Here is a 288,358-nt window from a genome sequence, read left to right on the forward strand (position 1 = left end):
GCGGATACAGAAAAAAACTGGAGGGGGTCACAAAAGATATCTTGAGTTACCTTTACTTTTAACCTGATAAAAAATAATCAAGTCACATGCAGAGTTTAAGAAGATTTTAATTAAATCATTGCAAGTGCAATCAATTTAGGTGCAACTAACACCGGGGTGTGTGGGGGTATGGTATAACCACCAGGATAAGCAGTAGGTGATAGATTAAAAATTGCTAATTTTTAAAGATAAATGGTTCAAAATGGTGAGTTTTACGGCTTTCTGAGGGATATTTTATTCATCCTTACGCTATTATATTAGTAATATCAATCCAATTAAGTAAAATGGATTAAAATTAAAAATTTCTTTGAGTTCTGGGGGGGTTTATTAGGGCTGTGCGAGACTCTCGACCACCCGAGAGTCTCGACGGTCGAGGCGAGAATTTCATTTCTCGGCATTGTCGGGACGAGACTCTCGGCGCGGCGAGAGTCTCGCCTGGGTCGAGAGTCGAAAAGTCTCGCCCCTTCGAGATTTCTCGACACCCGTCGAGACTCCCGTCTTTAATGGAAGATCCTAGGCTTCTTTGGTGCTTCTTGCATAGAAAAAGAGAATACTGGTGCCTACCTTCCTCTGTATTCTTAACTGAGTGTGTAGCTAATTATGATGTGAACATCTGTAATCTTTTTTCTGAGCACTTCTCAATGCACTGACGCCCTCCTGCCTGAATATCACAAGCGACATAAATATTTTTCTCCACATACTATCCCACGGAAGTACTACATATCTAATTCATTAATAGGGAGGAAATATTTACGACTATTTGGGGAATGAAATATAGTGTTTCCACTGGCAAACACCGAATACCAATTACTATCGTGAAAACCTGGGCAAATGAATTGAGTTTTGCTTTGTTGAGATTATTTAATAAACTCTTAAGGCGGCATACTTTTCCTCGAATGTGGAAGAATACAATTATTGTGCCAGTACAATTTAAAGGTGCAGACAAATGCAATGTAAGCAATTATAGGCCAATGTCTGTTTTACCAATATTCTCGAAGATTTTTGAGAAGATTCTCAATGACAAAGTTGTGTCACACTGTAAGGGAATATTCTCCGAATCACAACATGGTTTTCGCTCTTGCTGATCTACTAAAACGGACATACTTTTGCATGCTAACTCTTTGGCCAGCCAGTTGTCAGAGGGATTCAGTATATATTGATTTTGCTAAAGCATAGGTTGATCATGGGTATGTTGTATGCAAACTCTAGTCTTTAGGACTTTGTAACAACTTGTTCAAACTTTTCCAGTCATACTTATGTAACTGGTCCCAAACGGTGGCTGTTGAAAGCTGCCTGTCTTTACCTGTAAAAGTTACATCTGGTGTTCCTCAAGGGTCAATATTATGGCTCCTGCTATTTAATGTATTTATTAATGATCCCTCTTGCTGTTTCCAACCTGCATGTCTTGTATATGCTGATGACTGTAAGATATCTACCAGGGTCACATCTCTTGAGGAGTGTGTTAGTTTACAAAATGACTGAGATAAATTTTATCACTGGTGAGTTGCACGGAATTTATATCCTAAATTGACTAAATGCAAAATAATCACTATTACTTTGAGGAAGAATATTATTCATTTTGACTATCACCTAAATGGTACTCTTGATCGTGTAAGCTCAATTACCGACTTGGGAATCAATTTAGATAAGCAAACTTTCGTTTAAATTTCATGTTCAATGTATATGTTCAAAAGCCTATCCCCTAAGAAAAAATTGTATAAACCTGTATAAAATTTGTGTACATTCTTATACAATTGCCATGAAAATGTATAAGAATGTATACAAATTTTATACAGGTTTAAACAATTTTTTCATAGGGATATCGTCTTACAGGATTTATGAAACGCCATTGCATCCCCAATTTTTCCACTAAAACAGTTGCTTACATATATTGTGATCATGTGATCAGTCTCGTAGTACGGCAGTGTTGTCTGGAACCCGCACCAACTCACGTTAGAGAGGGCACTGGAAGGGATTAAGAAGCAATTTGTGAAATGGCTGTGTTCTCTGGATGATGGTCTAGTCTATACATACATCGTCCCAATATATACCTACATAAATTTATGCAAACATTTTACGCTCCCTCCACTTGGGAGTTAGAAGGAGGGCTTCTGATGCAATGTTCTCGCATAAAATAATGACAGGTGATGTGGATTCCAGCCATCTACTAGCCTCAATCAACTTCAAGAGGACTTAGCAAAAACCTTTTTATCAGATGCCATTTCGGTCGGGAAGATGTTTGTAACAATGAACCACTCAGGAGGATGATGCGAACGGCTAATCAATTTTTAGATAATAATAAATATGTAAATTTAATTTATCATTTTTATGTGTCCTATAGAAGGAAAATGTATTTATTTTTTTAATGCAATTTAAGAGGTTGTTTATATTTTTTCCCTGATTGACTCTATGTCTTTCCTGACTGTATGTATATTCATCTCTTTATGTTTTATTTTATTGCATTATGAATTGTATATGTATTTCTTTGTATTTTCTTATAACACATGTAATTGGGGTGACCAGTACGTGTTGAATATAGTACTGTTATAACAAGTTAGTGGCGTAGACAGGAATTTTGTTTGGGGGGGAAATTTCTGAAAAACATGGGTACTAAGTATTAAACTATTTCAAATACTTTTCATAATCGAAAAAACTTCATTTGTTAAAGAAAAAATTTTTTAATCCATGATTTTTCAATATTTTGTTTTCTTTAACGAAGGAAAATGATTGTGTTTTTATATTTGGGGGGGGGGGGGGCAGGCCCCCCGGACCCCTCCCTGGCTATGCCTCTGTAACAAGTTCTTAAAAATTCATGAATGTTATACTTAGCGGAGTACTTTGTTGAGGAATAGCCAATTTTAAGTCTGTATTTCACAAAAACTCTTATTAAAAGTGATCAATGAGAGGAAAATATTGAAACTTGCAAAACTAAGAATAATGCAAAAACACAATTTCCTTGGGTTTCGCAATAATGCAGTGCATTACTGCAGGATGAACGAGCTTTTTATGTCAAACACATGGTTTTAACTCCATAACAGGTGGAGGTCCACAGAACTAGAGTCCAAGTTATATGGAGAGATATCAGAAAAATTAGATCACTGCATTACAGAGGTTTATGAAGGGGATGAAAAACTGGTGGGGCTTTCCTGTTGCAGATGTAGATCTTGACGCTGGGGGTGGCATGATACATATGGTTCAAGAGCTTAGAAAAATAAGAACAGTGATAGGAAGCACATCATAAAAACTCCAGAAAATCGAAAGGAATACTAAGAACTAGTGAACAACAGTATCCCGGAGATAAGGGATACGCAGACCATAGAGGGTTAAAATCAGGATTTAGAGGCCTTGTGCAGATTATGGGGAAGGTGGATCATGGGGGAATGCCCTTGCAAGACAGGGACAGCATGTGAATGAAAAAATTAGACCACATGTGTACTATGAAAAGTGATTGTCCAATCTGCATAGGGTGTGGGAAAGCCCAAGGGGATGGGGCACCTCACTCTCACTGAAAAACGAAGCTGCTGATTTATGACATTCACCAACTAACTTGATTTGGTGTTTAATTAGTTTTTTGAAAGGAGTGTTTATCTAAATAGCTGATGGGTCCAGACACAGCATCCCAATTCCCCCTGCAGTAACGCCATAATCCATATGTTGGCTACGCTCTAGGCACAGAATGCTGTTTATTTGTCAGGAGTTGGCTGAGGCATGTCTACCCATGTAGTGGCATTTTTTACCCCAAGAGCACTTCTCTGGCTAAGTAAGTATATGTGGGGTCTGCAATGAGCTGCATTGAGGTGAGGGAAATACAAAACTTCTGTTCAAAACAAAAGTTCTGCCTCATGTTGCAGGTCCTTCTTTCACTAGTGGCACCTATATGGACAATATGATAGGTAGATAACACCTTACAAACATTGGAAATATTGAGCGATAGTTAAAAGGAATTTTTCTTGGTCTACATATTATTCACTAGCAAAGAGACCACAAGAGACCCATAAGACACAGTCATTTAGACACTTCAGACAAAGTATGTGGTCGGTAATTTTGTTATTCAATGGAGCAGCAATACTTACAAACGTATTGGCTGATATATTTCATTCTCAATCTGCTAGAAATGGCATCGGAAACCAAATATTATATCAGGTCATTCATATGTGGACAGAGGTATGATAATTGATACAAGCCCCAAGACTCAAAATATGAGCATTGTGTTAAGGATTCAGTAGCGAACAAGATGAAATAATAGTGGTTTTTGAAAACCACATGCGTAAGTGCGTTGAAGTAAATTAATTTTAGAATCAAAAGAAGACTTTTGGCCTGATTGAGTGCAATGAAGCATTTGCCATACGTTAAGAACGAGGTATTTGGATGTTTTACGTGGACTTACTTCACTGGACACCTATCCATCAAATCACACCATCAGTCAAAGAATAAACAATAGAAGATGTTGTTGGAGCATTATGGGGGTAACTCATTTTTGAGACCTGAGGGAAGTGAATGTCACAAAATACTTTTTAGGCCTGTCTCCAATAACCACTTTGCGGCCACCACGACCTCTTTCATGGCTCCACTTCAACAAAATTTCGCTTGTAACTTACGTCTAAAACGTGCTTAACTGCCTTCTTCGTCGAATTCATTTACCTCTAAGTTTCCATGCTCGTCCCAATGAAGCTCTCACGTACGTGCCAGCAATATGGTGCGATGGTTCAGTAATTAGAGAAATAAGAGGGCGAAACAGGTGATGAGATGGAAAAAATCAAATATTATCATCCATAAATATGATTCGTGATATTTGTCTATAGTATTCCCTTATCTCGTAAAATACTAGGCTACAGTGTAATGACTTTGCAACTTAATCATTAAAGGAACACGTCAATATCCTGTTATTAGAGAAAGTTTTGGGCGTTCGAGGGAGACAATGCGTTAGGGTCAATGAACACTGCTAGCATTGAAGTCCAACTACCCAGGTGACCTAGTTATTATTTCCATTGCATAGCAACTTCTGCAGAGCACTTATTTACGTTTACATAGTAATCGAAAATAACGCTTTTAGCCAGAAGCTGAAGAGGGTCTGCACACAGCTGAAAACTCTCAATAAAAACACAATCTGATATTACCAATTTAAAGGGCAAAAAGAATAACAGGAATCTGAAGAGTCAAAACAGAAACTTCTGGTATTTCAATTGATTGTGTATTTAACTAAGGATTTAAGTAGAGCATTTGAGCCATTTATACAGTCTGAAAATTAAGAATATAAATTTAAGTGAGTATTATGGTCTGCTTAGTTATCTTATGTGACGATATAAATGTAAATATATTGTGCACTTGATACGAATATGCCAAATCGGCAGCGTCTGAAACAACACGTCTTTCCGGGCTGCTGCCGTGGATGTCATTTAGTGCCATCAGCAGGGAACTCACACCGGTTTCAGTGACCACGTAGTCGGCAGCTGGCATTGGGTGGTATTGGTTGTTGTTGCTGTGACTGAGGTGCTATCCCAAAAATGGGTCTCAAGGGAAGAAAATCGTCGTCGAAAAACCCTCCAATTTTAAGTCATGAATTTGTTATTCAAAATCATGCCGATATCGTGTCGTGCATTGCAATGGTTTTCGTGATAGGACTTATGTTTCAGGTTAGTCCATTCTTCTGCCTTATAGTAGTGTGTGAAACTTGGTGTGACTTACAATATGTTCCTTAATTCTATTGGAATTTGTTTACTTTTCAGATCTCTTCTCCGATAGCTTATATGTTTATTGCAGTTCACCATAATGTAACTGCTGATCAGCATGAAGTTACCGATTTTAGGGAATCTATACAGTATACATATGGTTGGAAAGATTTATGTGCTGTATTTTTCTATTTTCTTATATGTATAGTGATGCATGCAATCATTCAGGAATACGTCCTCGACGTAAGTGGTATTGTGTTCTTGAGAATGTTTTCAGTGTTATGCATATGTAGATCATAGGGAATGAATTTTCATTATTTTTATTCGTCTCCTTACATTTTATTTCAGAAAATAAGTCGAAAGATGCATCTATCCAAGGCGAAGCATAGCAAGTTCAACGAATCAGGACAGTTACTAATTTTCTTTATCGTCTCAATCCTCTGGGGTGGGGATGTCATTTTCAGGTATATTACAAAGGTCAAAATTGAAGTTCTAATTCAATATCAGTATAGTTTCTACCCTACTCGCTGTAATTTGTGCTGTCAATATTGATTTTGAAAATTGAATCTAACATATGTTTTGTTGTAAAATGTGATCAAAAGTATTTGCTGTATTCCAGATGGCAGTGCACTATTAATTTGGATGACTATCACTTCATATTTCAGGGAAAACCTTTTGTTAAATGTCCCTTCACTGTGGGAAGGATATCCTCATACTCTAATGCCATTCATGTTGAAATTCTTCTATATTGTCCAGCTGGCATACTGGACTCACTGTTTCCCAGAGTTGTACTTTCAAAAGGTGAAGCGTGAGGAAATGGCATCTCGTGTTCGTTATGCTGCCCTTCACTTGACTTTTATTGCTGCTGCTTACTTGCTCAAGTGAGTTCCTGCTTTTATATTTCTTATTGCACACCGACCGCGAAATGACTGTGATTTTATATAATTGTTGATTTTTTTGTGTTGAGGAGGGCTTTTGACCTGAATCTATTTCCTTTCTTGCAGTTTTAACCGTGTGGGTATTTGCCTTTTGGTATTCCATTATGCGTCTGAGGCACTTTTCCATGCTGCCCGCCTTGTGTACTTTGCAGATAAAGCTGAAAATGGGAGTAAAGGTGAGTTATTTTCATTTTATATTGAAACAATAGCTTAATTCTCTGTAGACTTAAGAAAGCAACTTTGCCAAAATGTATATCCTGCTATTTATTTTCCTGACAACAAATATTGAGCATGGAGCTTACGTAGTATGTTTATGTGGTGGCCTAATGAACAGTCTTTACCTTCATACCTGTAGCTTGTAATCTCTGACTGTGCTTCTCCTGTAGCACTGGCTACCTCCCTTCAGCCCTTCCATATGGCTCCACTTTCTCTTTACGATTTGCTCTGTATTTTTCCCTTTTGCTGAGCCTTCCTTAACCCTTTTGTACACTAGGCATCCACCTCTCTGCCACCCCCCCCCCCCTCTTCCCTCTAGCATTTTCTTTGTACCTGCCGTGTTGGTTATTTTCTATTACCTTTCCTCTCCATTCATTTTTCATGCTTCATCTCCTCCATTACCATAACTAGGACACTCTGAGCCTATTCTCATCCTCCACCCTTAAAGGTTATATTTCTGCCCTGCACTTGGCTGTACTCCATAACAGACTATTAACAAGCCTTTTCTTAGCCCAATCTCAAAATTTCCTGTCTTGTCTTTCCTATCAGTATATATCTGCTCAGTCTTGCAGGCCTCCTCTTTGTATTTTTGCTTTTGTGTCCTCGTTCTTACCATACCCTTATTACCCAAGTACAGCAGACTCCTAATTGTCCGGGTGTGGTTTATCTGTGTTGCAGATTATCCATGCATGAGTTCATGCTCCTTTGATGTTTTCTGCAATATTTAAAAAAATAAAATAAAATCGGATAGCAGGATATTTGCTTTTTAATACATGGCTACACCGGGCCTATTATTTCCATTAGAATTTCCGTCAAAAAAAGGAGGTATTTTGATTACTTGCTGACAAGGAATGTTTCAAGTTTACTTGGAGGTTTGATCTAGCATGGCAAATGACGATCAGAGGCGGAGAAAAAAACTTTTAGAGTGATTTTCGAAGATTCTTGAATGGTAAACGAATCGTAAATGACAAAAATTGTTATCTACGATCATTATATGTATATTTCATATCGCAAACGCGCAATTATTGCCCAGGACTCTTGCACGGTTGAATATGGCCCAATAGGGAACCGGAGATTTCATCATACACATGTTTATGAAGTGACTACTCAAGGTCAATCTGGAGTGGAAGGGAATAAGTAGTAGAAGTGAAGGCAGTGAGGGTAGTGGAAGTAGAGATGAGTCGTGGCCAGGCACTTGCTTGTGTAGACAGTTTGCCATTAGCCCAGGTTTCCTACAACCACACCAGGACGATGGGGTGATCGCGTGCTAGTTGCCATCACGGGAGTTCAGTGTACCTGTTTTGCAAGCATCGCGGTGTGCGCTCGTTCTCAGTTATCTGATCTGCGTCCTGGGCAACTTGTGTGAGACGCGGCGTGCTGCCTGACAGCACTGGCGCAGCGAGGGGGGTTTTAGGGGATAACCCCCCCCCTCCCCCCAGAGCTCAGAAATTGCATAACTTGCAAGCTCAGAAAACTACTCGTAGTTTTTAAATTATAAATATTATTAATAGAATAGTGTAAGGATTAATAAAATATCCCTCAGAAAGCCATAAAACTCACAATTTTGAACCATTTATCATTTAAAAAATTCTGCAATTTATTGATCTTGCACCCACTGTTTATCCTTGTGGGTATTCCATACCTCCACACACCCCAGTATTAGTTGCACCTAAAACCCCCCAGCCTTAATTCCTAGCTGCGCCCCTGCCTGACAGTGTAGTTTCGATGTTGGGCAGTGCTTTTAAAGAATTCATGCAAACAAAGTTTCAGAATCCGTGATCTCACAGCCACGGATGCGTGGTTTTTGGAAACTAGGCATTGCACGGAGCACTAAGAATTCAAGTGTGTTCAAATCACATTATCACGGCTAAAAAGATCGCATTCGGTAAAATAAAGCTGCTAATGATTCAGGAAAGCAATCTTACATAACAAAATCTGCGTAGGTAATAATATATTGATTGATTTACGTTTATGATGAAAATTACAAGAAATTAAAGTGAAAGTTTGGATTGTGCGTGTTTTCCAATTATTCTCTCCATCATTAGCCCGGATAATCGGGAATATGCTGTAATCTTAAGTGTACCATCTGCTCCAGCATCTGTTTGCCTAACTTTGCATCAATTCTCATTTTTACTAGAATGCTTTGCTTGCTTGATAAAAGACGTCATTATTTTAATAGGTTTCGATGAACTTGAAAATTAAAACGTGATGCATGTGAAAACAGTGTCAAGCTTTAGAAATTTTTATGTCATTTTGTCTTAATTTCAGGAGTTTTTATGGTGGCAAATGGAGTTTTCATTCTGGTACGATTGGCTACTATCATTCTCTCGGTGCTCACATTCTGGTATGGTCTGGCCCTTGGTACACCAGGGCTTGATGTGTCAGCTGGAAATTTCAACACACAGTTGGTTAGGTTAGTAATTTTATTTAATCCAATATATATTTGGTAATGAATCCTAACGAACTGGTAATGGAAAAATTTCTTATTTATAAAGTAACATTACCCTTCAGACATTATTATTAGTATATCAGAGCATCATTTTAATGTTCTAAAATCAAGTAAATTGTAATAATTTTGAAAATACTCGTAGTTCTTAAATTTTCACTTGTAAAAAAATCAGACTTCATTAGTTCAATTAAGAAACTCTTTTTATTTACAAAACATTTGATTCAGTACTATTTTCTAATTAAAATTATTTAAACAATATACATTACCAGTGTTTTTTCTGCAATGTTGCAGATTTATGATTATGTTGTTACAATTTCGTGTCACATATTATTGTTCAACATCATTGATGAATAATTTGTGGTGGGTAAGCATGGAAAGCATGTTCTCAGCGTGTGAGGATAGTTCATAATCCCATAAATGTTTTTAATGAAGTTTTAAGAATTGTTAGGAGAAATTGAATTTTATGTTACTTTAAATCCATAAAATGCTCATTTTAATATTGTTTTGTGTGTGAATGTGAAATTCACCTACTTGAACTAATGTAGGTGTTATTTTGAATGTATTTGTAAAGTATTTTTCCCGCTCCTTCAATTGTTGATACAGTGGAAAACTTTGTGTACATGCATTTGCCTGTGTTTCACAACATTAACTGGTTGTATTTGAGGCTAACTCTTTTAATCTTTACACTACATACTCTTCTCTGAGTCACACCCATACATAACATTGGATTTTTTGACTAATGCCAATAATTTTGATACTGATGTGTAATGGCCTTTTTTTTTCGATTGCTATGAAGACGTAATGTATTGCATGTTGGTCTACACTCACCCCCTGCCAAACCTTGAGTTGACTCGCAGTGTGTTGCAGTTAACTCTCGTTATTACGAATTTCATGGGACCGATAAAGTGAAGTTTCGTAATAATTAACTTTGTAATTTCGTTTCTTTTAGGAATTATCGCAAAAAGCATACATTGCCAAAATCTCTTGTCTATTCAATCTCCCTTGCTTATAGTCACGCTGCAGAATAGCTTCAGAGTCATTTGTATGATACATGCAATTAAATTAAACAAATGCCTTAAATCCTCGATATACAAGCGAGATGCATTCCGAAGTGTGGTTATCCTGCAGAATGCATTACTCCATTACATTTGCCACGCAGCTGGGGCTGAAAAAAATAAGCTGTCTTCAGGATGCAAAATCAGGTGAAGTGCTGAATAGTTCCTGACTTCACAACAGATTAATTAATACTATATTCTGACTGTGCCCAAAGTGCGAGTTCCTCTACAATGCACTCCGTCGCATTGGCCAACTCCGTAGGTGCGAAAATTGAAATTTTGGGCACGCTATAATTTTTCGTATGCTAGTATCTCTGAAAGTTGATTATTCAACAGAAGAGGACTTACCATATGGCCAATTTTCGATTGATAATGAGTAGGTAACCATGATCCCACAGGAATGGAGCTTATTATACGATGTTGTGTGCATGTTCATTTTATTACCGCCAACCCTAACTCGCAGGATTAATAACCCTGTGAGTTAGGATTGGATAATCAAGGGAAAAACTTAGAAGAAAATTTTTAATCAGTTTGCTGTGGCATGAATTCCATTTCTCCAGGTCAATTTCATGAAGTCACCTGCAATCGCTTGATATCAGTCTGTGAATCCGATAGTTTTTCCTTAAATAATTTTTTTGTTTACCCAAGGAGGAATTAATACCCACAAATCTTAGCTTAATTGAAGTGCTCTTTGAATAAATTTATTATGTCCAATTGACAACTTCATTATCCCTTAGCCCTATTTTCTAGACATTTCTGGTATGCTTTTGTAGCGTAGTTAGTTGTTTGCTAGTCGCAAGAGTGAAATTGAAATTTTGAGAATGGGAATGTGAATTTGAAGATTTGAGTGCATGTCCAATTTTGCACCTGTAATAATCAAATTTATTTTTGTGACTCCAGGATAAATGCATTGGCTGCTGTGTGCCTTTTGCAAGCTTGGCTGATGTGGAATCTCATAACATTACATCTGCGTCGCATGAGAGAGCAAGCTCCAAAACACAGCAATGCCACTTCTGCATCCACCAATGCACGCAAGCAGAGACAAGATCGCAAGAAGGAGTCTCTGATAAAAAAGAAGAAGGATGTTGATGGTGAGTTTCCATCTTAATTTGGAGCAGATTCACTGATAGTTTGCTATGCATGGTGCTTATGGCTTTGCAGTAGTGTGGGCCAAAAAACAGCAATATATTCAGGGTCAAACTTGCCCAATGGAGGATAAGTGGAGTACTGATGAATTATTTCAAAGTTGTGTAATAGGCCCTTATCATGCTGATTTTAGTGTGGTAGACTGCACCCCAGTGCTGAAAATTTTCAATACGTTTGTGTTATTTTTTAAGAACCAACTTTGAATGTGAGGAATAGGTGTTTCGTAGCATTTTTAAGAATGAATTTGCTTTGGTTTTTTACATTTGTGTATTTCGAGGTTCAGTCTAGAGGTTTGCCACTTAGTTAACCCTTTCAAGCCTTAGTTAACCCTTGGAGCCTTGTGGAGGGAAATTCTTCTACGTTCCTTGTCCTCGTTTTAAAGTCCCTTGAAATTTTTCTGCACTTCCTGTACAAAGCTCTCTTGCCTCAATGGAAGGCAGAGGTTTGTACTCTTCCTAAGGTTGGGACCCAACTCGGCAGGATGCCGATCCCTCTCCTAGGCCACTGTCAGAGACCCTAGAAGGATAGAAAGATTCCTCGAGTGTGAGTCCAACTGACAGAAATAGCCATGCTTCATATAAACAAATATTTGTTGTAGAATCTGAGTTTTTCCCGGCGTATGCTCTGCAGGAATATTTCTCGGGTTTCCCACCGGGTGTCGTATCGGGTTGTAGTTCCCAACGTTTCCATGACTAAGTCCGTCATCGTCATCAGGGGTTAATGTTGAGCCAAGTTTTTTCTCCGGTATTTATACTCATGAGGGCCGTTCAAGTGGGCCCTGATTGGTCCTTTCTGAATTGGGGTGATTTATAGTGATTGATCACAGACTTCCACGTATTTCTTAACTGGAAGCCTTTGTCTCTGTTTAGGTTCTTTTGGTGTATGTTGATTTGTATGGCTTTTTTGACAATTCGATCCCAGTAGTTGTCTGTGCGGCATAGCACTTTGGTACTTTTAAAATCTACTCGGTGACCGAGGTCCAGGCAATGCTCTGCCACTGCTGATTTCAGTGGGTGGAACAAGCGTATGCATCGTTCGTCAGCCTTTTTTCTATGGTGCGGCCTGTTTCCCCAATGTAAACGTGGCCACATTCACATGGGATGCTGTATACTCCCGACGTATTGAGGCCCAGGTCATCTTTCGGTGTTCCGATGCAGGTCTTTATCTTGCTGGACGGTTTGTGTATCGCTTCTATGTTATGTCTCTTGAGTATTCGGGATATTTTGTTGCTGACACTGGAGATGTAGGGGAGACAGGCTCTGGCTACCGGTTTCTCCTTTTCTTCTCTGTTGTTCCTTTCTACAGAGGTCCTTTTTAGGGCCGCCTGGATTTCACGATGGTTGTAGCCATTCTTTCTGAAGGTGGACTTTAGATGTGAAATTTCCTGGATTAGGTGGGCGTCATCCGATAAGCCATATTAACTTTAGATTTCTAAGATGAGCAACTTATACATTTTGGAATAAACACTGCAAATAGCAGTGGGTGATCACAAGGAGGAGAGGGTCCATTTGAGAGGCCGAGGAAGGCCCTGGCTCACGTTAATTTGGGCCACAAGGGAAAACCAAGTACCTGAGTCTATTGTTTCCTCCGCCCTGCACCACATATATGCAGCATTCATTTGTTTTCATCGGAAAATGAACGCCAAATATATTTGGCTTAAAATAACATTGGGAGAGGCATTTATTGTAAGTCCATTAAAACAGCCTCTGAAATATGGCCATTTTGATTGGAAGAATTCATTTTAATCTAGGCCATTGTAAGACCATTTAAAAGGTCTAAATTACAATGAAAACCTACAGAAGTTTCTTTTCCAAAGGCGTTTTGTCTCCAAATTTTGCTTTAATTTATGCTGATTTTTAAACTTTAGGCTTGGGTGATAGTGATTAATATCCTCCAATTAGGCTAGTCAGTGAAGCTTATAACCTCTGAATAATTAATAACTAAAAAAACTAAACCAATTAATATTTAATTTTGTGTATACATATGTACATAGTTGGAGAATGTGTCAACAATCACAAGTGCTGATTGACGCTTCCACCCTAGGGGTTGTTTTCATTCCTTCTCAGGGGTGGAAATTTTTCATCTGAAAGTAACCCTGGCAAGCAATAGAGGATCAAATTTTAAGAAAAAACTATAGAGAATGGCTACTTGTTAAGTTATTCATGATTGAAAACAGCATTTTTTTAACCCTTTCACTGCTCACCCTCGCTGGTCCCTCTCTTCGACCATTCGAGCGGGGGACCTCCCTCCCCAAAAGTGACCGCTCTGACTGCTTTTTGAAAATCTATCAATCAATGCGATCATCAAAAAATGATTGTTTGCATCGCACTCCTGTCAATCAGGCAATCAAGTACGTCTTTGAATTGTGTTTCTGCGATGAGAAATAACAATTTTATTAACTTTGCTAAAAACGCTGCTGCGGACCATCGGAAATTGGCCATTTTAATTGACCCACCTCTAGTATGCAGTGGCATAGCCAGGGGTCCAGGGGGTCCGGATCCCCCCCCTCAAATATAAAAACAAAATTATTTTTCTTCAGAAAAGGCAACAAAATATTGAAAAATTATGAATTTACAAAATATTATTTTGATAAATTGTTTTTTTTAATTATGACAAATGTTAAAATTAGTTTAAAACTCATCACTTACAACACAGTTTTTCAAAAATTTTCCCACTGGTGTTGGAAACCCCCCCCCCCCCCCCCCTCCAAAGGAAATTCCTGACTACACCACTGGTTGTATGCTTAAGGGTGTTAATTTTGAGGTCCAGAAGAGTTGAGAATATGAGTGGTAGTCCTTGGTAAATTCACTGGTTGATGCATTTTGTAAATGCTGTGAACCTTCTGACATGAAGTTCACAAGAAGACCAAAGTTCTGTGGTTAAAGAAAACTGTTTTTTCTTTTAGGCAAGCGTGGCAGTTATGACGATGTTAATGAACTACCAGAAGTTGATCAAAATACCAAGAAGAACCTGCGATCCAGAGCAGTGACTGCATCACCAAAGGCAAAATAATGCTGTAGTGATCTAATTGTAAGATGTTGAATTCATGACCACATGTTAGACTTCCAGTGAACATCAAAGGGGATATTGTGATCATTGAAGTTATAGACTATTTCTAAGGGTTTTCTATGAAAAGAAGCCTAATGTTATTGAAAATGCTGAAATACAGGAACGGCATTATTGAGAATTGTTTATTGGCTAGTGGTTATCCTGAATGGATGGTTTTCAATCTGTGACGCCAATGTAATTCAGTCAACACTACTAGTGAAAAAAATTATCTTGGAGACATTGTGTTTTCCCAAGATAAAATATTTTTTCATGGACATGGTTTAGTCTTCCACTATCAGAAAAAGAGGAGGGGCCGCAACTTTAACGGACTGCAGCGGCATTGGAAATGTGATTTCATATCATGTTTCAAGCATTTGATAGGAATATTTTTTCACATGTGATAATTTTTTAGAAAACATCAACTAGAATAAGTGGTGTTGTTACCTCAAGAATTGTATCAATTGCAGGTCACGTTTAAATTTTTTTGATCATTCTAAGAGCTTTTAGCCAACTTTTAATCTTCCATTTTCCTATTTCAGCATGTCATGATTTTGCTTGTGTGCTGGGTTTAAACTCTCTGGTTAGAAGGTGGTTGTGCACAATGCATCATGTATATTACAGTCCAGCATGTCTGTAATATGTTTTACATTTTTATAAAGGCATTTTTATTCCTTACGAGAAAAATTTTTGGAATGGTTTCCATAAATTTTGTACTGCACTAATAATTCTGTGATTGCTGATTTGCCTAACATGCTGATCATGATGAAATGTTGTAAATATGTGACAGCACTTAAGTTCATAGTTCCCAAGGGCATTGGTGATTTATGCAAACAATAGCAGCATAGTGCTAGGAAAATTTTACGTTTGACAACTTTGGTCAATATATTCCTGAAGTGCACTGTACGTGTGTGAGAATCTGTGAATTTTTAAATTTTTGGCCAAGATTTGAGACAAATCATATCTATGTCTTCAATTATCTTTTACTATGTGATTAAATATTCATTCACTTCTTTATTATAAGTTATGGCATTTTACTTCTTGCAAAATCGGTAAAAAAATCTATTGCAGGTTGAAGCCATTTTTAACATCTATGCTGATGAGATGGTGGTTGTGTACAGGAAGCATGTACTAATCATTTCAATAGTTTTATAATTGAAAATCCTGTGTGAGAGAAGGAGATGTATATAATTTTTTTTAGAAGTAAACGTATTTCTGAAGCACAGGATGTTGGGCTGAGGTGGTTGTTCTTTACCACTCGGAGAATTCATCACAAGTTTTTTGTTTTGGAATTTTTATAATCTCTGAAGATTGGAAAGTATCACCTATTACTGAAATGTTGAGCGGTGGAAGTTTTTATAGAATTGATTCCTTTGGGGAATAGGTAGACTTTATTTATTCATAAATTTTTCAAAAGAAAAAATATAGTCAAAAATATATTGCTCGAAAAGGGCTGAGTTTTTGAAAATTAAAATGGAGTTTTGGTGAGGATGAGTTTTTGCCACAGCGTTAGAACTGACTTTTATTTTGTTGCATGGCATCTGTAATTTTCTGATAGTTTAACATTTAGTCCATTAGCCACTGAATTTAATTTGTGTAATGCGATGGTATTTTTCGTTAAGTACAAGTTCTTCACTAGAGAACATCAAATTGCTATTACTTTTTATATTTCATTTGCGGTGGACACAAACAAAATACGTATTCACATTCACAGCACAGAAAGCATACTTGTAGGATAAACTCATGAAGTACAATTCTGATGCCACAGCAATCATAAAATGAATTGCTAGTGCCTCAGTTGTTCCTACCATCAGTAAGAGTGCAGCGAGAGCGTATCCATTTATATTTAATTTCATCAAGTGATGGCAGCCTCTTCTAGGGAACACGTTCATCAAGCTTTTACGATGAGGAGTGATAAAATCAAAAACTAAAACCTTGGAGCATAGTAAATGAGCATTGTGGACAGCATTTAATGGAACACAATAAATCTAACGTTGTACTCTAAAAACTTGCCTCTCGACAGTTTCACACGTCCAGAACTCCATTCATAACGGAGAAAGTCTCACAGCATGTTGGGTTTCGATGATGCTGAGGGAATTCTTGGAGGCTGGAAACTTTTTCCAATTGTGTATCTAATTCATTTACCAGTGGATGATTTAGTTAGGTACTCAACTGGGAAAGGTGATTGATAATTTTGGATCTTGAGCAACCAAAATATGTTTCCATTGTGCAAATTTGGGGTTACACCAAAACATTCTTTACAAGTCAATTGAAATCCCTGGACTACCTATGAAGCTCTGCTTATGTTATCATTGTGCTTACTAGTGAAAATTGTGGTCTGTGAGTCCTGGCATTTATACTGAAATGTTTGTGTCTCTGATTTCTTCTGTCTGATGTGTTGTCATGTATCTCTTTTCTCTTTGGTCTGCTTTGTAATTCTTGGAGCTTTTTATATTTTGCTTGATTTCATCATTGCCATCATTATTTTCTGTATCTACTGCGATTTCCAGATCTTTAAATTGCATTTTTGTTCTTTTTGATAATTTTGATCTATATTCTTTTATATTAATTGTAGTGTTTCTTTTAGAGTATCGAAGATCTTCATGATTTGTTTGCTTAAAAGGGGCTGCTTTGAAATGTTATTTTTTGGTTGAGGCTCTAGGATTATCAGAGAAGATGTGTAATGATTGAAGAAATGGGACGTTCTAGTTTCATCATCTTCATTAATAAGCAGAAATTTACGAATACCCTATTTGTATGGTGTTTATAATGAAGTCATATTGTACATTCATCTAAAATCAATTTTCCTTTACCTTTGGGAATGAACAATTGAGTTAATTTTTTTTTCGAATGTAAATAATGTATTATATGGTTTGTGTTATCTTCCATTATTTCTATGGAGATTGTTATAGTTGATTATCATAAGCATTTAATACTTACTTTGTTTCATACAAATATCTGTTACCTATTTTGCAGAAGCATTTCTAAAAAGTAATGGTGTTTGTTTCTCTCTAAGGTAAAAATAAAATGTGCCCTTACAATTGTTTCATTTTATCTGACTCCATGAATATCTTCTCTGAACAACCCTTACATACTTACTGGTTGAAAGTTGAGTATTTTTACATTTTTCTGGGGGTATTTAGCATGCCCCTAGTTCTGTTTTAAACCATCCTATCAACCTATCCCAACTTTTGAGAAATGCCGACCAATATCTCAGCCATGAATTATTGCTCAGTATGAATGATGTAAGGTAGCCGTTAACAGGATAGGGAGCTGCTGTTAAAGTGATGTGATGGTATTTACTCTAGCAATACTATAAGAAGCAGTAGTTCTGTTGCTGACATTTTAGTTGTTTACGAATGCCCTAAATTGGTCCTATTTTTTGGGAATTTCATTGTTTTCAAACCTAAATTTCGGTATTTACATTTAATATCAGCATTGATTGCTAGTAAAAGGTAAATTCAAGAAGTAGTTGAATTCAATTATTATTAAATAATTCACTTCCCGGCAACCAAATTGAATAACAGTAGAATACAACATTGCCAATTATATCAATCCTTACTCTGAGGTTCTTGAGCACCTCTCAACAATTTTTCACACGTTATAACACTACCTACTTCAATGTACCAGTTGGAATTGCATTGACTACTCCAGTAATTATGTTTACAATCTTCTGAGGAATTAATGATTAGAAAACAAAGGTAGTGAGAATTTTGATGAGATTGATTTAACATTTTCAGGGGGGACAAAATTTAAAACTGTAAATGATTATTTTTTAGGTCTGTAATGATTGGTATGGCTATAAATGAAAAATATTATTTTAAGCCACAAAAAGGTGCCATATGCGGCAAAAATATTTATCAATTAAATGAGCACTTCCAAAAGGAAGGTTTATTAACTCCAAATTCAGGTAACAGCTAAAAAATGGGTATATAATAAATCGACTATATTAGGCGAGGTTGGGACTAGAAAGTCCCATATTCCATTTAACCCCTCCAGTAAAGATAAATGATATTTAAAAGAATAATAAGCGTTAACTTTTTTTTTAATTACCACTCGTAATATTATAATGGAAGATGAACAACGTTATTGATTCCATTTTTACGCATTTTCAGTGGTCTTGATGAGTTATAAAACTTTAATTCCGTAAAGTGACGTGTATGTGAAATAGCACATGAAAAAATATTAAATAAGAATATCTATAAGTACTCGAATAATCATAGTCATTGCATCAATAAATACGAGCGAAATGAAGATACAGTAGAAGAGCGCTAATCCGTAATTCTAAACCATGGAATATCTATTTAACGGAGGATTTTCTAGTATTTCGCCAACTTGATGCATTCTGTTACCTCAGCAAAATGCGGGCTAATTGAGCAGTTAAAAACCCGCCTGGGCTCACATTTTGGATTCATAGGTTATAAATTAAAGGAATTTTATTTATATAAGTATTTCTTATAGTATGCATTTATGTGATTGTTGATTGATAGATGATTCATCACGATAGTAACATCAGATTCTTTGTCTTATTCCGCGGCCTCATGCAAGTCGAATGGAGCCCGGGGAAGTTGCTTGCGCGGCGCGCCGATTAAAACTGACTAACCATGTATCTCGGCGGGTATTATTGTAAAACGGTTGGACCTCGGGTAACTGTTTATGGGCGTACCCAGTGGGGGGCACCAGAGGGAAGTTCCCCCCCCCCCCCCAGTCGCGAAAATATATTGATTTTAAAGCGAAAATTTCTTTTGAAAAAAAAGATTTTGGTATAAGACATGGAACCAAAACAAATTTTTTTTTTAAGCAAAAAATTTATAAAATAATAAAGCGCTGTCATTTTCGTTTTCATTTACCTTTTCTGTGTTAAAAATTTGTTAGGTGATAAGGTTTAATCTTCAACAGAAGTGGAGTTTCTCGGAAAACTCGTCAGTGCCTCGGCAACTTGGCAATTTCGTTAGAGTTATGACGTCGAGGTCAACCACCAAGGTATTCCTGATGGATTTTCGTATTTTTCCACGCTCATCTATTTTCCTGTGATTATGCAACGATTTTTTTCAGCATGAAAGAATTATTTATACTCATGGACCGTGATATAGCCGTGAAAACTTCGATTGTCATTATCTTTTGACATTTAATAGCAGCAGATGAATATCTTCGAATCAACACCGATTGCAATAGACATCCTCATGTCGTTTCGTGGCCTCCGGGATACACGAATTACAATGTCAAATGATGTTTTTCCGCAGAGAAAGAATACTCTCGCTCAGGGGCGCAGCTAAGAATAAAGGCTAGGGAGGGTTTTAGGCGCAACTGATAATTAAGGGTGTGGGGGTATTGCATACCCACCAGGGTAAGCAGGAGTTGCGGGCGTCCTCCAGAAAATTTTAAGAATTATGGTTCAAAATGGCGAGTTTTACGGCTTTCTGAGGGATATTTGATTAATCCTAAAACTATTCTATGAGTAATACTGATACAAATAAGTGAAATGGATTAAAATAAAAAATTTCTCTGAGATCTGGGAGGGGTTTTATCCCCCAAACCCCCCCCCTCGCTGCGCCACTGCTTTCGCTCACCATCATGTCAGGGATTTTGTCTTCCTAAGTTCTTGGCTGACAATGGTCTGTTAGCAGAGAGTTGAGTTGAAATGGGGCGCAAGCCAACAAAGAACAACGTGAATCCAATTAGCACAGGCTTTTGACATCCTCAGTGAAAGGCTGCCACCAGATCTTTTTCTCTTGAATGGTACTTTCGGTGGGTTGCACTTAAGATTGAATCTCACAATAATTTCAGGATCCCCTTGACCCCTCCGTCCCACTCTAGGTGTTGCCTTAAGCCATAATCACACGATCAATTTATCCGTCCGTCTGAGTGATAACTTTTCAGGGATCAAAGAAATGATCCCTCCACCTATCATTGTCCAAATCACAAGGTCATTTCCTCCATCTCTTTTTCAATCGCTTATTCGTCACTTTCCGTGTTCACAACTATCATCTAATTAAACAACGAGCGAGGAGTTACAATCGCTGTCAACAGCTGATTCTGTTTCGCTCATTCTAATTGGCTGAAGAACCTTGAAAGCGATGGTTTAAGCGACGGAAAAAGGGTTGGGATTTCCCTCCCTCGAGCTATAGCGGAAAATTAACGCGTTTAATGGTCATTTTTTTCGCTATTATTGGTGTGATCGCTGGTACTGTCCCTCAAGAGGGATGGAAAAAAAGATTGTGTGATTCAGGCTTTCGGATGCATGAGGCTACTCCATATGTGCTAAAAATACTTTGTATAATCGAGGAAATTTAATCTATTTTACTTTACAGGCCTCCTGAATTGTGGATTTTCATTTGTTTATTGCAAGGGCAATTATCACCGATCAGCATTCATAGGACTTCAGCTAGAGACTGTTCCCAAAAACATTATTGAAGCTAGACTGGGTTCTTCCTAACCATGAAACAATAAAATATTTAGCTCTACGGTGGTTTTCCCAGACTGTGTTACTCTTGTATTTAATATCTTCTCCATATCCAATAACATTATGCATTGAAATGGAAAGACACCAGGATTGGCACCAGCGATTTAAGGTGGTGTTAAGTCATTTCTAGGTATTTGCAAGATCACAAAGCAGGAGAGGGTCAGCATTTTGATAAAGCCTAATTATACATACATTTGGGGAGCATGGTGATCGAGTTAGTTGGGCTACTCGCAAATATATCCCGGAAGTACAAGCAAGCAGGGGCGGTTTGTGGTGTCTGGGGCCCCTCGAGGTCGGTGAGGGCTCAAGATGGGGCCCTCCTTACCGGGGGTCCTCACCCGGAAAATTTGAGGGAATTGCATGCCCGAAAATGGAGTTTTGACGCTATAATGGCTACAAAAATCAGATCAAAGTTAATTAAAAGATGGTAATTTCGCAAGAAAAATAAGTACTATGGAAAGTGAGAAATTCCTCGGCTTATAAAATTTTAAAATGTATTATGGTTCCATTATCTAGTACGTGAATTTATTCCTTGAAACTTCACTAAAATCTAAAAACAATCTCTAAAATAACCTTTTTGAATAACCCTCTCAAAACAGTATCAGGTTCTCCTTTATCTTCCAACACCATTATTTATTTTTTATATAATCTTTTAACAGTATGTTGTAAATTTAGCAACTGATGAAAATGTAGAATTTTATAATTGCAAAAAACCTTATGTTCAAGTCATCTGATGAGTATTTTTTTCTTACCCTTTTCACATACGCTTCACGATGGACGCAAGCGTTGTGGGGCCCCCCGAAGACCCTCGGGGCCCATGGCCATCGCCTACCTGCCCTCACCGCCCCTGATTCACAAGGAAAGGAAGCGGCCATTGGCGCTGGGAGGGGGTGCAAAGTGGTTTATATGCACCCCCGTTGGCTCGTGAAAATTTGTGAAATGATTATACCGACTACTTCTGTTATTGAATAGGAGAAGAGTATTTGGGAAAAGGAAAATATTACTAATAAGAAAAATTAAAAAGAAGTTCTTTTCAACCGAACTACTCTTCTTTTACTGTTTAAAAAAAGCTTCATTGCCACACGTAACAATATAACACCCCTTGGGCAGTCCTGAAGGCGCCCCCCAGACATTTTTTGTCACTACTATTCAAATATTAGCAGCCCAAGTAAAGTTAAAATAAGAAAATGTTCATAGTATCTCCCATGGTATCTCCATAAGGACGTGCATAAAAAAGGGGTCTCCTAATTTCAAACAGATGAAAATCAAAATTCGGATTTCCCGGCGTGTACATAGGCTACGCATGCGTTCATTTCGCCCCATTCATTTCGCGAGTGCGGATTTTACCACGGCCGGAGATGTGCCCCCCCTCGACCTGATATCGACTGGCAGCCGTGAGCGCACGCGTTCCACTCCTCTCCCTCCCTTCCTCCCCCGCCCCGCTCCTGCTCCCTATCCCTCTCATTCGCGGCTTCAACCACGCCGTCTCAGGTTCAACCCCAAATGCTCCAAAGCACGCTGCCCTGTAGAAGAGGTGTTCCCGGCGGTTGACCACCGTCGCGCCCCCGCCCACGTGGCCGCTGCCTCCGAAGACAGGTGAGTGTCGCGCTATATTTGTGCCGTGATCGGTGAAGAATTTTCGTATGCATGAATCCGAAACGAAAGAGACGAGTCCCAAATTTTTAATCGGTATACAGAACTTCAACTTGCCAGCGCCGTCATAGTGAGTCCATTTAATATTTTCAAATTGAAAACAAGAAGGGGGGCAAATTGAGACGCATGATATTTGGGGGTTGATATGATACTTGGATGAAATTCTTACGCAACAAGAATGGTTATTAAGTAATAAAAAGCGAAATCGATTAGAATTCTCCATTTTGAGGCAAATGAAGTAAAATGCCGATAAGATTCTGTATTGTCAAGAAGAGGATATCTATGGAACTTTCCGTACCTTCGTCAAACGTATTTGAAAAAAAAAACTGAAGTATGTTTCATTGAATCATTCAGTAAGCAAAACGGCCAATGAAAACCATGTCGCAAAAGTACGAAACCAGCATCAGTGACGACTATTTGCATTTAATTAAAGAACATAAGTTTGAGCCGGATGACTTGATAAAACAAATCCAGTCAGCTGAGATTTACTTTGATTCGTAGAACTCGTAATTTTATTTTTCTTGGATATTTATTTGACTTTTTGAGAGCTCTAGTATCAGGGGCGCCGCTAGGAATTAAGGCTGGGGGAATTAGGTGTAACTATCACCGGGGTGTGTGTGGGGGTGTGGTATACCCACCAGGATAAGCGGTAGGTGCGAGATTAATAAATTGCGGAATTTTAAATATAAATGGTTGAAAATGGTGAGTTTTACGGCTTTCTGAGGGATATTATATCCATCCTTCCACTATTCTATTAGTAATATCAATACAATTAAGTAAAATGGACTAAAGTGAAAAAATTCTCTGAGCTCTGGGGGGGGGGGGGATCAACCCCCAAAACCCTCCCTCACTGCGCCACGGTCGTGTATTATCACAATAACTCGAACTCGATTCCGATTTGCAATGTGAGAGCGTAAGACTCTAGTCGTCTTTGTGAGACAATCTAAAGCGTGGGAATTAGCGAAAGTTGAATAGGGTGGTTTCCTATTATTTTTTTATTGCCTAAATCGAAAGATTATTACTCCTGGAGTAGGTATTTCACGCTTTTAGATTTTTAAATGACGATATCTATTTTTCGCGATTAAATGAAAAGCGAAAATTTTCTAGCGCGCGAAAACGCGACGCGTAAGTATGAATGCCGGGAAAACTCCCGTGTGCATATTTCTGGTTCCCGCTGCCGCCCTGTGAGGTGACCTTGAGGCGAGTTGAGCGCTGATACGACGCAGGCTGCTAGCGGGTAGCTGAGTACCCTGCTGGCTGGTAGCGCTTGGCTTAAATAAGGATTATTAATACCTTACCAAATGAAGAAAACTTTCCGACCTTAGCCAGTTTTAATAAGTGATTATTAAGACATGTTTCCCTGAGCTCTGCGCCTCATGCATGCATTGGTAACCTCAGACGACGTATAACTCCTATCTTCTCGTATAGAAACTAGGTCCCTGTGACGTCACGTGGAGTGGCATCGCATGGGCGCCAATCTGGCCCTTTTCAAATGAGGATAAAAATGGACCATTGCCATTCGTCTAAATCGGTATTTCTAAAACGAAATAATTTGTATACTATGAATACAGTAATGGTGGGTAACGAATCGCAATCAATGACTTTCGTTTTCTTTGATGAAGGAAACTACCCTATTGATGACGTAATGAGATAATTTCATACCCTTTGTAAGTGGGAAACAAACAATCAGCTTTAGATCGCTAGTTATCCAAACAAGCCCTCGGAATGTGGCACTCACTAAAGACACTGGAGTGAAACAGTTTATTTAGTTCTTACTTATTTATCCGCATTACCCCGAAAGCAGCGCATACAAGGCATTTGCAATGTGGGAATACAAAGAATGACAACGTAGAACGATCACAAGCACCCATGCCCTGGATAACTTACCTACCCAGGCGGGACTGCAACCCGCGATATTCGGTTTGACAGGCGAGGACCCCGCGGTCCCCGAGGTCGTCTGACAAAATGGCTATTTTAGTGAAGGCTGCTTATTCCATAAACTCCGGTAAACGCTCTCACACTATTTCCTAAACCATGAAAAATGCATCAGCAGATGTATGGATTACTGGGATTTCCCTGATTGCGTGCTCCAACTGAATCGCATCAAACAGGTGCTCCACGTCAAGTTGGGAATCGCATTTTCATATGCTCAAACTGGAACCCTTGGAGCACCACGTAGTACCCTCAGTGACATTCTTTTCTTTTATAGCCATGTGCATTGTTCTAAAAATTTATTAGTCGTATTATCTAAGAAACCAGGCGAGGGACTTGCATGGGACATGCATATATAAATTTGTTAGCCATTGCTATGGTAGCCAAGAGGGCGGGGTCGCATGTTGGGTACGTCTAGTCCAGGCACGACCGTGATCCAGGGCGCCAGAAAAGTCAAGTCTTACAGCTTCATTTCCATTCGGGTGGTTGATGTTTTCGTCGGGGATATAAATCAATGTAAATTTCACTTCCGTTCAGGCTGAAGAAATAAAATTATCCTGTTACTTAAGGAATTCAATCGTTCGATAATGAATTTTTAATGCTATGGTTCTCACTTCTTTGACCAACATAAAATTAATATGTTTTACTAAAGTGTAATGAATATCGCGGGCCTTAAAAATGTTCTCAATAATGTGTTGGCCATCCCTAACCCAGAGTTCGTGGTGGTCTTGCTCTAGGAGCACTTTCTCTCTCGCACTCACTCAGCGTGGAATTTTTCCAACGAAATCGTCAGAATCGCGAGAGCGCACAAACAACAACAGTGTCCATGCAACACGTCAGCATCCCTTCCCGAATATTTGTCGTTCCCGTTAGTCCTAAAATCAACTCACGTCCTCCTTCACCCCCCTCTTCTTCGCTTCCATTTCCTCTTATACTCTATGTATCCGCCTTCTTTCCCCCCCCCCCCCCCCTATGCCATCCCATTTTGTTTTGTAAAATTAGCGATTTTGACCGTTGAGATTCAATGGCTGACGGTAGGCGATGAGCTGAGAGTCCCATTGCGAGAATCGAACTTTGGTTAAATATGATCGTCAGTTTTCAGTGTTGGTTGTTGATTTTCGTTACTCTTCGGTTGCCGATATTCGTCCATAGTCTACGATTAACGGCGGCTATCGATTGGCATTCAAAAATCGGTTTAATATGAAGAATCAGCTGATCTTCGGCAATCGGTTGACCATTGACAGTCGGTTGACTGTCGATTAATCTTCGGTATTCGTTTGTTCATCGAAAATCTATTGACGGTAAACGATATACTGACGATAAACAATCGGTGAATATCGATAATCGCTGGGCCATTGGTTATGGGTTGACTATCGTCAATCGTGAGGTTATCAACAATTGATCGACCATAAACACATTATTGACCATACGAATCGGTTAACTGTGACTTCGATTCATCGAACCATCAAATTGACTTCCTATCTCTAATTTCTCCGCTCCGCTCGTCCTCCCACTCCTCCCCCCCCCCCACCCCCCTCCCTTCTCTGTGGGTGGAGAGGGGGTGGGGGTACTGGGAGAGCAGCACGTATTAGTACAGCAACTCTTCGGCCTGGGGGCAGGAGTCCAACGTCGCCTCTGCTCTCTATCGGATCTTCCCTTCCGCACAACCTCTGCTCGGACAATAGAAACGCAATGAATGTACAAGGGAGAAAAGACGGTGGTCAGTGGTCGCACTCGTGAGTCCATTCTGCCCGTAAAATACCGATATCAGCAACTCTCGCCCCCACGTACTCTCTATTCGCTTCAATCCAAAAACCGAACTTCAGCGCACCTGATTCATTCTCACTTCAACGCGTGGTTCCCGTGTGTTTCTACTGGGATGTGAGGACGACTGCCGATTCGTTGTTTTCGACCTACTTACATATTTTGCCTGTACTCTAATACATATTCGTTTCTCGAGACTCCGAAATTTCATCTGATACTGATGATGGTGTAACTTTTTTCGCTAGAGAGGGATAAGAGAGCCAAAGACAATATGTTCGCGTTGATGAAGCGAATAGGTTCATGTAGTTGTTAACAGGAATTTTTCGAAGCAAGAGACATCATTCCCTCGTACTAGTTCGGTGTTCGTCAGTGTTGATGAATTTATGTCATTCACGTTATATAGGGTAGGAAGGACTTCCGCGAAGAATCTCCAGAATCGAAATAATTATCTCCAGCGGCGACAACACACCGATTTTAATTCAAATTGGATGTTTTTTTTCTTCGGCACCAGATTGTGTTTTGTTTCGGGGTGAGGGGTGGATCGCGCACGCGTGTTGGTCGGCGCCGTGGGAAAAGACACGCAATCCCTGGGGCCCCACCTTCCCCCTCCGCACGCAGCGAGACGTCGTCTATATTGGCGTCTACATCCGATTCCAAGGAAGTTTCGTGTTGATCGGCCGTCGAGCAACATCTCCGGGCGGGCGTACTCCAACAGCAATCGGAGTGTCCGATGTTGCTTCACGCTGAGTTTCCCTTGGATTCTCAGTGCGTGACGTGTGACTTACCTTCGTGTGCGGCTGCAGCTCTGGATTAAACCGTGTTGAAGTGTTGTTGACGCTTCCTTTACCTCTACGTCTGAAGTGTGAAAAATCCCAAGCGACCAACCTGCTTCGGTGGGAAATCACCCCTCCTGGATTCTTTTTTAAAAATCTGCTGTCTTCCTAGCCAACGCCAAAGGAAGACCTCAAGAAAGCCTGTATTTTGTGCTGACGAGCTTCGGACGACAGCAACAAGCGGTGAGTAAACGTAACAACATTGCTGGGTTAATTAAAGACGCACTAATGCGCCTTCAACAACGTCTTTGTTCTTGAGAGATAAACTTGGAAGTGGCGTCTCCCTCTTAAATGAATTAGTTGTCTCATTTGACGCCGTTAATGGCTGCGACGTTTCGTAAAATTGTCCGACAGATAACTGGGGAGGGGGGGGGGGTGCGCCTGTTGTTCGCAGCATCGGGACCGAAGAAGAATGGGTCGTAAACCAATCTCCTTCGAGGACTATCGCCCGGTTTGCGAAACTTTCAGCATACCCAACTCCCGCGCCGTGGATCTCCGATGAGTTCGCTGATTTCAAGTTGAATGATATTTTGGATACAATTTTTTTTAAATATTCCTTGGAAACGGCTCAATAAAGATCAATTGGATTCAAAATGATTTTTCTCTGTGGGAATAAATATCAAAGGGCGACTGGAAGTGTAAAATAATAATGACAGGGAAAAATGAAGGAGGAGCGAATTCTTAGTTTTTTCCGAAGATCGTGGAATACGTTTTTTGGTTAGATAGAAAACTGTTGAAATTTTTTTTAGCAAGTGGTGTACTTTAGAGGACGTCAGGAGAAATCGAAGGATGCCGCAAGGATAAAGCAGGCGAATAGAGGAAGGATAGTGAGGGGAAATAGGGGAGTTATTTTTTTTCTCGGGGCATTGGGAGTTTCTCCCCCACACTTGCCTGTGCTTCATTCACCTTGCCTTTTGAAATCGCGGAAGGTGAGCATTGGAGGAACTTGGGATCGCAACACCCGACGAGTGCGCCGGGGTCCAACCAGAGAATCAAGCGAGGAGGAGTGATTGAAAGTGAAGGGCCGTGAGATTCGCAATCGGAAGGACTATCAGCCCTCTCGAAGTTGTGAAGGTGAGTCGGAAACGGATAATGTGGATGGCTTGGAGATTAATTGATTGCGAAGGAAAGGGAAAAACAGCAGTTATTATACCATGGTAAATGAAGAGCAAACTTAGTGAATGTCCACAGTAATTTTATTTGGTACGACGCGTTTCAGCGACCTTACTTCGCTATCATCAGGTACAAAATGCCGTTAACAAAGGTTATTATACCAATCGATTATCTGTTTTCAAATTCCAATTTTACGAAAGAAATTTTAATATTTCTTTTCCTAAATTTTGTGCTGCGGAACTAAAGTTATTGTTTTAATCCCTTATCGTAATTTAATGAGGAAACTCCAAGATATTAGGAAATATTAAGTGTAGTCTCAGGTAAAATGTGGTGCAACTAGGAATGAAATTGCTATTTTCCATTTTATATTTAAAGATTATCATCTGTCTTCATATTTATCATTAACTTTGTATTTATTGGCTTGTGAATAGTTGAAAATCTCCAATTCAATAAGAATTGGGCCTCCGTTGGAGATCTTTATTAATTTTTTCCCAGTTATTTTTTGTGGAAATATTCGTGCATGTAGCCGCCACTGAACCTGGTTCGTTGTATTCATTGAGAGCGCGATTAGTTCTGCTGCTCATTATCCTAATGCTTTTTGACTTTCTCATTGGCTTAAATACCGCTTTGACCTATCTTTCATTCATTGCGTTGGTCACTGGTTTATCTCTCCGTTTAACATGCTATCGGGCAACTTAGGATTATTAATATGAAATTGGTTATACTTCAATGCAACGAAACCATCCCAATGAACTCTTCCCTTCATAACTTTGTTTGCTTACAAACTGATCCTCAATCTTAGTTGGCGCTAAGGGTAAATAGGGCAAGATGTTTGAATGTCAATCCCGGAAAAAAATAGATATCCAATTCAGGTTTTGTGAATTTGAAGATTTATCATGGAAGAAATCAAGGTTCTTCTTCATAACAGCGGCGTAACTACGGGGGGGATGAGGGGATAGATCCCCCCCCCCCAAGCCTCAGAGAAATTAAAAAAATATTTAAAGCCATTGTCTAGTTTGGACGTATAATAACTCCATCTGTTTAGAGTTAAATTTTCAGAACTAAAATGATGCAAAATGCATTTCCAGGCATGTCATTTTTCAAAAATTTTCCCGGAGCCCCTGCTGCTTGGGGGGAGGGGGGGTAGCCACATTCCAGGCCATCCCATCTCCCCCAATGCATATTCCTAGCTACGCCACTGCTTCATAATAGCATGCAAATGTCACCACTAAGGATTCAATTTATTTATTTTATTATTTTTTTATTTCATTTATATGTTTAAAAAAGAAAAAAATCCCTTTTTATAGGAGGAAGCCATGATGGTGGATTTTTTTCATTCCCTAAGACGCCAATGTCTTGACTACGACGAAATCGTTCGTCCTTGAAAGGCGAATATGAAGAGGCACTTGTATTTCCACGCTGGGTACCGTTCGTTACTCCCCTTTGGCCATTAATTCGCGTTCCCTCCCCGATCGGTCGCATCAATGCGAGGGAACACCTGCTACCGTTTCCCGAAGTCACTTCCTCTCGTGCGCCGGTGACCCCACCTCGCTTCACGGCTCAACGGTCAAAAGTGCCTCCTTCCTCCCTGTCAGCGCTTTCTTCCTTTCTGTCCCTCCGCTCTTCATGCTCAACTCCTGCCTTCTCCTCTTCATCTTATTCACAGAAATGGATCCTAGGTTCGTCAGCGACTCTTTAGAACAGCAGTAAGCGGTTCGCGAAGTAATTTTTTCACCTCCGCAGTGTCGAGCGGTGTTTTTGCTTAGCTAAAAAAATACACAACGTGGTTCATTTTAACACGTCTTTCTCACCAATATATTTTCCTATCGAACCATTTGATTCACAATTAACATAAAATTTTATGTTCGCTCATGTTGAAAATAATTGGTAATGTGCTTTCCAGGGATCTGTAATTACGTACTTATTATTACGCTTATTATTATTACATATTTATTACGTACAGGGAATTATATTTACGTCCTTACCTACTACCCCGCAAGCCAACTAATAGGCGTGTGGCGGCGGGAGGTAGGACCAGGGCCGGAACTAGGATTTTGTCAGGGGGGGCAAGGATCAGGTTGCCGCCCCCCCTCCCTGGATTCCCCACCAACAAGATATAAACATCCGTTACCCACTTTTTTGAGATGCGGTGGTTGAAATTACACACCGAATGTTTGCTATTAATAAGTTCTATTAGTATTATTGTTTAGTATTTTTTAAATTGACAGTTATTGTTGGATCATCTAATTAGCAAAATTGAATAGCCTATTTTAACAAAATTTTCAAATTTTGCCGCCCCCTGAAATCTGCCACCCGTGTCACCTCTGCCCCGCCTTACTTCCGGGCCATGTTAGGACACCAGTCGTTTGCAAAAATAATATAAAAATGGAAAGGAGGAGCGCGTACTGAGTTCCACCTAGTATTTATGTTTTGTCCTTTGCTGCTGGGGGAAAAAAAATAATTCCGATACCTCTCTGATCCGCGGAATAACTCTCTTAACATATCATTTCTGCGACACCTGAAAATATAGTAGGCTTCTAAGATGATCTCTGTGTCACTGTGAAAGATATATTTTCTTAATTGCCGTAACAATCTAAGCCTAGTACGTACGTAGCCTCTTGAGTCTCAAGCAGCTCCCAGCCGAATTCCACTCGAAAAACTGTACAACGCTTTCTGTTCGCCCGTGGCAGTTTTTGACAAATCGTGCTACTTCCTCAATTAAAATGCATTTAATATCTTGATAGTGGAACACACTAGAAAGAACGTGAAAAATTTTTATTCAGCGAATGTGTTAACTCATTCCTTAGTTTTTTTTACTATTATTATGAGACACTTCTTTTCGGAGTTGCCAAAGACCAAATAACTCGTTGGATTTTTCACTAGTGTTTCCAATAGAATTTCCATAATAATCTCGATTTTTACCCTTTCTTGCTCAGTCCATCGATTTGAAATTTAGGGTGTTGGGCATTGTAAATTAATAAAATGAATGATAAACACACAAATGGTAATATTCACACCATTTAATTCACCACTCAACGACCGACTATGGTTTCAACACTTTTTGTCATTTTCAAGGTGCTAAATATCACCATTTGTGTGTTTGTCATGGATACGGCGATATTCCACAAAATCAAGCCTGAAACGATTTTATACGAATAAAATGAAAGCAAGAGAGTATCTACGAAATGGATCAATAAAATTACCCAGCCAATGATATCGAGGAACATTCGGTCCCCTTATAAAATTTTCCTCAGTCCTGTGACTCTTTTCCATTAAGCATATTCACGTGTTTTGGGAGGTCCTTAATCCATGTTCTCAGACATTTGCTAATCATCTGGAATTCTGTTTTTATCTCTTTTATTCTCTATTTTAATTCGGTTAATAACGCGGCTGGTCGCACGGAAGTAGATGGCGAATTCTACTCCTAGACTTCATCATTGAGAGACTCGTACACGAAAGGAATATATTTTCCAATAAAATAAACATATGCCTTGACTGGGATTCGAATCCGTGCCTCGTAACTACCGGTCCTGAGATGATCGAATCTTTGTCAGGGCAAATCATGTTTTAGTGGAGAATTTATTCCCATTTAGATTATTATTTATGGGCATATGCGAGCATGACAACATGAAAAACTATTTTATTTTGCAATAGGGTAGTTTCCTTCATCAAAGAAAACGAAAGGCATTGATTGCGATTCGTTACCCACCATTAGTGTATTCATAATACACAAATTATTTGGTTTTTGAAATACCGGTTTAGACGAATGGCAAGGGTCAAATTTTATCCTCATTTGAAAAAGGCCAGATTGGCGCCCATGCGATTCCACTCCACGTGACGTCACAGGGACCTAGTTTCTACACGAGAGGATAGGAGTTATACATCGTCAGAGGTTACCAATGCATGCATGAGGCACAGAGCTCAGGGAAACATGTCTTAATAATCACCTATTAAAACTGGCTAAGGTCGGAAAGTTTTCTTCGTTTGATAAGGTATTAATAAACCTTTTTTAAGCCAAGCGCTACCATTCAGCAAGGTACTCAGCTACCCGCTGGCATCCTGCGTCCTATCAGCGCTCAGAGCCTCGATCAAGGTCACCTCACAAGGCAGGAGGGGGAACCAGAAATGCGTTCCTACTTACGCGTCGCGTTTTTGCGCGCTTGAAATTTTTCACTTTTAATTTAATCGCGAAAAATAGATATCGTCATTTAAAAATCTAAAAGCGTGAAATACGTACTCCCGGAGTAATAATCTTTCGATTTAGGCAATAAAAAAATAATAGGAAACCACCCTATTCTTTGGTAATTACGGTTTCACAAGTTAATCTTCTGACCGTCATCCTTCGATTCTTATTTCATCATTCTTATGACATCATTCTGTTTGTTTAAATGCGTTGATGATGGACAGCCGAGGTTGTTTCTGCCATTGATGGTTGGTTCGGGAGAAACTTGAAAGGTAAGGAGGTGGTTTCATTGCCGCCGCAGTCCACGCCATAGCTCATCAACTCAAATGTTTTGGCGGCTCAAAATTCGGCCTTTCTCGTCCGCTCCCATTTACGCTCGCATATTTGAAGAGTCGATCTGGTAAGAACAATGATAACTATCAGCCATCAGGATCCACAAATTTCTCTTCCTATTCGAGATCGTACCATAACTGACCCTAAAGAGCAAAGTCTCATCTCCAAGTCATTTGACATTAACTATAGCGCACCGAGAGGTTCAGCCTTTCATCGAACGACTTACGGAGCCAAGAGCAAGAATTTTACTTCGTAGCTCATACGAATAAGCTTCTGGCGGAGAAAATGAAAACATTCACGCAGCCGGAAATCGAACCCGGATCCTAAGGATCGCAGTCCAGTATCGGCCAGATGTGGCAGCAATTTTTCACCAGAAGTGATTCAAGGCAGTGAAGTTAGTCATTCTAACCTCAGTTTATGGCTTTAATCGCCCAATTCATGGGATACCTTCGATCAAGATTTGCAATGGGTTCTTGGCCATCTCGTCCCAGACGTATGCACTTCTACCTCCCAAGGTGCATAACTCACATTTTGATTGCTTCGACAATCCAAGCATTTTATTAGGAGTAAAAGTTCCTCATTGGCCCATTAAAGCATGCGAAAGTGTACGATTTTGATTGAAAAGAGGTAAAACATACACATTCCAATCAATGTGAATGTAAAAAAATGTGTGGTGCAACTGACTGTTTTCCTTTGCTAAGCTCTAGTTGCCATATCAACCACCCCTTCCAGCTCATTGGACTACAATCTCCCTATAATATTCCTCCCACCCCCACTAGCCGTGCTAATTCAGGCTTGCATTTCGTGTGCAAGCATTCAAACAAGTCCTTGAAGCCAATTTCACGACCTACTTCGCTCTTTTGGACTTCTGACGCGTTCCAAAAGTATTTGAAGTGGTAACAGTGAAATGGAAGGAAATATCTTTGAATCTCGAGGTGATTAATAGATTATTAATCATTGGCGGAGGACGTATCTGCCTGTGAAAACTTCTTGTAATTTAGAATAATTTTTTCTATTACAGACCGATTGCCACCGCCTTTACATAGCACCTGTGAGATACAAACGGACGTCATCAAATGAAGTGTTTCTTGTAAAAAAGTTTTATATCAGAAGAAATGGAAGGGGACTTTATATTTTATAGAATTCAATCCAATCGTTCATTTTGGTAAATACTACTCTTAAATATGAGCTAGACATGCAATTAGTCGTAGCTCGTGGCTCGAAGGAATTTTGAAATTTCGGAAGCACATACTCCCACGGTTTCACTTTCCCTTGTAAATTCCGGTGACAATTGTCTTCCGTCTTCTGGCGAAGTACCCATCCCGTTTCATTCCCAGAGGGGACGTTTCTTCTTCAGTTTGGAAAATATTTTTACCCACGAAATTCTTTTCAATTGTTTTCAAACGCGTGTGATCAGATTTCTCGAGGTCGTAACAATGTCGTGCGTCTCTTTCTCTCAATTCCATTCTTTGGTGATGTTGTTACTTTGCTCGCAGCTTTTTTGAGTTGGGAATGCTTTAGTCAGATGTGTATCATTAATTCATCGCTATCTGCCAAATTTTTTTTTTCAGAAATCTGACTCCCGTTGGCCAATTATTCCTTCAATGTGAATGTTTTTGTATTATATGACGGTATTTTGATTTATTGTCATAAATGTGAAGGGATTGTGGCTATCTTGAAAAAAATTAGCGGAATAAGTTTTTGAGATCCGGTCGTTTAGATAAGGCGTCAATTTAAATTATCTAAATGACCAATTCTGTGTAACCGCAACTCAACTATATTAACACGCTTGCGACTTATTCCTGAGTGATTTGTGAAAAAGCTATTTTCATGTGCCAGACAATTTATTTAAAAGTACATTTCGGCGATAAACTTTGGGGGATATTCGGAGTTGGAGTAATAAGAAATCGAGAATGATAATGCGTCCAGTTAAACGTCCTGAAAATACTCTGCTAGATTCCAAATCGGAAAAAAAAATATTTTGGGATCGAAATGGATACTTATGTCTAAGATCACTCTCTTGTGAATGTCATGTGAAGTTTTCAACTTTTTGAAAGCAAATTTTCATGATTAAATTTTATGTGATTATTGGTTCTTTATTTGGGAAAGCGCTTCATTAACTTTGTCGTCACTAAGCTTACCTCTTTGAAGAATCATTCCTCGTTATAAGTATGGTGATAACGTTTTCTAGTTTTTAGGATGGTGCCGCTAGAACATGAGGCTCTAAAAGATAATTAGAGTTATCATGCTTGCACCAGAGCCAAAGGAAGTTCCCGTTGCGAAATTCGCAGGTTTCATTACTCTCCCCGCTTTTCATATCTCGGAGAAAGTATTTTTTCTTCGAATGGCGTCGTCATTAAGAAAGCGCCGATGGTCGCTGTCGATTTCAGTGTGAAATATTCGACCTTGATCCAAGACGAGAGTGCTAAAAACACGCTAATACGACTTAAATTAAGCGGTACCTAACTGGCTAATCAAGTTTCCACGTTTCAGAGTCGCCTTTCAAATTGTTCGCACGACTTGAAGAGCGATTCTATTTTGCTTCGTTTTCATACTGAATTTAAGACGACCGTTGGCATCGTGGGCGCGATTCGATCATCCACGATAGGTCCAAACAGAGAGGGATTGATTGATTGATGATGGAAATAACTTGGACGACTCTTTAAATTCGAGCGCGTGTTGACGGATGTTTCTTTGTTCAAACGCCCTCTCACTTTCTTTCCTCAAATATTTACTTGACCCTTGAAATTTCCCGTTTAGATCTCTTCACATAACTCTCCACCAAGTTTAGCATCGACTGGTCTTCGTTTGAAAGCGATTGAAAATTCCGCAGTGTGATCAGAGCTCACACTGCGGACTGGTTTTCTAACTGGGGTGTCGCTCGCGCCTGTTCCAGTCAAAACGAATGAGGGAGCCTTAAAATGCCATCGGGGACGAAAGACCACCTATGTATTTTAATACAGGCGTCCTATACGACTATCAGAAGTTACAACCTATGTTCTATATGAAATAAAGGATGAAATTCTTGGAATGTGAAGTGACGCTATGGAAGACACATTATGAGTCGTGCTAATGGCGTTCAAACGTAACCCCATCAAGAAAGGAGTCATGTGAGGAGATGGTGTTTAACAGCCGATGTTCCTGCTTTTATAAAAAATTGCCATCTGTAGCTATTTGCTCCTAAGTATTATTATCTAAACGAAGGAATTGAATATTACTTGTTAGACAAACCTTCTCTTCGTCCAATATATTCTCAATTCATCGATATTTCATTATTTATGAGAATATTAAATAAAAAGCAAAACTGTTATTCATAACGCGATATATTTTTAAAAATTTCACTGTCAAACGTTAGGACATTATAGTTTAAGAGGACCCATCAGTCCCTTTTGGGCGGTCGTATTTTGTCTCTTTGATTGATGACTCTTATATTAACACATAAAGAATATAATTGACACTTAAGCCATTATCTTAAAGTACTCTGCGTCTATTGAGTGGACTTATTTCAGCATTTACTTGTATCAGAGTTTTAAATCGTATGTAAAATTTTCGCCACATGCGTTTACAAATTTTCCTCGCGCATGTCCTTAAATTTTTTGGGCAATAGCATTAGTTTCAAACTAGTAATACTTCACGTAAAAACTGGTCTAGCGGGACGTCCTATGAATTTGGCATTGAAGAAATGATAATTCCAATTTACGGTTCACAGTCTAGAATGAAAGGTGGACATTTTGATCATCCGTCATACTTTTTGAAAGTTTTCTCTCGAGCAGTTCTCTTCGATGTTTATTCTGCATTTTATGCTCCCGAGAGCAAGTGAAAAAAAGGACTTGGAATAAATGGGAATGCTATACCGGCTTTTCTTCTTCTGAAAATACTTTCTTTGGGATCTCCGAGCGTGGAGGTGAAGACTTTAAAAGGCACTATTTTTAGATACGGAACGGTCACTTGAATCCCTGCTCGAAGCAGCATTTCAATCATTTTGAATGCGAAGTTTACTGCTCCATCAAACATTCAGGAAGTCTAAGTTTCCCTTTTTTACCCTCTGCATACGGTGGGAAATATCAGCCACTAGTCGCTTTCTCAAACCCCTCCTTACAAGTCTGTGTTCTTCTTCACAAATAGATAACAAAGTTGGACATATTTTCTTCATTGAATTGTTAATAGTTTGACCAGTTTTTCATCGATGCTCAACTCTTAGATATTTCCTTTCTTCTTAGTAATGTGGCTCTGATATTCTCTACCGACATCAATGGTCATACCATATATCATAGTAATCGTAGGTGTATTGGGATCGCATTTGAATGTACAGATTTGTTGAAATCCAAAGCCTTTGTAGAGTTGACGGTAACGTTAATTTAGTTTCTACTATATTCCTGTCTAAAATTATTTTTTGAGTTTTTATTAATTGAAAGAAGTATTTTTATGTCAGAGCAACACATAAATTTATTAACAATTTTGAAATGTTGATTCGTGATGATTTTTTTGTTGAATCAGTCGCATTTAAAAATCTGTCCCTCGATAACAAAACCTGCGTCTCATTCACCCCTCGGGTTCCCATCAGCACTTACTAAAGATTCCCATCGAATCGAACGCGTGAGTGAGGGTTTCATTTTTTTGCCGAGTTGAGAGGTCTCTGCCTAGCAAATGCCACCGTTCCCTAGAACCAACTCGGTAGTTGTGCAATGGACGAGTGGTAATCATCTGTAGCGGCCGTTTGGGTATTCATGTAATCTACCTACCGCTGCTGTAATGCGAGGCGAAGGAATGTATTTAGTTCGTTCATTGTGTCACGAAGACATAATTCGAGTGTCCTTCTCCTTCCACGGACTTCTTGGAGATGGATGACTTAGCTGATCGCTGGGGAGATGTTGTTGCCACTGCGTCGGTGATGAGACCGGGTTTCGGTGATAAGTGATGCGTCAGCTCTTTGCGTGCTTGTTGGAATCAATCAGCGAAGCCGCCAATGACGTGCCCCCCCTCCCTCCCTGCCGTGATTTCACTTTTTCTCGTTCGGTTCGTCGTTACGAACGGTGCCTTCCACCCTCAGCATGCGCTCTACTTCATTGCATACTCGGATTTGCGCCTCTTATAAGGCTTCGGTCTGCGTTAAGCCCTGCACTGCAGCGTGAAATTATGACATAAAAAAATGTTTCGTGGTGCTAGGTGCTGGAAGCCCTACCTGAAGGATTAGGGATATTGAGGAAAATAAAGATGCTTTCTCGCTACGAGCATGTGATGTTACAAACGGTCGTGGTTCAGCAAGATGGCGAAAACATATTTTTTCATCGTTTATGATTTTGCATGATCCAATGAAGCCATAGGAATATGAATATCTGAAGTGTGAAGAAATATTTAAAATATTTTAGATCCAACAAGTATCGAGGAGATTTTAGGTGGAAAGCAAGTGTGATGTACAATTTGAGCATTCAATAGTAATTTTGTTCTGTATAATGTTTCTTGCCATTTATGGTTTATATATATATGCATCCATAATTATAAATATGTTTTATATCATGTTGTCTGTTATAATTATTTCTATAATAATTTATATTCACGCAGGAATGATTGGCCAATTGAAACTCAAAAACGTGAAAGCATTCACATTATTTTTTTTTAATCTTCTGCGATAGTTTAACCTCGACATTATGTATTTTTTTTCAAAGTCAGAGAGTGAAAAAAATTGTAAGGATATATCATAATGTTGCTATCCTTAACTTCAAGAGTTTCTTCGGAGAATGAGAGCTTATGCGTTTATAATTTTTGTGTGGTATACTTCTGTTGTGTTTTGTTTGGCATCTGAGTTTTATACTTATTTATTTCATCTTACTCATGCCAACCCGAACGTTTACGATCAAATTCATGTCCTCTTTTCGAGTTCAAAATTACTGGAAATTTTGCCTATCAAATTTGATATTCTTAATGACATACTTTGGTATAAAAATGATCATTGTAGACTGGCCGAGTTTCATGACCAATGTTTTTTTGGGAATTAAGGAAAAGGAAAATAAAAATTCGTCTGTTAACATGCCACGACTAACGGAGAACGTAATGTCAAATTCGTATATATACATGACTCTTAAAAGAACCAAAAAAATCGCAATTATCTTGCATGGAGCTAAAAATAATGCTTCAATAATTCAAGTTATCTTACGAGACCTTTTTTTTCTTTTAACAGAAAATGTGGATGAGGGTGTCGGTATTTTATGGGCAGAATGGAAGGAATAAGGCGAATAATAATAATCTCATGGAATAGATAGTGCAATGAAGTTTCTAGACCCATGAAAATGGAGACATAGCAATACAATACAAAACTTAATTGCAAAAGTTGAATATGCTGAAACTTACTATTTGAATCCTTTCATGTTTCTGTTCTTCATCCAAAAAATTTTCAAATGCTATGCACCACATTTTAATTGACCTTTTGAGGTCATCATTATCTGGATGAAATTCTTCGTTATCTGAAACCTAAATATCAGGATGTCCAATCATTTAAAAAACAAATATTCTCCAGTTTCATAGCATACATTTTCATATAGCATAGCATTCTCGACTCCGAACGAACATACTCGTCGCTCTTACACAGAGCTTCGTCGATTTTCTAAAGCTCTCATCCGTCGTGACCACAAGGAATATGCGCATAGTGTCTGCTCATCTATCACCACCACCCCTAAAAAGTTCTGGTCTTTTGTGAATCGCCGCCGCAATCATTCTAGAATTCCGGACTATGTTTGTTATGAAAACAGTAACGCCGAGGGCCCTAATAGACCAAACTTGTTTGCTAAATTCTTCTCTGAATGCATGACGCCCCTCTCTTCCCCACCTCTCACCCATGATCACTTCCCTGCACCCATTTCCAGTAATTGCCTCTGTGAAATCCGAACCGACCCGCTTGAAGTTCTTAAATATTTACGCAAAATTCCCCTTCAACGTTCATCAGGCCCTGATGGCCTGAGTCCGATATTTGTTCACCCTTGTGCTGAATCACTCTCCATTCCTTTAACTTTGCTTTTAAACCGATGCTTTTCCCTTGGCATTTTTCCACCACAATGGAAAACTGCTAATGTTATCCCCATTCATAAATCCGGGCCAAAAAATGTTGCATCAAACTATAGACCCATCTCCTTACTTCCAGTTCTCTCTTCTGTTTGTGAAAGAATAATCTTAAATCGACTATACTGCTTCACCTCCCCTCATCTCTCTGATAATCAACATGGTTTTCTTCCGGGCCGCTCATGCATGACCAACTTATCCGTCTTTCAGCATAATGCCATTAACTCCATTAATAATAAATCACAGTTAGACACCATTTTCCTGGATTTTTCCAAAGCTTTTGACTCTATCAATCATAGCCTCCTCCTCCACAAATTAGGTGAACGATTTAATATTTCTGGTAATTTCAAAAGTCTCCTAACTAGCTTCCTCAACAATCGAACTCAAAGGGTTATTCTTTCTGGCTCATCTTCTCCTTGGTCTCCTCTGACATCTGGGGTTCCTCAGGGGAGTGTCCTTGGTCCTTATCTGTTTAACTTGTATATTGATGATCTTGCCTCTTTGCTACCTTCTTCCCAAGCTCAAACTCTCCTTTATGCTGACGATTGTAAATTGTTCAAGGAAATTCAAAAACCATCTGATTGCCAAGACCTACAGGATGCCTTACGTCAGACATCGAATTGGTGTAATGTCTGGAATCTTGCATTAAACCCAGATAAATGTAGTGTGATGTCCATTTCCCTAAAGAAGATAACTCATCAATTTGACTACAGTATTTTTAATCACTCGCTGAAACGTGTATCAACATCTAAGGACCTAGGCATTATCACTGATGATAAATTAAATTTTTCTCCGCACATACAATCCATCAAGTCTAAAGCAATGTCCCTCTTAGGACTCCTGTTCCGTTTCACTGAAATTAAAGACCCCCAGGCACTTCGAACTTTTTTTTCATCTATCATTCTTCCAATTCTTACCTACTCTTGTCCCATCTGGCCTATCTCTTCACAAACCAACCTCTCATCCCTGGACTGTGTCAGCAATTTCTTTGCCAATATAGTAAAAAATAGATTTTATTAATAGAACCGCATTTACGCAACATGTCCACTAATGCTATTCTCTCCTCCCTCTTCATCCCCAATCTCACTACCCATAGGCTCACAGCTGATTTAAAACTTATTTATAAGATTCTCAATTCCACCATCGACTGCCCAGCATTGTTCTCTTTTATCAATTTTAAAGTTCCACCCCGCCCTACCCGTTCTCATCCCCTAATCCACATGCCCATTCCTAGACTTTCGCTCACTAAACGTTCGTTTTTCTACCGCATTACTTCTGTGTTGAACTCACTCCCTCCACACATCGACCCCTTTGCACTTCCATTGAAATCCTTCATAAGCCTTTCCCTATCCTATCTGTCACCGAAGTAGTCTGTCACTGCAGTTTCTTGTTGTCCTTTTGTTTTTGTAAATGTAATTATTGTTTTCTACATGTTATATTGCGTCTTCGTCCTCTAATTTATGTATTGTTACCTGGCCACTATAAAATGGCATATGCTGTATGTGGTTATATTTCTTTAAAATAAAATAAAAAATAAAAATAAAATAAAATACCCTGGTAATTTCGCGCAGTTTTGATATTTTTCTGCGTTGCATAACATAAAATTATTATGAAATACTTAAAAAGCATAGGGATCAAATTTTAGTCTCCGTTAGCGTATCAATGCATTGGAATGGATCGGTTAAGTGAATAAGTTATCATCTATTTTTTCAGTAAGACGATGCATTATGAATTTTGAGGTACACAGTATAATTTTAGGATGTCCATCAGAATGTATCTGCACAGCAGTCAGAAAAATTTCCGGGTGCATAGCAGTGTGTACCCCATAAAGTAATATTTGTGGAATTCCAAAAGTACGTATATCAGTACGATTTCAGGCTGATATTCAAAGAAAATCTGATTTTCTCCTCGAAAGTTCAAATGAACTTGTAGGTCTTTCCCTGTTTTCCCCAGTGGATGGAAACCCTGATAAATATTAACTCCGTAGACTCCTCTTTCTTTGGTATTTTCTTTTTCGCGGGAAGGGTTCCTTCCCATACTATGCTATCTGCGTAGTCTTCGAATGTGTATTTTCTCTGTTTCACAATGTTTATGACATTAATTCCCAATTCGCCTCAGGCCTCCAACCGCGCTACTGCATCTCGTTATCGCTCTCGTGTAGATATGTAAGAAATAATTAATGGAATGAATTAAGAATCACTCTGACGTAAAACCCTTAATTACAACACGTTGCAAATGTAGCGGAAATTTTTAATGTGGGCTCAAGCTCATCATAAGATTTAAGTTTCCCTGGAATTGACATGTTATAATAGATTTTATTGACTCCTCAGATATTTTGGTTGTGTTCCTGCATTATATCCCTTTCGCTCCTTATCACTATTTCCCTGCCAATTTGTTTCATTTTATTTAATTTTAGTTTCTGTGAAAAGTGAAGTACATAAAATCTATGTCCATTTTTGATTGATTGCTATTTTTGCTCATTTTGTTTTAATATTTTTTAATAATGCTTAACACGCAGAAATACTCACTAACACCGATTTCCTTCCTCTTCAAAACCATTCGTCCTTAATTACGCCCTTGAATAATCTAATAAATTTCACCACTAATGTTTATATCACGAGTTCTATTTAATTCATTGCAGTGGAATTCCTCGAGTTTAACCGCGATCAGCCTAAGTTCAATTGAGTGTCATAAAGCAGAAAATTCTCATTTTCACGCCACTAAAATCTTTTGGAAACGTGTCGGATATCATTTATGTTTCTATTTATATACCGACAGACTTACTTGAGGCTGTCATCAGGTCCCATCATCTATGAACTCTGTGCCGTCTCTCCCCTTCCAGTTCCCCCCCTCCACATTTATTCTCCCACCCCCCTCCCTGACCCCGTTCCAGCATCATTCCCCGCTATTCTTGGAGAAGTCTTTATTTATAAGCATTATGAGTTTTTTTCCTCACGGATTCGGCGCAGGTCTAATTGGAAGTGCGCGCCCCTTACTCCATCTCGTATTCTCAACGTTCTCCTCTTCTCTTCGCTCTGCAAATGCGTCTTTCACACGCTGAAAAGGCACTAATAGATTATTGTTAACGAGTTCAATGTGTTCAACGAGTTCAGATGTTGGTGGTTACTCAGCAGTTAATATTTAATCGTGCATGTAATTCTTGTACCTGTTAATCTTGTTTTTCTTCCCATAGTCACATGCCCTCTTTCCAAGGGCGTACCCAGGATCAAAACTAGGGGGGGAAGCCGTGGTTGTTCAAGTTCAAGTTGGTAAGGTTTAAGCATCGAAAAGGTAAATGAAATTAACATTTTAAGGAAAATGTAACAGCTCTTTATTAGTTTTTAAAATAATTTGCTTGAAAAAATGTTTTTTTCCTAAAAGACATTTGTGATTTTTGCCTCTATGAGGCGGGGGGGCATCTGCCCCTCGCTGGGTATGCCCATGCCTGTTTCCTTTGAAAAGTCTTTGCGGGAACAGTGTGAGAATGGTTATACAAGGTACATCCATCTCCTGTAACCTTGAAGGTAGTGAGAAAAGTTTGCCATGTAAGACCACATGCTTATTAGGATACCCTACTTATATATTTCATAGTTTACTTTTTATCTCGTGAAGTAATGAATTCTGAAAATATCGAGAAGTCGAATCTCGTTAAAGAGAAAATTCTCTCTGTTCGATTGTAATAGTTAAAAATGAAATATGTTGAAGTGACACCGATATGATTTTATTCAAGCGGTTAATACGTGATTAATATAATCGGTACTCTCTCAATTTCTCACATACTAGCGGTTATCGCATCACTATCTGTCTTTTATTTTTATGTACGCATGTCCCTGATGTACGCGATATGTCTGGGACATTAAATCATTACTTTCAAAATCGATTGTCGGTGATTTTTATTTCCCGAAGGATCCTGCCATAAAAAATTCCAGGATTTCGAGTTTTTTTTTCCTCAGGTAGGAGAAATAGGCGGTTGCGAAGTGTTCACGGTGAGAAGAGCAAGGCGAAGTGACAACGGCTGTGAAAATATCGTGGGCATTGAAGGAAGGAAGGAAGGAGGACAAGTGAGGGCGATAGATACGGTTGAGGGGCTGCCCTTTTTCTCTTGGGTGGTGCCTGACACGGATCAGCACCACAAAACCATTTCACAGCACTTTTTTTGTCCTTTGGAGGACATTTTTTTTCATCGCGATCGGTCGTCTTGGACTTATTAACACGGAGTCAGACCTTGTGATTGCGGATAGTGAGAAACTTTGATTGTTGGAGATCAAGTTTTTCGAAGCAAATTTTCCTTTGGACAATTTCTTGAATCCTGTAGTGAAGCAAGCACCGCTAGTATTTCTCGACATCCCGACCGTGGAAAACATGTACCCTGTTTGATCCTGGTTCGATGCCCGAAAAATTAATTTAGTTGCTAGTTAACAATTAAGTTATTATTTAATTTAATTGTGCCACCTTTTATTAGCTTTTACTGAAAAAATATCTGCAGACATAGTTATTGATCAGTTTTTGGTTTATTTTTTTATGGTAGTCATCGGTACCTTTTCAACGGTAATGCAATAATTTTTGTCTCACTGTCAGATAAAGGTGATACTCTTTCTGAATTGATTCGCCTCCGCTGCATATACCTAGAATTTGGCAATTAATGCTATTTCCATGGCTTTGAAAGGGTGATGTATGCGAGATGTCGTTCTCGGTTTTCCATTTTTGGCCGAATTTCCGGAGATATGGTAAAATGATAATCCACGACCCGAAAAGTATCCCCATTTATGAGGTTTGTTGATGCCCTCCTAAAGTAGTTCACTACATTAAAATTTGAAACATTGAAATTATCAGGACTGCGTACGGACAGCCTCTTACTTAAGCGAATGATATACTTCTCAGTCGATTCATCCGCAAAAATTGGTACTTGATCTGAGACCCATCGAGTATAATCCTCTTCACACAATTAGTGTACTCGGGTATTGTTCTGTATTTAATATTTTGATGGAGCTTGCGGGACAAATGGAACTCGGCAGGATAGAAGAAATCAGCCACATAATATTAATCATTGCACATTTAAGGAGAGTTTTGCGCGCTTTGGCGTTTCATATCGGGCGGATTAGAATGATAGTGGTTGGAGAAACCCTGACACTGACATTAGCTTCGCTCTCGACGAAACACGCCAAAGGAACTAGGACCAAACATCCCAATTAACGGACGACGCACCAGGGCCCGGTCGTGTCACGCTCCCATAGTGCATTTCGGTTTGACCATCTTGGTTCCCGCCTGTCTGTTGTTTACATGGTGCTAACCGTGCTTACATACGGCGTGTGAATTAATTTAAAAAAATTGTGTGCTGCAGTGCTCCGCATTGCTCCAATTCAACGAAAAAAGGAGTAAGAATATTTCGTTTTCCTTCTGATCCTAAAAGAAGGGCTGTGTGGTAGATAGATCGCAGAAGAAACAAATGGAAATCTACAATAACATCGCGCTTTGTGCGGTAAGCTAGCGTCAATATTATAAGTCCTTTACCGACCTTGTGACGCACCACTGCACTGAAGCACCCTCTATCTTCTAGACATCGATGCAAAGATAGTATTAAATCTAAAATATTTTCAGGCATTGATCGGGAATTGAACCCGATTCCCCTTGCGATGAAAATGAGATACCTAAGCCTTCACCCCACTCCTAGAACCATTCGCCTGTGGATTAAAGCTGCGTGGTTATGATTGGACTCCATCCCGATAACTTCCCACGCTCTCCCCGCCTTCATTTGTCGCTCTTCCCTTTCCTTTGGCCTCTTGTGCGAAGGATTTCTTCACCCCTTGTTTTTCCTTGGGATTATTTTCCCCTCCCTTAGCAGGTCTCTGAGGCCCGCGAGGCTGATTTAAAATTATCATTATGGTGGAGTCGGACGAGCCGTGCAAATTTCTGCCACTTGTGCGGCTGCTCACACCTGTCAACGCCACGAAATCCGTTTGCGTGAAAATGCGATTAAGTGTGGTATTTTCGGCATCTTCTCATGCCAGTTATTGCTTGCCTTAATGATCGCTGGCCAAAATAAGTTTCATTTCTATAAAATATAATTAAAACAATAAGTGTCTCTTCATCATCATTGCTGGACAATATTCTGTGGTTAGAGAGACACAGTTCTCAACTCCGTCCTTTTAAGTTTTCACGTTTACTCTTTTACACCATTCATCATCTGTTCCGTCAACCTTAGCCGACACCTTCATTTTTTATTTCTGCTGTGAGTCGCTGGGCGTTTGTCCGAATGAAATCATTATATCACATTACGTAGTTTTTTTCCAATGTCTTCTACAAGACCATTGCTCATCTTAGGACTTCCTTATTACTCACGCATTCGATCCATTTGATATTTATCAATCATCTGCAGCACCACATTTCGATTCATAAATATTGTTATCAAATGATATTGGCAAAGTAAGGCATTATAATCATTTGTTTACATTATTTATTTGCTCATAATCACTGGCCAACAATCCTAAGAATGGTTTGACGCAGCTCTCCACTCAATTCTCCTATCAGCTAATCTTTTCACACCTATGTATTTCTTCTCTTTCACATCCTTCTTTACTTGTTCCATATATTTTGTTCTAGGTCTTCCTTTTCCGATCTTGCCATCCACTTGTCCCTCGACTAGTCTTCATCAGGCCATCATGTCTCAAGATATGGCCCATGTGCTTTTTTTCGTCTTTTTATCAAGGTTTTCATGAGGCTTCTCTTCTCTTGTACATTTCTTAGGACTTCCTCATTGCTAACTAGGTCGATCCACTTGGTCCCAATCATTCTTTTGTTGCACCACATTAGTATGCATTGTTTATAGAGTAATGTGCGAGTGTTTTGGCTACCTCAGGTTCTTCTGGAGCAAGCGGCTCTTTTGATCAGTTCGTCATAACGATGAAATATTTGAGGATTCAAATCCATTCCGAAATGAATAGCTATAAGAAGTCAAGGAAACATTAATGGCGACCAGGGAATCAAAGAAACCAAATATTTTCCTTGTGATTGGTTTTAAACTATAAGTAATTGTATATTCTCGTGGAAGGAAACTACTTTAAGGGGGATCGGGTTGGTGTGGTGGCTAGAGTGTTGGCTTCCCACACCGTGGGCTCGGGTTCAAATCCCGGCGGTGGCAGAGAATTTTCAGAGACTGCCCGATCCCTGCTGGAGTGTTGTGTGGAGGACATTTCAAGCGCAACACTCCGTCCGTCGGATGGGACGTAAAGCCGTTGTCCCCTTGGCGCCTTTCGTTAGGAGCAGGCTAATAACGACGCCGGGTTTCTCTCCACCCTTCCTTATCCACCCTTCCTTATCCACCCTTCCCTCATGGCGCAATTGACGTAAGCTGTCGGTCGCTTCCTCCAAATACCAAACTACTTTTATCCGAACTTAGGAATGTCCATGGTAACGGGCGTCCATTTAAGATTAAAACCTGTACTAATGTATGTGCCGCTTCTTCTGGTGTTCCTCAAAACTCATTCTCGTTTCTAGTTCCCAAGGGTGCTTATTACTTACGATGATATTTTGTATAGACCGTGTAATCTATGTGGTTTAATTGTTGGCTGCGATTTCACTCTATACTGCAAGTCCGGGCTCAACGAGCAACAGCCTCTTGTGCAGTCCGTGTCAAATAGTTACGCGACGCGTGCCGTTAGTCATCCGTCGCGTCGTCGTTCACGATGACATGTCGCGACACCGCTTTGCAGCTGAGGGGGCGTGTCTATCAGTCACACGGAAGTCGCCTTTCTTTAATCTGCTGCGCTTTATCCTCCCGAAAGATTGCGTTACCATTTCAATAACCGTAAATTTAAAAAAAATGAAATGCAAAAATATAATTCCTCCATCGCGATGCAACAGCCGATGAATCCTCACAGCCGATGATCGGAATTGGCAATAGAATTAAAATAAAAAATCAGAACAATCAATTCAAATAAAAATACCCAGCAACCCCCAAACACACTGTATATTCAGCCAAAGACGATAAAAAACATTTTCGAAAATTAAAATTGCTTTTCAAATGTAGCCTATCCCTCGTTAAGCTTTCCCTGATTTTTTTTATTTGACGTTAAACCAATAGACGAGCGATTTTGTAACCCCCTTGTAGCTAAGACAGGTAGCCGTTACTCAATCTTTGCTCAGCTTGCATATTCGTACGCGCGTGACGTGACACGGGTGAGTTATCGGTCGCTTTGCGAGCCGCGGTGCCGCGACACGTGTCTTGCCCTGCCTCGGCGTTTTAAAAGCTGGTTAACAGCGCCACCATAGTAACGCGGCCTCCCATTCAATGGCACACTTTCTTTTTCTAGGATGTTTTGTTTCATCTGCCGCGAGTCCCTCATCGAATTTGACGTGTTCATGCAACTAATATCGACGGACCGTCTTCATTCATGTGCATCTTTATTGTATTTATTGCATTCTTCCTTGCCTCCGCATCTGTTCAAATAACCTTTCCAGCATCATTAATAATTTTATAACCTGCAATAATCGTATTCGTTGTCTTCATCCGTTGGTATAAGAAAAGGTTATCAGAAGATTCGTGACAAAGCTGTGCCCAATATTAAGTATCAAATCTATTTCCCACTTGACACATTGAAAGTCCATAATATGGAAGATAAGGTGAAAGCCAGTAGTAAGTCATGAATATTCTGTGGTCTCCTATGAAGTTTCTTAAAAATGGGTTTCTATCTCTCAATGTTGATTCATGAAATCACTTTCAAATATCACATGAAAACCTACGGTGCCATGAGCTGGTAAATATACTGTAATCATGAATGAAAACATAAAAGCATGTTTTCTATTGCGTTGGTGATTAAAAAAAAATTTATCTGCCTGATAAGTTCTTTTATAATATAAAATAATGAATTTATATTCTTATATTCATATGATTTTAAGCAATAATTATCGAATTGCGGAAGAAGGTGTGACATAACGAGGGAAGCAAACTTTAAAATAGATTGGGCCCACCTTGATGCAGGAAGAGGTAATAGAGTAAATATCTGAATTGGAATGTCCATGAGGAATTAATGATAACCAACTAGCTTCATACAGCTTCAAAGTAAAAAAAAGTCAAAATTGTGGCAAAAAGGCGGATTCTGATGAGGGACTGATGTCATTGTTGAGCGGCAATATCACCGCTCTATTTTATTCACTCAACCTATTAAAAGCCTGTAAGAGAAGTAAATATAAATTTCACTTGAACTTAATTAAATTGAGGGCGATCATGGAGAAATAAAAACAAGGTTTCTTCAACAGCCGTGAAAAATGTAATAATTAATAATATAATATAGTAAGTTGATGTATAAAATAATATATAGTTTACTGCTGTTGAAGAGATCAATTTTTAGACGTTCAGGAGCTCCATCTATTATTCGATGAGAATCAACCAAGAGTCCTTCGCGTCGTTTCCACATACTTCCACAATTTGCGCAGAATGTTTTCTATTTCGCAATTTTTCATCTTTACGATTTTTTACTCACCACTCAGGGTGTGTGCTAGCTTTTCAGTCGAAGTATGAGTCTCAAAACAACTATTCCGCATTCTTGTGATCGATTCGCGCGCTCATCTTTATTCATGACCCTCTACCCTACTTTTTTTGCCCACAACTTTCGACAACATCCATCATTGAGTATCGCAGTTCAAGACAGCATCTACAAAACCGATAATTGATAAGATAAATACCTCCTCAACGCTATCATGCATTCTTATTCTTCCTGTTGAAATATTTCAGAATGACATCGCAATTGTAAAATACAATAGGCACTCCCGAGGAGGGCTTTTATCTAATGCTAATCGTATCTCATGCAAGAATCTTGTTGCGGTCTCTTTTCTTCTTGCGAGTAGTAATTAAGTCATTGAATATTTGTTAATGAAAAAAGAGATATAATTTAGATAGAGGGAAGTATTACAGCCTCTCGTTTTTAAAACTCCTCTGCAGATGAAAGAAGGATGATGAGTAAGCATTTTTGTGACGAATACTGTTGATTGGCGACTCGAAAATGAATATTGGCCAAAGACACGATAAAATAAAAGAGGGGAATGGTTTAAAAGATCAACAGTTAGTGCCTTTTACCTTATTTAACTTTTCCCTGGTCCATGCTTACTACGGTGTCTCAGCATTTTGAGCTCTAAACACGACCTTCTAATGTGCGAACGCCATTCTGTATAATCGCAATGATGGGAAACTTATGGAATTTTTATTATTACAAATATTTTCTCTACGAGTTTACCTTATTCTTATCTCTTAACATCATGATTGTTATTCAACTAGATCCATCTAGAATGTTATAAATTAGCTTTAAGGAAAGTGAAACTCCTTAACTCATGGAGTCTTTTGCACATGTTTCATAGTGAAAGATGTTACGCCCGTGTCGTATCGGAACCGGAGCATAAAATCGCTGATTCTGCTAACATCTCCGTCATTGCCATGCTACGGCCATTTTTTCAAGTGTAAGGTAACAATTTTTGATCCCTTAATTACTACTCCCTGCTGCCGATTCGAATCATGATACTGATGTGATTCGTATGCATGATATTATCCGCATCGCAGACTTTGAGTCTATAGTAATCAGCTCGTCTCACTACAGAGCATTTTGTTACGGTCATAATTCATCCATCATCTCTGCATCTGACGCACATTTTCTCACAAAAATACAATTGATTTCCAGCAATGCATATCACCTTTACGTGGGCCGCAGTGAGAGAAGTAGAGAAGTAGTAGTAGTTGCGGCCTACCTCATCGCGATATCTCTCTATTATTCAAGGAAAATGCTTTCCTCCAATCCGATTCCATTAAAACTACTTACACTATTCGTCGAGAAATTGGTAAATGCAGTGGCGCAGCGAGGGGGGGGGGGTTTGGGGGATAACTCCCCCCCCCCCCCCAGAGCTCAGAGAAACTTTTAAGTTTAATCCATTTTAATTCATTTGATTAATATACGTATAGAATAGTGTAAGGATTAATAAAATATCCCTCAGATGACCATAAAACTAACAATTTTGAACCATTTATCTTTTAAAAAATTCTGGGGGAGGGGCCCCGCACCACCCGCTTGTCCTGGCGGGTATACCATACACCCCAGGTCTAGTTGCGCCTAAAACCCCCCCTAGCCTTAATTCCCAGCTGCGCCCCTGGGTAAATGTGATATACCTGATGCCCACTGCAAATTTTCTATCGCTCAGCATAAGCTAATCAAAATTAATATCCCAGTAGGTTTATCAGAATATACTTCAACATTATTCTTAGTGAGCAATTACTTCATTTTTTGCGAACCGATTACCTCGTGCTTAGGCTTTAAGGGTAGTCAAATGCGATGGTGGTGTTGTATTTAGTTTTCAAATACGTTGCGGGTAAATGGAAAATGTTTGAACGATGATCATTTTCCTTAAGTAATCTTAGTTCACCCCGCATTGAGGGTGATCATTTTTCCTTGCATAAATCCATTTTGTTTCATTTGGTAAAGTTCACTTTCAAGTACCTACTTCCACTGGAAATATTCTCACACGAGCGCAAACTTTTTGCTATCGAATTTGAAAATTAGTAGTAAAAGACAACGCGTTTTATGAGGATCATCCTATATGCGTCCCAAGGGGAAGAACACATCTCCTCTGTGACATCTCGTAAAACTTGGTATCGCAGCAGAAGACCTTTCGACCGCAGGACCTTTGCCATTAGATAAGAGATGTCGTGAGGTCCAGCCGAGGAAAGACGTCCATCTGTCGGAAAATATTTCTCATTCGCTTTGAACCGACTCCCCATTTATCGATAAGCTTTTTTAAAAACTTTTTGAAGCTATAAATGTCTTTATATTCAGTCAAAGCTCATTGTTCATGATATTCTCCGATTGCGTACATCTGATCACCGTATAGCGTTTTATATCACGATAACAGTCGTCTACCTCTTCGGAATTGAAATTTAAAGAATAATGATAGAATATCTCATGTTTTTTTCTATTTTAATATTTTACATTGACCCTATATTCCTGGGATTTACTCAAAATGGAACATCACTCTTTTTTCTGCTTAAATAATGAGATTGCCTTACCTTTCGCTTTTTTCCAACATGCAATACGACTAAGCGTTGGGACGAAATAAATAAAAATTGATTAGTAAGACTGTAATTGAGTCTTCAGTTTTTACGCCTTCAAGGATGCCGACTTACAAAAAATATTGGGGGGGCCCAACCGGGGATTCATCACCGGGAAATTTTATAAGTAGTGAATTTTAAGTTTTTTAAGCATTTTAGTAGAGTTATAAGATCAACATTAGAACTCTGGTAACTTGAATCTTGATATCTGGACACTCCGGAGAAAATCGACAAGCCGGACGCATTTTTTCCTCACACCCATGACGAATTTTTGAGGGGGCTCGGGCCCCCTCAGGCCCCATGGAGTCGGCGCCACTGTACGCCTTGTCCTTTATTTTTCACGCATATGTGTAAAACCTCAGCTAGCGAGCGTAATAGAATGGAGAAGAGGGTCAAAAATTATCTGCTAATTTAACGACCACCACATTCGAGAGCCACAATTCCCTCTCTGCTTTTCCAAAAGTATGAACTCAAAGATTCGAAAGAGTAGCTTGTCATTGAAATGCTTTTAGACCGAAGTTTGACTCAATGTTCATCATCATCACTGGTAAACAATCCTAACATTGGTTCGACGCAGCTCTCCACACAGTTCTCCTATCAGCTAATATTTTCACTCCTACGTATTTCTTCTCTTTCACACCTTTCTTTACTTGTTACAAATATTTTTTCGAGGTCTTACTTTTCAAGTCTTGCAATCTACTTGTCCCTCGACGATTATCTTCATCAGGCCATCATGATTTAAGATGTGACCTATTAGGTTGTTCCGTCTTCTTATTAAGGTTATCATGAGGCTTCTCTTCTCTCCTACTCTTCTTAAGACCTTGTCACTAACTCGGTCGATCCATTTGATCCTCATCATTCTATGAATGTTCATATTTATGGTTTTTCGACCGGTTATTTTGGTTTAAGTAACGGTCAAGAATTACAAAGGCTTCTGACAGTCCTTCATATTTATCTCCAACGTCTAACGGTCACCATAGCGACCAAGGATTACTCGACTCGGGAATTGAAGGAGCAGTTGCGCACTGCCTGGATAATGGCGTCTAGCGAGGAAGTGTCGCGTTGAGCAGGGAGCCCTCTCCCCCTGAGAGAATATTCAAAATTTTCGTTTCGCCCGCCGAAGGTAATTATTTTCGCTTGGTCGCACGTCTCTCCTCACCGGATAAGTGGTCTTGCTTGTTCGCACGAATATTTTCGCGGACCATTAGACCATTTTCTCTTTTCCCTTAAGCTCTCTCGGTGACTAATTCGTTCAAGGAATTGTTGTGGCATTCTGGTTGTTGCGAAGCCATTTAATATGGCCAAAAGGATGAAAATAGGCTCAAATCATTAGTCAATTGGTTAACGGACGGCCTCGGTGTGTCATGGTATAGTTGTCAGCGATGGTGTAATCCCAGCAGTCCGCTATGAATGGCTTAAACCTCCTGATTGGGACGGAAATTCTTTTGTATTTGCCACGAATTTATCGTAGACAAATATCATGACTGAGAAGATCAAGCTTCTTTGCGCATTTGCAGGTTAAAAACTTGGATTCTGAAGTACTCTTTTTTATTTCTCTATTGTGAATATTTTACGCGTATTCAATTTTAGTTGACCAAACAGGAATAAAACTAAGGACTGAATTTGAATATATAGTTCCCGCACGTCTGTGAAAATTAATTCACCTCGTTCTCTGATTGGGTTACTAATTATTTTCTTTGCCTATTGATCCCGAAAGTTCATCTCGTACGCGTCATAATATTTACCAGCTGACATTTTCCGTTTTCGCGCGGTTTTAACTTAGATAAATTAATTAAGTATCAAGTATGCGTGATAGGAAGAATTTTCAAAGTTCCTGTGCACTCAATACGGAGAGATTTTTCCCATAACAGTGATGAATTGTAGTAGCATTGGCTATTTAAGTTATAGACTTCTATCTTCGTCCTCACTTTTGCTTTACAGCTGCTATTTGAGTGAAATGATGCAATGGAAGTTAGCATACTTTTTGTGATTTGTGACTTTTATTTTTTATGAACATTTTATCCAATATGTCGATAGTGATTGCATGTAAAAGCTTGAAGATTAAGGCACGTATTATCATCGGTATACCCTCAGACCCCATAATCAATACCGGTGAGCCGCAGACAAACACTCAGAATCAAGTGATATATGATTTGCAGCCGTTAACTGTATAATTTGAGTGTAAGCGATGATGAAAGCGTGGCTGTTGCGTTGTTGAAGAGTTTTCATCCTGAAAGTTTGTACATGAAACGAAATGAATATTCTCTGGGGTACCACACAAATAGTTCGATTATGACGCCAGACTAAACCGCGTCATGTCGTTTACCTCTGCGTCTCGTGACATGGAATATTCAAATATACTTGTGCCCTAGTCAGCATAATGCTGAAAAACTAATTTTAAAAAACTGATGAAAGTCTCCCGTCTCAACGTCAGTTATCTCACAGCTAATGATATCTCATCGGGTAAGATAATAATTTAGTCGTAAAGGCAAGAGATTATTTCCTTCTCCTCCAGTCTAGTGCTTTTGTGGTACCGCTAGGGGAGGGGTGAAGGTGATTTCCACAGTCGTTGGTTGAGAAATGGCGCTGTTCCCCTCTTGCGCGCCCTCTTTCCTTCTGGAAGTCCTGATTGACCAACTCTTATCAATTCGCCCCTTTCCCCAGCTGCGTGATACTCACACTGTTGAAGAATTGTGGTCACCAAGACCGGAAATCGTACAGGAAATATGCCAACTACTTGATGCCACTAAAGACTAGTTTTTTTGTTATGGAAAATATAGACGTCGGGTATGCATCTTGAGAAGTATTTTTTGTGCCATTCCATATCCGTATAGTTTTATATGGTGACAATTTATTGTTTGACCACAGCTATTATTAAGTCATTTCAATACCTATCTGTGAGTGAGTTTTTCCATTTCGAAGTTCTTATCTTAGCAAAAATTTCTGATTCACTTCCTTCACGTTTCCAACAATTCCTTGTGAGCTCATATTGTTTGAAAATATTTGTCATCCGGTCAATATTGGCTGAAGGGACGACTTCCGGGGACTTGATTTTGGGGAAATAAATGGGAAGGGAAACTATGCTCAGGCGTCGAAATTCGAGCAAATCAGCTGTTTCCTCAAATGCGGGCAAAAATTTTCCAACCTAATATTAATGTTTAAATCATTATGAATTTCTCAAGGTGAAACGAGTAATTACTTGTGCAATACCTACTTACATGTATTCAAAATAAGAGGTAGGGACGCATAAACTGTATATTAAATTTCATGAGATGGAATGTGATTTGATAGCTTTCTAATGGAACCTGTTTTGGAGATCCTTGTACTTTTGACACTGGATTCAGACATAATTAAAAATATTGCAAATTAAATACTACAAAATTTTTTGCATTTAATTTGACTTTATAGATTGTCAGTGGTGCAATGACCTTAGTTGTCGAGGCACCCTAAAAACAAAATACTACTAATACTAATATTACAAAATTATAAATATACTCCAAGATATTCCTCGATGAGGTGTGTAACACGGAAATATCCCAGGTTGAGTACACACAGTAAAAGACACAATTAAAGAAAAAAACTCACATAACTAAATTTTCGGTGGCACCTTCCTCAGAGTAAGGAAAAAGACCGACTCTTTTTTCCAACTCTGAGGAAGGTGGAAGGTTCCACCGAAAATTTAGTTTTTTGAGTTTTCTTCTTTGATTGTGTCTTTTACTGTGTGTACCAATTCACAAAATTTTTCCCAGGCGATTTGGAGGGAAAAATATAACTCATATCCAAATTATCCAATTTTACTTAGTTATATGCATTCTTGGATCTTCAAACGTTTTCTATTGATACAACTCTAGGAGTTAGCTGCTGGAAATTTTAAGACAAGGAGAAATATCCCAAATTGGCTGGAAAATCTTTTCAAAAGTGCCCATTCAGGTAATAATATTTTTATTGCCAATTGAGAGGAGCGCGACATTCTTGTTAGCAGGTCTTCGTTGGAATTCTTAAGAATGGCTGTAGTTGTAAACTCTCTTGACAACTCTCTACCTTATAGAAGAGGAAGAAGAATGTCTCGTAAAGCTGAGTGCCTGGAATGTTTGCCTTTCTCATTGACTGGCCCGGTAGTCGATTCGTTAGATGCTCTGTGATAACTGCCATATTTGCGTCCTTAGCGGCGTGCGAACTGTCTGTCAGAGGTGACGAGGCTGAATGCTGATCACATTCTGAAGCTACGAGGTCTCGTCTAGGTGTGGGCATTCGCATATATGACTGCTTACTGCTTAGCAGGGTACGTGTAATTTCAAGAATGAGAGGCAGTTTTTTTATGTCTCCATGCTTCTGGGTTTCACCGCGTGGATTTTCTTTGCGACGACAGTTTCTCCGGTGTTCCAACCGGCGTCTTCAGGTCGGTGGGAGCACCGGATAAACTGTCGTCGCAAATAAAATCCACGAGGTGAAACCCAGAAGCATGGAGATATCATCTAGACAACGCCGCGGAAAACTATGCATCTACTTCAGTCAGTTTTTTGTAGGATTTTGCTTAATGGGACCGACAAGTGACAGCTAAAATCAATTTAATTGCGAGGGAAGGAAGATTGTGGAGAAACTCGGCGTCACCTTTAATACTGCATCACGCGATCATTTTTTTCGAGCGATAGCTCGAGTGATCACACCAATGACGGCGGAAGAATGATAATTTTAATAATCTCACTATCATTTTTCGCGTTGGCTGTAAGAATGGGAATCTCATCTCCTTTCAATCACTCATCACATTCATTTTTCAATCGACGAAATCGATGAGGAATCTTTGAGTCAACCGGAATGCAAGGCGATTGTTACGCCTCGACTGAGGTTTCATAGAATGGCAGTTTTAAATACGGAAAGCGACGGAATAAGCGATGGAAAAGAAGGACAAGAGTGAGAACGACATTTTGTGATCCAGTAAATGATGGATCAATGAGCGATCAACCTTTTGCTCACTGAAAACCTATCGCTGGTGCTATCACTCAATAGGGACGGAAAAAAATGATTCAGGCTTCAGTGTGGCATGAAGAATTCAAGTGGATCACCACTTCAAGGTGACGTCCACGGGAGTGATATGCTTGAAGTTTCCTTCACAGAGCGTATAAGTCCGAACGAGGCTAGTATAGCAATCTTGTGTCGCGGGTATCATTTTAAAAAGCAAATATTATAACAGCACAACTCTAACATTTTTTGCCTTCTTTCTAATAATTTCGAAGTTTCATAACACATTGATATCCAGGCTGCAAATTTAAAGTCAATTGTGGGTGAGTCAATAAATGAGGAGGAAAAATTATAGTTTTGCGTGAACGTTTTTTTTTTTAAGATAAAAGGATATTTAATTTTTCACTTTACGTTACAACTCGATCGAGCGACTGGCAATTAAAATGTGCAAAAATGATTGCTAATAAAACCATTTTCGTGCACACTTTCCCAGTGATGGGTGCTGAAATCATATAAGAGCAAAGTGTATTGTTGGGGCGTGGAAGGGAAAAACGTCGTTTATTTTCCCTATGCCACTGTGCCACTGCCATTCGCCGTTTGTCCACTCTTATCCCTCACGTCCCTCAATCTTCAATGCGGTTATCATTTTCCAATTGCTATAATTTGAGATTATTTTCAAAATATTGACATAATCAAATATTCTGATTAGTTAACAAATACCTTCAGATGATAGTTTTCATCGCCAACAGTAAATATGATTATGTACAGGATATTATGTATATCACACACTTTTAATGACATTGGAGTCACAGGCGTCTTTATAACCCGAGGACGAAAAAAGTAAATATATTTTGCCAGGTTGGATGATCAGTGGTAAGACCAGCAAGAGCAACATTGACGAATTCAACATTAGGGAACAGTGGATGGAAAAAAAAACAATGCAGTAAGGAAGAGAGGTCTTCATTGGTACATTTGGTGGGTGCCCGTGCTTGGTAGTGAAGGTTCGACAGCTGCAAATAAGATAAGATCAGTAGCGATGAAAATATGGTATTCTTGGCGAATGGCTTATATCTAATATACTGATGGAATCATCAATGAAGTTGGCAAGGAATTTGAGCGATGAAATCTTTCGGGTGGCGTCAGACCCAATGGAAAAAATTGGCGACCAAACAACTTGAAGCAAGGGCCTACCAATGATTGGGGGGGGGGAGACGATTGAGCGAATGTGTAGTCTAAAGCCCTTCCTCCTGAAACCGCAAAACTTGCTCGCTGAGCCGACTAATTTTATTTATTTTAGAAAGTACTTGTGATAAGAAGGTAAAAATTTTATTCCAGCTCAGTTACAATTTTTGCATTTTACATTAATACCCTCGTGGTAAGATTATTATTCAGTTTAAAAATGTTGTAAGTCGATGAAAAGCCGAGCAGTGCCGATTTTCGCTGCATTGATATTTTCTGTATTTTATTTCATTCTTTATTTTCCTTCATTCTTTATTTTTGTCAGGATCAACTCGTAACCCGTGGCAGAAGTCACCTCATCTGCAAATTGCCTTGGTCTCCCTAATTCTTCATTATTTTATCCAATGCAGCAACCATATATTATGCGTATAAAAGAGATATTGAATGTGGGCATGAGAGGAAGTTTGACAGTGGACACCTAGGCATTTGGGGTGACCAACGTCAAGCTTCTCCAGTCCCAGCGGTCAAAGCAAGTGCACAGGGCCGTAGAGAAGGCCCCATTCCATCCAATAGAAGGTTGCATTCTGTTCGAGCCACTTCATTCGGTTTTTAATAGGTTTTCGAAAATGTCCACGGCGAGGAGGAGAGTGCAGAGATTCTCAGTGCCGTTAGTCCACTTGCAGACTCAATTCCAGTATTTTCCAGGACAGCAGTTGCAATAGGGTAGTTTCCTTATTCCAAGAAAACGAAATGTATTGATTGCTATTCGTTACCCACCAAAAGGGTTTTCATAATATACAAATTATATGGTTTTAGAAATACCGGTGTAGACGAATGGCAATGGTCAATCTTAACCTCATTTGAAAAAGGCCAGATTGGCGCCCATGCGATTCCACTCAACTTGACGTCACAGGGACCTAGTTTCTACACGAGCTTAGGATAGGAGGATAGGAGCTTTACATCGTCTGAGATTACCAATGAATGCATGAGTCACAGAGCTCAGGGAAACATCTCTTAATAATCACTTTAAAATTGTTTAAGGTCGGAAAGGTTCCTTCGTTTGATAAGGTAGTAATAATCCATATTTAAGCCAAGCGCTACCTGCTAGCAGCCTGCTTCGTATCAGCGCTCAAGCCTCGCCTCAAGGTCACCTCACAGGGCGGCAGCGGGAACCAGAAATACGTCACACGGGGTTTTCACAGCATTCATACTTAGCCGCCGCGTTTTCGCGCGCTTGAAAATTTTCACTTTTCGTTTAATCGCGAGAAATAGATATCGTCATTCGAAAATCTAAGAGCGTGAAATCCGTACTCCAGGAGTAATAATCTTTCGATTTAGGCAATAAAAAAATAATAAGAAACAACCCTATTGCGAGGAATGGTATTGTAAATGGTGGATCAGATCATCATGAATATGAATTTCGGTTAACGGCCCTGGTTATAGCTCATTTCTCCCTGAGATAAGGATCGCTCTGCCGTCAGCGACATGAGTGGCGACTTTAGAAAACCAATGCGCGTTTGGTGACATCATGGCTCGGGCCGACTGAAGAATCCTTAATTGTAGTATTCGTGAGTCAGAGACTGCCGAAGAGAACCCTCGAGCACGCATCGGGTTGAAGTGGACAGCTGCAATGTAACACATTGGTGCGGGGCACGAAGGTCATACAAGGCGGTCGGCCCCAGGTGTGCCTCAAGGGGAGGAATGGAAAGTATTATAAGCTTACCACCTATGCTTAAACGTGTCATCGAAGGAAGTTCATTGTACCCCAATCCTGCTTCACTTTCATTCCCAACCACACTGAGCACCACTTAGCACCGAATGCGGGGACTGGCGCCCCCTGTACTTGCGTTTGCAAATGCAGCGAATGACAGGCTGCCCAAAAAGTGACGCAAATCCATCCTCAGACCAAATAACAGCTAGTGTTAACAGTTAGTTAAAAGAGTGTCTGAGCACTTTTTCCACGAATATTAAAAAAGAGAGTCTCCTTGACGGCCTCTAGTTACATTGTCACCCATCGGTCATTGACAGCCGCTGATAGGATCTCATGGAAAAACAGAATTCAATAAGGCATGTTAACCAAAATGTATATTCCCGATGATGCGATACATCTAATTCAGTGCTTCTCAGTGCTTTCCTCGCAATTGCAATGGTTAAATCGCAAAATATTGAAAAAAAGTGGATCCCTCTGTCCTCATCGTCTCGCTGCGGACATTTTTGAAAACCACTTTGAGAGGCGAATGAATTGGCGAGAGCAGATTACAGCCTCCTCCATTGGGGTGGAATATGGCTTCCTTCCTGCACTCCCCTTGCGTTTTTTTCTTGGTGACTATTTTCCGAAGCCTTTGATACTTTTATTTATTAATAAGTTGACAGCTCCTTATTGATATCTTCTTTTAGTCTGGCTAAAAAAACACTCCAAAATTCTCTCCCTTTGTCCGTTGATTTCTTTGCGTTGTAAGCTGAGCCTAGTGTTCGATCAAAAGATCTATCAGCTGCCGCCAGCGAGTACCATCAATGGGCTATAATTTCGTGCTCTGAAGAAAAAGAGGTCCGTTGAAGAAGGCATTAGTCATCTACCCGAAATACCAATCGTTGCATAACAGTGCCATTCATTGCAAATCCTTCGTAAAAAACATTACGAATCAATTTTTTTTTGCAAATTGAAACCTCGACTCGGCCACATTTCTCCATCGCCTTATTTCTTACTGTCGACGAAAGAATACTAATGCCTCATCTTCGGAGCTTCGAAAGAAATTATTTTCTAGTGGCCTTATGTTTGGAAATGTACGTATTACACAGGCTTATGAAAACATGTAATTGAGAATTCGAACTGCGAACCTGCCGAACTGCGGAATTTGTGAACGGAACGATCCTGAGCTCTCGAGACTGTTTGGGTGTCATAACTTCAGGAACGGGATACCTACAATTAAGAGAATGAGAATTATTATAATGCTGATAGTGTTTTCAGGATATTGTTCTATTGCAATAAAAATTCATTTTTTCGATAAATATAAGTGCTAATGCCTTCCATTATGCTTACTACAGGCGAATCGTTGTATTTTAAGCAAATATCTCATATTTAATCCAAAATATCATCATTCGATTACGGAATTGTGCAAAAAAAAATTCTTACTCTACCATTAAATTTTCTACTTTTTCATTATGTCTAGAATCGTTATTTGAGGATTGAATGAGTCCCGTCATGTCAATAAATAATACTAATATGTAATTTCTCGTCTCTCTGAATCCTGTATACCTGTGTACGGTATTTTTGAGCTTGCCTAGTCTTATTCTTGCGCAGGAGACACTTGCCAAAAATACGATGAACAACGAAAGAAGGGATATTTTCACTACCAGCGGCAGTTTTTCTTAGGATTTTCAGACGGGGATATATTTAAATAAATAAAAGATCGTAGCACTTTCCCACAAGAATTTTTAAAGCGTACAACGCGTTTCGGCTCACTGAGCCATCATCTGGTACAAGACACTTCAAAACATTTGAAAATCTCTTTTATACCCTTGAGAAAGGAGGGGTATAAAAGAGATTTTCAAATGTTTTGAAGGGTCTTGTACCAGATGATGGCTCAGTGAGCCGAAACGCGTTGTACGCATTAAAATTCTTGTGGAAAAATGCTACGATCTTTTATTTACTTAAATATGTCTAACTTCCGCCAGTTGAAGCCTGAATCTGTTGAACTTAGACGGGGATATATTTCATCATTGGTCTACCCAAAAATATTTTGGTGAGGAAAAGAGTATGTTTCAGCAACTTTGGAACCTAGATGCGCTAGTATTAATACCTGACGACCAAGTGTAACAGGGACTATCACACGAGATTTATGGTGCTTCGAAGTTTTCTTAAATCATATTCTTTTATCATAAATCGATAATGAAAGATGTACCGTTTAAAACCACCTCTAAGAGTCGTGTGAGACGTAATTAAGACCTCAACCAATGGATTTTCCAGAATATTTAGAGATGAAATAATTTTAAACGCCGTTTGTAGTGAAAGGAGTCGATATCTAATCAGGTTTGCCTCTCCGGCGAGAATCCAAATCACTATTTTTCAGAATTTGAGCATGTTCGAGCTGCTCCTCACACTCCTAAGGCTAAGGACACGTCGCGTCGTTGGGAATGTGGCTGCTTACTCTATCGCATTGTTTTCCGAAAGGGAGAGTCCGCGGGATGATTGTCCGATGATAGATACGGATCAAGAATGAGAAGATTACATTTGGAGTAAGTGATTACTTTATCGGTTTGTTTTTTCGATAACACCGTAATAAAGGCTTTCGACCTGATTCATCCTGCTATTATCTTTTATGAATCTTTTGTTATATGACTTTGAGAGCTTTTATCTTCATTGTGTAGCTCGCCCCATTTACTGTCTTCAAAGACAAAGGTTGGAGCGTTTAGTGAGTGAAAGCTCGTAAACAAAGCGCCCAAACGATAAGAAATGTCAGATAGGGACCGTCATCATTTCGTCGAACAAATGCTCTTAAAATGACGATCCTTCATAAGACCAAATACTATCGAATCTCGCACTCAGTGGTTCAACCCGAAAATTGGTTTTGGTGGTAGAGAGTAGAGGCCACCCCGTACTAAGCCATAGTCGTGTGAATTTCACACATTCAAACCAAATGCTTATATTTTCTTAGATTTTTAGTTTTCTCTTTTTTTTGGGAGAATTTATTTGATAGCCGCTGACATACATGACAATCGGTTCCTTAAACTTCTCTGGGCATCCAAGTTAAGGATTAACATAGCCACCGAGTACATCGTCCCTTATCCCTGAACGTACTGACGTCGTGAGGCTGAAAAAACATACTTCTTAACAATAATAATATGCCTTTATTCGGGCGAGGTTGAGACTAAGAAGTTCCCTCTCCCACCTAACCCCTCGATAGCGTCAATGCAAACATATTTCAAAACGGTAGATAAACGTTTACAATACAAAACATATACAATATACACTGTTTGTGAAATGTCAAAAAAGATAAAAAAAAGTGTATGTGAAAATTTTTCGTAAAAAAATATTTCTGTTTGTGGGAAAAAACAGGAGGATAAGGGTGTAGTATCCTTCAGCGAAAATCCCACGGCAGGAAAACGCCCACACAAAAAGGGGGGCGTGAAAAACCTGCGAAAACCTACTGAGTGAAAGCTAATGTCATTTTACATGTAAAATACAACATAGTTAATGAGGTACAAAGTACATACAAAGTATTTATTGATATGTCTCAAATACATATTTATCTCAAAACAGAGAATGTTATACAGATCTATAAGATACCTTTCGTGGGGGGGGATGATACAAGAGGGCGACCCACCAAGTGTGGGCCGCCCTAGTAATGCCATTGAAGCTATTACAATTATTTTGTGGCCCCTCACTTAGGGGCCACTTTTCACCGCCGGCCTCGAAGTGAGGCCGGTCGGGTAATGTCTTTTGTTCACAGTCCACACCTTCACTTCACTTCTTCGTACTCATTCACACCAGGGATAAAAAATGCACAACATTCACACATTTTATTCACATTACACATGCAATTAAGACATAAAATATAACAATATATATATGTATAACATTTTATTTTATGTCTTATATTCAGTGATACATTTCACTTTGTCGTAGGAGTTAAGGTAAATCACACGTCTTACGAGTTAAGGTGAAGGCTCCATCACATATCTTGGTCACGGAGGACTCTATTTCATAAAATCAGCCCGAAGGGTGTGATGTAATTTTGTACCTCACTTTTGAGTGAAATTGTCGCAGATATCTTCTTAATCGTGGTTTGACTTACCTTCTTCAAATTACGCCGTGAGAACCAAGGATCTATTCCCCGTTAAGAAGATTACTCCGCAGCATATCAAATCAAAACAAATAATTCATTCCACCTGTTTGGCTTAGTTTTAAAAAATAACGCTTTCGTGTAGACATCATTTGATTTAAAAGAGTATAATTGCGTTTCATAGTATTGTGTAATGTCATGAATATATTTATAAAATTTACAGCTTTCATATTTGTTTCGGTCGCAATTTTGATTATTTTACACCTCAAGGTACCCCCTAAAAATAGGTTTATATCAACACTCCTTCACATTATCATTTTAATAATATTTGAAAGGCTAATATTTTTATAAGAAGCTCTAGGAATTACCTATTGTTTAGTGGCCTTTCTCCACCCCCCCCCCACAAAAATGTCTTTTTACCTATGCCATTTTTAACCACAGGTGATAAATTGAAGTTTGAGCTGCCCATGTTCAACTATCTTAAAAGAGGTGTGCTTCTCGCTCCTCGAAGGAACCACTTTTAGGTACCGTTAGTGATAATTGACATTGCTTATTAGATCCTTTGTATGCTATTAAGAGCTTACTCTGAAGTTTGAAGGCGTCATGTCGGTGTTGCTCTATGCAGCCTTTGTGACGACGAGTGTAAAAGCTCTCCGAAGATTCCGAGTGACGCCCCGCGATGGAAGAGAAAAAAAAGCGGGCCCACATTCGACGCGACGGAGTGATGACCGTGTGTGGGGGGGAAGCTAAACAATTGAGCCTTGAGCAGCGCATTATCATCTCGAGCGGACGCAAAAAAATGAACGGATATCTCACACCAACGCATCGCCTCTCTCTCTCCCTCAGTACTGCTAGAGCTGACCTTTTTCGTCTCCTCTTGTCCCGCTTTTGATCTTCGCGATCTGCATTCGAGAGGGCTGCTACGACACCGATTAACATTCGTGCGAGCGATGGGCTCGGCCGATAAGCGGCTGAAATGTTTTCCCAAGCATTCGGAATGGATCGAGAGTGAGGTGTTTGACTCTGTGGGGAAGAAACAGCGGGTGTCAGAAACTACTCTCTTTTCGTCTCCTGCTGGTCTGCTGTTGGCACAAGTGATGTTCTAATGCGCTTAGTGATGGGTTCACGGGGTACCACATATAAATGGTGCCCAACTAGTCAATAAGCACGTGCCTCGGGAAATATTAGAACATGATTTCGACACTGATCTCTGCATTCAAACATTCACATCTGTTTGCTTTGGATTGATATGAAAAACCATCCAACTTTTATAATTGATCGGCAATAAAAAAGACGAAATCAATTCTATGAAAGAGATTTTTAACTGTTCTAATCACTCAATTTATATCCGATGACATTTATAACCGTGCATAATTTATAATAATTGCAGTGAACGATGACCAAGTGATTTGAAGTTTTTCTTCTGCTAGTTTTCATGCTGGTATACAAGTCTAATTGATTTCAAAGGTTTAAAATTTCTCTGAAATAGAAAGCACTTAAAAACTTGAGCTATAATTATTAACGCGAAGTTTTAATTGCTCTTAAGCGTAATATCCTATCACTTTTGAATAAATTTTGAAGTTAATTTGAGCATTAAATCTTTTATTTCAATTGCATAACTCGGTTCCCAAAAAACCTCGGATCATTCGCTGGGATTCTGGCATTCACACATTGAACACCTCAGAGTTCTTGACGGTGGATCGAAGTAATGTCTTTGGGCTGTTCACAGGAGCTTAAACGGAGTGTCTGTATCCCAAATTAGAATATCATATCATCATTTATTGGAGGCAAAAATACTACATACCACAAATCCTCGTACACATATACAAAATTAAGAATAAGTATATACATATATTGCGATAAAAAAGAGCACTGTTATAATTACATGGTTTAAACACAGAAATTGTAGTCAAAGTCTCAGGCATAGAATTCATTCATGGATTAAAAGGCCTTTTTTATGGGTCAGGAATGATCTGCGTATTTAATTTTAGAGGAGCTGAAATGACATGCCTCAGGAGGGAAACTGTTAAATAGACGTAGCTTTACGATGTTATGAGAGTTGCATGCTTTGGATAGCTGGCAGTAGGGTTCCTCAATAATACCCCTATTTCTCGTGAGATGAAAATGTGCGATGGCTCTTTTCCACAGGGATATTAAATTAGCCTTCACGTTGAGCAGAAATTTAAAAATATAGAAGCTATAAAGGGGTAAAATGCCAAGATTAAGTAGAAATTAGACGTTTATAGCGATCCTTGGAGTGTGAGAAAGAAATAACTTTGCCCTTTTTTGCATTTTAAATAAGCTTTTGGAGGATGAGGAGTGTCCCCATTGTTCAATTCCATAGCTTAGTCCATAGGCAAAGTATGCGGAGGTGTGCCATTCTTTCGGGATCAGTGATGTAAGCATGGGGCGCGTAGCCTCTTCAAAAAAAAATAAAAAATCAACCAAAAATGACATCATTATATTAATTTTGAAATTAATACCTTCGAAAATGCAGTCATAATCTTGTCGAAAAAAATCTAGATGCCCGTTCAATGATATCAGGCTCGACTATGTGGAAGTTCATATTCACAAATGAAAAGACGACTTCGTTGACTTCCTCTGATTTATATCACCACTGAATAAATCAGTCAACGAAGTGATCGAAGTCGTCTTTTCGTTTGCGAATCTAGATGCCCGATTTAGACTTAAGTGATACTTGAGGCGTCAAAATTCTTTCGCTAACACGTACCTGATGTTTGGAATTTAATTTAATTGTATGTAGTTGGAAAGCCTCCAATTTCGGCTATTCTAACTTGAAGGCGAATGGATCCAGTAGTTTTCCTCTATTGTTCATCTGTGGTTCGTCTTTAATAGACTGTCTCCTCCTTTTTCTGTTTTCTATGTCACCTTTCGTCGAATTTTCCGTTGCGCTTTGAAAACGGGACGCATTTCTTTTTTTCGACCACTCTTCTTCACCTTCATCCTCTCCTTGGTCCTCAGCCTTAAGTAAGGGAAGAAATGTTTGAATAACGTGTCGCACAAAGGATGTCCAATCGCTCTTCATTAGAATTTCACGTGCCCGCCCAGGAATGCCACTTTCAACTGTTTATTCCAACGATATTGAACCGTGCGGTGTGGGCACCAGGTGGTAGGCTTTTTATAAGTTTGTTAAAATCGTCAAATGAAGATTTTTCTGAGTTTACAATAACAGTATTAAACTTCATTTAGCATCCAAGATCGACCGCTCATTCTTGATTTTTTTGCTATACCAGAAATCATTACCTTTGTCCACTAAATCCCCGTAATAACTACATACCTCGCACTTACTACGCCATGATAGACTGCTGAAGAGCCTCTTCCCATTCCACCCTCAAAAATATCCTCCGACATCCCCGTCACTATTTTCGTGCATCTTCTACTCTAGTCACGTCCCCCTTCCACAAAGACCAATCATAAGGAAACCGCAAGCTTGTGCTCCCTTTGTGTGGGCACCTGTGCTTTGAGCTGGTGCGTGGGAGAGGGGCTCTGTTGGTCGGAGCAACCGCGAGGGTGCGTGCCTCGTGCCCCACTCCAACCAACAAGCAGCTTCGCCTTTCCTCTTTGAAGCACGCTTGTTTGAAGCATGATAGCTTCCGACCACTTTCTACGACTTATATTTCGATTCGATTTTGCTCTATCCCAATTGGTATTGGCAAGTGAATTGGATGGATGAGGATACTTTGTGGAGATCCATTGAGATATGAAGTGAAACACTTTGCACTTTCCACATAAAAATTTATTATACTACAGTCGACATGTTTCGCTGCTCTGCAGCATTATCAAGACTAAACCAAGAAATTAACCATGCCAATATAAATACAAAATTACACATTTGCAAACATTTGAGAAGGTGGGGGTGGATGGTGGGGTGGGCGGTCAGTTTAAAATTCCCAACCCTCCCTCCTTCCACCCCACCTTCCACCCCCACCTTCTCAAATGTTTGCGAATGTGTAATCTTTTTAAATATCGATCTTTCTTCTTCGTAAATATGCATTCAAATGTTATGTGCATAGAATAACAGAGGCATCAGACGAATCTGCCCTGACGTCTGCAGCGTAGTTTTTGGTCGAAGTATCCGAGAGCCTTAAGCCATCTGAGGGGCGCTCTGTTCGAGCTGATAATCAAACTAGTATACATACTAGTTTGATTATCAGGACTACACCGCTCCAACTAGGACATGTCCTAATTTCTCACGTGGCATTTGGAGGTGGGGTCCCACATCTGAGGATATTTGTGCCGTGAGGGAAGGAAAGGAAGGGTGGAGAGAAACCCGGCGTTAACATAAGCCCGTCTATTGCGAAGAGCACCAAGGAGACCACGGCTTAGCGTCCAATCCGATGAACATATTGTTGCATTTTGCTGCAAGTGCCCTCTACGTAGCGCTCGAGTACGGCTCAAGCAATCTCAGAAAATTGACTCGCCCACACATCACTCAACCTTCGTTGAACTGAAGCTCTAATCCTCAGTTGCGTTGAGAAGGGAATATTGGATTCGGAAACCGGTACGCTTCTCCCGTCCATCGCTCGATTTCGAGCAATTCTCCCGGAGTATAACCCACGGAATAAGTGTTGTGTGTGTGTAATTGATTGTGTGCGTATGTGATTTCTAAACTGAAGAAGCCTTAACGAGGCCCCCAAAACCCTCGCGAAGGTTCCTTCGGAGTTAAGCGAGTGATTGGGTGTGAGTTTACTCAACGGAAGCAGCCTTAGAGAGGACCCCCCAAACCCTCGCGAAGGTTCCTTCATAGTTGAACGAGTGTTTGTGAAGGGTTTCCGGTAGAGAGGCTGAGGTTGGTCACCGCTGCGAATCTTCCCGTTCCAGCATACCAACATAGTGTTCTGTTTATAAGAGGTCCCCTGTAACGGCCATTGAGTTTTTTTTCATTTCGCAGTTAATTTCAGAAAAATCTTTGCCATCGCTGGGATTTGAATCCCGACCCTTAGGATTTGAAACCAACTCGCACTACTCCCATCATCTCCCGATTTATTTCCCTCACGAACACCCGCTTCTGCGTCTACTCGCCTTTTTTCTATCTTGGATCGTGTGAGGTGGAGCAAAGGGGAGTCCGCCACCACCCCCTAGCGGTTTGAGGCAGCAGCAGCATTTCATAGATTGTTTATTGTGTTTCCGCTGTTGGCTTGCTTGTGAAAATATATACGGAACACAAGACGAGGTCCCTTCCAGTTCCTTCTCGCCATATCTTTCATCGGATCTTTGGCTTATCCGGAAGAAATTCTTTCGAGTTAGAAGATTCAGAAGAAAATTAATTTTTTTGTAGAATCTTCAAGCTCGTACCCACGAGCGATTTACGTTCAGGGGCCCGTCCTATTAATAAAATTGAAAGAAGCCAGGGGGAAAATATATCTGCGTCGAATGTCTGTGAGTGATAAATTCTTTTTGATGCCTCGCGTCACTTCAAGACGGTGTGCTTTTCTTGGCATTCTGACCGACCGGGTATTGTTTCAGTCTTAGTCTGAGATATACTATGGTCATATCGGCTGCAGTTAAAGTTAGCGTTCTGAATCTAATCTGGAAAATCACCATCATAGGCAATACCATGGAAATCTGACACGCAGGATACTACGTACAAAGCACTGTGGTATTACAGGTACTGATGTTCACAGAGTCGCTTTTATTTAAGTGTGCAGAAGAGGGGCGAACCTTGGAAGAGGGTGTAGATTACAGGGGAGCATGGTAGAGAAGGGGATAAAACACTTAGCTGCTGATCCAGGGGTCTTGGGTTCAAACCCCGGATTAAGCCTGCAAACACCTGCAAACAAAATCCTCGAAGTGCGAGGTGGCCAAGGGAAAAGAACTACCTCCCACAGAAACTAGTGAAATTCACAAGCCTATGGCTTAGAGGTGAGCTCTACCCTCGCCCATGAGAGCCAACCTTTGCGTTGCAACCAAGCAAATGTGAGCTGTGGCATTCAGGCAGGCATCAATCCAATGATGTCAATGATGAGAAAATTTCTTCTCACTTGCTAGGAACATGAAAATGTCTTTTATATCGCTGAAGCAATGGGAAAGAAAGTGAGGAAGCTATGGTCAAATAATCTGTATAGTCTGTTCTCTTGGTGGCTGCCCGACAAAGGAAATGAGCCAATTCTTGAAGTTACGTGGAACTTCCCCTGAGACGATTTGAATCTGGTAATTGTGCATAAATAGCGTAAGAAGTTGGTTATTTTGACGCTTCGGAAAACTCCTAAATACTTAGTCACTGATAGAATAATTTCGTTGCAGCTTGCTCACGTTGCACAATTGCATTTATCAAACAGGAAACACGTTGTAGATTTTTGGTTATGATATGAGGAACTGTTTTTCTTTTATTTATCTCCATTATGTTTATCCTAGTTGTGTAATAATTTTACAGGGTATACTTTTACAAGAATGTGGATATTACCTTAGTTATTTAAATCTTCACCGTTTGAAAAGGACCGTCCTTATGAAAATTTATCCGCCATCGTATAAAAATTTAAAATACAAAAAGGCAGTTATGTGCTCTCGTTGATTCCGTTTTTTTATCGTTTTGTTTCATACATGATGATGATGACGAGGCGGAAACCCGAAAATCATGAGAAATCTTCACTGATTGAATAAAACCGTCCTTGAGGGTACAACAGTATTTTTTTAGTATTTGTTTTGAACAATGTATTACACTGAACGAAAGCTTGCCATTTTCATTTCCGTCTCGTTTCCTGGAAGACTTGCGTCTGCGATTCGCTGTCTTGCCTCGCCTACGCACGTTCTGTATTCCCTGATATCTGATATCTAATGCCACTGGTACCGCGTGGCTTCTCCGCGCTCTTTGCTTATTAATTCAATCATGTTGTTCTGGCATGTATGCCCTCGTAGCAGCAACCGTTTCTCTCAGATTGTTTCGACCGATCCGTCAATATCGATCGAAACGAAGCGTGTCCAACCCGGCTGACGGCGTCGTTTCCGGGCATTGGGAAGAACACGCTTGCCTCGGTGGCGTAAATACGCAGTTTCGGGGGGAGAATTCGTGGCGAGGGAGGAGGGGGGCGCCTGTACCCCCCATAACAGGGGTGGCGTCGCTATGCAACCTCTCCCGTCTGCTACTCCCAATCCTGCAACCGCCTTCCTATCAGACTACTCATGCTGGGGAAGGTGCTGACCGACCCTCGTGGAATAGCCTCGCCTTTTCGACCAGCCCTCTCCCGAACTGTCCCAATCAGTTGGATGAAGAAATGGGAATTATGGGAAGGGGATGACGATTCGCCCCTTTCCCTCCCCCCTCTGCTTCCACCCCCAAATATAAGTTATCCGCGTTTTCGCAGCAGCGAATAGAAACACTTCCAGAATCATATTCCACTCTCTTAATTGAACATTCCCAATTTTCTAAAAGTGTTGTCAGTATGTTTGTTGAAAGTAGTTTTAATAGCGATTGAACTTCTTGAGCCCGAGGTGGGTTCTTTTAACACGTGTTGCGCATTGATCAACACTCATTGTATTCGCAATTACGGATTATCCTAATTTTATAAATGTGGCAACTTCTCACTCAATCAGTGTTTCGACTGAAATGCTTGTTTTCGATAGGTGAAGGTAGAACTCGACTCATACTAAGCCACTGGCGTGTGAGTTTCACAAAAACATGGTAGGAGGCCGGTTCCTTTCCATGGGCCGCCTCGCCCTTCGAGGATTTTGTTTGGGGGTGTTCGAAGGCTTCAACCGGGAGTTGAACCCGGGACCCCACGATTAATAGCCAAGCGCTCAACCCACTAAGCTACAACATGACGACCTCTAACTTTTAACATATTTTATCTAGCTCTCATTATTAGAATGTGAATGGCAAATACAAATCTGCTGTCAGTTTGAGTAGCTCCCGACGCCCTCAAACAGATTGATGAGACAGATGAGATGAGGATTAGCAATCGTATAAAAATTTAGAATACAATAAGGCTGTTATGTGCTCTAGTTGATTCCGTTTTTTATACCTTTGTTTCATACCTGATGATTAAGACGCGGTGGAAACCCGAAAATCATGAGAGCATCTACTAATCAACGCGGATACCTTTGCGACAAATTTTTAAAGGCAGCGATGTTTTTGGTACCATAAGTGTCAAGTGAGTATAAAACACTACTAGAATGCAGTCGCTCACTTCGAAGAAAGTTACTAATTCATTGGTGTGACCTCTTAATTACTGGAAGGGCTTAAGTTTAGCGAATGATCTTAGAGAAAATGTTGGCATGCGTGCGTGCGTGATAGAATAGGTGAGAGAGCAAATAGGTGGTTCTCGGAGTGGCCATCGAGTCAGGGGTGATAAACTTTTGAAGGACGCATCTTTCCCGCTTTTCGAACCGATCGACTTTAGTATTTTTCGTGACAAATGTCCAGTTTGAAACTTAGCTATTATCTTAAAATGTGCTGAATTTGTGAAATAGTGCAATGTCAACATTTTCCTCTGCCTTACGTACGGTAAGTCTATATCTGAGAAAATACTGAGGTTAAGTTTCAGATTTGAGATACTGGCGAATATTGCCTAGGGTCTGCATACCAGACTCAACACTCGAGGTGACTGTGTAGCAATAAAAAACCGAGGCCATCGCTGAATTCCAAACTTCACTAGTGCTGATTTTTATTACTTCACTACTTCATATTATTGGAAAATGTAAAAGAAATATTCATAAATAGATTATATCATTTCCTTGCCTCGTTTTACTGAGTAATAAATTTAATGGAAATAAAATTTTCAATCTAAATAAACAACACGAAAACAGCTATCGTCGCAATCTGCCAATCAGGCCCATCACGTAGTTTATCGTGTACCATTTCAATTTTAGTGGTGTATGTACAAGCTAAAAATCTCTATAATACGGACACCTATGCCCACGATCAATGGCGCAAAAATTTCAAGATTTTTATTTAAAATTTAAACGGGTATTACGTCAAGTTTAAATTCAGACAGGTCGAGGGAGATTGATGCGCCGTCTTAAATGATATTTTGAGATTGCGTAAAGCGAAGACGCTTGTTGTTAACTCACCACGCGATTTGTTGGAATTGATATGACCTCCCTTTACGTAAAAGCTATTAAAGCATATTAGTGTGCTGAAATGCTCTTGGAATACAAAGTAATGTACGCCACGCATTGTATTTTTCTCAGATTTAGTTGACTAAGAAAGCATAAAATGCACTCGCTCTTGGAATTCATTCTTCTTTCAGAGAGTTTGGATTAATTTCCCTCACACTGAATTCCAAACTTCACTCTTACTGATTATTACTTCACTAATAAGTACATATTATTGTAAAATGGAAAGAGCGTAACCTTTTTTTTAACCGTATGGTGTGCATGTAGGAACTCTGTTGCATGCGGGTGATTATTCACCGCCTACCAAACACCATAGAGGTGGTTCGCAGGGTTTATGTAGATGTAGCTTATTATCTTCTCGATGAATTGCTGGGAAAAATTACAAATTGTTTTTTTTTTGTTTCAAATTCTGAATCACATACTTGCATAACACTTAGTAGACGAGACGATCCCCTTCCGGTTATTTAGAAAGCAACCATCAAGAAGTCTATTATTCTGTGGTTTAAACCCGCGTTTGCCAAATCCGTACGCCTGTGACTGGTATTCCGGTAGTGATTCAGCCGCAAATCGTAACCAGATGTTGTAACCATAGCCAGAGAACTGTTACCGGACGCGGGCCTTGATGAGCTCACATTCATCGGGCGTAATTCTTTATTTTTGCGTACTGGCCTCAGAAGATGGGCTAAATATATTTAACCCTATTTTTCCTGGCATTTGTATGATGAGTTTTATTTTAAATACTTATGCAGCGGACTTTATGGGAAAATAACAGTGGGAAAAATTACTCCCTATAATAAATTCTCGATGGATAGAGACACGCACTTGATTTTCTTTGAGGAGCAAACAACGATGTGCATTACACATAAAGCGTCAAATCACGCACAACAGGATTCAAGATAGTAATTACGGAACACTCGGTCAGTGTTAGTGTAAGTGTGTTCACATAGATTGAGACGTCTTGTAAGACGATTTATTACATAGACGTAGACGATTTATTTGCAAAGTAGAACTTGTGAGATGTTTCAAAATTAGAGGGAAATAAACAATCAACAAGTGTAGCATGAATTTGACGATTCTTCTTTACATTCCTATTCGTGTATTCAAACATGGCGCAAATTGAAGGTGTGCACGCTCTAATCTTAGTCCACGTTGACGATTGTTTTCATTCGGTCGTTCATTCAGCTCTTTCCAGTGATTCTGCATGACTCGGCTCACTATTTTATGTAGGTACAGTACACTCTCACAGCCCATCCGAGATTTCTCTTGGCTCTCGCCTTCAGCCCCCTCGCCTCGGCTGTTTGGTTGGTACGGATCACCCCTGGCAACCCTACCACCTCCCGCTCTCCTTGCCCTATTGATCCACGGCACAGCCATGTGGCATTCATTGTAGTGGGAGGGCGGGGCGAACGCACGCACGCACCGGGGTTGGGCGCCCCTGGCACGACAGCCTCGTAGGCACCCGCCGGGGAAGGGCCGGGGTTCGATGCGAGGGTGTCACGAGATGTTTGAGCCGGCAGCATGGCTTGATCCCTTCGTAAGTCTTCAGAGAAAGGATTCGTAAAACTTGCGGAGGGAAGAATGACAATAACTTCGAACACTGCGAGGATAATTGGAAATTTTCATTTGGAATCCAATATTCATGCTTAAAATTTCCTTTTCAAAACGAAATGAATGCCATAATTAAAACAAATGATCGACACAAATTTTAAAAATGCCATTTTTCCGTGAGAAATACCTTAAATAGCTAGGAAATCTGCAATCGTTTCCGGTACATGGCTACCATTGATAATGACACTAACTTATTCTTAAAAAAATCGGTAAATATACTATGTTGAAAGTTCGTATTTTTTTAATTTATACTTGTACGTGAATTTGTAAAGCATTCTGCCATTAAAGATCTCTGTTGGTGGCTTGCAGGGTAATAGTTAGTTAGATGCAGATGAAGAGCCTCTACCTCTTTTCTTTTCACTCTCTCTTCAAGCGAATCAACCTTCCTCCCTTTCCTCCGATTGCCACGGACGAGTGTGAGAGCAAATCATAAACATGGACCACCGCGATTCCTCTGGTTCCTTTCCTCGCCAGGAATTTCGTCACTGCGCAGCGCGCGAATCTGCCTTCCACGCTTCCCCTGGTCCTCCACCCTTTCTCTTGTGAAAACACGCGGCCTCACCGAACAGATGACTGTCGAAAGCGAAGGCCCCGCTGTGCTCCGCTCGCTCCTTTGTTCTACGCCTTTCACAGGCAGCGCTCCTGACGCCTTTTTTAAGGCGTAGAGCCAAGGAGCTATCACGGGGGAGGGGCACGATGGGGGGTGAACGTAAGTTGAGACGGAGAGCTCCTTCTTCTCCAATTATTCCTTCGTGTCCGTTTCGTATTTTGCCGCATTCGTGGTCGCCACCTCCGGTACCTTAAAGGCTCTCCAATGCAGATAGTTCTTGTTAGATGAACTCGTATTTATGAAACTGCTCTGTATTTCAAGAAGTGTTCATGTTACAGGATGTAGGGAAAACGACTTTAAGATAGTGAGTTATTACGGTGTAGGATATATATCCCGTTGAGGAGGCTTCTAGGGTGATCGTGTAGGTGTCCTGTAAACATGGGATAGGAGCGGCTTAGTTACCGAGAGAAAGGGACGCAAATATCCAAATATAAGTTGCTGTTACCATGAAAAGCTGAAAGTGGAATAATTCAGTGAAAATGAGAAAAATAAACTTTAATACGGCGAGAAAATAATTTTCCTATTTCTTCTTCTCCACAAATTATTTATTCTTGAATGCTTGTAAATTTCAAGACGGCGATGACCGAAATGGAGAAAAACTTTTCCTCGCTGGAAAAACTATTTTTTTCGTTTTTTTTTTGTTTTCACGGATGTGGAAATATTGTTTGGGGGAAATTTTTATAAAATTCAATCTCTATTTTTTTCTAGTCTATATTTTTTTTAATTTTTGTAAAAAATACATTATGTATAGAAATGAAGTTGCATTGGCTCTACCGGCCCTTTTTCCATCGAAATTAGGGGAGGTTTTCAGGAGCTGGAAAACGCTTTCACTGATAATTTGTCGCTAATTAAGCCCCATCAAGTTGATGTTATTCTAATCCTCTATGATCATCGCCAGGGGAACAAAAGCCTTTTCCTATTTCCTTAATGTAGTTTCATGAGCGTGTGGTGTGGAGTTCTTTTACTACCATCGATTAGTTACTTTATTTTATTTCGTTTATTTGTCCTTACCTTTGAGATATGCATAACATATAAAAATTTAGGACTCATAAGCGCACACACAAAGAAAAATATACAAATATAAACATGCAGGAATGTATACATGAATTAAGCTCAAATTATGTAATGGAAATCTTAAATATTTACAAACGTAGTCGAACACTAATTACATATTTAGAAATTCATTCACAGAATAAATCAATTTTGTTTGAAGATAGTTGAGTAGATTATTCTTGAATGTCTTACTAACTCGCTTCAATTGTGGTGGTAATTAATTAAAAAGTATGGAATCCATGGATTTTGGACCTAAAGCTGCATTATGGATACTCAATAACGGCGTTGTTAGTTGTTTTTTTGCAGTGGTTTTTGTTTTTCTACCGAAATTCCCGTCTCATCCGCGGATTATCGTGCCATCTCACATGATATTTAGTCGACACCCTACTTTCGTGATAAAGATCTTAAAATTTCAACAGGCCTTTCTATAGTTTCTGTTCGGTGAGTGAAGAGTTTCTATATTACTAAGTACTTTTAATAATGTTAAACATTTTCTCCAGATGTAAAAACTCTGTGAGAATGGGTAGCGAGTCGGTACCCGAAACGTCGGCGCTCTCATATAATCTTACCCGCGCGGTATCCCGAGAAGAGTTTTTACATGTTGTTCGCCGGGAAAGTGTTAAATTTTCTCCAGATGTTGACAGCTTATGGTACTCTGACTTTAGCAAGTCCTGCTTACTCAGCTATCCTTTATTGGGCGTGTCATGAGATTTCTTCGTTGCGTTGAGCTATTTTGTGTGAATTCCTTTTTCTTAGTTAGACGGGTGGATTTAAGTCCTTGAAGGAAGATCACGACCCTCATCCAAGATGAGTCCTATAGTTCGCTGCTGTGTTGAAGTAGTGGCCGAGTTCCTGGTTAGATTTATTACATAGGAATTTTATTTTAGATTGCATAGGCATCTATCTTTCACAGTTAGTCGAATGAAAGCATAAATGAACGTTATAGTATATTTTACCTAAATATTCAATTTCCTCATTACTTCACGTGACTTGGGCATCAGGGATGGCGATTTATAAAAAATATTGGGGAGGCTCATATGGGGGCCTATGTGGTCTTGCCCCGGGAAATTTATTTAAATAGTGAGTTTTAAAGTTTTTTTTGGCATTTTAGAAGATTCATAAGATCAACATTAGAACTTTGAAAACTCGACTCCTGAGAACTCGACACTTTAGGTAAAATCAACAACCCTGGCACATTTTTTCTCCCCCCATAACGAATTTTTGAGGGGGCTCGGGCGCCACTGTTACGCATTGATTATCATTTTGATTACTTTAATTTTATCAGCAACAGCTTGACTTAACTCATATCACGCAAATTTTGGATCAAAAAAGTTGCATCACCATCACAGAATTGAAATACCTTCAGCGAGTACTGAGAGTGGTTAGCACAGCAAATATTCTAAAATCAAAAATATTTTGCCATTTTAAGTAACATATTATTTTTCACGAAACCCATTTTTATGGTTTCGTAGACGTCGTTCGTTGGCCGGGGAGCTTTCGTTCTTCCCGGATGAATAGCGCCCTCTTGCGCCTTCCACCATTTTGATGACGTTTCGTTCGACCGCCCACTGCTCGGCGAGTGTGCATTCTGGCTTATATCCGCTGTAAAAATTTAAAAAAAGTTCTCATTCCTGAAATCTCTTCCGTTATTTCACTGAATCATCTGTGTTTGGACGTTTGAAAACAGAAAAAATGTCGTTGAGTTGAACATTGTGGGAAGGAGAGCGAGATCTGTGAAGTGCTAACAGTGTTTGCCTAAGTGTGGAAAATAAACCACCCAGGAGTAAATAACTGTCTCCGGTTTTGGAAATGCATGGCCATGCTCAACAGATTCTGACGTCCTACTTACCCGCTGCGCAATCCACAGCATCTGAAATTTTCAAACTAAGAAGGCCGTTATATTATGTAAAGAACCTGTTCCTTCATTAATCTGTCAGATTATTCTGCATGTAGTTAGCACCATTTTATCCAACTCTATTGAGCTTGATGACATTTATCCAGCTTCCATTATCTACGAGTGGTTCTTTTGTTTTGGTTGCTAGTGAAGAAACGCGTCCAAGTATTGTATTTTAGAGTCACCAGGGTTATAAATGTCCATTAATACAAGTCTATACAATATTATTAATTGAAGCATGAGAGTTATTTATACGCATAACAACGTTTGAGCTCCCGTTACATAAAAATTAACTTATTAATACCGATAGTTAAATTAATGGCGAAGGAAACTAAGGTAAAGACATCCGAAGCAGTACGTTTATCATGACATTCAGTCTATTGCAATGTTCCTTCACTTAATAACCTTAATGAGATTGTTATCGACGAAGGTGCTCGAAGGGAAAAAGTATAACTTGAGTCTCGAAGTTCATTCTCAAAAAATTTAGTTTACTGAATCCAAATATAACTGCATCGTGCTATCATATCTTGAATCCGAAGGTATTCTGGCGTAAAAGTGGGAAAATTTACGAATTACTTTGTGAGTAAAATCATCGTAAACCGTGGGACCTTTTGGCGTCGAGAAATTAAGTCGAGTTTTCACTTTTGAGGAAAATTGTTGAATACGCTCGCATAATGGTACTCCACCGCCTGATGACCCGGGAAAATTGATATTCCCCTGTTACACTTATTTTCAGGAAATTTCATTTGAAAAGTCAGAAACATCTTCGCACATGTCCTTATGGCGTTGCTGATCTGGAAAAAAGCTGATTGTAACCAGAACATATGGTTTTTGAGACAAACATCTCATATAAATAAGTATTTTTTATAGGATTTTGATTAAAAAACCAAAGTTAGATACACAAACGTACCACATTTTGAGTAATGAGCGCAAGAGTACTAAAGTTGAAGTCGCATAAGTAATATGAGATTGGCGCAATGTCCGGGTTTTGAATAATCTTTAGTTTAAAAGTTTAGGCATTGAATTTCACTAATTCTGCGGACTTTATTTGTTATTTGATCGTCAATCGATGTCACCCATGAATGTTTTTTGTTATAAAATGCACAAAATCATTTGTCTAAAGTTGTTCAGTGGTGATTCCTTAATATGACGCATCGCTCTACTTTTCCTGACGAACTTATTCGTTTGACACTAACTCCTTCAAATTTAACTTCTATTTTCCGAATACATTCAGTAGAACCTTGTCAACATTTGCTTTCATCTCAAACATGCAAATTTCAATTTTATATATGGCGGTAAAATTTTCGTATTTGTGATGCTGACAATTCTGACAGATTCTGGGGATTGCTTAAAGCACCCTGGGCAATTTTTAGTGCACATTGCCAGATGATTTCTCAAGCTCGAAATAATGAATGCGTCACAAAAAAGAAAACGTGGATTGGTAGAGACGATCCTAAGGGCAGGCTACCGTCGTGGCTGTGTTTTCCCCAACCCTTACTTTATTATCTTCTCCTAAAGGCAGTAGTGGATATAGAAAACACTCAAGGGGGGCGCAAAAGATACCTTGAGTTGCCTTTACTTTTATCGTAACAATAAATAATCAAGTCACAGGCAGAGTAAAAGAAAATTTATTATTAATGTAATTATACGCGTATATAAGACAATGCCATCTCATGGCATAAAAAAGCCACAATTGTGGTTCTGCAATGTTTGGCAATACGGACGGACCCGCAAGGGAGGGGCCCGCGCCCCCCATCTGTATCCGCCACAGGCTGTCGGATGCCTCCTTCAAAGATCATCACATTCATATGCTATATTACGTGCGGAACAAAAGTAAACGAATCTCCGCATGTATTTGCGATTAATTTCTGATTTCAACGCTGAAAATGACCATGTGATTGGTAGTGGGGCCCCACACATGATCCCCATTCTTCACGTTCCCATGGAAACGAGTGCGTTTGGTGGGGACAGGGGAGGAGGGTCGTTGGGGGCGTGTACCTTCGAACCCGGAGCGCACGATTACAAGGTCGGCCACTACCGGTCTTCCATGAATGGGGATGTCTGGAGCGTCGCATCGCATTTCAACGACGGCTGGAGCCAGCGAGCAGCACAGAGAGAGAGAGAAAGGGGAGAAAGGCGAGGGGGACACGCTGCCTATGGCGATTGGAGGGCATCGCGCTCGCCTCTTGGATTTAAGCACGCGAACTCAAATGAAACGGTTCGCAGCGAATTTATACTTACTCACGTAGAGTGGATATTATTTATTCTAATTTTTATTGCCGTTCCAAGCATACACTTGTTGTTAAAGTGATTCATAACTACTGAAAATAACACATGGTTGCATATTTTTAAAGGATATGTAAATAGAATGTATAGATTTCATAAATTATGGTAAAATATTCAATTTACTAATTGCGATAGGGCCAAATATGATAGTAAGACAGGAATTACATAAGCCCATCTTTCTCCCTCCGTTTTTCTTGGTCTTGGGTCTCATGTGAGGTTTATTGTTTCTTGTTTATTGTTTCATTTTTAATTATTTTTGCCTTTAGAGGAATAACCAACTTTTCCGCGTGAATCGCAAGGAAGTTAAACTGTAGCGGAGAAGTAGTTGGGAGAAGGCATTTCTTCCGCGCAATAAAATTCATGCTTGTACACTGTGTCAATCGTTGTATCTTCAGCGACATCAGGAAGCACCTACATGAAATGAAATCGTTAAAATAAAAATCGAGGTCTGAGGATGCACACACATTCCCATGGAGACGAATGTAATTCTTGTGAGCACTTCAGGAACACGCGAGAAACTTCGGTCGCCATGAAGCATTCATCGAACTATGGAAGTTGTGCGTGTCTAGTGCGAAAAAACATTGGATGTCGTCGTCAGGGAATGCCGCTGTCATTTTTTTCTGCTTGACTTGAATCGACTACGCCAAAGCACTTCGCACAAGCGACACACGACTCGGCTATTCGAACAAACACATGAAAAGGTTAAAGGGGGGGTGGAATTATCGAGCTCTTTTTTCACTTCCCGTCTCGTGTGTCCTTATAAGGGTTTGAGCTGATCCGATGGAAGGCTTCGGACCGATACGGACTCTAGCGGACAAGATTCCAAGAGAGGCTGAAAGGAGACGAGACTCTCAGGGATTGAAGAAGAAAAGGCAGCGGCTTGAACTTGGAAATCTCAATGCATTCCTGTGACAGGATCGTTTCATTTGAGCTTGGCGGTTGCTGCCCGCCGCAACTTTCACCACTTGTGTGCAAGTGCTGATTCCGAACGGTTGGAGTGGATTGTTGCGCGAAGTTTTCTGGAAAGGTATTCCTTTCCTAAAACTATCTCTTCCTGTTCATGAATTTTACGTAGTGATGAAGAAACTAGAAGCCACTGCTCAGGAATTGCACAATGACCCTAATCAGCTCTCAGCCTTAGACATCAATGCCTCTACTTGGCGACGGAAGATTGCAGCTTGCGCTACTGAGTGAGCTATGGCATTCATGCGCATTGAGATCTCCACATTGAGGTGTGGTCTCCAAACGGGTCTTCTCCCTCGGAAGGGAGCTTCGCAACTTGGAGAAGACCTCCTTCGCTGTGGGTTTGAGGGAGAAAAATTTCGCGAACAGGTGTGAGGGAGAAATAAGACTGCGCTTTTCAGCGAGTGAGTAAACCTAACCCGTCGAGTTTACGGAAATGCTGGTAGGGTGGAGGAGAGGGACAGCACAATGCAGTTGGGCAAGGAGAAGTAGATTGAATGGGCCTGCCTTGAAGAGGAGACGGCGGAGCTGGTGTGAGTGGTTGGGCAATAATGGCGGCTAGGAAAAGAGGCGGTAACAAAGAGGCATGGGAAGAAGAGGAGATGATGCGTACAAAGCGGAGGAAAGATTATTAGGAGGTGGAACAACACGTGCGTGTGTGTTTTGTATGTTTTGATGACGGAGCAAAGATGCTTTTGGAAGGATGGAACCGTGGCGGGGAAGAGAAATAGGGGCCAAAAGAGGGAGGCAAAGTGATGAGTTAGTTATTTAGGATTTAAGAAACTGCTACCAGCCGCGGCAGCGATGCTCCAACGGAAGAAGGGCTCACAGAGAAGGCCCTCTTCCTCTGCTAAGCCTTGATGTCTCGTAACATCGTGGACATATGAATTTAAAAAATCTTCCATGGATAAAATTTTTGTCAGGTAAATATTTCTAATTGTAAGTAGTGGAACTATAATCTTGCCGAAGGATTTTTTTGCCTCCTTCGAAGATATTTTGCCATGTTTTAATTAATAGCTGGAAAACTAACGCAAAGAATGTTTTATAATACCATACGACAATAAAATTTTAGAATACCTAAGTAACACTAAGGAGTGATGGAACGAGCCTTTTCTCCTTCAAAACTACTTCAAAAACGCTACAAATATATTCAGAAAAAAAATTTTTCTTCGGCTACTTAAAGTAGAGTTAAACATGATCTCTATTGATGCATGAATTATCTTCAAGCTATTATTTTTTATTGAGACGTATTCTTACAAACTCGAATCGCTTGAATTTTGACGTGGATATTGTGATTTTACGAAAGAGTACGGACTACGGCTAGTGGATCGACTCACCCTACATTTCTGGGAAGCTGACAAGTTTTGTGTCTCGGAAAAGGAAAACTTTTCCCCCGTGGTCGCTGGACGATGTTATATCTATTCTGCGTCAGTTTATCACTCCGCTTAAAATATTCCTGACAATCATAAAGTAACACTCGGTAGCTCCTTCATGCTAATATCGACGAAAAAGCTATATTGCCTCTTTTGGAACGGAGACCTCGCAACACGATAATCTGCTGCCACCCCGGAGCATCGGCAAGTGAATGACCGAATTAGTTGCTGCTAATGTTGTGAACCAGCAAGCAAAAGATTTAATGATCTAGAAAGGAAGACCACACCCTTGAAATACTGATTATGATTTGCTATTGAATAAACATGAAACACGTGCGGGTAATTGGGTCGCATTTGGTTAACAATAAGTCGTCGGCTCCAAAAATTGTATCCACTGCCTTATGCATGGCGTCATAAAGTCATTGTCCCATTCCAAAGCAATGAAAAAAAACAATTGAAGGAAGAGAATCGCGCGGGGCGAATCATATTTGCTTCCCGCCTATTCTGTCATCGCAGTGTTGCCAGCGCTCCGAAGCGGATAAGTGAATAAGGGCGGATATCTCGGTAATCCGGGAAACACGGCCGATTTTCACTAAAGGAAGGTAGGAAGAGAGTATAACACGCGTGGACAGAAGACACGGCTGGCTGGAGCTATTCATTTGGAATGGAGCGACTCTCTCTGGGAAATAGGCTGCCTATAATACACTGCGCTCTATACGTAAGTATGTGACATCCCCTTGCTGATGGCCGACGAGTCGTGAGAAGGTATCTAAGCGATATATACAAGTCATAAACTCATTACATTTATTACCTCTATTAAAAAAAACTACTTTGGAGATTATCCGGCCGTAAGCAAGACAAATGTACTGTTATCGCGAAGATCAGACTTCAGTTCTTTCTAAGAATTGGGTTTATAATTGGGTGTGGTGGTGTAATCTTCAAATTAAACATCATTTCATCATTATTGTTGCAGATAACTTATACGAATGACCTGCATTTCAGATCTAAGGAACCTAAACCAAACTCGTGAGTGAATTAGAATGCTCAAAACTGCAAAGCGTTTGAATCGTATGGTGAAATGTCAGCTGCTTCGTGACCCCTCGGGACTCATTCAATATTATAGCCGTGTCCAGGTTCTGTAAATTTTCGTCACGTCCCTCGATGATTAACGACGGGAACACAATTGTATTGTTGACAAAGAAAATGACTATGTAAACTTGTCGATAGTCTTTAAAAAATGAAGCCTTTTGTTGACATGCACTAATGTAATTTGGATTGCTATTCTGCTTCTGATGGATGATCATCTCGTGATAGGGCCTGTATCTATTGTCGTGAGGTGTTTGGGCCGGATACTTGGTGTCTGTCCTTTGAGAGCGAATGATACCGACAGCAATAACCATCCAGTCCAATCAAAGCAGCGAAATCACTCCCTTTATTCGGTAATTACCACCCGACTATTTCCTTTTCTGTGCCTCGATCACGGAGACCCACTCACGAAGTAATTTCGAGCGATTTGCGTACGCTTTGGGCTTGGGCGACCAACCACGCCCCCTTCTACACCTCCGTAATTTCTGGAAAAAATAAAAAAATCTGGAAATCTCTAAGGGGGCTCTATAATAAAAGTTTTTATTTTATCTGCTTAAAAAAAAAGGGCTAAATGGCTTATGAATATCTAAAAACCACTTTCCTACTCGAGTCAGACCGCAGACGCTTTATCGTTGGGGTACCTTGTGCTTACCGACAAGGTGTCGCGGAAAGTGATGAACCATGTCAAAACAACGACCTTAATCCGCCCATGCGATTCAGGGCTTGCCATTGGATAATACAGCAATTCCATACTGGTCCAGACGAGCAAAAAAGCCCCATAAATATGAGTCCTGTGCGATATTGGTCAGACATGAGAATTAAGCCTTGTTAACACCAAGGTAAATAATATTAACTTGGCGTACGATCAAAGTTGAAATTTTAAAAAGCGTTTGTGGTGTTCTACAACCACTAAATAAGCTCAACTTAGCAAAGCCATTAACAGAGAAAAACTCAAATTGAAATAGTAAAATATTCCGTTGGAATTGTTACCAGAGGCAATGGAAATGGTTATGTCTATCGAAATATCGACATATATTGTATCTTAAGTCCACAAAAGTCGATTTGACGATTGATACGTGGACTAAGCTATGATTGACTGATCATAGCTTAGTCCACGCTATAACACATAGTGATTTCAATGACCACTATGTGTTATACCGTTTGTTTTAGTGATGCTTTAAGGAATTCATAATGTGTTCCAAAATTGTTCTACTCAATCAGTTTCAAATGTGGCATAGGCGGCGAGGGAGGGTCATAATAACTGTGTGATGAGGATCCATATTGCATTATTTTTAAAGGTTTTTTGGTTCAGTCAGGCTTTTTCTGATCTAGAGTGTTTTAAAATTAATACTTTTAGTGACGGATATGTATTTTAAAATGTGCTCTATCACGCGTCGGTCAATGTCTCTCTATTATTATTTCTCTATCAGTGCAATTTGTAGTCTGTTCATTCCTTAGTCCGAAACTTAATTTTTCAGTTGGATATCTCGAAAGGCATTTATAGGATTCCCTGGATTGCAAATAAACCCTAATCCTTAAGTGACATAATAAGTTTAATAAAGGCCTCGTGGCATTTTGATAGTTGGAGGTTTCATCATGCTTCTGGGTATTGTCTTGAAATTAAGTAAAACAGTTTCCTGCCGAAACCTATTTTTCCGTTTTCGTAACGCTCACTGGGTAGAAATGGCTTGAATGTATCGTGGCTGGTGATACGATGCTAAAATTAGTGGAGCGCGCCGACAGAAGTAACGTTGGAAAGGAAACGATCGTAGGACCGTTTGTGTTTGTGCCGTTTCCTTTCTTCCAGGCCATGTGCTGCACTTCGCATCTGCGAATTATCGTGGCGAGGGTGGGTCTATAAAGAGGAGACGGTTGGGGTGGTCGAAAGGGGAAGAGGGGCGAGGTGACAGTCGTTTGTTGAAGAGAGAGAGCAAGGTAAGGAGACCGTGTGCGCGCTTGATGAGTTTTCGCACTGGTCAGCCACTTTCCAGACGCCTGAGGTTGCGGAAGCGACCGTGCCCCTAGTTTCCACTACGCGTCCGTTCTGCATTGGTCTCCAGTGGGAGACGGCTATGTTTACCAGTGTTCCGCGTTTCCCATAAATAACCTGTTAACTTTTCGATATCACCAGTAATTTTATAATAAGTTTTCCTGGATAATTATTTTCTTCTTATCTTGACCTCGATTAATTAATGGTAAAATAGTTCTTGGAGTATAGGTCAAATGTATGTGATGCAAAAAAGTTGTTAGCAAACGTTTCGGTATATTTTAAACTATCATCAGGGCTTAGCTTTGCACATATTTATTATTTTTTATCAATAAATATGTGCAAAGCTAAGCCCTGATGATAGTTTAAAATAAACTGAAACGTTGGCTAACAACTTTTTTGCCTCATATACATTGGACCTATACTCCAAGAACTATTTTACCATTAGTTTTCCTGGATATAGCACATTTACTTATGCCACTCCTTTTTTAAAGAGCGCGACCCGGGTTTCGATGAATTATCATCATCTTCAGGCACAAATTACGATTTGTTTATCATATTATTTTTTACCTAGTTACTCGATAAATCTTAAAACAAATCATTAATTTGCGCCTTAAGATGATGATAATTCAATTAAACCAGGGTCGCGCTCTGTAAATAAATAAGTGGTATAAGTAAATGTGTTAAATCCAGGAAAACTTATAATGGAATACCCCAAAGTTAATCAAGAGTTAGTGAATTTTATTTAATTTCACATTTGATCGACCACATATTGCTCTTAAGTTATCTTATTTTTAAGAAGCATTTTTTCATTTTTTTAATTTAAAAAATCACCAACTTTTGGACGTACTACTTTCAGTAAATTCTTTATAATTAAAATAAATTAATAACTCAAAATTTGTTGTCATTCATTGATCTATTGAATGATATAAAAATGTGTCCATTTTTTATGGAGAAAACTTAACGGTCATGCGATCTAACTTTTGACCGTGAATATTTCAAAACATGCAATCAAAGAAAAATATGGGAAAACAAACATATGTCGCCCCTGCATCAATCCTCTATTCAATTGATAGTGGTAATTTCGTCCATAATTAGTTTTAACCACTTTCCTGGATTAAAATTTACAGTGTTTTTCTCAAATTGGTTCAAATAGATGACGTTTTCCAATTAAGGAAACTAAGCGACACCTATACCACCTTTCAAAGAACTATTGCCATTTCTCCATGATGGAAAACCTCTTGTGCATCTTGCTAGTCTTCGTTTCTTCGGTCAGTTCTTTCGTAGACACCTCTCTGATCGTCGTTTTGGAAACATATTAATGCTCAGTTGCTTCAGTTTTGTAATATTCACTGGGGTGGGGTGGTTATCTTAGGTAAAAGCTATGGCCACAAGTTCATTTAACAAATTGCTTGCATTAATTGCGCTCAACTGTTTAGAAATATTTCCAAGAGACAGTCTCTTAAATGTAAACAAGAAAAAGCGAGAGGTCATGACGTTAACATTTTTTTATCGCTGAGGAGTGTAAGGTTTCTTCAGCCCTTTGGTTGCGGTCATGGACTGCAAAGTGAACCTTCTGCCTTGAGGGTCTCTGCCACAATCGCGTTATCGCTGGGAAAAAACCGCTATTTTCGTCTCGGTAGTCGCGTGCAGAAAGCGGCTGTCGAATCTCAAAGGCTCCGTCCGCATCTGCTGGCGTGGCCAAGTGACGCAGGCGAAGAGAAGGCATCCTGGAGGAATGAGAGGAAAAAAACACATTCGCCTTCAGACTGTGCGCCGTCTTCCCATGAAGCATTGTTAATAACTAAACGAGTTCATACGTTAGTTCTGTAACCCTCTTGGTGCGGTGGATCGATATATCGGGTCGATCAAAATTTGCCGACTCATTTTACGACACTGCAATATTTCCCTTTACTTTTTTAGAAAGTATAAATTTTATTGTGATTATTAATTTGTATAAGTTCAACCTAATTGATATATGACATTCATTCGTGGTCATATGAACGTATCAAATAATAGCTCTCTAATGTTTATTTTCCTGAGATGCTGCATTTAATTAAATTTCTCTCGTCATTTCTCGCTAGTGCCCCAGGATTATGGTTTCACTGCAATTAATGAGGTTTATTTGTTCCAGCGGTAAAGAACGGTTTTCCATGAGTACGTTCCAATATTAGTTGTTTCACGCTCACTTAGTGATTAAACCCTAAGTTTAGTATGATTTGGAGAGGGTAGAGCTCACCCTGAACGAATCTTGAGACACACATTCAGCTTAGGGGGGCAGTTCCTTTCCCTTAGCCATTTTCGAGGACTTTGTGTTGGGGGGCTTTGTCCGAAGACTTCTCCAGAAACCCCTCGATCAGCAGCCGATCGGAGGGCCGTTATGCCCGCCCATACATATATTGTTTGCATGGAAAATTTTGCAAATCTCGCCGGCCTCCCCTCCAAAGTTGCATTTCCCTCTTTAATTCCCTATTTGCCGTAATTATGTTCATATGCTGCTATTTTCTCTTCCTTGCCTTTCCTAACTAATCCAAAGTCCTTCCCTCTGGCAGATGAACTTATCAACTCGGTGATGTTTCACATATTTTTAATATGCGACCCAGGTTTCAACTCTGTCTTATTCACTATCCAGGTAACTGGAAGGCAACCTCATAGTGGCAGGCTAACTTGATGACCAAGGTGGTGCTGTAAAAACCTGGGTCGGTTATTAGCAATCCTTGAAACACCTCAAAGTCATTCTCATTTCATGTGCGCGAGGCATAAGAGGGGAATGAGGAGAATGTGGTGTAATTCATTCGTAGCACAGCATGAAATTAGTATAAATACTGCACCCCACCGATTCTTTCTTTCTCCAGGATAGCACCTTCTGTTCCCTGATTTTCCTCTTCCTTGTGTCCTCCTTTCTCAATACTTATTTACTCGTATTGTCCTTCTTCAGCGGAATTTCTCTTAATTTTTTACCTTTTTTCCTTTTATTATATTTATCCCGAAATTGCTGCATCTCTCCATTCGGCCTGTCCACCTAAGGGGACATCCATTAATTACGTGAGGCGTTTAGAGGGGGTAGGCCGATTCTCATCCAATCTCACTTTGGGGGGGGGAGGGAGGATATCACGTATTTTTTTTCAATAAGATACACTGTAAAATATAAATAAATTATAGGCTACGATTGTAGAATTCGTAAATACTAGTCTCAACTAATATTAAATAAAAATAATTAACCAAATATTTTTTTAATAACTCCAATGTAATGAAGCATAGAGTAGCATATTTACATTGTAAATACGCATTTTGAACAAAACCTTGTTAGATGAGAGGGATGGGGTCGAGTCAAACCTACCGATATCTCTCTCTCCACACCCACATCTCGAACGCCTCCTTTCTTATGCTCCGTCCACGTTTTCGCTCCATAAAGTGTTACTATACAGTATCGGTCTCGCCCCCGCGTCATCAACCTCGACGATGATGATCATACTCAAACTGGGACTAACTTAATTTATGCTCATTAATGTCGCCGATTGACTTCTCAAAACTTGAAAACGAACTCATATATGACTCTACCTTCTTGAAATGAAACATTCTGATATCCAACCACATGTTTGGCCCCTGTTATTCAATGTTCCTCCTATTCTTTCTTTTGTTTTATTGGTAAGGCCAAATGAAATGCATGAGATTCTGTGGTGTTTTGAAGATGGATACGCCATGATTCCCCGTGTTTCGTCGTTTCAATTTTCGTGTCATCTCTTTTATATGCTCCAGTAGGCGTGCGTGCGACCCGAGTGCCTGTATTTACTAATCAATCAACGCTCTAGAAGACGTCTTCACGGGCGATGATTGCGAAACTATTGTTACGAAAACTGGGGGGGGGGCTAACTAATGAAAAACTAGGGTGGAGGGGGCAGTGATAAAGTATTGGGTGGGATTGGTTTCTTTCATTGGGCCGCTCGTATATTCACGCGGAGCTGTGGACATCAAGAATAACGTACCGCGAGAAAACATGAAAAAGGAATTTTCTTGAGACATTACCCGGAACTTCTGGCCTGTGGCCCAGCATTCTATCAATTATGCCGTAGCAGTGCCCTTGTTCGAAAAAATGAGGATATAAACACAAGAAAAAATCTCCGCGTAACCGAAAACAAAATAATCGGACGTTTGAGTAGACTCGGCTGAAGGGGAGAAGAGTGGAGGCCGCTCATCACGCCGGAGACCCTTTGGTGGGGATGGGAGACAGCGCTCTGCCGCGATGCTTTTGTTTGTTTTCGCGAGGCCGGAGATGTTTTAAGGAACTCTTCCCACAACTGTTATCCATACTTTCCCTCCTCATGCTCCCCTCACTCTCGGATGAGGGAAATCTTATCCCCTCCCCCTTTTCCTCGCCGCCGCGCCAACAAGTTCACGAAACGTCCTCTCTTACGCACTTATGGAAAACAAAATAAGAAATCCCAGAATCCGGAGAGAGCAAATCGTTTGAAAATTTCCGCTGAGATTCTTCGAAATTACGAAGCGCACTCTACATTGTTTGTTCTCACACTTTACACCTTTCCCATACTGGAATAATGCTCTTCCTCACCGATATAAAGTGATAAAGCGCGTGAGTTACAATACTAGGCAGCCTGAAGGAGAAACATCCTTCGGATGCATCTCACCGTTGGCTTTAATTATATCAATTCCTTCCCTCAGCTTTCCATTGCACATAAATTAGAACGCTTCATTTCATAATTGCTCTTCCGCCTACTGTTCTGTAAATTCTTATAGTCTTCGAGGACTCAAATGAGTAGGTGCCCATTTAGCGAAACTCTTATCTTAAAAATTGCTCGTAATGAAAGTATCGCTAGTTAAAATACCTCGCTGCCCTGCAACGTGACAACATTTAAGCACCGAATTTTGAAAAGAAGAAAATTGATTTGACGCTTTAATGCCTTTTTAATTAATTTCCATTTACATTTATGAGCCATTTGAATCACATTAATGTTCAATATCAGTATCTATGCCCTATGGTAACAATTTCACGTCGCTTCAGAGCACCTTGTTCTTTTTTTAGTAATGTTAAATTTTGTTGTGGAAACAATGTTAGCTAGACACACGAAATGTCTCCTTATGTCGTCATACATCATTACAATTATTCAAGTTCCCTGAAGAGCTGATGTTTTTATAAATCCAAAACATTACTTCTATTTGTCTGGGGTCATAAGTTCGACAAAGAATCCTCGGGTTGCCGGTCTCATTGCGAGTGAACAGTAGCATTTAAGCTGTTACCGAAGTCCTCCTGAGGATTTTATCATTATATACGCAAACAAACCTTTGAAAATAAAGATTGACCTATCAATCGAAGTTTCAGTGCCTAATAACACATAGAGATAGATCGAGAGCTTTTCCTTCCGTCTCGTCAGAGAGTAAGCCTATAATCCACACTTCATTTATCCCCGGATAAGATGGGATGAGAAAATCAGACAATCCAAGCAATTGTCTCGTTAGCCTTTTAAAGGGTTTTTTAATGGAATGGTGATTATCTTCTTCATTTTCCTCAGAATTCAACGTCACCAGCCAATCCCTTCGTCTTCGCTGACGCAAATAAACAGATCGTCCCTAAATACATCAGCTACGGCAATAAGAGTGAAGTCCCTCTCAGATAAAGTGAAAATAGGTTTCTCACGGCGAATTTGCTGGCTATTAAGTCCCTATTCACGGCATTTTGAACTTATAGGCTGTCGTTACCCGTTTTATTTTCCTTATCACGGAAATAAGTATTCTTATGTATTTAAGATCTAATTCTAAGCAATTGGAAAATAAAAACCTTTCCTTTGGTCGACTTATTACTCATTAGTTATATGATATCATAATATGTTAAATTTTTCTTACTGAGATTTTAAATATATAAATGTAATAATAATTATTTAATAACTACTATACTGGCTCATCTCCTGAGTCGTTGGCACCACGGCGAAGTTATCCCGCCCCTGTGTCACTGAGCAGGGGTGGTTGCCCGGCAACTATCCGAAGAAAATATTCTAATTGTATAAGTTTTAAAATATACCAGTAATAATAGTAAATGATAGATTTATTAAAGAGGATACCTTAGCAAACAGATGGTTGCGATGGTGAAAATTTCTATGAATGGTAAGTTACAGATTACTTATTCTCACCGTTATTTATTTTAAATCTTTTATGTAAATAATTAGCTTTCATTTATTGGCAATGCGATGATTTGGAATGTATGATAATCGAATTAATTAACTTTCGGCACCCAAAGAAGAAAATGGATTTGTCATAGCTTGCACTTGACTTGAATTACTAGGCTCTAGCTTCATGTAATTGCTTATGTGAACCCTTGCCTCTTTCGGAAGTCTTCACTCTATCATTCCTCATCAGACCCAATCACATATATCCACTCTAATTTTACCGTAGGTGAATATTCATTGATGATTCTGCTTCCATTTTTTTCATCTAACTCTCTTCATCTGTGTGAACACCCCTTCCTTCCGTGTATGCTTCACACTTGGAGACGCCTTGGCCCTGACGAGGCCTCCTTAAGTTTCGGCAACAGTGCCACCAGGGCGAAGGGATCCTACGGCGAAGGGGAACTAGTTTCTTGGCGTTTTGCGTCGCCAAAGAGAGATGGTAGTTGGCGTGGGGAATTAAGTTGGGGGGAGGGGCTTGGGTCGCAGCTGGGGGTCGCGCTTTTAAAACTCGGAGGGCGCAGAAACGCAAAGCATTCTTGCAAGGGGGCGAGCGATACAATATGATGCCATAGTGCGTGAAATCTTCGTTCAGTGCCAACCTCAACTACGGTTTGCCGAATGAATCCATATTCCGCCCTTCGCGTATTTACCGAAAATGCTAGCGATTGTTATGCGCAAGAGCTAAGTGCGTCAAAGGAGAAATTCAAGCCAACGTTTCACAGAATTTGAATGAAAAATGACTCCTTTAAACTTATAATACAACCCTTTTCAGGTATTTCGAGTAAATTCTACGTAAGTGAGAGTAACCAATCTGCTTTCCCTTTTTTGAAATTCCGAATACATATTCATTTCCCCTGTCATAACCTCAGTAAATTTACGTAAGGCGGAAGTGTTCTAAAATACAACTATTCCTTTTGATGTACCGCAGGCACTTCTTTCGTGACTTGCTATAAAGATCGACGTTTGTGGGGAATACGCGTTTAAAGAGAAAAGAAAAACTGTTACTGGCGTTGTAAAAAGGGCTCACATAGCATATTTTCGAGTGAATTGGTGATCAAGATGGAAGATCAAGAAGAGAAAAAACTTAGGCATTAAATTAAGCTTGCAGGAAATGTTTGGAATACTTACGACAGTGGGCCACTAGTACACAGAAATAAATTGAATTCGGTGTGCCTGTGCCGTGGAGGGAACCTTTGAACTCCATCGATGACTTATTTGAACGGTGAATATCAAAAGAGTAAATCGGAATAATCATAGCAATCACTCATCCTAATATTGCCCCAGTACAGTGGCGTAACTATGGAGGGATTATGGGATAGATCCTCCCCAAAGCCTCAGAGAAACAAACAAATTATTTAAAACTATAGTCTAGTTTTGATATACCTACATAATGGCTGCAAGTCAAATTTTAGTGCCAAAATGATGTAAAATGTGTTTCCAGGCATGTCATTTTCCAGAAGGTCTGTGAGGATGAAATGAATGCATGTGAAATTTCATCTGATACAAATTCAGTGATTATTAGGGAATGCCATCAAGTCCGATGCGTTTCAACCAAGACGACCCAAATGACCTCGTCAGAGATCTCAGACTTTCAAAAGCAGCATCTGAGTTACTTGCCTCTCCGTCGAATGAAAATATTCTACTTCAACATGGAACAAAAACTATTTTTGTCGTAAAATAGAAAAACATTTCTTCACTCAAAAAGACAATTTTGCATTTTGTAGCGCTGTTTGAGGACTCTTGAAGAAAATGGATCTTCCTAAATGTATTCCGGCATATATCCATTGAAATTTCTAAGCCGAGTTTGAAATTAGCCTGCAATCATGATGCCTACCATTTTGGGTGAATACTAATTGATCAGTAGCATAAATGAAAGAGGAAAACGTCACCGCTGCTGCGGCCTTGGAGAATACGAAGTATCAAAAACGGTAATGGATGATTTGAGTGGATTTAAAATGCTTTATTTTCTCCTTGAATAACTTAGTGGCTGTACACATTTCCCTCGTTTCTTATGTCTTTGGGACAGGAAAGAAGTGGACTGAGAAAGAAATTATGATTGCCGGAGAGAAAAACGAAGTAAGCAATCTTTTAGCCAAACGATATAAAAGCATTTTGCCTCAACTACACATAGCAGTAGGCCTTATGAAGCAGTTTTCAAAAGCTCTTGCACATACACATGGGAAATTTTTACCATTTATGGGAATAAAAATGCCACAAATCAGTTCATAGAAACTTAAGGCTGAACTTTTTATGTCCCACAAATTAGATAGCAAGAAGTTCGTGTAAAACTTTCTTACTATTTGCATATGAATTGATTATTTTTATTGCGATAAAAGTAAAGGTAGCTAAAGGTATTTTTTACGCCCCCTCTTGAGTTTTTTCTGTATACGTTCCTGGGATGTGAAATCAATGCAGGACCGATAACAATCGAGATGAAATATGCACATGAAGGCAGATTCTTGCGCACACCTTCGGAGAGACTACTCAGCCCGATGCCATTCTAGAATTTTTTGGGAAAGAAGTTTCAGAAGTACTGATGGAGTCCATTGCATTTTGTTTTTTTTTGTAAAGTGTACTTGTGGAAACGAACTCCCAATATTTTTGGAGGGTATTTCTTTCTTCAATTTCTCTAGAAAATAAAAAAATATTAATAAATAGTGAACTTTTATTTTTATCAAATGGGTAACCTAAACTTCCTCGAGGTATACAGGCAAAGTTTTATATCACACACACTAGGAATATAGCGCAAAAACTAATGCCAGATTTGGACTTAGTGTGCTAATTAAACCTATAGTAAGTTAAAAACTCCGGCAACAAAACCAGTGTGAACCAGTGTAATCACAAAAACCAGTCGCATTCTTAATAGTCAAAGTATAACGATCAGAGTTCAGTTGAAACAGACTGCCTAGAGAGCACAAGCCGAAGGACGGACTTTGTTTGGTCCTCATTAGTCGCAGCCATTGGGATCGTGAGAAAATATTTTGACAGGTGATACATTTCAATCCGTCCGCGTAATCGAGGGAGAGATTCAAATAGGGTGGTTTCCTATTATTTTTTTATTGCCTATATCGGAAGATTATTACTCCTGGAGTACGTATTTCACGCTTTTAGATTTTTAAATGACGATATCTATTTTTCGCGATTAAATGAAAAGTGAAAATTTTCAAGCGCGCGAAAACGCGACGGGTAAGGAAATCTCTCCGTGTGACGTATTTCTGGTTCCCCCTCCCGTCTTGTGAGGTACCTAACCTTGATCGAGGCTCTGAGCGCTGATAGGACGCAGGATGCTAGAGGGTAGCAGATTACCTTGCTGGCTGGTAGCGCTTGGCTTAAAAAAGGTTTATTAATACCTTATCAAACGAAGAAAACTTTCCGACCTTAGCCAGTTTTAATAGGTGATTATTAAGACATGTTTCCCTGAGCTCTGCGCCTCATGCATGCATTGGTAATCTCAGACGATGTATAACTCCTATCTTCTCCTGTAGAAACTAGGTCCCTGTGACGTCACGTGGAGTGGCATCGCATGGGCGCCAATCTGGCCCTTTTCAAATGAGGATAAAAATGGACCATGGCCATTCGTCTAAACCGGTATTTCTAAAACGAAATAATGTGTATATTATGAATACAGTAATGGTGGGTAACAAATCGCAATCATTGCATTTCGTTTTCTTTGATGAAAGAAACTACCCTATTAATTGCCATAGAGAAAAATATTCCCTGGGCCATTATTTTCAGCTTTCTTGGCCACTGCACTGACCACTACGCTATTCCGGTTCATTCATCTACATGGCAATATTACCGATATTTATGGTACTGGTGTTGAGCTAAGGTGATGGTAAATTACCAGTCACGTCATAATTACCTCAATTTTTGGCATAATCGACAGATTTAGTGAAGAGTTCTCGGGATCGCCACCGGGTCAGGAACTCCATAACTGCCGACGTTTCGATCTAATCGTCGGCATTTATAGAGTTCCTGACCCGGCGGTGATCCCGAGAACTCTTCACTAAGTCCATTCGCCGGGAAAGCACGAAATCTTTCATAATCGACAGATACCTGTGGTGGTTCTACGGAGTAAGTAATTACGAATAAAATATGAGATCCCCCCTCAAGTTACCCTTCACCATCGCTCGCCTTGTTAGGCGATTGTTATGTATAAGCTTCTTCGATATTATGCTCACACCTGAATCTTGAAATTGCACGAGAACGGCAAGGAGAAGCAGGTACAGCTGTGTCGAGAGAGGCCAGCCGGTGAGGGAGAGAGCCGCTTGAGGGGCTTCGTAATTTTACGGACTCCCGACCCGCCCACGAGTAAACCCGACACCCTTGTCGAAGGAGGGGGAGGGGAAAGTTCTCTTTCGGAACGAGAGAAAGAGAGAGAGAGAGAGAGAGAGAGTGTGCCGCCCCCGCGACAGTGGTTAGGAAGCCATTTCATTTCATCCCGAAAAGAGAAAAAAAAGGAAGATTTCTTTTGTGGTGACGCGACAATGGGATGTTGCGGAAGGAGACCGCAAAGCGAGGCAGACGACAGCGAACGGCGGTAGTCGTGGAAACGGAGAAGAGGCACTGTGTGGGGGGGAGGAGGAATACGGGAGTTGGTCGTCGCTGCAGAAGAAAGGGACCAAGGCAGGATGTGCGAGTTTTGTTTGAGGTGACTGCCAGAGTTTTCCCAAGGTCGACGAAGCGATCTGCGGGGAGGAAGGACCTGCGAGAAGTCGGAAGTGTTTCGGAAAGGGACCTCGCGTGATACGAGGTCGGAAGCAAGAAGTGGCGTCATCGCAGCAGCGGCGACTTCCTTCCCGAATGTGCTCGCTCACCACACCGCTCTCGTGCCATCTTTGCTGAACTTCGCGATCGAGTGCGTGAGACGTCGATATGATGCTGTTTACGGCGAGATTCCGTCGATGGAATGGGACGTAAAAATCATGGTCAACTTTGTTCCTCCGACAAAGAGTGAATTTATTTGCTGACATCGGTTTCCTCTTCTCAGATACATCCCCAGTCAGTCTGCTTACTGTTAAACCGACCTTGCTTGTCAATTGTATCCTCTAGTGATTAAATTCCTTAAACACCGGTTTTAATTTTCTCACATTCTAATCATCATCATCGAAGTGCATCAAGAATATATGAAATCCATTTTTTTATTGGAAAATGACGAAGGATAGAGAGATTCTGAACCACACAATTAATGACTACAGCTAAGTAATAAATTGACGGCCTAATGTATTCAGCATCGCACCCCCCACGATGACATACGAGTAGCAGTTAGTTTGTGAATCGCTCATGAAATTTCTTTGGGAAGTTTTCATTTTGTTTTTCTCTTGTACAAAATCCCTACCTAAGGAATTACCTGCTCAGAATCATGAGCGTGGAAAAGTATCGGAAAATAATTGGAAGACATGATGGAATTAGACTTGAATAATTTCAGATCAATAATTGAATTCGCATGCCAGTTGTGACGTGGTTTGTCAGCTAATCAAACCATGTGATGACTGTACTCGAAGTGAACTTTCGGCGGCATATAAGTTGCGTGGTTGAGCGGTCAATTCGACGTCGGTACCTGAAGGTCCGAGCCGATGCTCTCCACACGATAATCTCTGTCCTCATTCTTATGCAATGACATTATTGTGGAAATTACCAAATGAGAGCAAATTTTAATCGGATTCACCGCAATTTCTGCTCCAATGCAGCAGTGGACGCCATTATAGGTACCGTAAACATTATCGCTCATTATCAAATGAAGTGATATTATCGAAGAAACTTTCAAGGATGTCTGAGGATCTCTTGAAAATGCGGATGACGACCGGGACTAGAACCCGGGCCTTCGTCATCGAGAGCGAGCTCTCCACCCCAGTGCACCAAAAATGTTCTTCAAAGAATTGTCTATGCCCATTCGTTTATCTTCATTTGTAAGCCACCCATGATAAAAACGAAGAGCGTGAAAATTGAGGTATCAGCCCGGGCTCGAACCCGCATCATCGAGAGCGAGTGCCCCCGAGCGTCGCAACCTCGTTGGACCCTTCGTACCTGCACCCCTCTCCCTCCACCAACCCCCAACATCTCCCCCCCCCCCCCCCGCGCACCTCATCGGGAGAAGGGGAAACGATGATGATGTGAGTGAGTGAGCCGACTGCCAGTGAGTGTTGGGAGGGCGCGCGGGTCGCAGCGGCAGAGCTAGTGTTCGCGGTCTCTCTTGCGTGCGTGCCTGATGCACGGGTCCACTGCGCGGCCGTGCTTGCGAAGAGAAGTGCTTCTCCGAGGGAAGGAGACGGTGGCGGCGGTCAGTTAACACCAGCGAATTTCGATCCCGATGAAGGGATGATGTGCCGGGTGAGACGCGGGAATGGTGGTGTTGTGCTTTTGGCGGTCTCTCTCCCCTGGATGAGCAGGAGTTGAGGGCGGAGGAGGGGCGGATTCGCCTCAAAGCAAGGTACGGGTTCCCCGTGGTGTTGCCCCCGTCCGTTGCCATCCTTAGTCCAGTGTTTACTCCGCTGTCTCATGCGGCATGTTTGAATTGTGTGTGGCCACGATTAACGCCAACGTTCGCCAATAAATTATCGTCAGGATTATGCATCAGTTAACAGTGGATGATGTGAATTCTACTTGGTAATGTGTTCAGAAATTTTGTGTCTCCTACCTGTGTTATAACTATCATAAAGTCAAAGGTATTCTACGACGCTGGAGACCTACTCAGGAACTTTAAAGCCGGTGGAAATTGTATAATTGACCTGAAATGAATTTCTACAGGGTAACTCTTTGAGGTATTAATTGCACAAAAAGTATACCTCTTACGTCAAACTGTTGGTGGGAATTCCGTCTGAGAAATGGGGCAGATCGGGAGCAATAATATCTTTTATGTTAAACTGCTTTGACCGTTGGATACAAGTGATGGCAATAATTGTAAGGAATGCGACATTGATGATTGAAAACGGAACCACTCAAAATCATCAACAGGGCAAATTCCAATTTTGTATTCGGTATCTTACTGTTACAGCCAGAGTTTTTAATGATTGCGATATATTTAGGATCTGGAGAAGCTGTAATTAGCGAAAGCTGGGCCGTTTATTGATCATATTAAGATCAGTTTCACTTAGTAATAAGGCGATATATAGAGAATTGGCAATTAGGGAATACGATTCACTCTCTTGGGTAAAATATACTTTGTCGATATGAATTGAGGGATGAGAAGTCAAGGGATAGTACAATTGATTTTTTCGAAACTTAATTATATTCAGAAATTGATAGAAGAAATATTCAAAAACTTGGTGGTCTAGGGATGCGAGTGAGTCTCTGTTCGGTGATGGCATCGAGTGGAAAATCAATTCCACTACTAAATATCTTGTTTATCTCGTTTGTTTTCTTTACCTAATTTCAGTACTAAACTCTGTATAGGAAAAAAATCACTTGTACTCCTTGGCTTCTCCCCCCTCAATGCCCCTTAAAAATATCGAGTTGGTTTTACGACGGGTGAATCATCTGACTTGAAAATATCTGGTTCATATGATCTAATGTTGCAAAACAAAAAGCTCGCAAAGAAATGGAATGATCACCTAAATGTCCAGGAAATGGTCATGGCAGTCACGAAGCGAGATGCGAGGTAAATTCGTAGTAAAGGTCAGTCTGAGTTGGAATTTAAAAACAGTGCCTATTAAAAAATATTCCAATGCAACGAGAAACTTACCTTATAAAAACTTGCGTTTTTTCAAAGGATCGTTGCCTTTTTAAATACATTATGTGGAAAATATTTCCAGGACACAGTTATTCATTGTAAGATTTTATGTGATCAAAGCTACCGTTACTTCCCGAACATATGTGAATATTTACCAAGAGGAGAGCTTCAATATGTTGCCTTCTAAACTCCGCGAGAAGCCAAGCCTAGAATTGTGTTTCGCTTCGTGTCAGTTACTGGAAGAAGTTCTTCTCTCTTGTGATTTAAGGAAAGAGACAGTGGATATTTTATTTAATTTTTTTCATATTTAATATTTCCCATTTATCGGCGAATTCAGCCGATTTTCTGGTCGTTAAAGTGTTATTTAAACCTGATGATTATATTAAGTTTGTATAACAACGTTTTCTAAGGTTAGATATCACCATATTTACCAAGTATTAAGTTGAGCCATTACAATTTTGTAACTAGAGCGATTGAGACAGTCATTTTCTAAATTACGAAATTTGGGTAATCAATATAGGCTACTGGATATTTCGTCCAATGTGGTGTCTAACTCGCTGGCGTAGCTGAGTTATTATCTGTTTGCATAGAAATGAGTTTTTGGTAGAGTTGCACTGAATCTGATATTTTTCTGAGTTGAAAACAAGTTTATGAAAATGCATGAGACAAATAATTTTAGGGCGTCATTACAGTCTGCGTTCTAACAACTCAAATTTTAGTCCAATTCTTAGCTAATTGTAAACATTTGAATAATACCTAATCCTATAGGTGTCATTTCTCCCAATTTCTTATGTCCCATAATAATAATAATAAAGTTCTTTTGTAAAGAACTCGAGAGTAACAGGAATGTACTCATTAATATATTTGTACGTTGAGTGATGGCACATTGGTATTTATTGAATTGGATGGATGAGGCAGATACTTTGTGAAGATCCATTAAGAGATATGAAGTGAAACACTTTGCACTTTCCACATAAAAATTTATTAAACTACAGTCGACATGTTTCGCTGCACTGCAGCATTATTCAAGATAATTATCAAGACTAAACCAATAAATTAGCCATACCAAAATAAATACAAAATTTGCCAGTGCGTAATTTTCTATTTATATTGGTATGGTTAATTTCTTGGTTTGGTCTTGGTATTTATTGTTTGCTGCTATTCCTTGACTGTCATCCTATTTCTAAATGAAAGATGCCACGCATGGAAGCTCTCTTCGACATTACGCCGGCATTTTTTTCAAAGGAGTCGGCAAAAATATCGTTGCAGATTCACGGGTCTTCTTCGGGCACGTTGGCAATCGGCTCACAGCGCTCGTCATGCCTCGGTTAGCGGTTCGGGGGTCGGACAACTCGGGCAACCCCTGCGGGGAGAACATCCATCCTATTACATTCAGGCCGAGAGACACTCATGCTGAAAAACAGACACACCGCCACGTGCGTACAACATCAGAGGAAATGGGTCGCGAAAACAATTCTCGGATTGCATTTCGTAATTCAGTTGTCTATTCGAGGTAGGAGAAGACAGAACTTTGTCAGCACGAGTCGGAAATGATTCATATGCATTTAGAAATATGAGATTTCTATATTTTGGAAAAATAGGCTAAAAATATGCATTTATCTTCATTTTTCACTAATTTCAGCAGGAATCACAAGCGAAATTAGGATCGGTAAATGACGTTTTTATGAGTGATTGTATCACAAAAGAAATCAAATGTGATGTTGTGCTTTTCTGTAGCAAACACGATCCACGTTCTCTTAGGATGCAGTGAGAACAAAATTTTGCCGCCAAATCCCACTTATCATTTGAAACGACTCGCCTGATGGCATTTCGAATATAATAATTAGAGTGAAAACGAAGTATTTATTTTGATTTATCACTTTCACAGTTTCTAAATTTCACAGTAACCAAAGATGTACTAGAAATTGGTTTATGGAGCTATAATGAGTAATTATGTAATGAGTAATAAAGTAATAATGAGCGATCATGAGTCAACCCAGGAAGTTGAAAAAATGTGATTTTACTCTATAAATGTCATATTCGACATGGCTTGAGACTCGTTATTTCGACAGAAAAGTGTAAGTTGAGAATGATATTCAGAATATATTGTGTGATAAAAAACCTGCATCGTATTGGTGGTATATTGTAATGTAATGCTCTTTTTCACTGTCCAATCACCTCATTTACTGTGAAGGAGAAGATGATTGAAGGGCGTAGTGGATGAAGAATTTGTCAGAAACCAGGCTTTGGGGGATAAATATCTCTCATATACTTGAAATTTCTGATTTAAATGATGTCGAACGAGTTATTATTCCTTTCGTCTTCGGATAAGGATTTAAGAATTCCACCGAAAAAAAAACAACTTCAAGGAAGTTCTGCGTCTGGCTTTCCTGAAAAAGCGTAAATGCATTCTATATACTATCTTTATTTATAATATATTATGTTTTATATAACATAATATAATATACTATCTTCTAGGGATGATTGTTGATATTGGCCTTTTTTCTAGGACGTGGTTTTTCGCCTACTAAGGCGTAAATAGTCTCTTGAGATCTGTTTTTCCTTAAACGTCCTAAAGGCGCCAACTCAAAAGTTGTTGTACAGAGTGAATGTCGAGTATTTTGCACGAATCCATGTTGATTACTAACAGCGTACGTCGGAATTCAACTGTGTGTTAGTCAGCTTCATCGTCGGTTTGTTTGACGTGCTGATTCGATTATCTCATTAATTCTTTTTATTTTGCCTTTTCCTTAGAATGGACGCTAGCCACAGGGTTAACCGCAAGCGGTGGTTTTCCTCTTGCTTGTTGACGTCGCTCCTCTTCTCGTATGGGTGCTAGCGTTACGACGCACGTCTCTCGCCTGAACGTTAAGCGGCGATGTTCACCAACGTCTAAACATGAACGTGACTACCCTCACCACTGATAGTAACCCCGTTGTTTTTTAAGATCGTCGATATGTGCATCGCAGAGTAAGTGTACACGAGGCGAAGCATTGTCTCCATTTGCTCTATCCGAGTCCCATTGTGGCGAAGAAACGTTAGAAAATAATTTTCCTCCGGAACGTGCCTATCTTGACCCTGATGCACCTGTTTTTTTTTTAGGTTATCGATGTGTGTGTATGTGATTCCATTCAATGAATTGTATCTTCCCGCTCTTCTCGAATCCCAATATTGTGCAGAAATGTTGAAAAATAATGAGTCTCTTCAGACCTCGACGCTAATAATATGACGCTATATTCCGAAAGTTGTGTGATGGCCTTGACGAATACATAGATTTTTTCATCAGTAAGTTGTCGATGAGTGCCTTAAACACTCATTTTATTTGCTCAAGTGAGTCACATGCTGAATGCTTTTGCAGCACAAGGCCATCCGTGCCTAAGGGATTGATCAGCTGTGTCTCACTGAATGCCACGAATCGCTGACTGTTGAGAAATCCTTTTACGCACTTGCTTATTGTCTATGCCATGAAAATCCCATTTATTAAAAGAAAATTTTTTAGTTTCTTCAGTTTGAAAAATGAAATTCAAACGCCACTTTAAGTTCTTGTTAAATCCCTAAGTAGAGTTATTTTCCTATATTTAGTTTTGAAACAACGCATTCACTCGATTGAAGCGGAAACGTCACTGACGCAATAAGAATTTGGCATTTAAGGGCATTTGAATTCTGAGTCTCGTTCAAATGAATTGAAAGATTAAATACGTTACGTTACAATATGCGGCTTCCCTCCTTATTGGTGGCATATTTTGTCTTCGTGGCTGGAGAAAAGAGCTTTAGTTATGTCCGTTCACAAGACTTTCACGAAATGCTGGGACGTAAATGTCACCCAACTGATTTTAACTGAATGATGGGCGTTTTCAGATTGAACGAAAACTCTACACTGATGCAAATACTTACTACAAGAGGTTGAGTCATTCCCACTAATCTATTCGTCTTTTATTTTGACGCATTAACCCATTAGCTCATAGCGTCCGATATATCGGACACTATTAATTTAATTTTTTTTCTGGGCTCCAGTTGACTTGCGCTACATTTTGATACTATATTAAGTTCAAATGGATGTTTGTGTTCACCGCCCCACTAATATTTTATTTGACTCCTTTAATTTATCGACTTGATAAGCATTTTTAAGATACATGACATTGAAACAATGTTCAGTCATCCGCAAAGTAAATTATTTTTTATTGTAATATTTTGATCAATATGTTGATAACTTTTATCTCATTTTTCTTCTAAATGTGATCTTTTTATTTTCTATATTATCAAGTTTTCCTATACCATTTTGAATCTGTAATCAACACTGAAAAATGACCGTCCGATACATCGGCTGTATTATTGAAACTATTGATTGTAAAAATTTAAAAATTGCAGAAATAAGTTAAAATGAACCTTATTAACCGGAATTATTACTTTTGAAATGAATATTTGACAAAAATAACTTTATGCACTAATGGGTTAATGTGTTCAAAATTTAGGCTAAAGCCTTTAAATTTTCAGGGTGTAAAGATTAGACACTTTTTGATCAGCGACTGTATCTCAAGTCAGGCACTGAGTGAATGTATCATCGTTTGAGATGCTACGCTTATACGCTTGACCAGGGTCTACTTCAGGTAGCCCAACAACTTCAAGGTTGTTGAGTAAGTTTTAAAAAAGTAACACATCCAACAAATCGAAGCGAACTAGCAAGTGTTGCCGCGCGGGAGTGATGCTTTCTCCTGGGGACCTCGCAATGGACGAGCATTACAAATGAGAAACGATGTAAGTCGCGGAAGGAATCCGCGAAGCCGACGAAAAAACTCCGAAGTCGGTTCGTGCGGTATCTGGAGTGAACATGTCGGGTGGGGGGGGAGGGGGAAAAGGGGGGGCGACCATCTGCTCTCCGCCAGTGCCATTTCCTCTTGTTTTCTGCGCACGCAAAAACAAAGGAAGGCGACCGACCCACCCCTTGGCTGGGAAGCGAAATGCAGAGCGGCTTCGTCACCTGGCTCGCCATGGAGTGCCGTTGCCCACTCCACTACGGCGTCCAATGCCGCGCACGCAGTTTGAAAAATCGATGTCCCGCCGAAAGGGGTTCGCTCAAAAAAAGGCACGCTTGATATGGGCGAGGGTAGGTAGGTATACCGGCAGGCAGCGCTGGCTGATCCCTTAATGGGAGTAAACAGAGCTGAATCAGGTGCAGGGTCGTTGAACGCATTTAGAAAATATTAGTGATATTTGGCTTACCCGGCGATCAGCGTCCTGGAAATATCTCGGATTTGTCTTCGGCTTTCAAAGCCAGCGTCTTAACTCACTCATTGCCATAAGACTTCGAAGCATCTTAGGCTTTCCGGCGAACTGATAGCGATTGAAGAGTTGTCGGGTTTCCCTCCGAGTCCAAGTGTTGATTTCTTCCGACGCTGCAGTGTGTCATTGTCTTCAGGGATATTACCTCATCTTCAGGATACCATCCGGAATCACTGCGATTCCTATACTATTTATCTATGGCCTTAAATCGATTTGCGAGTCTTTTGTCCACACGCAGCCATTTATAACGCTTATCCGGTGACATACCCAGGCAAATTTAGGAATATCCAGGACATTTTCTGCTGTTTTCCCTGGAATAGGATTTATTTCCTGCCATGAAATCGAATGACATCGTAAGACCTGAATATTATTTGCCATGAGTTCATTAAAATATAACATGACTTTGACCCTGTAGATATACCGTATGGTTAGGATGTACTATAAAATAATTTCATCAGTATAACCATAATGCTTACTTTTTCACCCCTTTCGCGTCGTTATCAAGAGAATAAATGATAATGGCACATGGAATCGAAAGTGGTAGATGCGATTCGGCTATTGTACGCGTAAAAAACGAAAGGGATACCGCAAAGTATGCTTACCTCATTGCATTAAAGTCGGGTTAATCGTGAATGTTATAATTAGCCCTGTTCATCCCTCTATTTTCTATCGGCCGACAGCTTTTTTATACGTGCGTCTTTGCCATTGAGGCAATTTTAAGTCATGCGTTTAGCATAGTAATATTAACGCGGAAATCGTTTTCTTAGAAATAGATGAGGGAATAGATTGATTGTAACTACATATTTTTTCAAATTTCAGTAATTAATCGTCAATATTCATTTGCGGAGATGGTTGGAAGGGTACTCTTACTTTACGCTACCACTACTTACGCTAACCACTATCCTTGATGGGTAATTCGTTTACAGTAACGTATCATATCGTATTGACCCACATCATCCATGGATTTTTAAAATAATTTTTCTCGTTTGAAAAGGTCATTTTGTTGATATTAAACGCCAAGAGATAAATTAATATCACGAGGTAATTTATAGGAATAATTAAATCGTTGGGAAGGATAGAAAATTAAGGGTATACTTCATTCGAGATGAGAGTGGACATGAAATTAGCTCTGTTGAATCCGTACAATTTCAGTACGTGAGTGTCATCATCAAAAGTGTATTAGATAAATATCATCTATGCGCTATCGTCTATAGGCTAAGTATACAATTTATTCACTTTGTCACGAACTGCCGCATTGATGAGGTAGATATACCCTTCCTGTTTTCCTTCCAAGTGCTAGGGAGTGATGTGAATTATTTTGCATGTCCTCCTGATAATTTTTTTGAAGACACAAAGGCCAAGTAACAAGTGCGTTGCCTCATCATCGCATTGGATAATTTGCAATGGAATGCACGTCCTCCGATATCTTGCTCCTCTCACCTTCTGTTTTTATGATGAATTCATGCCGGGATGCGCCACGCGTCCACGTGACAGCCGAGGAAGATGGATGGCCGAACGATGGACTCACATATTGGACTGAATATTTTAGGCACGAAGTGTCGTGTGTGACCATCTCCCAATCCCATCAGCCGAGCACGTATTTGTTTCCGTCCTTTTGTGAACACGTGCAGTTATCCCGCGAATCTCAGAGATGGCCAATCAAAGCATGGGTACCTGATGTCGCGAAAACAGAAAGTCGCGCCAAATGTTTGTGGCGAAAGCAATATCGAGGCAAGCACATCATTACTTCAAGGGATCACATCACAGTAAAAACCAATATTAGAGCGTAATTTCTAGCAAATTCTTTTCGGGAATGCATAAAAAGTTGAGTTTTATATCACTAACTCAGTGTTTAAACAATCTTTCCAGTAGGTTATAAGGAATCACCACGTGACTCGGCCAATCAGGCGGCTCAGCTGGATTCTCCCGACAGTGGGAGACACTGGAACGATTTCGGAATCTCAAAGCGCCCTTTCGCCCTTCAACTTTAAGGGTCGGTTTGAAAATGTCTGGTTGTTTCGCTAGCCATGAGACGGCGCAGTCTTTAACTTCACCTAGAGGTTGTTGAATGCTCTGGTAAGCTTCTGTTTTAAATTAGAATTCAAGCTAACCAGAACTTTCAACCACCGCCAGGTCAAGTTGAAGGCTGCATCATGTTATGGCTAGCGCTGATCAGTCACTAATAAACCGGCTGTAAATATTGTTCAGTAATCCTCTCCCGGAGAAATATTCATATTTCTTTTTAAATGCTATTATAATAGTTTTTCGTCAATTCAATGTCAAGGGTCGGGATTTTTTGGATTCTCAGATGATAACAGATAGGTAAATGGTTTCTTTGTGCTTTCAACGATTGTCATGTATCGTTAAGCTCTACTACGTACATCGATACAGCGTTATTTTGTCTCTGCGAGTGAGCGTATTACTCACATTCTGATTGTGAGTCGTAAGTTGGTCAATTGTTTTGCTGTAATTCATTTCATTGAAATGATTCATTTTCAGTACTATGCATGTGGAATGCAATACTTAATCTGTGAACTCATCTTGTGGAATATCTCATCTTGCGGAATATAACAACGAAGCGTTTCATGTAAAATAAAAGTGAAATTTTCACATAATACCTTCAGTTTGTTTTTGAGCTCTTCTGAGTTAGACATGCGCTTCGGCGGCTCTTTGGTGGCTATCGTCCGATTTGGACGTTATTACTACGGGTGATTGCATGCCTCATTACTCCTCAGAGTAAGGAGAATATGGGCTCAACTGGATAATACACGTTCATTAATGAAATGGAATTAATTTCGGATTGCCCTACATTCTTCTTGTGAGTCTGTCTCTGATTTTAATTTGGAGCAGAGGCAATCGTTATCTCCTTTGCGGAGGTTCTTCGTTCGTGACTTGGGAAAAACGGAAACCGGCGGTTGAACAGTGTGTGTAGGCGACATTTTTTATTATTCGTGATGTCATCCATGAATACTTGTGACTGCAGCTGGTCAGTTGAAAAAGGTGTAAACATAGTATGATAGTGATGGAGGTATCCATCAACCGGTGGACTCCCATAACAGACAACTTGATAGGAAACCATCAAAATGATTGGTCTGACAAAAAAAAACTGAAAACCGATTTAAGCGGTGACTTATTTATTTACTTTAATTTGGACCAATAAAATATAAAAGACTATGCAGAGTATATATAATTTACAGGAGCATTATTGTTCATATATGTTACATTTTTTGTAATTGAAGTTGGTATGTATTGATATTTATCTGTTTATTTAGCTAACGCAGATCCGCAAATAAAATTGCGGATAATAGTAATGAATCCGAAAAGCGATTAAATTGGTAAAATTATTTCGAATTCAGAGAAATGATGTTGCTTCAAATTCAAATATCAGTGATGTTTTTTACTTCACCGGTGTTGTAACTCAGTGAGAAAGGTCTAGTGGCCATTGCATAGTCCACGACACACTCACCCTCAATTAAGTGAGTGCGCTTTTTTGGTGGCAAGAGCGAACGCCACATGCTAATCAGCGGGGGAGTAACTGAGGATGTTGTCACATATGTGCTTTAATCATCTAGTAGCTCACGCTGACCGACTTAGCCTAGTTGGTTCATCTTATGAGATGAGCCGCTTTCCCACAACTACAATCACCTGAAAAATCTAACGTTAGAAATTGGGGATCGCTACTCCGGGGCATTCACAAAGTACGTGGGGCCCGCAAAAATATTGGCTACCGTAAAACTGACTTTACCCCAAGCGGCCTGACTTTTCCCACCCGTAAACAATGTTTCATTTCATAGAAATGGATACTATGTTGTCGATTGGGAGGGGTTTTTTATTTTTCTTGGATTCTTTGGCAACACTGCAAGACATAAAAAGGTTTTTCCAGTAGTCTTGCATGTTCTAGAGAAGGGTGCTGTTGATTTTGTGAGGAGGGTGTTTTTGTGGTACTAAAGTTTTTATGTAAAAAGTTGCTGATTGTCGGCCTCCTAGACGCTTCCAGAAGGTGATTTATGTATTTTTTTACTCAAAATTTACCATAGATCAGCTGCATAAATCATATTTTTGTTCACATCAATCACGAAGAATTATATTAGCAAGTTTCTGGGACAATGTACCTTTTCAGAGAAATCCGGAATGACTTTACCCCAGACATATTTTTGGGGAAAAGTCACATAGTTTCTCATTAAATGGGAATGTTCAAGGTTTTATCGTAAAATTACTGTTGAATTTGAGTTTTCTGTTTTCCTTTCCCCTCCCATGTCCTTACACTTTATTTTCGTTCATTTTTGGTGTAAGTAGTAAAATTCTCTCTAAATATAAAAGAAAGCCAGGAGCCTAGTCTTAAAGTTGATACTTTCTAACATATAAACTCTTTAAAATACTCCTATGATGTTTCATCTCTCTAAAAATCTTTTCTTGAGTGTATTACAATAGGAATAAAATGTTGGGGAAAAGTCACCCGATTCCCGCCTGACTTTGCTCCAACGACATTAAAAAAGAAAAAAGAATATTTTTAATACTTTACTGACCTAAAAAGGTGATTTACAGTAACTGTAAAATATCAACAATCTAACCTGAAAGAAATAAAAAATTTTAAAAAATATTTCAAGCAATTTAAACAAAAAATAAACTGAGGAGTCAAAATATTTGGGGCAAAGTCAGGCCGTTTGTATAAATGTTAACCTACAATAACCCAATGTTGCTTCCAAGCAGCATCACAAATGTACAAATTTTCAGCTCAATTCAGGAAAGATTTAAACTACATGTTCTTTTGTGCTTTAAATTTTAATATCGATATATGTATCTGCCACAATAATTATTATTGAGTTGAAATTTTTCTACTTAAAAAAAAGTATTGAAAATTCATTTCTCCTAGAGGCAGCTCTGATTTAGAAAGGGTTAAACATAATTTATACGTAGAGTTCTTGTATGTATGTAAGTATAATCGTCTTTCTTAAATTCAGAGCATTTATCGTCAATGCTTACATTTATTATATTCCGTATGAGAGAGAGAGCAGCCACTGAAAGGTATAATATTTATAATACTTAATCGTTTTTGCAATTAAACTTTAGTTTTCCTTTCTTATTTTGAATATCATAATTTCACGTATATTAATGATTTTTATTTTAATGTACAATGTGCTTTCCTATCTCAAACGTTTATATTTAAAATTATGCATATGAAATGATTATCGGTTTTGGTGTAATTGGCGCCGATGGCATGAGACAGCGAGAAGCACCGGCCTCCCGGGGAACAGCCTCGGGAGCCTCTCAGACCACGCATTCGGATAAGCCCAGGAAATGTTTAAAATATTGGATTGGAATTAATATCGACTTATCTAGGTGTAAGGTATTCATGAATGTTGTATCCGTGTATGTTGTGGAAGGTGTTCGTGAATGAAAATTGTAGCGAACACTTTCGTAACGTTAGTAGTTACGTCATGCGTATAGATGTGTGATGACTCAGTGAGACGAAACGAGTAATAACGGCTGTTAAATTAAGGTAACAGGCTTCATTTTTTTATTTATTGAGTAATAAAATCCATTATTAAACCCTTTCACTCCTGTTCAATCTCCGAAAACCTTCTCCTCTAATGCGGCGAAATGGTTAAAATGCGTTTCGTGAGCCCATGGAGCAGGCACTTCAATAATGGGCGTGGCACACCCTCCGAAGGGTCGCTAATCCGAGACCCTTTCCTCGACGAGCTCACCCTCGCAAACCCCTCTCCTCGACCCTCCGAGCGGGGACCTCCCTCCCCAAAAGTGACCGTTCTGACTGCATTTTGGAAATCTATCAATCAAGCCGATCATCAAAAAATGATTGTTTGCATCGCACTCCTGCCAATCAAGCAATCAAGTGCGTCTTTGAACCGTGTTTCTGCGATTAAAAATAACGATTTTGTTAACTTTGCTAAAATGGCCATTTTCCGGTGGTCCGCAGCCACGTTTTTAGCAGAGTTAACAAAATCGTTGTTTTTTATCACAGAAACACGATACAAAGACGTACTTCATTGCTTGATTGGCCGAGTACGATGCAAACAATCATTTTTTGATGATAGGATTCATTGAAAGATTTTCAAAATGCTGTCAGAGCGGTCACTTTTGAGGAGGGAGGCCCCCCGCCCGGAAGGTCTTAGAGAGGGGCCAGCGAGGGTGAGCTCGTCGAGGAAAGGCTCCCGGATTAGCGACCCTTCGGAGTGCTTCGGCGAAAGCCTGCCGTGCGAACGTACCAGGTACGTTCACAGCAGTGAAAGGGTTAATAAAAGTTACGTTCCAATAAAATCTTCTTCTTCTTCTTCTTCTTCATCCTTCCAGGATTAGGCTACTAAGCCTGCTCCGGGTCCACATTCCCATCTTTTTCTTGCCAAATGTTTGATATTCCATTGCTTGTTTTAGAATTATTTCATTTGGCATTCGAAGTAAATGTTCCTTCCATCTATGTTTGTAGTCTTGTAGTTTGTCAGTGACAGCCTGGGCACCCAGTTCATCTCTTATTTGAGTGTTCCTTATTTTATCCAATCTTGTGCAGCCTTTTACTGATCTTAAAAATTTCATTTCCGATGACTTTAAATAAAACGTTATCCAAAAATGAACTGAGAGTACATTTCTGCTTGCGATGTCTCCCGGTGCTTTCTTACGCGTTCATATTGAGGACATTGTGTTGTTGCAATCGTTATAGGAGGCGATGGAGGTCGGGTGGACGTCGCGGAGGTGGTGTTTGTTGCTGCTGCTGCTGGCGCAGGCCGTGGTGTTGACGCGGCCCTGCCCCCAGCGGTGCACCTGCCACCCCCTGGCCGTGCTGGGCATGAGCGGAGCGGACTGCGCCTCCAAGTCGCTGGTGGCTGTGCCGAGGGCGAGGGGCGGCGAGAAGCACCTCCAGGTGGTCGACCTCTCCGGGAACAGACTCAGGAGCCTGCCGGACGACGCCTTCGCGGCCTTCCCCTCGCTCAAGTACCTCTTCCTGTCCGATAACATGATTCAGGTGAGATCCACCACGAGCATCTATTAAGGCCGTTTTACACGGTACAAGGAATTGCGCAATCAGACGTAGGTGCGAAGGTGCGAAGGCGCAATCAAAATTGCGTCGTGTAAAGCGGTGAATTGCTAGAACACATGCGAGAATGCATGAATGCGAGACGGCAAAATAGCCCGTTCTAATTTCGTTCATGAATTCGCGCAATTCCACGCCATTTTAGAAATTAATGCAGCTCTAACCTGCGCAATTTCGTGTCCCGTGTAAAACGGCCTTTTCACGCTGACCTTGCCTTGTTGCACCTCAGTCATCACAAATTTTTGAAGTAAAAACTTCTTATGGCGCGTTGAGCACTTTTGTAGATGGGTAAAAGACATTGGACTCGCGTCACCGTCACCATCACCGCTACTAAACATATGTGTAAATGTATATTCTGTATACACACTTTTGTGGATGGGTAAAAGTGAAAACTTCTTATGACGCGTTGAGCACTTTTGTAGATGGGTAAAAGACATTGGACTCGCTATATACACAGTACTTGTGGAGGGGTACAAACCATTTGACTCACATCACCGTCACCAGTCCACACTAAAGTCCATACAAAGTAATTCAATTTCTTTTTATACGTTCAATTTGACTAGTTTATTTGAAGGTTGTGCCATAAAATTAATTTATAAATGTGAAGTGTTTACAAGTATATATTGTAGAGATATAAAAAAGGAAACACTTGGAGAAAATTTTTTTTAAGTGAAAACTTCTTATACACACTGCATATATACTTATACTGCTTATATACTTCTTATGTTAGGCACTTTTTTCAGATTGGTAAAAAAAAACTCTGGACTCGCGTGAACGTCACCTGAAAAATGTCACCGCCTCGCTGTTAACGAAGGAGAGGGAAATGAAGAGAGAAATAGTTTTGAATTTGCTCGTTCCCTATGTATGAAAATATATTCTGAAGCAGAGAGGATCGCTACGTATAGTGTTGACAATAGTTAGTCGATTTTGTTCATAGCAATAGTTATAAAAAATATTTTCTTGAAATTCGGTAAGTAACTTGGCTTTTCTGAATTTATATTCCTAATTCAGCTGGTAGCATAAGCTTCTTTTACATTTTTTTTAACATCAATCAACGTCCAAAATTTTTTAAATAAAAAGTTTTCACTTCCAACGGCAGTCCCACGACTGCCATGTTTTTTTTTACATTCGACTTTGGTGGTGGTGAACGAATCAATGAGTTGTAACTCTGGCGACGTCACCAACTCGTGAGAAGTTGGCCCTTTTCATTTTAAATCCTTTTTTTATCTTAAACTTATGAGAGAATGGTTGATTATCATGGCACACTAAATGTCAACGATGTACTCATGTAAAGATACCTTTACTCATTCGACCTAGAATGCATTCATATAAGAAAAGTCTTCAGATGAAAAATCGCCCGTATTGAACCGAACTCCAATTAAAATCCGAGTGTTTACTTACTTAGTAAACTTTTGCTGGCAGACTGAGTAGGACCCACAATAAGGAGTGGGAGATACCCCTTAGTATGTAGTATTAAATTAGCATTTCTTTATATTTAATTTTTTACACATATCAAAGACATCTGCAGTGTTTTATATGTGTTCAATTGATTTCTAATTAGTAATTTTTCTTTATATTTGGGAAACTGGGTGAATCCAGCCGAAAGCGAGGGCTCTTGCTACACGCTATCCATCACCGCATCCGCACTCAGCTGCAGTGTGCTTAGACATTTTTCTCCGAGGAGGAAGTAGTTAATTTTTTAGTTTCGAGTCATCCTTTACATTATGACCTTGCCAATCAACACGACTGGAGTGATGTGAAATTGAGCCAAAGTCACTCTTCCGAAGCGAAGGGAGGGAACTTCAGGAAATCATCACTCACTGTCTCGAACAAATCTCTCGCTATTCGAACAGCTGATTACCAGCTCTGATTTAATTAATCATTATTATAAATAATGTCGTTACGTGCTAGCTAGGAGCGAAAGGGTAGCAGTGATGGCATTTCTGATACACACAAATTATTTGAGAAAGCTATATACCTCTCCAAAAGTGGGAGGAATGATGTTCAAATCAGTGAGATTCGCGGATGATCAGGCGTTGATTAGCCAGTCAGCGAGGGGGCTTCAGGCTCTAGTGGATGCGTTATACGAGCGTTGCGAGGAGTATGGGATGAGGATTAATCACAATAAAACTAAGGTTATGCGGTTTTGTAAAGCATAACGAGCGAGGAATGTGAGACTCAAGATAAAGGTAGGTGGTGTAAAACTTGAGCAGGTTGAGCAATTCAACTATTTAGGCAGTACGTTAGAGGAAAACGGATACAGTAGTAAGGACATCAGGAAGAGAACTGCATTAGCGAAGGAGGCGCTCATGAACAGGAAGGAGCTTCTAAGAGGATCGTTATGTAAGAGTTTAAAGAAAAGGTTAGTGAAGAGTTTGATTTGGAGTGTAGCTCTCTACGGTGCGGAAACGTGGACACTGAGGAAAGAAGACGAGAGAAGATTGGAGGCATTCGAGATGTGGGTATGGAGAAGAATGGAGAGGGTGAAATGGACGGAGAGGAAAAGGAACGACGAAGTGCTGGATATGGTTGGCGAGGAAAGGCAGCTTTTAGATGAGATACGGAGGAGACAGAAGGTATGGATGGAGTAAGTGCTTAGCGGTGAGGGGGTGTTGAAAATGGGGTTAGAGGGTAGAATGTTAGGGAAACGAGGGAGGGGAAGGAAAAGAATAGGATTTTTAGATAGATTGAAAGAGAGTAGGCCTTACAGTGAATAAAAGAAGGCAGTGCTGGAAGGAAAGGGAGGCTCCCAGATCACTTCTTGAGTACTCCATGGAAACCTACCTTAATCGGTAGAATACCATAATAATAATATACCTCTCCATGCAACGACTATTAGTTCTTTTATTTGTGCGGATCTGTTACGCTTTTCCTCCATCAACGATTATGGGAACTTATTGTGCCTTGACTGTATTTACTACAGTTTAGTTATTCATATCTACAGTATTCCAACCACCGTTTGTGGATAAAATATATAAAAGCAGCCCTCCAGTAAGATATCACGAGGAAGAGCCTTCATAAAAGAGGGAAGGACTGCAATGTGACGCCCCCGACCTGAAGTTGCTCATCGGAATTCCTGCGAAACGATTGTCAATTTAAGTGAGCGATAAAGGAGCCGGAAGCATGGAGAGAACAAATTAAGGATGAATGATTTGGAAAATCGCTGAATTACTATGTGCGCATTTGTTCTTGGTAACTGTAGCAAGCCTTCTATAGCCTGCATGCGTAAATTCATGAATCTGCCCCAGATAATCTCCTTTTTCATCCCTTATTGTATTCATTATCCGAAATGTAAACTATTATAAGTGGTTTCCAATTTCGAAATAGCTTCCTGCTTCCCGGAAAAACTCTATCTGCATTTTAATTCACAGGAAATGAGGAGATAATGTTTGGTGGTCATTTGACCGCGTTATGAATTTCATACCAGCTAACGACTACGGCCATTCATTGATGATTTAGGAGAATAATTTTAAGAGCCTTAAGATGCAAGCGGTCTGTCGACGTATCAGCTGTGATGAAACTAAGGACTGAATACCACTATTCTTCAGACGCAAGACCGTCGAGTATACCACGGAAACGTGTCTGTCATGAATTTAAAGCTTGTTAAATGAAACAACTTTGTGCTTTCATCACTTCTTTATAAGTTCCGCGATCGATTTAAACGATCAAATGAGATTAAAAAAGAGAGGGTGCCGGAGAGTGCTTTTTCGCTTTAGATTTAAAATTGTTAAACGAGGGGAAAGTCGCCCTCGCAGGGTTAAATTTTTAGTAAAAATTGCTCAGAAAACCTCGATAAAAATATGTGTTATCTACAGGTGTAATAAAGGGATATTTAGGTTAAAATACATCAAGTGTTGCGACTTGGTTTTTGAATGTTCTGATCTGCTGCTGAAATTTTTTTTAAAGAGTTTCAAGTGGATTATTTTCGTTTTGATTTGAGTTGAATTTATTTAAGTGATATTTTTTCCTGGATAGTGAATACAATACGGCGAATCAGGAGGTACCTCACGGCAGATTCATGGGCAATGATGGAATGCTACATTTTCCAATACAGTGGTCTCTGCTTTTCTTTCACCTGGAATGTCTCACGTTCCTTTTCTCAGTCGTTGTGGAAGCCGAGCGGAGAAAGAAAGACTTTGTGGCGTGTCCTTCGATGTTTTAATTCGGAATATGGTGGGAGTGAAGGTTAATTACATTTTTAATTGGTCTAATTAATTTAAGATGCGTGTTTCATTCCCTTCGGAATTCGTGTAATGAGTTATCTTTTTTAATTTTTCTCACTTCATCGTGAAAAAGAAATCACTAATTAAAATTTAACGCGTTCTGCAAGTGGGTTTAATGATGGGACTTAAAACCTCTGGAAAATGTTTTCATCACTTGTCAAGTGTCGTCATTAATCTTTGCATTCGAATTGGGTACATATTGCCCCTGTGATGGTTTTCATATGAAAATTAAATGACTACACGCTTGATATTGACATTATTTTTCGTCCACAATTCGTCATCTCCTGATTTTTTGTTTCTGAAAGCGCGGAAATTACTACATTTTACTTAATGCGATCATTTACTACAGAGTTTGAAATTATCTTTACTTTACCACTTAATTATCTACACAGTTCTTTGGTATTGAAAGTACTTGGACGGGATATAATGATTATTTCTACTCATTTAGGCAGACCTTGCTAAGTTATATCGTTCTAAAGTCCCAATGACAAGACAAAAATGAAGTTCCTATACTTAACGCAGATTTACTGGACAGTTATAAAATATAATTCTTAAATTATTCTATGAAGTGTCAGCAATTACATTTGCTTATTCCATAAGTTCATGTCAACTTTGATAGATGTATAATGGAAAGTGGAAATAAGCGTTATCTGAAGGTACGTGTAATTAAGTTCTTAATTTCAGTGACGCTCCCAGCAATATTTTTAATTATAACCCATCTCTATGCGATAATTCGTTCCTATTCTTCGGAAGGTCAAAGCAGATTTTCGAGCCGTCTCACCTTGGGAATGAGCCTGTCTCGAAAGTTTTATTTGAACGCTGCAACTCACCGCCTAATCATGTACAATGCACTGCACCCATGGGAAACGACCTCAATATATCTCCAATTAGGTGAAAAAAAGACGAGGTCTATTCCGGTTATTGCCAATTAATATATATATAACTCCCCGGAAGTACTGTTTTCAGAAGCCAACTTCCCGTGGCATTAATCAGCCATTGTTCTGTTCCCAATCATTCTCCCAACAAGCTTGACCAACCATCCGGAACTGAAGAGGTGATTTCAACGACTGCAGGGGAGGAAATTGGAAATAAGCAGTCGAAAGGTCGAACCAAATCATTATATCATTTTTCAGTTATGCTCCAGAAAGTGCAGTTTACGATCATTACTTTTTCTTCTCTTCTTAAAAGGAAATGGAACATTAACCACGGGTATGCGAGTCTACGAGACGTAGTACATTGTATTTTGTGTGCAATGTGCAAACCAAAATTTGAACAATGCCCATATTTTTCTTAAATCGAGTAACAATTTGACTTATCATTTCTCTTTCATTTAAGTTTATACCAATAAGATTCTCAGCTATCGAAAAGTATCGACGCATCGGCGAAAATGAGCCTGAGTATCCGGCGTATAATTCGAAAAATTCCTTGAGTTACATCTTCGTTCAGGAAGACAAAAATCTTCGTTGCATATACGTTTCAGTCAACCGTACCGTCCCAGTTGACTATGTCCCAGTTAACTATCCCAGTTGGCTATACACAAGTTCCTACATTTTTTTTACCGCCGATTAAGTCAGAAAGCGTTTCAGTTACGCAGGAGTAGTGTTCGCGGAGAGAATACCGAACTCCGCCAGGGAGTGAACCATGTTAAACTGATGTAATACAAATTGAAAGGGCGCGTCGTCATCCCTTCCCCGTATCCTGGAGCTGGCTGCGATCAACAATCGCGCCATTGTTTCCTCAACGGGAACCTCCCATTACATTACGTGCCTCTTGTCATAATATCCTCGCCCATATCATAGTGTCCATTTCAACTTGGTAAGCGCACGACGGCTCAGTACTGGAGTAAGTGCAGAATACCCTCTCATAAACAAATATGGGGAGTAATTACGTCAGTGCTCTTTCACTATAATTGGACCATGATTACAAATCATTGCTTTTCATTGGGTTGAAATAAAGAGAACAATCGTACGTCATGTCGATAGTTCCAGTGGCTAAGCCAGGGATTTTGTTCCGGGGGGGGGGGGGGTTCAAAACTAGGGCGGAAAATTTTGGAAAAACAGGGTATAAAGTGGAGAGTTTTCAACTAATTTTAACACTTTTAAAAACTTTATTTGTCGAAGAAATATTTAGCAAATTCACGATTTTTTTCAATATTTACTTTTAGGAAATAAAATAATTGTGTTTTCATATATCGGGGGAGGCCCGGGGGATATGAACTTCTCTATACTATGAGCCTCTAAATATGAAAACACTCATTTTTCTTCACTGAAGAAATCAAAATATTTTTTAAAAATCATCGAATAGCAAAAATTTTTTAACAAATGAAATTTTTTCGATTATTAAAAGTGTTTAAACCCCATTACTTAGTACCCTGTTTTTCAAAAATTCTCCCACCTGGTTTTGGACCCCCCCCCCCGAACAAAATTCCTGGCTACGCCACTGCCGTTATAGTAAGAAATATGTTAAATCATGTATCACCAGTATATCATTTTAATAGAAACTTAATTTTGGATCAGTTATCATGAATTTCGAACGATATACCTGGGCGAGGTCTGCCAAAATGAGTATAAATAATATTTAAACACAAGTCCAGGTACTTCCACTACCAAATAACCGTTTTCATAATTAAGATGTTAAGTGCAGATGATTTCAAACGCTATGGTAAATAATCGTAAGATCTCACCACCTTAAGTAAAATTCAGTAATTTTCGCGCTTTTAGAAACGAAAAATATGTAGATGATGAGTTGTGGTCAAAAACGAATGTCAATATCGACCGTATAGTCATTGAAATTTCATATGAAAACTGTTACAGGGATAATTAATCCCCACTTAGCAATCAAAGAATTAATGGCGACACTTTAAAAGTGATGAAAACCTTATTTTGGGATTTTTAAGCGTAATGTAAACCACTTGGAGAATTCGTTAAATTGTCATTAGTCAACTTTTTTTCGTTGAAGTTAAGATAATGGAAACGAGAAATATCAGTATTGGCTGTTTTTATGTCTCGCATCGAAGAAACTGACCAGAATTCAACCTTGGAATTGTAGCTTTCAAGTAGAAGTATTGATGGGCTAATGCTTTTAAGAAGGATTTATTATTTTGAACTGATTTTAAGTGCTACAGACTCGTACTCGTTGATATTATTATGTGAACAGCCCAATTAATGTTCTAACCCCTTTAAGGAAGTTGCGACGGTGGTGGAGACAGCTGTTGACCCGGTGGAAACCTAAGAAAACTTCGTTGAGAAAGAATGCAGTTAATATCCCTCTAGGCTTACACTCACATGAATGGAATCAACTAGGAGATGATATATCGATAAATATTCCATTAAATAAATGTTCCCTACTTATATCTGTGCAATTTGAGTCACAATGTTTCTTACACGATTTTGTTCCACTCTTTTCTGATATGCCAACGCATTTACCTTAACATACAATAAGTAGATATCGATTGTATCCCTATAAAAATAAAAATAAAATAATTGTGATACCAAACTCATCCACAGCAACTTAATTTGACCTAAATGGATTCACCATGAGTCAGTACAATTTGTTACACATTCCTATTGTCATGGATCACACCGCACATCGATCGTGGAATCGATATTATTGGACTCAAGATCAAGGGCGTACCCAGGATCATAACTGGGGGGCGGAGGGGGTGGCAAGCCGTGGAATTTATGAGATTATTTCCTTGAAAAAATAGTTTTATTTTAATTACATATCTTGTACTAATATCTACTCGTCTATCCTATTTAACACTCGCTCATTCCTAACTCGATCCGTCCACCGTATTCCCTCCATCTTCCTCCAAACCCGCTCCTCAAACGCCCCAATCCTATCCTTGTCTCTCTTCCCCATCGTCCAAGTCTCACATCCATACATAAACACACTCCACACCAATTCCTCCAATCTCTCCCTCAATTTTAATTCCAGTGCCTTGTTACACAAGGCTCTCTTCTTCTTCTTGAAAACCTCTTTCGCCATTCCTATCCTTCTTTTTATTTCTCCTATACTTTTCCAGTCTTCAGTTAGCAAAGTTCCCAAGTAGCTGTAGCTTCTCACCGTTTCAAAATATCTCGCCGCTCTTTGTAAGGGGTTGTTTTATTCCGTGTAACATCATCCCTCTCTCTCTCTTCCCCCTAGGTCGTCAATCAGTACGCATTCCGCGGGGTGCCGGAATTGGAGGTGCTCTATCTGTCTGAGAACAGCCTCACCTCGCTGCCGCCCGATCTCTTCGAGGAGTGCGTGGCGCTGCGCAAGGTCGTGTTGCGGGGCAACCCGCTCCTGAGGCTGCTGCCCCCCGCGCCGCCCCCGCCGCCCGGGGCCCCCGCCTCCCCCGCCCGCCTCGCCCCCTTCATCACCTCCCACTCGCTGCAAGAGCTGGACGCGTCGGCGTGCGGCGTCGACTTCATCCCCAACGAGGCTTTCTCCGCCCTGCCCAGCCTCAAGAAGCTCAACCTCTCCTCCAACTCGCTGACCGAGGTGGACCCCAGGCCTTTCGGGCCCCTCTGCTCCCTCGCCCACCTCGACATCACCGGCAACCCCATCCAATGCGGCTGCTCCACGGCGCGCCTCTCCAGGTGGATCCGGGAGCGGAGGGTGGAGACGGCGCGGCCGCTCGCCTGCTCCGGCGGCACCCGGCGCGGCGAAGTCCTCGTCGATGAAAATGAGGAAGGTGCGTGTTGAATTGAGGCGGTGTAAACACATACTTAGTAGGTGAATAATGTGGTCTACTCAAATGAACTACAGTGTGGCATATACCCACAGAGCCGCAACGAGATCATACTGAAAATGTCGAGACGGACTCCATTACTCCGACTTCTTTAAAACCCGCGAAAAAGTTAACAATAATTCATGTGAAAATATTTGTTTGAAATGAGCATTTTTTATTGCATTAATGAAATTATGGTCTCCAATTGGCAGTGATTTCAAGTTGATGTGATTTTTAGATCCCGTTTTAGATGAGCGCTAATTAACTGGGATGTCCCTCTTAGAGGAAAGCACTAGCCGCTATGGTATCTGATTTGGTGCGAAAAATCAACAGAGGTAAAATCATTCGCCTTGACCGGAATGATTTTTCCTCTGTGGATTTTTCGCACAATTTGTGCATTGCGGGTGACTCCGTAAGAGTTATCACCGTGGCTAGTACCGGTATACTTAAATAAATCTGAATAGGTTCCTATTTAAAATTATAACTGGATGGACGAGGAACGTTATTGTCCGCAGGAACAACGAATTTGTAATATCCTCGCTGTCGAATGTAATGTCCTAATTTTGGATCATCTTTCCATCAGAGGGCGCTCTCCACGTGCCACACACAATCCGCAAATATTTCACAATGTAATTTATTTAAAGCACTTATCATGCCTGTTTCGTGAGGAGCATGGCAGTCGAGTTTGCGTCCCAGAATTTCATCTTCACTGTTTCTAGTCACGCATCCGTACAGATGAAACCTTGCATATTCAATCGAATCGACGTTTACTATTATGACATGTGCATTAATGAAAACTAATAAATTTTTAATCGTATTCTGATCAAACCCTGAATATGCATGTATTTTGCAACAATTCAGCTTTTGACAAATTAGTTTCTCCCTTAATTCATGTGAAGGCTTCCGCGATAGGGAGTAGATGCTCTCATGGTTTCCGGGGTTCCCATCGCGTCGTTTGATGACGTTAGTTTCGGCGACAATCCCGCCACCATCTTCAGTTCATGAGTGGGGTTTGATAACCCCAAAACCCAAGGGCGACTTCTGCCAATCAGAGCCCAACTGAATGAAAATCAATTTATATTACTTACCACCACTTCGGAGTGTACTTCAATATAGAGGCTGGCAGGATTGCCTTCATCAGGTATCAAACAACGCGGTGGAAACACGGAAACCAGCTTCTCCCCTAGATGGAATGCTGGTGTCTCGTTCATTACCACAGAATCAAACCCCAGAAAAGAAATTGCTGAAGTCGATGATGGCGAACTTGCCTTGCCTGTGTGCATGTTTTGATGGCCTGAAATTCATGGAATATTAGATTACGAAAAAATTTTACGTATTTGAAAGTTCCACCGTAAATTTTTGATTTTTCGGCTCTTCATTTGGGGTTTTTCCTTTTATTTTTTTACAAATATCACACATGACAGGGGTCAATAGATACCATCCAATACTTACCTATATCTCTAAGATGGAAATTTTACACTAGATACAGATATACTGGAGTGGGTTTCCTTAGTATACTCTGGAAATTTTAAGAAATTACTATAAGTATTAACCATAATTATTTGTAAGTTATGTAAAGTAAGTACAAAATATTTTTAATGGTTGTGCAGATGCATACAGAGTGATTATTCTGTCGTGATCGTTAGTGTTCACCCTCCGAGGAAGTACGGTTGTTGAATTTCAATTATTAAAACGTATTGCGTATAATAGTTATCTCGTTGGGAAGTTCGCAAGTTAGCTGCAGCACGAGCGTGATCATTGATCGTGAGGACCTCACCAAGTAAGACTCCTTCAATTCTAGTGGGATCTAATAACATCCTCCCAGCTCATGCTGTCAAAAACCATTAGGGCACTCTACTGGACACATTCAATGGGGAAACTTGCATCTCTCTCCAGTCAATGGTTGACTGAAATCCATGCAGACTGTGCCCGAGGGTATTTGATGGCCGAGTCATCCAATGACGCCATGGTCGTCTTCATACAGTCCTATGAAGTTGATTGGCCACCCAGGCAACGAAACTTCATTATTAATGGTGTTTCTTAAGGAACTTCATCCTGTTGCATGGCTGTGCGATTTGTTAAGGAACGAGATCACCTTGGATGCCAAAGTAATTATCTGGCCTAAATTCCTCGGCGTGGAATTGGAATTGGGTTAATCCGGTGAATAATTTTCCATAATCCTAAAAAGACTTCGCTTCGTTAATATTTAGCCAAAGCTGTGATAGCGCTTCCGCCTGTTAGCTTTGGATCAATTCAATTGCAAAGTGATGGAATGGTTAAGACAATTTTTCTAGCTTCTTCCTAAACGACGCAGTTAGTCTAACCGACTTCATGCTGCTTGTATTTAACTCTGCATTTGGATAAATTTTGTTCGTTATTTGACTAAGAAATTGCAAATATTTTTTCGAAATTATTGCCGATCTTTTCTTACTGCTCGCGATTATTACCGACCGTAAAACTCCAACGTATTATTTCGCTTAACATATATTCATATGCTTTCAAGTGTTTAAATTAATCAAAAAAATGCTCATTTCTCATGCCGTACGTCATTCTAAAATTTTTTTACGTCGGCAATTGAACATATTTCTTGCATATTACCCACGCTTGCCTTTTTTTCACTATGTTCTAATTATTCTTTCCTGCTAAACCTTTAACTATTCACCGTGTATTTTCTCCTGTATTGGCCACTTTTTATTTCGTAAGAACCTAGTGATTTTTATGAATTAGTGGAATACTAAATGACTTACTTTATTTCCCAAGAGCCCGCTCTAAGTCGTGGTCGTTCCGATAAATTTCAAGCCATCGCCACCAGCGCTGCTGGTGCTTCGTCCTTCGTAGCGCGGCGGAAGCAACTTCATCTCCCAGCATCCCACTCGCTTATAATTATTTACGACCTCGTTCTCCATAGGCCATGATTATCGCTGTTCCATCCATAATTAACCTGAATTTTGAACGCATTATCTCGGTTTGCGACCAGCGAATTTTTTTGGAACTGTCAAAAAGGAATGGCTAAATTATGGATTAAACGATTTGGTTACGATAATAGAATTTTCTCAGCACTGAATGGGTGTTCAAAAATGTTCACGGCTTCAGGTCGGAAGGTAATTATAATGGGGGAGGTATCTCACGCGGAAATCCATTTCTTTCCTACTCAAAAGTACCAAAATTAATGAAGGCCATTTAACTGGATAGAGGTCTGACCTTCTGTCAATAGAGGTTGAGAAATTGAGAGAGGTGGTTTAGATGCGAGTGGTCAGTAATGGATTTTCTCATCTCAAGAACAAAATTATGAAGGGGATAATTTAAAACAAAACAGAGATCATTCACGCAAATATGTTTTTTGGAATTTATTTCATGAGAACTTCAGGAAATCGTTCCAGTTGAGAAATTTTCTGATATTCATTACCAATACCTCTACCCAATTCATGAAAACAAGATAGGGAAATCAAACTTTTCAGTTGCGGAGAGCAAATTTTGGCCGATCTTTTTCTGGTTTTTATGAGGTATTTTTTGTAGATGTAGTCCTTTCAATTTATATGACATTGTATTTTCTTTGAGCAAATTTGACGACTTAGGTAAACAGTAGGTGCCCTTTTTTATTTGAATAATAGCGTAGACTTTAATTGCTCTTTGGATAAAATTGTTTAAAATATCTTCATGGGTGAAATAAAAATAAGCGTTATCTAACCGCCGTTCTACTTCGGACTCCTTCGCGCCTCTTAAATTAATAAATGAAACGTGGCCCTAATCAGCCCTATTTTTACCACGCTCGAATATTCGTCACCAAACTTAGGCATTGTAGGTAGGTACTTTGAAATGCCCGTCGTTTCAACCTTTGTTTTTTCTGTGGCTACCATGCTCTACAATCTGTTCAGAAAAATTTTACTTGTATTTATAGATCATTTCATGAACACTATCTCTGCGTGGCAAGGATTTAATTCTGCTGAATTCCTGATTTCCGAAACTTTTCCGTGAATTGACGGCTACATATTCTATTATTTGGTGCTTAGGGTATTTCCCAGTTACAGCTCTGATTACCATTATTATCGCCGAGTACTTTTTCTTTTTACTGTGGTTGGCACTGTTTAAATTCCGAGCGATGAGTAGGTCATGTCCTAATTATTCTACGTAACACCCATTTTTGCATCACGATTTTCGCCTATTCTGTTTCAGCGGCAGCAATTTTCCGCTCTTTCGCTGTGTTCCTGGGCGGAGGGGTTCGTGAATTCGAGACGTATTTACCTCGGAAGGAACGTGCAGTCGCTTTTGTAATGCTCGTGGTCCAAGCAAACACGCCGCCATTAAAATTGAACGGCGCACCTTCTTGTCAAATGAAGTATTTACACCGTTCCGCTATGGTCTATTGCGTCAGCACTGTGAAATCTCAGGGCTCGGCTGTTTGATGTTGTGTCAAAATACGGCTATTTGTTCCGAAAGAGTGTTTACAAGCTTCGTTATCTCTCCAATGCCGGTCGTCACGAGTAGAAAACGTTTTTGCTCTCATGTACGTATGTGTGTGATGCGATGTATCTACGAAAACCTATGTGTTTCACCTGAGAATATTTGACCGTCGCACCTGATCGCAATGTATGGGTTTGAAAGTGTCATTAATAAAAAGCACTTAAACTTTCTCTATGCCGTACACTGAAAATGTCGATTACTGCTGGTGATATCGATAAAACCTGGTCGTACAACAAATATTCTCTGTGGATTTACGAAACTTTTCCCTTATTAGCATTAGGTAAGTGAGACATTGAAATTCATTCCAACTCTCGGTTATTTTTTTAATTCGGTATATTCAAAAACAGGAGATATAAATGGTGTAAAATTTTTTCGGATGAAAAAATAAATAGAGGTGCTATTTCGCCCTTAGTCCGGCCAAATCTTGAATATGCGGCGAGTATTAGGGATGCGGCGCAGAAAGACTCAATTTGCGATGCTAATAAAATACGAAAGAAAGCTGCGAGATTCGTCAAAAACTGCAACGGGCTTGCTGGAAGCGCTGCGCAGTAGGTCGGATCGGAAATATCGATTTTTTTTTTTCAAATCCAACTGGCCCAATGAAAATAATTTGTGGGACTGATCAAAAATAAGGCCTGAAAATTTTGAGACCTCTAGGTGAACACCTGACCCTCGCTCAAATGCAATTTAGGGGGGAGGTCAAAATTCGAAAAATATAATATTTTATGGTCATTCCCTCTAGATTTTGCCGAGTTTTTGCTCTAATAGGACAAAAATGTTGTGCATTTTGACGCATCTGCCTCCTTTTAGCCACAAAATTCCTAATTTGAGTCCGCGTCCGCGAAGAAAATATTCCAACACCCACGCAGCGTCGCGGATACAAGATCGGCAGGCCGATCCCGTCCCCTCCCCGCTCACTTCTCCCCCTCCCACGCCTCGAATGCAGCAAAATTCATCCCGTGTGTGCTGCTAGGAGGGTGTTCATCTTTGATAAAATAAATCGGAAGATGGTAGAAGGTAAAAAAAGATGCGTAGTGAGACGACTTCTTCCTGATTTAAAATGTTTATCACAATTTGTAAAAATTTATATGTATAGGTACTCAGTTATTGCCCGGATCAAATAGAATGTTATTCTGAATTTGTTGTTTATGACCCACTTGCATATTAGAATTTATGTGAGGTCTCTGAGGAGTGTTCCTATTATGCAGATCTGGACTGAAATCAGCCAAATCTGCTTGTAGAGTAGGGGAGATGCCTTTCATTTTGGATGTCTGTGGTGATATCTGCCTAAAAAAGAAACAAGCTTCATTACTATACTATTGAGTAGTGTGTCAGAGAAATCCTTTGTGTTATTTTTTTCTTTTTGAGAAGAGATTTCATCTTAGGGCAGACCTCTTTGATTGGATCAGTCAAAAAGATTAATTACTTTAGCCATATCTTGACTGTTGCACAGCTGCAATTGGGGCAGCCAGGTTCACATCAATCACAAAAGGCTAAAATAAATTAATTTTTGAGAAAAAAATGTATTCCTGATCACAAAATGTAGTCCCACTATCAAGAGTTAATGATTTAAAATTTGTTTATGAAAACTAACTCATTATAACTATATTTTCCTTCCTCTTGCAGAGAAAATGTCTCAAAGTGTTTCACCAAGGTGTGACATGCTACTGCTGAAAGAAGAAAAGTTCTATACTGCTTGTCAGGCAGCCCTTGCTGAGGCAGAGGAGCTCCAACGTCAAGCAGTTGAGACAAAGAGGTCGTGGATAATTGGAGGAATAGTCGCTCTTGGTGTGGCTGTTGCCGTTTTAATCGTCGCCTGCTTCTTCCGACGACACAGGCAGAAGAAAAGGCTGAGGGAAGAGAGAGCAGCACGAGCGGCGGCCAAGGAAAAGAATGGATTGGACCACCAGCCCCTCAGGGATGACGCAGATGGCTGATACAAGTATTAACAATGCTGCCCTGAATGGATTTCCATGAATGGCCTGAACTATAAGGAGAAGATTCCTGAGTGGGTGTGGAAGTTCCATTCTGGAGAACCTTGTCAAAATCCACCAATGTTCCTCTGAATCAATGGCTATATTCAAGAAGATTCAAGAAGAAGCCTCTCAGAAGAAGTTGACACATGACTACCTTTGGTAGTTCCACAAGAAGACTGCTTAGTTTTATACCAGCCTGGAAATGAAAGTGCCTGAAAAACAATAATATCTCACAGCCTTCTTTTAGAATGGGATATTATGTTCTTTCTTTGGACTGGAGACAAACAATACCCTAAAAAAGATGTTCCTAACAGTAGTGTGGGCATGGACGGTTGAATAATTGAATTGCAGCATTGATGTAACCATGTCTTGCATTGTCAGTTCACATGCATCCTTTTTTGGACAGTATTTTACATAAGAACGTTGCAATTTGATAGAGAACTGCCCATACTTCATGTCTCGGTAACTAACCATGTTAGGATAATGTACATAAAAACATAGGTGTGATGATAATAATCCATGGAAATCATGAAGCCAAAGATGAAACCAAATTTTATCAATGAAATTTATAATTCAGTCATATGTGTAATGCTGAGACAGTTGAATTAGGAAAGCTAGGATGAATTTACATGGATGTGCATGCAGAGAAGTTGCAGAATCATCAAGCCTACAGTTTATTTTGCCAATACATACTTTGCCACTAAGTTGCTTTTTTCCTAAAATGATTAAGAATAAATAATTGTTCAAAGTAGCCTCAGAGATCTTGCCATCACTGACTGAAAACATGATTAAAAGAATCTGATGCTTTCATTTTCATAATGAAAGATTACCGAAGTAATTGCAATTGGTACACAAACAAATCATACAAAAGGGGGGCACACTAGATGTTGTGATATGAAGTTTACAGTAGTTTAATATATTTGTGGAGCACTATGAATATCTAATGGCCAATGTTTGCCTGATCATATTTGTGGTAGTTTTTGGGTAATTTTGTGTTTTCCTGATGACGTTAGCGAACTTTATTTTTGTTATTACTGTTGCATTAAGAAAATGGCATTGATAATTTTCATTATGATGTTAATAAATATGAAATTAAGTCATTATCAGTTCCATTAGCTTATTTAAAGTTTACATGCCAAGGAAGTTTCAATTTATGGAGAGATGCATTCGCTATTTTGACGTGGTTGTGTTTAATGAACTGAGGACTGATTTGTAAAATAACTGCCGTAACTTTTATAAAGTTACTTGGTTATTGTATAACTGTCGACCGTCAACTAAGAGGTCAATATTTTGATTTGCCTTTATGATGGAAGTCAAGAAAGTGATATATGTATATGGATTTAAGTATTTTTCCAATTCATCAATTTCTACCAATGATGATTTTGATTGATACAATCGAATGATAACCATTTCGTACTCTTTTTGATGATAGTCTTCACCTCAGTACTTAAATGAATATGAAAGACTTAAGGTCACTCGTGTTTCATAGGGAAAAATTTATTCCATAAAGGTAACAAATGTCTCAACCCTCATATTTCAACCTTAGGTATCATTGAGTTTCCATTCTATATGTGTCAATGAAGGTGAAATGGAACGTATATTGGCCATTACCTATGAACTGAAGTTAATGGTGGTTATCAATCTTTTTTACACCCACAGATATTCTTGGGAAATCAGGTTATCAAGAAGATTAGTCTTTCATGCCATGAAATCACTCAAGACTGACAGGCTTTTGGAAAAATTTTGACACTTAAGTGTTCTTATTGTTCTTTGAAATTTGTATATGACAGATGAATTTGCATGCGTTGTCTTTTGAGCATTTTATGGTCAGTCTCAATAGGAAGTGGATTCGTGTGGCTAATGTAAGTACTGCAGTGACTATCACTTTATAGAATTGATTTAAAAGCATGTTCATGTTGTGGCTGAAATGAAATTTTGATATAATGTTTGTTGTAACTTAATAATTTATTAAATCTACTGTAAAAAGAGTAACATGAAGATTTTGTTAGAGTGGAACAATGTCTGTACTTGGAAAATATATCTTTACTTTTGAACTTTGGATATGTAGAAACTACAGTGTGTATGGATACATATTGTATAACAAACTTTGATACAATACATTTCTATAGTGAAAACTATAATTAATGGGCATTTGCTTTAATTTATGTTGTAGATCTTCAACTTGCTATGGATTTGAGCAAAGAAAATTTGTAAGCAAATGCTCAAGCAGCTGCCGAGTCACTTGAATCCGTTCACACCAGTGGACTCGACAAGTGAGCAGTTGAGCATAACCACACTTGGTAAACTTTAGGCTTGAGTGTATGCATTCGATTGCCGTCCCAGTGAAAGTTGGCGATTGTGACTGTGAGGTGGGCTCTGCTGCCAACTCTTCATACGCATGTGTAGTAGCTATGAGCGGTCCCTTGTCCCTTCCAACACATCCTTTTCGTATCACCTCACCCATGCGAAGTGGTTATTTTTATATAGAGCAAAGTGAAATGGTCTTTGAGCCAGGGAAAAAATCACCTAAATGCCACATACATTTTCAAAATAACCCTCTCAAAACTCTGAGCTACTTTCAAGAATGTTTGCAGAAGTCAAGTAAAGTTTGTCAATTGATGAAAAATTTTGCAGTCCATGATAACCAGTAATGCTCTCTTGGTAGAACTCATGTCACATTTAAGAAACTATCAGTTTTGTCTCTATTACTGGAGACTTCCTGAGTTTAATCACACATTGAATGCATGTAAAATTTTTCATACATCCTATAGGGGTCCAGGGAGGAGATAAGGGTAAGAGTGGGACTTCCTCTGGAAGTTTCATTTTCCTCTCAAAATAAATTGAAGCATTGACATATGAAAGTGGCCCAGTGAAATGGAAGTCTTATGCTCCTTAACTCTTGTCCATACTGTACTACCTGTTTTTCATTCATATGCCTAGTTACACTTTCGGCAATTTAATTTATAGACCATGGTGCATATACCAATCACATCTGGCTTGACCTTTAGGCTGTACATATAATATCAGCCTGCAGGGGCGGATCCAGGATTTTTTTCTGGGAGGGGCACAAGCAAGGCCGTATCCAGGATTTTGTTCTGGGTGGGGCACAAGGATACCTCGTAATACAAAACGAACGCAATGATAATGGGATCGTATTAAAAATCTTGCATATTTTTTAGGGTCTGGGGGGGGCATGTGCCCCCGTGCCCCCCCCCCTGGATCCGCCTATGTCAGCCTGGTTGTTCAATCCCTGCAGCAGACTGCTCAAAAGATGATGAGTAACATGCCCTTCAAAACATTGGCCATGATGAAGTTTTTAATGAAAGGGGAAGGCCGAGAATCATTCAGTGCTCACATATACTGGGAAAGTCTCTTCTTGTATGCCACTGTGATTCCTGATTTTAATGGACGGTGGTGAGAACTGGCTAGAAGATATCTGGAGTTAGTTGATATGTATCCTCTGAGCAGCATGATCCAGGATTCCACCTTTTCCTCTAGTTAACATGAAGTTGAAGTGATAGTCATGAATAAAATCTCAGAAATGCAAGTTTATACCAACATGAGTTGTCATGCATACATTGTAGTACATACAATCCTAAGAATGGTATGATGCAGCCCTCCATTACTCCCTATCTCATCCACAGGGGCGCAGCTAGGAATTAAGGCTGGGGGTGGTTTAGGTGCAACTAATACCAGGGTGTGTGGGGGTATGGAATACCCACCAGGATAAGCAGTATGTCCGAGATTAATAAATTGCAGAATTTTAAGATAAATGGTTCAAAATGGTGAGTTTTACGGCTTCATGAGGGATATTTTGTTAATCCTTATAGTATTATATTAGTAATATCAATCCAATTAAGTAAAATGGATTAAACTAAAAAATTTCTCTGAGCTCTGGGCGGAGTTTTATCCCCCAAATCCCCCCCTTGCTGCGCCACTGCTCACCCAAGCTAGTTCTTTTGCCTCACCATGGTTCTTCTGTACCAGATCGTTCTTGATCTCCCCTAGTTACTTGTACCTTGATCTTCCTCTGGCTACTTTTCCAACAATTTTTCCTTCCATTAAGTTTCCATTTGCTACTGGGACTGATTACTCGTCCAATCCACCTCATTCATCATTGGCACACAGTGATGCATCTTGTTCATTCCCCTCCAATTATTTTTGTTATTCTTCTACATACCTCTTATTCTTTCTCCTATTCTTCCATATAATCCCCACCTCTCACCCTATGCTTTCCATTTTATCTTCCTTATCCCTCTCCGGCACCAGGTCTTGAAGAGCTCTTTTATATTTTGCTACTATTGCCGTAGCCAGAAAAATATTTTGATAGTGGGGCTTTCACAGAAATGTGGTGATTTTTTTGTTGGGGTCATTTGAAGGTACTGGTCTTAAAATAATTCTTCTCTAACATTTCCATGGGAACTTGAAACCCATGATTCCCACTCTTGCTGCATTATTGGAAAATGGTTACTTAAATGAGACATTGCAATATTTCTACAAGATTTATTTGAACACAACTTATTTTGTTGTAACATCAACAAGTTCATCATGTGCCTCAAAGTTTGGCATGGGATACTTTGCTAGCATTACGAATATCATGCATGATGTGCGGCTCAATATATTATATTTGATTTTTTTTTGCTATGAGTTCTTCCAAGTTGCCAGAAATTCATTTTGAGGGAGTAAAAGGGCTGCATATAATGAGTGTCATCCAAATCCTTTAAATGCTTTTGGTGAACAAAGTCCATCAGCACTTTACTGAGAGATTTAGAAAAAAACAATAGCTTCATCTTCACATTTTACTCCCTAATCAGCAAAAAAGTCAAGCTTTATTGCCATTTTGTATTCTATCTGCAGAAAATTGTATAGTTTCTCTTCCTCATAGGGAAATCTTTCCTTTCTGTTGGAATGGCAAAGCATGGTTTCGCTAGTAGTGGGCCCTGCCGCCCCAATGACAGTGTGGGTTTTTTCCCCATTGTTGTTGGGCTCTCATGGCAGCAGCACCTCCCATCCTTTTTTTCCTTCCACTGTCCTTCCCCTCCTGAGGTGCAAGGGTGATAAGCCAAGCTTTGTTCTTAAGAGTGTAACCCTGCAAGCCCACCCATGGTCCTCATTTAACCAGTCATTTTGCATTGAGCATGCATGAGCAACACTTCAAAAATTCACTAGAAAGCCCAATAGGTTGTTTCTTTTGAATGAATATTTCCACTGATCCATTGGATGAGTGCTTGCTAGTCTTGGAGATCAGATATGAATGGGTCAAAGTAACTATGCATATTATATTACTTGAATGACAGGTTTTATGTAAAAATGGTCAATTATGAATTGAATGGAGTTATGTTTTTCGTAGTCATCTCCCTCCTCCTATGAACTCAACATTTCCCATTCCCCCTACCAACTCCTAGTATGTACTGGCTGTCACTCACTCTACTTACCAGAATTTCCCTTGTCCTCACTTTCCCTACTGACAAAATAAACCATATGATTTTCACATGAATATCCTGAAAATGTGATAATATGACGTTACCCAGTTGCTAAAAGTTCATTGTTCTGATAAAAAGTAATACATGCATATTGTACTTTGTGATTCAATTATAAAGCTAAATTTTTGCTAACATGTATAGTTTATTTTAACATTGACAATTCACAAAAATGTAGCCAAATCACATTTACAAAAGCAAAGTATTCAGTGATGCTTACAAGGAGAGCGTGTGAGTCGATTTTATTTTGAAACAAATGGAAAAAACATGGAGAAAAAATACTTGATTGCTTTTTAAATTCTTTGAGTTATTAATTGAAGTATGTAAAAAAAAATATTTCTGTGAATTAAATTACAAAGTATTTATTCAATGAGAGTGAAAAAGAGGTTTACTTTTATATATATGCTCCCATATTTAAATGTGACACTAACTTGGGTAATAATAAATATTTTGATTATCAAAATATCCTTTATGTGCAAACTCCCTAATTACTTCTAAATACCTTTGATCACAAGCCTTTGTGGTTAGTTTTTTCATCATTTCACAACCTGCTAATGTTTCATCTTTGTTTGTGTGACCATTAGTTGATTTAGTAGTTATTATAGTGTCTTCAATGGAGCTAGCTGCCTCTGATGGGTCTCCAAGGACGATACGGAGCATCAATTCTGCTAGCATCAGGCCCCAGGGCCAGTGGCGTTGCACATCTTCCTTAAGAGCTTTGAAAGACAGTGGATGACTGTCTGGTAGGTCAATATGTCCTACCTCTTGTCCTCTTCCACCCACCTGAGTTAATATGTGGAGAAAAAGTTGTGCTCAGTCACACTTTAGATGTATACATGACACTAAGCTTTTGAGCATTTAATTTTTAAAGGTGACATAATTGGTATTAGCATATAATGAATTTATTCATGTATATTTATTCACATATTCAAGACTTCCCCCACATTGTCTTTTGCAATAAAAGTATGCCATCTTATAGATCATGATCTTAGAACTTATGTGCCCTGTGGCTGCGATGCATACACCTATTAGTGAGATTTGATCTATTACACGAGCCTAAGGGCATATATTATAATTCCCTTGCAAAAATTAAATACTAAGTGTTCAATGCTAACATTAAGCACGTGTTGAAACTTTTTTTAAAACCAAATAGGATGGTATCTCTTCTAATTTTGTGGAATGTATAATTTATGTTGAATCGCCAAGAAAAACTTTGTACACTTCCACTTGTAGCAGTAAATATTTTTGTAAAACCCATGGGTAGGTACAAAACTGAGTTCTGATCTATTCAAGTCAAGCAGATTTTCTCTACCTATAGTGGGATTATGTAGCTTATGGAGTAGTACATACAGGAAGTGGTGGCTTGCCCATAAGGACTCTAGGACGCTGCCCCTCCCAAATATTTGAAAAATAAATTAAATACCCATTCAATTATAATTATACATCTAATTAACCATAGTGTTTTTTCAATTGCATACACTGAAAATGTAGGAAAAACGTGCAAAAATTGTGCGAGAAGTTTGCATTTGTAGCTGCGGGGCGCTGGCCAGAACGTCCCAATCCATCACCATGCAGTTATATGAAGAGTGGTAGTGGTGGGGGCTGCTGGTGCTATGACGCGTCTAAGATTGTGCCTTATGGAAGTCTTGGGATGCCGTCCGAGCATGCGCAGTGCGATGTAAGTAGTGAGTTGACATAGCGACGCCGCCCGGTGGCCGTATAATATTGGTGTGGCTTTGTTGCAAAATACCTTGTTTTGGTGACCAGTTGACTCATTATATGGAAATTGTTTTATTGTAAATAGGCCTAGTTTTAGTTGTATTAATTAGGTTAGTGATTGTTAGTGTTTTTTTTTGTTAGTGATTGTTTTGTGCATTAGTGAGTCATAATGGTCTACAGATTGCCTTAAAAACTCACTAAAATACACAAAATATTAAAACATTTTGATCCCCCGGTGGAGTGTGCCCCGCCCAGCATTTGACTCACAAGCCGCCAATGCGTACAGGTAGACTAAATTTTTGCTTATGATGAATATACATATCCCTAAGTTAGTTTTATAGGACAGGATGGAGTCACACTGACTTAATAAGCTGTTGCAGCATGAATGCCTAAATTTTAGTGTAGGGAGGCCTGGTTACTATCTGTGGACCACCTTCACCTTAGCATAGGGTTCCAACAAATAGTATACCTTATTATGCGAGTAAGGATTAATAGGATAGTGGTGGATGGAGGTTGGGGGGGGATGGTTAACTCCTTCTGCAGTCCTTAGGTGGTTTGCATCATCTTTCAGTGATAATGCGTCTCCTTAAAGACAAGTGGCCCTTACATATCCTCCAATAATCTTTAAACATCATTTGTCGATCTAGTGAAAAATGAAAATTTAATCGAAGAAACCACTTCTACAGATTAATTTTTCATATTCTTCTAGGATTAATGGCAGTCACCCCAGTGGTGAATACATATGGGTGGTGTTTGGGATACGTGCCCCCCCTTGCAGGACTGCCTGTATTGCTGAAAAATGCAGAACCACAATTGTAACTTCTTTATATCATAAGGTAGTGTTGTCTTGTATATGCATATAATCTATTTAAATAAAACTATCTAAAATTTTGCATGTAACTTGATTATTTTTCATTATGATTAAAGTATAGGTAAGTAGCTCAAAATATCTTTTACGCCCCCCCTTGAGTTTTTTCTTTATCCGCTATTGAGTCATCCCCTGCCACGCCTCTAGCAATCCACTATCTGCCACCATATATGTGGGGTGTAAAGTCTGAACCAAAGTTCTGCACAATAGGCCATACACATTTCCCAAAGCAGGTGTCTCTAACATTTGCATTTAGATTTGTCAAAAATGTATCTAAAACAGACTTATGCAAATTTTATTTTAGAAAATTGCACATGAAGAATCATTTATTGTACATCAAAATATGTATATTGAAGTAATCACCTTTCCTAAATTCTCTGCATTGTTCATCCCATTGCTTTCGCATGGGGATAATGACTCAAGGTCAACCCCTGCCTCTCGTATTCCAGCAAGCAGTGCATCATGGTAAGCTCGCAGGAGGTCTTCCCCATGATCCTTCCTTAGGGCGTACGTTGTGCTGGTGTAGAGGAAAGTATGGAGGTCGAGAGAAGGTGAACCATATCTGGTCATCTGGAAGTCCAATAATTTAGCTGCAACCGGCACCTCTTCCTTCCGCACATTTTTGTCATACCTACGAGTAGCATTTTTCACACACATGTATACATAACATAAAAAATGAAGGAAAAGTTGTTTCATCGTGGAATTAAGGCTGGGGGGGGGGGGAGGGTTTAAGTGCAACTAATACTGGGGTGTGTGGGGGTATGGAATATCCACCAGGATAAGCGGTACGTGCGAGATTAATAAATTGCGGAATTTTAAGAAAAATGGTTCAAAATGGTTAGTTTTACAACTTTCTGAGGGATATTTTATAAATCCTCACACTATTCTATTAGTAATATCAATCCAATTAAGTAAAATGGATTAAACTCAAGATTTCTCTGAGCTCTGTGGGGAGGAGGAGTTTATCCTCCAAACCCCTCCTCCTCCTCCCTCTCCTGTGCATGCGAGGAGACTTTTAATTTATTGAGGAGTGAAATCCATAGCATAACTTACCTGTACATTATATTGTTCACCCAAAAGTCACCATGGTTGATGACAGCTAGAGGCTCACGATATCGCTGGAGAATGTCCTGAGAAAGCTGAAACCTTTCTTTGATGACTCTGTCTGCAACTGAAGCGACCCTCAGTAACAGATCAGCATCATCTACTCCCTTTTCCACCTCAGATAGAATCAGAGCCTCAATCTTCCCCACAGCTAACTGTCAAACATGGAGGAAGAAGTCTTCATTGAAGTGGCATTAAGAGTACATATATGATGGGCACCATTCAGTTATTGTTCATTATTAAAAGCATATTTAAAAAATGAGAAAAGTCAAATTGAATTAGTCATCCAGCTCACATGAAGGTTGTGGAAGTCACAGAAAACTCGGGGACTCAAGGTCATCTATTCTCCCCAAAATATTTGGAAAATCGGGTCTTATGTAGTGTGACCATAATGTAAATTAACTCCATGTACCCCACATATGTATCATAACTTAAGTTGCATTCACAAATTGGTATATTTTTAATTTTATTTATATTTTTCAATATAAATAAATTATAAATATCTTTCTATAATCTATCTGTAATCTTTATATTTGAATGGCATTTGTCATATTACCATAAGTCAATAATCCTAAGACTGATTTGATACAGCTCTTCATTTTGTAATCCTATATGCTCGCCTTTTCATAGTGATATCTCCTTCACAGCCTTTAAAACCTGCCCTTTTTAACTCATTCTTGGCTGTCCGTTAACCTTCTTCTCTTGGTATGTATGTCCTTGTCTAAGAATGTTTTCATCAGGCCATCATGCCTAATAGTGTGGCCAACTAAGTTGCCCCTTCTTCTCCTCATGCTTTTTAAATGACTTCTCTTTTCTTCTACTCTTCTTATCTCTTCCTCATTACTTAATTCGTCAAGCCCCTTTACCTTCATCATTCTTTTTGTAGCCCAACATTTCAAATGCTCTCACTGCTGCTGCTCCTCCTCTCTCTGCTGCTGTCAATGTTCAAGCCTCTCTCCCAAAGAGAAATATGTATGCTCCATGCATAGCAAGTGATCATAAGTCTGGATATTGTATTGCCAGAATTTGAGGTTGCTTGCTGGGTGGTGAACGTAGGTGGCAGGAGATTTTAACGAGCAGGTAACCCAAAATTCAAATGGCAGATACAGTGGAACCTCGTTAAAGCGAGTACGGGCTATAGCGACACCCCCGCTATAACGAGAGATAGCCGATGCACCGTCAATTGACCCTATAATAAGCGTGTTAAAAAATTCGTTTTAACGAGACCCTTTCGGTGTTGGCTCTCGCCATAGCGAGGGTTTCACCGCCGGAAGACTTTCATCAAGACTCCTTAACCTCTGTAATTGCTAGCGATCTGTTAGAAATGAAGTTAATGGAGTGCTCAGTCTCAAATTTATGTGGTAAACTGTCTTTCGATAAATATAATGATTGAAGAAACAATGCTTTGCATGATTTTTATTCAGTGCGGCGCTTATAAATTGTTCGAATAGTTAGTCGTTGTTTGAGTAAGGAAATTTAGTGATGCAAAAAAACATCGCCTTTCGTCTGGATTTATGCTTACGTTTATCGGATAGATGTTTATCTGTCGCCGCACCACTCCTGTTCCTGTATATCTGTTCGCAAGAGGTATATTGGCTATTATTTGCTCCACCTCCGGTAAAGCGACAATTCGCTATAACGAATGTTTATTAGTGCACCGTGGGGTGTCGTTATATCGAGGTTGCACTGTATGTAGTTCAGATGGAGCTTATCAAATGATGATTATTCTTTAAAATTATTTGTCAGATGAGCCTAGCTTTGAATTTGCATTTTTATGAGATTGCTCGCTTGTTCATATTTTGTTGTCTTGGTACCTGAAATCACAAGAAGTTCACAAAACACTCTTACCCAAAGTTAAAAAAATGCTCAGGCTGGAGTCAAGCCAAATAAATTTTTAATGAGATTTTTTTAATTTTACATTTTTCAATGGAATCCATCTAAAACCAAAAGAATTTAGATAAATAAATTTGCACCGTTAAATATGAGGCCACTGGGCAAGATTTTAATACCCTTATGTCCTTCTCTGGGACTCTCTTACATTTTCAGAAAAAACTCTTTTCCTTTCTTTTTTTACTCTCCTAAATTTTTCATGTGATCTACATCTACATCCTAGGTGTTCTGAAAGGCACCTCAATGGGCATGTGGTAAGAGGTCACATTAGCCATTTACATGTGGGAAGAAAAGAGAAGGAAAAAAATGCATGTTCACATTGGTCGTGATCTGATTACTGGAAATCAGTTCAACCTTGCATTGATCAATGTCGCATGTTGTTCAGGGGCAAAACCAGTGGCGGTTTGCCCATAAGGACTCTCGGACGTCGCCCCTCCCAAATATTTGAAAAAGTAAAAAAAATAAATATCCATTAATTTATAATTATACATCTGATTAATCAAAGCGTTTTTTCAGTCCCATGCATCGAAAGTGTTGGAAAAACACGAAAAGAAATAGCGCGAGAAGTTCGTATTTGTAGCCGAGGGGCGCTGGCCAGAACGTCCCAATCCATCCCCATGCAGTTATATGGAGAGTGGTAGTGGTGGGGGCCGCTGGTGCTATGACGCGTCTAACGTTGTGTCTTATGGAAGTCTTGGGACGTCGTTCCGAAAATGCGCAGAGCGACGTATGAGTTGACATCGCTGCAGAGGCCGGCGGGCGTATAACCTGGCGTCTACTTGGTGCTGCCATAGAAAAGGGACCTACGGAATCAGAATGGTCACTGTACTGGGTGTAGTTATACGATTTTAATTTTTAATTACTGGTAGGTATTGCTACAGTAAATTAATTATCCCATTATGCTTGCGTTTTTTGGTGTTTGAATTCCGGAACACATAAAATCCAACCAGTTAAAGGCCGTATTGACGAAGGAAAACTATTCTCGAGTATTTGACACAGTTCTGTTATGATTACGAATTTCAAGAACCCTGGGGAAACTAATATTATAATATTTAGGCCTTAACAATGTATTCATACCTTCCCGATGATTAGAAATGTGGTACCTATTTTTCAGATAAATTTATCAAAAGACCTGCAGTATTAGGAAAAATCAGTTAACATTCCCCACTGATTTATAATTTAAGAAATAGTTGCGTGCGTGATAGGGTGAAGGATTAAATATGATTTAAATCGTTAAGCGCGACTTTAAATAGAGTCATTCAATTAATGTCATGAAGTGCCGCGTACAATGCACCTTTTGTGTGTAGGTTCATCATTTTTCTAGCCGTCCTTGTTGTATTAGTTCATGTTCACCAAATTCCTCAGCGGCAGAGCGGTAGCTGTCTGACGGAAAATGCCCACTTGGGTCTGATTTAAGTGGCCTCGAAGAGTTCATATCAGTGCGGAAATCCTTACAGCTCCCATCTGTGGCTCAGTCGAGTCGTCTTCTTTTATGATCTAGAACTTATTTTCTATTATATCATGGCAATGATTTCGAAGACACGGTTACTCCAAATGCGACCCGTTGGCGTCTCGTGTGTTTACCACATATGAATCTTAGACTCAAGGAGATGGTCCGTGACGTCCTTTGTTTGCTTGAATGCCTTTGCTGACCTTAAATTCGTCCCTCAGCTGAATCAGCATTAGTGGACCACGACTTCTATCTCCCTTGAGTCGTCCTTATAGTAACGGCAAGACTCTCGGAAAGAACGGAGTGAAATGAGTTCAGACATCATTTTCGAGGAGTTAATTGTGCGTAATTGCCGATTAAGAAGTTTCTTAGTGCTGTGTGTACATTCAAGAAGACAATTTTGAATTAATCAACAGTGCTCGTTTTTTTAAGGGAAATATAGGGAAAAATTGTCCCAGCACCCATTGTGTCCAGGCACCTTGTTCTTTTTGGTCGTATTTTTCGTCGGCCTATTTTGTGTCGTCCCTTGTTTATTTATAGACTAGTGCCCTTGCCATGTGTTCAATCAGAAAGAAATTGTTGTCCAGCGCTGATTTCAACGAACGTGCAATTGATCACTTTGCTGGACAAAATGAAAGAAGGATGGACTTTTGCAATATAACTAAAGGCCTGTGAGTATTCCATATTTTGTTAAAAATGTGTGAGAAATGTTTAATTGTTGATTTTAAATCATACTGTATTCAAGAAGCAACGTGAACACCGCCATCAAAGTTTACATCTGCAATAGCAAAGCGCGCGCATTCTAGTAGTGTTTGTTGCCTAGTGGAAGTCAGTGACACTCTCCTCCCTCCTCAGGTGTTACAAGTGTCGTTGCTACCTAAATCATTGCAAATGTTGTATAGATTTGACAAATAACGCATTATGATTGCAAAACGAAGAACAGAAGTGTATTGCGGGCATATCCGCACGAAGAATGTAGAGGCTAAAACCTAAAGTTACGTATTTTCGTTTGTATTTGCAAAATATCACAGCAAATATATTTTTATTCTTCAAGATCATTGATCAGTATCATCGAGAGTCCGGACTAAGCCGATCCGTATGACCGAGAGTCTACTGCATTTAGTATTTATTAATCAAGCTTTATTAGGAAAACTAGGTATTTTTGTTGAAAAAAACGGAACGTATGGCATCACAGAATTTAATTCCTAGATTGCCGTAAAAACTTAATAAAATACACGAAATATTAAAAATTTATGACCCCCCGGTGGAGTGCGCCCCCCCTACCATTTGACTCACGAGCCGCCACTGGGTAAAACTTTATTAATCTAATTATTCATAAATATATCTCTTATTTTGAGATTCCTATTGGACGTGAAATAAGAAGGAATTGATGATCATATGGACATTCCACATTTTAACTTTTCTCTATTGAGGTAAGATTTTCTTACTTAGGAACAAACCTGATTGTAGAAGCGTTCAAACAATTTCTCTCTTCCTTTGATGAAGTTGACTTCCCTGATGGAATTTCGGCTGGCCTCCCAGAAGGCTCCTGGCTCAAGAATTTTCATGGCGAGGGATGCAGCGTGGAACCTACCCAGCGTTCTTAGTGCCACGATTGAATGCCTGAGCCCCAGGCCACGGTGGCGATCAGCCATGCAATATCCTCAGGTGGTACCAATGGAAAAAGATAGGTTAATTGGTAAAAACTAAAAAGCTATCCACTTGGCCACCTAAACAATATCATTCTATCCGTAGAGGTGGTAGGGGGGAGGGAATGATTCTGTGAATTAAAGTTATCAATATATACATTATATACATACATAGTCAAATTTTACCCACTGTGCAAATTTCCCTGTTTTTTTTAGTTAAACCACTCACATATTTACTTTTTTTATCATTGAAGAAAACATTTTTTTTAAATTCCCATACCAATCAAATACCAAGGTGTGAACACAGCAGTGGCGGATACATATGGGGATGCAAGCACCTCCCTTGCGGGGCCGCCCGCATTGCCAAACATTGCAAAACCACAATTGTTACATTTTTATATCATAAGATGGCATTGTCCTTTATTTTTGGAAAATCAGTTTAAACAAAACTTTCTTAAACTCATCACAGTATCTTAAAAGTTTATTTCTAGATGGTTTAGGAGTTGTTGGAGTACTTTGAATCATTTTATCAAAATATTGCTTGTAAATGAACTCATTTTATAATATCACCTCATTTACCGGTCCATTTTAAATTTACCCTCTCTTAAATGGATACATATCATAGTATACTCATTGGACATACAGCCGTGGATATCTAATGCTATATTTTTATTGCACAAAAATGAATTCATAGGTAATCTGATCAGCACTTGGTCTCCAAGACATTTTCCACCAACCTAGCTACCCTTGGGTACCTCAAAGGGGCACTGTTGATAAATGGGTAAGTAAAAAGAATAAGGCATCTTTAAAAAATGACCTACAACTGATGGAGAGAAACTTCCACCAATTTTCTCTCGAATTCCACAGCTAAGTTATCTCAGGGCTAACCTCATGTTTAGAAAGGCTCTTGGCTTTGGAAAAACAGGTTTTCTAATTCACCCTCCTTAAAAATTACAGAAATGTTACTCAACCCAGGGAAAAACATGGGAAATATTTCGTAGGTTCTTTTTTGGTGCTGATGTTGTTAGTACAAGTATCTATGCATGATGTCATTATTGTCAGTGAGCAGGCAATGAGGAATGCAAGTAGGGATTTTTAGGGAAAATAGAGAGTGGACAAAGGCCACTGAAAAGAAAACCATATGTTTTTTTAATCCACTATTAACGAGAGGCTCCAATCGATCCATATTTTACCATGATATCCAATTGAGAGAGAACTTTATCAGAAATTCTTAATGGACTCAAATGGGCTCAGGTATCTGCCGAACATTCAAAATTTTCCCGAAATTAAAGGATGGATACTCTGTATTGAAGGCCTGTGTCATAATTATTTTTCCTATTATTGATTATTGAGTTCCAATTATAATTATTGATCTTGAAACTTGAAAATATCAAGACAGATCAGCACTATTCCACTATACTTTTTGATCCTCTTCCAGTATTTATTTATTGAGGTCTTCGTGTCGCTTTTGGTGGCGGAGTAAATAAATAAGTAAATTTTAATTTTTCAATAACAGATTCATTATTTTTAAATGTTTGGTTCTCCTCTTCATTTACCATTTCTACTTGTATTACTTGACATCGGGTATGTTCCATGAAGGACCTTGGAACCAGTGGCGCAGCGAGGGGGGGGGGGGGATAAAACCCCCCCAGAGCTCAGACAAGTTTTTAAGTTTAATCCATTTTACTAAATTGGATTGATATTATTGATAGAATAGTGCAAGGATTAATAAAATATCCCTCAGAAAGCTGTATAACTCACCATTTTGAACCATTTATCTTAAAATTTCGCAATTTATTAATATCGGACCTACCGCTTATCCTGGTGGGTTTTCCATATTTTCCACACACCCCTGTATTAGTTGCACCTAAACCCCTCCCCCCAGCCTTAATTCCTAGCTGCGCACCTGGTGAGTATGACCCACAATGTGGTAGTGAGAGTGTAGGTGATCTCGATGATTCCTCGTCCAGCATGTCCATATTCGACTGCTCGTCTCCGATTGCTCTGACAGAGTTCGGGCTATTTCTCCATTTCATTTGTTCGTCAAAAACATGAGACAATCGGCGGTGAACATCTAGCACCAAATGATCCCTTCTCAAAGCACTCAAGTACGTGGATCGGACAGCCTTTGAATATTTTCTGCCGCTGCCAAGATTTGAACCCGGATTGACAGAGTTGAGTCCGTGATTTTGTGTCAAACGTCGAATGTGGGTCCCTCTAAATATCCTTGACTTTGTCTTCATCACCGCGCAACATATCCAAAAGATTAATTCTCTTAAAAGGTTTAAACGACATTGTCGAGCCCATGATCCTACTTTTTGTACCAGACTCGCAACGCAAATTAAATCACTATACCTTGTTCGTCTTCTTGCAGGTCATTCATTAAGCCTATCTCGAGGAAAATTGTGGTTTGCGGATGATCAGGCCAGTGGTGGATACAGAAGATGGGGGGCGTAGGAGGTGCCCCCCCCCCCTTGCGGGCCCGCCACTATTGCCAAACATTGCAGAACCACAATTATAACTTTTATATACATCATAAAATGGCATTGTCTTGTATAATAGTGTAATAAATTTGACTAAAATTTTCTTAAACTCTGCACATGACTTGATTATTTTTTATTTGAATAAAAGTATAGGTAACTCAAGATATCTATTGCGCCCCCTCCCCCTTGAGTTTTTTCTGTATCCGCTTCTTGATCAGGCGTTAATTAGCCAGTCAGCGAGGGGTCTGCAGGCTCTAGTGTATGCGTTAGACAAACGTTTCGACGAATATGGCTGGAGGATTAATCACTGGAAGACAAAATTTTGGACGTTCTATAAAGCATTATGTTTTGCGCATCTAGTCGTTTCATTACTGAGCTGACAACAATGTGTTCAAGACTTTGCATCAGATAGACGTTAAGAATATTTTTCTGTAACTAGATGGCTGCTCCTTGTCGCCACTTTTGAATATGGGCATTACATTGACAATTACCTAGTCACTAGGCACTTCGCGTTGCTTGATGGATTTCCTTAATATTAGCTGCAATGGGGCGTCATATATGTGGTGGTGTGGGTGTCATGTCTTGGGTCCAGGGAGCATGGAATACCATGGAATACTCGCTCTACGATGAATACAACCCAAACTTCTCTCGCTTTTGCGACTTGTAGCCATTCATTTGCATAAACACCCTATTCACTCCTTTACAAGAATATAATTGGGCTAATATAAATTGAAAAATTTTCATAGAGTAGGGGAATCATGACCCCCTCTAAATCCTTCCCTGAGGCAGTGGCGGATACAGATGGGGGGCGCGCGCGCCCCCTTGCGGGTCCGCTTGTATTGCCGAACATTGCAAAACCACAATTGTAACTTTTTATATCATAAGATGGCATTGTCTTTTACATGTTTATAATCACTTTAAATAAAATTTTCATATACTTTGCCTGTGACTTGATCATCTTTTATTACGATAAAAGTAAAGACAACTCAAGATATGTTGCGCCCCCCCCTTGAGTTTTTTCTGTATCCGCCACTGCCCTGAGGATGAGACAGTTTACTAATACTCGGGAGAAGGGATTTCTTCTGGACCAACGATCAGTGATGACCAATGACCTGGACCAGTGATCCTCATTATGTACATATGGGATCCTAATTATTATTAGTGTTCTTCCGTGGATTAGTGGATTTGCTTTGAGTATTTCGGCAACATCTCCTCCTTTCAAGGACCTCCCTCTTCAGTTCTTAATCAGGCCTACTCTATCTTTTCAATTTTTCAAGAAATTACAGGGGGAAGTAGCAGACCCCCCCCCCCAAAATCTTCCACTAGGGACGGATTCCATTGAGGTCTCTGTTATTTCTAGTTGAGTGCCCATTGAATTGACAAATATTTCATACGGTCACGCGATACATGCCATATAATGTACTATCACTCTTTGAATTCTGTTATAAAACAAGTCTATGCTTAGAGAGAGTAAAGGCCGTTTTACACGGGGCACGGAATTGCGCAGGTTAGAGCTGCATTGATTTCTAAAATGGCGTGGAATTGCGCGAATGCATGAACGAAATTAGAACAGGGGCTATTTTGCCGTCTCGCATCCACGCATTCTCGCATGTGTTCTAGCAATTCACCGCTTTACACGACGCAATTTTGATTGCGCCTTCGCACGTACGTCAGATTGCGCAATTCCGTGTACCGTGTAAAACGGCCTTAGAAGCCGCATTCTCAGCATGTTTAGTCAGGCACGTCATGAACGTGAATAATGGTTAAATATCCGTTGCCCGCTGCTACGTGTTAAAAAAGGGTGATTGTTTTGCGATGATATCATATTTGAGGAATACCATTGAGGAGATTTAAAATATGCGTCACTACACCAAAATCTTGTTTCCCCTGCTTCCTAGGCCTCGTGTCTTTCTATTCTCCTTTTCCCAAACACCATTTTAAGCTGTTCACAGTTTTGTCGGTCGATAAGAAATAGACTTTTCTGAGTAATCATGAACCTAGTATGATGTACAAAATTTGCGTTTTATTGGCTATTCTTCTAACGTTTCCATTTAAAATTATAATTCACGCAATGAAATTTTTAGGGGTCTTCGAAGATAGGTTTTCATACCAACTGAAAGTAGGGATAGCTGAGTAACACAGGTAAAAAGTAAAATTCCGTATTGCAAGCCCAGATAACTTCTGTTCGTATGGGCATCATCGGCATTGCTAGCCATTCCGTGAAGACGCTCTTCTGAGTCGTCGGTGCAGTGGAAAATCCCATTCGCTTCTAATGCTTGCCTCCAAGTCGAATCGGACGATATCCAATTCTACGCTTAAGCATTCGGAGGGTGCATTTTCGGGTTGCGCGGGACATAGCAGTCATCGAACGCGCTCTCGGCCTCTTGACGGCTATCGGTAAGCGGGCCAGACTGCATGCAGCTCATTATTATTGGCTTTAAGGGTGGTAGGGAGTTAGATAGTCGTGTGATTGTCAGTTGTTTGACGCTAGCTCTGAAGAATGTCGTCATCTTCTCCACTTTTGAAAGGCCGTCTCCCACCCTACCCACCCTTACGAACACCATTCAACGAGAGTTCTGCAAGTCAATTTTTCTAGAGTGTTCACGCCGAATTAGACGGACCCCTGTCCTTCCCCACCCTCTCCCCTTTCCACCCAACCAACGGCTTTAGATGCGTATAAAAGGCCAAGAGCGTTCACTTCGAATTCTTAATGGTTCTTAGTCCGCCGTGCTGATAACAATCGTGAGTGCTGTCTGTGATCGTAATTTAGAGGTTAAAGCGCTGGAGTGTTTGCGGATTCCAGGACATCGTGGTTGCCTCGTCTCATGCTTTGAAAATGTAAGTCGATAATTTAATAACGAAGAACAAGTATTATTTCAATTTTCTGCATTAATTTATTTGGAAATAATCGAGATTGTGATACGGTTATCGTGTATACTAGTGAATATTTGTGCTTTCACTCCGTAGTGTCTATTAATCTCTGCCAATGTCATGGGCCTTACTACTACCCTCGTAATTAATGACTCGTACATAATCCATATGAAATTCTAGTGTTAGTATTTAATAATTGCATCGAAGTACTAAATACGAATCAGATATTAAAATATATTCAATCCATTCATTTCAGGCAAGGGCGTCGGGAGTCATCGTGTCTCGGTCATTTCTTCAGTTTTCTACGCCATGCCCAACGCTCTCCCAGCTGAGTCTTCACTTGAATATTCTCCAATTCTACTTCAAGCGCTTCGCAAGTTGTTCATATTCATCGCTATCCTTCATTTTATTATGCCATATTTGTTATTCAATGCTCTATTTTCTGGCAGTGCACCTGAATCTGTCTTCACCGAGTCTTTCTATACTTCGTTGACGTTCTTACACAAAAGCGGCTTGCGCCAATGTTTACCTTGGTTAATCTCTATTGTTTTTTACCATAATTTAATTTCTTCTGGGTTCTCTCATGCTCTAAACAATGCTATATGAATCTCCTCCTCAATGCACGCATCTTTCACGGGGACTAAGATTATCTCTCCGAATGTATATCTGGAAACTTCATTCTATAATCTTCACTTCCTTCTACGTCATTGAGAGTAACTTCGCTGCTCTTAAGTAAGTCTAGTTCAGTTTCTAGGTTTTCATACATTTGTCTGGGGTTTTTCTCTTAATTATCCAATTTCATCGCCTATTTCTAAACCTTGATACATGTCAAAAGCACGGGTTTTGACTTTTTATCGTGGTCTATTTTTTCTAACTTCTTTTACACTATTTATGAAGGCAGAAGAAGTTTCCTGACATTCTCTGTGAAGCACGCAGCTTACCGTAAACGCTCTTCTTTTGTAATTGTCGAAGTATTATTTTCTTAAAATATCTATCAATTGCCTTCGTTTGACTTAATTGTGGATTCGATCTTCTCACCCTCCAACACCTTCTACGAGATCATCATAAGTGCAGCAAGTAACCGAGAAGGGAGTGATCAGTGCAATGTGAGTGTAATAGTGTTCTTGTGAAATGGTCAGTTGTGTGATTAGTGCAGTGCGACGTGGGATCGCCGATGGAAAGCAGAGTTCTTCCGCCGAGGGACCTTGCAGATGATTCGAGGTAAGGGATCGACTCCTCTTCCAGGGCACACAGTGTGTAGGGCGGTTAAGGTTATTTCACGAGACATGGCCTATTCGCGGAAGGGCCCTCCAACGGGGCATTAGATAAACATTTTATACTCTGTTCACTGCTCCAAGTTGTTGATGTTGCGAATTCTCTCACGTTGAATTCGTATTTGCCTAATTTGAAGTTACTTTGATTAGGGCAATTTGCACAGTGCGTAGTTTCTTTTTCAGGTGGACGAGATTATAGTTAAAGAAATAGCTTGTTCTCATTATTTTTGTACTGCTTTAAATTTCGATAGTTCTTATTTCTTATATTGTGTTTTCATTATGCCGTGTGTATTTTTTTCAGGTGGCTGTGATAAATTCCGTAATTTTTACCCTAACTTTCAAATAAGATTATTCTGTCAGGTTTAGATCGTCCTACCTACGTTAACAATATTCTTCAAATCATTATAAATCTAGTATCGCGCCCGTTATCGAAATTCATTGTGTCGTGTAGTGGTAATTAATTAAAAATCTTCTTGGAGCGTGCAGAGTATAAACCCCTTAGAGAAGTGGAGGGAGAATAAAGTTATTAAGCTGATTGGTTAGGTAGGACACTTAAAGATGTTGGGCAATTAATGTCACTTACAAACACACACTTAAAGGCATTAGGAAATTCTATGAAACTTCCATTCCTCCATTAATGATAATATAGCAGCATTTATTTTGGTTCAATGTGAAATGTTGTTTTTCTAATGTTTGCTTTTGTTTTTCTCATATTTAATGGATGCTTGTGTATGACCTTCAATTTTCTGTAATATTTGCATGATAGTGTAATTTATTTCTATTGCACCTGGTTGTAAGCAATATGCGACTCTTCATATTGTAATAAAGTGTTGTTAAGGAAATGTTAATATTGTCTCGTCATTTCTTACTTCCGAAGGCAGCCTTTCGTTCGCCCGTTTTGAAGGCGGGGCTGTAACATGGCACAGTAGGACGTCTCTCGAATCTATCATCATGAGAGGTGTAGATACGAGATGCGTGATTGGGCCGGCCATTCGGCCTTCGTCGCTTCTATGACGAAGGCCGAGAATTGGGTCCCAACGAAGCTAGCATGGTACCTCTTTGGGTGGCAACAGGAAACCCATGCAACCTATCCCTTTTCCCTGTCTCTTCCTCTTTATCCCCTTATTGCTTTTTTATGTTCTTCTATTCTTAGTGTAGTCATGTGTGTGGTTCTCATGTTGGTGTTCAGGCGGACGATGGTATGTATTGCAACTAATATGGCTAACTCATCTTTCACGCTCACCTGATTATTATTTTTTTTTTGAATTTTCGTGTTTTGCTTTGTTTGCAAATCGGGAATTCGCGTCGAAATTTTGGTCTCAGTCCAGCGTTATAATTTCTCCAATTGTGCGATGGTTACAAAGTTATATATTTTGCGTTTATTTTGCTTTCTAATCAGAAATATAGACGGGAGAAAGTGCTAAAACGTTAGTTTACTCGTGATGAATGTGGTACTTGGGTGTGGAATAGATTACGGAAAATAAATACCTCGTTCACCTTGGTGGAAATAGTTAATGACAATGAATCGATGAGCGAAACAGCTTACGCCTAAACAATCATTTGCAAATTTCTCGAAGAACAGAGCCGGATTTTTGAGTATTGTGGTGGCTAGAATAATCACCTATCGAAGTTCACCCGTGCATGAAATAGTAGTAAGTCATCCCACCAAATGCAGTCGTAATGTTATATATTTTTCATTATTACATAATATTCTGTCTTGAATTCCGGTCAAAAGTAATATTTTTCCTCAGTAGAAATTTTCACGGTTATATGAGTGGTGGTACTGGTTGATGTCAACTTTTCAAGATTTCATGTGTCATTCATGTTTTTGCTACGGTGCTTCAGATTTTTTCAAGAAGGCGCACAAGCCCACGTTATCAGGAATTTTAAATATTGTTTGTGGTAACGACTGGAAAAAATACGCGATTTTGGAGTCTATAAATTAAATATAGATGGCGAGGAGTTATGATTGAAATAAAGGGAGTTCGTCCTTAAAATTATGGTGGTGTACTTTTGGGGAGTTCGCCACTAGCCAGCCCACTGTTATTTATTGAAGTAAGACCAACTCATCATACCAGAGTGTTCGAGAAAATGTCAGAAAGGGATCTGCTATAGTTACTAACGCTCAACATATCAGGATGGTAACTTCTGTTTTTTGTAAGATTAACATTAAAACCGGCTTGGTTTGAGTGATAATATATTAGACGTTAGATGAAACAATTAAATCGATAGGAAGACTTGATATGGGATATTTTGATAAGGGTTTTTAGCAGAATTTCATGCATACTGATTTATTTTACAGATGGCATTGATTAATGTCACTTTCATTGGTCGATGTTTTTCAGGGAGACAGAATTCCTTCACATTCTGTATATTGTTCCTTATTTGGAGTTCAATTCAATTTTATTTACAGGGATGAACAGTGTTTTCTTGGAACCGTCATTTTGTTCCCCAATCCTTGATTTTGTATCGCGCCCAGTAGCGGATTCAGAGAAAACTCAAGAGGGAGGGGGTCGCAAAAGAGTTACCTTCACTTTTATCGCGATAAAAAGTAATGAAGTCAAATGCAGAGGTCCAAAAAATTTAAATTAAGTGATTATACAAACATACCAGACAATGATATAAATAAAGTTAAAATTGTGGTTCTGCAATATTTGGCAATACGGGTGGCCCCGCAAAGGTTGGCGCGCCCTTCCCCCCCCCCTGCGCCCACCGTCTGTATCCGCCACTGATCGTTCCTGCAATTGCAATTCATATTGGTAGGTATTAATTATCCAGGAGTATGAATGAGTCAGCTGGCAGGACGTGAGATGCATTTTAAAGTGCATTTGGAATATTTTGACTGGTATTGGCAATTAAATCGCTAGATTACACGTCGTTGGTTGGTTGTTTTTTTCACTTGTCCATATCCCTGACTTCTTCCTTTACCAGCATAGTAACAGTGGTCATCCGTAGGCCTCGTGGATTAATATTCTCATCTTACATCGCGGGATGACTGAGCTGAATCATCAATTTATTAATCTCGGACCTACCGCTTATCCTGGTGGGTATTCCATACTCCCACACACCACGGTATTAATTGCACCTAAACCCCCCCCCCCCCCCAGCCTTAATTCCTAGCTGCGCACCTGGCGAGTATGACCCGCAATGTGGTAGTGAGTGTGTAGGTGATCTCGATGATTCATCGTCCAGCATATCCGTATTCGACTGCTCGTCTCCAATTGCTCTGACAGAGTTCGGGCTATTTCTCCATTTCATGTGTTCGTCATAAACATGAGACAATCGGAAGTGGACATCTAGCACCAAATGATCCCTTCTCAAAGCACTCAAGTACGTGGATCGGATAGCCTTTGAATATTTTCTGCCACTGCCAAGATTTGAACCCGGATTGATAGGGTTGAGTCCGTGATTTTGTGTCAAACGTCGAATGTGGGTCCCTCTAAATATCCTTGACTTTGTCTTCATCACCGTGCAACATCTCCAAAAGATTAATTCTCTTAAAAGGTTTAAACGACATTGTCGAGCCCATGATCCTACTTTTTGCACGCCCGAATTTCACATCCTAAACTATAGGCAACCGTATGATACAATGATGCAATGCACCAACCTGGCATGAACTTCATTCTTTGGGCCGTTACACGATGAAATGTTTTGATGATGCTTTGGTAATTGGTAGCTTGGTGACTATTGTATTGGCTCTCCAGACGAAGGATCCGTAGATCGAATTACTGTCGGTGGGTACATATTCAAAGTCAGCAGAACTTTGGGCGATTAAGGTAGAAGACGTTTAGAGTATACCATTCATGACCGCTTCCGTTTTTATGGTGAGCGTTCAAACCGTTTCCTTTCCGTCCATCAGCTGGGTCATAACATTAGCCGTTTCGGTCTTTCGTCCAATAGATGGCAATGTCTATTATCTTCCACTCGACCTACCCAGTACAAGTGTAGTCGAAATATAGTTAGAATATAGTCGAAATATAGTAAAATCAAGTGTAGTTGAGTATTTGAAATTTGTCTCATCAAATTATGTGTACTCCATTTGACGCCACGTCTAAAATGCATTTAGTTAGATAATAAGACATGGAGTTTGTAAACGACGAAAAGTTGTTTAAAAGGAACTTAAGATTAAAATGCAGTTTGTTCAAAATTTCAGTTCGATGTAAAGACACCCTGGCGTTCTTTATTCAAACATCGTTATATTTAAGTAAACAGTTTGAACTCAAACGCAAATGGAGTAAATTTCAATTTATAGCTCCTCAAATATTTCTTTATGCCGGAATGGCTGGGTAAATCACATTTGTAAGTGTGCTCCTCTTGATACTTCGCCATCTTGAAGGCGCTGCAAGCGTTCTACGTGGTACAATAAGATGTGGGTTGGGAAATTACGAAAATTTATTTACTCTTCAGCTGCGTAGAATGTATGTACATTTTCGTTTACATCGCCAACAGAGGGAAAAATATTCACACAAGTAAGTTATACCTCTTCTCTCTCCCCACCCCTACTCTTCTTAACGGCGCGAATTCTTTGTCCTGGGACGGATTTCCCTCGACCAAATCAAGTTGGCCCTCCCTCTCGCAGTATGGGCCACATTCCAGCGCTATTAGCCAATACTCCAATTATCTCCTATGCACTTTGGTAGTTGACGACTGGGAGTCGGTGAATATAATTTTATCTTCGTGGTGTGTAGTGCCGACCCAAACAGCGCATTAGGAAAAAGCTAAATAAAAAACTGATTAACTTTTTACAGCTTAACTTTATGAGATAACGAGAAAGGAAAAGTAAATTCAATTAGCACGTTCTACAGTGACAATTTAGTAGGAACCATGGTTCCACACTCGAATGTAATAATCCAGGGGCGTAGCTAAGAATTAAGGCTGGGGGGGGTTTCAGGCGCAACTAATGCTGGGGGGTCTGGGGGTATGGCATACCCGCCACGGTAAGCGGGAGGTGCGGGGGCCCTCCGCCAGAAAAAATGAAGATAAATGGTTCAAAATAATGAGTTTTACGGCCTTTTGAGGGATATTTCATTAATCCTCACGCTATTCTACAAGTAATATTAGTCCAAATAAGTAAAATAGATATAACTAATAAATTTCTCTGTGCTCTGAGGGGTGAGGTGGTTTATCCCCCATAACCCCCCCTCGCTGCGCCACTAATAATATCCATGGCCGGTAATACGTTGCCAGTGTGGAGCGTATAACGCTAATTTTATTTTTCTCATTAAAATACTTGTTTTGTAGATATACGCAGTGCTGTAGTTGGGCCGGTACGGCGTACCCCTTAAAATCCAAACACGTTATAAGCGTACCGGTTAAAATATCTTTTTAAGTCTGCAAAAAAATATCCCCACTGTAAGTTTTCCGATGGATTTCAGAAAGAAAAATCGGAAATGATTATTTACTTGTTCAGAGTTATCTCGTGGCACAACTTGGAACTAATATAAGAGTTGGAGTTTGACATTTCAATCGCGGCCGGATCTATAATACATGTTCAGCTGCTAGCAAATTCTGGTGAGTAGCGCCTAAATTTTTTCCCAACTACAGCACTGGATATACGCTCACAAAAAGTTTCGCTACTCCATGGTGTGCCTCCCCGCAGACATCGGAGAATAGGGTTTGCCAAAGGTGTTCAACTGACATATGAATAATATACGCTAGTGCATTCGGTGATATCCAGAGGGCGCAAAAAGCACTACCAAAGCAAAAATGTGTGTCCTACACGGCCAGTTGTTCCTTTGAGCAAACCCGCGTGGTGCGTGAGTGAGAGCGTGTTTTATTTTTTTCATTTGTCTTTTTCTTTTGTGTGAGTGGGTCACTGTCGTAAGCGAGAGCTTCACAAACCTGAGTGAGTGAGTGCGTGTGTCCTACGCGGCCAGTTGTTCCTTGGAGCAAACCCGCGAGGTGCGTGAGTGACAGCGTGTTTTATTTATTTATTTTTTCAATTGTCTTTTTCTTTTGTGTGAGTGGGTCACTGTCGTAAGCGAGAGCTTCACAAACCTGAGTGAGTGAGTGCGTGTCCTACGCGGCCAGTTGTTCCTTGGAGCAAACCCGCGAGGTGCGTGAATGAGAGCGTGTTTTATTTATTTTATCATTTGTCCTTTTCTATTGTGTGGGTGGGTCACTGTCGGTAGCGTCTTTTTCACAAACCTGAGTAAGTGAGTGCTTGTGCGTTTGTTAGTTTCAAGTTTGTATTTCCGTTAGTGTCTTATCTTGTCCATCACTCCCCGTGTTAGCATTATTACCTCTCCCATCCGCCCATCAAAGAGTACGGTCTTGGGAAATAATTTTCTTTCAACAGCTCAGATAACCCTTATATTCTAATGTAAAATGTTAACATGAAATCTAAAAACTCAAGATAATAAATGGGCAAAAGCTTCTTAATCGTAGATAGTGTATTTTTTATTTTATTCAGTAGTTTTACGATGGGAGTGACTTGTGATGGATTCGGCATATTGTCTGAGCTGATTTTTCCGCGCGCTTATTAAAATTTATAATTTCGCCGATTTTGTTTCCATTTGCATTTGTAAATGACATCAATAATGCAATCTTACTTAGTCTTTACTTGACATCAAAACTAAGTTTTAAAATGGAAAACGTTGCATGCGAGTTTATCCGATTAATCATCCATGTGAAATACTAAACTTATGTCTGTGGGGAAGGGTGCATAAGCATATGCACAGGGGCGCAGCCAGGAATTAAGGCTAGGGGGGGGTTTTAGGCGCAACTAATACTTGGGGGCTTGGAGGTATTCCATACCCGCCAGGGTAAGCGGGAGGTGCGGAGGCCTTCCGCCGGAAAAAAAAAGGATAAATGGTTCAAAATGGTGATTGTTACGGCCTTATGAGGGACATTTTTAAAATCCTCACACTTTTCTATAAGCAATATTAATCCAATTAAGTAAAATAGATTTAACTTAAAAATTTCTTTGAGCTGGGGGGGTTTTTATCCCCCAAACCTCCCCCCCCCTCGCTGCGCCACTGCATATGCACTTTGAGTCCATTACGCGAAATAGAGCTGAAGAAGCACGCTTGTGTCTGCCCCATTAGAGACAGCCTTTCCATTCACCTTCGCACGGTCTGGTAGACTTCTGCTATGTAATTATAGCACCAAGTGCTTCTCTCTGCTTGTTTGGAACTCACCTTTCTCTCTTAGGTTCTCCGTGATGACGATGTGCTCGTCTCCGTGTGCCTTGGCGAACATACACTTGGGCACCAACTCCCCAATGCAAGACGTCTGCGCCATTCCGCGCTCCGTCTGAAATTTCGCGATGGCCGGCATCGTCTTGCGGTAGAACTCCACCTCTTTGTCGAAGAGCGCGTATATGTTCATGACCTCCACGTGCCATTCAGTTTCCTGTGAAATTGATTAATGACAGTACATTCCGGTTGAGTCGAACTACACACGTAACCGATACAATTTTCTCTAATGAATAGGCTGCCTCATTTATTCGAGGCGTTCCGTAAATATGCAAATAAATAGATTCTGAAATGAAACTAAGAAGACTATTTTAAAAGTGAAATCCATGATTGTTCTGTTATAAATTACTTTAGGTGTAATTCAGAAAAATATTAGAATCATAAACAGTTTTCTGAATTTTTAAGATTTTCGTTCGATTGTATAAGGCTCAACTATGTGGAAGTTAATACTCGAAAATGAAAAGGAGACTTCGTTGATTTCCACTAATTTACTTTTTCCGAACGACATGTTTCGAACTATAGAGGTCATTATCATGTTGATAATGACCTCTATGGTTCTAATTAGGGAAATCAACGAAGTCTCCTTTTCATTTTGTAAGATTTTATCAAAAGTAAGACATATTCTTATGAGCCTCCGCAGATGTGAACGTTTTCGTTTACAACTTCTGTCAGCATCGTTTAGAGATACGATTCATGAGAATGGCTGATCAGGATTCGTTCAATGGAGAGGGAAAATTTATAAGTTCATTCTCTGGTGTTTGAAAAATCGCTTTATCTTGCTATCTTGCTTTATCGCTAAAACCACTGATGAGTGGCCCGTTTAAAAGGCTCTTTGTCCCAACTATAATCTTAGACCAAATTCCAAACTTGATTGGGTTCTGTTCTCAGAGCTCTGCCCCAATTGAACAATCTGATATCATCAACAGGCTCCAATAACCCGAATGTATCGTAAATTTTTATTTATTTGTTTTCGCGATTAACCTTTTTTCGAGAAGTTTTCAGCGATAGACACCCACTCGTTCGAATTTATCCGTCCTTATTCGGATGCATTTCACCTGCATATTTTCTCATTTCTATAGCAACACGTTCTTTTGCTCCCGAGTTGTCTCACCGAGGAGCGAAGTTCCACTCTAAAGGAACTTCAAATTCTGTAGCGGTGAGAGTACTTAATGTGCATTTTTAGGTCCATCTCAAGTAACCTTCCCTCCTCAGGTTTAAATTGATGCTGGGGCAGATTGAATATCCATCACTCAAATTTAAATTCGGCCTTCAACGGTATCGAGGTAGAATATCTTCCGCTTTATCCCCTCTGATACTTTATCCGCTCCACCCTTGCTTATCTCACTCCCAATCTTGTCCCATGACAACTCCCTCCGCTATCCCCGCGACGGAAAAATATCATTTCCCACCCCTCCTCTTCCACCAACTCATCTGAAGGCACCTCACGTGTTAAAATGTGGTAGATTGCATTTCATTAAATTAGGTATGAGTTGGCAGAATTTTCTATCATGTGGCATTAGGCCGGCGCTTATTTTTTCAAAATGATCCGATTTAAAAGTTCGTGAACTCAAAATGTGCGAAATTGTAAGAAAAAAATATAAAAAAGTTTCAGGTTCGTGCGACGTCGGATAGCCGTGCCTGAGGCGCCGAAAGCTGCGTATAGTGACATTTTGAATGTCGGGTTTTTCGACCCGGATAAAACGTTTTCATGATATTTTAGAGCTCCTTTCAACCGCTTTCCCTCCTTTAGGCGCCTCAGGCACGGCTATCCGACGTCGCACGAACCTGAAACTTTTTTATATTTTTTTCTTACAATTTCGCACATTTTGAGACCACGAAATTTTAAATCGGATCATTTTGAGAAAATATACGCCGGCCTAATGTGGCAGTAAAATAACCAATGCAGATAATCAAAGTGAAAAGAAAATGATTAAGTAATATGTGATCTGCAAAATTAACCTTTGGCGCTGTTCCACCACTATTTTATATTCAACCGTCTGGTTTCAGCTCAAGCGTTATTAAGAATACTCAACGGTCAACTAATCTGTTCTACTAGCAGAGTTATGAATATCGAGTGGACAGAGTGAAAAAGACCGACCTTTGAAAATCAAAGATGAGAGGAAACCCCGCCCGCACTGAAAACACCGAGGAGACGAACTAACAATTTACTGCTGAGTATTTTTAATGTTTTATTTTTTAGGCTACAGTGAAAGGATAAATAAATCATAAATGTAATTGGCTAAACCAATGAAGGTACGAATAAAAGAGCACCGAAGGACCACGAAGAATAGGCAATTACAGCTGTTGGCCATATCGGAGCATGCCTGGACACCGGCACATGACATTAAGTTTGAAGCGAAGCCAGGAATAGTAATAGTAAAAGAAGGCAGATATTATCCCAGACTTATCCGAGAAGCAATTGAAATAGCCCGGACGGACACTTTTAATAGGGACGGTGGCTACCACTTGGATGCCAATTGGAGGAGACCGAGGAGACTAATTAAAAGGGCCAATGAGAGAGAAGCAGCTACAACTGGCTGGAATGAGTCCCTATATAAGGAGGACAAAAATCGTGGACCGGCATTTTCGATCTGAAGACGCTAGCAGCAGTGCTAGCGAAACTGTTGTCATCAACAAACAACCAGACGCGGTAGCACCGGAAGAATGGAGATTTTGAAACCTCGACACCGCGGAAACCTACGCAGTCACATACCAAAACACAATCTAAATGAACCGGGCACAAGTTTAAGTGTTAAAGTGGAGATCAATATTTGTGTGGAAATATTTTGCACTTGACGGAGAGGAGAGATGATTCAGTTATGATATTCATGCTGGTGATCTTCGTATTGAAGATGAAATTTGTGTTCCCTTGTTTTTCCTTGAATTATCTTTCTCCTGACGATATTTCCTTTGAGGATTGACTAAAATGGCCGTAAGATTGATATTGGAACGAATAAGTTTTTTGAAAAAGTACATTTTACGTATAGTTGAGAGTTAAAATTATTACGATTCTGCATATTTTCTGCTTGCTCTACCTTTCAATGGCTTCAACGTTAAAATTGATTTTTTGCCTTTCATTATTATGAAGGACTGCGTTAAACATTGCATGCAGTGGCGTAACTAGGAATATGCTTTGGGGGGGATGAGGGGGGATGGGGAAGGGCGACCTCCCCCCCCCCCTCCCGTTTGGGAAAATTTTGGAAAAATGACATGCCTGCAAACAGATTTTACATAATTTTGGCACTTAAAATTTGGGTTTCATTAAAAGGTTACGTTCAAATTTACTAAATGTCAAAACTAGTCCATAGTTTTGAATATTATTTTTATTTCTCTGAGCCTTGGGGGGGGGGGGGTCTATCCCCCCCACACTTACGCCACTGAGTGCATGCCTAACTTCGAACGGGCAAACGAATCTGAGATGATGTTTGCTGTGAGTCGGCTGGCCATTTGCCCATCCTCTGATTGTCGTCCTCAATTCGCAATCGCTCTCAACGAGGTGGTGTGCAATAAAAAAAAGACGGTCGAAAGCGCATCACTGTTTGGAAAATCGCTCATTTCCCTCTTTCAGTCCATCCACATCGTCATGCGTACCACACGGAACTTCGAAATATCGAAATGGAATCATAGCGCAAATTCAACAGGATTTCCTAACCATCATCTTTATTTTACCTTCGCTTAACACATTCAATGCGGCCCCGATTTTCAAGAACGCCGTCAGATTCGGCCGATAAAATAAGAAAGAAATATAGAGAGTGGTTTTCGTGCCATAACTTCCGTTCTAATACTTCTATTTTCAAACGGCGCTCCCCGGTCGAAAGAGGAAAGCTTGCTGAAGGCCAAGACTCGAAAGTGGATATTAGTCATGTACGGAGGCGGAGAAAGGCCCCGACCGGCAAAGCACGTCCATTGACGTGCTCCGTATCTCGGCTTGGACGGGACCACGTCAATAGGGTGGTTTCCTTTTATTTTTTTATTGCTTTAATCGAAAGATTATTACTCCTGGAGTACGTATTTCACGCTTTTAGATTTTTAAATGACAACATCTATTTTTCGCGATTAAATGAAAAGTGAAAATTTTCAAGCGCGCGAAAACGCGACGCTTAAGTATGAATGCCGGGAAATATCTCCGTACGTCGTATTTCTGGTTCTCCCTCCCGCCCGGTGAGGTAACCTTGAGGCGAGACTTAGCGCTGATACGTCGCAGGATGCTAGCGGATAGCTGAGTACCTTGCTGGATGGTAGCGCTTGGCTTAAAAAAGGTTTATTAATACCTTATCAAACGAAGAAAACTTTCCGAACTTAACCAGTTTTAATAGGTGATTATTAAGACATGTTTCCCTGAGCTCTGTGCCTCATGCATGCATTGGTAACCTCAGACGATGTATAACTCCTATCCTCTCGTGTAGAAACTAGGTCCCTGTGACGTCATGCGGAGTGGAATCGCATGGGCGCCAATCTGGCCTTTTTCAAATGAGGATAAAATTTGACCCTTGCCATTCGTCTAAACCGGTATTTCAAAAACAAAATAATTTGTGTATTATGAATACACTAATGGTGGGTAACGAATCGCAATCAATGCCTTTCGTTTTCTCTGATGAAGGAAACTACCCTATTGACGTGCTCCGCGCTGAATGTGTTAAACTGAAATTCTTACTAATCTTAAATGAATGCTTTCTCCAGTAGGAGTTCCGGTACGACAGCATTACCGTTTGAATAAAGCTCCGTATCTACGCTGTCTTTTCTCCCATTATTTTTTTTTTTTGCTATTTCTCGGAATCTTACAATTTCGAAGAAATTAGATTTAGGAGAAAATTGATCGTACCGAAATTTCATCATGCAAGGAGTCACAATGATCTAATAATATGCGGTGAGAAAATACTCTAATCGCGTGGGACACTATGAAAGCCGAGATTTAGGAAAGGCTACTGAGGAACGATTCACCTTCGAAATGAATTCAAAAGACGACTTTTGAATTGAAATGTGGAATCTAAAATTTATATTTCTCCTAATGTTACTTTTCCTGGATGTAAATAGTGACATCAACAGCGATGTTTAGCGATGGTGGAGAGGACCCATGTGATGTCACTGTTGTACAATGTAATTAAACCAGAATTTTCATATTTTAAATGCCGCGCGTTTTGTAGTTCAACTCGAAATTTTTAATTGAATCAGTTTTTTTAATGCTTGGTTTCGTCGCCAACTTTTTATTTTATAAGTGGCTACAATAATCCTGGTCCAGAACTTGAAAAACACAAAGCGCTAATATTTGGTAGATACATCTAAAAACATTTAATCTAGAGGATGTTCACAAACTCAATTCAAACTCGTGCGTATTGTATGCTTACGTTCATTTCCAGTCTTAACCCGTTCTGCATCCCTTCCATAAACTTTCCTTACGCAGAATCCACTGCACTCCCTATGACCCTTTCACGTCGCCCTTTCATTCGTCAACTGGTCGTCAATCGATGAAGGCAGGAATCCCTGCGTTCATAGGCGGATATAAGGGTGGGGGGGGGGCCAAGTGCCCCCCCCCAGACCCTTAAACATATGCAAGATTTTTAATACGGTCCCATTATCATTTCGTTCGTTTTGGATTGCGAGGTATGATTTACGATAGTTATGTTAGTGTAACTGACCTCTTAGATGAACTCGGATGGGATTCTCGGACCGTAGATTGAAAAGTAGACTAAACCTTTTAGATAAATTCAAGAGCAGTGTCTTTTCTAACGAAGTTAACCATATTTTACGGACGCCAACATACTTCGGAAGATCAAATCATATAAAAAAAATAAGAGAGATTTACTGTAGAACAGACAGATTCAGAATGTCTTTTTTTCCACGATCAGTAACAGATTATAACGGCAGAGTTAGAACTCAGAAATAGATTATATGACTTCTAGTATAGCCTACAAACTTCTGTCAAACTTAATGCATGTTTCTTAATTTTATTATTATTTCTAACAGCATATGGTAGTATAATTTGTTAATACGTGACGCTTTTTGGACCGTGTGGTGTGCATGTGGGAGTCCAATTGCATGCTGCATGCTGATGATTGATCACCCCCTGCCAAACACCCTTGAGGTGGCTCGCAGGGTAATATGTCGATGTATCCTTGTGCCCCCCCAGAACAAAATCCTGGATACGGCCTTGCTTGTGCCCCCCCGCCCCCCAGAAAGAAATCCTGGATCCGCCCCTGCCTGCGTTTCTTAAATAAAGGAACCAAATGAAAAGTGACCCGTACCTGAAGACATTTGATGACCACTCCGACATTTTTCGGTCCTTTGCGGGTCCTGAACTTGACGTTGGCGAACGTCATAGCACTGCCGAAATTCTCTCCCAGCCTGTTGCTCCCCGCAATCTCCACGTCTTCCACCCTGATGTCATCTTCTTCTGAATCGCCGCCGAAAGCAGCAGCCGACCCCAAGGCATCTCGGAAGAATTCCAGCTTCTTAGGGATGGGAGGCGCGCCGCCATTTCCATCCAGAGTCATGCCTGGTGTTGCTTGAATGCTTGAAGTCGAAAGCGCCGTAATGATTAGAAATCGGAATATTGGATCAAAGATAAAATGCTAGGTGCATATTCAAATATGCAATAAATTCATAAGCATGCTAGGTGTCTTAAAGGGTTTCAATGCGCTTCACATGTTCACTTCGCATTGGGATGATACAAATGACTGGAAAGAACATATATTTTCATCCCAGTACGACTCCTTCCTAATTTGGTCACCCTTGCCACAGCAAGCGGTTTAAAAATGAATTTCCACGAGATACCACAAGGGGACTTTCTTCATTTTTCGCTGCGCGCAACTCAATTGTCTCTCTATCCGGACTGGCAATGCATCAAATCCTTCTCTTCGTACACATAGTGCATGTTAATTTTTATTCCTCTTATTCTCTCGTGAGTCTCAAATGCCAAAATTTTTACCTTTTGTCTGCTTTCTTGAAATTTAAATAAATCCATCTCATGAAAAATAAACCTACATAATGTGACAGTAAAACAGCTCTCGATGAGCGTCAAATCAAAAAAGTAGTTTATTCATGAAATATATTAATAAAATAAATTTATCTGGTTTTATATATTTGGTGAGCTTTTTCGGTTGATATGCATTATCATGTTAAACTTTTAAACCGAAACGCAGAAAAAAAATTGATTTGCAAAATTATTACATGGCATTGTTATAAATTCTTCTCTCAAGGTCTAAGGTCACAAAAATGGTTTTTTTGGACAAACGGTTAGTTTTGCGATTAAAATGGCTCAGACCAAAATTGTAGATCAGGTCATTATCTACAAAATTGTCGCCGCACTTTTTTCTCTAAGGCTTACCATGTTTGAGAAAAAAAGCCATTTTAAAGTTAGCCAGAGCTGTATTCTACGTAACATGCATGGCTATATTGTTGTGCTCTCTGAACATTATTTGAGGCGTAACACGCGTATTGGTTACTAGCTCTCACTCGTCGAAATACGCTTGCAAAGATGTATTGATAGTCATGGAGAATTTTTAAATGAAAGCAATGACATCAATGTCGATCACAAATATTATCTTTATCACTACTAGGCCAAAATATGAATAAATGGGGCGGGTGGCATGCTGAACAGAAAACAGAAATTGAACCTGAGGGTCATGGTGTGCAGGTGCAGTTTTATGCTGATTTTTTAAATCTATCTACTTAATACCGGGAAATCATCTCGGATAAGGATAACGATCGCAACTATACTTTGGGCTTTACGTACTTGCTGAGAGATTGACTTACACAATGAAGTTGCACAGCTTTCCGCTCCTGAGGTCCTCACTAAAGAGTTGTGATTGCAGCAATGTGCTCTCATCGAGGACTCCTCCACTGCCTGTCATGATAACTACCCCATCCCACTCCCCCCATCCTCTGCCAACCCAACCCAGCCCCCACCTGATGGAGATGCCCTTACACACTTATCTAACTATGAAACCGCAATGAGCCCTGTCTATTACGCGAAGGCCACCGCTTGAACCTGCCCCACCTACCATCCAGCACTATCCAGCGGTCACTTTTCCCAGCAACCGATCGCGTTTACCCGATCTTGAGCGATTACACCTCTTTTGAGCGGCCTCCTCCAGCAAAGCCCAGCGGCCATATTATTTTTTCGGCCCACGGCCGTAATGAAACTTCATCTTTATGAAACTGACCCCCGAAGTTAACCTCCAATTTGGAATATCGTTTAGAAATCTATCTAGTTTAATATTGTAAGTCCTTTCTAAAGAGCATATATAAAGCGTTCCAAGGAGCTCTTATAAAATTACAACCTCTGTCCCTGCAACCAGCGAGGCTTCATTCATACCCATACCTGTGACACTCTAGGCACATGATACAATTTTACATCGATGCCCAGATAATCATTCCAGTTCTAGAAGGTATAATCACTAATGGCTCATTAGGCCAATTAGGAATCTCTAACCTGTATTCAGCGGTCACCTCTTTAAAGCGGTCACTTTTTTCAATCCGTTCCGTGTCCGCTTATGACTGGTTTCACCATAGATATCGTATTTTTCTTATTAAAGTCGATTTTCGATGTTTTTAACAGCGGTAACATCAGATTTGGCATCCTTAATTCCCTACCCTGATATTTAAACACATCATAGCTCAAATATTTTATATCGATAGGCGCATAAATTTGGCTTAGTTAACAGCCACCAAGTGAAGAATTATGTAATTGAAAATGAATGGTTTCCTCTCTAAAATTCATTGCTTTAATGGACTAATTAGTGCCTCCTTGGGCATAAAATTATTTGAAAATTTTTTTTCGGGCCATATTGATTAATAGACCGTCCTAGATATCTACTCGGTTACTCCACAGGAAATGACTTCATATCATACATTCATTTATTTCATAACTTTTCCAAAAGTATTTTCATCGGTTGTTGTTGATTTAGATTTCATGACGCAATGGACAAGGCCACCTATTTTGATTTTGCAGCCTTTTTGGCGACGTCATATCATTCTCCCAGGATGAGATAGATATTAACTTCGATGTCTAAAATATATACTTTAGGCAGACTTCCAACGGGTATAAATTTTAAAATATTTGTTTCCTCCCAGAAGAGTCTAGATACGCGTGACTGAAATTCGCAATTCTGGAGGGAATTCGACCATAATAGACTTATCTCAAAGCATCAAATTTTCCACTGCGTTCTCTGGAAAATGTGTTGGAAAGGTTTGAAGAACACTTTTCTTTAATATCCAACGCAAAATTGCTATCTCAATAAGAGTACGAAGACGAATTTATATACCGCTAAAATAGGATAAATATCAGCAGGGTTATTCCACTAATCGTATGGCCGGGCCATAAGTCGAAATCGACCATAACTACGGCCTCGAGACATACGTATGGCTTCGAGCGATTCTACTCTGAGCGAAAGGCCATAAGTCGGGCGGTAGCTATGGCCTAAAGGCCGTAATAGTCCAGGAAATGAAGCTCATAAAAGTGAAAAACCTTGCAATTTTTTCAAACTGAATCGATTTGCACCAAAATTTGGGATTAGACTAATTATACCCCCTACTTCAAAATCTATATTATGCCGAAGGGCGCTTTTTATTTTTAAGGGGTGAAAACTACCCCTTAAAGCTGAAACTTAAAAAATTATTTTTTAAAGCTAAATACGAGTAAAATTTAGTTTAAATTATATGTACAATTATTTTTTTGTTTGGAAAATAATTTGAAGGTGTTTCAACCCATAATAATTAACCCTTATTGGGGGTTTATGTAAAAAAGAATTTTCAAACTGAATCGATTTGCATAAAAATTTGTGTTTATACTAATCATACCTCCTTTAAAAATTTTTTCAAACCGAATCGATTTGCATAAATATTTGGGATTAGACTAATCATACCCTCTTCTTCAAAATCTATATTATTCGGAAGGGCGCCTTTTATTTTTAAGGGGTGAAAACTACCCCTTAAAACTGAAACTTAAAAAATTGTTTTTTAAAGCTAAATACGAGTAAAATTTAGTTTAAATTATTTGTATAATTATTTTTTTGTTTGGAAAATAATTATAAGGCGTTTCAACCCATAATAATCAACCCTTATTGGGGGTTAATGCAAAAAAAATTATTTACCCTAAAAATAAAAATTATTTATCACATTGTATCTTCTTATTCACTTTCTTACTCCTTTTATTATGTATTCACTTTATTCTCTCATGATTTTAATTACAGCACAGAAAAGATATAACAATTGGATAAACAGAACAAACTTCGCCATGGTGACATAAACAAATAAATGGACATTTATGTAGACATTACATGAAACACAATCAAACGGAGACTGTATGGCTTCCAGTCTTCCCCCCACATGCATGCTCACAGGTCACTGTGAGCGAGAGCACACATACTCACATATGTGTATCTATACATACATCTTATGGGTATGTGTGTTTATTTTGTAGCAAATTTGAGTGTATCGTTAGCTTCTAACGTAAAGTACACAAAGTATATGCTGATTATGAGGAATATTATGCTCTGAATTGTGGATTTCGAATTTTTCGAAAATAAATTTGATTGGTATTTCAAACATAGCTCCTTTATTTTTTATGATAGAAAGTTCATTTTAATTTTATTTTGTAGAATTTTTACTGACTACAAGTTCATGTGAATTAAATTTTTTTCGAGTCATTAATTTTGAAAGGGGAGGGATTTAAGGGTTTAAATAAGGTGGAGCTCCCTTGGAAATAGAGGTTTTAACTATCAATATCTCACCAAATATTTATTGTATAGAAAATTAAAACACACCAAAATATTTAAAAATAAAAAAGCTACAATTTATTACTCTTGCATTTTTTTCATATCTCTAGTTTTTTTGGAGTTATTTTGAAAAAAAGAGCATTTTTAACGAAATTGTAGAAAATGACTTTTCACTTTTTCCTCCATTTTTTCAAAATTTAGCGTTGTAAATTAAAATAACTTCTAGAATCAATTAACAATACTTAAATAAAGAGAAATACTGAAGGGCATTGATCAATTTTGTCTAGTGTGGTAATACGGTGTTGTTTTCAGTGATTTTTTCGTACAAAAAAGTAGGGACTGATCTTATTTTTAATCATAACTTGCTCAAATTTCATGATAAAAAATATTTTTTCTCATTATAAGAAAGTTTTTTAAAAACACTTTTAAACAGATTACATAATTTTTCCCCGAAAATTACATTTTTCCCGCTATTTGGTATTGAATGTTTCAAATTTAGCGTATGAAAACAATAGATAACCATCAACAAGTTGTAGCTCGGTCGGAATTGGTCATAAAGGAAATATAATACAAGATTTGTATTTAATTTTGAACAAGCTACAGTTTTGTAATTCACAATTTCCTAATAAAATTAATACTTTTCAAGTTATTTGCCTATAATCGATTAAAATCGTTGATTTTTCCGTCAAAAAACTGTTACTTTCATTCGCAAATAACTCGAAAAACATTAATTTTACGCAAAAAATGGTAAGAACATTTTATTCTTAGAATTCATTTTTCTATCGATTCCTGTGGTCAAAATATAATTAAAATTTTCCACCCCCGAGATGGGGTGGAAACCACCCCCGGGGTAAAAGCGCCCGTCGGCATGATATAGATTTTGATTCTTGGTATATGCCCTACTTATTGTGAAAATTTCAAGAAAATCGATTCAGTTTGAAAAAATTGCAAGCCAAAACGCTTCATTTCCTGGACTATAATATTATGGCCTGCCTAGGAGGCGGTCATAACACGGGCCATACGAAATAACATTGCTCGCCTAAAGTGTTATAAAAGAAACTTACGAAGTGTCATCGATTACATAGCGATTGTTTCAAGAAATATATGAATATTGTGGGTGAGCACATACGATGACGATATTTTCATTAACTATTTCCGTGTGTCAAAAGTTGTTACTTAATTTTTAAGTAGATATAGCGGATGAGCTAAAAGTTCGCTTGTAGTTAAAAAGTTAGGAATACTTTTAACGGATGCTCTGCTAAAGTGAACGGAGGAACGGGCCCGTTCCTCTTCCCGGAGCCGGCTTTTATTTGCTTTCTGTGCTACATTTGCTAGCAGATTCCTTACTTGTTTCGAAAAGCTGTAGGTAGTTTGAAATATCCGCTTAAAATGGGAGTTTCAGCTTGCCATATAAGGAGCAGCCAATCACTATAGTAGTCGACATGGGCGCCGAGAGCGGCCGCTCCGCTCTATTTCATCGAAATGCGGTCTAAATACACGTATTTAACCTTTATGCATGATACAGCTATATTAGATGTTTATTTAGTGTACAATCGCTCCAAAAATGCACGTATTTTGTCCATCATATCCGTTGTTATTTTTCTTTGAGTTATACGCTCTTCGTTGGCATCCTTGTACAACCTGCTCATTCAGGGGCCTATTTGGGAAAACTGACGTCCGTCTTGTCCCATCCTCGTCGTATTGGTGGCTTTGCAAATTGGAAAATAGGCGCTGCTGATGGATTTGATAGAACCGTGCATTGGATTCATGGCCGATTGTGATCCAAAATTAGGGGGAATAAAATTAACACTTGTGGGTCCTGACTTTATTTATCGAGCAAATCTTTACGTTTCGTGACTGTGTCTATGGTCGCTTCTTCTTAGAGAATAATGCTGCGTGCCAAAATTGGTAAGTACATGCAAACATTGACATCAAATAATAAATGTATGATAATAATATTATATAATATGGCCAAATAATCACCGTGTATATTCTCAGACATTGTGAATCACCATTTTTGGCACCCTTTGGGAGAGGCGACAGGCAGGATTCGAGAAATGTGGTGGTATTCTGATAAGCACGCGGTAAGAATCGATAAATTGTATTTTATTAGAGTGTCATCATGGAACACAAAGACCTAAACCAAGTGAAAAAGTTGCTAACTGATTATGAACTAATAATTCCACTGAACAGTAGATTACTTTTAAGTTTCACAAATAATTAATGCAAAGTATATAATGCCCAATAATATAATAATTCGGAAAAATAATGCGGAACATCATTTATTGCGGTGGTTTACTTTTGATGCGATATATTTTGTCTTTTCTCGTATTTGTCTGCACCATACTGATGATTTTCTTATTAAAGCGGGGAGGGGTGGTTCAAACCATGGAAACAACAAAAAGCCAGGGCTATTCCCGACAAATAGTGGGCATAGGTAAATAATTTTGTACCCGTTGTAAATTAAATACAAAATATGTATCTAAAAAAATATGATTAAATGACATACATGCCATATGGAATATATATCATATGCTATGTATTTTATGGAAAGCAATCTCGAATTGAAGTTTGCTGATCTTAATAGAGAAATGCCTAGAAATGAATGACCACATCCCCCTCACAAGAGCCGTTTTCCGGTCGCAACAACCCACCCAATAGCAAGAGCGCGTAGGAGGAAGTAAGTGCATGCATGGTACATGGCCCCACCGTCAAAATTTGATCCCGTCAATCATTCTTGCCCCTCCTCTCGCACACGTGGGTAGCACCCTCCCTCCGCAGAAGTTGATTTAACCTTGGGTGGCGTTAAAAGTCGATATGGACCACCCGAGCTAGGGTGATGTGTGGGAGAGGGAGGGATGGCGGGGGTGGGGCGTAGCTCCGGATATGTGAGGAGCTGCCTAGGGAGAAGAGAAGGAGGAGAGGGGAGCCTCTCATCCGCGGCGGGTGCAGCACACCAAGTGGGAGGGTGGGCGGTGCTACGGGGAGTGCATATGCACGTCCCCACATGATGAGTTAGAAGGAAGCTGGAGGCTCCGTCTAGGCTACCTCGGAGCGCACGTTGCCTTGTGGTAACCAACATGCTGTTTGGCCGTGCATTGTTGTCCCAAGTTCTCACGATGTCTAATGGATATTTAAGCAGTTTTTATAACGCGTCAGGCTGAACTGAACTAGGAGCGAACCGAGTTGCATCAAACTCTATGATTGGAAAACATTTTGCCGGCTCCAAAGACCGTTTTACACGGGGCACGTCATTGCGCAACGTGACGTATCAATTAGGTGCGCAACTAAGTTCTAGCTATTTTTAAACGAAAATACAACTTAGTTGTATTAGTAACTTAAGTAACGAGGAAGTGCTAGGAAGAGTGGGAGAAAAGAGAAGTCTTCTAAAAATCATGAGGAGAAGAAGGGTTAGACAGGATGAGTATGGGGGGAGGATTTCCCAATATCTTCTGGACAGATAATGATTCTTATTCTACTTCTGAGTCGGTCTACCAAACTCGAGTACGTCTCTAAAGCCTCTCAGTGAAACGTCGGCCTTCGTCATGCAGAATTCAACCTGGATGGAAACACGAGAAGAATCAACTTTGTCTGCGGTCACGGACGCGACAAGTAGAGAACCCAGATATAGACCGACACCGACAAAACTCAAAACTTCACTGCGCCGTGGAAATCTCGACAAGGATGAACGCCGGATGGCTTATTTATATTAGCAACATGTTCTTTTTACCGTGCAACTAGCGCTACAGAAGTTTCAGCGGAGAGGTGTACGGGACACGCACCGCGGGCGATGGACGGAATCTTTGTAGAAAATATTTTCGCCCCTATTATCTAGCGAAGCGGACAAATCCAATGCTTATCCCGAAAACCTTTACGCTAAATCTTCACCGTACCGTGAAGGCATACACAAGGAGAACCAAAGACGTACGTATTTAAGTTTCATGCATCATTTATGCTTTCGAGACACTTCAGCTGCTGATGGATCGATTGAGCGCGTTGTTTAGACAGCAACCCTAACCTTCCGCAAGTCCCTGACGTGGCATTCAAGCAGAGATAACACGAAAGAGATTGCGCACGAATAAGTGGGGCGGAAGAGCGGATAAATTCGTGTACCCCGAGCCACTAAGTATCAATTTCAAGGAACCATTTCCTGTTGCTCACCTTCCTCGTTCCTTCGTAGAGCTTCTCGGTTGAGATAAAATTGAATATAAAAAATAAAAGAGAAATTTACGCCCGTCGTAAAAAAAATCATTAAAGCACTTTCTATATCGTCCTTTCTCAAGTCAGAAATAACTATTGTTGTTGGTTTTTTATTTTTGCTGCAATCCTAGTTCAAATTACCCCGAATTTTCTTCATGAGCTGACATTTTCGATTGATGAGTTATTTTATTTTCATTTTTGTAATGAGTGCCTAGTTGTCTTATCATATTTCTTCTCTTAAAATCCGTTTTCCCCTTCGACCCATTGATTACATGAATTAATATGGGAAATTGGGTTAGAGAATACGATTGCATTTTCTAATTGCTATCAGAAGCTCATTAAAATGATTTAAGAGGGGGTTATTTATGTTGCAGTGGTGCAGTCCATCAAATGAGAGGGCGTAGGCCATGGACACAAGTGCCGCCGGGATCAGACGAAATTTCTAGGATCAAAAATAGGGGGGAGCAGCCATGAACGTTAAAGTTGTAACATTTTAGCGCGAAAAAGATGAATGAAACCAACATTTTACGAAAATTATAACAGCGTTTTATTACTTTAAGTAATGAAAAATTATTTACTTGAAACAATTGGTTTTTATTTTAGCTACATGTTGTATGCTAATATCATATTTATTGGGTTTAGATAAAATTTGTTCAAAACTTTTGTTTCAATCCAGTCCTGATTTTCCTACAAGAATTTTTCGAATTTTGCATCAAGGGGGGGGGAGAGCTGCCCCCTCCTGTCCCCCGCTGGGTACGCTTATGCTTCTCTCCACTCGGAATTAGGACCGAAAACTGCTCCCCTAATTCTGAGACGCCATCAATGGGGGAAAGAGTTGAATCACACAGAATAAAGATTGATAAGGAGTAATATAATTAGCAACATTTTTATTCGGTTATATTGATGATGAAATATAAAAAGCAACTTTTATGATGGTATTATCTTGCTCCCTACGACAAGGAGAAGTTTTCAACTGCTCATTTCAGATTGAAATTCCCGATTATAAAGATTGCTTTCCAGCAGAGCTAGTTAAAAATGCAGGAGAAAAGGTCTTAACTCAACTGTACAAAACTATCTGCGATATGTACTCAACAGGAGATTAACCTAGTGACTTCGAGAAGAACATCATCATTCCCATACCTAGCCAAAAAGAAGAGAGCAAAGGAGTGCGAAGACTTTAGGGCCATATAAGCCTGACGACACAAGCGTCGAAGTCGGAAAAGAATCGTTTACAGGAGAATAAAACGAATAGCAGAAGAATTCCTGGATGAAGACCAATTCGGGTTTAGAAAAAGCAAGGGCACAAGAGAAGCAATTTTGGCTCTTAGGCCGCTCATAGAGAAGAGAATGGAGATAAAAAAACCGACTTTCATAGCATTTTTCGATTTATAGAAGGCATTTGATAACGTGGAATGGAATTCAATGCTTAGAATTCTGAAAGAAATCGGAGTGCTCTACAATGATTGTAGATTTGTTCATAGTTTATATAAAAACCAAGTAGCTGTGATCAAATGTGCACCTAACGGTGCAGAAGCAAGAATAAGAAAAGGGGTGGGACAAGGGTGTGCACTTTCCCCCTTAATTTTTAATATTTACATAGGGAAAGCCATCAACGATCAAGGAGAAAGCTCCGGGTGTCAATATCCACGGAGAAAAAATTAGTATGCTGCGATTTGCTGACGACATAGCAGTCACAGCCGAGTCAGAGAGGGATTAGAAGAAGACTTTGTCAAATATGGAAAGGACAATGGCCAGATATCAGCCGAAATCAACAAAAAGAAGACTAAGATATTTGTATGCAGCCAAAGAGAGGCGGCTAAGACGAAGATTAACCAAGGAAAACATTAGCTTTAAGAGGTGAAAGAGTTTTCTTACTTGGGAAGCCGAATTACCAACGATGGACGGAGCAAGAAAGAAATACACAGTAGAATAGCGCAGGCGAAGAGGGCTTTCTACAAAAAGAAGAATCTTCTTACAGCTGAAAATACCAGCATAGAAGTAAGGATACAATTCATCAGATGCTACATATGGAGTATGTTTCTCTATGGAAGCGAGGCTTGGACGTTGACAGGAGTAGAGAAGTCAAGAGTGGAAGCATTCGAAATGTGGTGCTACCGAAGAATGATGAAGATAAAATGGATTGACCGTATAAGTAAAGAGGAGATGCTAAGGAGAGTGAGAGAAAAGAGAAGCCTCCTAAAAACCTTAAGCAGAAGACGAGACAACTTAGTTGGCCACATTTTTGAGGCTCGACGGCCTAATGTAGACTATCGTAGAAGGACAGGTGGAAGGGAAAAAGGGCAAGGGATGGCCCCGAATGAGTTACATAGGACAGGTAATAAAAGATGCAAAAGAGAAGAAATATGTCGCTATAAAAAGGATAGCGGATGGGAGAGAGAAATGGAGAGTCAAACCAATCTTATGATTGTTGACTAATGATGATGATGATGAGAGAGTACTTGGTTTAAAAAAGGCATTCGATGTATTGATAGAGCTATTCACATGAATTGATTAAAATGCTGAGGTTTCAAGGAGACTGATGAATTGCGCGGTGGAAAAGTGGACGCTGGAGAAGAGGGAGAATAATCTTGAGATGCCGAAAAAGATGCCGCAGGTGAACGGAGAAGACGGAGGATGGATGAACACGGATGCCGACTTGCAAAAAATATTGGGGGGCCCAAACCGGGGATCTTGCCCTGGGAAATTTTATAAGCAGTGAGTTTTAAGTTTTTTAAGCATTTTAGAAGAGTCATAAAATCAACATTAGAACTCTCGATAACTCGAATATCGATATCTGGACACTGCCGGGAAAATTGACAAGCCTGACACATTTTTTCCTCACACCTATAACACATTTTTGAGGGGGCTCAGAACCCCTCAGGTCCCAAGGAGTCGGCGCCACTGTGGATGGATATCCTACGGCATTATATGTTGAAGAAACAAATACAATGAGGAAATGGAGACTGATGGCGTGATTGCTTAAACTGATGAGACATGCTCCATTTGAATCAATAAACCCAGGTACTTGCAATAATAATGTCCTTAGGGTTCTACGTTTCCGAAAGAGACATTGCGGTTCCTCTTCGCTCTCCAGCTGTGATGCCGTTGCAAAGAACATGCACGACGTGATTTGCAGGTCGTAGAATTTCCAAAAGCAAAACATATTTCTGATCAGATGCCATTTGGAAGTTACAAAATTGATGAGTCAGCGAGATAATTGGCTAATCACTTGTAGCAAAAGGGTCTCAGTGGATAATCCCAGCCTTGTGTGCCAGGGTCAGTTGGATGTTTTGTGAAACAATGTGACGTGTATTGTAGAGATTAACCGAGAGAATATGTCGTCTATATATAAACCTGTGAAGAGGTTGCCAGATTGATAGAGACTGATAACGGACATGCCATGGCTGTTATTTATTTTCGAGGGGTTTATCTAGGCAGGGTTCACCTACCAAGACGTTTGATCGCAAGCGATAATTTGTAGAAATTTTTGTCAGGTAGAGTTATCTCGAAATAACATTTGTAATTTACCTCAAATGTTCATTGAATGACCTAGTTTTCCTAACACTGCTATGCTTCTATCTAGTTCCTCTGGCGACTGTATTTTGAAGCTTTTGCTACCCCTTATATTTCGAGAGAAGAATGACTTCTTAAATATTTCCATTTTCACTCCCATCTACCTCTCTCTCATAAACTTCATATATTTTATCTTTTTTGACGCCATTCTAAGGAACACCTTAACGATACTGACATTCCCTCAAATATCTCAAATGTGGTATACCTGAAATTTGATCAATTATTTTCCGCTAATATTTTTTATCCACTCTCAGGGCTGATCTTTAGTTTTACGAGACTAGGGTGTGGGGCATAGGGCATATACTGAATTAAAACTTACTGATAATTTTCCGAAAATACTTAAATTTTCTCAACACGGCCAGTTTCAATATATTGCGTACTATATTCAGATCCTGAAGTGTCGTATTAAGAAAATTAAATCATTTGTGGAAAATTTCCTGAATTTTTTTATTTACAATACGCTAGAATTCCACCAGATGAAGCCTTAAGCAACTCCCTGCACAGGATAAATATCCAAGTTTGGACATACATTATTATTCTTGAAAATGCTGTTACGAGTCGACGAATCGGGCAGATGATAACACGCATTGAATTTACCCAAGTTAATACATGGAGCTGCACTGAAAAAACACTCATAAATGGAAAAACGCATAAGCAAGTAATAAAATATAAACTAAAACCTATACATAGTAAACATACAAAACTGAAAAAGACCCTTACAATTAATTTTATTTAACATGCTCATTAAGATCATTACATTTTGCGGGAAGGGCTCAAAAACTACCTTAGGTAAACCGCTCCAATTCCCCTCTTCTGATGCAGGAGAGAATATTTCACAGCCTTCGACGGCTATTTCTGAGGGAGTATTTTGTGCTTGTGATACATGGTGCTACAAAAACAACTTATTTGTAATTGGATAATTTAAAGGACGACGAGAGTACCATTGAAATAGTTTATCCAACTCATCCTCATGCAATGAAGAGTATGGTCATCCTCTGCCACTCACCCTTGATGCAGCATGTAGGGGCACGTGTCTCGAGATGGTAAAAATGACGCGAGACGGAAAAACAAGGGCAGAGACTTTTTTTTTAACAATGAGGAGGGTGGACACGTGTAGATAGGATAGGAAGGTCAGAGAGGGGAGGCGGGTGGGGGTGTTGAAGGGGAAGGGAGGGGGTTGAAGGGGTGGAAGTATATAAAGGGGAAGGTCTAGAACGCGAGAGCAGCCCCCTCCTCTCCTCCCCCTCCCCCTCACACGGCTTCAACTTCGGCCCGGACGCGGTGGCTGTCGGGAAAATCGACGAAGGCCTCCTCTATTCCTGGAAACCCTCGACAGACACAGCGGCGGATCCTCCCACAGGGAAATACTTCCCCACTTCCAGATTGATTCGAAGGGACCACACTGCCGAAATTACAAGCGAATCTGTGCATGTATTTGCATAGCGCGTAAAACTTTCCCCGAATGCAATTTCCGCAATTGAGTTAGTTCTAAAAAATAAGAAAAAAATGAAACTGCATACATTTACGTTACGACAACCTGTTGGTCTTTTCAATGGGTGAGTAGGAGTGAATTTCGGGCAAAAAATGTGACTTGGAATGGTCCCGTAAATCATTGCCACGCTTCCAAGTAAAATCATGTCGCTGCTTCGTAAAACGTCCTGATGAGCTTTGCAAATATTTGTTTGGCATGAATGAACGAAAACGATTCAAGTTTATATCGATGAGCAAGCAATTAGTGTAGAAATTACCGCTCTATTTTCGATACTGAAGCAATCAAGAGAAGTAAGTGCGAATGCAACATATCCCTTGGCCATGGGCGCAGCTAGGAATTCAGGCTGAGTGGTGGCTGAGGAATTAAGGGGGGGTGGTTAGGTGCAACTAATACCGGGGTGTGTGGGGGTATGGAATACCCACCATAAGCGGTATAGGCGAGATTAATACATCACGGAATATTAAGATAAATGGTTCAAAATGGTGAGTTTTACGGCTTTCTGAGGAATAATTTAGTAATCCTTACATTTTTCTATTAGTAATTTCAATCCAGTTAAGTAAAATGGATTAAACTTAAAAATTTCTCTGAGCTCTGGGAATCCCCCAAAACCACCCCTCGCTGCGCCACTGATATCTAGTACGATAGTTCGATTGAGAGTCCACTTGGATATCGTAAATGCGTATTATTATCACTTGTAAGATTAAAGAACAAAAATTAGACACCGACGTTTAGTGTACATGTATTTGCAATAGCTGGAGTAGTTGCCGGAGTTAAAAACTTGACCCTTACCTTACGCAAGTTCTGGTGTGAGATACTTGTTTTTGTTTTCCAACTACTGCAGAAAAATCTAGTAACCTGGAAGGTAGATTATATAGCAATCATGAAGCTATATAAATATAACCTAGAGAGTAGAGTTTAGCCAATTATTTCTCATTTGATAGAAATGAGAACTTTACAATTACTAACGTGTTAAAAAGACATGCCATGCACTGTAAGAACTGACTACTTGCCATGATATTCCTACTCGATAAACCCTCCATGATTTGTATGTAATCGCTGAATATCTGCATTAGCATACAATGTACAATATTCCGGATTCAGCAACTCCTTTAGCCATTGAAATACTGCATGATTATTTTGGCAACCATCCAATCAAATAAGCTTACTTATGACCAAGGGAATTAATTCCTAGAATATGATTTTATGCATGCCTCATGGGATACCTCACCACCCGCCACACACCCTAGCTAACGGGTTACCGTGTGGATGTGGATTTTCCGTTAGGTCTGAGCTGCGTGCGGGACCTGGCCCCTTCGCAAGTGGAGTGGTTACCCATACCCAGCCCACAACCCCTCCAACTTTATGCGAACCACACAAAAATTTTTGTCCCAGAGCCGTTGGAGATAGGGAGAGAGAGAGAGAGTTGGTATGGGGTGGCAGGGGTGGGTCGGCCTGCTTCCAGCAACATATCGAACCGTTAAGGAAGATATGTTGATAAGAGGGAGGTGTGTGTGTAATTTTATCCATGCCTATCTCTCAATTTACCATTTACATGTCGTTCTCGTTAATTATCTTCATCTTCAATAGCGTCATGCACTTTCATGGATCTCTTGCGAAAGCATAAGAACGAAATTTTAATTAATTTGGTGATTACATCGAAATAAGTCCGTTTGATAAGGGTTTGACATGTTCCTTAGGTCTGGGCGTACATTCTCGTCGTTGGACACATTAGCTGTTACGATTGGTGTAATTTCGAGTTAAAATCTCCCTTCAATGAAAAATAATCAGAAAAACTATTTTTTATAATATTCACTGGTATGTATCGTAGACCACACTACTTGCGTTATGTTACAAAAATAATGTAGTCATCGCTGAGAATGTAAGTTAAGGTATTTTTTTTCGATATTGTTCAACTTCATAATCTACTGATGAATGCAATAGCAATTTTTCACTTCTTTAATTACCTATTAAGACCAGTGGCGCAGCGAGGGGGGGTTTTTGGGGGATAACCCCCCCCCCCCCCAGAGCTCAGAGAAATTTTTAAGTTTACTCCATTTTACTTAACTGGATTGAAATTACTATTAGAAAAGTGTAAGGATTAATGAATTATTCCTCAGAAAGCCGTGAAACTCACCATTTTGAACCATTTATCTTAAATTTCCGCAATTTATTAATCTCGCACCTACCACTTATCCTGGTGGGTATTCCATACCCCCACGCACCCTGGTATTAGTTGCACCTAAACCCCCCCCAGCCTTAATTCCTAGCTGCGCCCCTGACTAAGACTACCGGCTTCAGCACACCCTGTAATTGTAGAATCAAAACGTTTTACCGTGGGCTCCCAGTATTAACCCAGTATTTTGAAACCGCTCGTCTCAATAAAGTATTCAAAAAAATAGGAAACTGACTACTTTATTCGCCAGTTGATGATCATCGAGGATAATTGTTTCATTCATTGGGCCGAAATCTACCCTGTGAGCTCGCGAGTGAGCTGCTATTGGGGAGAACACGCACGCTACCACGGCACGCACAAGCGGACAGATCGGTCGCCGGCGAAACGATCGTTTTCCCTGCCGCTCGAGTCTTTAAACCGCTCGAAATTTTCCCCAGACCAGGCGAGTGCTCCGCGTTCGTTCTTTTTGTGATTGAGTCTTGCTTCAATAGCAGAAGGCAAATGTACGAGCCACAGACGGCGTCTCACCGCACTTGCATCACAACAGGTGCGACTCCTACCCGAGGCGCGACCTACTCGCTCAGTGGACGGTGGGACTGACTGCGCGCACGTTGCGAAAATAAATCATTTGCACGAGATTAAACATTTTCTCTCGCTTAGCTTATCGATCGCTTAAAGCTGCGATCACCAAGATTTTTCCAAACGAGTCCCGGGACTAGAACTGAGCTTGGGGTCACTCATACAAGTGAACGAAACATTGATTTCCAGCGTATAACATCGTTTCCGGCTTAACTTTGTGGAATACTGATATATCCATGATTAAAGCACAAATGGTAATATCCACCCTATTTTATTTATCACTTAACCGACCATGGTTTCGACACTTGGTGTCATTTTCAAGGTAATCCAACAAAAATGAATATGCCCCCCCACCTCCTACCTTGGCCTGGGTATATGTACCGAGAGAGTGTTTTGCTGGATTACCTTGAAAACGACACCAAGTGTGGAAACCATGGTCGCAGGGACGGATCCAGGATTTCTTTCTGGGCGGGGGGCACAAGCAAGACCATATCCAGGATTTTGTTCTGGGGGGGGGGGGGGCACAACGATACCTCGTAACAAAAAACGAACGCAATAATAATGGGACCGTATTAAAAATCTTGCATATTTTTAAGGGTCTGGGGGGCACGTGCCCCGCCCCTTAGATCCGCCTATGCATGGTCGGTTAAGTGATAAATAAAATGGTGAGGATATTACCATTTGTGCTTTAATCATTGATTACCGGGTACTGAAATGCGTTTAGTGATACTGAGATACCTTTCAGTATCACTAAACTTAAAAAAAAGGATAGCATATTCCAAAATTGGACGCTACCTGCACGATAAATCTCTTCATAGTAGTGCGAGAGAGTGGAGGCATGCGGCAAATATTCTCTCAACAGTCAGAAAGTGTACTTACTTGGGCATTTCCTGCGTTGAGTTATCGCATAGCATATCGACGCTCCCAATGTCCTCGCTTTGCTATCAATCTGCAGAGCTGCATTTCGGAGCGGTTTTTTCGTCATTCTTGATTTCGTAGAATGCATACAATCCTTATTTTTCATAAACCGATTCCTGCTTTCCATTTTCCGCTAGGATTCATGAATGAACTATAGCTGTATTTGCTGATTCAATCCTTGACATTCCAGCTAAAATTCATTTTATGCTTTATGACACTTTTAACATGAAGTCTTATATGAGTATATTCGTTTGTCCCTGATAGGTATCAGTATAATGCAATGGCAGATTGCATGTTGTGGTCCTAATTTATCGTGCCATCAAAATACTTGCATTTATTGAAGTGGAATGTGATGGGCATTGTGACTGATTCAAGGCCTTCGCCAGAAAAATATTTCGGGGGATTTATTAGAAGTCATTAATAAATCAAATTCAGCCTATAAATATTTAGTAGAACAATCTCATTTGCAAACAAGCCATACTCTTAAATCATTTGTGAATGAATGAATCCGATTTGATTGATTTCAAATGTTAATAGTTTGACTGTGAGTATTTGAAACATTGCCATTTAAAAAAAATCGAATAATTTCGTGTCTGTTGTCGACCAGTGACTCGCATTTTTTAGGAGCCATCTTTCATATTACGATGCAGCCATGTTCGCCTTCAATTCCTATGTCTGAGAATACGCGCTTGCGACCACACGAATTTCAGCCCCATGTACCGTAAGCCGATGTGAATGCTAATTGCCGCACAATGAAGATCTTTTCTGTGCAATCATTAAATTTTTGCCATATGATGACAGCGCGAAACGTACGAATTATGCGTACAAACTGCAAACAGTAATTTGGGATAACCACCACACTTTTGCAGAGCCTTTGAGGTCATCTTTCCATTAATATTTTGTGTTCCACAATTTTGTTTTTTCCCACTTGTTCAACATAACATTCTAGGGCGATGAAACATTATTTTGATTTCATTCCGCTCAAAAATCTTATTTCCCGAAGGATTGCCAATCTTGCAGCGCCGAAAGCTGCATGTCTATACTGACTGGTATTCTATTCGGGGTCACGTTTGTTGTTAAGCAGAAGGTTGGAGTACTCACTGATAATACCTCTTCAATTAATTTTTTCATGTTTTTTTCCTAATAGCAGCAGTTAAACCTAATCATAAAAGGTTTCAAGCGTATTTAACTGATTTTTCCCGTTTCGGAAACCTGCATGTTGCAGTGAGTCCGGTGGCAATGTACCTACAGTTGACTTGTATCCGCTGAAAGTTTTCCACTAAACAGCTGTTGATTTATTTTCACTGAAACTCAAAGGTGTTTTTGAGGAAATGAAAAAATATTGATGTTTTTACGCCACGTGTATTTTGATTTTCCTTCCTACAGTATTTTTTTTAGGCATTGACATATAACATACATATCTCTAACATATGGATGTCTATTCTGCATCAAATCGAATTCCATTTCAACCCTGGTTAAAATAGAGGCGTAATTTTCGCATCTATGCACTGTTCACCATTATCATAACGTTACGTCGTGTGGCATTTTTCCTGGTGCGGAGGAGGCGATGTTTTCCTTCTCCCTGCGTTCGCCGCGGGGCCCTCCCCACCCTCACCGCACCCATCAACAGCAGCGGATTGGATGGCGCTGGAAAGAGCTTTTCCCAGAGCGCGCGGCAGGAGTGGTGCGCAACGAAGCGCTGGTCAGAGCATCGAAAGGGCAGGTTCTTCTTCACAGACGACGCATGGCAGTAGGTGCCACCGTCGACGTTTAAAGAAATCCGAAAGGAAAAAAATGAAGGCCTGTTTACACGATGCATTAGCCCGCACGAGTTAATGCGTGAATGCATTCACGATTTTGGTGGTCTGGGACGGTACGTGCACGAATGCATGAACCAAATGTATGCATGAACAAAAAGGTTCTATTTTCTTTTCATGCATTCGCATAATTTGGGTGATTACACTGTGTATATTGGCGTTCGTGCATTTAGACATCGATTCGTGCATGTTAACGTACCGCGTAAACACGCCATAAGAAAACACACATGTACTTATGTATGCAGCATGAGGAAAGGTATTATGAGGGTGGGGAGGAGGATGGGTTAGGATTTCAGAATTCCATAACCCGGAAGTAGCGTCTCGTCGCAGCTACAGCGGCTGGGAGGGTGCGTTGCGATGGATGAATCCACTCTACGTATGGGGGTGGAATGCTCCTCACAGCTGAGCGAATGAGGCCCGCAGAATCCTCCTGGACCTGCCCATCCTTTACATCAACAGGATACATGATCATGAATAAAAATTCATATACTAAGGATTCTATACAATAGCGAATACATTTTCAATAATTCCACTCTACCAGGTATGCCAGTAATAATCACCCAGTGTCTCTCATTGATAAGCACGCTATACTTTTTCGAATTGATTTTTAATTCGAACCTCCTTTTTTGAACCACCCCGACCGTTTGTGGCAGGGGGTGAGTATTTTTACGCAGCATGCAATCAGCTACACCTTGCAAGGTTAACGGAGCTACCGCAATATAATAAAGACGTCATATTTTCCCCTTCCTTCGTTAATATTTGTAAAATTGATCGAATTGGTCTTATAATTAATAGTAGCGGGCGTAACTTTGTGGAAATCCATTATCGTAGGAATAGGAGAAATAAAAACTCGGCTATTTTCACAGTATTTTATTGTGACCGACCATGGTCCATGTCACCTTGACAAGGACCTTGACAATGTTACGCTGTAACGGAACCATGGTCGGTCTCAATAAAATACCATGCGGAAATAGCCAACTTTTATTTCTTCTATTCCTACGGATTGGTCTTTTTTGTCTTTGAACGTTCGGCATTTTATGGATCGCTGCGCTTATAGGAATCTAACTTTGCATTGGACTCCTCCATTACTCTCTCTATTTCTCCTGATATCTAATTACTTCTTCCATTTCCTTCGCAGCACCGCTTGGGACAGCGAATGCTATCGGATCCACGCCTTTTCACTTACATTAGGGTCAGTTTTGCCTCTCACACATCTCATTCTTCTCTCTCTCTCTCCCTGCTGTAATACGTACCCCATTGGAGTCAGGAACCGTCTTCTGAAGCCAACAGATAAGAAAGCTGTTTTTGCTGGGCGGCTCAGGCCAGGCCTCAGTGAAATTTGCCCCCCGCCCCCAATTCTAACCTCACGTATACAGTTCATTCCGCAGTGCATGTAAAAATGCCCACTGCCAAACACCCATGAGGTGACTTCCGATTGTAGATGAAGATGGAAGGTTGAGGGTGGAGTGTTGGCTTGCTGATCATAATAAGAAGGAACGCATAGGATGTGAAGTCCAGCGATGGATACCATATATTAGGACCAGGGGTGCCGACTAACAAAAAATATTTGAGGGGCCCAAACCGGGGATCTTGCCCCGGGAAATTTTATTAGTAGTGAGTTTTAAGTTTTTTAAGCATTTTAGAAGAGACATATGATCAACATTAGAACCCTGATAACTCGAATCTCGACATCTGGACACTCCGGGGAAAATCGACAAGCCTGTCATATTTTTTCCTCACATCCATAACGAATTTTTGAGGGGGCTCGGGCCCCCTCAGGCCCCATGGAGTCGGCGCCACTGATTAGGACATGCGCTAAACAGAGTACGGGCCGTGATTTCCATAACCGTTGGGTGCCACCTAAAAATAAGTTATCTATGTCGAAATGAAGAGGAGCTTGGTGGCCAATTATATTCACTGGGTAGAACGCTTCTCTGCTGACCTAGGCGTCCCGGCCTCAACTCTCGGTTGAGTCCTTCGGAAACCCTAAAATAATAAGTCGAAGGACGAGGTGGTTCAGAGAGAGAGAGAGTAACTGACCCTCTATACCCTCTATACCCTGAATGTGTGAAATTCACTCGACGGTAGCTTAGTCTGAGGTGAACTCTATCCTCACCTATCAAAAGGAACAGCGAGTGAGTGAAAGAATGCATTTAAAGGTTGCAATTTAAGATTTAGCATCGCGCATTCGAGCAAGCCAAGACAGCAAATTAACGATTTAAAATTTTAGTGAGTGCAGCAGCGATGAACTTTCTGGTGAAGTTGCATTTCAATAAACTTTCTTTCTTGAAAAAATACACTTTACACTGAGATTTTAAGTATATTTGATTAGTTATTCATCCAAACATTCTTTGCTTAAACATTTTGAAAAATCATCACCCGTAAAGTCTGTTTTAACGAGTTGATTTGTCAAGATATACGGGTCTTCGTCCGAAAATTTATCCAAATTGAACGAATGATAAATGGAGAGAATTGTATCAATTCAGCGTTGAAAATTTTCGGGTTTATTGCGTCATAATATAGCATGATGTATGCAGTGCTGTAGTTGGAAAAAAAATTAGGTGGTACTCACCAAAAATTCCAGTAGCTGAACATGTATTATACATCCGGCCGCGAAGGTATTTTAACCGGTACGCTTATAACGAGTTTGGATTTTAGGAGGTACGCCGTACCGGCCCAACTACAGCACTGGATGAATGGCAAACGGCTGATAATAAATTTCGCCTTAATCCTTTGGGTAATTCTTGTAACTTACATCGATTTGGAGACTTATTTATGGTTCAATCAAAAGTAATTATGTATTTTATTTCGATCCAAAAGATGGCTTTCAGAGGCGGAGGACAGGTTTGTAGGTCGTCATACGTTTGTATTTTTGAGAATTTCCCAAGGTAACGGAGGTTGAATTTGTGTCATGTTCAGAGTTTCAAGACCTAAAGTGGTATTATATCTTCCTTTCTGTTTTAATTACAAAAAATCGAACGATTTGAATGTACATGGAGTTTGGCGATGAAGCCTTGTAGTGTGGATTTCCTATCAGCCGTCTCGTCGGAGGGGGTGCAATTTTCCTAAACCTAATTTAAAAGCCTAATGACTCAGCCCGCTAGTACGTACCTACAGTCACAGTTTTATTTATTTTTTCGATGTAAGGCGCGGTTACAAAGGTATCTCATTGACAGAAAATAAAGTGATTTTCATTCGTTCGTGCCGGGATGATGGGAACATGATTCGGTAGAAACTGAGGTAAACATTTGTACTGACGCAACTAAATAAGTTAGGAATGTTATTACAATAATATTTTATCATTGAGATGCCATTGAAGTATGTTGTAGGAAAGCTCCCCATCATTTGCTCTCGCAAGGGAACCCAACTGTGACTGAAAAATTTAACAATCGGTCTGACGCGAAATATTTATTTAATCAAGCTTTATGAAGAAACGTCAGACGCATGCCGCTGAGAGACTGTGTGCATGTAAGAACTTTTCAAAGTACTTACGCCTAAAATGTAGTGAAATAGTACTACATATATCCACGCAGTAAAACGTAAGTGCATAAATTTGCGAAGAGGAAAGAAAACTGCTCCCTTAGCCACCCAACACTTTGGAGCAGCTCAAGGGAGGAAGAGGTGGGGAAGTGGGAGGGAGAGGAGGAGGGGGAGGTGGGAGGGAGACACGTGTAGGGAGGGGGAGGAAAAGAAGAAAGGATGGAGGGTTGGAGGAGCAAGGAGGGGTGAGGGAATGGAGGGGAAGGAAATATATATATGTACTATATACATTACACAGAGACCCACACACAGTCTCTCACATATGTAGAGGGCGGGCTGTGGGAAGAAAGGGAGGGGGCGGGTGGGGTGGCCTAGGATATGGGGCACGTGGATCTGTTGGAAAGAGACCCCCGTCGAGCGAGCATGTATGTGGTCGGAGAGTGTGGGAGGGAGGGGGTGGGGTGGCACCACCCCCACCTCCTTCAGTGGGCGGGGGGTGGGGAAGGATGAGGCGCCCTCTCCCTTCGCTGTGTGACCCCTTTCGTCCCCGACACTCCCCCGTGTGCCTCGCCCGGTGATCGAACCCCTTGCTCTCTCGCAGCTGCTTCTCGCTGTCGTGCAATCGTCCCGTGCGAGAGAGGCCCCCCACCCATGACCCTCACTTATTTATTTACATGACGCGGTTGCCTGGTGCCCACATGCTCTCTCTTGCAACGTTGAGCCAGCGCGGTTTACAACAGCCCGACCTCGGCTACTTCTGCTCGCACTCTGGAGGAAAGATAGCAGCCTCGTCCCTCGCGATGCGTCAGCCTCACTGGGACAGTCGGAATCGAAGGTATGCATGCCTCTTTGATAAATTTTCTTTCAAAATTACACATTTACATGACGCTCATTAAGGGTTGACGGCTAGTATTCGAGTGTGATCTCATTTTCATTGAAGATTCAGTTACTATTCTTCTCAATCTGCCATGTGTAATCTATGCAAACAGACTCAATCGTCTTTAAATCTATCACTTCCATGCTTAATCTGTCCTGCTCCAGCGGTACGGAATCCAAATTGTAGCGTATGAACGCCGTAACGGCGTCACTTGTTCGCCGCTGTTTTTACAGCGTCGTCGTTAGAGGTCATAAGTAAAAGGATCGTTAATAATCAAGAAAATTGTATTTATGTGATGGTGCAACGCTAAAAACGATAGAAAAAATGGGGTCGAAATCCCTATTGGATAAGTTATGTCGTATTTGTACAGCCGAACAAGATGAGGGAATTTTTATTTTTGGAGAGGAAGGCAAAAGACTGTTTCTTGAAGCAAAAATGAAGAAGTATTTATACATTGCGGTAAGTCAATTGTCAAGTCGGTTCATTGCATAATGGAGTAACTTGCACCTTGTCATGTCAGGCCATAAGTACGCCGGTTGTCATTGGCAATAAAGGTTTACTTTCGCTCTGTTATGTTTCTACCGGCTTATGCAATTTCACTTTCAGTTGTGATTGTTCCGGCTCGCGGGATGTATTTACTCATCCTGCTGCTTCAACGATTATTGAGATAAAATGTGTAGTTAAGGCAGAATTTTGTACTTGGACAATAAGGAGTGCCAGAAAGTTAATGCGATATCACTTGCATTTTCCTAGAGATATCGTGAGGACTTTTATTTTTTTGCAAGTCAAGTATTGATTTTATTGCAATGCTTGCAGAAAATGAGATCATGTTAGTATGCGTAGGTTTTCAAGATGCCGATATGATGTATATTTTTTCTCTCAGGATGAAATGTAATTATCGATTAATAATCTAATGTGAGCGTTTAATGTGTAATCAAAATAACTCTATAATTAATGTAAATAAATACTTTATTTCCCTCGAAAGCGTGAATGACTAATTAATATTTTTAAAATTCTCTTTTGTCCCAGTCGTCAAATTTATCATTCGAGGTTAAATTTACGTTTTTATCCCAGTATTTAGTTCTAAATGCAGAATATTTTCTAATTTTAATTTGTGATTATCTTTTAGTTGTTTGTTGTGTTAAGTATTAAGCAGGTGCCTCGCTTTAAATCTCTACTATGTAACTTATTAGGTTTCGGCGGATGACAGGCTCCCGAAAATGGTTTGCACCAACTGTTCGAAGAAGTTGGAAAGTATACACAGGTTCGCCTCGATGGCTGTGGAAATGCAAGATAAGTTGACAGTGCTTGTGTCGAGCGCTTCATCCGCTGCCGCTGAACCTACTGTAAAGGTGGAACAGCTGGTAAGAAATTAATGATTTTGTTCACGTTTCAGAATTTTCTCAATCACATGCTTATTATTGTTATTTCATAGTCAGGCACATACTTTTGTATATCTATTTATAGTGTTCGGTCTGTTACAAACATAAGTTCGTTGGTTTTCCAAAGTTCTATGGTGTGGTGACTTTAACTTTCCTCTCCTTACTTTGATATTACTTTCTTTTTTTGTACTTGACTATTAATTTGCAGGAGGGTGATTTGCCCGCACCATACCAAGATGGAGATGCAATGGAAGAGGTGGAAGTCAGAGTTGATCCAATGCCATTTTTGTGTGCAATGGAAGCTGGAAGTGGCGCTGAAGATGCTGAGGGAGGCAGTGGTGTTGCATCTCCAAATGCCGAAGCACCAGATGATGAAACTGCAGAGAAGCTCTTGATAGAAAAGAGAAAGCGTAACAGGGTCATAAATAAACAGATATCGTCGTTTTACAGGCTTGCTTGCAAAGAATGTGAAGGATTAGGCGTTGGGGATGGAATTGGTGAAGGTTAGTATCTACACTTCAATTGCCTGTTTTGCCTTACTGGCACTTTAAATAACTGTAATTATCCCCAGGGTGGTGGTTTGGTTGATACTTATGTTCCTATTTATTCGATCCTTGTTAATGGGGAATGGTATTATTTTACTGTGCTGTTCTTTGATGTTTACCTTTTTGTTACTTTTTTATAATGTATTGTGCTGTTGCTTTCCTGTTTTTCTTTACTAATACTAGTAATATTTCACCAAGACCTTAGCCTACATTTGACTTAGGCTTACCATAACTCTAAATGATGGAGCTTAACCCAATATCCTAGTTTTCTTGTCGTTCTTGATTTCTATATTGAATGAGAATGATAGTATTATGTACGTTAATTTACGTCTACATGTATGTTAATTTTGGACCATGAAATTGCTTGTGTTGTTGCATATTGAAAGTTTATTTCTATAGTTTAGTTTTACATGGTCTTATCTTAAAAGGACGCAAAAATTAAACATCATTTTAAGAAATAGGTTATGGAACCTTTTATGGCAGAAGGTTATTTAGTCTAAATCCAGGTTAGGTGGAGTTTTAATAAGTTTTAAATGTGTTTGATATATATCCATGTGATATTCTTGGAGGAGGTAATAATAAATTGGGAATTGCATAATTACATATATGAGTTTTTCATGAAATATTGGTTTGAAGCATATTTATGATACAAAGGAATTGGTGTTTGTTTTATCCAGCAATCATTTTTCCCTCGAACACCATTTCCAATTTTTTGCCTTTGTGGTCAATGAAGCCAAGTCAGGGTTAGGTTTGTGAAGAGATGCGTAATTGGAGGGTAATGAACAATTTTGGTGTCATGTATAGATGCTTCTATTGATAAAGCAAAACCAAATGTACTTTTCCTACCAATTTGCAGCCAGGCAATTTGTAGGTTCTGTTGATAGAAATGGCCATCAAAACTATCATCTGAGCTACAATCTTGTTACTGTGAGCATCTGAGTCAAATTTAATAAGCAGAATAGAGATTCTCAGTCCTTATATGAATTATTATCCGAACTCATAATATCTAACCTGATGAGCGAGTAGTGTGGATAGGAAGGACAAAATCCTCTGGACCAGGGATTTTTTTAAAAAGCTCTGCAATTAAAGAAGGGTTGCATATGAGTACTTGTCTTAGCTAGCCCTTGCTAAGCAGTTGTGTGGATTGTCGGACAGTATCTCTGCATCACTCATTGATGAATAGAATAATGGTGATTTTTTCCACTTTGCCTCAATTATTAATTAGAGCAATGAAGAATTCAAATCAACTGCTTTCAAGTATCCTCCTGCTTGTGTGTGTATGTCTTCATATTTCAATTACAGAGATTTTTAGTCAATTTTTTTCCGCATACATATACTTATCTCTGTTAGATAATTTGTTATAATAATCTACCATGCAGTTTGGTTGGAGAAAATTTATTTTTTGTTTTCAGATCAACAAATAGTATGGGGTGAGAGAAAAAATTTTCCAAGTATAAATAGGGTAGTTTACCTCATCAAAGAAAATGAAAGGTATCAATTGCGATTCGTTACCCACCATTAGTGTATTCGTAATATACAAATTATTTGGTTTTGGAAATCCCAGTTTAGACGAATGGCAATGGTCAATTTTAACCGCATTTGAAAAAGGCCACATTGGTGCCCATGCGATGCCGCTCCACATGACGTTACAGGGACCTAGTTTCCATACGAGTAGATAGGAGTTTTACATCGTCTGAGATTGCCAATGCATGTATGAGGCACAGAGCCCAGGGAAACGTCACTTAATAATCACCTATTAAACTGCCTATGGTTGGAAAGTTTCCTTCGCTTGATAAGGTATTAATAATCCTTATTTAAGCCAAGTGCTACCTGCTAGCAGGGTACTCCGCTATCTGATAGCATCCTGCGTCGTATCAGTGCTCAAAGCCGCGCCCCAAGGTCACCTCACTTGGCAGCAGCGGGAACCAGAACGACATCACACGGGGTTTTCCCAGCATTCATACTTAGCCGTCGCGTTTTCACGAGCTTGAAATTTTTCAATTTTCATTTAATCACAAAAAATAGATATCGTCATTTAAAAATCTAAAAGCGTGAAATACGTACTCCAGGAGTAATAATCTTTCGATTTAGGCAATAAAAAAATAATGGGAAACAACCCTATTGTTACTAATCACTCAGATGCAAAATATATTCTTTAAAAGCATCCATTATATGGATGGAAAAGATAAGTTGCTATAAAAAAGAGTATTCCAAATTCAGCCATTCTTTTCAAAGTTTAAAATAAAAAAAGGCAAAAGTAGCTATCAACTTTTCATGTGTTGTTTAGTTCATTGAGTGGAGATGAAGGTGGGGTTGAATCATTGCTTACAGTTAGCATGTCTTTTAAATTTTTCCCTTTTCATAACTGCTGTAAACAGTTAAGAAGCGCTTGTGCTTTCCCCAAGTCAGCCTCTCCTAGGTATGTACTTCAGTAGTACTTCAGTAGAGCAGTTACAGGATAACCCAAAAGCATTTTGGTCATATGTTAGGGAAGTTCAAGGTAAACGATCTACCGTATGTTCGCTGAGAAACGACAATGGAGATGTGTTAACAAGCAGTTACGATAAAGCTAATTTATTAAATTCCTACTTTAAGAGCGTGTTCACGGAGCCTTCCGAAAACTCACCCGAGACCGATGACAATCCCTGTCTACATAAGATGCCAGCTATTGACATTAGTACGCTCGGAATAGAAAATATATTGAAATCGCTTAGTCCAAATAAATCACCTGGTCCAGACGAAATCCCTTCTCGTGTATATAAAGAACTAGCCTCAGAACTTGCCCCCTACTTGCAGTTAATATTCAGTAAATCCATCAAGCAACACGAAGTACCTAATGACTGGAAAATCGCTAATGTAACGCCTATATTTTAAAGTGGAGACAAGGAACAGCCATCTAATTACAGGCCGATATCTTTAACGTCCATCTCTTGCAAAGTCCTTGAACACATCGTAGTCAGCTCGGTAATGAAACACCTAGACGCGCAAAACTTATTAATGGGAAATCAACATGGATTCAGGAAAAGCAGATCGTGCGAAACTCAGTTAGCGCTTTTCGCCCACGATATTTTAGTCTCCGGGGAAGACAACATTCCAGTGGACGCGATTTTTCTTGATTTCAAAAAGGCATTTGATAAAGTACCCCACGGAAAGTTAATAATAAAACTGAAATCTTATGGTCTAGACGAAGATGTTATTTCCTGGATTAGAGAATTTTTGAGCGACCGCGTCCAAAGAGTAGTATTAGACGGTGCAGTCTCCAATGAGGTTAGAGTGACTTCTGGCGTTCCTCAGGGTAGTGTCATTGGCCCACTCCTATTCCTTCTTTATATAAACGACATTGGCGAAGTAGTGCAGAGTAAGTTACGATTATTTGCAGACGACGCTGTAGTTTACAGAGAAATTCGTTCCAGCAAAGATATAGATGAACTAACGAATGACCTTGCTGCTATCCAAGCTTGGTGCGATGCTTGGCAGTTAGAATTAAATTTGGAAAAATGCGTCGTAATGAATTTCTGGAAGAAGAATAACTCCCTACAGCGTAACTATGTCATTCGGGGCACGCAGTTAAAGGCAGTTGAATCTGTGAAATATCTAGGGGTTAGACTCAATAATGATCTATCGTGGAATAAACATATTCGAGAAATAACCGGTCAAGCTAATCGTAAAATGGGTTTTGTTAAAAGAATATTAGGAAAGTGCGACGACAAAGTGAGAGAAATTAGCTACTTTTCCCTCGTTAGACCACATTTGGAATACGCTGCCAGTGTTTGGGACCCTCATGAAAAAGGCTTAATAACAGAGTTAGAACGCGTGCAAAGAAGAGCTGCCAGGTATGTGAAAGGTCGTTACGACAGTCTTGTTAGTGTAACTGACCTCTTAGATAAACTCGGATGGGAATCTCTGTCGGACCGTAGATTGAAAAATAGACTAAACCTTTTAGATAAATTCAAGAGCAGTGTCTTTTCTGACGAAGTTAACCATATCTTGCGGACGCCAACGTACTACGGAAGATCAGATCATATAAAAAAAATAAGAGAGGTAGATTGCAGAACAGACAGATTCCGAATGTCATTTTTTCCACAATCAATAAGAGATTATAACGGCAGCAATAGAACGCGTAAATAGATTGCATGACTTGTAGTGTAGCCTACTAACCTATGTAAAACTTACTGCATGTTTCTGAATTTCTATTCTATATTCTATTTCTAACAGCATATAGTAGTATAGTTCGTTATTATACGGGACGTTTCTTGGACGGTGTGGTGTGCATGTGGGAGTCCAAATGCATGCTGCATGCTGGTGATTGATCACCCCCTGCCAAACACCCTAGAGGTGGCTCGCAGGGTAATTTGTAGATGTAGATGTAGATGTAGTCACCTCCTCATCTTCTGAGTCATCAGTTGCCTGTACTTCATAATCAGAGTCACTATCTGCAATCAACTCATCATTTCCAACTCTACAAATTATTTGCATTGACCTCTTATCTGCTATGGTTATTTTGTCCACCAAACAGTATATGTTTTCCTTGGATTTTAATACGAACACTTCGGTATTTCACTGATGACTGGACGATGTGGCTTAGCACTCACAGCATATGTATTGCTAAAGAGCCCTTTCTGTTGCTCATTGTCATCAACACCATAAAAGGGGTAGAGAATATGTTGTCTTGCTCTAATCCTTACTAATGTTTGCAGCTTATGTTGTGGAACCACGAAAAAAGAAAAGAAAATCCACTCGTGTGCTCTTGTCTGGCACATTATTTCTGACCATTATTTCGACTTTTAATATTTGAAATCTAGTGTCACAGTGGAACTTCGGAGGAAAATTTTATTTACCCGTGAAATCCTCTTTGGATTAGTGACCCAAGAAGACTTTGCTGCCCTATCAAATTTTGACTTTCCAAGTTTTGTCTCACACCTTTCCATCTTGGGGCCAAGATGTGTCCATGTTCAGTACTAGCTTACGAGACCCATTCATTTGCCTCAATAAGTGCACAAATGCTGTTCTGGAACAAATAGGGGCTCTGAGACCAGCAGCGTGACACAGCAATGCTGACTGCAATTCATACTTAGATCAATCATGGATTATTTAACCCTTCAGCAAGTGCATGGGTGGCCCACAGTGTTTCATTCTTGTGGCATTTTTCTTATGACGGCATAATATGCGTGTGACTTTCAGTAGCTGCACATTTTTAATCCTCGAAAGCCTCGCATAGCTGTTTGTTGGTAATCGACACAAGATTAGCAATAAATATGGCTCGAATGGAAGTAGTCATGACTGGGCCATGTACGTGGTCCACGTGCCTAACTGTGTAACATTTTTCTGTCAGCATCACTTATAGTTGTGCAGAAAATTTTTTGTATGCCATTTGTCTGCTTCGACGTGTAAACAAAATTCGGCACGTCTATTGAGCTTTCATGGTTACCTCAGCAAGTGGCCTCCTGCCTTGCCTCCTTCCTTGCCTCCTTCATTGCCTCCTTCGCTGGGGAGAGGGATGCATTTTGTTCCACTATCAATCATAAATGTGTTCCCTAGAGACTATAAGTTTGCCAAACAATAAACAAAGTCCAAATTTATTGTTTGTGAAAAATATTTTTTTTTAAGTTGAAAACTTAAGGAAATTTAAAAAAGTTCAATTTGTGCCAGTGTGGCCCGCAGTTGGGCCCAACCGCACTCAGCAAAATTTAATGCACCCACTGAAGGGTTTAAGGGATATTTTGGGCGGTCTTAGTGTTTGAAGGTTAAACATGCCACTCCCATGAGTTAAGTCGTGCCAGATGATTTTCCCTGCCAAAATAAAAGTCAGAAAATGTTGGTTATTCAGTCATTTACCTTAGTGCTTCATGTCTGCAAGTGGCTGACAATGTTTGCAAGTTGATATCGGTGGTTCAGCCAGAAAAATCGGTGTAATTAGGGTATTTGCTTAGGTTTCATTTTGTTTTTTTGTACCAATAGAAATTTTGATAGCCATGTTGTCAGTATTGTTTGAAGTAGTTTTTCTGATTTTTTGACTTTGGGTTTCGTAGTGAATGTTGTTGTTGTGGTTTCATTGTGGTAGCTCAGTTGGTGGAGCACTTGGCTACTGATCAAGGATTCCCGAGTTCAAATCTCAGGTTAAAGCCTTTGGACACTCCCCAGCAAAAGTCTGAGGAGGTGGCTCAGAGAAAGGATCCTCCCCTCGTACCCTGAATGTGTGGAATTCACATGCCTCTGGCTTAGCTTGTGGTGAGCTCTACCCTCATGTCTCCAAACTAATCTTTGGGTTTAATCACGGGGTGGGTGAGTGGACGTTGTGTGGATTTGAAGGAGAGAGTCTGAGAAGGTTATTGCAACAGGATGAGAGTAGCAAACACAAGTATGACACAGTCACATTTGTAAGTGGATGTGTTCTTTTATGTGAATTTGTTGTGTGGGTAATGTGGCATGCTGGCTGATACAGCCCACTCCTTCAAGATTTATTCCTGTATCTGCCCCTGATGTTGTGGTGGTCTCATGCAATGCGTACTTTTCATTTTAGAAGGAGTGCTTTTTGAGACGTATGGAGATTTGGATGCTCATTGTTTGGAACACCATGGCAAGAGGGCTATGATTGAGTGTCGCATCTGTGGCAAAGTACTGAGTAGCCGCTCAAAACTCATTGCACATCGTCTCCATCACATGGGTGGCTTTGCATTCAGGTATTTGTTTATTATCATTATGCTTGTTCCTTGTGAAACTGTACTCAAGTTGATTATTGTTTGGTATTTATAGTCATTGTACTCCCTTATTTATAATGATGCTGAGCATGTGATTTTTTCAACTTGCATTTGCGGTAAACTGAATATAAATCAAGACTGCTTTTCAATTTTATGAGGGTGGATAGTTTTCTGATGAAATCAACTCTGTTTTGAGAAACCACATTTACTTACTACAAGTTAATGTGGTTTTGTAAGAGTTTATGAATAAATATTCAGTTGTTCATGATTATCTCCAAAGTCCTTTAAGGATTTAATGATGTTTTGTACAATTCATATCTAGTCTTCATCAGCAGCCTTTTTTGTGGAAGCATTTTGATGATTTGATTTTTGAACATTACATGAATAATATGCTCATGTTAATTCCTTTGGTTTTGTGCTCAATGTTGGAACCTTCATTTTTTTTGCCAGATGTGAAATATGCAACAAAGGTTTTCCTCTACGATTCCTCCTCAAAAAACACAAAGCATTGGACCATGAGTTAGGAGGACAATTCCCTTCAAATGCTATAATTGCCATTCGCACTGTCCAAGCTTCCCCAGTGACTATGACTTCCTCCAATGATGAGCACAAGCCCCACCGATGCTCTGTCTGCCCTAGAGCATATGTATCTGAAATAGGTCTGCAAAATCATTTGTGGACACACTTCCCCCGAGGCCCTCACAGAATCATTGCCGAGGGAAACCCTACTCTCAGGTTGGTACTGCCTCAGATGTTTGTGATGTTAGATGACTGGACAATGGAATCTCATCTGGTTTTGTATTCTGCTCTGCTTTCTACCGTTTAGTTAGCTTACACTCATTCTTTACAATGCCTGAATGTTTTTGGTCCTTTTAATGATTCACCTTTCAATTCCCCCATCATGGCCAAGAAAATCACCTGATTAAGAGATATGGCAGTGATATATTGTGATGTGATTCTTAATGCATGGGTAATTCTCTAACATTAATAATTTCCTTGTAAGTATTTTGCCAGCCTCAGTGATGGCGGGGTAAAGTCCTTGCCTGCCAAACAGGACATCACGGGTTCAAGTCCCGCTTGGGTAGGTCGCCCCTATCCGAAGTACGGTTTTTGTGCATGTATAATTGTTAACTTGTTGAAAAACACTGATGTAAAGCTCATTATGGGCTGTTTTTGGTGTTGTGGGAGTAAATAAATACATAAAATAAATTTTTTTAACTAAGTTAACAGTAGATTTCCATCACACATAACTTGTAAAATGTTAGCATTCTAAATAATTCTAATAAGATCTAATAAATAATTAAATTTTTGGGCATGATGTTCTCCAGTAAATGCACTCATTTTCTTTCCAAATATCCTTGATGTTAAAAGCTTATTTCCATTTATACACAGTAATAGTGAACTCCCTCACTGTCCACTATCGCTTGTTTTACTGCATAACTTTTCTATCATTGTCTCTATGGTATGATTGGAAATTGCATCAATGCAATATCATTGAACTGGAATAGTAATTTCTTTTGATATTTCATTTCATTTCAAATCACATTTTCAACTTTCTTTTGGTGTATTCCCAAAATAGGCAAAACTACTTCTTTTTATTTTTCCTAAAATAATTAAGACATATGAAAGAAAAAAGAAATATGTAAGAAAATTTTTTCTTGTACATGCAAAATATTAGAGGTGTGCAGTTTACCAAAATTTTATCTTAACTGTGATTAATTTCTTTGCAAAACTTAAAGGGAGGCCGAAATTTAAATGTTGGAATGCGGTAGTATCTAGTTCATCTCAAAATTCCTGCCTCTTTGAACTTTGAGCTTCCCTGTTTGTTTCGGGCTCTCTAGCACCCTTAGAGTCCATGTCGTGGCCAATTCTACCGGAGGAGATTTTGATTAAAACTGGGGAGGAAGGTAGTGTTTGGTTAATAAAGTCCGAATGATAAATGAATATTTAAGCTTCCTGAGCCATGCTCTTGTAACCATTTTTCCTCTAATGGATAGTGGGTTTGTACCGAGGTGGCTGGCAGGGAGGGCACATGGGAAATCAAATAAGGAAATGAATGGAGAGGAATTCACAATTTCTGACAGTCGCGCAAAATGATTTATTTTATGGCAAAATAAATGCAAGACCGTACCTGGTTCATTATACCTTGCTAGATAATAAAAATTATGATGGATTGTCATTTTTTCAGATTAAATGGACCCTTGCAACCAGCCAAAGTGGAGCTCACTGATGGTGAGGCGGATAAGAATGGGATTGATGCAGTGATGACATCACCCGACTCACCGTCTCAAGGAGGCTGTACTTGTCCTGTGTGTGGAAAACGCCTCTCGACTAAGGGGAATTTGAAAGTTCATCTTGAAAGCCACAGGCCAAAGGGCAGACATGATTGTGACATATGTGGCAGGCTGTAAGTATATACCAATGTAGAATTTCTTTCCATAGGAATACCATAAATTATGTATTGCTGAATCATGTGCTTCAACTTCTGCGCCTGACTCAGCTTTAGGCTTTTGCTCTCAATTGCTAAAGAAAGGGGAACGTAATAGAAGGCAGGTTGAAAATGATGGTAATAATATGCTGGAAATTTGAGGTAAAGGGATTTTTTAATGCCGCTGTCAGGACGAAGAAGTGGTTGTTCTATTTTCAAATGAGACGATGGGAAGTCATGGTACATAGGATGGACATATTTTTCAATTATGATGATATTCCTAGTGTTCTTTGGATCCCAAATGAAGCTGAGAACAAGGCCTAATTTGCTGCAAAATGACACATGGACTTTCTCTTCCAAAACTCTTCTGCCATCGGTTCGTCAGTGCCTGTAAAGCATGGAAATGTCAGTAAATTTTGGAGGCCAGATAAAATTCAGGGAAATGTCAGTATAAATTTTAAAAAGTCAGTCGAGAAGTCAGTGAAATTATATAACTATACCTACTGCACATGAATTTTTGCCCAAAACATTGATCATAGTTTGGGTGATAGATCACTTCTGGTTAAGCCCCTTCATGTGAGGAGTTGAGATGCTCTGGAGAGCCTCCTCTCGCTTCCTTCAGAGCTCTTTGTCATCTGCTATGTACTGTCAAACCTCTTCATAACAAAATTCGTAAAACAGCAGAAAAATTTTGTTGCACAGAGATTTTTGTTGTACACCCATGTCTCGTATAGCGCAATTTCGATTAGCGCAATTTCGATATAGCGCAAATTCGTTCCTCGGGGAAACATTGCAACGCAGTGTAGCCTAATCAAAAATCTTAAACGCTCTCGTGATAAAACGTGAACTTGCGCTAAGTACACACGAAATTTCTATCAATTTACGCATAGTAATATTATTTCTTGCCTCAAATCTTCTTTTTTGTTTATATATTAATCGAAATTCATTGCTGCGCAATTGCCAAAAGTATTACTCGTCATTGGGTCTAGATAGCCGGCCTACCGAAGATTTATCTCGTCTCCTTAACAGAATGATAATAAATAATTTAGATCGTTAATGAAGCGTGGGGCTAGTGGAAATGAGTTTTTTTTTTCAGCAATACGGTTTGAGACGTATTTTTGCCGTCGTAGGTTACCGGGCGATTGACTTCCAGGTAGAGAGTCTACGCTAAAGCCTTCAAGGTCATCGGTATTCACGAGGGAGAAATGGAGCGGTGGCCGAGTTGAGCATGAATAGCATCAACACATAAAAGGGTCCACTATAGAGTCTCAAACACAATGGCTTCGTTCCCTCCCCGCAGTCTTAGGCCTTCTGCGTCTCAGGAATACAGTTCAGCAGTGGAAGGTGATTTAGATAGAGCCATACAGAGTAAAAACCAAGAGAATATGGCAAAAAATAGGAATGCGCGTAGAAAAATCAAGAATTTATCAATAAAAACTATAAACCTAGAAGAGAAATTGATATAGGTCAATTGCTTTGAAAATGGAGAGCGTCAAAGCGATATTGCGCGGAAGTTTAAACTCACGATGCCTTATTCTGAATAAAGACGAAGTTAAAACATCAGTGACCTCAGCCGCACCAACTTCAACCAAGCGGTCTACACATACGGAAAGTTCATGGTGAATCAGTACAAAAAGACGAGAGTGGTAATCGCTCCGAGACATTAAGTGAAAGCTCCGGTTGGTTCCAGAATTTAAACGGCAAGCAGGTATTTTCAGTGCGGCGATATCAGGTGAATCTGCAAGTGTTGATAGCGCAGCCACCTCAACATTTTCTAATGAACTCCAAGCTGTTATTGAAAGTGGCTCCTTTCCCCCTCAACTAGTTTTTAGTGTTGATGAGACGATATTCTTTTGGAAAAGAATGCATTCTCGTTCATTCATTTTCAGGGAAGGAAAACCTGGGTCAGGTTTCAAGGCATTTAAAGACTGTTTCACGTAGCTGCTAATGACTCGGAGGACTTCAAATTAAAATGATTTATCATCCATAAACTCCGCTAGCTATGAAATGGCATTTAAAGTAGCATTTTCCTGTCATTTCGATGAGCGACAAAAGGGCCTGGGTGACACAATAGTTGTTTTTAGACTGGTTTGAAAAATCATCAACTGCCGGCAACGCATTACGATCCCCTGAGATAGCAGATGTTAGCCCACCCGCACGACAGGATGGAATTTCGAAAGCACGTAAGAATTTTTTTTAACGTGAATAAAAGTCTTTGAATGCGTGAATACTATCTTTAAAGATGTTTTAAACTATAAATATTTATAGAAATAATGTTTTCTAAGGCTTTTTATGGGAATATAGATGTTTTAGAGGAAATTCAATACCCAAGACCTATGCTACCAGGAACGCATCCCTATCTTCCCTATGTTAAAACGCTCTCGTATAACGCAAATTCGTATAGCGCAAAGACCCCAAGGAACGCATCCCTTGCGCTATACGAGACATGGGTGTATAGGGGATGACCATTTATAATGCATGAATTTGCTATCTAAAGCCTGAACCACACGATCATTTTTTTTCGTCGCGAAAGTGATCACTATCGAGATCACTTTTCCCGTCGCAAAAAATAATCGCTCTAGTGATCATTTTTCTGAATCACACGGTCACTCCCGCCGTCACTTTTCGCATCATTTCCAATGACAGCTCGTTGTCATAGGACCCACATCACGAAATTAAATAGCGTGTTTGTTTAATTATGTCATTCCCACAATTGTCAAACGTTGCGCTGCAATCGCTCCATAGGGGAATGCGTTCCGATTGGCTGATATGGGGTTTTAGTGACGGTTTTAGCGATGGAAAAAGCAACAGGACAAGTCATGAAAAATAGCAATGAATCCTCATCGCGATCGCGAAAAACAATTGCCGCCGACGATCATTTTGTGTTGTGATCGCGATAGTGATCCCTTTTGCGACGAAAAAAAATGATCGTGTGACTCAGGCTTGAGCAAATGATTGACTTTTAGGTAATAACATAACCATAGTTCCCTCAGATAGGATACAATTGCTCCACAAAAACAATATTTTCGTAAATTTAATTTCAAATACATAAAATAATTTTAATTTTGCATGCACAGGAATAACAAGTTCATAAAATCAATGGAAGGATTATGATCATGATGTGATAAAATGAGAATAAATTAATGTACCCTTCCTATTAATTTTTAAATAAAATTAGTGACTTTCTTAATTACAATATAAAATTAAGTTAAGTTACTTTTGGTGGACAATAGTAAAATAGATATACCGTATTTCTCTGAATGTAGCAAAATAAATTTTCCCCACCCCCTAAATTTGAGGCTTCAGTTTCGGGAAAAATTTAAACAATGCATTTGCATGTTTCTTGAGACATTTGAAAAAGATAGTTGGGAGAAAAAGACATGAATGTCTTTGTGCTTGATTCAGTGTTCCCCAGTCATTCTAGCTCATTTCAAGTCCATCGACATCAGCTTAAATATGTAACTCCTTGAGCATGTGTGTAAATTTTTGATGAAATTAACATGCCCGGTAGTGGCGTAATTTTTTCATTTATTTCTATCTCTTCTGTGACTGGCTCTTATTGTGAGAAATTCATTCGCATTTTGTATTTTTCAAATAAAAGATCAGTGATGGCATTAGTATGTGTGTGTGTGTGTTAAATGAAATTTGTTCACTAAGCATTTTTATTTTGTGTGATTAAGAAACATTAGTGTATTTAGTTTACATAATGCTTCAATCAAGTAATAAAAAAATAGAATTCTGCTCAATAATGGTGATTTTTAAAGTGTACCTTTGATTTTATTCCTGGCTCTCAGCTAATGAATGTAATTATTATTTTTTTATCTAGCTTCAAGACTGAGACTAATTTATACAGGCACAAAGAGTACCACAAAGGAAAGCAATTTCCTTGCCCTGTTTGTGGGAGAGTTTATCCCACGCGATCTACACTTCGTGCGCATTCAATTACACACAGTGATCTCCGCCCTCACGCTTGCCCTTACTGTGAGAAGACATTCAAACGGAATCAAGACCTTAAGGTAATTGGTTAATTCTTTGGTTAATGATTCGGTCATTTATGTTTACATGTTTTTGCATTGTGATCAGTGACTTTCTCTACAGAATTATTTTGGACATTTTGAACGAAGTTCTTGCTCTTGCAAAAAATAAATTAAAAAAACATGCATTAATAAATATTTGTTTATATTTAGTAAAAATATGTATTTAAAAATGTATTTATTCACGAGTTGTGTAAGTTTAATTGTATACTTATACCTTCCCCACAAAAATGCTTTAAATGGCTGGCCTAAAGACCTATTCAAATGTAAAGGGTGCTAGACCAGGAAGTGTTAAGAAACATTTGAGCTCATTCAGCTAATTTAAAAAGTAATGAGTTCCATGCTGAATTTTGATGGATGTTTTACCTTGAGTATGCATTCTGTATTCCCCCAATAAGTATCTTGGGAAATACCATGGCTGTTAATGAGTGCAAGACCACTAGAAGGAAATTTTGAGCTACATTAATTTTATTTTTTTTGTTTATTTGAATACATTTATTAAATTTGGAGCCTTGCATGTTGTGCATTATTTGTGCTCTTAACCCCTTTTTAGCCACTTATTCATGGTATCTGAAGCTTAGCTTTTTTTTCCATATTGTTGAATATTTTTCAAGTTTGGCATGATGTCTGCAAGCACTCTGGTTTGCGGTATTTTTCCATATTAGCTTAACACATCAGTTGGGGTAGCTAGATAGTAAGTCTTCCACTCTGTGTGGGAAAATTTTCCAAGGAGGTCAGAGCCTATTGCCGGGGAATGAAGAGCAGGTGAAAGATTCTTGTAATCTCCTCCTTGCGAGGGCGAGGAGGACTCCACTTACAAAGCAATGAGGGGAATTTTGGATAATTTGGTGCAAGCATTTATTCTGCCAAAATCTACTTCTCAATCATAACATGAAGTTTGATTGTAATATTCTGTTTAGTTTGATACCAAATGCCAAGGAAATCGGTTTATATCTACCTACATTGATTAAAACTCTTCTATGCATCTAACTTCTTGCAGTCAGTCACCAGAGCACATAGAGAGGATAGTGGAAGGATAGGCTGGCACATCAAGGGAATAGGATGCATCAGCTGATTAGCGAGGGATGGACTTATTTGTGTTATAAGGGAAGGATGCCAATTGTTCCATTCATAAAAACAGACTCAGGGCCATTTTGATATGAAGGACCTGGTAGAGCATGTCAGAAGAGATGGTCAAGCCTTCGTTCACATATTTTCTCTTGTGAGAGTAGCGGTGACTGCAGAAAATATGTAAACGAAGGCTTGACAATCTTGGTCATTCTTTTGCCATTTGCTGTTATAATTTTTTGAGTGATACTCTGGGTCATGTTCTCTTGGTTTTTTTTCTCAATCAAAGGTGGCAAATGAGGTATTCCCTGCATCCTTAAAGAAAGCAATTGTTGTTTCCGTTCACAAAAAAGGCAATCTACATGACATTCACAATTACTTTCGATTTTTTAGATCTCACTGTTTACATATGTACTTAACATATGTACTTGAAAAACTTGTAAAAAGAAGGCTAATAAATTTTCTGTATGAAAAGAAATATTTTAGTGACAGTCAATATGGTTTTTGGATCAGTAAAGGTACAGAAAACGCCCTGGAAAACTTTATGACCCTGATTTTCCAGTCCATTAACTGTAACAAAAAAATGCCACTGTATTTATGGAGATAAAAAAAACCTGTGATACTAGTAACCACAAGGTTTTATTAGATGAATTACATCTGGTTGGAATTCATGACATTTCTATGAATTGGATAGGAAGCTAGCTAACTTTACACTATTTTTAATATATATTAATGATACTACACGTTCTACAGCTGAAGCAAATAGCTAGTCACTCTCTTTTCCTATTTTTGTCAAACTGCAAATACTACCCCTGAGGCACTTACACATCTACTAGGTTCTAAGACTATGCCATGTTTGTAGAGATAGTTGCCCAAATGTCTTGGATAAGCCCCATTCATACCGTATTTCTCCTAATTTAGTCCCCCCCCCCCAATTTTGAGGCTTCAGTTTTGGGAAAAAATTTAAAAAATGCATTTGAATATAGTCCCCCCTTTACTTTTACCATGGACAGTTTTGGAAAAAAGGGGGGACTATATTCAGATAAATACAGTACTACCTATGGACAAACACATCATATGTTTTATTGCCCTAACCAAATGTTAATTTGTTTAAACAAAGCTTTCTATACTTGGGGTGCCAAAAATTTACAACTGATTGCTGGATACAATCAAAGAGAGTAGAATCATGTAAACGTTCTAAATGCATGTGGAACTTTGGTTATTTACAAACAAAAATATTATGAGGTATGTCATACTCACTAACCATATTCCTTTTTTACTTTGTTTAATTTAATTTCAATTCCTTTATTTTTATGTACTGAATCAATGCTTATATTTAACTACTTCATTTTATTTATGCCACGAAAGTTCATCTAAAAGACTTTTTTGTTATTCAATTGTACTAAGTATTACAATTGTTTTCTGTAGGTGATCCCACCAATAGGCAAAAGCCTTTGTGGTCACCTAAAGCTCCAACCCGGTTTTCTGTCTATGATATTTTAAAATGTTTAAGGGGCAATAAAAATATTTTATTATTATTAATTTCCCCAAGTACATATTTCATGTATTTTTTTATATGTTGGCCAAAATTGAGCTTTCTCTGGATGAAGAACAAGTATTATTTTATTTATTGATATTTTCAGCTTATTGCCCTCATGATTGTTTTTTGTTTAGGTTCTCACCTTTTACTCTTTATATGACTGTTGTTACATTTCTGTATCCTTCCCTGTATGTTCAGTATTTTATGAGCTAGTCCTCAGTGGGAGGAATGACATGTGAAAGGGAAAGTGCATGGAATGCATAGTTATAATCTAACTTTGTCAAGAGAACAAGACCTGGGGCGGAAGTCTGTGTGCGTTACCGACGATTGTCAGTGTCTGTAATGGGTCCTACCGACAACTCAGTACGAGCGATTCTGCTGACACATTCTACCGACGATTGCCGTAATCTCACCGACAGTTGTCAGTAAACCCGTTGGTAGCTTCCGACAGTTTCCAAACGCTTGCTAGGACATACAGACACTTTTTAAGCAAGATGTCGGACTTTTGTCTGCACAAGTTTTCAGCCCAAGCTAACGATTTTATCTAATATAATCTAATGATTTTATCTAATCTAAAAAGCTAATCATAATTTAGGACGCTTGAGACTTGGAAGCGCTCCAGTTGTATGTTCTTTGTAGCAGAAATGATTGAGCTTACACTTGAAGCGTTAAGTTTATGTAGTGGGAGCTGTAATTAACTTTGCCAATATTACATACATATTACATTATGCGTTCGAATAGTGTTGTACAACATTATTTATATTCCTTCATTTTACAAATGTAACAATTTGCTTTGCTTTTGAATTACTCATTACTGATTACACAATTTCACAATCACAACACTCATGTTAATTTCTTCCATGAAATCCCCATAGCCTCGGTGTGTTTCTCAACGGATGTATTTTAAGTGGCCCAAAATAGTGATATCAAACAACAAAAAGGTCTCCTAATTAAATAATTACCCTTGAGGAAGTCGTCGACTTACAGCAAACAATGAGGCAAATGATGTAAACAAGCCGTGGCTGAAGATGAACGTACGTTGTTACAATACTAATAAAAATAATTTTGTTACAACTAATCACAAGAGTAGAACTATTATAGGAGTAGGTGAACGAGTATGTAAAACAAAAAGTACATGAAAATTCCGATACATTATGCTCCAAAATTTGCCGGTATTCTTCCATCGATGACTGTTGAATCCTTGAATATAAATGCTATTTACTTAACTGATAGAAAAACAGCAAAATCTCTGAACTCATGCCACACCAACGGCCACCAACGGGAGTAAGAAATTGAGTCTGCAGTGTAATTAAACATTGAAAATATCTCACAAAGCTGTGATAAACTCCTTCGCGGGCTGCCGAGTATCCTAAAGTGTTTTTGGAGCCTCATTTGTTTAATGCAAAGAAACAGGAAATATGGTTGGTGGAGGCGCCTAGCCACGCATGCAGGTGTTACTTTCCTACCGACAAAAGCATGATGTCACCAAGTTGTCGGTTGCACCTACAAGTATCGGTAGAGGCATTCTGCGAATCATGTTTCTGTTGTTGCAAGCGATGATCGTTGGTAGCCGTGTACAAAATTCCACCCCTGTAATAGAGTATTTGGGTGACAACATAGAATTTTCATTTTTGAAGGGCATTACATAGTTTGCTGAGAAACTGCATGTTTGCCATGAGGCTTAGACAGTATTTCCATATTGTTTGTTCTTGCTGTTGTATGCATTTATTTGTTTGCGAAGTGTTCTTTCTGATTTGTTGTATTCCTCGGAAAGGATTATAAATTTTATGGTTTCATGTAAACAATTTAAATAGTCACAGTTGTGTGCAGTGATCTCTTTTTATTATACAATTGTAGTTTCCTGGTGAAAATTAATTTAGGTGTTTTTCCTTGCTTTAATGTATCAAGTTTATATATGTCCTAATTTCAATAGTTAACATTCTTACCACCATCTTTGTTTTTTTTCGATTTGGGATAAAAAGTGGAAGTCCCTCATAACAACAGCTCTTGGGAACTGAGAAATCACTCGCTATAGGGAACTGTTGTTGTTATCAAAGGTAATTAAATTACAGTCGGATCCGGATTTAACATCTTCGCATTTAACGTTTTTCCGCATTTAGCGTTTATTCTTTTGGGTCCCGATTCATTCCCTATTAGGACAATGTAAAAATTATCCGTATTTAGTGTTTCCGCATTTTGCGTTTTTCCGCATTTATGGTCGTAAAAATTTGTCCCGCTCAAGATTTTTTTGCTCGATTTAACGTTTTTTCATGACGGTTCATCCAAATCTTCGAATTTATGCTCATCAACAAGAACAGTCTCATGAAAGTTTACCAAGAGTCGATAGAATCTACCGGGGAACGCTTCTTCAACTGCTTTCTTCCGCGAGCGCAGCGCTGCGACCTTCAACTCGCAAGGTGGGTGATTTGTCTTCTCGTAATGTTTCGCTCCCCTTCTGATCCAAAGACCAGGCACTTTTTGTATCAGATCCGATCTAATGGAGCAAAGTAATCCCTTAATAACCTCGAACTACCTTATCCTTCACTTCTTGAACTTGACTTCGATGATACGTGACGACTGATGACACGAGTTATCCTCCGAGGGCCGCTACAATAATGTTTTCTCGTACCTAATGTTTTCAATTGATAGCTTATGCCCCTTTCAACTCTACTCCCTATGGGCAGTCCATTATTAGCCCAATATTTTTCCAGTCAGCTACTTTCTCTTTTCAAAAGAGGAGGCCCAATATCACTTGCGCAGCTCACTAGAAGATTCTTTCTATAATCCATTCCAAGGTCAGTTTCCACGGAGGAACAGCGAAAGAGCAGAGGAAGCGTTTCCCCTGTCATGACCGTGAGGGAGAGCATTCTTTCCCTGCGGAACAACATTATTTTACATCGTAATTTAGATATCCCGGAGCCAATTTACCGACATGCGGCTGGTTGATATCGATGTCGATTCTAAAATATCTATCTGGTGCTAATTAATGTCAAAAGAGAATGACAATCGGAGTTTTGACGAACTATCACGGTCCATGACTCAAAATAAATCGCTCATACTGGAAAAAAATCACCGCATACTCACGGTAGAATAGATGAGCGCGGAAAAATACGAAAATCCGGCAGGTATCCCTTGGTGGTTGACTTCGACATCATAACCCTGACGAAATTGCCAAACTCCAGAGGCACTGACAATTTTTCAGATGAAATCCAGTTTTGTTGAAGATTAAACCTTTTCACTTAACTTTAAGTTTAGATAATCGTTATTCAAGGTCCAACTGAATTTCATTAAAAGCTGCCGAGAAACAAGGTGAGTCGGAGTCAAGGTGATCAGCGCGCCGCGTAAACAACTTCTCCCGGTTCCATTTGACCTGCATGAGGCCGCGGATATATGACAACGAATGTGGTGCCATCATCAAGTTGAATCACCATCGACTTGTACGCATACTAGAAATAAGATTCTCCTTTTTTGGATGACCTCGAAATCCAAAATGTGCGCACGGGAGGCTTTTTAAAGGCTCATAAATCCCTCGTTTCGCCGAGGCAACAGAAAACGTTAAGTTGTTATAATTCCAGAAAACCTCCCTTTTACTAGATATTCAGTAGTTTAGATTTCGGGATTAGCGATCTTCTGCTGTCCCTTTATTTCACTCATCTTTGTAGATGCAATGACGATTTTTCGAGTACCTACTTACTTATTATATTAGAAATGCTATAGTCAGCTACATGTCACTTTTACAGAAAAAAAATTTAAAATTTCATCGAGACCACTGAAATTACGTAAAAATGGAATCACTAATTTCCATAATAATATTCCGTGTGGGAATGCTTTTCAGTTGATGCATATTAAAATTTTCTTAAAATATTTCTTTAAAACAATTGTCATCCTCTCATTACTTATTTTTACTACCCATTTTTTTTAGCTGATTCCTGAAAAGTATTATCCAACCTTCATAGGGCTGAAAACACTTAATCAATAAATTTTTTGCTGCATGCAGCACCTTTTAGTTACGTAAAATAATACTTTTTATTCTTAAAAAGTCATTTCAATCATTACAGACCCTAAAACCTGAAAAAATGGCAGGTCCTCATTTAGTGTTTTTCTGCATTTAGTGTTTTAAAGTTTGTCCCCCCTGAAAAACCTTAAATCAGGATTCTACTGTATCTCAAAAAATCACTCCACAGGCCGTTTTTGCCAGGAGGTGAAAATTGTTTTATGATAGCTCATATAAATCATACTTTTGGATATTTAATTCACAACTGATCATATACTTTCAATTTATCATGAAATCATATGTAATTATGCTGCACATCATATGCTGAGGCATTAAGAAGTTGATTTTAGCAGTCCCAGCATCAAACACTCTCGTCCGTGGATGCTCCAAATATGTCATGACTGCTAGTTAGAGCTATGCATCAGACTATCAATGGCTGAAACTTTGGAAGACATTCAAAAATTCATACCTTGTATCTTTCCGAATAGTATGTACGTGTTTTGCTGTGTTCAATTTCATGATACTGTTGAAGAATAGTAATGGATAATAATAAACCTTCAAAGACTTTTCGTTATTTAATAATTATGAATAAGAGGAGCGATTTTAGTGGGCAATATACTTACTTTGAAAGGTACTTAGCACTCATGAAAATGTATACACAAATCAAGTTAAGATTGCCATCTGAGCAACAACCTCCTGTGCCATTTTAGATGAAGTTTAAAAAAATAGCTGAAATTAAAACAGTAATTATAATTAATATTGAGGGGGAATGACCATGTGGTAATTCTTATCATCCATTTAAAATATTTTTAAAACCTTTATAAAGGAGATGAAATATTTTTATTGGCAGGCTGTTCCAGTCCTCAATTGTTCAATTGGGAAATGAAGGGTGTCATGTGTTAGTTATCATATAGTGATAGCAGTTGCTGTTAACAACCCTCCGTAACAACCAACCAAAAAATGTTAGAAGGGAAAAGAAAAAGTAAGATTAAGGTCAGAAAAGTGGCTTTCATCCTTGCCCGTACATCACTTGACTGCACACAAAATCTAGTGTGTGCACTCTGGACCCGAGTCAACATGTCTGGGTGCATTCAATGAAATTTTGCTATGCAGTTAAATGTATACATATTCATGATTTCCTTTGAAAGAATTCCATAGATTTATTTTTACACATCCCAGAAACACATGAGGTACACTTTCTTCTACAATAATTAACTCTACTTACACTCACATGTCTGTGAGTTTCAGCAGAACATGGTTAGATTAAACCTATATGGGATCTTTGCAGTTTTGAATGCAAGATATTGAATGGCCAGCTGAGTATGAATGCGTTTTCGAGTGTCATCTTTTCCAGCCCTATACCACCCTAGGCATTTCATAATTTCAAACGCTGTTAGAAGTAGGCTTCCCACTGTCCCTATATTGGGATTTTTCTTCCTCATAGAAAAATCTCCCCGGGATGGTGGTAAAGAAATAGCTTTGCTTGGTTTCGCTAGGTAGGGCCCCTTTTGCTTACATAGCACTGGGGTGCTTTATCCCTACTCCCATTTCCTTCCAGCCCTTTCCCTTCCCTGGAGGCGCCGGCGGGCTCCGATCGCGACGGCGTCTCCATCCTTTTTCCTTCCTTTCCGCCCCCTCCCCGGGTGTCCTGGCGTATAAGCCTCGGGCTTGGTCCGGGGCCCCGGTGCGTTGTACCCTTAGAGGGTTCGCCTTGAACCCTCATAGTTCTTGTTAGAAGTAGGCATGGCAATTCTCGCTTTGATCAATTTTAAATGTTTTTCGTCCCTCAACTTTTGTTCATATTTTTCCTGCACAGTTTCATCTCAACCAGCATACTGGTGAGCGGCCTTACAAGTGCCCTTACTGCCCAAAAGCATTTGCCTCATCAGGAAACTGTTTCTCCCACCGCAAGCGAATGCACGCCAAGGAGGTGGAGAGGGACAGGGCTGCGCAAGTGAGGTGAACGCAAGTGTTTCGGAATGCAGAGGGGGGTGGGGAGAGGTTGGGTGCTGATGAGTTGGAGATGGAAGTTACGCCCGTTTGACGAGAGTAATCAGCTTTCCTGAGCACCCACCGCTGTCTTGAAGTCTATCAAATGTCCCTCCTTTGTTCGTATCCAGATTGAAGGGAGAAAGAATCTCTTGTTGTTGGCAAAACAATCAGGCCTCTCGAAAGAATGATTCACTGTGATGTTTTTTGAAAATGGTGAAAGCATATCCTCGGACCGGCATTAACTTTCTCTAGTTATACATCATTCTATTGTCTGTTAATAGGTGGGATAAAAAGAAATCTCTCTCTCCGCCAGAAAAAGCACTCACTGCCTGCTAGTTTGGTCACATTTTTCTAACTTTTTCGTGAAAGTGTAGAAGACTATGTTTCTGACAGTGTTACATGTGGTGTTAATTTTGTTATTTTATTGTTCCTGTCGTAGAAGATGATGATTTTAATCGGTGATGCTGTCTGATAAAATATGATGAACTTTGTAAGTGTCGAATAGAGTGCATATCCTTCAAAGTGTTCCTTTAAATGCCAATCTAATAAGTACTTAAGTTATCATGGAGCTTTTGACATTTCTGGTATGCTATTGTATCATTAGAAAGTCAAACTAATTTCCTTGTAATCGCACTCAATTTCTGCATATAATCATAAACTGCTGACTGATACTTTATAAAGCCTCTATGATGAAATTAGTGGGCCACATTTCTCTATTCAAAAGGCAGGATGGGAGAATGTTGACTAGTCAGGGTTTTAGTACAGCTTCAATCAATATACTTTTATTTATTTGAATTGTACTCTAAATATTCTAAATGAGGCTTCACTTGAATAAGTACTGAAATGTAAGATAAATTATCACTTGAAGGTTCTGTAGCATTCCCTTATTGGGGTGAGACTAGTCATTAAATTTTGCAGAATGAAATCTTTTTTAATATGTAACTAAGTAGGTAGTTATTGTAGCATTGTGATTTACTTTGTATAAAAGAATACTGGGAGGTTAGTTAAATTGTTTCAGGATTTCTTTGAAAGCATTTTAATACAGTTATTCATTGCAATCCATGATAGAATGTTGTTTTAATAATCTAACTGCCTTCCCTAGTAATAAACTGCCTTGGGTGATACATAAATATTGGGCCTATTTCGCTATGCTCATCAGTAATTGCGTATTTGTCTTTCAACAAACTTGATTTTTAATGATATTCTAAGCATTATTGAGTGTTATTAAGTTACTTTCCTTGAACGTTGGTTGAATTTTTATGAGAAATTGGTTATTGTCCAAATGATATGATGATGTTTTGATCAAGGAAGTGGCTGTATGTAGCATTGTTGTTGAGAAGGATTGAGACTGACTCACTGGGTATTAATAGCAACCTCTTTTGCTTAGTATTCCATGTTCTCTTTTTAAAGATATCATGTCTGAAAATGTGCAGTATTTAAATTATTTATTTTATGTTTTGAAGAATTAATTTGCTTTTATGTCAGAATCTATGTGATCTGAGAATGGATATAGTGTACATTGATGAATTATTGTTTTTGTACTTCTGTCATCAAGGTTTGCCATTGTACATAAAATGGGACATTTTTATTCAAATGATTTAAAAGATGAATGCTGTTAATCTCCTGGATTGTGATGATCCTACAATGTAGAAATTTATAGAGAGGGGAATATGTGCAATTTTAGAATTTTCTATGCTGCTGTGTTTATAGATTTTGTTCCTTATTGTGATTTACTCAGCTCTCTTTTTCTGAAGCTGGCTGTTAAATGTTTATAAAGTTAACTATTGTTTGTTGGAATGGTATTCAATTTTTTATATTTTACAACATCATTTACATTTTATAATTGGTTTGTTAATTTACACATTTCATGTTTCAAGCTGAATCATATGGAATAATGTGGAGCCTACTGATAAAAGTTGCTAATCCATCGACACAATAATTTTCGTGTTTTCAAATTTTAAATAATGTTGACTTTGTTCTGAATTATTATGTGTGAGTAAATGTTTTCGCTTGTATAATTCTTTACTTGTGAATGCTATTTTCATGGGTATACCAACATTTTTCAAACACAAATGGAAAGCTATGAAATATATCTTTTTTTATTATATTGCACTAAATGCACACAGTATAGTAAGTATAACTGGTTGATAGTTGAAGCTGTTGACTGTGAAGTTGTCTAAATGTTTAACGTGTAGTGTGTTGGATAATTGCTCTTTCTTATGTGCAGAATTGAAATCAAAGTGTTGGAAACTACTGCTCATATATTCCCATCCATTTTTCCCCTCTACTTTCCTTATTCTTTAGGAGTCGCATAAACATAGGACTTTTTTTGAAGGAGAGTGCTGTGTGAAAGATTTTGGTTCAGCAGGATTCACAGAATAAATCAAAGTCATTGCTTAATACCCCAGGCTTTCCTTTTTATCTGTTGAGTGTTGTGTTAATGTGACTGTAACACCATCATCTTCTTGGGTGATATTAAAAGGACTTTTTGATTTAAAAATAAAAGAAATTGTTTTTATTGGTATTGCTGATTAGTGTGTTGGATTGATGGTCTAAAGAATTAAATTCAAAATTCATGGCCAACATTTTAGTATATTTTTATTATACGTACATCAGGGCCATGAATGAATATGCTAAAAATTGAGGTTAAGAGAAAGAAAAAACTAAATTAATTGTTACTTTATTGGCTGGAAATGTTATGGATTTATTTTCATATGTACATCGGATGTACAAATGAATAAATCCTTTTGTCTCCCTTCCTAACTTGAACCTTAACTACTTAAATCTATATACGTACATAAAAGAAAGTTGAAAATCTTGTTAGTTAGAACATTTATAACTCGAGAATGGCTGTACCAATTTTAATGATAATTAGTTTTTAGGATTCGTCTCTGTCCCAGATAACAGAATAAACATTAAAAGATAGTGAAAGTTTGCGAAAAAATTTATCTTGACCTTAAGGGTATTACTTTAGGTGTTGGTAACACTGCAACAGCAGTTAAGTTGGTAAAAACTACAAGTTAAATTGTTTGTTTTATTTTTACCGAATAAAAGACTGAGCTTCGTAACAATATAACATTTAAAAAATATTTAATATACATTTATTAAAAATATTGAAATCATATTTTAAAAAATTAATTTGAGCTAAATATAAGGCCATCTCGAGTAGACACTTCACTATGTAAGCAAATATCCAAGCAATTGCTGCTTCCAAAGATGATTGATCGCCACAAAAATCACAAATGGTTGATTGAGAGAGTAATTTTGACGATCTATAACGAAGATGTGGATGACTCAAACTAGGTAAATCAGGGGAAATAGTTTACATTCATTCAAATCTATTGACTGCGTTACAAACGAAGACGAAGTCACCAACTATCCATCTGAATTTTTGAAGTATGTGGATGTACCTGGCGAACCACGGCACAATTTACAGTGAAAGGTTTGCTCGGTGTTTATGAGGCTTCGAAACCTAAACCAACCAAAACTATGCAACGGAAGGCGTTTGGCGATTAAAAAAGCTATTAATGAATGTGATTCACGCGACTATTCTCAAACGAAAATTCAAAGGTGAGGAAGTTCGATTCCGAGTATTCCATGATCACAACTTATATGCCCTTTTGAGGTTAAAGGAATTCAGTTTTCAATTTGTGTGCATTAGTGATGATGATTAACAAATCACATTGTCAGTCTTTAGTTTTTGAGAGGTTAGTGCTCATGAAAACCCATGATTTTCTCATTATACGTGGTAAGTTCACAAGTTGGTAAACCGTCCGCTGTATTTCTTTCTTCACTTCAGGGATGCAGGAATTAAAGCTGGGGGGGGGGGGGGGGAGGAGGCTTTAGGCGCAACTAATATTGACAGGTCTGGAGGGTATAGAAAACTCGCCAAGGTGCGGGGGCCGTCCCCCAGAATTTTTTTAAGATGAATGGTTCAAAATGGTGAGTTTTACCGCTGCGTGAATAGTCAGATATGTTTGTTTGTGAGTCATCCATCCCTCTAATATTAGTTACAAATTTTTTCACATTAAATAATTTTTATAAAAAAATTCTCTTGAGCTCTCGGGGGGGGGGTTTATCCCCCTCGCTGTGTCACTGCTTCGCTTCGCTACATTTATTTCGCTTCATCCACTTTATGTTGCACCTGATAACAAAACAAAAACTGTTGTATATCAGAAGGTGCGTGACTCAAGAGATTAAACCCAAATGTGTAGGGCACACCGTGGTCCGTTTACGCAGTGCATTTTTTCAAACAGAGATTATATAACTGGCACACACAAGTTATTTTATACAAATGATGCTTCCTTGGGGCCTTTCTTACATGATTTTGAGCATCAGTCAAGCATCGGTCTAACGTGAACGGGCCAAGTTTACGCAACTGACTTAGACCTAAAAATATTTTTTTTACGGTTAACACTAGGAGGACGGGAGTTTCGCGCTACCTAGAAGGACGGCTAGGGGTCATTTGACCCCTAAAATGTATTTTGGAATAAAACGCCTAATTTTCAACCAATATTCAGCTTAATCGTATTAATTGTTGAATCAGTTCATTAAAAACACTATTTAACATTATTAAATATTATTTCCATCGCCAAAAGTTAATAACAATTATTTTAAAGAATCATGAATTAAACCGTATGTAGTAGTCGATTGCAAATCAAATAATGAAAATACATACACTCATTAAAAAAGTTGTGTTGCATGTTTAAACATTAGGGGTACTGGGTTTACAAAATTTGCATTAAAATTTCTAAAACTTATTACTTTGTTGTAAATCTCAGACAGACAGTATTTATTCAGCGCTGTTTCCACAAAATATTTTTTTGTGCTGAATGCGTTCATTGGACGATTTATTCATCTACATCTAAATCTACACACTAACCCGCAAGCCGCTTAAAGGCGTGTGGCAGGGGGTGTTAGGACACCAGCCATTTGCACATGGAAAGGAATTTTGAAAATGGAAAGAAAATTGATGCAATGATTCAATTTGACGGTATTTGGCACCTTTTTCTTTTTCTTTTACGATTCACTTCCAGACTGATCTTCAAAATTCCTTACAGCTATTTGAATCGCGACGATTCTCTTTTCTTGAAATATTTCTCGACTTACTTTCTTCCTCAACTCGCTACTGATATGCATGCAAAAAATCTACAAACGAAAGCGCATTATGGTAGAATCTTCTCTGGTTGCATTGGAGGTAGAGAGAGCTGGAGAGCATTAGAAATTCATACAAAAGGACAAAATTTTCAGAAGTAATGCTAATTGCCGTTCGAGAGGCAGGGACTCAACCGCCAACCGTATCCTGATTCGTATCTTCCAAGAACTTGCAGTAATGCTTCTTCTCCGTCCTACGTGCGCATTCCAAGGGTAGGATTTACAGTAGAATTTTACAGTCCACCAAATTCCTCCGCGCTCTCAAAAAGAGACAGGATTTTTCCCCGGGACGCAGTGTGCAGTCAACCCGCCCCAAACCCTGACGGAGTCAGGCAGCACTAATGCTGAACACACGGCAAAGGGGCTAGGTCAAGTGACAGTGCCTTCAGGCCAGAAAAATTAAAAGTTATTCGTAAACCTGATGAGTCGGTATTGAAAATAATGTCTCTAAAAGCTCTGAATCATGGACGACGGAAAACAATTCTTGGGATACCTGACGACTTTTCCGGTGTGGGTAATACAATAATAATTGAACAATAAATAAAACAAAATTAAAATATCATAATTACATGAATTTACGCAAATCAAGGATTGAAAAGGTTTTATTTCCGTTTGCTGCCCAAAATATATCGAAAGATTGTGCACAACAAAACGCTATGCCTAGGTTTTCGAATACAGATAGGAGCCCTTGGGACGAAACTGGTATTGAACAGGGTACTTCCAGATTCAAAATGAAGCAAATCATCTACCACACTAGCCTCTTGCTGATTATATGATATACATGGCACTGAAGTGCCCACGGGCAAGAAAATAGCGCGAAAACCAGTTTTGGGTCAAATGACCCCTAGCCGTCCTTCTAGGTATAACACGTCATAAAAATTTAAAACGAAACATTATTGTTGAATTTTCACTAATTTATCAAAATATAGACCAAAATGAACAAAGTCAAAAAGTTTCAAAATTTAAAAAAATATTTTAATAAGAGAAAAATAAATTTGAATTCTGAAAATGGGTCAAATGACCCCTGCCGTCCTTCTAGTGTTAATAACACAAATAGCCAACAACTGAATGCTAACATTTGACTTTATTAACTGATTTATAAAACCACAATGTCCAACATTTCTTAGGTTAAAACGTCAAAATTAGAATATTGATTGAAAAAAATCTGCGTAAACGTCCTCCGACCCACCCTATGTAGATTTAATAAAGGAAATGTCATCCTGACAAGCAATTTTGATACTTATTTACGTAGTTTTATTATTTTACTAATTACTTTTATATCCTTATTTTATGATAATAAGTCAAATATGATTAAAAACAGTACAGATGCTCTTGATTTATAAGTGGTGAAACTAAACTGTTCATTGATTGTTAGGCGGTACGAAGTTCACCGAGTCAGCTAGTATTACTATGTATGACCTGCAAATTTCATTCGTTCTTGGTTTTTATGTGAACTTGAATTTTTTTCCATAAGTCTAATAGGGATATAAATTAGAAATCAATTACATAGTTAATTTTAACTGAAATTTGAAGGGATCCTCAATCTTTAGTTTCAGCTGCCAAGTCACTATTATAGGGTATCATGATATTGTCTGCAGCTGGAATCTAGATTGAGTATTGTCCTACTGGGAAAAGTCGAGGAATTTTACTTTTAAAGGAATTCCTTGCTTTACAATAACATTTCTACTCAAGGTTAAGACTCTTAATTAGTCCCATGAAATTCTAGTGGTGATTAAAACAGCCCTGTCCAAATCGTAAAACTGCCGTAGAAGTAATTAGAGTTGAGGAACTTAGTAAAATTAACTGTGTTATGTGTAACTATTACATTTCATTTAGTTTATTCCAGTAGGTGGAACATAATCATGTGCAGTACACTCACGATTATCCTAATGGCTAATGATGGGGAGAGATGGCACGAATAATCGCAAGACACAGATAATCCGAACTTTCACTCCAATGTCTTGTAATGTCCATAATGTACGTAAACCAAACTATATTATTATTTATGCAGTTATTCTGTTATTAAAGAGTGCTTCCCGGACTCATTGAGGCCTTTCTTCGCCAGTTCGCGATCTTTTTATCAGCGATAACATGGTTGCTGTCGTATTATTAATGCTCCATGTAAGGCCTAGTTTCGAAAACCTCACATCCGTGGCTGTGTGATCACGAATACAGAATGGTGGTTTGCATGAATGCCTCAAAAGCACTGCCTGACATCGGAAATTACACTATCAGACACCACGCCACGCAGTCGCGTCTCGTGCAAGTTGCTTCGGTCGCAACGGCTGCACGCCGTGTAACCGTGATCAAGGAGTGAGATCGCGCACTGCAAGGCTAGGAAAACAGGAACACGGTGCTCCCGTGAATGCAGCCAGCGTGGGATCGCTTCCGTTTTGCAAAGGGTATTCTAACGGAAATAACAAGCCTGGTGAATCTTAGCATTAATGACGTAATTCTGATGATTTTGCATCTGATTTTTTTTATTAAGATCACGGAAAAAATTGAGCAAGAGTGAAAAATTGTGCACGGATAAACCGCAGCCGGATAATCAGTAGTCTGCTGTATTTAAGAATGTAACTAGTGCTTCTAATTGCTTTCTGAAAGTAACTGTTCCTTTGTGGCTCATCTACTGGGGCTGATCTGCTCCAGAAAATCCTACTCCATCTGGTGCCTCGGCAAGCTATTTAATCATTTAGTCCGCATTCCCTCAGATTATCCCATTTTAGCTACTGCACAAAAAGTTAGTGCTTCAGCTGCGGGTTATTGATACTATGCATTATTTGTTAATTAAACTAAAAATTTTGTAATATTATGAAAACAAACCTCATCTAATTACGGTGCGTAGAACTCGTGTGATATTTTTAATTTTTTTGAAAAGTAACTGTAACTAGTTATGTACTTTAAAAAATTTTTAATGGCACTTGTGACTGATTGGAAAAAAAAAATGTTACTGAGCCCGGTCACATTTTTTTCTTTGCCCATCTCTGCAAATAATTCATCATAAATATGTTATTTCTTTTAATAATTCTGGCATGATTAGGTGACAAAAATTCAATATTGATGGAGGAGCATCAAAAAAATGGTAACTGAGGGTTAGCAGCCCCTGTAGAGCACAAATTATGCAACAATAAGTTGCTCACATCCTCTCCTGCACTCCTGTATCTCTCCACTAGTTTCAGTTCATTCAGAGGCACGTTCCTTGCTATTTTTTTATTGCGAGGACCTTTTCTTCTTCCTCCTTGGATCGCACACTGCCTTCTGATGATGAATCCTTCATTCAGTGATTTCTTGCTTAGTGATTGTTGTAAATCATGGGACTATTACTCAAGGTATGCATTGTCATCCAGTATAATATCCTGATAATGCAGTTGTGAGGAAGTATAAAAGTTGCTGCTAAGGACATTCTGTTGAAAATATGTGTTATATTTTAAGGATGGGCTAAACTTCATCTCTCTGTTCCAGTGTGACCATTGTGGTTCATTGTGTGTTTAACATTCCCACTTTTTGATGGGTCCCCTTTTTAATTAATTTAAAAAAATCTTTTAGCTAGAATTTTTCAGAGGCAGACAAAACATTACATCCACTATGCATAATTTTTGAACTCCTTTTGAATGAATTTGAGAATCACTCATTCCATCATATGTCATATCTCTGATGTATTGTGTGACACTGCCTTGGGATTGAAATAGTATGCCTTGATCAATCCATTTGAAAATCTTAAATAGGAAAAGGTTTGTGCCTTTGAAGGTGAAGCGTCTGTCGTGAAAATAGGAATGCATTAAATTTTGTTCATGAGCGGCACTCATTATTTAGGTTTAATCATTACTTACAGCTTGTTATCATCATGTTCTTATTCATCTGTATATTACTTATACATTAATTTGCATTTAATGGAGGCAATATATGTAACATAAATCATGTTGAACCATTTAGAAATGTATTGCCTTGTTTTTACGGAAACTCAAATATTGCTGGAAAATGAACAATTATACCTGGTTTAAATAAAACTCAGAATGCTGAAAATATATAGAAAAATAAAATGGTATAAATAAAGAACATTGTTCTATCGATGAGGGTTGAAAGAAGTACCCAACTCCTTTGTCCATCAATATCATCATTCTTGTTCATTCCTTCGTCAATCTGTTGGGTTTCCTCCAACGAGTTATATTGTACATTGACCTGCAAAAAGAGACAATAATGGAAGTAACAAGCATGCGAATTAATCAAAATTAACTTTTGATTGGTAAATTTAATTTCTGTGACCAAGAAAGAAATATTACTTATCACAAGATACATTCATACAACACGTTTGAATTATTAGGTCATATTCAGGTTTCTTATGGTGGCATATATGCTGGAATGTATTATATATGGATTAAATTTAATGGAAAGTTCCAGTCTTATTTCCTTGTAAGGACATGCCAATTTTGATAGTGCCTTTGGACCCAAGTTTGTTTTCCTGGCAATTCAAAAGCCTGTTTGGAATGAAGCAGAAATGCCAAGGGTCTGTGTTTTGATCCCTTGTTTAAGTGAATTATTCTCAATCACAGTGTGAAATTGTTCCAACTTCTTTAATTTATTCTAGGGGAGAGCTCGTACAGATTTTAATTTTCTGTTCAAGAGTTGATGGCCTCGGGTTCAAATCCTGGTGGGGTCACTCCCATCTAGTGAGTGGTGTGTGACTTATGCTTCATGATAATTGGCCGAGGGAATGGAAGCGACCTCCAACCCAGAATATGTGAACTTCATGCAATGGCTTACAAGTGGACAATGCATACCACTAGCATACCTAACCAGCCTGTGGATTGAGTGAGTGATATCTTTGAATGACTTCTTTCATTAAATTTATTGTATCGTAATTTATCATATATTTTATAGATGGTTATCTGATGAAAATACATTGGTACATACCTGTTCACCACTTGTTGGAAGGAAGAACAGGGTTGTTATCCACTCCGATGTTAAAACTAAAGTAATCACTGATGGCATTTTTCTCACTGGAGGATACCGTGTGAGACAAATGATCATCACTGCTGCCACTATTGATGTGCAAGTCATGATGAATGCAGTTTGATATGCTGATACTGAAATGAAAGTCATTGAGCCTTAATTTCACTCTGTTTTGTTTCAATTCTTATTCTAGGTACACAGTAGATTGGTAATCAGATAGAAGAGGTTACCTAGTGACTTATTTGAGAGAAATCTCTAAAAGTAGACCCCAATGGAATTGCTTTGAGCTGTCTTCAGTTAACCCATTAGTACATAGCGTCCGATATATCGGACATGTGCCATGTCTCACATAAATACTTCTCTAGTCGATAAATTCAATGAGTCAACTAAAATATTAGCGGGGGGTGAAGACAGACATCCATTTGAACTTAATACAGTGTTAAAATGTAATTTAAATGTAGCGCAAGTCGACTGGAGCCCATAAAAAAATGAAATACACACGTCTGATATATCGGACGCTATGCACTAATGGGTTAAATGGAACATTTAAGCATTTGATGTGGTCATTTAAAGATTAGATGCTTCTTACTTAATGCTTGCGTGAAGATATGCCATTGTTTGAAAGATTTTTTTTCTGTGAATTTTTTGCACAGTTTTTGCATTGTGGGTGACTCCCGTAAAGATATCACCATGACTAGTCCCGTTATAGGTACTTAAATTAGTCAAGAGCAAGCTCCTCTTTGTGTTCAAAGTTCGGGCTTTGCACTACAGCTGTGGCGCAGTGCGCACAAATTGGACTACTTGTTGCATCATATGCTCAGCAGTCCATACCACCTCGTTCAGTATAGTCCTAAAAATTCCCCAGGGGAGAATGGAGCCTCGGTAGCTTAACTGGCTAAAGCACTCGGCCGGAAATCGGGGGATCCAAATCCTGGTCAAGGTGAATGATTTTTTTCTCTGTGAATTTTTGCATTTCGGGTGACTCTGTAAAGTTATCACTGAATGCTTACCTATTGAAGGCACATGGTCGGCGTGCGCGGGAAGTGCTCTCCACGTGGCCAGGAGGAACAAAGTTTCCGTCAAAAGAGAGAGACATTGCAGGGCCAGCTTGATGGGTCCAAGGGGCAGAGCCCAGAAGGAGATGAGCGTGAACATCAGAATCACTGTGTGGAAGGAGGAAATTTCATGAAAGATTTGAACACTGGATGAAAACTACATACCTTCATATCATCCTGTAATGGAAGATGTTGACATGAGAGCATGGAGTGCACCAAATACTTTGTGATATGCTCATTTTAATATTCATGGGTTAGAAATGCATTGGGTGAAACTGATTTTTAATCAACCTATGAGATATCATGTGCTATAGACCTTTACTTATAATTTGCCACTCCCTCAGAAATAATTAGAGATGGTTCCAATATGCATATTCCTTGAATTTGAATTTAAAATTGAATCATTGGTGCCACTAACTTCATCAAGCATGTTTTCTTTGGATGTATGACCATAGAGCCATGGGTGAGTCATGTCTTCATTACCTATACATCTGGGGTACTGTGATGAGGGTTTCCTGGCTGGCTGACGCCTTTGAAGATCACCCCTTCCCCATTAGACATCTGTCTTGCTTTAACTCTTCCTCTGCAGCCATCCATTTGTCCAGAATCAAAGGTGATTCTATCTAAAAGCTTTTAGAATTCCCTGAAATAATTGAGTCTCACATTTTCCCAATTTTTATGAAACCTTTTCAATATCCCCATTTGTTGACAGCTTAACATCATGATGCCCTATTTATGTATATCGCAGGCAGACTGCTCTGAAGGCCCTTATGCGCTAACTGCAGCCAAGGCTTCAGTGGAGGCCATGGCACTAACATATCTCTCACTCTCAATCCACACTTGCTTCTTAATTATTCATATAAAAGACTAATCTAAATATCAGAACCAGGGGGAGGGGCACTTTTGAAACCTATGTGAAAAAACTAAGGTGTGCACCTCTGGTTAGCAATGACTGACTTAGATTGATTTAACTTTCAAGCAAGGTTGATAATCGTAGCAATTATGGATCTTATCTTGGAACTTTTTGGTACTAACTTTGATAACTATGTATAAATATATATTTCCCTTTAGCTGATTCAATTGTGAACAAGCTATAAAATGCAAATAAAATTTGGCCCCCAGAACAGCGCCTCTTACCTGGATCTATTACATTTGTTAATTACCAACCAGACCTTTAACTCACATGATCTTTTATGTAAAGCATCTTTCCTTTTCACAAATTCACTGTTTCCAATACAATCTTGCTGAAATAGTTCTGACAATAATATTTCAAGGTGGAATAAATCAACATATATAAAATTGTAATAATCACCATTTTGTTCCAAGATATTGATGTATCTTATTAATTCTCCAACACATATGTACCATTGTGTCTTAGCTTGAAAATGTCATTGCTCTTCTCTCATATCTCAGTTAATTATTAGATATTGAATAAATTGATTCTCTGATTGGTTCTTAGGAGTCCATTGGCATTCAATGGGCTTTAAAAACCATACCCAGTTTCTAGCCTTGAATGATAATGAGCAGCATTTATTATCATTGACTCATCTACAATAGTACCTAATAAATTCAGAGTAATGGTAAATATTCATAGGTGTTGAAGGAACCAGAACTTTGATGTTTCCACATGTTGTTTTTGATGACAATGCTGAATTCTGGGTTATCAAGCCGTGCTTGTTGTTTGTGATTGGCAACAAATTCAAAAGCCATCTTGCTTTCATCGTCAGGTTGAGGGCAATTCAAATTCACAAACCCACGCATGAATTTCTTATGGTGCTTTATTCTTTCTGATCATGGTTTACACTACTGGGTAACACTATCAAGGTAAAGAGCGCAGGAAAATTGAACGGTACATGCGTGGCATTAAAGTGGAGTGAGAGGGCTGGGAGGTGCTTAAGGGGTGGTTTAGGGACACAAAGGGAAACACACAACACATAGACCACCCTGTATGGGTCACCAAAATGGTGCAGAATTTCTTTCCTTGGGAAATTGTCCTTAAAAGTGCAGTACTACATCCAAAAGAAAAAATAAGGCCAGCATTCAACCTTAACAGAACTCTATGAAGCATTCTCAGATCAACTAGGATAAAGAAATAACTGAAGAGTAGAGCAGAGTAAATGTTGATGTTGGTGATGGTTCATACCCTGCCAAACACCTCTGTAGGTGGCTCCCTGAGTAATATTTAAATGTAGATGTATCTTCTGAATTGTGGCGACTGTGACGCCATTTACATTGGGCAAACAGGGAGGAGTCTTTCCACTTGTGTTGCCAAGCACCAGCTGTGTCGTTGCCACAGGAAAGAAAATTTCCAGTTTGCCAAACATCTCCTAGACATGGGCCTCAACAGTGACTTCATCCCCACCATCTTACTCTTTGAGAAGAAACGATGCAGATTAGATAGAAATTTTCTCGGAAATTTTAACCCACCATGTCTCAAACCTCGCTCATGACCTCCTCTATCCTTCTTCCCTCCCCCCCCACTTTCCAACTTGCTCTTCCAACCCTTATTCGTTCCCCCCCCCCCCCCCACCCGGATTGAAACCTACCCAAGCACTGAGCCCAACCGCCACCTACCTCCCCTCAACCACCAACCCAACCAGCACCTGAAAATTTCCCACTCCACTTTAATCTAATGCATGTACCATTGTACCATGTACACCACATTAAATTCCTTCAACTCCAACTGTAAAGAATTTCCACCGAGTCACACCAGCTATTGCTACCAAATATTCATATTGTAAATCACTTATTTGGATTGTGGGAGAATCCAGATTGTCAGTGTACAAACATATTTGCATTGGAATGGATCATTAATGTAAAGTAGGCATCCACTATTTTCATCAACACTTACTAGCTAGGGGTGTAACAAGAATGGTGTTGTATGAAGAATTACGGCGCTCCAACGTTAGTTTGACTGCCATACTGGTGTGGACCACAATTTCCTTTTCCCCGTCATCATCTGTGGCTACTGGATCTACAAGGTCTGTTCCATCTTCAAGCAGTGTAATATCCATCCCAAGTTCAATAGCTGCATTGGCCCAAGGTGTTCTTATCCATACTGTTTCTGCACTTACGTCTGCTACTTTCCACTCTGTCTCAACCAAGTTGTCTTCCACCTTTAAGAGTGAAATCTATCAGTTTTGTGAATTTCCATGTTTAAGAACTTTTCTTCTTGATTTGTCTCTGCATAGTGGCATAGCCAGGGGGTATATAGGGGGTCCCCCCCAAAATATAAAAACGCAATTTTTTTCCGTCATAAAAGTTAACAAAATATTGAAAATCATGAATTTACAATATATTTCTTCTACAAATGACATTATTTCGATTATGAAAAGTGTTAAAATTGGTTAAAAACCCCCTTCCAGAGGGTACCCTGTTTTTCAAAAATTGTCACCCCTGGTTTTGGACCCCCCCCTTTGAAAGAAATTCCTGGCTACACCAATGTCTCTGCAGTTTCAATATTTATGTAAAGTTCAACGGCATACAAGTGGTGCCTTCTCTGTTTCCATTAAATAATTTTGTTCATAATAAAGTCCAGTTAAGAAGTGGTAGTTACTCACATATGATGTATTTTCCTTTTTCATTTGCAGGAGATGTTGTTGACTCCAGAAGCCCAATCTTAGCTCGCACGTTTGAGTGTCCTTTGGCCATTTTCTCAGGTCAATATTCTCACAGAATGCAGTGAAGTGCACTGGAGGGGCCCAAAAAACAGAGCCTTCATTTGTAACTATCATTCCGACTTCTGGCAAAGTGTACAAGTCCATATTTATATCTGCAGCACTGTTAAGAAGAATGGAAATCAAATTGTTGATAATTTGAATAGTATCCAGCATCACTTTAAATATATAGGTATAGGAGGAGAATGAGATTACTCTGGTAGCATATTGGTGTTGGCCTAATGTTGGTCCAAAATAAGGATACACGAGTGCAAAAGTATAATGAATAAATAACACATAATGTTATTTATGTGACTACTGCGGTGCTGCAGCCATTGCATAGCCTTCAGTCAACTTGCCTTCCAAAATAGATTCAACCAGTGATGTGATGTGATGTTACCATGTAAAAGTAATTGAATAACAATTACATCTTTGTGTGAAAAATCCACAGGGAAATAATCATTCGCCTTGACCGGGATTTGAACCCAGATCCCTTGATTTCTGGCTAAGTTCCTTAGCTACTGAGGTGTCATTCTCCTCAGTGGAAATTTGAGGACTATACTGGAAAAGGTGGTATGGACTGCCGAGCATATTATGCGACTAGCAGTCTAAGTCGTGCGCACACCACCACAGTCGGAGAGCAAAGCCCAAATTTTGACCACATGGAGGCAGTCGCTCCTGACTAATTTAAGTATACAGGAAATGGCCATGGTGATATCTTTGCAGGAGTCACCCGCTATACACAAATTGTCCGGAAAATCCACAGAGAATAAATCATTCGCTTTGACCGGGATTCGAACCCTGATCCCCCAATTTCCGCGCTTAACTGGCTAAATCACTTGACCCTGTTTAAGAAAATATTGACAGAATTTGCATCATGTGCAAGAGTCAAATTATCAGTACATACATAATGAGCTTGCTACCTGGCGTTGCTCAGGAAGGATTGTACCTAGAGAACTGGGAAACTCGGAATTCATGGTCACATGGCAGGTAAAGGAACTATAGGCAGGTATGATGATGGTGGAAATTTGTAACAGCGAACAATGGAAAAAAAACATGTACAGCACACAGGATCAGCTTATACCCCACACCACGAAATTGACCGTTATGCATGTCCATACATGCATGGACCAAAAGCAACCTAAAAGGTTTGCACTGAGAGGATATGCACCTATGTACTAACTTTGGGTGCAATCAGAGTGCTGTATGGAAATGCATTGTGGACTGACAAACACACATCCTCTTTCACAGCAGGGTAGATTTCTGGATTCCGTGTGTGTTGTCCTTTTGATGGCATCTTGTCACCTACAGCACAGTACATAGGTGAAATGTCACCATGAAAATGACAACGTGGATCCCATCGAATCCAGAAGTCCACCCTTCAGGGGACCCATATGCCACAAAAACTCACATCAGAGACATTCTTTTTTATAAAAATAGAATAGAAGATAGATTGTGATCTTACTGATTCCCTTAACAAAGAGTTCTTCGTAAAAAGTCTGATTACATTTTTTCGATACTTTTTCAATCACTGACCAGTATTCGTGAAGCATCCAACCTACCTACTATAAAAGAGGCTTGCAGTAGCCTTGCATTAACACATTCAATGGGGGCCCGATTTTCATGAACGTTCTCAGAATCGGTCGGTAAAATAAGAAAGAAAAATAGAGAGTGGTTTTCGTGCCATTACTTCCGTTCAAATACTGCTATTTACAAATGGCACTCACAATTTGAAAGATGGAAGCTTGCTGGTGGCCATGCACACGATCGGAAGACTCGGAAGTGTTCTCGGAAATCACGTACGGAGAAACTGTCCGACCGGCAGAGCATGTCAATTGACGTGCTCCGTATCTTGGCTTGGACGGAACAACGTCAACTGACGTGCTCTGCGCTGAATGTGTTAAGCTAACATTGGTCCAGTCTCTGCCCATAAATATTTTAATTTTATTTTATGTGGCAATTTTAAATTTAATATACATATTTATTTTATCTGGCAGTTCTATCTCTGGCCCATTTTGCTCCAGGAGTCCTAGAAGGCATGGACAGTGCTTGGGGTTTTGAGGGACTGGACCTGCAGAATTTTTCACACACCCTGTGTTCTTGAGTGGTGAAGGACAATTCATATGGGACTTGACCCCATGACCCCTGGATAAGTGGGTGAGGTATTTTACTCTACCTCCACTGGGACCAATACATACATACATATTCCAATAAATTTCTTTCTTCAATGAATTCCATTTGGGGGTACTTTATTTACCGCAGCATTACTATAAACTAACTCTTTGCTAGAAAAAATATTATGTGATTGAATTAGAAGTTTGAAGAGGAGTTGGGAAGCTACTAGCTAGCTTAAAACTAATTATGGACCAGTGTTTCACTTCAATAAATATGTAATATGATCATTTCTAGTACCATTGCTTCTTTGCCCTCATGATAAATAAATGCTGGTGCACGATTTAAAGATACTATTAAATTATGCACCATTCAGTGCATCAATGAATGTGCATTCGAAAATTTCAGTATTTTATTTAAAAGAAATATTTTACTGCATAATTTATTATTAATTAAAGTTGTAAGCAATGTGAAGGGTAGCGTAAACTAATACCTATGTCAAAACTTTTTCTCTGGTATAAAACTAAGACATTAATAAAGCACATTACACACAAATGTGTCAGAACTTAACTTTGTGTGGTGATAATCAACTTACTTGTACAACATTATGTCTGGAATCCATGCTTCCCATGATTGTAAGACTAGTGATGTAACATTGCCATATTCTTCTGGTGACCATTTTAATCTTTCATCAGTCCATGACTTTGGAAAAAAGGATAAAATTTGCATTAGGTTAGTTGTTTGATGTTGACTTTTATCAATTGAAAAATATTAACATGAAGCTTACCATTATTAAGATCCCATGAACATCTATCACTGACCTCTTCTCATCCTGAAAAAGTTTTATTTTAATGTTGAGATTTCACTTTGTAAGCAGTTTGATATCATTTATGTCTTTAGTGTTCTTCTGGGTACAAATACCTTATTTTTATCTCTTGTCATAATATGATTTATGGTAAGGAGATATCTTTTTTTGAAAGAAGGGTGTATCCATTCAAAATGAAGCAATAAAACAATTTTTTTGCTGGGAACGTTTTTTTTGCTAGGTTTTAAAGGTTGATACATCTTATGTATCGAGTGCTGCCATACATTTGTTAGTTATCCTCCTTCCCCATTTTTGATTTTCCCCATTGATATGTTAATCTTTCCAAAGTTTCTGAGTTTTCTCTGCTCATCGGACAACACCACTGGAGCACTAAGCAGTTCCTGTGTTATGGTCTTTCATAGAATGGCTGTATGATCTGCTTGATTGATGAGGAATTTATAGGGCAAGGGGCTGCATGGTAGCACTGTCCCATGCACAGCACACAATTTACTTAGTGTGCACATGCACAGAACAGCATTTGCAAATCCCTGCGAATTCTTGCTGGCTGTGAACTCACCAGCACACACCTCAAAATTGTCTGTATGGTAATTCTAAAGACGCAATGCATGCATAACGGATCAGCAGAGAAAAATCACTCCAAAAGAATGAACAGAAAGGATCCTAGGCATCCTATTTTCAAATACATTGCGCTGCAACTATTCAGCACTGCAAAAGCATCAGCCGTCGCTGAACAGGATAGTCTCACCCAGGCCCGTCAAGTCGCTAGCTGATCTGGCACCCGCAGAAAACTGGGCACCAATACATAGTACTATAGAAGAATATTTATTGAATATTGTATTGGAATTTTTCTCGCCTTACTTTTGGCGAAAGATTTGATCAATTCTTGAAAATTCAAGTCAAAAGTTTAAAAAAATTTTAGTCAGCGAACACGGTGCGCCCCCAACTTGCTGTGCCCGGGGCAACATGCCCTGGTTGCCCCGCCCTTGCGATGGGCCTGTAGTAATTCTTGAAGTCCAACAGTAACTCTAGAAAATTCAACAGTTTCTGTTGAAACTCAACAGTAACTGTAGGAAATCCAACAGTAACTGTTGAAGTCCAACAGTAATTGTTGAAATGCAACAGTAACTTAAAATCCAACAGTTTTTTTCCTAAGGGTGGTCTCACCAAAAAGGCATTGTTCCTGCAGTAACAGGCCCTAAAATCCATGATCCTCCATTCCTGGTGGACTGATATTCAAAAAGCATTTGCCATACTGCTGCTTCCGTCAATCGGCTTCCTCAGCTGTGCTTTATTCGTCACACAACCCTAAACCCTTTTTCCTTAATTGACCAAATGCACTCATACACAACACGCAACTCAAAGAAAATTCATGTCAATCATCATTCCCTCTCACTTGCCCTGGAAGGTCCTCACCCTCACTCCTAGGAGCAATATGTGCACAGCAAAATCCCTCCTGACTATCACCATTCCCATCATTCAAAGTTAATTTCAAGAAATTCCTTATAAGGAAAATATACTACAGCATTTATAAATCTATTCGTTTTCTTGCATGTGGAAATCACTTATTTTGTAGGAAACAAATTGAAGCATTAGGTACACATTTCTTTAAAAATTTCCACACACCTACCTACCTGAATATTTGATTTCATTACCATAACAATTTATAAACCACTGAGCTTACCAGTTCAATATGCCTGGTAGCCAAGTGAGTGTAGACCACTGTCCTCTTTGATTCTGCTGAATCACTTGGTTGTGGTGCTACATAGGGATCAATATCCATGAAGTTCTGCCGGATTTTATCAGTCCATGTCAAAGGTCTTGGATTTGTAACTATATCCTTTTCCTCTTCTTCTTCCGCATGTAATTCAAGAAGCATGGGTTCATCAGTCAAGCAAGAAATATTTGTACTTGTTAACTGCATAAGACCATTTGGCATCATTGTTTGTCTTGAATTGTGACTTGAACTTTGTGTGATGAAGTGCTCCAAAAGCCGTCATGTGATGTACTGCCCTTGTTCGTTTTATGCTAACCCGGGTTATACTGTATTTGTTTGCGAGGATGGAGTACAGACTGCATGGACCAAACACAGCCTCTCAACCAGCAAGCCTAGAGACTCACGTGCGAACGCAGAGACATACAGCCTAAAATACCAGAAGAATAAGTTCAAGAAGAGCGGGTCATGATGTATATTAAGACGAGAGCGGTGTGAATAGCTCTATTTTGTCCTCCAAGTGATGTCTTCACTACAACACAAGGTTGAAGCGAGGGTAAGTGTTGATATGGCCAGGATGAATGGGGAAAATGAATATTGGCGAGGAAGGAGTAACATCTTGCTCACCTTTGAAGTTGTGGGGAAGCTGACGGGGGAAAGGGAGGAGGGGGAAATAGTTAGTGACTGTTGAAACAACGAGGTACTTCAAGACAGAGGGAAAAAGCAGGCATTAGGGACAGGTCCCCAGTCACTGTTTAGTAAACTTCCTTTCTTTTTAAAAACAAAGATGCTCTCATATGCATCTAACACATTGTTTGGAGCATGTTTCAACAGTTTTAAGTTTTCTTGTGTTATTTTGTTACCTGTGCCAGTTAAGTGTTGGGCCTTGCCCGACTTCTCAGGTTTATTGTTTTGGCATGTGTTGAAGTCTATCTGATATATGGCTGAATTATCATCTGGTGGAATTTTGTCTTTTGTTTCCCTTTTACATAGTTGTTTCAATTTTTTATTGTTATTGTGTGCAATTTAAGATTTCATGGGTGTACCCAGAATCAAAACTAGGGGAGGGGGGGCTAAACTAGCTGTGGTCGTTCAAGTTTTAACTTTTTTGCACAGAAAAGGTTAAGGAAACCAAAATTTTAAGGAAATTAGGACAGCAATGTATTAGTTATTATTATTATTTGCTTGAAAAAATAATGATTTTTGTTTTAGTTCCATGTCTTATAATATCATTTTTCTTCAAAAGGAAAATTTATTCTTAACTTTTGTTTTGAGCTAAATTTATTTTTGCTTTTAGGGGTGGGCAGTTCCCCCCCCCCCCCCTACACCCCGTGCTGGGTACACTGATTTAAGTGCTCATGATGTTGAAGATTTTTTCTAAGCCCTTATAAGTGACTTACTATAGTGAAGTTAGGGCAGAAAGGAAGTGTGTGGTTGAGTTTGAGATCAATTGTTTGAACTTGTGTTCTTTTAAAATGTTATTTACCATTAAGGTTTGGAAACTGTTCTATTTGCCAAACTATTTTATATAGTGTAGTTCTTTGTTGATGACTGATGTGTTTTGCGGCATGTTTAACTGCTGGTGTTTGAGGGAATGGAAGGCTTGTAATTTATAGCTAACACTAGTCACTTCAACCTTGTCTTGTTGTGAAGATATCACTGATATGACTATCAGTGCTAGTGACATAGTGCTATCTGCACCCCTCTTGTCTTAATATACATCTTGACCTGCTCTTCTTGACCTTATTTTCATGGCATTTTTAGCTTGCGTGTACGTGTGTTTAAGTGTCAAGGCTTGCCGTTTGTGAGACTGTGTTTGGCACCTGGAGTCTTTCATGCATTTCCACTAACCAATGCAGTAATACCCGTGTCGATGTACAATGAACAAGTGCAATATGTTATGGCTTTTGCAGCACTTCATCATACAATTTCTATTGAATGCTATAGAGCTCGAGTTCTTATATGTATTCATTGTGTGTTTCACTATCAATATTATCCAATTTCATGGAGTTCTGCTGATGGCTAAAGTTACATCAGGAGGTACCTACTTAAGTAAATATATTTCATGGTTATAGTAAGTTAAATATAGTGTGATTTGCATCATAGCTGAATGGCTTAATTCAATTTTCAATCTAAAATAATTTTCTCTCACCTTGGTACTTTTTGCAGTCGAAATACCATTGCCCAATCACGTCTCTCCAAGTGGTGAAAGATATGAAGCGGACTCTAACAGGCATTGTGTCTTTCCACATGACTATTGGCATTGAATCATTCTCTCTCCCCATCAGCACTCTCCCATCTTTATGAAAATATATCCAGAAACCGCGAGCCTCATGGTATGAGAGGATGCTGGGTGAGGCAATCCTTTGCTTTGAGTTTCCAGTCTTGCGAATGTCAGAATTTCTGTTTTGATTGGCACCGATTACTATCTGTATAAAATAGAGGATGTGATTTTTAGAATTTCTTATTAACTTCAATAAACTTACTCATCAATGAAATGCGTCATTTCCTTCATGATATGTATCTAAATTAAGGTCTGCTTACTTCACTTTAAAAGCAGTTGGCAAAGTTTCTTAGTCAACTTGCTTGGTTGGCCAAAACAGGAATATATGTACAATTAATTTCTCTTTTGAGTGCCATCAAGGATTGTGGCTATTGGAGGAGGTTAGAGCCTCTTCAAGTTTTGCCTTAAGAAAAATTTATTTTTTGACGGATTCAATTTTTGAATTACATATGTTTTATCTGAGGTAATGGTATGATTCCTCCCAACTGCAACTGCTTTGCTTTGGGATCCTTGGAAACTTTTTACCACCCCCCCATTTGAAGGTTCTTGAAGCACAAATGCACAAGGACGTGGCTTTCCCTTTTTTAAGACTTGACTTATTGACTCTTATCACCTTCTGGATAATTGTGGTGAATAAAAACTTTTCAGACTATTTTACCGCATAAATTTTTGGGTAGCTTCAGCGTTTCCTGACTGACGTTTTTTTCTGACTTTCCTGTTCATTTTCTCAAGAGAATTATGCTGTGGATGCATCCACGCCACTTTCAGTTGTTGTCATAGGCAAATTTAGGGGTTTGGAGGGGGGAACAGGGGAACTTGACCCCCCAAATGCTTAAAAAATAGGCAAGAATTAGAATATTTTTATACGTTAATAATAATTTTTATATGCTCGTAATCTCAAATATGGGAAGATTGTTTGTATGTCAGCCGCCCCAGAAAAGAATTCTGGATCCACCCTTGGTTGGTGTGAGCTAGTAGGGTCTCTCTTCTAAAATGCTGAACTGCATCACTACTCTATTATGTATTAAATTTGTGAGTGATGGAAGGAGAATATGTATTTAACCCTCTGTTGATTGTGTGGCGTCTACCAGATGCCAGGCCATTTTCTTATCTTTGCCCACATCGTATTTTCATAGTTAGGAAACTCATATTCCTTGTATCTTATTATTTTATGATTTTGAAATAGTCACCAATATGATCATGGTATGTTTTCTCACATTTATGGAAAAAAATTGATATTTTGTTGTTTTTGGAGTCTGGTAGATGCCACATAACAACTTGAGTACAATACATTAAATGCTAATAGCTTCGTGATATTCATTGCAAAGTTTTTTAATATGTTTATAATTTAAACTAACAACTACTTTAATGATTAAATTTGGATATGCATCTTATTGCTATGAATTTTTATTTTAATCTATTTAACACCTGAATAAAACTAATATTGCAAAGAATTTATTATGGTTCTCATGTAATTTCAGTGGACTTTGGCGTAAAATACACCATTTTCCCCTCTGCTATGTAACGTTTATAGTGGCTTAATACATCGATGTAGATGCATAACATTAACCATTAACATACACAGAACAATTTTGTGGTTGCATCGAACAATAACTTTCCGATCTGATGGGAGATATTTTGTAAAATAAGTAGTATTCAGCCTTTTATAAAACAAATATCTTAATTATTACTATGTATAAATTTGTTGTCCATTCATGAAATTAAGTATTCAATGAATCATTCATTGTAGCTAAAACAGTTATTTCTACTTTCATGCAATTTGTTTAACGATTCAAAAATGGTGTCTGACTGCAGACTCCGCGCGACACATAGCATTCCAAAATTTAATGTGACTGAAGGAGGGTTAAATTTGACATACAACCAGCCAGTGGCGAATACATATTGGGGGGGAGGGACTGGAGGTATGCCAAATTAAACATGTTGACATTGCCAAACATTGCAGAACCACAATTGTAACTTTTTTATATCATAGGATAGCATTGTCTTGCATATGCATTTATCAGTTTAAGTAAATCTAACATAAAATTTGATAGTCACTTGATTATTTTTTATTACAATAAAGGTTTAGGCAGCTTAAAATATCTTTTGCGCCCCCCCTTGAGGTTTTTCTACATCCGTTACTGCAACTATCTAAAGTAAGAAGGATACTTTTGAAGCTTGATTGAAGTAGGTTTTTCCATCTTCCTATCCATAGCCATATCTTTACAAGTTTCTTGTACCACCCCTATGTGTCATATGTGGAACCAACTATGAGAAATGGTTTAACTTAATGTTTTTCAACAAACATATCCCCCAGTCTCTTATTGAAATTTTATCATAAAATTGAATTTGCCTTAAAAATTAATATTCAAATAGCTATTCCATTAGATATAGAGTAAGTCCTCTTCTTACGCACTTTCAGAGGTGTGAATATACATGCTCAATCAACAACTTTAAAAGTGACCAAAAATTTAGATTTTCAAAAGTGAAATTTCAAATTTGGCGGTATGGCAGGGAAATCGCACTTTGTTTGGGTCTTTGGGTCCCACGTTTTGAATTCCATGCTGTGACGAATGTCAACCATATTATCATAGGCGTACCCAGTGAGGGGCCCCCCTAGAAGCAAAAATTCAAAAGTCTTTAAGCAAAATCAGTACCGAATTAAAACGAAAGCATTCAAACGAACTTTCTTTAAGCCCACGAAAAATGATATGTATTGGCATAAGATATGCAACTAAAATAAAACTATTTTTTAAAGGAAATAATTTCATAAACTAATGTCACAACTTGGTTTGCCATGACCACGTATCACAATTTGTAAGACCATGGTTTCCCCCCCCGTTATGATCCTGGGTATGCCATTCTATATTATCTATTGTGTTACATGAACATTTAACTTCTGGGAAACACTTTTGAAAATGTCGCCTAATAGAAAGCGTAACAGAGTATGACCAATGTCTATAATGCAAAACTGATGATCAATGGAGAATCGCGAATTTCTTTGATTACTCACTGTGACTATATTCTTAGGGGCCGATTACGAACGGCTCACCGCATGCGTTGAGACTCTGCCTGCGGTGTTGTCACGCCCAGCCACGTGCCAGGGCCTGCAACCCTGCCTTTGTGATACCGACCCCTAGTGGCGGACATTTGTATTTTTTTTACCTTTTTCAGTTCAAGCTTGCATTTTTAAAACAAATTTTCTGACGATAGAGACTTGGAAGCCCTCATATTTTGTTTTATTTTTATTATTAATATCTGAGTAAGCGCATAAAATGTAAAACTGGAGCAATTGAACAAAAAAATTTATAATACCTAAATAACATCATTGTACCAGTCTGAGTCGTGGCAATTGGAGATGGATACGTTGATGTTATTGATGACACCTCATTCATTTAGTTGTTTTGGGGGGTCCAAAACCAGGGGGGGAAATGTTTGAAAAACAGGGTACAAAGTAATGATTTTTAAACTAATGTTAACACTTTTAATAATCGGAAAAACTTCATTTCTTAAAAAATGATTTGTAAATTCATGAATTCTCAATTTATCGTCTTCTTTTATGAAGGAAAATAATTTTGTTTTTATATTTTGGGCAGGGGAGGGGTGGGGGAGGGGGGTCCGGACCCCCTCCCTCCTGGCTACGCCACTGTCGCCACTGGTTTCTGGTGACTCATTGAACTCCTTGTTGTGGAACGCGAGGAAGTCACGAATGAAGGCCTCATTGAGCTGGAGTCTCAGAAAAAGGTGGAAGAAGAGGAAGTGATGCAGGAGCCAAAGTTCCTCCAGACGAAAATAATGAGAAAAGGGTATCACTTGATTGAGGAAGCTCATGATACAGATTAAGAACTCTTTAATAATGTTGCAGCAGCCATTCAGGATACAGTGATTTGGAATCGTCGCATTTATGAGTACAGGAAGACAGTCGCTACCAAGACGTCTATAGATTGGTTTTTCCAGAGGGCAGACAAAAGGAAAATGAACTATCACGTTGAAAATGATATATCTTCACTGACTCTTGCTCCTGATGCTCCTTCGCAGTTGCCTCTCATTACTCCTCCTGCCACCTATGTATTGGTTTCATCACTTTTACAAAGGTTTACATCTACACTCGCTTGCTATTCCATCTTTTATAACGTAAGACGAACCATTTTTTATTTTCTGAAATAAGAGTAAAAAATACCAAATATTGCTAAATTCAGAGGTAAAATATGAACAATAAGGGTTTTGATACGTGATATCATTAAATAATTGATAGGTTAAGGTAGTGTTATACTATTTTTTATGAGCAAAAGCGGTTCAGTGGCTAGAATACATCAGCAAGTTTAAACGGAAGATTCGAAGACATAGGTAATGATTTCCTGACTGCATGTCTTTTGAGATATGCCGCTGACACATGCACACAGTCATGACAAAAAAACCAGTGTAGAGTCGCACAAACACTCAGTGAAAGTTTTTTTCATGTTACCATTTATTTAAAGAATCAAATTTACTGTGATGGGGAGAGGAAATGCACAGAATTTGGCCCGCTTTTGCTTCACGCGTATAGAAAATGTTTTTCAACTCCAGCCGCGCAGTAGCGGACACAGAAAAAACTCGAGTGGGGGGGCACAAAAGATACTTTGAGTTACCTTTACTTTTATCCTAATAAAATATAATCAAGTCACATGCAGAGTATTAGAAAATTTTAGTTAAGTTTTTGACACACATATACAAGACAATATGTACCATCTTATGATACCAAAAAGTTATAATTGAGGTCCTGCAATGTTTGGCAATACGGGCGGGCCCGCAAAGGGGGGGGCACATGCCCCCTGCACCCCTATCTGTATCTGCCCCTGCAGCCGTGGTGCTCACACACGATTGTGAGTTAAAGCAAAATTGTTACGCAGTGCTGCATGCAGCAGGATAACTCAACTTTTCGATGCCTTGCTTTCAACTTACGAAGAAGGTCTCGGAACGCATCTTACTCGTGTGTCGAGGACTTACTGCAATAATTTTTTATATACCATTTATACACTTTCTCTCACATTTTGACATCTGTACATGAATGGTATCTTTTGGCTTAAAAAATTTTTTTATTTCATCATCGTATCGTCTATTTTGATCTTTGAAACACTTCATCTCACCTCATATGTTTCTTCTCCCCGTTTAGGGAAAGGATTTGCTGATAACATGATGTGAGCATTGCTTTTAGCTCGAACTTTGAAGTCCAGGCGAAACCCATCGCTTGTAAGATTGGCTATGTCAGAAACTGGGTGAAAGCGTAAGTAATGGTGGGAATATGAGTATTCTTCACGGCAAATTAAGCCTAGAAATAAAAAAATCTGTAATCAGAATTATTGTCATCCTCATATATTATGCAAGATATAACAATAATTTCAAATCGTCCTTGAAACAAAAATGAATAATGATAATGATGTGATTTATTGTTCTCAGACTTATCCATTAAGGGGAATATAATAGGGAAATACAATATAATAGACAAGTACCAAAAATTTATATGGGGAAAGTATAGGAATTGCCGGATACATTATTGTGAAAATAACCTGAGAATATGAAAGGGGAGCAACAGACATTATGCACCTTCGAGGGTTTGTATTTAGCGAAAAAAATCTTTGCTGAAAAGCAGAAAAAGAGGCTGGATCCTTCACGTCCTTTGGAACACTGCTCTAAAGTCCTGATCTGAAAACAGAAAGCTCTCTCATAAATTGTCGGTTTGTGTTGGGGTTGATGAGAAAATCAAAAGCTATTCGAATCAAAACGATGGACTTTCTGACAATTGCTTTAGGTAACTTGGTAACTCACTTTTGAAAATACAGTAGAGGTATGCACCAAGCAAGTATAATGACAAATGAATGACTATCCCACCAAATTTCTTTATGAAAATACGCTTTCTTATCAATTGGCAGTGATGGCGAGCCAATATCCTGGGTCCAGGCCTATGGACCCCAGTCGCAAAGATTCCTGGGATGGCTCTGGTGAATAGGGGATGCATATATATGGATACCTACTTGAATGCCTCGACGTGTCCACCTAACATCCATCGGGAGCTATTTGTCCACTAGAGTGGGTGATCATGCATTTATGAGGCTGCTTCAATCAGTGGCACACCTCCTTACTTTTAGTGAAAAGTGCCAAGGAGATAAAGACTTAACGTCCCATCGGACGGATGGAGTGCTGCACTCAAAGTGCCCGAAGCACTCAAGGGTGTTTGGGGGATAAACCCCCCCAAGGGCTCAGAGAAATTTTAAATTTTAATCCATTTTACTTAATTGGACTGATATTACTAATAGAAAAGTTTAAGGATTAATAAAATATTGTTCATAAAGCCGTAAAACTCACAATTTTGAACCATTTATCTTGAAATTCCGCAATTTATTTATCTCGCACCTACCGCTTATCCTGGTGGGTATTCCATACCCCACACACACCCCGGTATTAGTTGCACATAAACCCCCCCCCCCCCACCCCCCCGGGCTTAATTCATAGCTGCACCCCTGGCTTGAATCACAAACGAATATCTGAGTACTTGTTGAATAAAGACTTAAGAATGTATATAAGTTCCTTCAGTGGCGCCGACTCCATGGGGCCTGAGGGGGCCCGAGCCCCCTCAAAAATTCGTTATGGGTGTGACGAAAAAATGTGTCAGGCTTGTCGATTTTCCCCGGAGTGTCCAGATATCAGGATTCGAGTTATCAGGGTTCTAATGCTGATCTTATGACTCTTCTAAAATGCTTAAAAAACTAAAAACTCACTACTTATAAAATTTCCTGGGGCAGATCCCCGGTTTGGGCCCCCCCAATATTTTTTGTAAGTCGGCACCCCTGAGTTCCTTCAATCACAAACAACATACTACCCATAAAAAAAACATGTGCACAATACTCAGGGATGCCGACTTACAAAAAATATTGGGGGGGCCTAAACCGGGGATCTTGCCCCGGGAAATTTTATAAGTAGTGAATTTTAAGTTTTTTAAGCATTTTAGAAGAGTTAGATCAACATTAGAACCCTGATAACTAGAATCTCGATATCTGGACACTCCGGGAAAAATCGACAAGCCTGGCATATTTTTTCCTCACACCCATAACGAATTATTGAGGGAGCTCGGGCCCCCTCCGACCCCATCGAGTCGGCGCCACTGACAATACTTATTTCATTGTTAACTGGCTGGTTGTGGTAAACATGTTTTAGTGGTTCAGCGTTAAGGCGCCTAAGGCGTGACAAATGATGTGAGTCGCAAGGCTTCTCACCTTCAATCTGAAGACGAAAGCAGGAAGGCTTTCGAAACTGACGTCAATCACAAAAGGCAAATAATTGGATGGAGAACCCTGAATGTTACAATCATAATAAGTATCGGATGCACTGTCAGGGATGGGTACGGAAGGAAGTATGGAGAGAAACCCGGCGTCTGCACCTCCTTACTTCTAGCGAAAAACGCCAAGGGGACAAAGGCTTAACGTCCCATCTGACGGACGGAGTGCTCTACTCAAAGTGCCCGAAGCACTCAAGCAGGGATCGGGCAGTCTCTGTAGTATCTGTGCCGGGAATTGAACCCAGGTCGACGGGGGATGCCAACACGCTAATAACCACACCGATCCGATTCCCAAGATAAGCTTTGTCATGCCTGAGAATATATTATAATTTTGTCAATTTAAAAAGTAGCTAATGATGTAAGTTGAGTAATAAATACAGATACGCAGAACCGTTTTCAATATCGACTTTTCCATACCCTATTTATGATTATGTGTGGTTTGACAACGTGGGAAATTGAAAAGATGTCAATGGATGAAATGTACCTATTTGTAATGGGTCGGAATCCAGAGAATGAATCCGAAGGAATATTCATTGCGGCCCATATCATTGCCACCGGTTGACTTTTAACTGTCCAAGCGAAATTCCAAAAAATCACTAACAAATGTTTTATCACAGTTAGAACTCCCCGTTTTTTCACCGGGCGTAATTTGAGCTGCCCGATCCGTGAATGATACTGACCTTTAGGTTTGTTATCCAGGGTGGACGCGGTTTGACCATAAACAGCTGTGAAGAAGGTGCAGGCCACCAGTATTGCCTTCATGGTGCCAGTGTGAGTGTGCTTATGACAGGAGGCCGCCAATGCATTCTCCCCCGCTCGATGCTTCTAGGAACGGATGCGGCTGCTGCCCCCGAGTGATAGCGTTGCTTCCGCAGCTCCGCAAACGGAGAGATTAGCCCCAAAGGAAGGATGACAGTTGTGCACATCGGTTTCAGGGTGAAACCGGGCGTGAGGCTTGGGAAAAAGACCGTTGCATATTTATGAAAGGCTTCCCGAGATAACACCGACGCGACGCGATGATGAAGCGGGTTATAATATTCAAGTTGATTCATGCATTTTTTTCTTTTATTTCTCCGATCGTATTGCATCCTCATTGACGCAGCCTGTTAATCGTTACATGCATACATGCTCTTAGAGGTGAAAACCCGCTCTGATGGGCCTCGAACTCGCTACCTCAGGATTGGAAACTGAGGACTTTACCTTGCCGCCCTGGGGGATAGTATTCACAGTGCCCATTTCTTTCCTTCGCTAATGTTGTGTTTAAATTTCTATTCTATATTGGATCAATCATGATTCGAATTTTTAGTTCAGCGAGATAGACATATTTGAACCCGTAGATCTATTTTAAATTGTGAACTACATATCGATGGCTAAGTTCTAAACAAACGTATCTAAAAAATTGTAGCTTTTCGGGAGAGCAAAAAAAAAGATAATTTTTTTTTTACTTGTACACCGAAATTAAAAGCCAAAATTTCATAAAACTGGAAAAGAAGCATTCATTTGCGAACTGAAAGTCATAATTTAATTGTATTTTATTTTTTTAATGTTATTACACCTTGTTTAAGATACCCCTATCAAACCGGCCGAATTTGAAACACGTGTTGTTAGAACTTACCCATCGATGTGACGAACTCACCCCATTTCCTGCATTTCAAACTCCCAAAATAGGATAGATTTGTATTCGTTGGTGGATGCGGACAAATTTTGTGGAGGAATTGCAGGCAACACGCAATAAGTAATTTGGCAAAGTAATGGAGATGTACACATCATGGGCGCAGCCAAAAATTAAGGCTGGGGGGGTTTTAGGAGCAACTAATACTTTGGGGTGTTGAGGTATTGCATACCCGCCAGGGTAAGTGGGAGTTGCGGGGGCCCTCCTCCAGAAAATTTTTAAGATTAATGGTTCCAAATGGCGATTTTTACGGCTTTCTGAGGGATATTTGATTAATCCTAAGACTTGTATATAAGTAATACTAATCCATTAAGTATAATGGATTAAATTTAAAAATTTGTCTGAGCTCTAGGGGGGGGGGTTTAACACCCAAACCCCCCCCCTCGCTGCGCCACTGGTACACATGAGCCCAAATACTGTGAAATAATAACCGGTATCTTATCCGCGGTAGGAGGCTACGCTGATCGGAAATATTCCGTATTCTCCTCAGCCCATTAATCGCCATCTAAAAATTGTTAATAATGAGTACATAATATGGTCTGGTATTTGGAGGAGGCGACCAGCAGGTGAGGATATTTGCGCCATGAGGGAATGGCATGAAGGGTGGAGGAAAACCCGGCGTCAGCTCTTAGCGAAGGGGACCACGGCTTAACGTCCCATACGACGGACAAAGTGTTGCGCTTGAAATGTCCTCCACACATCACTCATTTAGGGGTTGGGCAGTCTGAAAATTGTCTACCACCGCAGGGATTTGAACCCGAACCCGCCAGGGGGAATGCCAACACACTACCCACCACACCAACCCGATCCCTTACTCGTAGAATTACTTTTGTTGCTGTGAAAATACCCTCTAAGCATGCTTGATATAGAATTATTGAAAAATATTTTGACTTTCCGTAGACAAACGACAAACGTAAAACATTGCAAAAGTTGATTTAAAAAAATGAGTTTACCATGGTAGTTCAGCCAAATATTGGTTTTCCATGATGAAAAAATCACGAGTAAACTTCTTTTGGTGTGCCTCATCAATTTGGTGCTAACTCATTTTGGATTTTCACCCTTGTCCCAAAATTCTAATCTTTATGTATTCTATCGTTTCTCACTCATTTGGCCTTTGGGCAGCTCTGATCAAGTGCCCGAAAATCCCTCTTGGGGAACATCTTAGATTTAGGTCTTATAAGATCTTAGGGGTTTTAGATTCCCTACAACCCATCTTTTAAGATACTAGTATATAGTTAAAAATGCTGAAAACACCATATTTGCTTAGAATTATTGTTAGAATTGGAGTACATTATAATACATATTCTGATGAAACAATACCTTTGGGATGCCTAAGAAATGTTTGTTTATTGAAGCGTAGGAGGTCAACAAAGCATTTAAAGTGAACTTTCGATGTTTCCCGTAACTTGGTTTGAAAAAAGCGTCCGAATAAAAGTCTTGGAGCCCATGAAAATGTCAAGGTGACACTCGTTCTTTCAAATCTCAGCGTGGTTGCGGTGGTCGAGTGGAGTAACGTTTTGCTACGATGATAGTTGGATCGAGTCCACGTCGCGTAAATCATTGATCAAATCTTTTTTCATCGTATACACTCGTTTGTCACTCACACACTTGTTATACACTCATGTAATTCTTGAAGTTTTCATTTAATTTTGATTTTGTTGCCACAGCTTCATATGCCATTTTTTAAGGGTAATGAGTCATATTAAACTTAAGAATAGGGCAAAGGTTGTCTTATTGGTATTAGTGGCTACGCTTTATTGGCTACGTATTTGTAAAAGAGGGTTAACTGATGGTAAAGGGTGGATAAAACCCGGCGTTGGCGTTAACGAACAGTTCTTAGACGTTTTGTTTTTTTATTAGAAACCTATTGTTCTGCTTAGATAAATGTCGGCTTTAAGTTTTTGCTGGAATTCGTTTTCTACACAAACTCCTCGGTTTTCTCTGTTGTGCTGTAAGACTTGAAAACTTATATGCACTTGTGGCGGGGCGAGAGGAGGGACTCCGGGGGGTCCAGACCCCTTCCCTCCCACCCCCCCGAAATATGAAGCACACCTAATTTCATCACAAAAGAAAACCAATTATTAAAAATCATGAATTTACAAAAGATTTCTGTGAAAAATGATGACCGAAAACCGAAAGTGTTCTTAATATTTAGCAATGAAATGATTTTTAATCCATTACTTTGCCTTCTATTCATGACTCATCGGAGGTCAAATTTAAGGCAGGCCATATTTTTTTCAGACACTGAATTTTGATTCCAAGCACGAAAATCAAAAGGAGGTACAAAATACTGGGTATACTTTAAAATATTTAGGTATGAAATATTAGCCACGGTGTTAATTTATTCTGATCCATCTATACTTGGCGTGCTTGGTTGGCCGGGATATCAGAGGACAACAAACCCCGTCACCAACCGCCATCGCACCAACATACATCAAATAATAAACATAAAGCAGTAGTATCAAACAGTAGTAGTAAATTATGGGTAATATTTTGCAGTTCTGGATATCACAGTTTATGCCACGCAAATGAACAATGAATTGACATTCGGATGAAGGTTAAGTACATGGTCCTTTATAGTTGAATTGCACCTTCAAATCTTGTTGTAATAATCGATTAAGGATTTATCATGAAAAAAGTTTGTCACAAGTTCCTTTCGTTTATAATGATAAAGAACACTGCCTTGGTGTTTATAATTGACACCAGGATTCTTAAACACGTGAAAGGATATGATTTAATGCATGAACTTAAGAATGCCCCATGTAACCACCCAAATTGTGCAGGCGATGAACAGAAAATAGAACATGTTCTAATTTGGTTCCTTAATTCACGTGTTAACTCGTAGGTACGTGTCTACATCTGCGAGGAACCCTGCAAGCCACGGGCGCAGCCAGGAAATAAAGATGGAGGGGGTTGAGGTGCAACTAATACCGGGGTGTGTGGGGGTATGGAAAACCCACCAGGATAAGCGTGCGTGGGTGCGAGATTAATAACTCTTGGAATTTTAAGATAAATGGTTCAAAATGGTGAGTTTTACGGCTTTGTGAGGGATATTTTATTAACCATTACACTATTCTATTAGTAATATCAATCCAATTAAGTAAAATGGATTAAAATGAAAATTTTCTCTGAGCTCTGGGGAGGGTTTTATCCCCCAAAACCACCCCCCTCGCTGCTGGTGCAAGCCACCATCAAGGCCAGACAAGGTGTGATTACCTACATGCCAGGCATGCAATTCTCATCCGAGCCTTAATCAGATACGCGCTCGTTTACCGGACACAAAATTTAAAATGTAACTTCCACTTGTAAAATTAACGTATTGGCTCAAATGAGATCAGAGAACTCAGCAACTATTTGCCACAAATCAAACTACGAAGACTACGTAGATATGTGACGTCAAGAGAAGTATTTACGGCCTTTTTTGTGGTTAGGGTTGCGCCCTGAGTTCCCCCCACCCTCATTGTTGCCGACGCCCTCCACCCCCTAACCACCAGATCCACCCAACGACGCGCAAATCGAATCTCTTCAGACCGCCTGCGTAATGCACTCCGACTTACAATCAAGGCCAACAATTTTGACTCTTTCATGGAGAATTCGTGCCAGGAAACCTCCCCTAATACCCTTAGCAGTTCCCCGCCTTCCATCATCTTTTGTTGTTGGTGGGCAGTAAGTAAGAAGCAGTGCGTCACTATAGGTTTTACCGATTAGCCCTCATTCTGCCATTGTGCAGTTTGGGCCTCACAGCAGTTCGGTTAGTGCTGAGAGGTGGATGATCTATCGCTGAAGAGTACTGGTAGGTTCCATGTTCGTTAATAACCTATTATTCCATGCTATTTATACTTATTAAGTCATATTTTTTGATGATTTATGTGCAAGAAGGCAGCATTCTTTGACAAGATTATTTGGTCCAAATTAATGGAGTTTTTGTACCCGGAATTTTGGTATAGACTTAGCATGTTTTGTACCTATCATAAAAATCCGGCTGCAACAGCAAGGTTTAGTTACACGATACATTTCCACGTACAAGTTTATGTATGAATTCTTGAATTTGGTTCACGCATTCGCATATGTTTCGTTCAATTAAAACTTTTCAGAAAAGTACATGAACTTGTACCAGTTACAGTATCATGACACCAGGCCATCAATAATGGCTTAAATTGGTAATGGCTGTCGCAATTCCTTCTTGTCATATAAATTGAGGTATAATGTCATCAATACAAATTTTTTGTATTATACCTTAAGAGCTATTTCTTGTTTTTTTTAAGAGTTTACGAAAGTTGGAGTGAACAATTTTAATTAATTCATTGAATGAAAATACAAGCCTAAAATCAAGCTTTCAACGATCTCTTTCAAGCCTTTGGGTCAACCGTTGGAGCATTATCATCGATCATACTGCTAACAGAATGGAAATAATGTGAAGTTACCTGCTGTGTTACTCAAGAGCAGAAGCAAGTGTTCACTCAGCTATAAAGTGAAGTGAAAGTGTCAAAGGTTGTTCAAAAAATTCATTGTCAGTTTTGTGTTCAATGTGAGGTGTTGGTGAATATAAATACTTTGGTGAGTCGACGATGTAAAGCTAACCTCTGCCACCGATGGCCCTGACAGCAAATAAAAGGTAGGGAGTCATCTCCTCTTGCAGTGTGATTCAATATGAAGTTTAAGCTTTTTTGCGGAAAATTAATTCAATCTGGTTTTAGGACTCACTTTCTCTGAGGAGAAGGAAAATTCTTCAAAAAAAGGTGGCGTCTTTTTGAAAAATGCACGATTTTCTTTGAATGCAGGTTCTAGTGTTTTTTTTTGTAATAAAGCGGGATAAAATAAAGATTTCAGATTTGTTTGATAGGTTTTAAATGCAATCATTGCTCTTTTACTATCGTGTGACGCTACCACCAGTTTTCACAGGCTCGATTTAGTTGAGTTATGATTTAATGTGATAATTAATAAACTTCGCAATGTTCTATTATATAAATTATACACCTTATTAAGTTCAGCACTCAAGCGTCATTCCTAACAGTTAAAACTCCATCAAAGCGTCTGAAAGTGCAAGTTATGTGCTGATCAAATTCTCAAGGATGTATGAATGGAGTGAGAATAGGGTGACAAAGAAAAGAACAGCTGGATCACCACATGGGCAAAGTGGGTTAGATTGAAAACCTTATTTGGCTGGGGGAAGTAGATAAGCTTCTTCCCCCATTCCCTCTGCGCCCTCGACACATTAGCATGCAAACCTACGTGAAGCCGTGATCGCAGCGGGCAAGACCCTATTTGACCGCATCTTTCACCCATTTCATCTCCAATGGTGATAGCTAATAGCTAGGATAATTGTCTCAGTCTTAAGATGGTTTTCGTATGTATTTCATGAATAACATGACTTAAAAGAACATATCACTACCGTTCGACCGAATAGATCTTCTAAATAATGATTATATTCGTGGTTATTGTTCATGGTGATATATTCGTGATGATTCTATTGACATATTGCTTGCTAAAATCTAAAGCTAATCTCTCGCATTGTTCAGGGTTTATAACTTCAAAAGATCCTTTGCATACCGTAAAAATCTCTGTTGCATCACAAAACATGTATGATAAATCAACAGTTATACCCTATTTACGTAATTCTTTTGTTTATCAAAGATAAACCCCTCCCCGTTTTCTTGTTTCTTCGCGTAGTCCACGGAAATTGGAAACCGATTGGGAGTCGAAATAAAACCTGACGAAACAGTCTTGGTGTCTTTCAAAAACTCATCGTGATTATCGTAAATTCACGCATTCAAACATTCAATTATTTGGCGAATGTTTTGTCAGCTACACTCACGCTAAAGAGGCGGACGAAGTCTTTTATATTTTAGTAGACTACGAATTATTGAATTACGCAACACTGATAAGCAAATCTCGCCGGTGTAGTCTGAATTACCAGTGAAACATCCATAAAAATTCCCCTGCAAGAACGCATTGATTAAAATCCATGAACCCGTTTAGTTAGCAATAAAAATGACTTCAGTTGGGGTGAACAAGTTATGAACTTGGCGTGAGCTGAAGCTGGCATTTATTGAATCATTTCCAGACGGCTTTTTCTTAACTACAATGGTTATATTTCGAGGAGATTTTAATTAAAATTTGTAATTATTTAAAACATTTTTAACTTACTCAATATGACAGTTTTTTTTACCATTTTTTAATAATAATGACAACTAAATCAACGATAACTAATTTTAGTCGTGACAAACATTTTTTTCAAATGATGAAATGAATACATAATGACGTACCTCGAGTAAGATCACGCAATGAAGATCAAGAATTTTTAATGTCTCCACGGAAAGAAATCAATTCTATTAGATGCTCATTCTATTTTCCTTGAAGTAGCAGCTTCCGCAGGTAAATTATATATTCATTTGGTTACATAGGCTCCAGTGGTGTTCACATAGAACTATTTAGCAATCCCTTTTTTACAATGATGACAGCATCAGGTTACTCCACACATAATTGGCTTCAGTTGAACATGCATATCTGGGAAACGAAACTGCGAATGACCAGAAAATATAGATACTACTGTGATACTTTGATTTTTCATTGAAGAGCTATTCATTTCAACGACGTTCAAATGGAAGACTAATGGCATAAATATTCAGGCGAAATGACAATATTTTGAGGCTAGGAAAGGTGTGCCAGCTTCTGACTAGCACCATTATTAATGAACTAATGCAAGAGTCTTAGAAATCTTAAGCATAATATCTGTTGAATTTTGGATGAAGATGATCATATAGTTGTCTGAAATTAATAACACACATTATTTCGAAGATAGCATTTCTTTGTTGATATTAAATAATTTGTCCCAAACATTTTAAAGTTTAACGACTATTGAACTTAGGGCAGCAATTATGAGAATATCAAATAACAAATACGCAGCTGACATGAAGATGGGAAATCTATATAATATTTCTGTTTCATAGAATATTTACGGCCGAAATAATAGCAGATACCAAGAAAAATTAGCCAGTATTACCTTTAAGTGATTTTTGCAATAGGGGATAAAATAAAAAAGTATTATAGATTGGTTCAATAGGTATTGAATGCAATGATTGCACTTTCACTTTTACTTGAACATCGCGTGACACTTTTTTTTCACGAATTTTCGTTGAATTGAATGGAATCCTGGATGTTCAATGAGACTTTCATTCGGTTTTAAGGACTTCATATTAAAATTGTAAATAAATTTGGTACATCCATAGCAATGAAGTGAGTGGTGAATGGGATCATTTTTATGCACTCGCTAACTGACTCTCCTTCACTAAACCGCTATTAACCTCTCTTTGCCATACTTCTCACAATTATACTTCTCGATTTTATACTAATCGCATAATGGGATTAATTATATTCTTATCGTTCATGAACTCTGCAATATCTATTCACTGCCTATCTCTGCTTCTCACTCTCGTATGCAATAGTTTCACGTGATGTGCTACAGTAGTGACGTGTTTAAGCGCAAGTATAATCGCGATCACACCAAAATTACTATTATCAACTCTGTTCAATATTGCATAAAATTGTTATGTTCTCACTTACCTTAGTTAATACCGCCGAAGTTATCGCTCCTATCCTCGTTTCCCGTGAATGCGACGGTGACTTCAACGAACGAAGGAACGACTGGAAAGGTCCAGTACTTTAAAGAATTAAAAACTTGCAGAAATGTGATTGTACCGGATAGACGGATGGTGAAGGACTAGGGGGTGTGTGGGAGAAGGGGAGGAGCTGGATTGGAAGCGACAGTTGAATGTAGACCGTTGAGAAATTTCTCGTCCATATCTATCGTTTTTTGTTAGGCGATGACGTGTTCTGCACTGACCTTCGATATTACTGGAAAATTCAAGAATATTGATCCACGTGTATTGTGACAATTGGCCGTTGAAAAAATCCCGCGCTATTGTAGTATAACAGCGCCACCGGATGAACAAATATTTTTTTCGCGCGATATAGTTTTTTTATAATATATATATAATATCACCGTATTTACTGATATATTTTATTGGATAAAATTTCAAATGACTTAAAACCTACGATATTCAGTTGTTTCTATGGTTTTCGTTTCCATAAAAAGAAAACGATTCGAAATTACCGTGACGTCACAGGTATTCGTAATGTGGCTTGCGAAGTGTCGGAGGTCCTCCTCCCTCTGTGCATGGACTTCACTTCGCGGCTTGATCTCTAGGGGTAAAGAGGTGAGTACTTGACCAATTCTTTTGACGAAGGATTTTTCGTATTGCTTTCAATGTGCTGTCAATTCCCTGTAATGGAGAATTATTCGCAAATACCATTTATTCAACTTCAAGTAAACGCGATCAGAGTGGCTATTATTTTGAATTAACAATTTTTATTACGCCAGCCGTCTACTGGCGTATAACCTTGAATACCACGTGAGGAATCTCCCGTTTAAGTTAATGTTAGTTTCATGGTAGTGTTTTTTTAAGAATGCCGGTTATAGGGAAATACCTATCCCCTCAGGTTAAAACCGTCCTGTTTTCACTCTCAGCCCTGTGAATTTTGAATTGAAATAATATATTTTGTGAAAAGTATATCGGCGATGGTCGAAATGTCAGAGCCATTTTATGTGACGAATGTTTGATTATTCATCTTGTTTGATGCCTCTTGACAAACATAAGTACTAAGTGTATTCGTTTCTGAGCATAATTGGTGTAACTTATAAAAATTGCGTTCCGTTATTGAGTGTCGACATTTGCAACATTTAAGTAACCTGCGATTAGTTTAGTCTTTGAATTGATTGCAATTCTTAGGACATCAAAGATAACGGTTTGAATACAGGAATCATGATTCTTACAGCAATCCGGTAGCGTACTATCAGTTCTCCGGTAGCTTAGAAACTTTTTTCTCAAAGTCAAACTGATGATTTTTATCGCTGTGATTTTAAATATGAGGGATTTTAAGTATAAGTGGAACAGTGTAATTCATGTTAGCCACACTGCTTCGTCTTCTTGGTTATAAGAGTACCTAAATTTTCAAAATTTAGCTCCTATCCGTGAGCATCAGTCATCAACCCTAATTCGCCCTCTAAACATTCTCTCTCATTGCTAACCGAATGTTGAATTCTTCTACATATATATAGTTTCTCAAAAGGCATTTCACAAAGTACTCGATTTTTAATTCTAGGAAATAGCAATCAACTACTTCCATTCTGATATCTAACTGCCAATCCGAAACAGCTGTAATGATCGGTCATATAATTTTCATGAGTTAGAACTTTAAGAAAATATTGGCGATTCAAATAGCATTTACAGCGCTTCATTTGGAATTTTATTTTTTCACTTATACATTCCATTAATCAATATGCATTCCACCTTCATGGTTGTTAGAGTGACAAATTGTTCTAGGTTTTAACTACCATTATTCTTTAGTAATGCTCCATGTTAACTGTACACTTCAAGTGCGTCAACATTGCCAGCCTCTAATGCGAACTTTTTCTTTTCAGGTGCACGAGTAATATGGGGTAGCGAATAAACTCCGCGAAACGGGTGGGATTTCAAGGGAGAATTGCGATGAGGTTCCAAAGAAGAGGACGAAGACTAGAGAAATTAGGTGAGTTAATATCATCCAGTAAGTAAACATTATTTGATGGACATTCAAATATTCCCATGCATAGGTCTTCTATTCCTTTTTATGTCTCTTAGTACTGACATGTTAACCAAATCATGTTCAGTTCGCATACAAACTTATTCTGTGATAATGTTTTTGGCTAGAAGGTATTTTATAGTTTACTATTTTCGATAGTGTTTTATGCCACTCATACTCAGATGATTAACCAGTGTGATCCTCCGTGACAATGGTGCCTACGAATGCTACAGGAGTAATTTAAAATGTTAGAGGTTTACGTAGCTCATGTAAATTTTGAGCGATTACATTTCACTATATGATGATGCCATGTGGAGAGGAATGGAATATCTCAAGCTCCATTTCATACTCTTCATTTTTGGTTCCTTTGAAACGATATCCGAGGCATTTCTTTTCCTTTCTAATCATCCTTTTGTCCCCCGAGGGTTGACTTCGTCAGGCCATCATGATAAATGCTTCAAGACACGTCCGATTATAATTGCCCGTCTTGTACTTGAAAATTTCACGGGGCTTCTATTCTCTCCCACTCTTACGAGAAATTCCGCATTCCTCACTCGGTCGATTCAATTTTTTTTTTCACAAAAACGCATCACCAACAGTTTCTCCACTGCTTTAATTGTCCATCATTCATTGCCATAAATTATAAGTTCCGCTGAATTGTTTCCTTACTTTATGCTCAAATTTCCTGCTCTTGTAAGTAACTAGATCCTTTGTTTTTCTGAAAATCGCTTTGACTCATTTATACTACTGATTATTTCTTTCTTGCTTGTTTCATCGTTGGTATTTCTGCTTCCCAAATAGTATAGTTGGTCGACCTCTTCCACTGTTTGTTTCCCTAGTTTTATGTTATTATTGACTTCGTCTTTTGCTACACTGTAATATTTTATGGTGATTATCAGATGATATAATCTTTTTAAATGTTAAAAGGTCTCTGCTCATGGATATTCATGACATTAAGACTCCTTACTGGTTTTCTTTGATTTCATCAAAACTTTCTAGTTGTAAATTTTGAAAATTACCCGAGAAATAACACAGCCTCGTCTCCCCCAGTTACTAGTTCTTGATTCTTCAAGGCTAGGTCCTAATTTTATCACTACCACTAGTTTTATTGTAGTTGTGGATTATTAACCTGTTAATGTTAAGCACCTCAATTCCTGTAAGATGCTAAGAATTGAATTCTTAATCTACCATGCCACTGCTGTGACAAATTCTGGTCTTAGAATTTGGGCTCCCATCTTCACCCTACTCGAAATCCTTTTCGATTGTTTTCGTGGCAAGTCTCCCTTCCTTGTACAACTCTTCCAGTTATACAATCCATATCTTCACTTGTATTGATTTCAGCCATTAGTTCTCCGTTTTTTTGTCACTTTCGTTTTTACATCTGACCCTCTATAATTGAAATGGTTCCTCTGGGCTGCTTTAAGTGTTCCCCTTGCATGATGTTTTTTAAAGCATTCGTCGTTCGTGTTTCTCAGACCTCCCTGGCTTTCCGACAAATATCGTTCCTCATTCTCATTTATCATTTCTCAGTTTTCGTATTCTTATACTTCGGTAGTATCTTCAGCGAAATTCAAGACTTTCTGCGTGATCTATTTGATTTTCCTTTTCCGTAGAACTTCTTTAACTGCTTCCTTTATTTCACAGCTTAAGTTATTCTTACTCTCTTCTTCCTGAAGTTAAACTTGATACAGAGTTTTTTTTTAAATTTTCTACTTGCCCAATGCTTCTCAACGCTTACTTCAGTTCTTTAATTATTTTAGGTAGGCATTACATCGCTATAAGTTATAGCCACTGTCGGTATAGTTAGGTCCTAGGGTAGCTATTGTCGTCCTATTCTTGGTTCCTGAATATTTCTTTTAGCCAGAATTTAGTCTGTTTAGAATCTTCTCGTCTCTACTGGCATTTTCCTTATGTATTTTCTTCGCTTGATTTGGCTTGCGGTCAGTGCCAGTCTTAATTTTGGATTCAGCATCCCTCTTTGACGGTTATTCACTCGTCTTGACCTTCGCCGGTGATAGCATTACAGTCACCGAAGGTTTCTTCACCTCTTACCTGCTTGATTACTTCTGTGGTATCTTGATAGACCTACTCCACCCTCGCATATTTTAGAATTTTTTTGTAGGCTTGAAAACCTCCAAAGCTGCAGTAGTTCTTACTTTTGGTTTTTAACGTCACCATTACCAACCTTTTATTTAACTATATGCAGATTTTTTATCGAATTTCTTTCTAAGCTCCATCCCCACATCGTCATTACAATTTTTCAATCTTGCGTGTATTATTATGTAAGTAGCTTCCATTCCTTTGTATGCTTCTATTCATATCGGTTGTTATTGTTTACCTAAAACTCATCTTCATATAGCATATTATTAACGGGTATTCCACTATCAATTGTAAGTACTATAGTTTTCAATAATGTGCAGACACCCACGATACCCACTTATCTGATGGTCGTTGGAAACTTGGAAGGTCGGCACATGAAACAACATGCGCATCTATCGTTGTCACAACACCAAGAGCCGACGAGGAGCCCCATTGGAATTAAGACTAGCGAATTGAATACACTGAGGAGACACACACGTCCACGCTCACGTTGTGCCCTCGGAGTGTTTTCTTTCGGGTTCCGAGGCGAGGTTTTTCCTTTCTTTAGATTCATATTTGCACTCACCGTTTATGTCTCACTAATACGTGGCTACGTTGCCGAGGTCTATTTTGTCCGCGGTGGTTGTCTTAAAGGTCTAGAAGGGTTGTCTTAATATTCATTTCTTTATCACTCATAAAAAGGGGAATTCCTAACATCAACATTATGTCTATGCAGATGACCAAGGAAACATGTAATGCTGAATTTTTTAACCGAGTATAGTTATTTAATTAAAACTTAGGCTCAGAGATATTTCGCATTGCGAAGATTTTCATATGACATTAGTAAACCTAGGAGCGGTAATGCCGGAAAATTGTTGAAATTTCTATAACGCATGGGTAGGACTCAAGCTTCGGTAGCTCAAGTTTTCAGCAACCCAGCCGTCAGTTAAATGGGTGTGTACCATTGCTGTAGTTGGGCCGGTACGAGTCGGTACGGCGCACCCCCTAAACTCCAAACTCGTTATATGGGTACCGGTTAAACTACATTTTAAAATCTGTTTAAAAAATAGCCCTAATCTAAATTGTTCAATGGATTTCAGAAATAAAAATCGGAAAATATTTATGCACTTGTTTACAGTTATCTCGAGGCATAGCTTGGAACTAATATAAGAGTTTGACATTTCAATCGCGGCCGGATGTATAATACATGCTCAGCTGTTGGCAAATTTTGGAGAGTACCGCCTAAATTTTATTCCCAATTACAGCACTGGTGTGTGCACATTATTGATAACGATTGTGCATCTCACTTGTTCACTTATATGAACTAAAATTTAGCAAAAATTTCAGCCAAGGAACATGACACAGTCGTTCCCTTTATCCACACTAATGTAAGAATCGCGCACACATCCCGTCAATTTCCGTATTTGAAACTGCCATTCAATGAAGCTCCAAATTTGGCGTTGATAAATATAAAGCCGCTGCCGCCGAAGACAAACCCAACACCCTTCCCGCCTGCACCTGTGTGTTAACAGGCATGGCACAGAATTGTATAAATTTTTGCATATCGGGTGTCCTTAACGCTGCTGGTACTTGATAGCCTCGGGCCGCCGACATGATGGGAAAGTCCACACGGGATTAATGGAGGACCACAGCTGCAATGTACATTTATATTTCTAGTTACCTTCAGGCAAATAAAATTTAAATTTTATAATGGACTGACACTTGCAAAAATTAGTTGCAAGTTTCTCTCGTTTCCCTAATCAAAACTGGTGCGACCCTGGTAGTAAAGTAGAGACAGAGTGTTTGGTAAAAAACAGCGCATTCCCAATACGAAAAAATATACAGCATATATCTGTTTCAATTTTTTTGCAGAAAAAATGGTACTTCGTGGTAATTATGTCCGTATATAGCATTTATTTAATTATTACTCCTCTGCTCTCGCAATCACTCTTCATTATGCCTACAATTTTGGAAACTATATTATTTCTTTTTTAAATTCCTGTGGTGAACGCCTCATTCACATGAGAAAACACTCTCTTGATGCAAAAATGCATTCACTCATAGGGAAATAAGGAATATTTAGGGGTGTAAACAGAAATTTAAGTATTTGATGATCTAAGTCGTAACTCTTGAATGCTATTAATTGCAAATATTTCACTTCAAAATAATGGAAAAAAGTGGATCGCATTGCACTCATCCCCGCTCCGCGGACATTTTAGTAAACCGATGAAAATGCGACCGAAGTGGCAACAGAAATCAGCCGTCTATGGGATGGATTTGGGCCTCCTCTAAACAGTCCCCTGCGGCGTCTTATGTTTTTGTTGTGTAAAGTTTTTCATGAGGGTTCTCTTCTCTCCTACTCTGCTTAGGACTTAGCATTTCTTACTCATCGTCAGTCGATCCGTTTGATCCTCATCATTACATATACTTCCCTATGGATGGATATGTGAGGTTCATCATTCATAAATATCACCACTTTTCGAAAGCCTCCACCATTGATGTCTTGACTGCTGTCATTGTTCATGCCCCTCGTCTGTAGAGAATCAGTGCGTAGGGATTTTCCCAATGGAACTTCGCAATGAAATGCTATTTTGTTTTCGGTTCCAAGGATAATCGGTTGCGACGTTCCAAATGAGAGAGTATTACCATAGAGTAAGTATATTCTAGAGGGCTCACGGCATAGGAGGAAATCGTATCGACAGTTTTAATTCTCAAAAAGCAGGAAGATGGCACGAGTGTAGCTAGCCAGAGGGGAGAGGGTCTTTTTCTTCAAGGTCACCTCGCCTATCTCCTTTCCTTCCCGCTCCTCGTCTTCCAAATTCTGTCAGTCCCCCAAGCATCGAAGGAAGGGAAGGTCGATGTTTACATCGGCCTGAGAGAGCATAGGAGGAGAGGCGGCGCACTAAGGCCCAGATCGCGAAAAACTTTGACAAAAATAAGATTTTCGTTGGATTATTGGATGTCTTTGATCTCTACACGTTTTTTGGCATGCTATTTTCATTTCTGCAGTTATTTTCACGAAAAAATATTATTTTAGGCGATACGTGGAACTTTAACTTATTATATGGCTAATTGTAACGCTGACTGCATAGACGAACGCAAATCATGATAAAACATGAAAATAAATGATAATTAGTTATGAAGTATGAGTTAATGATCTTTGAAATTAGTCAATAAACAAAAAAGGCTAAAAGAGGGTTGTTGGGTTCATTGACTTACGTTAAAGAGGTGCGATTTTCAGGTTTCGTGAGGTTCTTCTGTATGGACTAAAAGTAATTTTTAAATAAATGTCAAAATAGTATTTAAGTGACTCTTCTTTTCTCATATAAGCATGGTGAATGATTTATAACTTTACGGATTATGTATTATAATTATTCATCATCAGATTCTTCCCAATCCCACCCATCCCTTTCTTCACATTCGCTCGCAGAATTTTGAGACTCTAGAAAGACCAAGAGATCACGAACCTCCTGCGAAAGATCTTTAAGGCCCCGACATTTGTTCAGTCAGTTCCTAATGTGCTAATAAAAGGGTTCGATGTCAGGATCAGTCACCGGAAAATATCCTCATTCGTATGAATTCGAGATATTTTTCTCGCGTAATGCTCGCGGTATTTTCTAATATCTTTATTGCGAGAATCCTGGGCCTCCTCCGATAGTTCTTCAATAGGAAGAAGAGCCGACTCGATTAAATCTGCACCATGTATGCACTTTGTGCTCCGTGGGTGGCATGTAAAACCATCCATAATGTCTCACAAAATTTTACGCTGTATCTAAGCAGAACTTCTTAAATTTTACCGGATCAATCAAAAATCCGCAAGACAGAGATCTCAAAATTGTTGAGAATTGAAAGATTAACTCTTCTTCTACTCCTGCAAATTTCTTGACTTCAAGCAGCTTCGTTTTCCTAATTTTGGAGCGCGTAGTAACGTCAGTGAATTGTTTACTTGGCCTACCCCTTTGTATATCGGATGTACCTGTTAAAAAATGAGAATACTAGAACAATATCCCAGGGGACCCCATGTCACCGTTAAAATACTAGGAAAATACGAACCCGAGGTGCTTGGAAGGTTGCGAAATACATCAGGGAAATCAACAATTTTGTCCAACCAGTTGCCATTCCTCTAAAAAAAAGAGATTAATCGAGAACTAGCTCGCCATCTTCTCTCGTCGGAATAAAAAAATTTCATGTTCAAAAATTAATAAGCTCAAGTTTTGCCTTTCATCTCCGTGTAATCTGAAACAACCCCCTAGATATGCATTCAAATTCCTTTTTCGAGCAACTATGGTTTTCTCTTTTTTCTCCAGCATTTTTCCGTGCAGTTCTCGCCGCGTAAATGTCCATGAAATTTTTGACAGTCAACAATAATTACACAGGTTTGTAAAAAGCTACACAACAGTCCTCTTTCTACAAAGTTTAAATATAAAATAGAAGGGAAAATATGAAAAATAGTGCGTGCCTCGTCTCAGACCAATTTAAAAAAACGGAAACTAGAAACGGAAATAAATGAAACATAGTATACCTGCTCAGTAATCCTTATTTATGTGGTTGTCAGGAACTAATAAATTACTGAATCACATTTTTTTAGTTATCATATCACTATAACTTCTTTGTGAGATCACTGTTAAACACAAAAACTGTGGCCAAAATAGGACTTCTCAATTAGTAATGGGTATGCGTTCAAATCGACAGAAAAGGAGAAACTGAAAGGTACCAAAATGTTTTGACCGCTATTTGGACGGAGTTAAAAAGAAGAGCCATGGAAATGTGGCCATTCCCCCAGATAACTTGTAGGGGTAGGGTTGGACCCCGTAAAGAGAATGTGAAATGTTTAGATTTTGTGCGAAAATGCATGCTAGCGGCGGACCTGCAATACAACCCGTCCAAAAGGAGGCGGGTGGAGGGTAAAGACCTCATCTATTAACACGTGAAGCTTCAATTGCAGGTCAGACCGCCCCTAGGAAAGCAATAAACTCAAGTTAGGTGGTGCACCAAGTTAAGATAACAAAAGGTCCCGACTAAGGACCACTTCCCACGTCCCTAAGGTCCGGCATGTGTTCGGGAAACGGGTCTCTTGCCACTTCGGATTGAAAGAAAGGGAAGCCGGTAGTGGATTTTCCCATTAGCAGAGCATGCAGCCTATCGTATTTACTTCAATAGATTACCAAAACGCGATTGAAGTCGTTCTGAGAAGCGATCGAATACAATACAATTAACGCTAAAGACCTGAAAAGAAGGAAACCGGTAGGGTTTTTAATGCACACTGTGTGGAATACAACAAAGTTTATTTTTGTGTCCATAATATATATTTTATTAATTAAAATGATCATTTGCAAACTTTGTTGTATTCCACACAGTATGCATTAAAAACCCAACCGGTTTCCTTCTTTTCAGGTCATTAGCGTTATCGTAAACCTCTAGATAAATACCTGAAAATATCGAAACCGGTTGAGTTATTTCATTAGTACTGTATTGAATACTAAATGGTTTAGTTTTGAATTTATAATGTCACCATACCGCGAAGTGAATTCACAAAACATTATTCCGAATATCTTCATCTCACTCATAATAATATACGTTCGTGATCGTCTATTTCATCGCCTGGTGTGGTCCTAAAAGTAAAAATGAGCAAAAATTGGTCTTTAGCAACTGCTAGATTAGGAGAGGAAAAATTTGATTTAAATGCACGTTTACAGCACTATTCATAACATCTTCTCATCCACAATATCCATCTAATTATTAATAATATTTTCACCGCGGGAATAAACTGCCTCACGTTTGTATCCTGCCGTTTTATTCTGCCCTCAGCCTTGCTAATAAGGGACATGCAAATATCCTCACTTATCATCAATTATTATCGATAATATACGGGAACATCGGCGACCAACTCCTTCTCCATCATGTTTAGCATGCTTATTCCAACGCTTTCATACCCCGTTTCCACCCAAGGCCAAGTTCAGCATTCCTTCTGTTTCCTTTTTTTCGCCTCTTTAATGTTCAAGAGGCCTGTTCAGACAATTTCGCCTGCTAAAAAAGACAGAATCCTTCACTTCCATAAGCTTCCAAATTTGTTTACATAAATATCGTCTTTTTCCTTTTCGTCCAAATGATATGCATCGTGGGACACCCCCGTCCAGTTGCATCAAAATATTTGCAATTTGCATCAAACTTTTTGGACAAATATTTTGATGCAAATTTGACCGTGGGACACCGGCTTCACCTATGTGGCCTTTGTGTCAGCGCTTGGCGATGCTTTTTTGTCAAGGGCCCAGTGAATGGTTGGTTTCATCCTATTGGATGAAAATTTAGAACCTGCCCTATCCATTTGGACAAAACGGTGTTTTGTACAAATGATAGTACCAAAAGCCAGTTGAATGAAATATTAGGATGTCGAGGATTTAAAAGATTCAGAAAATTATCTAATTGCCTGACAATTCCGGTCCAGCGGCAAATGATGTAGTCAACATACTTAGCGGTACCAGAAGATGTTAGATGAGATAGAATGCCCGAATCAAATAATTGGCGTTTTGAATTGTCCGTAAATATTTCGGCTATTACAGGTGAAAGGGAATACCACATCGCAAGGCCGTCTGTTTGGTGATAAATATTCTTATTGTACAAAAAATAATTTTGGCTGGCACTCTGTTCCATTAGACAATGGAGTTCACAAAACACACTGATTTTAATATTGTGGTCTCTCAATAAGTAACAAAGTTGTTTGTACAGGTACAGAAGTATATAGATTTTTTAGGTCAAATGAAACTAGCTTGGAGTTGGATGGTGACGCATGAGGTGTTGAAGTTTCTGTGGCAAAATGATGGGGCTATTAATATTATATTTTGGTGAAAAACCAGGCAATTGCCTAAAGATGATATTTAATTTAGGGGCTAATTTATAAAATTACAGCAGGAAGATAAAGCTTTTTTTAACACTTTTTTGGAATCTATCCATTGGATCACGGGGGAGAATCACGAATGAGGTATCCTCCAACACATCATCACATTTGTCGATGCATGAGACCTTATTACGGATTAGCACAGTGTTCCTTTTTTCTGCTTTGGAAATAATAAAATCTTCTTCGTTTACCTTCTAATTGATTGATCAAAATCAACTTGGTTGTGATTAACTTTCATACGGTGAGATGTACTTGGATTAGCAAAGGTAAAATAATTATATATATTGCACAATTTTATTTTCCTACATTCTCGCGCCGGAGGGCTACTTGTACGTCGACTCCGTCGAAATGTTTTTACATCAGATGGAAGTTTTTTAACCTTCTATAAACACATCACTAGTTTTTACTCGTCGGGACATAAGTCCTCAACAATGGAGGAAAATGAGGGTTACATCTCGAGAAAATCATTGATAGATGACATTTCAGCCACTCAGAGGAAGTAACTTCGGAAAGGCTCGTCAACAGGTCGGTTGCAGTTCGAAGTTTGGACTTAAAACTTTATGTTGCATGATCTCTGCCTTCTCTTCGGGTTTCCACCGCGTCCGTTGCCTTTTGGCGAGAACAGTTTCGACAAAAGCCAACGGACGCGGTGGAAACCCGAAGAGAATGCAGAGATAATCTGATCAACGCCGCGAAAATCTTCGAACCTACTTTATGTTGCATGATTATAACAAATCCTGTATTAGTGTTGAAAATCTGCATTTAAATGAATAACTTGTTATCAAAGACAAAAAATAGGTTTTGGACTGTTAAAATGTGTACGAAAAGCAATCAATATCTAATATACATAGAATCAAATGTTTTATAACAATTAATGAATGGATAACTCAAGATTCTAACGCGATAACATATTTTAGCCTACGAATTAGGATTCCCCATGAGGCCTACGAAGCAAATTTTGCTTGCAGTTTCGATACGCAAAACTGCATAATAGGAGGTTTAATTCCGAAAAAGGGGAGGGCGGATAGTTTTGAATTGCCATATTTTTCTAGTGCCGCAGCAACTTACAATTAGAATATGCCAAAAATACTCCATTCGATATTGCTATATAAATGCTCACCGCGTAAAATTTATCTTTGGATATTTAGTTTTTCGGCCCCTGGGAGAAGGGATTCATTCATATAATGAGGCAAGAATTTAAGCAATGAGTGAACCCGGGCCCAATTCCAGCCGATATTTGTTTTACTTTTAAGAACCTCAACTAAATGCTAACGCTTAAAACAAAACTTTCCTCAAACGACAATGCGTCTTGTTATTGACGAGACGACGATTATCACAAATATGATCAGAATAAGGTCTCAAGGAAAGACAAAAACATGCATTAGATGATCCCCGGCCCCATACGTAAGACCTGAAGTAGAAAACTGGTACAGCCGAAAGAAACCTTTCCATTTTCGACGTGGTAACAGAATGGGGCATTACTCATCCCGCTATCGAGCAAACAAATCAAGGTCACCGACCACCCCTATTCCCAAAAATGCTACTGCTGATCCATACCTCTTGTGTTCGTTTGAAGCTGTGCGCTTAAGAATTCATTACCAAATACTTTAGTTACCAACTGTGGTGAAGAGGCTATGACCGTTAGCGAAAGGCAAACAGTGCATTGTTGTTCAGTGTAGAGATCCAATTTCGCATTCCCTTTTTATTGTAATATTCCGGCACTTGGTGTTGTAAATAGCATTTACACTTCACCAAAGTGAGGTATTTCCTATCTGAAGTTCTGAAGCACACTACGCGAAATGTATTTCATTCGATATGTTGATCGTTCAACGATGCGATGACCATCAATAAGATTTATATTGTCTCTTGAAGCGAAAAGATCTTCCCTCACGGAAAATCTCTTCCTCGTCAAAACAAAACCCTCGCCTCGCCAACCTATCTGATGGCAAAACGAACTCCTTAGGAGGCGGGAGCTTTCTGCGTAGACCCAGGCCAGTAAGGAAAGCCTGACGAGGTGCGGCCATTAAAAATGCATAACTCCCTTTGTAATTGAGATAAAGTTACAACTCTTTCACCAAAAATAAATTTATAGTTTTGTCCAAATTTCATACGCAGCATAAATGGACCTATATCGTAAGATACGAAAGTTAGCAGGCGATTGATTTTTACCCTGCAAAATTCCAAATTTTTCGTCCGAAAGATATATAAACACACATAACAACGTTGAAACTGAGTTATGAACAAATTAAAGTTTACTAGTATGGAAACAAATGTGCTATGAACATTTCCTGTAAGTTTCAACTTTATACTAAGAACAGTCTGCCGGAAAATGGATTAGGAATATAAACTCGGAAAAGTCAAGTAACTAGCCGAAATTCGAGAAAATATTTTTTATAACAATTGTTATAAACAAAATCGAATAATTAATGTCTCCACTTAATGTAGCAACCCTTTCTGCTTCAGAATATATTTTTAGACTTGTGGAACGAGCAAATTAAAAAAATTGCCAAAATTCTTCTAGTGACATCTGGTTAATCGCTCTAAAACTACACCAAAAACGTATACGATTTTTGTACGTGTGGTGAGCTCTCTATATATACTTACTCTATGGTATTACCCATTACTTTCGGCATACCCCTAAGGGGTAAGCGTGCCACAGTTGGGGAACCGCTATTGGAATGCATTTGAATGTCTTCTTTCAATTTATGATGCAAAAAACCTTTCTGGATCATTTGCAACGAGAATGGAAACGTAGTTGTTGAGGTTTACGAACACGAGTTGTAGGCTACTTCATTATTGTATAGAACTAAAACAATGCCTTCCTTCATCTCCTGTTCATTCCGATTCTCCTTATACCGCCAAACGCAGGCAATATCATCTTAGTACTGGTGATGTTTTCCTCATTCGGCCGTGCAGTCATTTCAGAATTGAAATGGTATCTATTTTTCCATGCATTCTTGTTATTCACGTCTTTGCAAGGTAAGTCTTGCACTCGACGGTGGTTTGTGCATCAGGCTGTGCAACTTTTCGTCTCGTAGAAAACTGGCTTTGTTGCCCATTTGAATTATTTTTTCCGATTGCGATGGCCTGCATTCGCCCCTGGTGGTGAGTGATCAGATCCGTCTCCGACTCCCAGAACGCTAATTCCTATACAAAGGATCCCGGTGTTCCTCAATGTCGCTCGCATTATCGTGGGCACGTACAACCTTCGCATATCGTAGGAATGAATTTGTTGGAGAAGAGAGACATCCGTGAATCTTGATGCAGTCCTTCCACAAACATGTGCCCCTTGTTTTTATCCCCTCACGGTTTAGATTTTGATCGGCATCATGATCATTTCTGGTCAGCAATCCTGACATTGTATTCACGCGGATCTCCCCTGAATTCTCCTAACAGCTGATCTTTTCACACCAACGTATTTCTCTACTTTCACATCCGCCTTCACTAGTCCCATATACTTTATTCGAGGTCTTCCTTTTCCGTTATTGTCATCTACAAGTGCCTCAACGATTGTCTTCTTCAGGCTATCATGTCTCAAGATATGGCCTATGGGGTTGTCTTTAGTCTTCCTGTGAAGGTTGTCATGAGGCTTCTCTCCTTTTCTTCTTAGGACTTCCTCATTACTATCTCGGTCGATCCATTTGGTACTAATCACTATTCTGTCGCACCACATTTTGAAGGCCCTCATCATTGATTTCTCCGCAACTGCCATTTTTCATCCTTCACTTCCGTAGAGAAGCTACTCCGAATATAAGTTATAGTACATTGTTTCCTTGCGTATATGTTCTTTCAATGGAATGCTCCGGCGTCTGGGCTATTTTTCTGATAGTAGTAATTTCTTACTTGAGTCTTCCATCGCTAGTTATTCTACTTCCCAAATAAAAGAGTTGATATTTTGATAGTCTTGGATGATTTTATTAGTATATCACGTCACAATTATGCCTAAATTCGTATGTTTTAGGAAATGGATATTCATACAGGTCCCACGAAATGAGCTAAATGTAAAATATTCTGAATTGAAGTTATCAAACCAACGTTCACCTCGATTTTGGAGTGACTCTTCTTTATGGTTATTGCATTATCTTCACACATTTTGTATCAACTATTTTTATCGGCTGTTTTCCCGAAGGGTAATTTCATTTTGTAAGCAAAAATTCACAAATATCATTGGCCAAGAACAAGGGTGAGAAAATGAGGATTCCGCTTAAGTCCCAAATCCCAAAATGTTTATTGAAATTAAAGGACTTATAAACATTTAGAATGGTTCATTTAGATTTATATCTCAAAAAAGAAACTAAGTTATCGATATTGATTTCGCAAGTTTGAAATGAAGGCGGAAGTTCGATGTTATATGTAGTGTATATATCGCTTTTATAAAGCTGGTAACGTAATTTTATGCTTACATTTTTAACTTTATACATGGAACATATAACTTTAAATGCTAAGGCGTTAGTTATATAATTGACATGATAAATGGATAAAATAATAAATGATTATTTAATAAATGCAACTAGAGAACATCTTTTGGTGCTTAACCTTGAAGTGCAGTGTATTATTTTCTTATCAGCGGATTGACATTTTTGAACATTTCATTCGCATTAGATCAGCAAATATTGAATATGGTGGTATTTTTTTGGATGTGTGATTGCCTCCTTAATATTAAAAATTTTCTGGATCTCTACGAGTCACATGAAATTGAGTTAGCTGTAGTTGGTCAGAAAAGAGATCAATGCATGGGAATATTAAAAGAAAGTAGTGCTTTTATAAAGCTTGTATTTTTCCTTTCAATTGGCTTTAATTTAATTTCCACTTTGCTCATGTTATTATCTCCACAATTCTTGACATTTACTTAATGAACTTACTTGGAACCCCTTTTCTCTTCTTTGCAGAATCAAAGAGTTTGGAAAAAATGTCTTCGAAGCAAGGAAAACTGGAATCACCAAATGGAGAAGTTCATCAGCTGCAAAGGAAAAAATTGGAAGAAATTAGACTTCAATGCGGGAAGGGGGGGTGGTTGAAGTGAAAAGCTCTTCATCGCTAGGAATTTTTAGGCTGATGAGGGATATTTTTGTGCGATTCTCTGGGTTTACGTAGATGCGTCTTTTACTCATGCGTTCGCGTTTACACTCAAATGACACATGGTATCAAAGAGTTTGGAAAAAATGTCTTCAAAGCAAGGAAAAGTGGAATCACCAAATGGAGAAGTTCAATTCATCGGCTGCAAAGGAAAAATAGAAGAAATAAGGCTTCAATGCGGGAAGAGGGGTGGATGAAGTGAAATGCTAGGAATTTTCGGCTGATGAGGGATATTTTTGTGCGATTCTCTGGGTTTACGTCGATGCGTCTTTTACTCATGCATTCACGTTTACACAAAATGACACATGGTACGAATCAAGATATGAAGGAACATAAAGCAAAGCGTCGAAATTGACTAGGAGAGTAAAGAATGAATACATGGTTATACGGTTGCAACTAACGAGAGGTTATGATGAATGGTACCAAAAGTAAAGTGAATAAAAACATTCACAAAGATCATTAGCCAAGAACAAGGTAGAGAAAATGAAAACAGCGCTAAAGAAATCCCAAAGTCCCCAAATGAATACTGAAACAAAAGGCCTTATAAACCTTTAGAATGGTTTATTTAGATTATGAGATCTCAAAAAGAAAACTTAGGTAGGGGTGTGTGTGTGCGTGTGTGAGTGTGATGGTATTTTTTTGTTTTGGGAAGGGCAGTGCTATGTATATTTATGTATGTGCTACTAATCCTACCTCTCCACAGATTCGATTCATCGCTGGATTTGAAGAACAGAAGACTGAAGACAACGGTTGAAGTGCGTGTGCGCGTGCGAATGCGTGTGTTAGCTTTGATTTGGGCCATTCGGGCCGACTGATTTGCGTAACGTAAGGATAGGCGATTAACATGCGTGCGTTATTTTTAGCCTTTTGAACCAAGGTTTGGTATTCACGCTAATCCATTGCATCGTACAGGAATGGGACTTTCACTTGGTTTGAGTGCAAAGATACCCCCTTGTATGTTGTCGTGGAGTGTATACTAGGCTTTGGGGATTTTTAGTGCAAGGGTATTTTATTTTTGTATGTGCTACTAATCCTACCTCTCCCCAGGTTTTGAAGAGGAGAAGAGGACAGCGAAGTCATCTCTGCACTTGAAGATTAGAAGAAAGAAGACGACAGTTGAAGAGGACCGCATCACTAGGACAATGCGAGTGTTAGCTTTGATTTGGGCCATTAGGGCCAAAGAAAATTGCGTAACGTAAGGCTAGGAGTGCAAGGGTTATTTTATTTTTTGTATGTGCTACTAATCCTACCTCTTCCCAGGTTTTGAAGAGCAGAAGAGGACAGCGAAGTCATCTCTTCAGTTGAAGATTAGAAGAAAGAAGACGGCAGTTGAAGAGGACCGCATCACTAGGACAATGCGAGTGTTAGCTTTGATTTGGGCCATTAGGGCCAAAGAAAATTGCGTAACGTAAGGCTAGGAGTGCAAGGGTTATTTTATTTTTTGTATGTGCTACTAATCCTACCTCTCCACAGGTTTTGCAGAGCAGAAGACATCGGTCGAAGAGGACAGCATGAAGAAAGTCATCTCTGGATTTGAAGATTAGAAGAAAGGAGACGACGGTTGAAGAGGACCGCATCACTAGGACAATGCGAGTGTTAGCTTTGATTTGGGCCACTAGGGCCAAAGAAAATTGCTTAACGTAAGGCTAGGCTTTTTAGGGCAAGGGTTTTTTATTTTTGTATGTGCTACTAATCCTACCTCTCCCCAGGTTTTGAAGAGTAGAGGATAACTGCAGAAGAGGACATGCAGTATGCTTACCTATTTCGCCAAGAAAATGGCGCCATCTCATTACAGTAAGATTACATTCCGCTTCCATTCGAATTCATTCATTCGAGATCTCACTTTGAAATTAAAATAGCTATTTCTATTATAAAATCAATTGAGAGAATGAGGATTTTTTGACAATCGTTTGCTTTTGGACTAACATTGTTTCATTTTTTTCATATTTATATTTCCAGTTTTAAATTAATTCCGGAGTAAACTTTTAAAATTCATAGAACGATATTAGAAATATTTTATCCACAATTTCAGTTCAATGGGCAGTGAGTGCCCATTACTCTCAATATATACCTACAATTACTCAGTAAACTTATTTTTGTCTATTTTACGATTTGTCTTAATTGCCTTTCTATTCTCTTGCTTATAGTTAGAATCATTTTTTAAACAACAGCCACATTCATTTGGTATTTAAGTACTTAATTTTTTCAGTATTTTCTGGTTTTCAAATACTGAACTTCAGTTAACATTCGAAATTTTTCTCTTTCTAGCTAAGACTCATTCCCAGAATTGAATATCAATTTGGGAGAAGACGGAATTGCTCTGGATTATGGAGACATTTGAACGGATTGGATGCAATCACTTAATGGTAAGAATGGATTTAATTTATTTCCTTTAAAAAACCCTTGTGACCCTTCTCTTGAAAATCAAAAATATTATCCTTTTCGTGAACGATCCAATAACAGTAAGTTATTCTTTTTTGTAGTATCACATTGGAAAGTTCGTCTTCTAACCATGAGATAGGGTCTTCCCCCAGTCACAAATTTTTTGATGAGATAGTATTTCTTCGAAAATGGATCATGAAGGAAGATTTTTCATTGTTATTTCTGAATACCTTGATTGTATTTATTGTAATCCTTCATTTGGATTTTAGGATGCTATTTTTTCTTCTCTTCAGACTTATCGATTAAGTTATTACTCTCACTTAAGAATTCTTTCCTTTGACCTAAGAAATGTACCTACTATTTATATATGCTCTAATTTTGTGAATAATTTGTTAGAATCAATATTTTTGTATGACATTAATGTGAAAATAGTTGAATTAATTACTAGAAAATAAATTAAATGATCTCTAGATAACAAACCCATTAATGGAACATAATGGTCATTTAACCGTAAACGGAATGTCAGTGCTACAGTAATACACATAGTTACTGCAAGATTATGAATGAGCATCTTTTAAAGAAATGAATGTAATAATTTATGCAGTTTTGCCTTTGCTAGAAATTATTACAGCCGCAAATTATTTTCACTTAAATTAGGAATGAATTTATTACATTCACCCTAAATATGTCCTTTTGCATGCATTTGTATAGGAATTTATTTGAAAAGCCTCATCCAGTTCTTACTAAGGCTGTCTTTCTTTAGTTCTTATTTCAAATTTAATTTTCAACAGGGAGGGAAAAATGCGATTTGGTAGTTATTTGCATCGTTAGTACATGTGATGCTTCTTATTTGAACAGGTGATTCTGCATTATGCAGCGTTTTCCTGGAATAGCGGTGCATCTGTCAGTGTCACTTGAGACGAAGATTGAAGAAATGGAAGAAAAGGGCCTGGAGTCGTGTTGATTTCATCAGTGTACTTGGACTATTTGTGTGTGCATTTTTATTGCTGTGTACTTAATTGTAATTTATTTATTGTAATGTGTTTTTTTTCAGCGTTAAGGGGGATGTAGGCAGGAGAGTAGGAAATCGTCTTCGACATGCGTTGCTTTATGCGCAGGAAATTAGATAGTACTGACGTAGTACTTAGGTATCTTAGCTAGGATCAGGAACCGTAGTAGGTCCGTATCGTTTTCGACCTCGGGGGGCCGCTGCGATGTGTGGGTTCTTTAGATTATAATGGGCTGGATCGTAGGTGTGTGAATGTGTGCTTGGTATGAGTGAGTGAGTGTAGTAGTAGTAGTAATAATAGTAGTGTTAGTAGTAATGCTAACACTAACTTCCCTTCCTTAACTAAAAATCCTTCCCCACCCTCCCTCCCCCTCAAATCCAACCTGCTCCCTCTACGTGGGGAGGGGGAGTAACAGAGGAAAGTCCATGAAAATCGATTGGTGATGTTAATGAATGATGAAAGTAAACACCTGATTGAATCGTGACTTTCCTCTGGCTAAAGCAGTGTGGTATTCTAGTGTCTTCTCAAATTCTGTGAATGTTCTTAATACTTAGCAGGATAGGTTTGGAGGAGTGATGGATTTACCCAATTTTTTTCTTTTGTAATTTTTTCCGTTTATGTTGTTTTCCCCAGTATATCCTTTGGTCTTTTGTTTGAAATATCTTATGATAATCTTACTGATTCAATTATTGTGTGGTTTTAAATTATATTTTGCAGTTTTTATGTATTCCCCTATTTTGGGAATTGAATTTGATTAAATAAAATATTTTCTCTTAGCTATCATTTGGTGAATGAGTGTTTCTGCTTTTTTTTAAGAATGGAAACATTTTTTTAAGAATTAAAATAATTGTAAATGTATCTTCTATATTTATTTTTCACTTCCAATGGAATATTATGCCAATGAAGGTTTCATTGATACATTAATTTTCACTGCTCTGACCAACTTTCCTCTATGATGTGCGTTGATAATGATATAAATGTAATCGTATGTTTAAAATAATGTGACATTTCAAGTAATGCACATCAAATGCATAGATTTCTTAACAATTAAACTTGATTTTTAGTTGATTGCAGAGCCTCTTTATAATTCTTCCTGTGTGCTATATTATAGGAATATAATTTTTGTTATGTACAGAATCATCTTTAATGATTAAAGAATTGAAGTACTGTGCTTTTTCCATTTATTTTTTGTTAATGCCTTTTCTTCAATCCTGTAAATTTTGTCCAGTCTTGGTTTCTTTAAAAAATTGATCTGCAATGCAAATTCCATTCTTACAACCCTATCTCAATTGTTTTTCGATGAATTCATTTATTTTTCAATGCGATTATATTGAGTATATTGATGGCTTTGGCGGAAAATATTTTTTTTTCAGTAAGTTGAGTTGTTTTAATGAGTGAGAAATATTTATTTCTTCTATTTTTATTGAAGACAGGCAAATGCCCAGCAGTGATGGAAACATTTTTTCCGCATAAATGGTTCCAAATGGTTCTTAACATTGTTATGCAATGGTTCTTGGTTTTCTTGATAATGTATTTAGGGAGAGAATCTCGGAGAAAATTCAATAGTCAAGTTTCATAGTCAAGGTAAATGATAAAACTATTTCTATTAATAAAAAAAAGACTGTGAACCGGTCCGATTATACCAGACAAGGTGGTGTCATTACAGGTGTCGAAGGGGTGTAGAAACAGAATTGTCTTCCAATGTATATACAAATTAGACGGTTGCATACCACCATTAGTGGCAAATTGTCCCAGCCGGTATGATCTTTAATTTTAAATCACCAGTAATTGATATAGATGTCATTTATTACAAATAGTGTCTGTATATGATAAAGCAATTGTGCTAAATTACTATGTCACCTGATTCCATTTTTTAGAAGCTATATTAGCTACACTTCACGAAGGTAATCGCTGGGATATGGTTACATAATGGGGAGGGGCTGGAGGGGAAGTCTCTAGTAAGTGGTGCGGGCCGTGCCTCAGCGGCGCCGCGGTGCGGGGTAGCGCCCTGGGGGGGTGGATTGCATTACGACGGACGATATCTCGTAAACGCTTAGAGATAGGTCAAAACAAACAGAAAATCGGCCCTTAAGGGCTTTCCTTTTACGTTTTACATAGAATTAGCACTTTTTCGGCCCCAAAAATCTCAATTGAGGGTCCTCAGTACTTAGGGCCCTTGGGGCACGGGTTGCCGTTATTTTAAAGTAACCAAATTTTAACACGTGAATATGAACCTCATTTGGACCATTTTGAGACTAGGAAAACATAACTTTTCTCAATTCTGAAAAATAAGGGCCGGCCTAATGGACATTCTGTGACGTGAATTATGTTTTTTTGTAATTCGAGCGCATATGTCGGTTCTTTAGTTTATGGTACGAGTTCATTAATTACTCTTCGACCTGGCAGATTTGTCTGTTATTCTGTTATTGACTTGACATCAGTAGGTGAAAATGTTCACCGCGAGATTCATTCAAATATGTCTGATAAAGTGAATTGTCCAACCTTTACTGGTGAGGAACCTTAGGAGTTACTACCACGCTCTGCTGAAGTCCAAGTACTACATTATAACCGTTAGTACAAAAAATCACCTTTTTATCGTCACCTATGTTTTAACCTGAATTGAAAAAAATAATGTCTCTGGGCACTCAACCATTTAGGTAGTCAATGCAAACTAGAAAATTTCTAGGTACCTGGGCAAGTTTGTGTATCATTTGGTGATGAAATGGCTAACGCAGAAGCCATTGGTAGTGATTTGTGCCAGTTGCACCTTCAAAAGGAATGGTCGTGATCAGAATTTTGGGCCTGTTATGTCGCAACCTTTTTTTCCTTCTCAAACAATAATAGTCATCTATAATCTTTAGAGCTTTATTTACTCTCCTGCATCCAAAATGGCTCTCTTACTAACAATCCGTCGTTTACTCCCCCATAACCATAGCGCCCTCAACACCAATGCTACTATTCTGGATAAGCGTTGCAAAAAATAGCATATGCTATTCTGCGGGTCATTATTGCAACGACCCCGTATTCTGAATGACGTGTAGTAATAATTTTGTTCGGAATAGCATCATGCTATTTCTTGCGCGAGCTATTTGGAAGCTCCGCCCCTTCCCGTATGAAAAACTTTCTGAACAGTTTGCGCAACCAATGAGGGAGAAGATATTTTATAAATTTTTCTGTATTTTATGGAATATTGACTTGCAATTACACATAATTGCTTCATTTGCATTTAAAAATTATATTAAACCGTGGATTTATATAATACGCTTTGAAAATCTCGTTTAGGAAATCAGCTGATTGTTGTTGTTTTGATAATATCACAATGGCTTCAGACAGGTGGGTTAGGTCATAATTTTACTGTTATAATGATGATTTATCGGGCATAAATATTGAATCATTAACCTATATCCGATCGGTCCTTTATCGTGAGATATACGAGTATGTTATGCGAAATAATCATTGAAAGCTAAATATGTTTGATTTTCTTCGTAATTGTCTTAGGCTTCGAAGTCTGTCTGTTCGTTGCATGTCAAAATAAATATGTACCAACTTTTATTGCTTTGATCGTGACGATATAGCTTTACTGTATGGACTAGAAGCTTTCGTTTTTAATACTAACTTTATATTATATGACTCCCTAATTTCAGTATTCAATCTCTGTTTAGGAACTGAAGTAAGTGGCAACGTCACAGCTGTGCTTTCATGTATTACGATGGAATAGTATCGATATTTCAGCTGCAGATTTGGAAAAAGCAGAGGGAGGTGATGGTGAATTTGAGGATGATGGAACAGCTGTGAAAAAGTGAATCTAGCAATAGTGAATCGTGTGGAAAGTGCTGTTGTGTCTGTTATCATTGTTTTCGTATCAGCTGATTATAATGTGCTCACTGAAATTTTTTATAGACCCTGAACTGTGCCGATATACTGAAAATTAATTGTGTGAATAACTTGCTTGGCTATCCCAGTGAGAAATGGATCATCGAATCTACGTCGAATCTTCGTCGATTCGACGACTATAGATCGATATGTGGTCGACGTCGATTTTATTTGTTCAATCGACGTTTTTTCGACGTGTTATTCTCATTGGCCAGCGGGGTCAGCGTGTTGATTGGCTGAGGGGAGAACTTAGTGATGTAGTTTTAATGTTTTAAAAATAACGGTGAGACGCTATTACAACATATGTGTCTTAAATAAGAAATATAAAATTAAATAATTATTTTATTTATCCATAAACATTAGTTTTAATCTCCGAGAACAATCTTTGATTCCTTTTAATTCTGTAACTTGACCGTTGAAGTTCGATTGCGTGTATCAGTTGAGCTGTTAGTCGTCATGCTGTTAGTTCTTCGCAGTAAACTCGGAACAGAGACATTCGGCGCCGTATAGAAAATTTATTGTCGCATTTATTTTGCGCGACAAACTTTGCTAGCTCTAAATCCTGTTATTGGTATTTAAAATCCTTCTGAAACTTAATGAGCTTTTGGATTCGTATTAACCATCGAAAAAGGCATTCCGTCGCTTGGTAAAGACAAGCTTCACTACGTCTTCCATACTTCGGAATCGGTCTGCTTTTGGACCGCTGTATGACAGGTAGGATTAGCTTCCCCTATTTAATGTGTTCAAGATTTCCATTTTCACACATTTGCCACATACGCCGGACCTTCTATTTGCGTCCAAGTTCTAACTTCTTTCCTGCGTGGTATGTGATATGCACAAGCTTGGCTTTGTGACTACGTTTACCTCATTTCGATACCTTTATACTCGCGTCATAGATGTCAACACCTCACATTTTTTCTCAAGGATTTCTGATTATTATTGAAGACGAATACGAAGGACTTAAGATTACAAATCACCATTATAAATTTATTTCAGCCTTCATTTGTTTAGACTTAACGTGCTTGATTGAAATACGTCGTTGGCGCAGCAATAGATGCTCTTTATTAGCCGAAAAGATGTATATTTCCGCAATTATTAGTAGGAATCGCAGGTAAAAAGACGATATCTCGTCGACATAGAAAACTCGTCGATGGTGTCGACGTCGAAAACACGTCGATGGCGTCGACGTCGAAAACACGTCGATTTTCGGACCATATAGACATCGATCGATGTGTTACCATCGACGTTTTATCGATGAGTACTTCGACGTCGAATCGACGTAGATTCGATGATTCATTTCTCACTGGGAATAGAGGAAACAATTTGTATTGAATTCCACACGATATATATTGCGTTTATGATGTACATGAATATTCCATTAAACGTTTGTGGTGAATCATATTTGTTCGGAAACTTTATTGCTGTTCGGAGAAATCCTTTGTTTTCAAGCAAGTAATTCAAGTCGACTGCCCCTGTTATAATTTAGTAAATTTTAAGTTTTAATTGTAGAAGGTAGCGAATAGTGGGGAAAATAATTTCGACTCGTTGCATGTATTTGTATATACTGTCCAATTGAGGAAATGAACGGCTAATCAAAGTATATGGTATTATTATGGTAATATATGGTTTTCATTGAAAGCTATAACTATTATTATATTTGGCGAGTTAGTGTGTTAACACAAGCTTGAAAATTTTCAAGAATCGACCTCATAGCCTACATTGAGGATATTTTTAGCAGCAAGTCAAGTGATGAAATAAAATTATGAGTAGTAAATATGAATAAAACACGGAAAATTTGGGCTAATCGTAGTAATTCTTTGCATTAATTGTTATTGTTTTCGTACTGTCGATGAAGCAAGCTTGTGCTTCATATATTAAGCTCGAATGTTAATTTCTAACCAAATCACTTAACTAGTTAAATATTCATCACTTATGCTACTATTATTTAATTAAAATAAAGCAGATATCATTTTATTTTTGGCTATTATTCCATTTTTCAATACTTGATCATGTTACTTTAACCTCAGAAAAACAATTCGACATCTCAATGCGCACGTTTTCAGGGTTGCAATACCAAATAGCTCGGCCTCGAAGACCGCGTAATATTATAGCAAGCCTACCGGTTGCAATTCGCCGTTCAGAATAGTGAATTGCAATGGGCCTATGCTATTCTGAGAATTACGTCTTCCGGTGTAGTAAAAACACGAATTGCAACCGTTCTGAATACCAAATAGCATAGGCGTTGCAATACGCTATATTATAGCAACATCGGTTGCAATATCGGAGAATAGCATAATGCTATTCCATCCAGAATAGCAGCCCAAAACAGCAAAATAAACATAAACACGCATACAAATAAAAATACAATTCAAACATCAATGCATAATACAAGGGCCATGACATAATCAACCACGCCGAACATCATGGATGCGACGTTACAGGCCTCACCCAATACTCAAGGGTCTTGCACGAAAAACTGGTCCAATGACAATTGCCTTTTATGAGGGGACCATGTCCAGGACTGCAGAAATATTGAAATTTGTACAGTCTTAGGTCTACTCATTGTTCACTATCTCATAATGAGGCATCTGCTGCTCTTGCAAATCTTGGTCTTGGCTTGTTGCAGGTGGTGTGAGGATGGGGATGCAACAAAGACCCATGTTCCATACCATCTTCCTGCTATTGTGAGGATTCAGCACCTTTAACCCATTAGTGCATAAAGTTATTTTTGTCAAATATTTATTTAAAAATTATTATTCTGGCTATTAAGGTTCATTTTAACGAATTTATGCAATTTTTAAATTTTTACAAACAATAGTTTAAATAATACAGCCTGTCGGATATATCGGACGCCATGCACAGAGGGCAGTAGTGTGGGTTGCTGTAGTGCATTCCTATAGAAGTTTGGCTAAAATAATTTAATAAATGAGTACAATAATCATGACAGTGATTTGATGTTAAAAGACGATACATAAAGAGCATATAAACTGGAAACATAATATATTTTGACTCTTTTACATGATATCCGTAGAAAAATTTTGGATGAAGGGCAACGTTGCATTTATTACATAAGGATTTTGCTTCCCCTTTAGAGTTTACTCTTCGTCTTTAGGTAACGATAATTTGTGACCAGAGGTTTAGGCGATCAAATCTAACAGAATTAATGGGAACCTGAGTTTGATTTTCAAACATTTTTAGCATAATCAAGGATAGTGACCTTCGATATTTCGAAAGAGACTTTTCTCTGTTCAGTTATTTTTGATAAGGAAGCCACGCATTTAGGCTAACTATAGCCACCACCATTTATTCTATCTTATTCTGGACCTATATGAAGCAATAAACTGGTCCATTTAATCAACTCCGCCAATCCTTAGGCTAGAGATGAAAAAACTATTGGCTGAGATACAGAAATCTAGCTTTTCCTCTCTCTTGACCATGTTTTTGTAGCAGTGATGGATAATTTTTCATAGTTTGTTGCAATAGTGACGACATAATAATCTTTTTACCTTACAAGTAGAGCATTATCATAACTTTTATAGCAATAGGCACTTCTTTCTTCCTTCTCCATCATTAACGTTATCTTGAGAGGACAATTTTCTACTCTTTTCCCCTGTATTGTACCTCTTGCACAGATATTTATAGAAGCAAGGATTGCCCAATGAGTTTCACCAAAGAGAATTAATTATAAAAAATACTCCTATTCTATATCTTTTGGTTCATTAGCAGCATTTAAAAGGCGAACAGCAACATCTCCACTTTACCGAGGTCTGTGGGCCTCCACTTTGCTGAGGTTTGTGACCAAATTGCCGAGGTTTGTGGGCGAGTACACTTGTAATGTTAGCACTGGTACATAAGGCCCAATTTTTTAAAGCCAAATGAATTGGCTTTCCGTAATACATTGTTTTGCATAATGCCTCCGATAATAGAGTATCATGCTCTCAACAATCGATTAATTTTCTTCCAGGCCGCCACAAAATTGGCAGGCAGTTTCAAACATCGTCAAAAATAGTCTGATTTTGAACAGGCGGTCACTTCCTTCACACAGAGTGAATGGGGATATTAGTGGAAGGTGGGAGAGTATGCAGATGGCGGGGAATGGGTGCTAGGTGGCGCTAAGCACACTTGCAGGGTTCGGTAATGAGAAAATGATGCAAAGGACGTATGGGACGCAACTAAAAGTAGCACTACGGGGTGTGGGAGCATGTGATGTACCTCTGTACGGACTTTGGCCACAATCCATGAAGCCGTATGGAAATGGGTAGCGGACAGACAAATAGACGTAGCCACCACTTTAAGCCAAAGATTTAGCTTAGCCTGACATTACCATATCACCGACGAATGCCCTGACTTCCTCCTTCTCCACAGCTGGGTTCACATTTTTATAGTTAGTATACATGCAACTGAGTCTGCAAATGTAAGTTCACATTATTATTCACCTACAGAGGTGACATTAGGTGTCTGTTTATTTATTGCCAAGAATGATAATCTTTTTATGGATAGTTACAATATGCTAGTACTCCATCGTTAAATAAAATTAATTTCATTTTATAATCATACATACCATACTAAAACAAAAATTTGAGGTTGTAATACAAGAGCAGCCATCTTTATATTAGTTACTGGAACTGACCCCCGTGCATGGCATCTGATATATTGGGCGGTCAGTTTTAATTGTTGATAAAAAATAGAAAATAGTATAGAAAAAATTGAGAAAATTGGAAATATAAACATCAACCTTTAGAACAAAAATGAGATAAAAGTTATCAACGTATTGAGCAAAATACTTCAATAAAAAATAATTTACTTACCCCGTATGTGACTGAAAATGTTTTCAATGCCATGTCCCACATAAATGCTTCTCAAGTCGATAAATTCAAGAACGCAACTAAAATATTAGTGGAGCGGTGAAAACAGACATCCATTTGAACTTAAAGTAGTATCACAATGTAGAGCATGTCAACTGGAACCCATAAAAAAAATTAAATACGCGCGTCCGATATATCGGACGCTATGCACTAATAGGTTAATGGATGTCAGGGATTTTCCCATCATGCTTGGTACTTGCTGACCATTAGCATGGATCCATGATTTGAGTTGACCATTAGCATTAGGGTGGATCCATGATTTCTTTCTGGGGGGTGCAAGCAAGGTCGCATCCAGGATTTTGTTCTGGGGGGGGGGGGCATGTTACCTCGTAGTACCAAGCAAACGCATTGATAATGGGACTGTATTAAAAATCTTGTATATTTTGTAAGGGTCTCGGGGTGAGGGGCACGTGCCCCCGTGCTCTCCCCTTGATCCGCGTATGGTGACAGAAGATAAAAGTATGAGAAGTGAACCTGATGCTTTTTGGAAAGGTTATTTGAAATGATCATTTTAGAGGTTTTTTTAGACTTCAGAGCCATGCCAAGGAACAAATTCAGTAAATAGGACTGTAGTAAATTATAAAATTTTATAACCTGTAAAATTATTACTTTTCACAGTGTTGTTTCTTACCGAATTGCTAGTTTTTTTTTCAAATCAACTATTATCTTGTAATTAGAAGCCAGAATAGCATCAAAATCTATTCCAGTTATGCTACTTCCAAAGGTTTTCCAAGGTAATGCCCCCAATCACTCCAAATTGCTTAGTTATTACAATCTTGTTCCAGGAAAGTAAAGTCAAATGACAGACAATTTAGTTATTTTTCACCTACTATTAATTTTAAACCATTCCTTGCATGAAATAGATGCAAATTGTTTGTTTTACTAGATACTTATTCCTTCCAAATTATTTTCCCATTCGTTTATTCCATTATTCGTTTCCCATCTCACCCACACTTCGTCTCCTTCCCCCCAACCCACTCTTTGCACATGACGATACTGTCATGGTGGCATTTTCTCTTGCAACGCTGAATCAACCCTCTTTAAGGAAGAAATAGGAACTTTTAAGTTGACAGCAATGTGGCTCCCAAGGCCCGGACGGTTTGGTAGGATATTTGGAAGGAGGCGACCGACAGCTGAGGTCATTTGTGCCATGAGGGAACGATGGGTGGAGGGAGACCCGGCGTTGGCTCTTAAAGAAAGGCATCTAGGGCATTGGTGGATTAAGGGGGGAAGGGACGTGGGCACGTGCCCCCCCCCCCAGACCCTTAAAAAATATGCAAGATTTTTAATACGGTCCTATTATCCCTTTGCTGGTGATTGATCACCCGCTGCCAAACACGCTAGAGTTGACTCGCAGGGTATTATGTAGATGTAGATGTAACATTGCGTTCGTTTTGTATTACGAGGTATCCTTGTGCCCCCCCCCAGAACAAAATCCTGGATACGGCCTTGCTTATGTCCCCCCCCAGAAAGAAATCCTGGATCTGCCCCTGATTAAGGGGACCACGGCTTAACCTGCCATCGTAAGGACATTCGGATGGAGTGATATTCTTGAAGTACCCTCCTCAAAGCACCCCAACTGTGGAGGATTATGTAAAATGTCCAGCACCCACAGGGTTTGAATCCGGACCTACAGGGTAGGATGCCGACATGTGACGTTGAATCATGGTCCCCTAGGCACCTCTCGTAAGAACCAGGCTAATTCAGACTTCGGGTTTCTCTACACAATTTCTTTCCTATTCTTCCCTACGTGTGGCGCAGCGAGGGGAGGGTTTTGGGGGATAAAACCCCCCCAGAGCTTTGAGAAATTCTTAAGTTTAATCCATTTTCCTTAATTGTATTGATATTACTAACAGAATATTGTAAAGATTCATATAATATCACTCAGAAAACCGTAAAACTCAGTAATTTGAACCGTTTATCTTAAAATTCTGCAATTTATTGATCTCGCACGTACCGCTTATCCTGGTGGGTATTCCATGCCCCCACGCACACCGGTATCAGTTGCACCTAACCCCCCCCAGCCTTAATTCCTAGCTGCGCCCCTGTTCCCTACAGGCGCGAATGTCCTTAGCTGCCGGTCTTTTTATTCTAATACCAGGTCATGCCGTTTTCTGCCATTCCAGCCGGAAGTTATTTTATAGCGCATGTCTGATTATACTGTTTGACTAAATATGCGATGCATATACTAAGGAGGCTAGTGGCCTCCCTAGCATTCTCATAGGGGGCAATCGGCACTAGGTACTGAAACATATTTCGGGTCCGGGGGGGAAACTGAAGCCCTCAAAACCCCCTCCCTGGCCTTGGATGTAAAAAAATCGCACCCATGCTTGTCACTGCGTTCTAAGTCGTGTGTAATGTGCAGTGCTCATTAAGAAATGTCTGAATGAAGAAAGCTCGTCTGTCACCCTCACATATCTTTCCCGATCATCTATCAATCTCTTTTTAAAATTACTAACATGAATCTGTGTGAAAGGCCCCAATCAAGCTGCATAGCTGCATGCATAAATACCTGATCTCAGCGCGCCGAAAATAACCTGACCTTTAGCATTTACTTGAACCTTCTCACTCATACCTCTCATGACATGAACTTGGGAGAGGCAAAGAACTAATATCTGGGACTTTCCCTCCTGTATAATACGACATAATCTATCGCATTCCATTAGAGCAGCTTGAGGAAATCGGACTCAGTTTAGTCGCAGTATTCGCCTCGCTCTTTCGAACGTCTATGCCTGGGTCCCATTTGACTCTGGTACCAGAGAGCACCTTGCAACTCCCCCTTCCACAGACGGACGCTGGTTGGGGTCTCTGGGATGAGGTTTGTTAGGGGAGGTGGGGATGGATTCGAGTTGCCTCGTCTTGCAAGAGCACGGCCGAGTGACGATCGGAGGTGGTCGGGGGACATTAGCATAGTTCGCCTAACGTTATCTCATCTCTCTCCTGCTGCCTTCCTTCCCCTCTCTGACTCTCCAATGCTCCTGTTTCGCCGTACCCCTACTTTCCGTTTTGGTCATACGAGTGGCTGTAATGCCGGTATCTTCGATAATGCGGCTGACCCAGTGACGGATACAGAAAGACATCATATGGTTGGGGGCAAAAGACCTCTTGAACTTCCTATACTCTTATCGTAATGAAAAAGTAATCAAGATACGTGGAAAGTTTTAGAATGTTTTATTTGAACTGAATTTTCACACATTGAAGGCAATGCCATTTTATTACATTAAAAAATTACAATTGTTGTTCAGCAATCCTCGGCAATGCGAGAAGTCCCCTGAAGAGGGAGGCGTGCGTCCCAAATATGCATCCGCTCAGTGGCGTGGCTAGGAATTACGTCCAATCAAGGATAGGGCTGAGCAGGGCTTTCCTTTATGATGGCGCAAAGTACAAGTAATTATGCTTCATCCAAATAAACAAAAATGTGGTGTTTTAGTTATCCGGAGCTTCAAACTCTTTCAAATATATAAGAAAGGCTAGAAAAACAACACTAAAGAGCATTAGTTAAAATATATTAACATTTTAACATTAGGTACGTAAATGAATAATTAACAAAATAATGCTCTAAATTACTGCAACAATCTCCTAGTATTTCCACTTCCGGCAATTGCATCGATTACTTCGTCACTGCTCATTGGGGCTGGGTAGTGAATAGATAGCAGAGCAAGTTCATTTAATCTTTCAATACCCACATAATTTCTCAAGTAGCTTTTAATTCTCTTGAGAGATGAGAAGGATATCTCTACCTCTGCTGCTGAGACTGGTAATGTAGCAAGCAGCTAGAGAAGAAAGGTTATTTCCATTTGATGTCTTTTAGTTTCGACCAGAAATCAGTTAAGTATTATTTTAATTTTTAAAGTTTTGTGTTAAAATATTTTTTGTAATGTGCAAATATTTTTTTAGCATTTGTCAATATAAATAATTTGATTGAAATATGTTTCAATAATGCATCTAATGGAAAACCTGTTAAAATGTGTATCTATAGAGCAAATAAAAGTACCAATATATAATTGTATACGCCTGATTATGTTTATAAAAATAAATAATTACCTGAAGTGAATAGTTGATAGCAGGGTAGAAGTTTTTGTCGCAGGCGTCTAGAACGGACATGATTTTCTTGGGAAAATCAGATTCTTTTACATTCATCCATTTCATATTCCACAGCATATACTCTGCCTCGACCTCACAATCAGACCACTGACTATCGTAGAGTTTCAGTTTGTGAATATTTTTTTTGTTTTGTATTCTTTGGGAGTAAACAATCTAGAACTCCAAGAATGTCTCTGTTTTTCCCGAACCGGTCAACCAAACTTGTAATAAATGAATCGATGCAAGGTAAGAATACTGATCGACGATAATATTCCTCAGGAGTAGAGTAGGGGAGTTGTCTCTCTTGGTTTGCTTCCCCACAATCCTTTTTCAATTTTATCCTCATTTGAAAAAGGCCAGATTGGCGCCCATGCGATGCCACTCCACGTGACGTCCCAGGGACCTAGTTTCTATACGAGTGAAGGAGGTTGTCACCTCACGGAAAATAACAGGGAAAAAGGTAAAAAAAGGAAACTACTTGGGTTAAACCAGAAAAAACTCGCCACCCTCTGGCGAGTATTTAATATCGTAAATACAACGAAAGGATAAGTGGCCGTGGTAGTGGTGGTGTAGTTGGTACGAAAACAGGGGGAAGGTTAAGGAGAGGTTCACACCGGGCGGTGGGGATGACTGGGCGACAGCAGGGCCGCGCTGCAACGACCGGCACAATCCAAGATCCGGAAAAAACAGTAGGCTCTCGTCCCCCGGGAAGGCTTTATATAAGCCCCCCAAATTGCCGGTGGAGTAGGTGGGGTGGGGAGGAAGCTGGCTCTACTGCCCTCGTCCAGGCACGAGCTTGTTTGACACCGGCCGCCCGGCCAGGCCCACCTCGAGCCATCATGCGCGGCTCATCCACAGCAGGCGTCGTCCAGTCACGTCCTGGTATGACTCTTCCGCGGCCGGGCAGGCCGACCGTGAGCCCGCATGCACGGCTCATCCTCCCCTGCTGATCCCCCGGCATGACTCCGGTAAAAGGGGCCAGAGTATATCGGCTCACTCGCTGTTTCCTTCGCCCAGCCACATTGCTAACCGACGATAATTTTCTTTTTCTCCAAACCCAGTGAAGAGTGGTTGGGGGAGGGGAGGGAGAGAGAGAGAAGGGAAGGAGTTATACTTATTTTGGGGTATAGGCAGGGTAACAGGTCCACACCACCACCACAAGTTACCTAGGCCGACATAAAAAATATACATAAATATATTAGGAAGTCATGACAATTACGATTAAAAAGAAATCGTTTTCAAAAAAAAAATTAATAAGCATTATGATACAAAAATTTGTTCACACATTCCCGCCTAAAGGGGGGGGGGGGGGAACAAAAATCCGTCCAGTCATTATGACGTTATTGAAACTATGACTACTATTGAAACCGTCAATGATCACCATGAGGGAGGTATTCCCCGAACGCGTACGAGTAATGGGACCCACATAATCAATAACCCTTTGCCACGGTCGCTCGGTCACTTTTGCAGCATGGAAACCCACTCTGGTATTGTGCGCAGGTTTGACCCTCTGGCATAGTTCGCATTCCCTGACGTATTTTGACACCTCGGGGCGCATATTAGGCCAGTAAAATTCGCGTTCAATTCTATTTCTAGTCTTATGAAAGCCTAAATGCGCGCCCAACATCGAATCGTGAAAGTATGAAATCACCATGTTACGCACGCTTTCAGGGACATATAGACGATTACGATTGCCCCGCTTCGAACGGTATACCAATAGGTCGCGAACTATTTTAAGGTTCCCCTTGTAACATCCTTCCCGGATCTTCGATCTTAATGCGCAACATTCGGGGTCAGTTTGTTGGTGGTCTCGCAGGGCTGTGAAGGATAACGGAGAATCTTGCAAAACGCAGACATTGGGCTCCAAGGGACCTGTATTTTCAGGACATCCATCGTTAAACATTCTCGATATGCAGTCAGCTACGATATTTTCGCTACCGCTAACGTGATTTACTTTGAATTTAAAAGGTGATAATCTAAGTACCCATCTCCCAATTTTTCCGAGCTGTTTGGGGTGTCGGAACATCCATGACAGGGCCTCATTGTCCGTGAATAATTCAAATTCTCTTCCTTGTAGGTACTTTTCGAACTTTTCCACGCCATACACCACTGCCAAACACTCAGCCTCATACACGGAGTACTTCCTCTCCGATTCGGTCAACGCACGGCTAGCAAAAGCCACGGGGGCGAGGTGGCCCCCTCTAGACTGTGAGAGCACGGCCGCAACGGCGTTACTTGAGGCGTCAGTATGTAGGGTAAACGCTTGGGAAAAGTCCGGAATTTGCAGTACAGGTGGTGAAGAAATTCTCTCTTTCAATTGACGGAAAGACTTTTCCTGTTCCGCCCCCCATTTGAAAAGACAATTTTTTCTTTTTAAATTGTTGATGGGTGCCGCAATTTCGGAGAATGAAGGAATGAACCTGGAATAGAAACTGCACATCCCCAGAAACCTGCGCGCTCCCTTCAAATTCTTGGATGGGGGGAAATCCTTTACTACTCTAGCCCTGTCCGGGTCGATCTTAACTCCCCCGGAAGAGATTATGTGTCCTAAAAACTTAATTTCTCCGAGCGCAACAGACATCTTTTTCGGGTTGACCGTCAACCCAGCCTTCCGCAGCCGATGGAGAACTTCATGAATATGCTTAATATGTTCTCCGAAGGTGTCGCTATATATAACCAAGTCATCCAGATAATTGTAGGCGAATTTCATCTTAATACCATTCAACACACGCTCCATCAGTCGTGAAAGTATTTGTGCTCCGGTACATACGCCAAACGGAAGTTTTTGGTATTCATAGAGGCCAAAGGGTGTAATGAAGGCAGTGGCCTTTTTAGATTTATCGGTTAACGGAATTTGATGGTAGGCAGAATTCAAATCCAGAATAGTAAAATATTGAGCACTCCTAAAATGCCAAAACGCGTTTTCGATTGTCGGTAAGGGAAAGGCATCAAAGATTATTTTACTATTTAGCCGTCGGTAGTCAACTACCAGACGTGAATCGCCATCCTTCTTAGGAACGAGGAAAGCGGGACTGGCATAAGAAGAATCTGATTCTTTTATGACGCCTTTGTTTAAAAGGTCTCTGATATGCCTTTCCATTTGAATTAATTTTGGTGGGGTACATTGAAACGGGGGTGATCTCACTGGTGCCGAATCCGATAATGTCAGATCATACGTCACCAAATTAGTACACCCCAACCTGTCGGTGATTACGTCCTGGAATTCAGCAAAAAGATTCATTATCCTCGTCCTTTTATCTTCGGGTAGGTGACTTAACGTCGATCTAGTGCCGGTGTCCTCTTCCCTACCCCCTTCCTCGCATAATGAGCCCATGACGTTCGGCCGAAAATTAAAAGAATACGTGCACTCTACAAAGTCTAACTGCATTCCCGATCTCTTCATGAATTCCACTCCTAGAGTCTTCCAGAACCAAAAAATCGTGCTCCCAAGTCAAATCATCAATTTATAACTGCAGAGATACCTTTTTCGTAGCGACCCAGTGCTTCAATTGAAAACCGCGACACATTATCGACACTTCTTTAATTTTTTTGTGGTTTACTACAAGACGAGCTAGTAAGGACGTCGCTACGCAAGAGCAAAAGGCCCCGGAGTCCAAAAGAGCCGTGGTACCAATCCCGTTCATTTTCACGGGCACCGTCGTGGCATTTTGAAAAAAATTCTGCTTCGGTCGACCCGATAAGGCTAAAATACGCCCGCTACGGCTTCGGGCCCTTAGCGCCTCGCGGGCATTGCGTTTCCCTGCTTGGAACGGCATTTACTTTGCACGTGCCCCAATTGACCACAGTGCCAGCACCTAAATGGTTTACGCGCTCCTAACCGCCCTTGTCGACCTTTGTCGTCCGAATCTTCCCATCCCTCTGTCGGTTGAGTACGCCCAACCACGGGCGAAGGAAACGGCCCTTGAGGTTGAGTACGCGAATGTCGCTCAGAATAGTCGAATTCAACATCTACCATCGTTTGAGCGCGTTCGGGGGGGATGTAATATCGGGCTAGATCCTTTCTCGCCTCAAAGTCTCGACCCCATTCCAACAATTCCTCAAACGTCCGCGGGGAAAATGATAATTGCTTCAGGCAGTTAGGATGCAGGTTACTTCTCACTATATTAAATAATTCCCGTTCCTCGAAAGGCTCGGTTAGCCGTTTGTTCATTCTTTTCACCAGCGTAACGTATTCAGCGACCCTTTCCGATTCCCCTTGTGTCCGGTTTAGAATGTCTCTCTTCATATGAAATTGATAATTAGGGGGTGCGAAAGACAACTGAAAATCGGTCATAAACGAGGCAAAATCGGGAAAATTATTCGACCAAAACCACTTCCTCGCCTGTCCCGCTAGCAGTTCAGGCACGATCTTTAATTTATGCCCCGGCTCCAAATCATAGTGCTCAATTAACTTATCCAGCCTTTCTAGAAATCCCATAGCACTTTCTTCGGCACGCCCACTGAAACTAATCCCCCAACGAAGTGCTGCGGCTGCGGCGGCTTCACACTTTGAGCTTACCCCCGATAATATCTCTACATCACCGCGACCCGCCTCATCGCCATCCGCACCGGGCGTCGTGTCACTTACCGAGCGAACGAATTGCCTAATCATCCTCCGGATTTCGTCCAGCGATCCCTCCGCACTCAGTCCGAATCTGTTACACAAGGCTGCTGCTTCCTTCTTCGGTATGCGGTTAACCCAACTAGTGGCTAAGGGTTGCTCCGCTGCCATGGTCCCCGAAACTCCGGCTACTGATGGGGCATCCTCCCCCGCTGGCAAATCGAACCCCGTAGCCATAGCCACGAAACACCAACACTAACGACACGTAAACCACGCTCTGCTACCAGTTGAAGGAGGTTGTCACCTCACGGAAAATAACAGGGAAAAAGGTAAAAAAAGGAAACTACATGGGTTAAACCAGAAAAAACTCGCCACCCTCTGGCGAGTATTTAATATCGTAAATACAACGAAAGGATAAGTGGCCGTGGTAGTGGTGGTGTAGTTGGTACGAAAACAGGGGGAAGGTTAAGGAGAGGTTCACACCGGGCGGTGGGGATGGCTGGGCGACAGCAGGGCCCCGCTGCAACGACCGGCACAATCCAAGATCCGGAAAAAACAGTAGGCTCTCGTCCCCCGGGAAGGCTTTATATAAGCCCCCCAAATTGCCGGTGGAGTAGGTGGGGTGGGGAGGAAGCTGGCTCTACTGCCCTCGTCCAGGCACGAGCTTGTTTGACACCGGCCGCCCGGCCAGGCCCACCTCGAGCCATCATGCGCGGCTCATCCACAGCAGGCGTCGTCCAGTCACGTCCTGGTATGACTCTTCCGCGGCCGGGCAGGCCGACCATGAGCCCGCATGCACGGCTCACGAGTAGATAAGAGTTTTACATGGTCTGAGATTACCAATGCATGCATGAGGCACAGAGCTCAGGAAAACATGTCTTAATAACCACCTATTAAAACTGGCTTAGGTCGGAAAGTTTTCTTCGTTTGCTAAGGTATTAATGATCCTTATTTAAGCCAAGCGCTACCGCCTAGCAGGGTACTCTGCTACGTGCCAGCATCCTGCGTCGTATCAGCGCTCAAAGCCTCGCCCTAAGGTCACCTCACTTGCGGCAGCAGGAACCAGGACGACGTCACACGGAGTTTTTTCCCAGCATTCATACTTAGGCGTCGCGTTTTCGCGCGCTTGAAAATTTTCACTTTTAATTTAATCGCGAAAAATAGATATCTTCATTAAAAAATCTAAAATCGTGAAATACGTGCTCCAGGAGTAATAATATTTCGATTTAGGCAATAAAAAAATAAAAGGAAACCACCCTATTGCTGTTTAAAAATTGTCTTGAGATATTTTTTCAGCCTTATCAAATAATGAGGAGAATTGTTTAATAACGCTGCTATCTTCATTTTCGGACGGGTTACGCAAATACTTTAGTCGTTCGACCGTGTCATCAGCAATTTTAAGGGCAGACGAGATGTCACTTTCAGGTTTTTGGAAGTACTTCGGAAGAGGAAGAGTGATGGTAAATATGAATTCATACACCACCATTGCTACAAGGAAACCTCCTTTTTCAACAGAGGCCAGGAGATTGGCCGCTGAAGACGATATCACTCTACTAGAAGTAGATAATTCTTGCAGAGTAGCAACAATAGCTGGAAAAACTTCAACAAATGTATTGATAGAATCTCGTATTTCGATGAATCTTGTGTCACACAGGCGGAGGAGGCGTGTTTTTTGAGAGTCTGGTACAAGATTCTCAATATGTCTTTTCAAAACATCACCACTTTGAGTATTATTTCTCATCTAATTGACCACTTCATATGTATAGTTCCTAAACAGTTCCTTATGTAAGGGATGTCTAAGGAGTCACTCAAAACTAAATTCAGACAGTGTGCAACACAGTGTACATGAATAGCTTTGGGATGTGATTCGCGAAATCTTTTATGTGCGCCAGGCAAATAAGCACAAAACGTTGAAAAACCATCGTACCCCTGACCAATGACTTTATCCATGTTGAGACCTACACTTGCGCAAATGGTTAAAAAAGATTCGTAATTGCTTTCAGAAGAAAAATCAGTTATGTGGGTAAATGCAATGAAGTCCTTTTTCAGGATAAGTTTATTTTCATTGGAATTGTGTCGAATGCAAAGTGAAAACTGCTCTTTTCCAGACACATCTAGCGTTTCATCTCCTAAAATGGAAAAACAATCTGCACTGTTTACAGATTGAACAACTTTTTTCTGCATAAGTTTTCCAAAAATACCAATAATTTCATTCTGTACTTCAGGGCTAATATAGGTTGCATTTCGTGCACAATTAAAAATGTGGTTTTTCAAACTTTCGTCAGTGATTGCTCGGTACCTGAGAAAGGCTCGAAATTTGCCCTCCTTTTCTTAAGGTTTTTCAGCCATTAGTGGCCCACTGTCACGATGTCCCCGAAGGGGTATTTTATTTTCTCCGCAGAATATATTCGTGTCGATTATATGCTTGAGTGAAGCTCTGTTTTATTCTGTTTCTTTCTTCTTCTTCGAATACAACATTATTTTGATGTCTTCTACTCAGCCAGAATCGACCTTCATAAAGCTTTCTGTAGCTACACAACAAAATTTGTGGTGTTCAGAGATACTGTGAGAGGTAAGTTTATCTATTGTGTCTTTCCACTTTTTATAAGACATAGTTACAAAGGCTCCCAATTTTTGGTGTTGGCCTTGACCAGTGAATGCATTGGCAAATAACACTTAAAACTTACAATAAGTTCCATCCTTAACCTTAGAATAAGCAAGCCAATTGAAACTTTTTAGCCAGGTACTCCGAAACTTTAATTTTTTTATTGTTAATGACGGTTACAAGAAAAATATTACTCTCATCTGGATCAAATAAATCATTCAACACTTTGCCTTTCAAATCCACAGATTTATAAAAGTCTGTTTTGGAGTGAAATAACTGGTCAGAAACTATTCCTATATTTATAGGGGTTAGGCCAATGATGCTTACTTGATAATCTGTAGGCCTAATACTATTTGACTGGTCACAAGAGGATGAACTACACGGAGTTGGAATTAACGGACTTATTTCTTCTTCCGTCGAGCCATCAGTGGTTTCTCCTAAAAGAGAAACTAACACTTTTTCTTTTGATTCCGTGTCCATTTTTAAAGTTTTCGGTTTAAAAAACTGATCAATGGTTCTCTTACTCATTGTTAAAAGAAGCAGCAGTGAGGAGTAAAATAAAAAATTGATTCCTTAACGTTAAACAAACATCAAAAGAACAACACTCATCCCGTCACTGTCAGTAAATATAAATTAGCTGGTGCCACGACAGAAGTCTTTACATCAACTAAAAGCAAATATTCAGCTGTAGACATTTTTCGTTTCGTTCTTAAATTTGCGGGTGTGCTGGTATGGCAAAAGCAATTGGGGGTTAGGGGAGGGAAAGTTTCGCGATATGTGACTTTCTCTTTGCCAATCAACAGAGACAAGCGTAAACGTATCGTTTCATAGTTTATTATTTTAACAAAAGGAAAAACCTTTTTTTAACAACGATATGATAATTTATTGTCTGTGGACTTTTCGTCGATCCATGTTTAATTAATTTTTTTATACATATAAATATTTCTGGGGGGTGAGGGGTTCGGACGCCCCCCCCCTGGCTACGCCTCTGCATCCGCTACTGGACTGCCCAGCTTCGTATTTTAGAACAATTTCAGCGGGGGCTAAGAAAGCAAGACCAGGTTTAGCAATTTTTATGAAGTACAACCAAACAAATTTACTATCAACAATAATTAGAAAGGAAAAAGAGATTGTGTCGTCCCATTGAGAAGAGCGTTTAACTTTTTACCGCAGGGTGCTAGGTTCAAATCTTGGGTGAAGCATGGTCCAAGGCTGTATCCAGAATTTTTTTCTGAGGGGGCACAACGGCCGGACAGGCAAACGGTCCTCTCATACTTGAGATTAAAAACAACTTTCTACAGGTACTATGCGAAACATTCTCTTTATTTTAATATGAATATTAAATGAAATGATCAAGGCTCCGCAAACGCAAAACAAACGGAAGGCAATGATAACCTTATTAAAAATCTTGACTACTTTTAATCGTCTGGGCTGGCACGTGCCCCCGTGCCTCCCTCTAAATCCGTCTGTACTAAATAATCTACGATATATTCACTTTGTTTTAATATGAAAATTATTAACATGAAATTGAACGATTGAGACTCCGTAATACACAAAATAAAACGAACTTAATGATAGCCGTATAAAAAAGCTTGTCTATTGTTTAAGCAACTGGAGGGGAGGGCACGTTCCCCCGTGCCCCTCCCCTAAATCCGCCTATGCCAGTAGATATAGTCCTCAAGTCTGGGCAGATCGGCAATTGCCGAGGGCCCTGA

At 39.3% G+C, this 288,358-nt stretch overlaps 5 protein-coding genes and 1 long non-coding RNA gene across 17 annotated transcripts; 4 read left to right on the plus strand and 2 right to left on the minus strand.

The window, feature by feature from the left end:
• Positions 1-5,394: 5,394 nt before the first annotated feature.
• On the plus strand, positions 5,395-17,598 carry LOC124153421 (translocating chain-associated membrane protein 1-like 1). Its single transcript, XM_046526563.1, has 8 exons — positions 5,395-5,672; positions 5,766-5,951; positions 6,057-6,172; positions 6,374-6,589; positions 6,713-6,822; positions 9,131-9,275; positions 11,267-11,457; positions 14,418-17,598. Exons 1-8 carry the CDS (start codon positions 5,544-5,546, stop codon positions 14,522-14,524), a joined length of 1,200 nt encoding a protein of 399 aa, XP_046382519.1. The 5' UTR covers positions 5,395-5,543; the 3' UTR covers positions 14,525-17,598.
• A 4,916-nt stretch (positions 17,599-22,514) lies between these two features.
• LOC124153422 (slit homolog 3 protein-like) lies at positions 22,515-129,513 on the plus strand. Of its 4 annotated transcripts, none has more exons than XM_046526566.1 (4): positions 22,515-22,616; positions 111,627-111,929; positions 120,368-120,899; positions 127,023-129,513. In XM_046526566.1, the coding sequence occupies exons 2-4, from the start codon at positions 111,633-111,635 to the stop codon at positions 127,331-127,333; spliced, it is 1,140 nt and encodes a 379-aa protein (XP_046382522.1). In that variant the 5' UTR covers positions 22,515-22,616; positions 111,627-111,632; the 3' UTR covers positions 127,334-129,513. The 4 variants fall into 4 exon arrangements, with proteins under 4 accessions (XP_046382522.1, XP_046382520.1, XP_046382523.1 ...); XM_046526564.1 differs by lacking the exon at positions 22,515-22,616 and adding an exon at positions 26,214-27,385; XM_046526567.1 differs by lacking the exon at positions 22,515-22,616 and adding an exon at positions 27,707-28,276.
• A 3,464-nt stretch (positions 129,514-132,977) lies between these two features.
• Positions 132,978-163,216, minus strand: LOC124153423. Of its 3 annotated transcripts, none has more exons than XM_046526568.1 (7): positions 163,109-163,216; positions 161,599-161,866; positions 155,300-155,513; positions 141,344-141,546; positions 136,493-136,698; positions 135,803-136,070; positions 132,978-133,635 (listed from the first exon to the last, which is right to left on the minus strand). In XM_046526568.1, exons 1-7 carry the CDS (start codon positions 163,204-163,206, stop codon positions 133,279-133,281), a joined length of 1,614 nt encoding a protein of 537 aa, XP_046382524.1. In that variant the 5' UTR covers positions 163,207-163,216; the 3' UTR covers positions 132,978-133,278. The 3 variants fall into 3 exon arrangements, with proteins under 3 accessions (XP_046382524.1, XP_046382525.1, XP_046382526.1); XM_046526569.1 differs by having other exon boundaries at positions 163,089-163,160; XM_046526570.1 differs by lacking the exon at positions 132,978-133,635 and adding an exon at positions 134,823-135,363.
• A 22,179-nt stretch (positions 163,217-185,395) lies between these two features.
• Positions 185,396-211,366, plus strand: LOC124153424 (zinc finger protein OZF-like). 5 transcript variants are annotated; one of them, XM_046526573.1, is made up of 8 exons: positions 185,396-185,639; positions 186,374-186,544; positions 186,771-187,065; positions 193,628-193,787; positions 194,256-194,540; positions 195,994-196,212; positions 200,060-200,249; positions 201,268-202,264. In XM_046526573.1, the coding sequence occupies exons 1-8, from the start codon at positions 185,505-185,507 to the stop codon at positions 201,340-201,342; spliced, it is 1,530 nt and encodes a 509-aa protein (XP_046382529.1). In that variant the 5' UTR covers positions 185,396-185,504; the 3' UTR covers positions 201,343-202,264. The 5 variants fall into 5 exon arrangements, with proteins under 5 accessions (XP_046382529.1, XP_046382531.1, XP_046382528.1 ...); XM_046526572.1 differs by lacking the exon at positions 201,268-202,264 and adding an exon at positions 208,686-211,366 and having other exon boundaries at positions 185,399-185,639; positions 193,631-193,787; XM_046526571.1 differs by lacking the exon at positions 201,268-202,264 and adding an exon at positions 208,686-211,366 and having other exon boundaries at positions 185,400-185,639.
• A 6,432-nt stretch (positions 211,367-217,798) lies between these two features.
• LOC124153425 (neuronal acetylcholine receptor subunit eat-2-like) lies at positions 217,799-238,846 on the minus strand. Of its 2 annotated transcripts, none has more exons than XM_046526576.1 (11): positions 238,602-238,846; positions 235,736-235,917; positions 230,478-230,754; positions 228,296-228,465; positions 226,576-226,620; positions 226,384-226,490; positions 223,581-223,800; positions 222,872-223,136; positions 219,976-220,128; positions 218,927-219,099; positions 217,799-218,194 (listed from the first exon to the last, which is right to left on the minus strand). In XM_046526576.1, exons 1-11 carry the CDS (start codon positions 238,681-238,683, stop codon positions 218,024-218,026), a joined length of 1,845 nt encoding a protein of 614 aa, XP_046382532.1. In that variant the 5' UTR covers positions 238,684-238,846; the 3' UTR covers positions 217,799-218,023. The 2 variants fall into 2 exon arrangements, with proteins under 2 accessions (XP_046382532.1, XP_046382533.1); XM_046526577.1 differs by having other exon boundaries at positions 228,296-228,462; positions 238,602-238,845.
• A 4,464-nt stretch (positions 238,847-243,310) lies between these two features.
• LOC124174002 lies at positions 243,311-263,887 on the plus strand. 2 transcript variants are annotated; one of them, XR_006868827.1, is made up of 4 exons: positions 243,311-243,386; positions 243,859-244,208; positions 249,075-249,181; positions 263,078-263,887. It is a non-coding gene; the product is annotated as an uncharacterized LOC124174002 (long non-coding RNA). The 2 variants fall into 2 exon arrangements; XR_006868828.1 differs by having other exon boundaries at positions 243,325-243,386; positions 243,948-244,208.
• Positions 263,888-288,358: the final 24,471 nt, after the last annotated feature.

The sequence above is a fragment of the Ischnura elegans genome, chromosome 2 (assembly GCF_921293095.1).
Source record: "Ischnura elegans chromosome 2, ioIscEleg1.1, whole genome shotgun sequence".
Taxonomy (NCBI): Eukaryota; Metazoa; Arthropoda; class Insecta; order Odonata; family Coenagrionidae; genus Ischnura; species Ischnura elegans.

Bases quoted from the DNA above. Each gene is read 5' to 3' on its own strand.
- LOC124153425 (XM_046526576.1), bottom strand. From the start codon at position 238,683: ATGAAGGCAATACTGGTGGCCTGCACCTTCTTCACAGCTGTTTATGGT. The intron at 235,918-238,601 runs GTCAGTATCATT...TTTTATTTCTAG, and splicing joins CCTGGATAACAAACCTAAAG to GCTTAATTTGCCGTGAAGAA. The intron at 223,137-223,580 runs GTGAGTAACTAC...TCACTCTTAAAG, and splicing joins AAAAGGAAAATACATCATAT to GTGGAAGACAACTTGGTTGA.
- LOC124153421 (XM_046526563.1), top strand. From the start codon at position 5,544: ATGGGTCTCAAGGGAAGAAAATCGTCGTCGAAAAACCCTCCAATTTTA. The intron at 5,952-6,056 runs GTAAGTGGTATT...ATTTTATTTCAG, and splicing joins TTCAGGAATACGTCCTCGAC to AAAATAAGTCGAAAGATGCA. The intron at 6,823-9,130 runs GTGAGTTATTTT...TCTTAATTTCAG, and splicing joins AGCTGAAAATGGGAGTAAAG to GAGTTTTTATGGTGGCAAAT.
- LOC124153424 (XM_046526571.1), top strand. From the start codon at position 185,505: ATGGGGTCGAAATCCCTATTGGATAAGTTATGTCGTATTTGTACAGCC. The intron at 186,545-186,770 runs GTAAGAAATTAA...ATTAATTTGCAG, and splicing joins CTGTAAAGGTGGAACAGCTG to GAGGGTGATTTGCCCGCACC. The intron at 187,066-193,627 runs GTTAGTATCTAC...TTTTCATTTTAG, and splicing joins TGGGGATGGAATTGGTGAAG to AAGGAGTGCTTTTTGAGACG.
- LOC124153423 (XM_046526568.1), bottom strand. From the start codon at position 163,206: ATGACAGGCAGTGGAGGAGTCCTCGATGAGAGCACATTGCTGCAATCA. The intron at 155,514-161,598 runs GTACGGGTCACT...TCAATTTCACAG, and splicing joins TGGTCATCAAATGTCTTCAG to GAAACTGAATGGCACGTGGA. The intron at 136,699-141,343 runs GTTTGTTCCTAA...CATGTTTGACAG, and splicing joins TTGAACGCTTCTACAATCAG to TTAGCTGTGGGGAAGATTGA.
- LOC124153422 (XM_046526566.1), top strand. From the start codon at position 111,633: ATGGAGGTCGGGTGGACGTCGCGGAGGTGGTGTTTGTTGCTGCTGCTG. The intron at 111,930-120,367 runs GTGAGATCCACC...TCTTCCCCCTAG, and splicing joins TGTCCGATAACATGATTCAG to GTCGTCAATCAGTACGCATT. The intron at 120,900-127,022 runs GTGCGTGTTGAA...TTCCTCTTGCAG, and splicing joins CGTCGATGAAAATGAGGAAG to AGAAAATGTCTCAAAGTGTT.